Below are 286,508 nucleotides of genomic sequence, written 5' to 3'. Positions count from 1 at the left end.
ATTGAGGGCAAACAAAGTCCTCCCCTTGCCCTCAGTCAGTATGTTGGAGGAAGGAGAGGGATCGCACCCCTGCTGCCCAAGCAACGAGACTGATGCTCTCTATTTTGCCAAACAGCATGGGCAGTTACATTGACACAGCGCAACTTTTACTCTGATCCAACTCTAGCTGTGCATAGTTACACATGACTAGTCGGTGCATGAAGACGGTTGCAGATGCACAGCTGAATGTGTGATGTGCATCCCTATCCACATTCTCTATGCATGACTAGATCAAGCTGAGAGAACATCAGCCTGGTTGCTTCAACAATGAGGACCTATTCCTCTTCTTTTTGACACCTACCCCCTTGTGAATAGTTTTGTATCTTTAAACAAAGATGAGTGAACCATTGCCAGAAAGGGAGGCAGGCTTCTTGGGGTGAAAATGTTCGCAAAATGCATCTCTGCTTTGGCTAGTTTTAAACCATTTGCATATCCACTCTGTTCAATAGCTGTGTGTATAGTATCTCCCAATATGGGATCTGACACTGAACTGGCTCAAGAAACTCTGTTCTCATAAAGATGATGTAGCAGCATATAATGTGGTAAGTGTTCGACACAATTAGCACCACAAATATGGAGCGTTTCTGGATGTATGACTTTTCTGAATGGTGCCCCTCTAAAGGCATAGATGGCATTGTTTAGTAGCATAGGGCAGTCAATGCCCTTCTGGCATTACTGTGGCCTACTTCTGTTAGATATTCCTCCGAACAATGTAACTGTTTAATTGATGCATACCAAGGAGCAAATGTTGAGGTCCCGATAAATGCAAGATCCTTCTGGGCTTCCATTTCAATTATTTTAGTTTTCAACTGCAATTTAGCTGATAGAAACCTAGAAGAGCGCTAAGGTAAACACAAGAATAAATAAGCTGGGTCATTTTAGGCACCAAAAACATCCTTAAAGCACATATTTTGCAAAGGACTGTTGTAGAAAGCTGTCCATCATATATCTACCAGAGATCTAGCCTATACCTAACCCTGTAAACCCTTGTACTGGCCACAACAGGTAGTACACCTGCCTCTACTCAAAGCACTGAGACTGGTGTAAGAAGGGGAACTTACAAACAGGGCTGAAAATTGCCTTCCTGTGCACACTTGTTAGAGAGTAAGGTCCATTGAACTCAATAAGTCTCGCTTCTGAATATACCTGCTTCAAATTGTGCTGCACATGTAAGAATCGGAGGACCTCTGTGAGCAAATATGTATATGAGAGAGACTGCCAGGTCTTCCGCAGGAGCCTACTCTTGGTTGCTGGCTGCTAAAAGAAGGTGGCAGCCTAAATGGACAAAGTTGAGGTCAGAGCAAGCAGATCAAGATCCAAGGGGCAACAGGGCAGGGGCGCAGTCATGAACATGGAGGTTCCTGCATCAGAGCCAAACTGCCAATGAGTATGGAAGCTTCACTTGGCCATACATAAGAAAGGAAGCCTCCATATTCACAGGCAATGTGGCTGTCACATAGAACCTCCATGTACAAGGGAAGTCTACAACACACTAATAGTTTATTGGCACTGGGTGGGAATGGTTTCTGGGATTTCCTTGCTACACTTCTTTGGAGCTTTCTGGGAGCCTGTAGCTGTGCACTGTGAGAAAGAGGGTGCTGGGCTGGAGTACACATGCCTTTTCCAGCAGCATTTTGATAACTGGACCTGTAATTCTATGTGCACACCTAGAAGGAAGTAAACTCCATTAAACACAGTAAGACTTGCTTCCATATAAGGAGGGAACAGTTACACAATCTCTGAAAAATGATCTTGGGGGAGGGGCGAATAATTGAAAGGCCCTTTTAAAACTATGAGGGGAAAGCAATGTAAAAATCCTGTGAGGTGAACCCACCAGCACCCCACCCAGCACATGGGTTGTTCTCAAAGAATCTGACATTAGCCAAAGCATCCCACAGTGCATAAGATCTGTTAACACATTTAAAACAAAAATGCCTACCTTTTTGTTTCACGTTTTTGTTTTATTTAAAACAAAAATGCCTTCTCTCCTACTTTGTCGAGAATATAGCAAGAAATAGATAGGGACTGACATAATGAGAAACATTACTCAAAGTTATCTTAATGAAATTAAAAGGATATGTTAAGGCATGCCTAATGGCCTTTTAATTTCAATGAGACTACTTTGAGTAAGCCATTATCCTATCAGCCATTAACCATTAAGTGGAAGCCTGAGGCTTAAAGGGAAGAAATCTATTCCATCTATACTCAGAGGCTATGTCACTTGTGTACAACTTTTAAAATATACTCCTTTATAGACAGAAGGAAAAGAGACAGACACTAATAAGTATCATTAAAACCTAAGTATCATTAAAACAAGTGTCATTAAAACAAAAGAGGAAGAAGTGCCAAGGCCGGAAGAGCTCATACCAGCTCCTCAGAGCTCTACTTAGCCACAGAAAAGGCCCTAGAAAGGTGGGGGGAGGTCTGCTGCTGCTGCTCAAGGCCTGTGAATCCTGAGTGAAAGAAGGAGGGAAAGGGCCCCTATAGGTCTCCATCCCTTAAAGAAGAAGTAACGTTGGCAGGACAGCGGGCCGTTACAAGGGAAGGGGACATAGAAATTTAATAGCTGTTTCCCCTTCCGACTGTCCTGCCAGATCTTTGACCTTGGGGAGCAGTGCCGACCACCCTTGGAACCTTGCTTTGCTCCTCAGTAATGCCAGGTCGGTCCAGAACAAATCAGAAACCATCCATGATTTGATTCTGGATGAAGGCGCCAACCTGGTATGTATTACAGAGACCTGGCTGGGGGAGGCTGGGGGCCCAGTGTGGTCCCAGCTTCTCCCTCCAGGGTACTCTGTTGAGGGACTGGGGGTGGGGAGGTGGCGTGGCTCTGGTCTATAAGAATAATATCTCCCTTTCCAGGATCCCTGTTACAGTGTCAGACCATATCGAATGTGTGTACTTACGTTTGGGGACCAGGGATAGACTGGGGCTTCTGTTGGTGTACCGATTACCCCGCTGCTCAACAGAGTCCCTAACTGAGCTGACAGACTTGGTCTCGGATTTGGTGTTGGAGTCCCCCAGGCTTGTGGTGCTGAGGGACTTCAATGTTCATTTCAGGACCAATTTGTCCGGGGCAGCTCAGGAGTTCATAGCTGCCATGACGACTATGGGCCTATCTCAGGTGGTCTCGGGACCAACACACATTGCAGGTCACACACTTGATTTGGTCTTTCACTCTGATGAGGGTGGTGTTCCGTGTGTGGGGGCTCCTGTGATTTCCCCATTGTCATGGATGGACCACCATCTGGTTAAGGTTGGACTCACAGTCACACCCAGGGGTGAGGGGCCTATTAGGATGGTCCGCCCGAGGTTATTGGATCCCATAGGATTTCAAGAAGCCTTGGAGGGATTTAGTGTTGGCTCTGCTGGCGATCCTGTTGATGCCCTTGTGGAGAATTGGAACAGCAAACTCACTGGGGCCGTAGACATGATCGCTCCTAAGCGTCCTCACCAACCCGCTTCAAAATTGGCCCCTTGGTATACGGAAGAACTACAGGGGCTGAAGCAGCAAGGTAGATGACTGGAGCGCAGGTGGAGAAAGACTCGGCTCGAATCTGACAGATTGCAACATAGAGCTCATCTGAAGACCTATGCTCAGACAATACAAGCAGCAAAGAAGCGATTCTTTTCTGCCAGTATTGCATCCACAAGTTCACATCTGGCTGAGTTGTTCAGGGTTGTGAGAGGGCTAGTGAGTGCCCCGCCTCCCTGGAATCAGAATCTGGAACCATCGATTACCTGCTGTGATGTGTTTAATGAATTCTTTGTGGGGGGAAATCTCTTGTATTCGGGCCAACTTAGACTCTGTCTCCACAATTACTTCAGTGTCTGATGTGGAGGTGTCCAGCGACTCCTCTTGTGTGGTTAGGTTGGATCAGTTCCAGTTTGTGATTACTGAGGATGCGGACAAGCTGATTGGAATGGTGCAGCCCACCACCTGTCCTCTTGACCCTTGTCCGACATGGCTTATACTATCTGGCAGGGCGGTTGTTGTAGAAGGCCTGGTAGAGATTATAAATGCATCTCTGAGGAAAGGTAGGATGCCTCCTTGTCTTAAGGAGGCAATTATTAGACCGCTTCTGAAGAAGCCTACCCTGGATCCCTCAGAGCTGAGTAACTACAGGCCGGTTTCCAACCTTCCATGGCTGGGCAAGGTAATCGAGAGGGTGGTGGCCTCCAAGCTAACGACAGTCTTGGAGGAAACTGATTATCTAGACCCATTTCAAACTGGCTTCCAGACTGGCTGTGGGGTGAAGACTGCCTTGGTAGGCCTGATGGATTATCTCCACCTGGGATTTGACAGAGGAAGTGTGACTCCATTGGTCCTTTTGGACATCTTGGTGGCTTTCAATGCTATCAACCATAGTATCCTTCTGGAGCGTCTGAGGGGGTTGGGGGTGGGAGGCACTGCTCTGCAGTGATTCCGTTCCTACCTCTCAGGCAGGTTCCAGATGGTGTCCCTTGGAGACTGTTGTTCCTCAAAATCTGAACTTTTGTATGGTGTGCCTCAGGGCTCCGTATTGTCTCCAATTTTGTTTATACATGAAACCACTGGGAGAGATCATCAGGAGATTTGGTGCAGGGTGCTATCAGTATGCTGATGACACCCAAATCTATTTCTCCATGTCAGCATCATCGGGAGAGGGCATAACCTCCCTAAATGCCTGCCTGGAGTCAGTAATGGGCTGGATGAGGGATAAAAAACTGAGACTGAATCCAGATAAGACGGAGGTACTCATTGTGTGGGGTCGAAACACGGGAGACTATTTTGATCTGCCTGTTCTGGATGGGTTCACACTTCCCCGGAAGGAACAGGTACGCAGTCTGGGGGTGCTTCTGGATCCAAGTCTCTCCCTGGTGTCCCAGGTTGAGGCGGTGGCCCGAGGTGCCTTCTATCAGCTTTGGCTGATATGCCAGCTGCGTTTGTTTCATGAGATAGATGACCTCTAAACAGTGGTACATCTGCTGGTAACCTCCAGACTGGATTACTGCAATGAGCTCTATGTGGGGCTGCCCTTGTATGTAGCCCAGAAACTACAGTTGGTTCAGAATGTGGCAGCCAGGCTGGTATCTTGGGCATCTAGGAGAGACCATATTACTTCTGTATTGAAGGAGTTACACTGGCTGCTGATACGTTTCCGGGCAAAATACAAGGTGTTAATTATAACCTATAAAACAATTTTTATATGGCAATTTTTAAAAAGTCTTTAAAGATGCACCTGTTCATCCATGCTTTTAATTGATACTGTTTTGATTTTTTTTAATGTTATTTTAGAACATTCTTTTAAAAATTTTAAATTGTCATATTTTAAATTTATTGATTTTGTTTTTAACAAATGTTCTAATGTTTTTATTTTGTTGTAAACTGCCCAGAGACGTAAGTTTTGGGCAGTATTAAAATATGTTAGATAGATAGATAGATAGATAGATAGATAGATAGATAGATAGATAGATGATGGAAGGATACCAGGGTCTCTTCTCCCACCTGGAGGGTTGTACTCAGGAGGTGGGGCTGGGGGATGCCCGCTCCTTTCCTTGGCCTATGGGGTGCTACAGGGATCTATTCTGTCCCCTATGCTATTTAACATCTGCACGAAACCTCTGGGAGAGGTCATCCGTGGGTGTGCGCTGCAGCGCCATCAGTATGCTGATGACACCCAGCTCTACCTATCTTTTAAATTAGCAGGCACCAGAGAGGCAGTGGATGCTCTGAACTGGGACTTGGAGGCTGTTCTGGACTGGATGGGGGCTGGGGCAAACAAGCTGAAACTTAATCCAGATAAGACAGAAGCGCTCTATGCTGGTAGAACTGATCATCTGAGTAATGAGGTAAATCTGGTCTTGGATGGGGTTACACTCCCTCTGAAAGACACAGCTTGGGGGTGCTTCTGGCTCCAACACTGCCCTGGAAGCACAGGTAGTGGTGGTGTGTAGAGGTGTTTTTTTAACCAACTATGGCTGGTATGCCAGCTGCTACCCTACTTGGAGAAGTTGGACCTGATCTCAGTCATTCATGCGTTGTTCCAGATTGGGCTACTGCAATGCACCCTGCATGAGGTTGCTCTTGAAGACAGTTCGGAAGTTTCAGCTGGTCCAGAATGCTGCTGCAAGGATGCTTGTGGGTACAAGTCACTACATGAGTTTCACCAGTGGTGCACCTAGGTAATTTTGGAGCTTGGACCTGAAGGGCTTCGGAGCCCCCCACCCCCCACTTAAGTTTTTTTTTTTTTTTTTTAAGAAAATAAGAAAAGAAACCTACCAACAGCCTGTCCATCTGGCGTCCAAGTTAAGGTCCTTGTCAGGGCTGCTGGAAGTTCCCCAGTGTCCTCTCCGGTCCGTCTGTCTGACATCTTCATTGAGGTCTCGGGCAGGGTCGCAGGTAGCTCCTTGGACTCCCTGGTCTGCAAAGAAAACACAAGAGAACACTTTACTAGAAGTATCAGGATCAAACTGCCTCCCCCGCAACCTGGGCCGCTCACCAGATTTCCACGGGTACAGAGCCCAACAAGGTGCAAGGCCTTCTCCAAGAAAGGATAGTGACTGGGCACAGCAGTTGCGGTTTCAAGAATTGGGGGGCTTTTGTTCTCTAGGGGGTTCATAGAGTACAGCATGGCCAAATTTGGACAATACATAGAACTGAGGGTTCAATGGACCAACAGTTCCACTCTTCCCCCCCCAACCCCGCCCCATGCACTTACCTGTCCAAATTCGGATGTAAGCTCTGGCCTCCTCTCTGCAGTCTGTGAGACTGCAGGGAGGAGTGGGAATTGGCTGCCAGGCTTCCTCCTTTGATTGATGGACAGCCGTGGCAGTCAATCAGGACAGAGAAAGGGAGGAGCTTCCTTCCCTCAACTCTTATCCTAGGGAAGGCTGCTTCCATTACTGAATTCGGACGTAATGGAGGCAGCTACAAACTGGAGGTCCGAGCAGCAATCCACACCGAGGGTTCAAGTTGGAGTTTTATGAGTAAACCCTCAGGTTGAGTTAGGGTCCGAACCGTGGTTCCTACATTCGAACATCCCGGTTTGGGGACCTCTGGCTGTTCTGCCTCCAGTTCCCCGTTATGTCCGAATCCAGCCTTTGAGTCACTATATATGGTTAAAAGATGCAATCCAGAGGGTTAACACTTACCATTTCAGTCAGGTTGGCTTAAGGCCTACCACTGTTTTGCTGATAACACCATCCTGAGGGAAATTAAATCAAGCAGGAGAACTGTGAGGTTTATGGGAAATTTCTGAGAAGAGAATCTGTAGTTTTGGGCACAGTTGTTAAAGCATTTGTTATTTTTAATTATCGTTGTTTATGTGGGGTGTTTTTTTTAAAGAAAAAGAAAAAAATAAGTACAGATTTAAAGTGAACACAAATTACCTGCTTCTTGCTGTGTCATTCACTGCTGAATAATCATGATTTGGGATCACACTGTCACTATTACTAAATCTACTAATTTTATTTAATTGTGCTTTTTCAGACAGTGGGGGGCAGAGTGTGACTTTATCAGTTGAAGGTTTTACAGAGTTTGGGGTGTTCAGCATCAGGAAGTTCTACCTTGTCGTTTGGGTAAGCTCTTCCCCATAGTGTCTAAACAGAATTTCCATTTTAAAATGTCTGGAAATGCAGTAATCCAAAAACCTTTAGTTTAGTGAGAGTTAAGATGCTTTACATTTTCACTTGTGGTCTAAAAAGAGTGGAAATTGCAAGTCTCTCTCTCTCTCTCTCTCTCTCTCTCTCTCTCTCTCTCTCTCTCTCGTATTTCTATTCTGCCTGATATATCTCTCTCTAACTTCCATCTTAACTTCCACAGCATATAAACTGTAAAGAAATCCTGTGTCTCAGTTGGAAGCCTACTCTGTGAAGAGCAGACACAGCTTGAGGAGGTGAGCAAGCTTTTCTAAACAGAACAACATCTAGCCTTTCCCCCCTTCAAACTAACTAACAGGAGGAGGGGACATTTTGAGGAGCTAGTTTCTCTTTAAGGGATAAGTCCGTGTGTGTGTGTGTGTGTGTGTGTGTGTGTGTGTGTGTGTGTGTGTGTGAGAGAGAGAGAGAGAGAGAGAGAGAGAGAGAGAGAGAGAGAGAGAGAGAGAGAGAGAGAGAGATATTTGCCAGGGCTAGCATTTGCCAGGGCTAGCAAACTCCAGTGTTTTTGTTTGTCCCTGCCTGGAGGGGGTGGAGTCAAATAGGGCTGTGGGAGGCCCCACATTCCTTTGACATTCCTTTGACCTACATCCTGTGTTTCAGTTGGAAGCCTACTCTCTACATAAGAGGTGAAGGCCCGAGAGCATAACCAACAGAGCACAGCTAGCAGGGATAGCAAACAGGATGTTGGAGCTTTGCAGGAGTTTTGCAGGAAGTGTTTGGGGGAGCCTGAAACAAGCCCCTGTGATCACAAGGAGTCTGGTGGAGAAGAGAATGTAAGTACAAACCCCTCCCTCATATTCTTGAAAAAGGCTGTTTGGACTGTTAAATAGCTGACCATTACAGCTGAGACCTATCCTTCTAATAAACTATCTCTAAATACTGCAAACAGCCAACAAAAACAGTATGAAGATAGAAAGTCAGCAGGCAAGGGGCACTTCCCAGTGTATTGCACAGAGTGCCACATGTATGACTATTTGCCCCATGGGCAGAAGTCATGGGTGTGTGCTCGGTGCAAGGAGCTCCTGGCTCTCAGGGAACAAATTCATTCCCTTGAGACCAAGGTGGCGGATCTGGAGAAGTTCAGAGAGACAGAGAGGCATGTGGATGAGACCTTCAGGGACGTGGTAGAGGCATCCCACTCCAGGGCTAATAGCTCCTCTGCTGTCAGGGAGAATGAAGGTCTCAGGCAAGGAGGACATCGGTCTGAGGAAGAGGGAAATGCTCCTTTAGAAGGGACCACTTCAGTGGAAGATAAGCCCATATCCTCTCGCACAGGGGATACTCCTCCAGGGGTGGGGGCCTCCTTGTAGTGGGTGATTTGATCATTAGAGGTATAGAGAGATGGGTTTGTGACCCACGTGTTGACCGCACGGTGACTTGCTTGTCTGGTGTGAAGGTTGCAGACATCACACGGCATCTAGATAGGCTCTTAGGCAGTGCTGGGGAGGAGACAGCTGTCTTGGTGTACGTCAGCACCAACGATGTGGGGAAATGTAGTTGGGAGGTCCTGGAAGCCCAATTTAGGCTGATAGGTCGCATTTTTGAAGTCCAGGTCCCCCAAGGTAGCATTCTCAGAAATGCTACCTGTTCCACATGCAGGTACAGTGAGACAGGCAGAGCTGAGAAGTTTCCATGCATGGATGAGACGTTGGTGCCAGGAGGAGAGGTTTAGATTTTTGAGGCACTGGGATACATTTGGGAGCAAGCAAGGCCTGTACAAAAGGGACGGACAGCACTTGAACCAAGATGGAACCAGACTGCTGGTGCTTAAAATAAAAAAGGTTGTAGAGCAGCTTTTAAAATGATGCCTGGGGAATAGCCAACGGGAGCTGGACAGTATCCCGTTCGGAACATGCCATCCTTTAAAGTGCGAGAGGGCAAATGATTCAGATAAAACAGAAATGGACAGAGCAGAACCACATAAAGAGCAGACAGAAGCCTATGCCAGCTGGTCAAAGAGTCAAAAGAAAATAGCATACACCAGGTAAGAGATTCAGTGTATAGGTGCTTATATGCCAATGCCAGAAGCCTGCAAGCCAAGATGGGTGAGCTGGAGTGCTTGGTTGCTAATGCAGAAATAGATACAGTGGGCATAACAGAAATATGGTGGAACTGTGAGAACCAGTGGGACACTGTTTTCCCTGAATATAAACTCTATAGAAAGGACAGGGAAGGGCGCCTTGGAGGTGGAGTAGCACTGTATGTTAAGAAAGGGATAGAATCTAACAAGCTAGAAAAGCTAGGTGGACTAGAGTCCTCCACAGAAACCCTGTGGGTGACAATTCAAGGCCTGAATGGGAGCATGCTACTGGGGACATGCTATTGCCCTCCGGATCAAAATGCTGGCAGTGTCTGGGAGTTGCAGCAGGAAATCAGGGAGGCGTCAAGGAGAGGCAGGGCTGTAATAATGGGTGACTTCAATTACCCACAAATAGACTGGGTAAATTCACAGTCCTGTTTGGGCTGGCCTTCCAAGGCTTGTAAAGTGTTGTTTTTTAAAAGTATTTTAATTGGTTTTGAATTGTTTTTATATTGTTTTTAGCACTGTGTTTTGAATTGTGTGGTTTTATGTCTTTTTAAAAGTTGTTGTACCCAGAGCCTCTGGATGGGGCAGTTTATTAATAAATAAATAAATAAATAAAATAAAGAAAGTACACATGTGGATTGCTAACTAGTTGAAAGACAGGAAACAGGGTAAGTAAGTATAAATGGAGAGTTTTCACAATGGAGGGAAGTAAGAAGTGGGGTCCTCCAGGGATCTTTATTGGGACTGGTGCTTTTTAATTTATTCATCTATGATCTAAAAGTTGGGATAAGCAGCGTGGTGGGCAAATTTGCAGATGATACCAAACTCTTTTGGGTAGTGAAATCAAAAACGGATTGTGAGGAGCTCCAAAAGGATCTCTCCAAACTGGGGGAGTGGATGACAAAGTGGCAAATGCGCTTCAATGTTGGCAAGTATAAAGTGATGCACATTGGGACAAAAAACCCCAACTTCAAATATACGCTGATGGGATCTGAGCTGTCATTGACTGACCAGGAGAGGAATCTTGGGGTCGTAGTGGACAGCTTGTTGAACGTGTTGACTCAATGTGCGGCAGCTGTGAAAAAGGCCAATTCCATGCGAGGGATCATTAGGAAGGGGATTGAAAATAAAACAGCTAATATTATAATGCCCTTATACAAAACTATGGTGCGGCCACACCTGGAGTGCTGCATACAATTCTGGTCACCACATCTAAAAAAGGACATTGTTGAACTGGAAAAGGTGCAGAAGAGGGCAACCAAGATGATCAGGGGCCTAGAGCACCTTTCTTATGAGGCAAGGCTACAACACCTGGGGCTATTTAGTTTAGAAAGAAGACAACTGCGGGGAGACATGATAGAAGTCTATAAAATCATGCATGGGGTGGAGAAAGTGGATAGAGAGAAATTCTTCTCCCTCTCACATAACTCTAGAACCAGGGGTCATCCCATGAAATTGATTGCCAGGAAATCGAGGACCAACAAATGGAAGTACTTTTTTCACAAAATGCATAATCCGCTTGTGGAATTCTCTGTCACAAGATGTGGTGACAGCCAACAACCTAGATGGCTTTAAGAAGAGTTTGGATAACTTCATGGAGGAGAGATCTATCATCGGCTACTAGTCAGAGGGCTAAAGGCCACCTCCAGCCTCAAAGCAGGATGCCTCTGAGTACTAGTTGCAGGGGAGTAACAGCAGGAGAGAGGGCTTGCCCTCAACTCCTGTCTGTGGCTTCCAGAGGCATCTGGTGGGCCACTGTGTGAAACAAGATGCTGGGCTAGATGGGCTTCCTTGGGCCTGATCCAGCAGGACTGTTCTTATGTTCTTATGACATTGTAAAGGTACAACGTGTCATCGAGTTGGTGTCGACTCCTGGCGACCACAGAGCCCTGTGGTTGTCTTTGGTAGAATACAGGAGGGGTTTACCATTGCCTCTTCCCGTGCAGTATAGATGATTCTTTTCAGCATCTTCCTATATCACTGCTGCCCGATATAGGTGTTTCCCATAGTCTGGGAAACATACCAGCGGGGATTTGAACCGGCAACATCTGGCTTGATAGTCAAGCCATTACCCTGTACAGTTTGGTATATGATGATGGATTTAGAAATGAGGCTCTGTTGAGCAGTCCATGCACCCACACTTTGCCTTCCTCTTTCAGTTGGTCATTGGGCTGGGGAAGGATGCATCCATGCAGACATCTAATAAGTGCAGTTTCCCTAATCACTTCCTGGAGATGCCCCTGGTGAATTTCTGCCTGATGCATCTCTGATCAAGGCAAAGTGTGAGTGTGTGGAGCCTCATTTCTAAAGCAATCATCATATACCAGACTGTTCAAAGTTTTTACAGGTTATACGGCACGGATGTAAGGATGGCCACCTTAACTTGCAATTTCCATTCTTTTTAGAGTACAAGTAAAAATGTAAAGCATCTTAACTCTCACCTTAAACCAAAGGTTTTTGGATTACTGAATTAATTCCATTTCAACATCTATATATTAAGAATCTACCCAGCCAAGAGGTTTTGTGATTCACCAAAGCGTTTCCCATTCCATGGGAATATACTTGAAGATAAAATTTAATGAAGGACTGTTCTTTAGAAGAGAAGCCACACAAATTCACACAACTGTAATGAAAGGATAGTGAAGGTCAATGGAATGGTGGCTAGCTGCTGCAACATCTTTTCCAGGCATGTAATGCAGGGAAGATGAAAGTAATGCAAATCAGGTGTAATTACATTGGATTGGAAATGTAGATGAATCAAAGGTGAAATAGTTACCACTGGAATCGATACGGGAGTAAACTTAGATACAATTATACTTGAGAAAGTGCAGCCAAATAGACTATTTGTAACATCTTTGCTTCCTGTTGTCTCTTTTGCTTCCACTTTGAATCTCCAAGACTTTTAAACATAGATATACGTTTGATTATATTGCAATTGGTTTAAGTGCTGCATATGAGATGCTGAGTGGAACTGAACAGCTAAACGGGGCGCGGGGGTGTGTGTGTGTGTGTGTGTGTGTGTGTAGGAATCCTGCATCAGGGCTGGGCAACTTGGGCACAAAGTGCCAGATGTTAGGTTGTATTTGCAGCTTCATGCATCTAGTAAGTACAAGGCTGATAACACCAAGGTGAAAGGTTAACAACTTAAATGGCCGCATTCAGTGGCTGGACACAGAAAATGCCATCATATTGGCTTCACTCATGCCGTTATTAGAGGACAGGTGGTAAGTTTAACATTCTGGATTCTAGGAGGCGCTCTTACCCCTAGACTTTGGGGCGGACGTCCAGGGCCTCCGCACCCCCTGGGAGTCCCCAAATCCTCATTAGTCTGTCCTGGGTGGTATGGTCACTGCATTGCGCTACTGGCCTGTGCTGCACTGGGCAACTCAGTGCGATTCTGACCTGTGCCAGATGCTTTAGAGGCAGAGAGGGGAGTGGGGAAAGAAATATGTGGGCTAGGAATATGTTTCTGCTAATGCATATTTGCATAAATATACCTGTTTTATATTCTTACATTATTGTAAGTTCTGTTACTGTTTGTACCCTCAAGAACGCACACGTTAATAATACTGCCTGTGTATGTGTAGTGGGGGGGATGATGCTTAACTGGCAGTGGGGCCGGGGGGGGGGCTCCAAAGGCCTTTAGGTCCAAAATTACCTAGGTGCACCTCTTTCTAGGGTTCCTAGGGTTAAGGTTCCCTATGTTATGAGTTAGTTTGCTTGTTTTTGTTTTTAGCCTACTTTTCTTAAGAAAGTAAGCTTATGAGATCACCTGACATTCTGTGTGTGTGTGTGTGCGCGCGCGCGCACGCACGCGCGCCCCTATCAACTTCACAATGCTTGGACCAATATGAACAAAATTGGGTACAGTTATAGGGACACATACGGACACCTCAATGGAGTAGTTTGTAATGATGTCATCCACCCCAGTTCAAGATGGCAGATGCATAAACATTTGAGGTGCAAGTGGGCTAACTTGTGAACCACCTAACCAATATGAACCAAATTTGCTACAGCTGTGGGGGACACATAGGGCATAGTCTGTAATGATGCCATCCACCCTGATTCCAGATGGCGGACGTGTGGACATTTGTGGTACAAGTGGGCAAACTTGTGGACTGCTTAACCAATTTGAACCAATGTAGCAGATGTAGCAGATGTAGGGACACATAGGGACATCCCAACAGCATATTTTGTGATAATGTCATCCACCCCAATCCAAGATGGCAGAGAGGATGGTAATTATCAATTAAGATTATAGTGAAAGGAAAGTAAGCAGATTAGAACAACTTATTTATTTATTATTTATTTATTTATTTAACATATTTCTAAACTGCCCAAAACTTATGTCTCTGGGAGGTTTAAAACAAAATAAAAACAGAAAGTAAAACATTAGTTAAAACAAAAACAAAAAGTTTAAAACATTACAACAATTTAAAAATTTAAAAACAATATTTTAAAACAGCATTAAAACCATTAAAACAATATTAATTAAAAGCCTGGGTGAACAGATGCATCTTTAAAGACTTTTTAAAAGCTGTCAGAGATGGGGAGGCTCTTATTTCACCAGGGAGCACATTCCAAAGCCTTGGGGCAGTAGCAGAGAAGGCCCGTCCCTGAGTGGCCACCAGACGAGCCGGTGGCAAATGCAGACGGACCTCTCCAGATTATCTCAGTGGGCAGTGGGGATCATGACGAAGAAGACAATCTCTTAAATACCCAGGGTCCAAGCTGTTTAGGGCTTTATAGGTTATAACCAACATCTTGTATTCTGCCCGGAAACATATTGGCAGCCAGTGTAGCTCCTTCAATATAGGAGTAATATGGTCTCTCCAAGATGACCCAGTGACCAACCTGGCTGCTGCATTCTGGACTAACTGTAGTTCCCGGACTACATACAAGGGCAGCCCCACATAGAGCGCATTGCAGTAATCCAGTCTGGAGGTTACCAGCAGATATACCACTGTTTTGAGGTCATTCATCTCAAGAAAGGGACGCAGCTGGTGTATCAGCTGTGATACGCCATGACACTTGTTACATTTATATTCCATTCTTCCTCCAAAGAGCCCAGAGCAGTGCACATGTTTACATTTATTCCCACAAAAATCCTGTGAGGTAGGTTAGGTTGAGAGATAAGTGACTGGCCCAGAGTAACCCAGTGAGTATTATGGCTGAATGGGTATTTGAACCTGGGTCTCCACGGTCCTAATCCAATACTCTAGTCACTACACCTTATTAATTATAATTTAAACTATGTATATAGCACTTTTCAGGAAAAATGTTTTCAAAGGGTTTCCATAGTAAAAGGGGTGTGAATATGGTTCCCTGTCCTAAAAGAGCTCACAATGCAAAAACAAATGCAAGGGAGTCACCAGCAACAGCCACTGGAGGAATGTTATGCTGGAACGTATAGGGATAGTTGCTCTCCTCCTGCTATATGCAAGAGAGCCACCACTCTGCCCAGTTAGCTGGGGTATACTATCACATAGAAGGACTGCAGCTGGGATGGGAACAGCCATGTTTGTTTGTTTATGTGTCCCTGATACTCCTGGTATAGAAACTGGGCTGGCCACAACAAAAGAATTGGAGTGGGGGGGGGTTGAGGCAAGGGGGGGGCCCACTGCCCACACCCTCATGCACCTTTCATTCTAATATTAGACCTCTCTCACCCTGCTCTTTCTATATGGATGGGGAAATTGCATAAGCAACAAATATGGCTGCCCAGATTATATATACTTGGCCCCTCCCTCATCATAGACATTTCAAGTGGAAGAAGTTCAGGGCAGCAATCTGAACCGCAGTAAAATTCTAGAATAAGAATCTACAGAGTTCTTCAGCAAAGGCAAATTGAACCTTCTTTCTTTTTTCTTTTTCTCTTCTTCTCAACTCACCTGCCATTAAAAATGTCTGTCATTTTGCAGGATTTTTCAGGTAACCATCTCTCATGCAGCAAGTGGTTATCAGCCTGTCTGTGACAGGATAGATAATGTGTTATTGCTTCTGCTTATGGTGTGGATAGCTAAATGCAAAATGGAGAAGAACCAACAGCAAACAAATGCAACAGAAATGAATAGGATGAAAGCAGGAAATAACAGGGCAGGCAACCCCTAATATTCAAAAAGTCAGAGGCAGCCACCCAAATAATGATATTTAAGTCATTCTAATACAACACAATATTTCCCATTAACATACCCCTCCCACCAAATAATATGAATATGGCAAAAAATAGTTATGTATGTTCCATACTGGAACACTGTCTGGAAGAACCAGGGGTCATCAAACTTATAAATACACAGTTGTGTAGAACATAACACAGGACAAGAGTATGACTGACTGGATGAGGAAAATTACCTCCAAAGTAGTCCTATGGAAATGAAATGGAACATGACTTCATGTGTCCTTTTACTTTTAATGGGATTACTTTCCTCATCCTTACAGCCAGTGTTAGGAAAAAATAGATTTTGGTGTAAAACTGAAGTACTCAGCATGCAAGGAGATCCTAGGGACTGAGCATGGGACCTTCTGCACACAAAGTATGCAGGCTGCCACTGAACTGTGGTCCCTCACCTCTTGGAGGTCTTCCAGGACCAACCTAAGAGCTTTTGGTGCCTGAGGTGCAAAATACATATGTCACTTATGATTTCCCACTAATTAACACAGGCACAACCAACTGGGGCATTCTTGCACAGCTGGTGTTTGTTTCAGTGGGGCTGACTCAGAAGAATTTCCTTGTTGATGGTCATGAACCAGATGTATCCCCCCCCTCCCCGCCGCCTGTACCTTAATGGTGCCCAGCACTTGAGGCAACCACTGCTTTGCCTCATGCTGGACAACCAACTCTGAGCTCTTCTGTGCGCCTTCCAGGTCAGATAACTGCCCTGAGAAGCTCTTTTTCTTGCAGAGAGTTCCTTCTCCACCCACAGAGTGTTTCTCCCATAGGTGGAGGCAGTATGTGTCTAGGGCTTAGGAGTGGAAGAGAAATATTGTTACAGCACAAGAGGCATCTCTCTCTCTCTCTCTCTCTCTCTCTCTCTCTCTCTCTCTCACACACACACACACACACACACACACACACACACACACACACACACAATCCCTCTTAGGTGGCCCCACTGGGACAACCACCAAGAACTCTTGCTTGTGTTGTCAATAAACGTTCAAGGTTTTAATGCAGCCTGCTCTGAAATATCAGCACCTGGGTTTGTCTAAGCTGGAGCCATCTGAAAATGCCAACCATTTCACAATAATAAGCCATGCGAAGAGTTGCCCAAGAGATGAATTGCTAATGACTAACAGATCACGAAGCTCCTTATGCACTTGTGGATCCAGGTGTTTGGAGGTTTCCATGGCATTATGGCTTATGAAAACATCTGCACAGATGCCAAGGAGCTGTGAACGAAAAGAGGATCATGAGGGAGGGAGGGATGCATCTGTCCTGTCTCTATTGGCTTTTGCCTTCCATCTGGCAGCTGGCGTGGGCCCAGGGTCCTGTTTTGCCAGTCATTTTCCTCATGACCCAAAGAGCCCTGACAGAGAGGAGGTGGAATGCTCTTTGCACTTGCTAAGGCTTTTTTTTTCCTCCCCTGAGGAAAAGTTTCCCCTCACTTCCTAGGCTGTCACCTTGGTTGCAAAACCAATGCCAATAGCCCCACAAGCCTTGATCATGCAGTGGAGTCAGAGGCAGCAGCAGAAACATTTAGAAGGGAGCTCCTAGCTCAGTACACAGACCAAGAGATGGGCCTGGAATGGGCAATCTGTCCAGTCGGAGGGTGGCCCAGGAAGTGAAGTTGGCAGGAGGCGGTTCCACTGGGAGCCTCATGCCTAACTCCACACTTGATCCTCTGTCCAACATTCCATACAGTAAGATGCCAACTGGCCTTTCATCCTTTGAAAGTCACCTGGGTTAAACAGCACCTGTTCCTGAAGAGGGAACAGTCCAAACAGAAGGAGCCTCCAATTTCTACACCCCCACTTTGTGTGTCATCAGCAGCCCTTCCAGCCAAGCTTTATTTTGTGCAAAGAATACACAGTTATTACTCATTTGTTGCCTGGGGTCGAAATATCTTTCCTCCAAGTCACACTTCTGTTGCAGGGACAATGCATATTCACAGCATACAAACCTCAGTGTCTGGTCACTGTGACAATATGTTTGTTCTTCACTCCTTCCTAGCATATCCACTGCAATGGTGGCTCCTACGTAGAGCAGTTGTACAAGCATCACGGGCATCTATTGGATAAGGCTTGTGTCATCTCCAGAGATGAGCGACACCACACTTCCCTTCCCTATGCCCACATCATTTTATGAATACGTTTAAGTCGTATTTTTATCTTTGGAGGCTGAACACTCTCCTGCTGCACCAACGGGTGAGAGCACTTATATTGCCTTTTTAAAACGGCAGACACAGATGAGGCTATCTGCTTCCTTCTGGGACAATGCCCTGCCATTTCACAGACTTTTTGCTTTAAAATATGTATTTATTTGGGTATTAATGAGATGTTTATCCTGCTCTGCAATCTGAGGTCCCAAAGCAGTTTATGATACTAATAAAAGCAATAAATGCAGTAACATTTCCATTTACTTCTCTGATGGAGGGTGGATCACTGGTTGCAGATGAGCCCAGCTCTTGGAGGGAAGAGCCAGATTACAATTGATCCCAGTCAGGCTGAGGGAGGGGGCCTGGTGCTCTGACCTCTCCCTCCACAGCAGCTGGGTAGAAATATATTATTTATGACAGTGCTTCAGTTGCCCTGCTTCCTGAGTGGTGAGCAATTCCAGGGGTTTGAAGTGTGCCTTGGATTCTTGTATCCTTTGGAAGGAGAACGGAGAACCACTTCAGACTTATGGTGGCTTTGTGATATATTTACACAAATATATAGGATGAGCATTTTAAAAAATTGCGAAGACAACAGATAATTCTTAGAAGCCAGCAACAGATTGCAACAGATTTCCCATAAAAAGTGATAGCACGGATATGGTGCTACAAGAACATGTGTTTAATTATACAGAAAGGCTCTTAGAAAGAAAGAAATGTCACAATCATAAATTACCTGGGCAACTCCAAATTCCTGTTCAGAATATTTGAACTTCCAGCTACTGTTCAAAGTTCAAAGTTGTGGCAGTCTCTCACCAAACACAGTTTATCATTAAATTAAGACAGGGTTAGGCAACATGTGGCTTTCCAGATGTTGTTGAACTACAACTCCCATCATTCCCGGCTGTAATAAACTGTGGCTGGAGGTGATGGGAGTTGTAGTTCAGAAACATCTGGAGAGCCACACGTCGCCTCCTCCTGGACTAGGAGCTGGCTTTCCTGATCAAAGCAGGGTTGAGTCAATGATAACCAGAGATGCACACACTCCCATGGAGTGTGTTCTGTGCACTCAGGATTTTTGCCAAGCCCAGATTTGTGCCACGAAAACCCAACATTAAGCCAACGTTGACAAGTCGAGTTAAAATCTAGGATTATTCCTTAGGGGCCTTCATTTATTGCGTACAAAAGAAAATCAGATAAAAACAAACAAAAGTTTCGACATCAAAAACATCAGCTTCAGTGTTTTTCCAACTCTTTCTGTGGACCACAGTTTTATATTGTTCTAGCTTCCACTCTAATTACACGCAACCAGGTAGCAATTTCTTAATCAACAAATAAGGCAGAGGGAAAGACTAAGGGAAGGGGAGAGAGAGGAAGGTAAAATGCAAGCCAAGGACATGCTGCTGTGTTATCTTCATTCCATTACACACCCTTTAATAACCTATGTACTTAACCATCTCTCTTAACTCTTCCTTCCCATTTACACTGAGTTTTAATTTATCTATATATATATCACCTCCCTGATTTTTCTTCGCACCAGGCATCGCTCTACCTCCAACACATTCACTTTAATAGGCATTGTTATTGTTGATCAAGAAATTGCTACCTGGTTGTGTGTAATTAAAGTGGAAGCTAGAACAATATAAAATTGTGGTCCACAGAAAGAGTTGGAAAAACACTGAAGGTGACGTTTTTGACGCAAAAGCGTTTGTTTTTATCTGTTTTTCTTTTTTAAGCAATAAATGAAGGTCTTTAAGGAGAAATTGTGAGTCATCTTATCACGCATATTGCGTCACCTGTATACCAACTAATCTGAGATTAATTAACTCAGGTTAAATGTTGAGTTAGGGTGTAAATCTGTGATCAGCAAAAAAATTCCTGAGTTCACATGACACACTCCGTGGGAGCACACACACTGCTGGAATCTCCAAGTTTTCATTTTCCCGACATTGCTTTGATCCTGAGAACTGCCCTGGATATGGTAATAAGGAGGCCGACAAAGCACCTGAAAAATGGATCTTCAACAGAGTCCACATGCAGGCGTGTAATGGAAGGGGGACATGCAGGGCCGGAGCGCCAGTACTTCTCGTCTTCTCTGGCTGTGGGGGTGGGCATGGCCATGGGGGCTCTCATGGAGAGCACTTGCACTTCTGAATTTGCAACTACATCACTGTCCACCATGACAGGGTTTGATACAGAAAAGTGCTTTCTGGTCTAACAAACCTATACATCCAGACAAGGTTCCCTCAAATGAACAGGGATTGTACAAGGTGTCTCATTAAAAAGGCAGTAACAAACTGCTTGGCTCCTGAACACGGAGAAGATGAAAGAAAACATTATAACTCTATAAAGCCACTTCTGCCACCAGATCATGAATTAACAGGCACAAAAGCAATGCAGGAAACTAAGGAGAGCTTCTTTTCTGCTAAAAGAGAGAGAGAGAGAGAGAGTGTCATTTGCCTTCAAATAGGTTCCAGTGCTAGGACTCAGCCTTCTGACACAAAAAGAAATAACAAAGACAAAAGTGACATTGACCATGTGCAGCACATCATATGGGTGTGGGGGGGGGGAGAGAGAGAGAGACCTGAACTCTGGCATGCTAGAAATTAAATACTGGCATTCAGCCAAAATCAGGACCTGATATCATTGTGGTAGACTGCCCCTGCCCCAAGTTAAAAAAAACAAAAACAAACCCAAGACACTCAGCCTTCTGTGGCCTTGCATCAGAATGGTACAAATTTATCTCTTGTCCTGTCCTTTCCCTCCCTTTCCCGCTCTATCTCTGTTTTCCACCTGGTCCAATTTTTCAGAATTCTGGAATCTCCCCAGCCCTGTGCCTTACCCCAGCTAACCCCATTGCCACGGTCTCCCCTCCTGAATCACTCTCCTCCCACCCACCCCTTTGGGAAGTTACCCAGGGTCTAAAAGCTTCACATGAAACCAAGTAAAAATTAATCGATGCCAGACGAGCTGGCTCCTTCCCTGCCGGGCAGCTGTGCAGCCAATTCCCGCACACCCATCTGCAGCCGTGGGGGTGGGAGGGGAGGGGGCATGTGCTTGCTGCCCAGAGAGAGGCTGCTAGCCATGGGTGAGTCTGAAGGAGTTAAACCAGAGGGAGACTGAGCTGAAAGAGTCAACCTTCTGTTAGATGGTCATCCATAGCTGTTCAATACGGTCCCTGGGATCCGTATCTGATGCAAAAGGTGGGGTGGCTTAAGCACAGCATGTCTCTATTCAGAAACAGACCTTGCAAGTCTGTGGGGGTGCTCTTCCTTCCTCCCCCTTGGGCGCATTGTCTTGCCTTTCCAGGTACTACCATTTGCCCAAAGGAGACAGATGTCGCTCAGGCTCAGCCTTCTAGCGGGGTAAAGTGCACAGCACCACCGAACGCGGGCTACAGTTTCTCATGTAACCCTCCTTTGAGAATGTAAACACTGCCAGATGGATCCCTCCAAAGCTTCATGCAGCTCAGTGCCCTGTCTCCATTGTCGGTAACGTAATGAAACAGCAATTTTAAAATGTTCCATTCGTCTCCCTTGTGCTTACACCACTGCCCCCAAACAGGCATCAGAATCCAACACAGGAGATGGGAAGAGGAGGAACACCTCTCGGCAAGGACTGGGTAACTGACTCTCAGGGCCAAGGGTGGGATGTGCAGCATGGCTGGAGGACGCTGCTTGGAAAATATCCACTAAGCCTGAATTCTGGAAGGAAAATATTGGTCCTGGCCCAGACTGGAGTAGCAGCACCACCACATGGTGTTTGGCCCATTTTCAACCATCCAGCCTGTTTCTTCTGTCAACAAAGTATGGAGCAATGACCACGAGCCAAGCACACATCATAACCATTTCCAGTCTGGAAGGTCATTCCAGGCTTCGGGAAGTCTAAGGGTATGCCTGCATCAGCTGCTCTTCCCAAGAGACGATAATAAGAATCAGCATCTAGGCAGTGCTTTCTGAGACTCCAAGTGGTTCGCATACATTAGCTCAGTAATTCTTACAACCTGTAAGGTAGGTAGGTACTATTATCCCCACGTTGCAGAAGGAGGTGTGGTAGATGCAGAGAAAGTATGACCACCCAAGGCGTTCATGGGAGAGGCGGGTTCCCAACAGGGCACTCTTGTGTTTCACAGCATGCAGCCCAGTCCTGGGCAGATGTTCTCACCGTGTCCCATCATGTTCAGTGGGGCACCTTTCCTAGGTAGTGCACTTAGAATTGCATCCTCTGACTCTTAGCCACTATAATATACTAGCTCAGGATGTGTCCTAGGACAGACCAGAAACAGCTGCTGTTTCATCCACATACGGTCCCAGGTGGTGTCCTGGAAGTTCCATTTCCAGGTTTTGTTCTGAGAATCTCAGATTCACTTCTCAGGATTGACTTGGGCCTATGAGCCACTGTTGTGCTCATTTCTAAATGCCAGTGCTACATGTGGAAACAGCTGTGTACATGCTGGTAACACATTGTTCTTTTACAGGCTGTATTGCAGTGGCCTGCTAAAAAGTCAACAGAATGCAGAGTTGTATGTGTGCCACATAACTGCCCCTGTGCAGTGATACCAGCAGTGAACAGCAGTTGTCCTATCAGAACTGGCCCTCAGGATCAAACTACACATGTTAGGCAGTTCTGTAATTTTCCCCCCAGGAGTCCCGCCCCCCACCCCCACCTCATGAAATGCAGAAAACTGAATTTGGGAGTGAAAGCTCTGTGGAAAGGAGCTGTTTAGCCCCACTATTTGCCATCTTAAAATTGCCACCACTAACCCCAAGCTGTCTTTCTTTCCTTAGGGGAAATTCTGGGTGGGTTCACATGACCACAGTCCAGTCTGGAAGTGGGGGATATGTCAGTAAAATGTTGGTAAACAAGAGCGTGAGCTCCTGGTGGATGTGTGACGTCTGAACTTACCCAAGTTCGGTTCCTGCCACACTTCTCCTGAGATTCTACTGACTTCTTCCACCCAGCTTCAAATCTTGGGGACAGAAGTCAGGAGTATCTCTGGAGCAGCGGGGCAGGAACCAGACTTGGGTGGGTTCAGATGTCACACTTGCCAGGAGTTCACACTCTTGTGTACTGACATATTCCCCACTTCCAGTCTGGGCAGCAGTCATGTGAACCCACCCACAGTAGGGGACCCTGTGGGTGGAAAGCAGTTTGCAGGGCTGTAATGGATCGAGGATACACCAGAATGGAGCACAGAACTTCTTGGCTTCTCAGGCTGGCTGTCAGGGTGGGCATGCTCATGGGGGGCTACCATAGAGAGTCCCTGCACTTCTGAATTTAGAACTACAACACTGTTAGGAGAGGAATGAGTTTGAGCTGATAAATAGCTGGCAAAGGGAAGGTTTAATCATGGAACTGTCCATCACATGGAGCTTGGCCCTCTGTTCCTCCTGCAAGCTACTTAATTCCTCTCAACGTTCCTCCTTGTGACATCATGAGAAGCATCAGCCCTGCGAGCTTGCCACTTTAAAGGGCCAGCTGGAGCACTCCACTGACAGTATAATTGCTCGTGAGAGAAGGCCCTCCTCCAGCCCAACATCCAGGCAGGGGATGGAAGCCCTTCTGATCGACCCATGCAGAGCGCCCCACTGCCCCCCACCCCAGGCAGCCCTTTGGCCTCCTGTCCATTATCTAGTCCTGTGCTGGACGGCGAGTGCACAAAAAGCAGCACAGGAACAAAGGAAGGAGAAGGACAAATCCTCATAAAATAGGGGCGGTGGAGGGAAGAGCATAAGGGACCTGCTGGATGTGTGGAATCGAACGGATGAGTGTTTGTCACGAGCTTAGATGTTGGTGTTCAGTGATATATTTTTTAAATATTGTGCAGAGTGCACTCAGTAGGGGCTCAGTTACACGTTAAAGATAAAAATTAAAGGAATGTAGCAAATATTATTAGAATCAGGGAGAGGGGAGCTTGGGTTGTCTTTCAAGCTTTCACGTTTATTATTAGGTAGTAGCCCTGTAGTGTGAAATTAAAAACAAACAAACCTTAGCCCATCTTCCAGTTCCCCACAGAAACTGTGGTAATTTCTCAATAAGAAGGCCACAAAGAGGAGGCTTCTCTACAAAATTTCTCAATAAGAATTTCTCAATAATTTCTCAATAAGAAGGCCACAAAGAGGAGGCTTCTCTACAATTCTCTACAAAAATTGATAGGAAGAAATGCTTTCCACCCATCTCCCACAATTGTGCCTCCTTGTTTCCCAAGGTGTCTTAGCAGCGCCCTCTGGTGATCAACTGTGGGAAAAGGGTTGCACCACTCCTTCAGTTGCCCCAGCAGGGAGTTTTTCACACGGGGCTTTTAAAGCCCTTTAACTAGCACCTCTTCCAGAATGGAGGGGGTGCGCTCACATATCGGCCAGATTTACCCTGAAGTCCCTGCGAGTTATCAGGGAGCAGTTCATACACAATTCGGGTTTTTCACAGCGCATTAGAGTGCAGCCTGATTTATATCCAGGGTAAAACAATTCACTATTTGCGTCGGGGGTTTTGGGACAGCTTCGCAGTTCGCAGTAAAGCCTCCCAGAAAACTCGTGGAAAAGCCTGCTGTGTGTAAAAGTCCCAGCAGCTTTTTTTTTCCCCATAGCAGGAGAAAATGCAACTGAATACAATTCTGTTTGTAACACATGGATGATCATACCTGAGTCTGGAAGAGGGAAACTGAAGCCCTTCTAAGTCATGCCCTGTGGAGACAGGCCCTTCTGTGGTCTCAACACGTCCAGGAGGTGCACTGGTTGGAAACAGAGTCTCTCAAGAAGCTCGGCGGGGACCTTCTCACTTGGTGCCGGCAGGACACAGAGGCAGCCAGAGAACGGTCATCCTGCTCAGCTACCTTGGAAGCCTGTAGCCACAACAACCCAGTGCAGCTGAATCCATTTCTGTTACTTGCAACCGTACAATTTGCCCTTTGCTGAGCTGCACCTAATTATAGGCCTTCTAAGATTTGTTTTCCCAGTCATGCTATTTCTCAGGACTACAGAGAGCTCATGGCTACAAGACCAGGGTGCCTGGAGACTGGAACGGACGGGCACTCAGAAAGCGGAGAGAAGCCACCCTGCTGGGATAACAGAAGGAATGCAATTACAGGCCGAAAGGTATTTTGGGCAGCCCAAAGGTGGAAGAGCACTGAGGTCCCGACTAAGTGGAATTAAAATAGCAACCGAGAGGCTGACACTGGGTTCTGTTTCCTTTTGGACCAACTGTGTCAGGGTTTATCATGTGTATCCTGTAGCTTGTTTGTTTTACTTAGAATATGTGTATATGTGTGCAGTATTTGACAGACAGACAGATTAGATAGATAGATAGATAGATAGATAGATAGATAGATAGATAGATAGATAGATAGATAGATAGAATTTTATTTTATTTTATTTTATTTTTCCAGAGCACAACCCAAGCATTCAGTCCCATTTTCATGCAGCAACTACGTGGCTGCAAAGGGGTTAGGGAAGGCCATTCCTCAGCCATTCAGCAGTTCTGGCAGGGAGTAAAGCCGACAGGCTTTGGGATTAGAAACCATTACATTTGGCAGCTGCTCTCCTCTATGATTTCCAGGGAGCATGTTACCTGAAGCCCAGGAGTGCTTCTCCGTGAGCTTCCCTGAGGTGGCGTGGGATCCCATGCTGGCAGCAGCCCTAGGGTTCTTGGCACCCCACCCCCAGCTGAGAAGTGCAGTGCCAAGCCCCGGCTTTAACTTGAACTGTTGCCCATCCTGGCCCCACTGCTGCTCCCAGCTTGCACAGTGTGGAGGGCCGCGGAGGAAAAATGGCTAAGGAGCTTGCCTCCGAGCCTGCCCCGGACACTTGGCCACCCTTCATTACTGCCGCCTCCCTCCCCTCAGCAACGCAGGCCCTGTGATCCTTAGGGCCTGGCCAACCCAACGCTCTGCCTCCCTGAGAAGCAGCTCAAAGGTGCACCACTGACTTTCTGTTTTGGATCCTGGCACTTGCCAAACTGGGACAGAGGCTTCTGCCTGAGCAGAAACAGAGTGGAGGGAGCAGGAGGCGACAGGATGCGCTGAGGGTGGAGGAGGAGGAGGGAGCAAGCCAACTCCCAGGAGGCAGGCTCCACCCCCTCAATTTCTGCCCAGGGAGCCGCAACACTGGCAGCAGCACTGCAAAGCATCCCCTTTCTCTTAGCCAGGTAGGCAGCATTGCTGGCAGGCGGGCAGGGGCGGTGCCTGCGCCTCCCAAAATTTGGATACTTGGCAGCAGGGACACTGTGGCTGGGGCAGCACAGCACCCATACAGACCAAAACTTGACCCAATGACTAGAGTGGGCCCACACACACCCCACTCTGAATTGGTGCCCTAGGGGAGCGCCTAGGACTGCCCAGTGTCCGTCCTGCATACTGGACCGTGATGAGAAAGCTCTTTCAAGGGACTGGTTCTTGTTGAACGGCCTTCTGCTAGGAGGGAGCACCATGGAGAGAGGCTTTTGAATTCTTCAGAACTTCTCACTGCAGCCAGGTATTGGGGGATTCCTAGGCTGTCATAGGGGTCTGTGCCATTAGTTCCCATCACATAGGAATTCCACAAGTTATCAAGCCCCAGATATAGATGCACCATTCTGCTGCCCTTCCTCTTGGTATATTAGCTCTGTCAGTTAGTAACATTACAGACTCCTGCTTAACATTTCCCCTCCCTCGCTGGTGCTTTCAAAATGGCTCCAAATTGACCTAATTCCAGACTATTCGGGATGCCAACAACAATCTAATTGTATTGCAATTTGAGAGTCCTAGGCTGCAGCTAATTATACCACACATTGGGGCAGCCGCCAGGTGCAGGAAAGTGCGTGCACTTCTGAAGCAGGACAAGCATGGATTGCAGACTGGGGGAAGCTGGACAAAGGGTTTGCTTGTTTGTTTCCTTCCCCACCCTCACAATTTGTGAGTCTGTTTGCTACATTTCAATTCAAGTGTGACACTTCAGCTAGTTATTTCCAAATGGAAAATGACGTGTCTTTCTTGTAATTCCGGAGTGCCTGGAGCCCTGAAACAGTAAGTGCCCACTTTTTCTCAGTAATTCCTTCTTGCTACAAAGGCCTGGCTTCTACGTACCATGCCGTGTCTGGCCCCTGCAGTCGCCTTGCTCATAGTAGTAGCTGGGATGCCATTTGCCGGACATGAGTAAAGTCACTCAGGCCACAATCCGGCCCAGATTCCAGTTGGCTTCAGAACGCGTATTTCGTTCTGTAATGTGCATACAGAACATTACAGTGCTGTAATGTGGTCTCAACCTGACAGCCTCTAAGAAGGATGCTTGAAGAATGCATTCTTAGAGGAGTGTGCTGGAGTCGGGATGTTTTATGTGGCTGGACTGGGCATGTGGGGGAAGCACATGAATGGCTGGGAGCTTCTTCACATGTTCCTCTCTCGCTTGTGGTCAGATATTAATTGGTGTGTGCCATCTGCTATCTAACCACTTACCTGCAGACATTGCAAGCCTGTGGTTTCTCTCACTTGAAGGGCTTTGAGCCACAAGCAGCTTGCAGGGTTGTAAGGGATTTGAACCGTATGTCTCATCACATATTCTCTCTTTTGTAAAAATGATTTTAAAAATAGATTTCTAATGTGGTCTTATTGTATTCTATTGTTGAATGTTTATGTTCAGCTCCCCAGGCACCAATTGGCCTAGGTAGGGGCTATATAAATAACATAACAATTATGAGTTTTACTCCCACAAATGCTAGAGGAATCTCAAGGTTTCTCTGGAGATGAACATGATTATTTCTGCCATTAACAATAATCAGAACACACCATGGGAGGATGCAAATGTCTCTGGGTGAGAAAGCGTACACACATATGAGAGGCCTATTTGTCTGTTAGTGTCTGACTGTTAGCATGGACACGAAGAACATTTTAGATCATGCATCCTTTGGGACAGGGAACCCTCTCATTCTATGTAAGTGTCACACACACGTATCTGGTGGATTATGCAGAGGAAAGGGCATTTTTGTGTGTTGCCCATCTTACATTGTTGTTTATGCATGGAAATAACCACTTGTGTGTATGTGCAAAAGTACATTTGTGTGAATATAAACGTTAGTGCGCTTTCACAAGCCTTGTGTTATATAACTCTTAATCTAAATGAAGTGAGTCCTTCTACTGTCTGTGAGCCCCTCTACTGCTCTGCCCCCTAACAAAGCCCCCACTCAGATTCTGTCTCCACAAATTCTACAGCTCAAATAAGGACTTCTCCTGCTCTCTGCTGGCAGTAACACAATACTGACTTTACCACCATCGTAGCCAAGCAGTGATGGGGGGCGGGGGGGAAGGGCGAGTAGAATTACTAAGCATACTTACCTGGGGCAGTTGCCCCAGACCCCACATATGAAGGGGGCCCATTTAAAGTAAGAAGACGACAAATATTTATACACCGCTTTTCAACAAAAGTTCCCAAACCAGTCTACATAGATGCACAACTTCCGCACTTGCGCAACTGTGCAAATGTTACAGTCTACCTCATGCATATCATCATACAGTATGTTAGCCAAAAGAGGGGTGGGGTCAAATGAACATTCTGACCCCAGGCCTCTCCAAGTCTTTAAAACATTTTTGGTTAGCACTGGATAATTTCCCCCCACTTTGTAACTGATAAAGCTGACCAGGATCAGCCTTGAACTCCTTATATTTCATTTCATTTCATTTCATTTCAGTATTTATTTGATTTATATACACCACCCTTCCAAAAATGGCTTAGGGGTGAGCCATAAATTTAGTTTAAGATGTCCAGGGATGGTGCCTGAGAATGAAGCCACAGCTGGGATTAAGAAGATGGAGGATGCCTGAACACAAGACCATGTACAGCTGTTGATCTAATCTATCTCAGACCTGAGTTTCTGATCTAGGACTACAATCCTGTGCAGACAGGCATGTCTAAAATCACTGGAATTAATGAGCCTAGACCACCCAACTCTACATCAGCCTGAACTGCAAGAAGGCTCCACCCCATCTCTATGTACATGTGTTTTATCGCCATATTCCCCTCAGACCATCAGCTACATACCCATCATATCTCATACAAATGTTTCCAGATGTCCTAGCAAAGCTCTAATACTAAATCATATTGTGCGCTGTTAGGCACAGCAGCAACTGCTGGGCGAGAAGGGATGAGGGATTCATGGCAATTTGACCAAATATTGATCAGGGCAGGGGAGGCTCTTCACTTAGGGCAAAGTGGGCAGCACCCTCCCAAAATTCCAATGCCACCATCATTTTTGATAACTCACTGCCATCCTGTGTGTGGCTGCCCTCTACACTTCCCTGCCTGCAGCTTGCCTGCCCAGCAATGTTTACATAGAGTGGGCGCTAGTAGCAGGCTCCTATGGAAAGACTGAACAGTGTTCCCTGCTTCATTTAAATATTAATGAGGCAGCAGCCAATGAAAAGGCCTGCCTTTGTTTTCATAAAATAGGCAGGAATTGAAACAACCTTGAAATGGCCTGATAGGAGGCATTGTGTGGATTGACTACCCTATCAGCCAATCAGAGTGGCCAGAGGGGAGGGACGTCTATTTTGAGAGAGGCAAGACAAAAAGAGCAGGAATTGCAATTTTGTTTAGCATTGCGGTGCTTGTAGGAACAGCTCCTCTTGCATTGTGTGAGGAATGGACTTGAAAATAAGATGTTCAGTTCAGCAAAGAAACAAACTCTGTTGTTAATATAGGACTGGACAACATTTGAGTGGTGGTGGTGGTGAGTATATTTCTTGTACCCTTGAAATTTGTCTCCCTGTCTGCCCTGAATGAATGTGCTTCAACTTGTTTGTATCTGAGAGGTTTTCTTATGTTCCGAAACCAAGCTACCCCTCTAGGTAGTTGCTGTGTTTGCCATATGTTCCTAAAGTAAATATCAATTGCATGAACCCTTTTCAAAAGCTCCTTCTATCCCTATGGATAAATATGTCAGCTTTGCTTCCCCCACCCCCGCCACTCAAAATGAATCATTTCTATCTACTTAAAATGGTGGATGGCTAGCTTTGCTTTGTAGTTTTTATAACTGCAAATACAGTATTTAACATTTAGCAATTGTTGGTCTTGAGGATTCCTACTGTTCCTAATTAATTTGTAGTAAATCTTTCAAGCTGTTAGCCCAAATTTGATAGTTCCCTTCTGAAGACTAGAGGAATGTTTTCCCCCTTGGAGTTGCATATTGTTCTCTCCTGCCTCCTTCTGTTCATTCAGGCATCATTAAGGCCTTCTGCATTTGCATTAAAAAAGGGATCACTCACCTATTTTGTCTACCTTCCACAGTAGATCCCGAATTGATGGAGGCTTCTTAAAGAGAGATGGAGAGTAATCTGGCTAGTGAATGAGAAGGGTTGTGTGGTGGGTTGTGCTATGGTGATCATATTCCAAAAGTGAGTGGACCACACATTTAAACTAGTTTGAAACAGCTTTCATCATTTTGGGCTTCCCCACCCTCCAAAAAACAACTATGGGAACTGCAATTTTGTGCAAATGCTGAGAAGCCTTTATTAGAACCCTTTCATCAAAGAACTTCAGCTCCCAGTGCCTGGGTGGTGAGGGACCATGATGATTAAGCAGGTTTGAATCTGGCTTAAAATGTGTAGTGTAGACATGTCCTTAAGAGTTAGTGAAACTGCACCTGTGGAACACTGGTTTTTATCAAAGACCTTTAAGGTACTGGCATTCTTCTTCTTTTTGGAACTGCACTCCTCCTCCAATTTGTGCAAATAATGTATTTGTGTGTTTTGTCCTTAGACTTTTATTTTTTTGCAGGAGCTGGTTGTTATTGTGAAAGGCATGTTGCTAATATACAGTATGTTGGAAATAAACATACCTAATAAGGTCAGTTGTGCAATATTCCTGCATTGGTTTTGAGGAGTGTCTATATGCCCAAGCCACCTAATGGCACAGCAAGGAAGTAACTTGCCTACGGAGTAAGAGGTTGCTGGTTCAAATCCCTGCTGGTATGTTTTCCAGACTATGGGAAACTCCTATATCAGGCAGTAGCAATATAGGAAGATGCTGAAAGGCATCATCTCGTACTGTGAGGGAGGAGGCAATGGTAATCTCCTCCTGTATTCTGGCAAACACAGAGCCATGTGGTTTTCTTTGATAGGAGTCGACACCGACTTGATGGCACAACTTTACCTGTACTTTCTATATGCAAATGGGTTAGTTGGCTTGGGGGTTTTTTTGCTCCACCCCTGCGCTGCCCACTTTGGCTCTGCCCACCACCTGCCCTGCCTGGCGCCCACCCAGTCCCAGGGGTCACCAACCGCCACTGGATCAGGGAATTGAAGAAGCAGGCAATAATCTCATATTGCACAAATCTATCTCGCCTTATGCTGAGGTGCAGTTGGTTTAGAGGGGAAACTGTTCTTTTTTCTTTTTGTAAACTTTGTCTTTATCTTTTCTTACTTCTATAAGTAATAGATGCACCTATTTGACAACTCTTTACAAAATAAAACACACAAACCCCACACTCTCCCTCCTGCCCAAAAGCTATCAAAGAACTGTTTCCAAATTTATGTATATGCACTTTACAGAGTATTCATTACAAAATAAACATGGCTTTCAATCTTTCTGGCTTGTCAATATGTGTTTTCTTTATAATTTCTACATAATTCAGATAGGGCAACCATCTTTCTAAGAAATAATTTTTGTATGATTGGTGTTAACACAGATTTAATTTGCGAGGAGATGTTGTCAGGAAACTGTTTATTTTTCTTAGATCTGACTGATTTAAATGTGATGCTGGAGAGTTACCGGTATCCGGCATTACATTTAAATTGGGTGCTGGACTGGATCCTATCTGTGCATCAATATGTCAGCACAGTATACACCCACTCCAGGGACATCAGAAGTGTAACCTGATTAAGATGTGTTTGTAATGCTGCATGAATATATTTCTTGTACACATCTAGTGTCACTTAAAAAAAAAAAATCTTCTACAATTGGAACCAACATAGGAGGCCATGAGACCAAAGTGACTTAATGAGAGTGTGAAGGATTTAGAATTCTGGCTGTGGGCATAACATAACAAAATGTGCAACAACAAACAATGAAACATAGCTGAAATCTATTTTGTTTTCTCTTTTCCCACTGTATTAATTATTGTCTCAATGGATTCTGACTGTTCTTGTTGGTTTATTATTCTAAGGAAGTAACAACAGTAAACTTATTCACCACCTTCACCTTGAGTTCCTGGAAAGAAAGGCATCTTTCAAACAGTGCTCAGATGCAACCAGTTGCTGTTCTTTTGCAAAGTTTTCTGTAGCCCAGACCTCTAGACACCAGGGTTAGCTACAGCTACAGGGACATTACCATGCTTCTACATGTGGGACATGCCTTTGATCCCCTAACTGTTGTTGCAGTCCAAGAAATGGACATATTCAGTGACCTTGAGCACCCATTTCCATCTTCACCTCTGAGAATTTGTCAGCATGTGCAACGCCAAAGTGACAAAAAACAGTTTAAACTAACAACTCAGCAAATGCAAGCTGATTATCAAGTACAGTGTGGTCCTGGGAAGCCGAAATTTCTAAGTTGCTTGGAAACAAAGTTTCCAAGTTAAGCTCCCTGGTGCACACCAGCTCTGATAACTTCTATGAGAATCAGTGTGGTTTGGTATATGGGTTAGAGAGTTGGACTAGGACTGGGGAGAACCAAGTTCAAATCCCTGTTCAGCCATGAAACTTGCTGGGTGACTCTGGGCCCTCGGTATGATCTACCCCATGGGGTATCTCTCAGAGTAACCTCCCTCACAGGGTTGTTGTGAGCCTGAGGATAAACATAACCATGGGCTCCTCAGAAGATGATGTAAAAATAAATAACCAGTGCATAACATATTATCCTATATTTGTGTTAGGAGCTGCTGTGCCTAACCTAGACAGAATGCGATAGTGCCCACAAGTCTTACAATTCACAGGAGACAAGATAAGGATTAAAGAAGTACGGACTGAGGATAGGAGGGGTGGCAGGGGAGGGAACACAGGTAGCAGTGGAGGTGCAACTGGACTAACAGTGCTGCCTTTATATTACCCAATGGTAAAGAACTGGGGCAGAACAAACAAGTATTTACCTCTGTGTTCACAAAGCTTATTGTTCATATTTTGAAAGTGCAAGGTGAGAAACAGTGTGTAGATAGACTGAGCATGACAAAAATGCCTTAGACAGTGCAGTTGTATGACAGACAGAAACTTAACAGGTATAGCATTCTGGGCCTACCATAAGGTGGAAAACTTCATCTGTTTAACAGCTGTGTAATGCTGTTAGAAAAGCCCTGCCAGCAAAAAAGACAGCAGTCAGGGGCATAACAAGGCTGGAGTGGGCCCCGAGACAAAATTTTAAAATGGGCCCCTCGCTGATACAAACACACACACACTTCACAATATATAGTCATGTGACTTGCCTCTGGGGGGCCCCTCGAGGCGTGGGGGCCCCCAGGCAGCCGCCTCCCCTTGCCTAATAGTAGTTACGCCCCTGACAGCAATCCTTATCGGCACTGCATAAGAACATAAGAACAGCACTGCTGGATCACGCCCAAGGCCTTTCCAGTCTATCATCCTATTTCACACAGTGGCCCACAAGATGTGGGAAACCCACAGGCAAGAACATGCTTTCTCTCTTGCTGTTGCTCTCCTGTAACTGGTATTCAGAGGCATCATGTCTCTGAAGCTGGAGGTGACCTGTAGACACCAGACTAGTAGCCATTGATAGACCTGTCCTCCAGGAATTTGTCTAAGCCTCTTCTAAAGCCACCCAGGCTGGCGGCTGTCATCACATCTTGTGGCAGAGAATTCCAAAGATTAACTATGCACGGTGTGAAAAGCTACTTCCTTTTGTTGGTCCTAAATTTCCCAGCCTTCAGTTTCATGGGACTCAGTTTTCATGTTCTAGTGTTGTGAGAGGGAGAAAAATTTCTGTCCACTCTGTCTGCTCCATGCATAATTTTATGCAAAGGAGTCTCCTCACCTGGGCTTTAACTGATGTCATACCCTCAGGCAGCATGAGGGCATAACATCAGTTAAAGCCCAGGTGACTCATGTTCCAACTGTTCCCTCAGCAGCAGCTGATGAGGTAACAGGGCCATGAGTACAGGATTACCCAGAGGTGCCAAGAGAGGCAATAGGGCTAGCGGCACTGCATGCTTTCACATTTCCCTCATAGCCAGGGCTCCTTCATCTCAACCTTCTTTGCCCCAAGTTGGTTTTTCTGTCTTATTCTTATTTATCCTTCAAAGTAGCGTACATGGTGTCTCCTAGCGGTCTATTCAAGCACCGAACCGATCCAACTGCTTAGCTTCAGCAAAGTTGCTGTATCACGTTCCTTCAGTCTATGCCCTAGAACCAAACATTGATACTGTTGCTGTACTTTTGACAGGAGGACGCCGGTTACGTGCTGCAGCCGTTTCTGCAGAGCTGTGTGCGCAAGGCGGGCACCCCTACATGGCCAACGCAGTTGCCCCTCTTGGGGATTTTGGCATTGCTCTCCACGCCACAGTCGCTGCTGTACAGAGCACCCAACTTCAAAACCACGTTCACTTGACCAATACCATGTATAAACCAGCAAGACTTAAACTTCTCTAGATTCCCCCGCCTCTCTCTTTCAGTCTCTTCTAGCACACCGGAAAGCACCCATTGGCCATCTGCGTTTTAGCGCGCTGAACGGAACGGGCAGAGCACGCGCTGATTGGTGGCAAGCGGAAGACGGCGGCAAGGGAATCCGAGGCAAAAGCTGATTGTTTAGATCGAGCTCCCGCCAGGGACAGAAGAGGACGGAAAGATTGGTAGCAGAAAGAGTGGGCGTGGCTCCGCGCGAGCGGTGGGTGGGTGAGCTCAGGCGCGAAGTGCTGGGATTGGTGAAGCCGCGCGGGATGTCTCGCGGTGATTGGAGACGGCGCGGCTCTGTCGTTAAGCCGGCTGCGCGCGCGGTGTAGGCTCGGGGTGGTTGTTGGTTGGGGCTGGGGGGCTGTTGGTCAGTCGGTCGGGCGGCGGGTGGGGAGGGGCTCTGTCATGGCGCGGGTGTCGGTCTTGGGGGTTTCGCTGCTGGAGAACCCGAGCCCATTCGGACACCCGCTGCGCTTCCAGGTGCAGTTCGAGTGCGGAGAGGCGCTGCCTCAGGGTGAGTCGGGTTGGGGGCAGCAGGAACGGTGAGACGGGGCGCTTCCCCCAGTCTCCCGCCGCCGCCGCGTCCTCCCAGCCCCCTGAGGCTCCCTCTGGCCACCGGGGAGGCACCCCGAAGAGTGCCGGCCAGGGTGCAATAGCGGGCGCTGTGGATCTTGCAAGCCTATAACTGGGTGCCCATGAACGGGGGCGGGCGGGGGAGTCACCTCTTAATGGGCTTGTGCTTAACTGAGCCCGAACTTGCTGCCATCTCTAAAGAACGATCTCGACCCCATAGAGAGCATAGCTTGCTTACTAAGGGGGAAACCCCCCCCCCCCCGCTGAGTCTTCCTGTCCAGAAGATGATGCCAGCAGCTGTGAAGGGTGTAGCTGCCTGATGAATTCTGAAGCCCAGCCAGCCTTCTCTGCTGGTCTCTGCCCCCATCGTCTACTGTGCCAAAGTTAAACATAAATACACAGAGAAGGAAAGAGAAATAATTGTTTTGTTTTGTAGCCTCGTGAAGAAGGGTGACTTGCCTAGTCCCATAGTTCATCATAGAGGAGAAGGTTAGCTAGTAGTAAGCCTGGCACATCATGCAACCAGTGAGGTATTTATCTATCGTCCTGGTGGTGGTAGAACAACCACGCCTTTCTGGGGCATTAATTAAAGGCTGCTGATGCTGCAAGTCAAATGAGCATTTCTTGTCTATAAGGTTGTAACTAGTGAGCGGTTGTTCTGCAGAATTGGTATCTTCATTCAAGTCTTTCTTGAATGTGACTTGGGATTATGATAAATTCTTCATTGGTAACTCCACAGATCTGATGCATGATCACACATGCACAGAACACTTAAGAGCATGAAAGTGCTGTTGCTCCACTTCCTGTTTGCTCAGTTTCTTCTAATATTTTTTCTAAGGTTGAGTAATTATCTGTTTGTTTACTCATTGGTTGGTTGGTTTACAGTAGTATAGGAACATAGGAAGCTGCCATATACTGAGTCAGACCACTGGTCTATCTAATTCAGTATTGTCTACTCTACACAGACTGGCAGCAGCTTCTCCAAGGTTGCAGGCAGGAATCTCAGCCCTATCTTGGAGATGCCAGGGAAGGAACTTGAAACAAGGGAGATGCGAATCGATTTGGGTACAAAATTATTTGTACCTGAATCCAGCTGATTTGGGCTGTTTGTAGACATAAATTGCCCCAGTGCTCAATTGGCCAGATTCGGGTTTTTAAAAATCACCCAGATTCGGACCTGAAAAAATTCGGAGATTCAGACCTCCCTTTTGTGGTCACGGTTGGGTGGTAGTGCCCAATGGGTGGAAGCTACCACCCAAATTTCAAAGAAATTTGGCAAAAGGGTGATTTTTAACAAATTTCTGAGGTTTGTGTGTTTTGAAACTTTTTCCCATAGGGAGTGATGGGGATTTCAGCAGACCCATAACTCCACGTGGGGGGCACCAAGGTGGCCCAGAGCACCTTGTGCACCAAAGATGATGAATGAACAAAGATGTTCATCATCTTTGGTACAAAATGATGAATGACCAGAGAATCCACTATCAACAAAATAGTGGATTTTGTAACAAAGCCCAGTACCCCATGGGCTTGTGGTTTGGGGGGTGGTTGGCACCCCTTGTGCACTAACCACAACCCATTCTGGGCTGTCCTGGTGCCCACCACATGGAGTTATGGGGCTGCTGAAATCCCCATCACTCCCTATGGGAAAAAGCTTTAAAACGTGCACACTTCAAACATTTGTTTAAAATCACCCCTTTGCCCAATTTCTTTAAAATGTCAGTGGTAGCTTCCACCCATTGGGCACTATCACCCACCCCACTCGTCTGCCCCTGAAACTCCTTTTTTGCCCAAATCAATTCAGATTTGGATTTATTAGGATCCAAATAGAATCTTGGGTGATTCGGGGTGGGGGCAGATTTGGACCCAAAACAAATCAGGGGTGATATGATCCCCTGAGGGCAGTATCTTACAGTGCTCACATGTGGTCTCCCTGGTCTTCATTCATATACAGTAAGGCCCAAAAGCCTGATGATATAGGTTAGGCTGCCAAAAACATGAACTCGGTTCTGATATACAGTACTGGAATGAAGTTTGACTTGATTGCTTCCTCCCCAAAGGGAAGTCCATTTATTTCAAAACGCTCCCTACTAATTTTCCTTACTCACATTCCCTCTAACTCAGGTGTTTAAAAATGGTTTATAGGTTCAGTGGTACTAGGTTTTATCTCCTTGATTTCAGGGGATACGAATCCACAAGAATGGTCAAGCCCCTCCCTGCATATAGGGCAAGCAGCTGTTGGCTCTTAATGTTCTATAGTGCAAGTGAAAGGCCAGGGTAACAACAGAGGTCCATCTGCATTTGCCACCGGCTGGTCTGGTGGCTACTCAGGGAGGGGCCTTCTCCATTGCTGCCCTGAGGCTTTGGAATGCACTCCCTAGTGAAATAAGAGCCTCCCCATCTCTGACATCCTTTAAAAAGTCCTTAAAGACACATTTCTTCACCCAGGCTTTTAACTGATATTGTTTTGATTGTTTTGAATGTTGTTTTTAGAATATTGTTTTAAATTGTGTTTTAAATTTCTTGCTTTTAAATTTGTTTTGTTTTGTTTTTGTTTTTAATTAATGTTTTACTTTTTAATCTTGTTGTAAACCGCCCAGAGACTCAGGTTTTGGGCGGTGTAAAAATATGATTGATAAATAAATAAACAAGGAGCAAATGTAAGCCAATGACGTGTATTTCTAGGCTTCATTGCTGTGTTGGGATGGCGGGGCGGGGATTAACAGTTCAGTCAAAGCCTTCATAGAAAAGGTGGCATTTAAAGGATGAGAGGTTGCATCACATTGATAGTCCTGCCAAACTGGGAGTTTAAGACATAAGAAACAGCAAAGTCCAATGGTGGAGTTGTTTGAGAGCAGGAGTCTGAGTGGAGGAGTTACTGTTGTGGGCACAACAAACATGGGGAGGAAGATAGGTTAAGGTAAGGACAAGGAATCGTTTGGACATGGAAGGGGAAGCAATGCAGTTGTTGTGTTGGTCTTATGGATGTTGTGACATGATTGTGATCCCTAATATGGTAACAAGCCTGTTGTCAAAATGGTCCTCCAATTGGAAAAAAAAATTAGGCCCTCAGAATGTGAACTCCCTTTGTTCTGTGGCATCATCCCATCTATTCCTCATGTGGAGGTCTGCCCATCATTTCCCTGTCAGTCTCCTTCTAATTCTGGAACCTGGGCTGTGAAATTGAGAACCTATTCCTCTGTGACCTCCACTCCCCAGTGATCCTTATGCTGACTTCGATTCTCACTTTGTGAGGCAAATTAGATTTGTTTAAGGCTATCTTGATGGAAAGCTGCTGTTTCTTTCTCAAGGTAGAGACTGGGCTAAAATTTTACCTTGTTGCACTGCATGTTGTGAATTATTTTTAAAATGCTTGTCATGAAGGCTTGCAAGGTATATTAATTCCCTAACCCTAAATTTATTTTGTCCGTTTTTCTTATGAACAGCAGGTGCAAATCAAGTCTACAAACTTATGGTACTCTTCCACAGAAATAAATTCTGAGTCAGGCTTTTAAAATAGAGCAGTTTCTCATGCAGACTGCTTACCCTCATTAACAATTTGGGGGAACAGAATGGGGAGGAGGAGAAGTCTTGCTATAGGATGCTGGTGAGGATTGTGTTCAATCCCTGCTTCATATTTCACATGTTTTCTTTGATTCCACAGTTTTAATGCACAAGCATGGAATCTGATATTGGTTATATAGTTTAGTATTCCAGAATTCAGAGCTTTCATTAAAATAACTGAATGTCTAATAACTGCAAAGATAGACATGAAAGGGCAATGCCAAGTGAAGGTTCAAACTGGTGTGTGTGCATGCATGCAAATAGCAGAATTTGCAGAGTAGGGACTGCTCCCTAAAATATTTCAGGCTCCTTTCATTCAATTTGCATAAATTACACATTTTGCAGAATTTGGTTTTAGTGCAGAATTTTGGTTTCATGCTCTCTCTTTTTTTAAAGCATAAAATATATACAGCCTTTCCTGACACCAGACTTCTCTTAAAGAGTTAGAGGATCACTACAGCTTCTGTTTCCCTCAGGCAAAAAGTGATCTCCATCTACCCCATGTCAATAATAGAGTGCTCTGGGATTACTTTTAGTATAGCCTTCAAATCTTGGCAACTGCTACAAGTTTTTTAAAGTTAATAACCCCTTTTGGCATCCATCCATGCACCATGCAGAGCACTACCTGCAAAGTAATCAGCCTTCTAGCAGGCTCATGAGTGTAAGCTGTAGCATGGGATCAACTATCTCTATTAGACTCTTAATCTTCTATTAAGAGCAATCTCTTTTTCACACAAAAAAGCCAAGATAGCCAAGAGTGGGGTTCATGGGAGCAGGTGTGAATACTTGAACGTTCCACACCGCTTCCTATATTCTTTTTGCTCCAGCTCCTTGCTTCCTTTCCCAGCATCCCATTTGATTCCATTGTACTTGGCACAAAAATGTAGAGCACCTGACTGTATTTATTCATGACCCCTGATCATTGAATGCAAGTTGTTGAAATTAGCATTGCTGTGCCATGTGAGAGAGCTTTTAACCTTCATCGCTGACCTGGTGGCCTACTGCAGATTGTACACAGTATTTTCTGATTTCTGTTTAGTTAGATGATCTATAAAGGTTGAAGACATGCATAATATTTAAAGAGAAGTTGCAGCAAATTTTTCACCCATGGTGAGAGCTTGGCTTCCTCCAGACTGCAGTTTGCATGATAGATGTGCAATTTTTCAAGTTGAGTGCTGGGTCAATTGTTTTCCTTCTCGCCCTCCAACCCCCACCAGTGCTTCAGCCAAGTGGCCGTGTGTGCGTGTGTGTTTAAAGCACACTTATAGGTTGTTCATATAACATATAATAAAAACAGGTAAAACAGTTGCAGAACTGCTCTGGATAATTGTGGATGGAGTCTAGGTGATGTGGGCACTGCCCATCTGGTGCTGTCCACAGCCATCTTCTGTTGCAGAACAGTGTTCTTTAACACTTGCGCCATGAAATGATAAACATACGTCTGTACTAAATGCAGTGAGCACTTCTAAACTGGCCTCACTCCTCAGCATGTGTAAAATCTGTCTTCATACAAAGTTCTTCCTCTCATTGTTCAGAGGCATTTGACACTTGAATTGAAGAGATGCTTTTCTGAAAATATTTGTGATATACTGGGAAACAGAATGGAGTTGACTGTCTTGGCCTACTTAGTTAATGAGGGCTTTGCTCTTGAACAGGTATAGGAGTTCTCTAAATGTTGATACTAATTCAATGGTTCATCTCATATTAGGTATGTGTGTGAACCAAGGTTGGTACACAGGTGTGGCGCTGTAGGGCGGGGGGCATCTTTAAAAAGGAGGAGAGCAGGTCCTTACCTGCTCTCCATCACCCCATGCAGGTTCCTGCTGTGATGGCACTCCACCCAAGAACCCGCACATGCCAGAGCCACACACAGTTGGGTGTGTGTGTGTGCGCCATTGCAGCAGGAATCTGCATGTGGCTTTGGAGAGCAGGTAAGGACCTGCACTTCTAAAGCTCTCACTCACCACTCTCCCCCCACCCCCCATGCACGCAGCACCGAACCTGTACACCAACTTTGGTTTGTGCACATCCCTATCTTCTAGATTCAGGGGTGTAACAAGGCTGGAGTGGGCCCAGAGACAAAATTTTGAAATGGGCCCCTCGCTGATACACACACACACTTCACAATATATAGTCATGTGACTTGCCTCTGGGGGGGGGCCTCGAGGCATGGGGGCCCCCAGGCAGCTGCCTCCCCTAGCCTAATAGTAGTTATGCCCCTGCCTAGATTGGCTTCTGTTTGGAGGGGGCTAATACATTTACCTGAAAAGTCTGGAATTGTGGTGTCTGCACTTGCTAACTGCACTGTTGTTGCCTCTTTCTTTCAGACTTGGAGTGGAAGATCATCTATGTGGGCTCTGCTGAGAGTGAAGAGTATGACCAGGTTCTTGACTCGGTACTGGTGGGACCTGTTCCAGCTGGAAGGCATATGTTTGTGTTTGAGGTAAGATCTCATCTGTATTTTGAAGGGTGGGAAGAAAGAGGAGCATAAATTTATTTTAGGGAAGTATATAATGTGAATGACTATCACAAAAATGTCTTCTAGATGCTTTTATTCTGTTTAAAGCATAGTTGGAAGGAACTTCTAGGGTTACCTAATTCAAACCGTAGTAGGATTTCTTAGATGTAAACCATCTTTGCCAGCTGTTTAAAACACCATAGGGAAAGAATCTGCAACTTTTCCCAGCAGCCAAAATGATCATACAGCTCTAATAGTGTAGAGCTGTTAATGGAGTAGCAGTATAGTTGTGCTCAAGAGGAATTGCATCCCTCAACTTCACCGATGGCCACTTCTCTTTGTTCATTGCTTTCAGGGCAGCAATTCTTATTAGAATGCTATATTAGAATGTTGAGCTGAGATGGAAGTGGATGGAATTTATGGGCAGGTTAGGATTAGGTCTACCACTCTGATATTGCTTACTTACCTGCTGTTTGTGCTGTTCTAACTTTGGCCTTTGCCTTTCCCCCCATTTGCTTATGAAATTACTCCATACATGCTGTGTTATGCATGCAACCATCTTGTATAGTCATAAAGGACTAATATTAGGATAATTATCTGTGTCTTTTGTTTAATTTTTCTGAGAATATACTTTTTAAAGTTTGTTTTTGCTTATGACATATAGCAGAGATAAGAACATGATGATGAGCTCCAGTCTGCTGGCATCTCAGTATGGCCTATCATACTTAGCTGCTGTGAGAAGCAAATTGAGAACATCTTATGTATGCTGCCCTGAGTACTTTTAAATATTTTTTCTTGATTTTTTCCCCATAACATTATAAATTTTAAAAATAAAAACAAGAACTTCATTACAAACAAAACCTAATGCAGAATACAAAGTATTCTGGTCATAAAGTTATATAATTGTAGTAATGTGTTGGTAGTGGATCTAGCAGATAAATATTGCCAGGTGAATTAACCAATATATCATTTGTCATATGAGTGCTATTGCTGGAAAGTAAGAATATATTCTCAAATTCTCAGAGAATATATTCTCAGCAAAATCATCTCTGACACTTACTATCCCTGCCAAAAAGAACTTTTAACTAGAAGGTGATCTTGGTATTGTTAACACAATACCAATGTGTATTGTTGACACAACTTGATTGATTGATTGAACTTCTATACTGCCCAAACTTTCATCTCTGGGCGAAATGAAGGCAAACCACATATTAAGAAACTTATGCTCCTCTGTTGTTCCTTTAGGTGTTCTTAGTTGTGTGATTCCCGCCCCCTCCCCTGCCGATGCAATTGCCCATATTCTAGCATACCATGCATTCAGTGACCCTATGTCACCCCTCCTCCAATGGAAAGCAATTTCCATTCTAGTTGCATTATGCTGAGGAGCTGCTAAAATGAAGAATCTTAAGTACTGTTTGTTTGTTTTTAAGGTCCAAATGTATACCTTTACATTCCTCCTAGCACTACTGAAGCTATGTTCTCTGCTTTCCTATCCAGTACTACTATTAAATCTTTGTGGAGGATCTCTGAATCTAGATGGCCAGAAATTGGCAGTAGGTTTTGTTGGTAGTCTGGAGAGAGAGTTCTTTGGAAGAAGGGTGGGATATGAATGTCATTAATCTTATTTTGCTGTCTCTTTCCTTTGTAGGCCAATGCTCCCAACTCCAGTCTAATACCTGAGAGTGATGCTGTGGGAGTTACAGTAATACTCATTACTTGCACCTACTTGGGCCAGGAATTCATCCGCATTGGGTACTATGTCAACAATGAATATGTGGATCCTGAACTAAGGGAGAATCCACCCCTCAAGCCAGACTTTTCACAGGTGAGGCAGTGATACAAGAGTAAGCTCAGCCTACCCTCCTTCTGGTCTTGAACAGTCCCTTGGCCTTTGTTTGGTACTGAGAGTTGTGGCTTCAGATGAACTAAGGGACAAGACATGCCTTAGTTTTATACTTGCATTGCCTGCTCCTTGGTAACAAAATGTGGAGCAAATTCCCTAAGGCAGTGTTACTGAAAATGGGGTGGAAGCACATCACAAATAATTTTTCATACCTTAATTGTAATAGGCTCTTAAATAGTTGAGGCTTTGTCCTGTGGCAAAATCATTGGGAGGCGGGGCATGTAGCATTCCCACTGTGGTTGCTGTAATATAGAAATGGAATCATTAACTTGTGACTTCTCCTATTCCTCTCATGAGTTGGAGGCGAGGTTCTGGCAATTGTCATTGTGGTATACTCCAGGGGTCTTCGGGGGGGGGGGAGTGAAGCTTCAAGTAAGTTTACAACAGATTTGTGGCTTCAGAAAGTTTAAGAAACACTTCAATAAAAATGGGTTCTACTCTCTTCTATGGAAGACTGAAGTTCAGTTGATAACATGGTGGAAGACAAGGAAGAAGTGATTCACCTGCTTTTTACTTGTTTTATTTGAGAAGAAATTATCAACCCACAAAACAGATACAAATACAACAAATATTTATATACCGCTTCTCAACAAAAATTCCCAAAGTGGTTTATGTAGAAATAAATAAATAAAATGGCTCCCTGTCCCCAAAGGACTCACAATCTTAAAAAGTAACATAAGATCGACACCAAAAACAGCTACTGGAGTGATGCTGCGCTGGGGATGGATAAGGCCAGTTGATCTCCCCCTGCTGAATAAAGAGAATCACCACTTTTAAAAGGTGCTTCTTTTGTTCAGTTAACAAGATAAGAATTTTGTTCAGTTACCACTTAAATGAATAAAAGGGTAATTACAGCATCACAACAAAGTTTATTTTGCATTTGAAAGTAAATAGTTCCTTTTACAAACTTATAAAGGTAGTCTAATTTATTTGTTCTATCTTTCTCTCTTTTTAATTCATTCAGTTTGTCAAAGTGCCACACTTTCTGGAGCCATTCTTTCATGTTTGGGGTTGAGAGTTGCATCAAATATTTAGCATAAAGGATTCTAACACAGTGACCATATATGAAGCTAATTCTCTCTCGGGGATTAATTCATTGCTATGTGTCAGCAAAAACAATAGTAGATCTAGCTGAATCAAGTCTCCTAGGATTTTTTCCAATAAAATTCTTATTTTACTCAAGTATTTTTTGGCCAAACTGCAATTCCACCAAATAAGAAAGAAATTACCTTGGTTTTTTCCTGGCATTTCTATCAGCTTGAGTTATAAGCTTTATTTATCTTACTTATAATAACTGGAGCTGCATAGTCCACCTATTTTTTATACTTGGCAATATTTTCCCTGTCTGTAGCAATTTTTTCTCTGTATAGAAATACAGGGAGTCCTTTGTCCCAAAGACAGAATACTGTATGGATAGTATAAAGTCCTTGTAAGCTGTTCAGCTAGCAGAGAAGGGAAGATGTTATTGGTGATCGGGATCTCTGTTAGGTGGGATGGGGAGTCATGCAATGATTTCAATTTGGTTGCTATCAATAACAACAACAAATGTTTATATACTGCTTTTCAACAAACACTTCAAAGCGGTTTACATAGAGAAATAACAAATAAATAAGATGGATCCCTATACCCGAAGAGCTCACAATCTAAAAAGAAACATAACACAGACACCAGCAAAAGTCACTGGAAGTACTGTTCTGGGGGTGGATAGAGCCAGTTGCTCTCCCCCTGCTAAATAAAGATAATCTCCACATTAAAAAGGTGCCTCTTTGCCCAGTTAGCTATCAGTTTATTATCTGCACTCTAGACAAGAAAAATTATCCTAATCAGGGGACAGGCACAGTGTGCTGCTTATGTGGTACAAAATGGAGCTTTGATTTTATTTATTTCTCAAATATGCAGATTGCCCCAAATTTCCATTTCTGGGCAATTTACAACAACATAAAATAGATTAAAAATTAAAACTTTAAAATAATTTAAAACCATGGTCAAGTTCAAAAGCTTGGATGAAAAAATGAGTCTTTAGGGACTTTTAAAAAATGTTGTCAGAGATGGGGAGGCACTTATTTCAGCAGGGAGCATATTCCAGAGTCTCAGGGCAACAACAGAGAAGGCCCATCCCAGTGTAGCCACCAGGTGAACCTCTCTAGATGATCTCAATGGGCAGTGGGGTTCATGGCAAAGAAGACGTTCTCTTAAATGCCCAGGGCCTAAGCTGTTTAGGGCCTCATAAGTTATAACCAGCACATTGTATTTTGCCTGAAAACTTGTTAGCCAGTGTAGCTTTTTTAGTATAGCAGTAATATAGTCTCTCAGATCACCCAGAGACCAACCTGGCTGCCACATTCTGTACCAACTGCAGCTTCTGGACTATGTACAAAGGCAACCCCACATAGAGCACATTGCAGTAGTTAAGTCTGGAGGTTACCCACAAATGTACCACTGTTCTGAAGTTGTTTATCTCAAGAAACAGCTGACATATCGGCCGAAGCTGATAGAGAGCACCTCTGGCCACCACTTCAGCCTGGGACACCAGGGAGAGGTTTGGATCCCAAAGCCGTCCCAAACTGCATACCTGTTCCTTCTGGAGAAGTGTGACCCCATCCAGAACCAGCAGATCAAAATTATCTCCCGAGTTCCAACCTTGTACAATAAGTACCTCGATCCTATCTGGATTCAATCTGTTCTTTATCCCCCATCCAGCCCTTTAATGCCTCCAGGCAGGCGTACCTTCTCCTGATGATGTTGACATAAAGAAATAGATTTGGGTATCATCGGCATACTGATAACACCCTGCACCAAATCTCCAGATGTTCTCTCCCAGTGGTTTCACATGGGTGTTAAAAAGCATTGGAGACATTATGGAGCCCTGGGGGATGCCATATAAAAGTTCAGATTTTGAAAAGTAACAGTCTCCAAGGGACACTATCTGGAATCTACCTGAGAGGTAGGTGCGGAACCAGTGTCTCCCACCCCCAAGCTCCTCAGACACTCCAGAAGGATACTATGGTTGATAGTATTGAAAGCTGCCGGGAGGTCCAAAATGACCAACAGGGTCGCACTCCCTCTGTCAGTTCCCACTTGGAGAGCATCCACTAGGCTGACCAAGGCAGTTTTCAGGAGCTAAGGCACAATTTGAATACAGTTTTGTACAATGGAGTTGTGATATCATTGGTTATAACTGCATACAGAGAACAAGGTTTTGTTTGTTGTTGCATCCTGATCTGATTAAATGATCCTTGTCATACTGCTTGATTCAGGTGAGAATGATTGTTACAGAGCAGTTTGAGAGAGCTTTGAATTTCAAAGGGTGGATTAGCATGATTAGTGAGATACCAGCTTAGCTCTGTGAATTGATGACTTTGTTATTTTCCTGGGAGGGGTCATGCTCCAAAGAGGCTGTTTATATGAAGAAAATTGAGGTTGATGGGTCATAAAGCAGTCTTGAGGAGTTGGCTGCTTTATGTGCTAGAACATGTTCAAAATAGCATCTGAGACTTGCACTAGCAGCTCCCCCAACACAGGCCAGCAAGCAGCAAGGACCACCCAGATATAGCAGAATGGGTAGCTGCTGTAGGACTTGTGGCAATTTTACCTAGAAAGCTGGTTCAGATTTAAGCTCGTGTAACTCTGACCCCTATTCTTCTTTCCCAGCTGCAGAGGAATATCCTGGCCTCCAACCCTCGTGTAACCTGTTTCCATATCAATTGGGATGGTCCTAGAGACCAGATGGACAATATTGAAAATGTAGACCCAGAGCGTGATGGCTTCCTGTCTCCTAGCTGTGCCTACATCAAGGGGTTGGCTCCTTCCATGGGTCTGCAACCTGAGAATTCCATGGACTGTATGTGATTCAAGTAAAAGAATCTAAGGACCATGCACAGAGAAGGGCAACTGACAAGTTTTTGTGGGAAATATTGCAGGGAGGAGGTGGTTACTTGTGGCCAGTAAGGAAACTGAAGGCCTAAATTGTGTAGGCAAAAACTTCAGAGCCCTCTCTTATTTTTTTTATTTTTTTAATTGAGGTTTCTGATAAAACTTGCTTTTCTGACTTCTTACAGTTCTGTGCTAACACTTCTTGATTTGGACCTGGACCTTCCTCCCACTGACCTTTTGACAAGCGTTTAGAATAATTCTTTGTATTCTCCCCCTTTCTTTCAGATTTATTGATGCTTAGAAGCAAGAGGTGTTGCCTTGTTGCTCTGAGTACCCCTTAACTGAGATTACAGTGACCACCTCCATTTCAAGACAACTTGTCTTTCTACTCCTACAGAGAACTAAGCTTCAAGGAGTTGCACAGTGTCGAGATATTACAGCCAGGTTTTGATGCCCCTCTCTTTAGGAGCTGATGAAATTCTGTCCCAGTATTACAAGTATTGTTCTACTTTTTGTGCTTTGCACCGAAAGGAATGGAAACCCTTAACATGAGTAAGAAGCGGTGTGGACTGCTTATTATGAGGGTCCTAGTTCTACTTTTTTGAGCTCCCTTTTTAAATTTGTGCTAGCTGCCCTTGTTTCTGCAACAATCCCCAAAAGTGTCCTCTCCAAGCCCAGAGTTAGCAGGAATGGTATTCACTCCTTTAGGATGTGGCAAGTTTACAAATCCCTCCACATATGCCCGTGCCTGTAGGAGTATTGAACATGCCCTTCCCATACTGTGAGGTTTGCACTTGAGGCAGTTTGGGTACTGATTAATGCATAGTCTTTCACATATGGCAAGTGCCTCTAGAAACTCTTTGCTCCTATTGGGGTGGATTTTCTCGTAACACAATATTTACATCTGCATGATGGAAAGCTTTTCTGGCCTGCCTCTAGTCCTGATATCTGGTTTTTTTAAAGTGATTGCATACTTTGGTATACTTAGCCTGTCTGTGTACTCTGATACTATTGAAATGTATGCTGCCTATAAGTCTTTTAAACACTTCATATTGTGGAATTGATGTCCAGCTAATAAAACTTTTGGAAGGAACTGTTCAGAGTCTGTTATCTCTGCGCATCTGAATACATAGAGAATCTTGGATAGGTCGTCTTATGAGTGACTGCTCACTTTGACAAGGTTAAAGGAGTGCTATGGGTAGCTTCTGCTTTCTTAAAGTGAGAGCTAGAAAACATCTTGCATAATGTGCAGTGTTACCATACAAATCTGTGGGCTCCACGTGGTATCAACACTGATTTGATACCATCCAAAGATCCAGAGCCAGTGTGTAGTGGTTAGAGTGCTGGACTAGGACCGGGGAGACCCGGGTTCAAATCCCCATTCAGCCATGAAACTAGCTTGGTGACTCTGGGCCAGTCACTTCTCTCTCAGCCTAACCTACTTCACAGGGTTGTTGTGAAAGAGAAACTCAAGTATGTAGTACACCGCTCTGGGCTCCTTGGAGGAAGAGCGGGATATAAATGTAATAATAATAATAATTTAAGGTGGCTAAAAGAGACAGGTATAGCCTTTGAGGAATGCACCTTTCTGTGAAGGCTTAGATTTCCATATGGTGATCGTGACCAGTAAAGCATCTTCCACCTACTGTTAACATGTCACATTGATATCTAATCAGTATTTTTTATAAAACTCCTTCCTTTTGACTTGGATTAGGCATAATTCAAACTATAGTTTGGTGCTATGGGGATAAATCTTGTGCTTGTGCTCTGCAGTTAGTCACTTCTACTTGTGTGAATCATTATCTGCTTTTACATCTGAACTGGCAACTTGGTTGTGCTTTTCCTGCAATCCTAGTTTGGAGGGACAAGTGTAAACCATACTTCACTGTCTATTTGAAATAGGAAGTAACTAATTTGATATGAGGGAGGCAGAGAGGCAGGAGGGAGCATATGATCACAAGACTCATTCTGTAGCACCAAATCATGGATTGCTATTGTGTGAACCAGCTCTTTCTGCCCCAAGATACTTAAAGCAATGCAAAACCAAAACTAAAACAGTAATATCAAATGTAGAACAAATCTCAAGAAAAATGTGACATTGCAAAGATGAGAGAACCTTAATCCAGAGATAAAACTCAAACAAAATACCTGATTCAGCAAAATGTTTTAATAGCAGGCATACTTTAATATAAAGCTGTTTAGGCCTGCCTCACGGCCATGCAACTCCTAGACCAAACCACAAAAGATAGAAACAGGCTGTTTGTGCAGATAGTTTTCAGACCATACCCAGAGTAAGAAAAAATCTAAAACGCCAGAAAAATTCATTACTTTCCTGGAAAAATGTGGAGAAACACTCCCATTAAAAAGCATGGGGAATGAGACCACATAGAGCTAAGAAATTACTAAAGTCACCTGGTCATGCTGGTTTGGTGGCAGTGAAGGTAAGTGGAAATACTTGTTAAAAGCAGCAAACGTAACCGCTGTTGGTGCCCAGGATCTGCAGATGTGTGGTGGCCATTTGACTAGTCAGTACAGTACTAGACTGCCATATTGACCACTCAAATCTCCATCACACGTGTGGAGGCCAGCTGGGCAATGGGGATGGGGCAGATTCTGCAGGATACTGTTGGTCTCCTGGGCTTCCCACAGGATGGCAGATGCCAGCTGTGGCGATGATTGCCGTTTTTCACAGGTCTTTCGTTTCCACACCCACCCACCTGGAACTGCCATCACCAGTGGAAGACTTGCAAAGTGTGAGCCTGTGTGTGTAAAAAGACTTGCAGTTTGCAAGCATATGAATGATTTCTCTCTGGTCTTTTTCTCTGTCTATCAGGTGTCATTCCCTATGCTTTCCAATGGAATAGTTTTTTCACACTTTTTGGGACTAATTATTTTTTCCAGCATTTGGATTTTTGTGGTAGTGTGGCTGAGGTCTGCAACCTGCCTGTGAAAAGGGTGTGTTTCTATTTTTCGTGGTTTGGTCTGGAAGTTTCATGTCAGTCAGTGAGGGCTTCTAGTTTGCAAGCATGTGAACATCTTATCTTGCTGTGGCTCTGGTCTTTTTCTAACTCTCTGAGGTCTTATTCCCCATGTTTTCCAATGGGAGAGTTTTTCTGCATTTTTTTGAGACATCAATGTTTTGTTTTGTTTTCCCCCTGGGGGTTTGGATTTATTCATTCATTCACTTATTAAATTATTGGTTGTTTGAGTGAGGTCTGGAACTTACCTGTGAAAATAGCATTGAGAGTTTCATGTCAGTCAGTCCCAAGCAGCTTTATATTATAGGTATATAAAAAGCAAGGAGGTAACATCATAGTTAGCCCTTTCCTGGCTACCACTAGCCCTTTCCTGCTCTCAAAAAGAAAACACCAGGATAAGGTGTCTAGATTCTCAAAGATCATTTGAAGCCTGAGTATCAATTAAACTTAGAAAGTTTACTTTTGTATGTCAAAACATGCCCTTGGTGTCTGTAGACTCCAGGTCAAGAAAACTTGAAGTAATAGCACTCATATAAATCAATAAACAAAGAGCCAGCATGGTGTAGTGGCTAGAGTGCTGGACTAGGATCGGGGAGACCCGAGTTCAAATCCCCATTCAGCTATGATACTTGCTGGGTGATTTTGGGCCAGTCACTTCTCTCTCAACCTAACCTACTTCCCAGGGTTGTTGTGAGGAGAAACTTAACTGTGGGCTCCTTGGAGGAAGAGCAGAATATAAATGTAAAAAATTAATAAATAATAATACATTAATTTTCCTGCGAATGGGATTATCAAGTTGACTAAATTCAGAAATCAATGTTGATCTACACATTCATTTTTCACTGCTAGAAGTTCTGTATGATCATTATTGAACACGTTTAGCATGTGTATATCAGTTGTTAAAAGTACTTAGTCAGCTAGTGGCATATAGATACCATGAAGACCAGCAATTTGCAGCAGTATTTTTTTTTTGGTACTATTGCAGCTACAGCAGTTGCTGAAAAGTGTATCACCTTGTTCACAGGGTGCTTTCTCCAGGCAATTGGGTACAGGGGGGTGGGGGGTGAGTCATGTAGAGAAAACTTGGCAGAAGACAAAAGTGAATTGATGTGCTTAGGTGGAATGAAATGGATTCTTGAAGCTTCAAGAATCATTGCTGGCTGGAGGATTTTACTGAGGGCCATAGAGATGCCAGGATTTCTTCACACGCGATCTCCTACTCTGGCTTTTTATTTGCCCCAAACTATTTTGAAGTCAGCATATAATTTTGCTTCCTCAAATGTCTGTTCTCATATGCCATTTCTCTGCCCATCTTTCACGTTATTTCTCTCCCCTCCACCACCTTTGCTTTCTTTATCCTGTAGTTATCCGCTAGAATATCCTTGTTTTGTAGTGAGTGGGTAGTGGCTATATTCCTGAGCCAGACAGAATGTGAAAAGGAACCATTGCAGAGATCCAGGTATTCCTTTCACATTTGCTACAATTTCTCATGATTTTATAAACTCCGAAATGGAGTGATCACTTGTATGCTTCAGCTAGCTAAAAAGGCAAGCTACAAATTTATTCCAAAATAGCTGTAGAGAGCCCATTATAATTGTGCTCTGCAGTGTGTTTTGAGGTGCCATTCAAGGTGTTGAATTTAGTGTACAAAGTTCTGTAGAGTCTCATTACTGTAGAGCAGGTGTTTCTAGGTTTCATAACAGCCAGGTTCCTATGTTAAGGCCCAACTTAATGTTCTCAGATATAACTAAGGTCCCACACAATCTACTGATTGGTAAATCATGATCAATCGGGGGCTGATGAATCTAGAAAAAAGAGCCTAAGGATAACGAGAGCTCACATACTAGGACTATGCAATTGTATCGATTCGATAGGAATGTCAGACAGACCGATATGCCCACTATCCAGCATTATCGGAAAGACTTCTGATATGATATCACAGAGCCTTGATAGTCAAGATTCAGACTAAAATCCCTGCTGTCCAATCAGATATCCTTCTACTTCCATTAGCAATATTGGAACCAAACAAAGCTCACAACTTGGATAGACTTTTTCTCCAAGCTGACTCCAGGCTTGTTTTAAAGAACTGCACCCTTGAAATTGGGGAGTGGGAATAACAGTAACCCCGCCAGGGGCATGCACACACCCAATTTCAGGGGTTTCGTGTTTAAATACCAAGTCTGTAGCCAGCTTGATGAGAGAGTATTACACACTACTCTCCCCCTCAGTCACAACAAGTGGATGGCTGTGTAGCTCTCAGGAACCTTACTTTCTCCCTGGGTGGGTGTGTACTGGGCCTGAGGTATTTCTGTCTTTTGGAACTTGTATACTCTCCTGTTGTTAGGAGAGGAGAGTAGGGATGTGCAAAAAATTTCGGGCACAGATCGATCTGTGCCCGAAATGAGCAATTTCAGGTGCTTCAGGGCCGAACCGAATCACCCCCGATGTCCCCCGATATTTTTTGGGGCCGAGCCAAATCACCCGAATTTCGGGGCTGAAAAATTCGGGTGATTCGGCTCATGGCCGATTTTGGGGGATTTTTTGAAGTTTTAGTGACTTTGGGGCAGTTCGGGGGCATAGAGTGGGATCTGGGCAAAAAGAGTGGGGTGGGGTGGTAGTGCCTAATGGGTGCAGGCTACCACCCCAATTTCAGGGGGATTGGGCAAAGGGGTGATTTTTGGGGAATTTCTGAAGTTTTTGTGTCTTTGGGGCAGTTTGGGGCAGATTGGGGAAGAAAGTGGGGCCTGGGGAAGAAGGGTGGGGTGGGGTGGTAGTGCCTAATGGGTGGAGGCTACCACCACAATTTAAGGGGGATTGGACAAAGGGGTGATTTTTTGGGAATTTTTGAAGTTTTGGTGTCTTTGGGGCAGTTTGGGGGCAGAAAGTGTATCTGCCCCAAAAGGGTGGGGAGGATTGGTAGTGCCTAATGGGTGGCAGCTAACACCCCAATTTCAGGGGGATTGGACAAAGGGGTGATTTTTTGGGAATTTTTGAAGTGTTGGTGTCTTTGGGGCAGATTGGGGGCAGAAAGTGGACCTGCCCCAAAAGAGAGGGGTGGGCTGGTAGATAGTGCCTAATGGGTGGAGGCTACCACCCGTCCCCAATTTCAGAGTGATTGGCCAGAGGGCTGGATTTTGTTGATTTTCTGAGGTTTTTCTTCATAAAGTGCTTTGTGGTAGATTGATCCATTCATCATATTCATAGTAAATGCGAGTGTGGAAAAAGTGAAAGTGGGGTCATGAGAGTTCTTTAATTGAAAAAAATCTCATTTGCTATCATTGAATGAGAATCCACACCTCAGAAAATAAGGAAATAACATCCCTTCAGAAAAACTTCTGAGGTGTGAATTCTCATTCAATGATAGCAAATGAGATTTTTTTTCAATTAAAGAACTCTCATGACCCCACTTTCACTTTTTTCACACTCTCACTTACTATGAATATTGAATGAATCAATCTACCACACTGCACTTTATGAAGAAAAACCTCAGAAAATCAACAAAATCCAGCCCTCTGGCCAATCACTCTGAAATTGGGGACGGGTGGTAGCCTCCACCCATTAGGCACTATCTACCAGCCCACCTCACTCTTTTGGGGCAGATCCACTTTCTGCCCCAAAGACACCAAAACTTCAAAAATTCCCAAAAAATCAGCCCTCTGTCCAATCCCCCTTAAATTGTGGTGATAGCCTCCACCCATTAGGCACTACCACCCCACCCCACCCTTCTGCCCCAGGCCCCACTTTCTGCCCCAAACTGCCCCAAAGACACGAAAACTTCAGAAATTCCCCCAAAATCACCCCTTTGCCCAATCCCCCTGAAATTGGGGTGGTAGCTTACACCCATTGGGCACTACCATCCCACCCCAAAATCTTGCCCCTGTGCCCCTTTTTTCACCCCGAATCGATTCAGATTCAGGTTAAATCCGAATCAGAACCGAATCAAGGGTGATTCGGGTGGCCCATATTCGGGCACAAAACAGAGCAGGGGTGATTCGGTTCGGGTCCCGAACCAAATCACCAAAAATCCAAATTGCACACCCCTAGAGGAGAGCTGGTCTTGCAAGCATGGCTTGTCCCCATAGCTAAGCAGGGCCTGCCCTGGTTGCATCTGAATGGGAGACTTGATGTGTGAGCACTGCAAGATCTTCCCCTCAGGGGATGGAGCTGCTCTGGGAAGAGCAGAAGGTTTCAAGTTCCCTCCCTGGCTTCTCCAAGATAGGGCTGAGAGAGATTCCTGCCTGCAACCTTGGAGAAGCTGCTGTCAGTCTGTGAAGACAATACTGAGCTAGATAGACCAATGGTCTGACTCAGTATATGGCAGTTTCCTATGTTCCCATGAATCTTCAACAAATAACTTCAGAGTTGTAAATTATATTAAGTTAAATGTTGTTATTCAAGACCTTAACATATTTACTAAGCACTTTGTATCATATCAGTCTCTGTCTCTCTCTGTTTGTGCTGCCCCTTCCTGGCAGTTTCCAGATTACACACTGCAACAGTTTTGCAACACGTCTGCTAAGTGTGCTTCCGTACTGCCTGTGTTCCAACATCACTAAGATGCCATCCAGATTTCTGATGCTGTTTTGGGTTTTATTGCTGTGCTGCAGCAGTACAACGTTGCATCCGCGTTGCAGGAAAGTAGCAGTATTTTTCCGTTGTAGGAGGGTTGCAACAATGTTTCTGCGGTGTAAGTGGCATGGTATGGATGGTTCATTCAGCGACGGGGGTTATCTGTCGCGATTGCCTCTTTCCACTCTGATTTTATTTTCATCTTTTATTTCTTTTTCTTTGTTCAAAGGGGGAGCAGCGGGCAGACGGCCACCCCTCCTCGCTGTCCTCTGGAGTACCCCTGCCCCCCCCAGGGCTCAGGGAGAGGGTCAGGGGGCGGCTCTTCTGAGCTCACTGCAAGCAAAGGTGGTGGTGCTCTTCAAGGGGACTCCAAGAGCTGAGGCTCTGCCTGGGCTTGCTTTGCTCACTGCTTTTCAGGGGCAAAGCAAGGAGGACCGCCACCCTCTCTGCCATTGTTTTTTGTTTGTGTGTTTGTTTGCTGGAGCACTTGCCCAAGGGTGCAACACTGCAATTAAATTTTTGTTTTGGAACAGCGCTTTCCCTTCCTGATGGCTTTGCACAAGGCAGACCAGATTTTTTTTTTTAAGGTCATCACGTCATCCCCTCCAAAAATGGATGAGGAGGAGGGGCAGATAATGCAGTTCAAGGAGAACCATCCCCACCTGGAAACCATGTTGCAGTGGACAGCAATATGAACGGCCACCAGCCTACCATGAAGCACTGAACAACCCTTTACACGCTCTTTGAAACCACTGCACCATTCCGGCAAACCTTGCAACACTTTCTCCCAGCTCAAAGTTCATAATCTGGAAAATGCTCCTATCTCTGCAGCATGGATTTCTGGGATCTGTAGTACTGCAAGAAATTCTGTAAGCAGCGACACTACAGTTCCCATCTTTCCCTGTCTTTATCTGGCTTACTTTAGGATAGGTGCAAAGTGATTCCTTTAGGCTACCTTCTGCTGCACAACAGGGATATGTGATTTGCATTACATACAGCTTCAGTATTATGACCCAACGTGACTTAAATGCTGTGCTCTGTTATTAGAGTGGGGGTGGCAGAATAAACATGGCCCTGCTAACAGGCTTGGCAACACACACCCCGAGTGGGCTGTCCCTATATTTGTATTCTGGTGGATAAGAACCTCAGCAAGAAATACTCTTATCAAACCATTTTCCCTTGTCAAAGAAAAAGAGAAAAGTATCTCAAATCCTTTTCAAGGTCACCTTTTCTTTAAGCAGTGGCTAAATGTAACTCTTCTCTTGGCACGAGAGGATATTGGGGGGGAAGTTTACCACGCCAGTTCTGTTTGGGGGTTTATTTTTGCATATTTGTTCAGGGTTTTGTTGATGTCAGTCTTACTGAGCTACAGCTACAATGCCAAGAAAAAGCTAAATCATTTTCAGTGAAATGGCACAGAACGGGAATGTGGTGACTGAGAAGATTAAATTTATCTTCGAGGGGCAGAGAAAAGGACAGATGATCTGCTGAAACCAGGGCTGCTTTGTCCCCACTTTGGACCTACTGATAGTTTTTCTGCGGAACAAACCTGCTCCTAAACTCTAACTGGGGCAAAGAGGCACCCTTTCAAATGGTGGCTCTCGTCTATCTAGTGGTGGGGGAGGGGAACTGCCCTGATTCTTTCCAGCATAGCATCCCTTCCAGTGACTTGCTGCTGGTGTTTCCCTTGTGTGGTTCTTCTATAGATGGTGAGTTTCTTTGGGACAGCATACCATCTTATAATTCTTTGTGTTATGTAAAGTGCTTTGAGAAAAGTTTTTGTTGAAAAGTTAAATATAATTGTTGTTATGGCTCAGATCTACTTGAATTTGAGTAACTGGCAGGATTTTTTCCTTTGCATTAGAAGTAAGAAGTAAAAGTAAGAAGTGTAAAACTGTCAGTTTTTTTAAAAATTGCTTCCATTCTATAATAGATGTTGGCATTCAACCAAGAAGCCTTACACAAACCTCATCTATATTAATGTCAACAGAGGATTTCAAAACAGTGGATTCCAATGTAAATCTAGACTCCATAAACAGCTAGAATTATAATCTACAACATGATAAGTTTAAAATCAAAGTTCCAAGTTAACATGTCAGATATTGGTCTCATCAGTCTTATTTCCAGATGTTACTTGCCGAAGCATTTTAGAGCTTCTCCACTACTTCAAAACAAATTCGTATTTATGCTTTCCCCACTGCTAATTCATTTTAATTCTAATTGTCCCTCTGGTAGGGACAAGGTTCTTTTTTTGGTTGCTGCCAAGTCAGAGTATGTTTACAGGAGGGTAGCAAAATTCTTATTTATAGCAAGTAAGATTCGATTTAGAATGATGGAGGCACAAGATGCTGGGTTGTGCATTTTAGATTGACTGGTTTATTTGAATGGAATTGGCTATATGTGCGGTATCGGAAGCCATTAATGTTTTATCCATTTTATGTTAAATGTATTGTATCTATTTTATGTATTTATTCTTGCTGTTGTTTTTTGTATGCTGGCCTTGGGCCGAAATAAACAACAATAACTAACTAAATTCGTATTTATGCAATAAACCAGGCATCCCCAAACTGCGGCCCTCCAGATGTTGCTGAACTACAACTTCCAGCATACCCAACCACAAAAAATTGTGTCTAGGGATACTGGGAGTTGTAGTTCAACAACATCTGGAGGGCCGCAGTTTGGGGATGCCTGCAATAAACCAAGCTAGTTTGTTTTCTATTGTTCAAATTAATTATTTTTTTTAAGCAGAATACCAGCAAGCATGCCCAATCCTTTAGTATGTCTACAGTAGCTCTTTAGATCCTGGCTGGTCTTTACAATGTCAATTCACTAGTCCAACTGTACAGCATCAGTCCTGTGTCACTACGTCTCTTTCTCTCCATAGTTGTAGCCAAATATCCTTCTGTTACCCTTAATCATATCTTCCTAAAGTTCATCCATTTTTCCAAAATACAAGACCAAGGTTCCAATTTTAGCATTCTACTCACTTCCAATTAAGGGCACCATTCATAGCAAAAGGAAGCGTTCCTTCCACCACTATTACCTGTGTTTCAGACCTGCACTGATTTCCAGTTGATTTCTGGGCCTAATTTATTCAGCCTAATTTATTCAGGACCTTCATTGTATATGTTCCATTCTGGCCTGGAGAGTCTTCCTGCCAATACGGAGTCCTGAGAAATGGAAATGAAGGAGCTGGGGAGAGCTATTGTGACCTTGTTGACATTGTTCTTGAACATTCCTGATTTGTTCAATCAGATTGGGCTCTTTTGCAAAGCAGGGTCTCATAAACTTTTTCTGTTCATGTTTGTCATAGTACAGTACAAATCTTCACTGAAAATTCCTAGTTTCTGCTGGGATTGTTATAATATTGTATTAGGCATCACTCTTTACTTGTTTCAGCATAAGTCACATTGACCAGTGAAAGAAGCAGGTTGTTAATAGCCCATACCTACGTCTCCGAGTGCCCAGGTTGCTTATCCTAAATGGCTCTACTTCAAAGAACACCAGAGGTCAGTCGTGGTGGGGAACATTAACCAGAGCTACTGTTCTGCTCACAATCCTAGTTTGATTCTTGACGTTTCCCTGTGACCTTAAGAATGTCCCAGACTCAAAGGTAGGCATAGCTCACATAACATACTCACTGCTCCAAGACTCAGATGTTTTACAGTAACAAAAATGTTACCATGCTTGCTCAGACTGATGTCTATACACATGGCACCCTTGGTTGCATGCCCATGGCTTGGTACACCAACTTGTTTGGGAAACAATACCTGAAGATGGAAAAATTACTCAGATTGCTAAGGGAAACATTTCCCCTACTACAGCACTCAGCTATCTGCCCAGTACAGTGCACCCAGAATTACTAGCAACAAACCTGCAAGTGTGAATAACTACAGATCAGACCCAGACAGTGAAGCTTAAGCTTAGGGTACTGAGGGTCATCAGAATCCAGTATTTTTTTTTGAAAAAGGGATAATTTAACTTATTTTACAGAGCACAATGCAAAAACGGATATTTTAGTATAAGCTGAAATAGCAAGATAGACAAAGAGAGAGAAGATTCAGAGGGAGGCAGTGGCTTGCAAAACTGCACAATGGTGGTAAAAACAGAAGTGGACCATGTAGCAAGAAGGGGGAGAGATGGAAATAGTGGCTTTAGACCTCTCCTAGATTCTGTTTTGAGAGTGATGCCAAGGGAGTGGCTCTCAAGATCTAGGGTTCCACACCATAGTTGTATCTATTGTAACAGGGACAATGTGGCTTGGAGGATGCCTGGGCCAGATACTTTGGTCTACACATTTGAAGCAACTGGCTACCCTGCAGGCATTGGGTTCCAGTTGGACTCATGCACACTTTGTGCCAACAGCTAAGTTCCAAAAGGCAAGGAGAGAGCACAGGTGTTATGTGCCGTCCCGGCTGCTTCAGGGCAGTCTTGGCAGCATTTCACCACCACAAGCCCAGTTCTGAAGGAACTCCAGTTCGGTGATGCAAGCAACCATGATTTCAGCTTAGTCATTCAGTGATTAATTCAGGGATGGAACTCCACTTATGATCTCATGTGAGAGTCTGAAAGGGGTAGGAACTGAATCCAGGATCAGACGTCTGACTGGGTAGGGTTTCAGGGCAGTTCAAGACAAAAGGGTCCACTACTATCCCATCTCTGGAGTCACACACATTAATCAGAGGGCTGTTACTATCGACAGGGTTTTGTTTTAGAGTTCCAGGGGGTCAGAGTTTTTTGAAAAACTCTGGAGATATATAGGAAAATAGGAAAACCTTGCAATGTGAAGGTTTGTTAGGGGATAGAGAGTCACATGGGCGAGGCTGCACAGATGGAGGTGCCAGGGGGAAAAGGTGTCACTGTGCCATATCTAATGAAGGGGCTAGAAGCTGCATTAGGATGTGTTTGGCTGGTCTGCTGTAACTGTCCTGGACTCCTCTTTGCTCCAAGTAGAGATTTACCCTAATTTAGGATGCAGCATTATTGGGGGGGAGGGCTTTGCTTTTCCCAGGTTCTCTGCACCTGTTTTATGCCTGCATGACCTTCTTCTCTGGCTCAAGATGGAGACGGACACACCTGGTACCAGGCTTTTATTTATTTTATTTAACGCATTTGAATATCACCCAGAACACAAGTCTCTGGTCGGTTTTAGTCTATGCAACAGTCTTGCTTCATATGGAGGTGAAATTCTCAGATGGAGGGGAGGAAGTTTGGCAACAGAAGGGACAAAGGAACCTTGCAGTCTGCATGATAGCACTAATTCAGTCGCCATACTCCGCTATGCACAGGAGGTACAGGTATATCCTTCCCCCTTTAATAAGAGGCTTATTTCCTGCATCAGTGTGTAGCCCCACCAGTGCAATTTGCTTTGTCTATTTCATGGCAGAGCCTACTGCAGGAGCCGTATTTTCTTCTCGATACAGTCTTTCACATCTCTATCAAGCATTGTTCAACAAAAAGAAACCACCATGCTAGCTCACAGCAGAGACCTAGAAAATCTGTCTTGGGGAGACTGGTCCAAGTCAATTTTGGCTCCATTTGCTCAACAGACACCCTCTGCTCTTAAGATGCTCCAAAACATGCATTGTGCTTGAAATTGGTGAGAGCAACAGAAAAGCAACATGTGGTTAAGCAAGGGTCAACACAAGGTATCTCTGCAGCTTTTAGAGTTCTTAGGGGGCAAGGAGAATCTTTGATGTTACATGCCTGTAAGTGACCAGTCCCCCACACAAAGAGTTAACAGGAAGTGAACCCTTGTCTTGACTGACAGGCTGGTGAACTCCAGGGCCACCAATCAGTACACCAGGTGGGTGGGATCTAGAGAGTTGTTGCTCAGAATTCTGGGAACAAGAAAGGACGTCAGGGCGGAGAGTGTGGACTAGCATGAAATTGGATGCCTCAAGGGGAAGCTACAGGACAGTCTCTCAGGGTGAGGGATCTGCAGGAGGCTTGATTCTCATCAGGAGTTTGGTGAGTCAAGGAAAGGGGAAGCCAAGACTTTGTGGCTTAGGGAACAGTTTGTGTAGTCAGACTTTGCATCAGGAAATTTATTTTGATTTGTGTGTGTGTTTTGGATGTTCTAAATATCTGTTGTTTGCAACTAAGTAACTAAACTTTAAAGTGTGCTGCCCCAGCATTGCTGGGGTGTTTTAATTGGTTACAAGTAGTCTTGTAACCAATTAAGTATTATTAAGTGTTCCTAAACAGCTAAAAGCCTTGGACAGAACCAGTCTATAGTAAATGGATAAAAAAATGTCTTTGTTCTTTACATTTTGCAAGCCTCCTAGGGGATTATTCTCCAAGGTTCTTAACCCAGTAGGAGAAAGGCAGGGGTGGGGGGAGGCAGAAAGGGGATTTATCTGGTGCAAAATGCTTAGCCAAATTAAGAACTGACTCCACGTGCAGGCAGACACACAGGAGAGAAGTTTTATTCTTGCCTACTGGCAAGGGGAAGCAAAGTGAAACAGGGATTGCTAGTCACCCCAAACCCCACTGGGAAAGACTTTCTATAGAGGTGGCTTGGTGGCACCCTACCAGAATATTTTCTTTTTAATTTTAATTTTTTTAAAAAAAAGATTTTTAAGCCAGCCAGTGTGCTTCTCAAGCAGAGGAAAGGGATGATTCTGTGCTAGAGTCTTCCCTCGTGCTACAGAACTGGTTTAGACTGGTCAGGGAGATTATCCAGTAACCTAGCCTGAGTCAGGAAAGGAATTTTCCACTACCCACAATCCATCACAATGCCCAACTCAGAAAACAGCCAAAAATAGATGTCTGTCTTTATAAAGTCAAAGTGGTATGGTTGAAGTAAAAGATGCACATCTTGCAAAGATGTAAAGACACCTTGAGTGTATCTACACTACAAATTAAACCCAGTTTAAATCCAGTGTAATGATTGTGATTCCCTGTAGGAATTGAACTTTGATGAAAATGCTGAAGATCCATTGTCAGAAGTACCTTACGGGAATAAAACTCTCAGACTTTCTTGTGAGCATTCAATGACAGTTGAACAGGTTTACGACTTATTTTACAACATTTGTGATGCAGACCTATCCTCAGCAGTTCATATATCTCCAACTAGTACCAAACTCTCTTGACATTTCAAAGAACCTTTACCCTGACCATTTTCTAGCTCTTACTCTACACACATTTTCAGGAAATTTAGTCATATTTAAGGAAGTACTCCCCTTTGGGGAGCTGGCAATGCACAGAAGTTAGTTGCTGGAGGAGAGAGAGTGCCTGTGTAAGGAAGACCAGTCACTACAGTGTCTGCAGCCTGCCTCTGGCTAGCATGTTGCTGCTTGCTGTATTAGGCAGCGGACATCCAGGACCAACAGTGGCAGTCTCTCTGGCTGTGCCACTGGCTGGCGCTCTCTTACACATGCACATTTTTTCAGAGCATGTGCGCTCAAGAGAGAGCTAGCTAGCTGGCACAACCAGAGAGACCTCTGCTGCTGACCCTGGATGTCAGCTGCCTACTACAGCAGCCTGAGGCAGGCAGTGGGCATTGTAGCAACCAGTTTTCTTCTCTCTCTCTCTCTCTCTCTCATTTCCTGTAACTAACTTATGTGCTTTGCTTCCAAAATGGCTGGTCTTCCTAGCAGTGTGAGTGCCACTCAAAATCATTTTTCTCAAACTGAGGAGATGTGTCTGGGAGAGCAGAAAAGTGAGGATGGTGTGGAGGCAGCAATATCACAGGTAGCAGGCAGAGGGAGGTATGGCGGTGGGCGTTTGGCAGACCATTACAGGGGGAAACGGTCCAGGCAATTGAGGCCTGTTCCTTTTTCCAGCTCTTCTTCCAACCCTGTGGCCCCAGGGAGCTCTGAGAACACTCCCTCAAGGATTAACCCCTGCTAACTGGGCAAAGAGGCACCTTTTAGCAATAGCACTTACATTTATATACCGCTCTATAGCCGAAGCTCTCTAAGCGGTTTACAATGATGTAGCATATTAATATGGTGATTCACTTTATTTAGCAGGGTGAGAATAACTAGCCCTATCCACCCCCAGCACAGTACCTCCAGTGACTGTTGCTGGTGTCTATCTTATGTTTCTTTTTAGATTGTGAGCCCTTTGGGGACAGGGTTCCATCTTATTTGTTTGTTATTTCTCTATGTAAACCACCCTGAGCAATTTTTGGAAGGGCGGTATAGAAACTGAATGAATGAGGGTGCTGCTGTTGAATGCCAGGTCGGTTAATGCTAAAACATCTCTCATCCATGATTTGATTGTGGATGAGCATGCTGACCTGGTAAGTGTGACGGAGACCTGGTTGGATGAGCTGGGTGGGGTTGGACTCTCTCAGCTCTGTCTTCCAGGTTTCCTGATCATGCAGCAGCCCCGCCTGGAGCGTCGGGGAGGGGGCGCTGCAGTCATCTATCAAGAGATCTTTCCCATTTCCAGGTGTCTGGTCAGGCAATCTCAGAATTTTGAGTGTTTGTCCTTGAGGGTGGGCCTCCGAGATAGGCTGGGGATTCTGCTGGTGTACCGACCACCCCACTGCACTTCAGTCTCCCTACCTGAGCTGGCGGGGGTGGTCTTGGAGGTGGCCTTGAGTTCCCCCAAACTTATTGTCTTGGGGGATTTCAATGTCCATGCTGAGGCCCCCTTAGTAGGTGCGGCTCAGGATTTCATGGCCTCCATGGCAACCATGGGCCTGTCTCAACTGGTTATGGGCCCTGCCTACATGGCAGGACATACTCTGGATCTGGTTTTTGCCGACTGGGGAATAACTGATCTGGAGGTGGAAGAGTTTGAGATAACTCTCTTGTCATGGACAGATCATCATCTGGTGGGCTTTAGTTTGACTGCTCTGTCTGCAGGGGTGGTGGACCAATTAGGATGGTCCCCCCCTGGAGGTGTATGTATCCGCTTGGTTTCCAGATGACTCTCAGGGAGTTTCCAGTGTCCAGAGCTGGCGACCCTGTTGAGGCCCTGGTGAATCTCTGGAACGGAGAGACAGCCCGAGCTGTTGACATGGTTGACTCCTGCCCTTCATGGCTAAACGCCCTCTCCAGCTTGGTGGAGCCCTTTTGGCTCCTTGGTTTTCCTCTATGCTTAGGGCAATGAAACAACTCAGGCAACAGCTGGAACGATGCTGGAAGAAGAGTCATGATGAATCCGACTGAACACGGGCTAGAGACCATTTTAGGGACTACTCCATGGTGGTGGGGGCAGCAAAGAATGCTTCTTCTCCGCCTCCATTGCATCTACTCAGTGCAGACCAGACCAGCGGAGCTGTTTCATGTAGCAGACATTGCTGCACACTTCCCCCCAGATAATGGGGGAGCAATCATCTACAGCCCATTGTGCTCAGTTTGCATGTCTCTTTGCAGATAAAGTCGCTCACATCTGTGTTGATTTGGACTCCAGAGTTTTGGCAGTTCCAACAGACGTGCCTCTGGTACCATGTATTGTGTTGGATTCTTTTCAGTTGGTGCATCCTGAGTATGTGGACAAGATCCTGGGCAGTGTATGGTCAACAGTGTATGGGCAGTGTATGGGCAACATCCTGAGTATGTGGACAAGATCCTGGGCAGCGTATGCCCTTCATGGCTAATAAAAGCTGCCAGGGAGGGGACAGGCAGATGATTGGAGGTGATTATTAATGCCTCATTAAGGGAGGGCAGGATGCCATTGTGGCTCAAGGAAGTGATTGTATGACCATTAATTAAAAAGCCCTCCCTTGATCCCCTCAACCCAGACAACTATAGGTCTGTCTCTTACCTTCCTTTTTTGGGCAAGGTGATAGAGCGTGTGGTGGTGTCCCAGCTGCAGAGGGTCTTGGATGATACGGATTATCTGGACCCTTCTCAATCCGGCTTCCACCCCGGATATGGGACTGAAACTGCCTTGGTCGTTCTAGTGGATGACCTATGCCGGGAACTAGACAGGGGGAGTGCATCCCTGTTGGTTCTGCTGGACCTGTCAGTGGCTTTTGATACCATCGACCATGGTATCCTTCTGGGCCGCCTCTCAAATATGGGAATTGGAGGTACTGCATTGGAATGGCTCTGGTCCTTTCTTGGGGGGAGGGTTCAGAAGGTGGTGCTGGGGGACTATTGCTCGGCTCCATGGCCATTGGCCTGTGGGGTCCCGCAAGGTTCGGTTTTGTCCCCCATGCTGTTTAACCTCTACATGAAACCGCTGGGAAAGGTCATCTGGGGATTTGGACTGAGCTGTCAGCAATATGCAGATGACACTCAGCTCTATCTCTCCTTGTCACCTGATCCTAGGGAGGCAGTGGATGTCTTGAATCAGGGGCTGGTGGACGTGAAAGGGTTGGATGTGGGCTAATAAACAGACTCAATCCGGACAAGATGGAGGTAATGTTGGTCAGTAGGAGAGCCAATCGGGATGAGGAGATTTTACCAGTTCTGGATGGGGTTGCACTCCCCTTGAAGGAGCAAGTACGCAGCTTGGGGGTACTACAGGACCTGGCTCTGCTTTTGGAAGCTCAGGTGGAGGCGGTGGCCAGGGGTGCCTTTGCATGGCTTCGGCTAGTGCGCCAGCTGCATCCCTTTCTCGAGAAGGCAGATCTGGCCACAGTTACCCATGCCTTAGTCACGTCACGGCTGGATTACTGTAACAAGCTCTACGTGGGGCTGCCCTTGAAGAATATCCGGAAACTGCAGCCAGTGCAAAATGCGGCAGCTAGGGTATTATCTGGAGCTGCCCGGTGGGATCACATCACACCCATTTTGAAAGAGCTGCACTGGCTGCCAGTTTGTTTCCAAGTCCAATTCAAGGTGCTGGTTTTGACCTTTAAAGCCCTTAATGGTTTGGGCCCGGGGTATTTGAGGGACCGCCTGCTCCCAAGGGTTGCTGCCCGCTTGACGAGGACATCTGAGGGGGCCTTGCTCCGGGTGCCGACAATGAGAGAGGCCCGGCTGTCGTGCACTCGGGACAGGGCCTTCTCTGTTGCTGCCTCCAGACTCTGGAATGCTCTCCCGGTCGCTATTCGCTCCTCAGTCTCCATCGCAGTTTTTAGAAAGCGTGTTAAATCTTGGCTTTTTACCCAGGCTTTTATATGATTGTCTCTACTGCTGCTTCTTTGTCTTTTGTACAGTTTTTATGCTTGTATTTTAAATCTTTTGAATCAGATTTGTTTTACATTTTAGCTTAATATTTTAACTGTGTCATTTTTTTAAATAGTCTTTTTAGTTTTTGTGTAAACCGCTTTGGGGTTGTTTTCATGAAAGGCGGTATATAAATGTAACAATAAAATAAATAAATAAATAAAATTCTGCATGCCGTAGGTTGCGGACTCCTGAAACATAGTGACTGTTCACACGACCCCATGCATGCACAGCTGGGCAGGCAGAGGGGCAGGCAGGGTTCAGTCTCCCTTCCCCCAGACAACTGCTCACAGCCTGGGTGATGCGCAAGCCACGTGCCCACACATGACCAGCGCTGCCAAGGGCATCACGGATATGTATCCATGCTGCTCTTGGCAGCTGGTAAACAGAAGCCAGGACTCATTATCCAGGCCTCTGTGAACCCCACAATGGACACACAACAGCACTGGGGGGTTCCCCCAAGAGAGTGGTGCTGGAAGCGCCCGTCTCTGTGTGCGGCCAGGCTGGAAGCAGCCCGTGCTCTCACAGCCAGGCTTAAAAGCCAGGCTAGGTGGCTCTGGCCCGCCAGGATGGGGCCCAAAACCAGCAGTTCTCACACACAGCCTAACCTGGGCTTGGTGTCTCTCGCTCAGGTTAGGCTGCGTGTAAGAGCAGCCTCCGAGTGTTCGTCATAGCCCTGATGCTACACAGCAGAGGGGAGGTTAAAGGAAATCGTAGTGCATCAAGCTGAAACAAGTGTCTAAAACTATTCAGATTTCCCATAGTAAAGCAGTGTTTGATTAATTGTATTAATCAGCTTCAAGTTTGAAATTAGCATCCCATTTTAAAATGTTTATTAATAACTGCTTTAAATGTATTCATTTGTTAAAACATGATTGGTTTTGAGTGCTCACATTTCAGATGTGTTGATTATTGACCTAATTTGAACTCTGTGTTCAAAATCAAACTGATAAAGCCCATACTTGCACAGCCAAAACAGCAACAATTAAATGTCAAGTCTTATCACTTTCAGTGTAACAGAGAAAATGGCAACTTTAGGTATCCTGCAGTGTCCTAGTTGGAATAGCATCACATAACATTGTTATGTAGGTAAGTTGCATAAGATCCTGTGTAGCAAGCATGATTGGGAATCAAGGTTTAATTAAAACCAGGGCTCAAATCTGGAACCTATTTTCAATGCTAGGAACAGGACACTTCTGAAACGTGAAATACAACCCAATATCCACATGTGTACTAGGAGGCATCACACATTATTGAAGCTGGATCAAGATTAGTATAAGTTTAGCAGCCTGGATATTTAAGTATGATCTAGAATGGCCTTTAGGGTTTATTTTTAAGAACATGTTTCTAGCCCTACTGGTTGCAAATAAGGTATAAAGTTCAGGTAGATTCTACAAGGGTTAGGGTCGATCTGCAGAGGTTGAGAGGTAGGATTTCTGTTTTCTTCACTCTGTAAAAAATTGTTATCCTCAATAATTTCTTTGGGAACTACAAAGTGCCTTTTCACCGATTCTAAGTCCCAACAGCTTGCTTGCTTATTTATTTATGTATTACATTTCTATACCACCCCATCCAAAGGCTCTGGCTGGTGCACAATGAGTAAAAGAAAAAGGCAAACACTATTTAAAACAACCTACTTTAAAAAATGTAAAAACAAAGTTAAAACCATTCAGAATCATTTACAACTAATTAAAAATACTTTAAAATAATTTTAAACCTTGGAAGGCCAGGCCAAACAAGTAAGTCTTCAGGGCTCTCTTGAAGGCCAACGACGAGTCCCAACTGTGAATATCTGTTGGGAGTGCATTCCACAGACCAGGAGCAGATACAGAGAAGGCCTGGTTCCAAGTTGCCACAAGACATGCCAGTGGTAGCTGGAGACGGACCACTCCAGAAAACCTCAGCATGCGATGGGGATCATACAGAAGAAGGCACTCTCTAAGGTAACCTGGACCTAAGCCATTCAGGGCTTTAAAGGTAATAACCAGCACTTTGTATTTTATGCAGAAACATATTGGCAGCCAATGCAACTGTTTGAGAACAGGCATAATATGGACTCTCTGAGTTACCCCAGAGACCAGTCTGGCTGCCGCATTTTGGACTAACTGAAGTTTCCGAACTACGTACAAAGGCAGGCCCACATAGAACACATTGCAATAGTCCAACCTGGAGGTTACCAGCTGATGAACCACTGTTTTGAGATCGTTCTCTTCAAGGAATGGACGCACCTGAGCTGTCAAATCAACCAAAGTTGATGGAAAGTGCTCCTGGCCATAGCCTCCACCTGGGATACCAGGGAGAGGGCTGGATCCAACAGCACTCCCAGGCTGCATACCAGATCCTTCTGGGGGAGTGTAACCCTTTCCAGCACAGGAAGATCTAGCTCATCCCTCAAACTCCGATCCCCACAATGAGCACCTCTGTCTTGCTTGTGTTCAGTTTTAATTTGTTGTCCCTCATCCAGTCCATTACTGCCTGTAGGCAAGCATTTAGGCACTTATGACCTCTCAGTGTCTCATTTCCCTTCAGTTTCCAGTTCCTAGAAAGGAGAGAATACCCACATAGGCACACTGTGGGGTCTCATTGCTACAGAGATCACATTGATATCTGGAACACAGTATTAAGCAAAAACAAAAACAAAAAACCAGCTGAGGAAATCTAGTAAGCCATTAGTATCCTTCAACAGGGTAATAATTGTTTGGATACATGGCCCCAATCTCTAGCAGACATGGACCTAAATATTTACCAGTAGCTAGACTGGAACCATTTAAATGCAAACTATGCTCTGGCCTTTGAGGACTGTTGGGGCAGCCCCTCCCCCCTCACCTTCCCAGGAGTACAGAAAGACCAGTGTGTGCCCTGAGAGGAAGGCAAGAAAGGAGGCGCCCAGGCCAGGGAGCTCTTGTCCTCAGCTCCCGAAAAGACCAACTGCCTGAGACAACGTTTTATTAACATGCTGTAATTTGCTTCTTTTAATATTGTAAACTGCTTTGGGTGCCTTTCTCAAGGCAGAAAGGTGGTATAAAATGTAGTAAGTAAGTAAATAAATAAATAAAAATAATAATATGCTGTAAGACAGTAAAAGAAAAGGAGTTCAAAAGTCACCTTTTGAAGGATTTTGTCTTAAAATGCATGGTATAAATATATAGGGATAAATAAATGAGAAAGAGTCAAATAATGAATGGGGGAAGGGCAGGAAATTCTACAACACAAATCCTAACACCCATGGCAGAATTACCTTGCAATTACTATTGTTGAGTGTGAGTTAAGATAGTGAGTGATCTGGGTCAGAAAGTATCATTAAATTGTCAAACAGAAGCAAGGACTTCATACAGAGGTGCCACAAGTAGCACATGCAGCAGGGTCTGGAGCCACTCATAGACAAGAGGAGGAGGGCCACTGAGCCTAGTTATGACACAGTGTGGTGAGTCTAACGATCAGTGAGACTCACTGTAAGGGGGCTTGCGGGGAGAGTGGGCTTACCCCTCTCTCCTCACAGACGATCGCCAGACAGCCCTGGGCAGCTAGATCAGCCGCCCACATGACTGCCCGCTCGATCACGGAGCGAGTGGGGGTTGTGGCTATTGGGGGCCGTGCAGCCCCCGGAAGTTCCAAGCTGTGCCGTGTGTGCGTGCGGGACATCTTGGAGAGACCCCTGAGCCCAGGAGGCTGCTTGCAGCCTCCTGGCCGGGGGTCTCCTCATATGTTGCCATGGCACAGCAATACACGATCAGGAAGCCTGGGTTAGTGGGTCATTCGCTCCGCTAACCTGGGCTAAGGGGAGGGCTACTTTGGCAGGCTAGCCACCAGGGAGCCACCGGGCTCGCTTGCAGGCCTGATGGTTCTCACGATGACTGGGGAGTTGCAGGGGAGTAACCAGTTGCAGGGGAGTAACAGCAGGAGAGAGGGCATGCCCTCAACTCCTGCTGTAGGCTTCCAGCGGCATCTGGTGGGCCACTGTGCAAAACAGGATGCTGGACTAGATGGGCCTTGGGCCTGATCCAGCAGGGCTGTTCTTATGTTCTTGTGACTGGAAAGCGGGCTAAGCTCCCTTAGCCCGCTTTCCAGTGATCGTGAGAATACTCTCCATGTCAGGACTTCATAGCTGCCCAGCTCTCCATGTTAAGCTGATCCTTGGTTCACAAACCAGAAGCAAAATCATCCCAGGGCATGAAGGGCTATGTATGTATAGTAGCATGTAAAAGAATGGCCATACTCTAGTAGTAATTGCCCACCCTCTGACTAACAGCCTAAGCTCACATAGGTAGTCTTGAGGGACTTGGGTTTTACAACCACGCTGAGGTTGTCTTGAAAAGTGCAGTTCAGTATTCCATAAAGGTAAAGTGTGCTGTCAAGTCAATTTCGACTCCTGGCACCCACAGAGCCTTCTGGTTTTCTTTGGTAGAATACAGGAGGGGCTTAACATTGCTTTCTCCCGCGCAGTACGAGATGATGCCTTTCAGCATCTTCCTATATCTCTGCTGCCCGATATAATACCAGCGGGGATTCAAACTGGCAACCTTCTGCTTATTAGTCAAGTATTTCCCCGCTGTGCCACTTAAGGTGGTTCAGTATTCCATGGCCATCATGAAACCATGGGCTGTCTCAGATAACTGCCCCAACCAACCAACATGCACACTCACAGTGTGGTTTTTATGTCTGAGCTGGAAGGTGATCTGTGGGAAATAGTAAATAGCTCCTTTATCATAGGCAGATTACTACTTGGTACTAATTGGACTGGCAGCTGCACCTGACTGCTGCAGGAATGGAGGGCCTATAATGCTAATCTATCCCAGAGGTTTATGAATCCAGATGCATTTCTGATCTGATAACTTTAGTGGATTTTCCTGCCATGTATGGCAGTCCTGGCAAGGCCCTGGTATCCATCCAGAATGGGGAGATTATACATGCACTGAATACATAGGAACATAGGAAGCTGCCATATACTGAGTCAGACCATTGGTCTATCTAGCTCAGTGTTGTCTTCACAGACTGGCAGCAGCTTCTCCAAGGTTGCAGGCAGGAATCTCTCTCAGCCCTATCTTGGAGAAGCTAGGGAGGGAACTTGGAACCTTCTGCTCTTCCCAGAGCAGCTTCATCTCCTGAGGGGAATATCTTGCAGTGCTCACACATCAAGTCTCCCATTCAGATGCAACCAGGGCAGACCCTGCTTAGCTATGGGGACAAGTCATGCTTGCTACCACAAGACCAGCTCTCCTCTCCAGATCAGCTCTCCTCTCAAGAACAAATACAATTGTTCTTAGACATCTTTGCCCAGACTGAAGAGCTTATCCAGCCCCCAAGTATTCAGAGGTGCTAGAATAATGGCTGCAGTGCAAGCATGAATCCAACCAACATAGACTAGAGAATATGCTTGGCCCACACTGAGGGCAATGGTAAACCCCTCCTCAAACCACATGGCTCTTTGGTCACCAGGAGTTTGCATCGACTTGATGGCACAACTTAACTTTACACTGTGGCAGTGATGGTGGTGAAGAAAACAGACTTGTCTTCCATCATCATGCCTGAACAAATTTGGCCTACAGAGCTTTACTGAGTGATAAATGGCCTTTTGTATTCTGGCCCAGTTGATCTGGTGGAGAGACATTTGGTGGTCTGCTGTGACCAATTTGCATTACATTTTGCAGATAAAATTGGCCCCATCTGCTCAGATTTAGACATCACTGTTGATAGAGTGTCAAAGACAAATGTAGCTGTAGCACCATCTGGACTACTTTTAATAGATACTTTCCATTTGTAGTGCCTGAAGATGTGGCAAAATACTTAGAAGTAAGACCTACCACTTGTGCTCTGAATCCTTGCCCTGCTTTTTGGTTCATCAAAGCAGCCAGGAGACATCTGGGCAGAAACATGGGTTTCTGAGCTGGTTTGAGAGAGGGAGTGGTTCTTGTGGCTGTTAAGAAGGCAGTAGTAAGCCCACTCTTGAAACATCTGCTTTGGATTCAAACAATTGCAACAACTATCATCCACTATCTAATTTGCCTCTGGGGCGGGGGCAAGGTAATGGAGCATATAGTGGTTTCTAAGTTTCATGTGCTCCCAAAAGAAATGGATTTAGATCCATTTCAATCTGGTTTCCAGTCTGGCACAGGGAGAGAAACTCCACTCCTGTGGAGCCAGGGGATAGACAAGAGGAATGTGACCCAGTTGATTTTCCTGGACCTCTCAGCAGCTTTCAGTGCCATTGACCTGGTATCTTTCTGGGCCAGCTCACTGGGGTGGGACTGAGAGGCACCACATTACAGTGATGCCAGTCTTTCCTTGGAAGCAGTGCAGTTCTAGAAGCCAACACTGAGAGTACTTCTCTGACCAATGGCCATTACCTTTGGCAGTGGTTCACAAACTTTGATGGGTTGCATACCCATTCTGAAACCTCAGATGATTTCAAGAACCCCCAACTTAAAAAACAAACAAAACAAAAAAACAACCAGTCTTCTTGCATAATGTTTGTTTTGTTTTACTTACATTTTACATGAAACAGATTGAGGCTGGCCAAGGAACTGCAAGGTACCTTCAGGAAAGTGCTCAAGTATCCCCAGAGGTATGCAAATCACAATTTGGGAATCACTGGTCTATTGGGGAGAATGCTGAAGGGATCCACCATGTTCCTCATGCTTTTAAACCTTTACATGAAACTACTGAGAAAGGTCACCCAGACGTTTGAGCTGAAGTGTCATTACTATGCTGATAACATGCAGTTCCTCATATTCTCTACATCTGATTCCAGAGAGGCAGTGGAAACCCTGAACCAGTGTTAGGAGGCAGTTTGGGGTAGATGGAAGTGGGCAAACAAACTGAAGCTTAAGCCAGGCAAAATGGAGGTTCTATGAGTCTGTGGTACTGCGGACCTAGTTGTTGGTATGAAACTTGTCCGGGACAGGGTTGCACTCCCCTTGAAAGACCAAGTATGCAGTCTGGCAGTTCTCCTGGACCTGGAACTAACCCTGGATATCCAGGTGTTGACTGGAGTCAGGCACACTTCTGTCCCAGTTTTGGCTGGTATACCAACTGTAGCTCTGCCTGGAAGGAATGGACCTGGTTTCAGTGATTAATGTTCTAGACCAGGGATTCTCAACGTTGGGTCCCCAGATGATATTGGACTTCAACTCCCATAATCCCCAGCCCCAATGTCTTTGGTTGGGGATTATGGGAGTTGAAGTCCAATAACATCTGGAGACTCAACGGTGAGAATCCCTGTTCTAGACTACTGCTCTCTACATGTGGTTGCATTTGAAAATGGTCCGGAAACTTCATTTGGTATAGAATGCAATCTCCAGGTGTTGGATGGCAAGCTGAACAGGCTACAAAACACCAACTCTGCATCAACTGTACTGGCTGCCAGTTTGCTTCCGGGCTCAATTTGTGTTGGAAATTCTCTGTGGTGAGAGAATCCCTTTCTCATTATAGCAGAGTGCACAGAGGCACAACACAGCAGTAGTTTAGTTAGGCATGCGTGTATGCTGAGAGTAAAGTAACTTGGAGCCAATTCATAGTTTCAAATCAATATATAAGGCATTTATTAAGGAACTCCATTCTAGATAGGAAAGTGAGGAGTTAGGATCTCTAATCTATCTATCTAGCTGGATGAAGATGGAATCTGTATCTTCTCTGCACATATGGTGCAGGGAGAGAGGCTTGCCATGTTGCAAGGTAGAAGGGCAGGTAGGGAAGAGAGAGAGAGAGAAAGGAAGTTGGTCCCTGAGATTAGCAATCTACATATCAAAGGGATAGTATCAGAGCAGTGGAGAAGGGATGACCAATGTCTTGACCCTCTAGCCCTCTGACTCACTAGTCTGTCCTCCACTGTCTGAGACAAGAGACAGCGCAAAGTCCTTTAACTTCCAACAATTTGAAGTGCTAGTTTTATTCTTTATGCACCAAAGAGTCAGGTCCTAGGCTACTTCAGGGCCTGACTGCTCTATATGAACCTGCTATGGTCCTGGGATTGGCATCAGAAGTCACAAGACCTTATACTTGGGGCCTGCTGAGTAGAGACTCTATGGGCAAGTACCAAGGAAGGGACAATTCTGTAGTGGTTCATGTTTGTAGAAGTCCTTGAGGCGATTCTCACCATCGCCCAAAAGCGGGCTAAGGGAGCCTAGCCTAGCCCACTTTTGGGAGGTTGTGTGCTGCAACGGGAGCTGTGCAGGTCCCAGCAGCTAACCGCCCTAAATACTCCTCCCCAAGACGAGGTTAACGGAGCGAGCGCTCCGTTATCCATGTCTTTTTGCTTATGCGTTGCTGCGGTGTGTGGTGACACACGAGTAGACCCCTGACAAGGGTGGCTGTGAACAGTCTCCTGGGCTTGGGGGTCTCTCCAGGATGCCCCACGCACTAGCATGGCCCCCGATCCCTGCAGCCCCCGCCAGCTCCGTGACGGAGCCAACGGTTGTGTGGGTGGCAAATCTGGCTGCCCAGGGCTGCCTTCCGATCATCTGCGGGAGAGCGGGCTAAGCTTGCTCTCCCTGCAAACCCCCTTCTGGTGAATCTCACTGATCATGAGACTCTCTTCCTTCTCTAGAAAGGCTCAACCTACCTGGCTCCCTCTCGTCAAACCTTTTAAAATGGAAACTGAATATTGTTTTATTCTGTCTAGTTTAATATATTTGGTCTTAGCAGCTGTTCTTGAATGGGTTTTTTAATCTGCTGCTTTTAGATTGCATTTTATTATGTGGGATTTTTTTGTAAGCTACCTTTCCTTCAAGTATAAGAACAGCCTTGCTGGATCAGGCGGCCTATTGAATCCAGCACTCTGTTTCACACAGTGGCCCACTAGTTGCCATGTCAGGAAAGGCAGAATATAAATCATAATATAGCATACTTTTGCATTTCATGTGGCACATTCTGCCACAAAAATTATACCTAGCTGAATAACATGATGTAATATCAGTGTATTGCTGAGATTATATACAATAACTGATATTAAATGTAACTGTTGTTTAATAAATATAAAGTTAAAAACTTAAACACATCGGATAAAGCTCTTATAAGCATAAGAGTAATGACCTATAGGGTTAACAATTGCCAAGCAAAAAATACAGGGAAAATGTGGAGTCTTTGAAATGTTTGCATTTGTTACATAAGGCACTCAGCAAACCCAGTCACAGGAAAGAACAAAGACGTTATATGTCACAAAATGCAACAATCCACAATACATCAGACTTCAAGCTTATGTAATAAGAGCGGACTGTTACATAAGCTCTGAGCCTTTCCCCCGCTACTTCTAGCAAGACTTGGAAAACCCTGTCATCTTACGGAAGTTTAGACGACTTCGCTCTGAAATTGATTTCGAACAGAAGAGCGTTTGTTTCACGCGATCTATGTGGCTATAGACTCACTGAAGACCGCTAGAGTATACAGCTTTCTCTCCTTTAAAGAGTTTATGGGTGCGACATCAGAGAACACGCTCGGTTGATTATTACATATGCAAATATAAATACGCTTCCATGCACTGGAAGGGTGGGAAAGCCCATCTTTATATCACGGCAGGGTATGAGCAAAGCCTAATGATGGAAACATTGGAGGGGGGCCTTGTTTGTAGGCCATCTAGTTAAAGTCCTGCATGAACGAATGCGTACAAAATGATTTTGAGAGCGGAATGTCGATTCTTATCCGAACATTGATTGCAAGACTAACGCCAAAAAACGGTATTTATTCCTGGAATACGGACAATCCCGCTAGTCTAAATATAGAGCCCTAAGTCCTCAATCACCGCCCCGCCTAGCCTACAGCGGCTCCACACAAAGGGCGGGGCTAGAAATCTCCTGTCAACCAATCATAAAAGCCGATAGAAACGTACGGCTCCCATCCGAGACTTTTGCGCAAGACGGGGGCGGGCATATAGAATGACTCGTCACGACCTGAGGACCAATAATGGCCCAAGCTGCTCTAGGGAATCCAATGAGTGAGCGATCTCCGCCTCAGCAGCCAATGGTATACGAGGTCGGGGCGGCGCCACTCCAGCTGCCGCCAGGGAAGGGGGGGGCGGAGGCGACACCGGGTCTGGCAGGGGAGGGGGGGATTGGGCCTGGCTGGGCCCAGCCGGAGCCTCCTGCCGCCTGGATCGACCGAGCGGGGAGAGCGCCCCCTCCCCGCGGGCCCAGCCCAAGCCCGGCCACGACTGGCCATGGGCAACGCGGCCACGGCCAAGAAGGGCGGCGAGATCGAGAGCGGTGAGTACGGCGGGGGATAGGGGCAGGCAGCAGCCTGGGCTGCCGAGCGGTGGGAACTGGTGGGGAAGCGCGGGGGGCGCCCTCGCGGTCGGGGAAGAGCAGAGTGGAGGGCGCTGCGAAGCAGGAAGTGGGGCTCGGGGCAGCCGCGGGCCTGGGGGGTGGAGCTGGAGGCGCCCACTCAGGGGTGCGGAGGGACAGCATAGATGGCCTGGTGGTGGGCAGCGTCCCCTGTAAGGTCTGGGCGGCCAGAGGGAGGGGGGCCAGGCAGGCACTACGAACGAATACGACGAATCTTAAATATACCGCTTTTCAACAAAAGTTTCCAAAGCGGTTTACATAGATATAAATAAGTAAAATACCCCCCTGTCCTCAAAGGGCTCACACTCTAAAAATGAAACCTAAGACACCAGCAGCAGCCGCCACTGGAGGGATGCTGTGCTGGGAGTGAATAGGGCCAGTTGCTCTCCGCCTGCTAAATAAAGAGAATCAACACTTTTAAAAGGTGCTTCTGCTCAATTAGCACGGGCACTCTCCACTTGCCAGGAGCCTTCAGGGTTCCTAGCCAGGCCCTTTGCTCAGAGGGGCATGGCAGTTATTTTCACGCCCTGTTTGTGAGCTTTGCAAGGCATCTACCGGGCCGATCTTACAAGGCTAGACTAGATGTATCCTGGGGCTGATAAGTCAGGATGCTTTTGTTGTATATTCCTTATACAGAGAGAGAGAGAGAGAGAGAGAGATAACCTGCTGGTTTGGCACATGGAGAAGCTCTATCAGGCTTCTGGACACAAGCTGTTCTTCCATCAGCATTGCCTTGCTTTATTAAGGGCATTTTCTCTGATGCGTTGTTTAATGATTGGGTCCATGTGTGTATTTATTCATCAGAGGGCTGGGACATGGCATAATATATTTGTGACTTTTGCTGTCTGTGCCTAGTTCTTGCTTGCTTGCTTGCTTTTGCCTTTTTTTTTTTTAATGGCATTACAGAAGATCCACCTCCTTGGGTTAAGCCTGTGCACTTAAACTGTTAATGGCATTTACTTCTATTTGATGTTAGCACTATTGCCCAAATATATATTGAGCAATTCTAATATATAGTTATTGCTTTTTTATGATACCATGCTTTTTATCAAAGGTTGTTCAGTTCACTGTGTCTGGTACAGAATATGCACTGTTGCTAACACTTTCTGCTATTGCTTTTAGGCAGGCATAACAGGTTCCTCTTCATAGACAGCTGACTCTGTTAAGCACAATGAACGCTACTTAATTCAGGAGACAGATGGATGGGTTCCCTCAAAGGAAGCTGCAGAAGGAGCTGCAAACTGAGTTGAGCAGGCAGGCAGGAAGGTGGCCCTCAGACGAAGATACTAGCAACAAAGCCGAAAGTATATATGTAGTTTACCTAGATGGAAGACAGAGTTCTGCTTGGACTGCTTTTCTGGAAGTGGAAGGCAGGATTTCATAGCCATTAGTAGACTCTCTCAACATGGCTAAACTGCTGCAGATACTGTAATAGGACCTCATGAGGATAATCTACAACTCTTCCCCTCTCCCCCGTCTTTCTGGGGAAATTGTGGCATGCATTGGCATACATCCATCAGATAATTTAACTTTCCCATTTCAAACAATGGTAACTTGCTCTTAATCTAGAGGCCCATTGTCTCGTTAGCTTTGGTGTTGTCTGCCGCATCTCATCTGAGCAGTGAGCATACAAACCCTTGGCCTTTTTTCTGTGCTAGATGGTTTTAGACTAAGCTTCTTATGCACCTCATTCCCTTCTATGTATTTCACCCGCTTCATTGCAGTATGGACTTAAGAGAGAGAAAGAAGCAAAAGTATAGACTGATAGTGAGAAATAATTTGTACATGATGAAACAGCGAGTCTGCAGTAGAGCAGAGTATTCAACCAGGTCTTGTAGATGTTAGTTCTGTGCCTTAAACATGGAATCGCCCATCACTCCTCAAGTCTCATCAAAGCAGGAGGAAGATCAGAAAAGCCATATTGTGGGTGTATCTGAAATTTTGCAAAGCAAGAGAAAGGAACATCTTAAACTACTGGATCACGTCTTCTCCTGGAATAAGGGAAGCAACCTGGAAACTCTGGCTATATTCTCTGCTTATGGTACATGCCAGTGTTCCTTCTAAGGCGAGCGCATGTGCGCACGCACATGTTTTTTTATGTCCGCTCAGTTAATTTTAGATCCCGCTCAGTTTGAATCAGGAAAGCCTTATTCTGAATTCTTGTGCACATACACTGCCTTGATACTGCTGCCCAGAATAAAACTCATTCTGCATACTGATGGAAAAAAACACTGGTGCATGCTGGCTCAATATTTGCTTCAGCATGTCATCTCTACATCCTTTCCAAAATGGTGGGCTTCCTGTCCTTGATCAGACAATAAGCCATAGCTTATTTTAGCATCTAGATACCGTAGAAATAAATCTTCCTGAGACTGGTGGTGTTCAAAATGCCCCTTTCCCAAAGAGATTCGTGTCTGCAGAAACCAGGTACAGAGACACTGTGACAAGATGACCTCTGTAGATTGGGTCTACTAATACTCCCTGTAGAAGGGGAGTGAAATAAGCAGGGCATGTAGTATTATTGACAGCTGCTACTCCACCATTGTCTTTTAAGGTACTTGTGATACCTACTGCCATGATGTTTGAATACACAGCATTTTATTAACTTATTGCTCCGCCCAGTACTTTATTCCTTGCCACAGCTGTGAACAGTATCCAGGAATTTAGAGACGCTGTACTAATATTGAAATGAGGCAATATTTTTGGAGTTCCTGAACACCTAACCCCTGATTCATGTTCCCTTCATTAACTACAAAGCTGTATCCAGAGCAAGAATGAGAACACAAATTCTGCATTCAAAATAAATTGCATAAATCAATGCTTTTGGTTGTTTTGTGTAAACACTGTGTGTTTATGCTTGATTTCGAACCTGTTTACATTTTTCTGGAATTCACAACTTTTTGGTGAAAGGAAGCATAGGCAAGTAAGGGGCAATAGGGACGCGTGACTGGAAACTGCAAAGGATGGATAGGTAGTCACATAGGACTTAGTTGCCTTTCCATGTGAACACTGGTTCCTTTGAAAGACGCTGGCCCAGTTTATCCAGCAAACCATGGTTTGCTTAAACCTATTGCCATCATCTTCCTCTTGTACATTTTAGAGATGTACATGGAACCAGTTTGGAGGCCCTTTATGGGCCACGGAACTGTTTTGAAAGACTGGCATTTCGGCTGGTTTGAAGGTGGGAGGGGGGATCTCTTTAAGGATGGCAGAGGGTGCTCTTATCCCTTACGATGTGTACATGTGCAGCGGCAACTTCCAGTCACTTCTGGTCTGCTGAGGAGGCATTGGGGCGACAAGGGGGTATGGTGCTGCTGCACTGGATCGTTTTAAAAGGCAATGCCGGTGGGGAAAATGTGGTAGGAGGGGTGAGAGCATCCTCCCCCATCCTTAAAGAGACCCCCCCCCTTTGAACCAGTAGGTGCCGGTTCTGTGCATTTAACTAAATGCAAATCTTCTTGATTGAAGCCCATGTTTCCTGTAGTATCTGAACTGAGAAACTGTAACTTATTCTGTAGCCAATTCCAATTGCAGTATGGGCTTAAGAGAGAGAAAGAAGCAAAGATATAGACTGATAGTGATAAATAATAAATCATACTTTCCCAATTTGGACAACATGGGAAACTGATTGAACAAATCAGGAAGCTCTAAATTCAGCTTGAAGTATGAGGAAAAGCGATTGTGGCAGGCTTGTCCACAATCTCAGTGAAGTGCATAGGCTCATTCATGGTTAGGATCATCTGAACTAGGTGAATGAGTGCAAATTTTTGAATACTTTAACTGTAAGGGTCTGTTTCTATTAAAACAAAAAAAAGATGCACACACCCCAGAAATCCAAGTGTTGCACTGCATATCAAATTTCATGTAAATATTAGCATGTGTGGAATCATGAAACATCAGTCATCTTGGCTCCAATGTAGGCATATGGTTATTGGATCAAGACATGAAAGTCTACATGATATGCAAAGAGGTAGGCACTTTCCTCTAAAGTTGATTTGGATATTTGTGACTGAATTCTGCACATCTTTAACCTTGATGGTATAATTTCCTAGCCTTTACACTTAGATATATTAGTGGATAGTGGATATAAAACATTACCAATAGTTGCCTCAAGTTATAAGATGCAGAATATTGGTGCTTTTCAGGAAAGTGAACTGGAAGCTTCTGTTCACTGCCTTGTTGGCCTATGGAACCTGCTGCAACAAGAATATCCAAAACTGGGAAATTGGGTTGGCATCCAATGGCAATGGGTTTTCTGCCGTTAATGGGAGCAAAACAGTTTAGGTTAAATGTTGAATTAGAATATCATAAAGCATCCATACAATGGTGAGAGCCAGGCATGAGGTCCCTTAGTATGCATTGCTACCACTTAAAGCCTGGCTTGTTACAGATAAGTTTGTAGACTCGTCAAGAACTTTCTGCCTTCTTTACTGTGCTGTAACAACAGGTCTGTCCAAGATGACTGCCAGTATAGGAGTAGCTGTCAGTGGCTAGGTTGTGGGTCTGCTAGGGTGCTCCTGCATCTGCTTTCTCTGTAATATTCTTTATATGTGCAGCAGTAGGAGGTTGAAGCACCTGTTCTATTTGAATAGATTTGAGCAGCCCGAGAGGGGGACCAGCATTAGACCTGTGTCTCTATTGTTGTTGCACAGAACTTACATGCAGATCAGATGGCATATTTGCAAAGAATCTCTGCTGATTTTTTGCAACTTTTATCCTGTTTCAAATGTTTTGTCAGGATTAAGAGTGACAACAAAGTGCAGTTTCACTTACTGAGCACAGCTTTAATTAAGCAAACTGTAATAATGCATTGAAGTTTTTTAAGCACTTAGGGGAAGCACTATTTCAGTATTATTAATTGGGACATTCTGGTGTCTGTGGTTTGACTGCCAAGTTGTCCTGTGTAAAATGCCAAGCATGAACTCTTCTAGAAAGTAAGATTTCCATAAAGCTTTGAGTCACAAAGATAGCCTGATTCAAACTCAAAAGGTGAATGTTGTAGGGGGGCAGGTGAAGTCTGCATGTTTGTTTGTTTTTAATCCTCCTCTTTGGAGGTCTTAAAGTAGAAACTGATGAACACCTGCTGACATGTGATTTAATATTTGTCTAATGGATCCTGCCATAGAGCAGTGAGATTCTTTACAGCTCTATAACTGGCTGTGTAAAATGAATAATGCAATTTAAATTAATGTTGCAAATGCTAAGTGAATTTTAACAAGCCAACTGATAGATCTTTGTGGGAGAAGGAGGGAATGTAAACAACAAAAAAATAGCCCTCTACTGGCATGTATGTGTGATGGGATTATGTAGGAAACTGTTCTTAGCCTGATATTCACTATTATTTTTTGTCTGGCAAAATGTAAGACTGTAGCTGACACACTAGTAGTATGATTAACAAATAAATACATAAGAATTAAATTAAAAACCATGTGTTGCTTTGTAAACTGATCTCTGTTTCAAAAGCAGATCAGTCTACCTAAGTAAGCTTTGAGTGCAACAATGCAGGTTGTGTAGCTAGAAAATATTGCTAAAACAACTGGTGGGCAATGGTTCATGGCAGGCATGGGTAATCTGAGCTTCTGATTATGTGTGTTACCTAAGAACAGGGTGCTGTATGCTTTTCATACGTATCCCTGGGACCCTTGTGGTTAAGGATAACATATATTTTGTAAATAAATTCCAAAACCAACTGAATTTTGCAACTTTCATAAATATACACTTTATTTTTGCTTATGTTGTATATTTGTTCTGCTTCTGTGAATTGGGTGAAAAAGTAAAATGCTATGCAGGGTACTGAATCCTCACCTTCCTATTTAACCTCTCTTATCCTCCAGGCTTTGGAGAATGCCCCCAAACACTCAAACCTTTCTTTGCAGCCTTGAAGACTAGAAACTTGATTCTTTAAATGAATGTTGAGGCTCTTGGTGTACTAATTCTGTACTTAATAATTGGCTTCTGTGGAGTACATGCAGCTCCTTGTAAGAGCAGCAGTGCTATACGGTCAACCCTCGCCAGCCGCTAGGGTTCTCTTCTGGCAAAACCTCATGGTTGGCAAATTTGCGGCTGGTGAGGCATTAAAGTCTATGGGAAACAGGGCTGGGGAACCATAACTGCAAAAAGACCTAAAAATAAAGGAGGGAATTCCCCACACACACACACACACACACACACACACACCAGCTTTTAAAATCCTGTAATATTGCCAAGAGTCATAAAGAAGAATGAGCAGATCAAACCTCTGGAAATGTCTTGAACCCACTCAAATAACTCAGAGGCATTTTAAATTGGTATATGTCACCAAGAGGAATGAACAGATCAAACCTCTGAATCCCCGCCCCCCCCCCACACACACAATTGTTGGGAGGGGACCCCATCACTAAAAGCCTCACCAACTTCAGATACTCAGGTCACGGTTGGCAAGACTTGTCACAATTTCCTATTTGCATATACTCAGAACCACAGTTGGTAAAACTGGTTGGCAAGGGATGGCTGGATCTACCTGTGCTGTATGTGCAAGAGTAAAGGTAGGTTGCCTCTTCTTTCCTGCTGTTGTCTTTCTGTGTCCCCCCCTCCCTCAGTCTAAATTTAGACTAAGCTCCTTGTTTTCTGTTTGTTACTCTGTAAGTGTCATATACACAGATGAAGGTAAGGCACTCATTATTGCATTATTTACATAGCTTCAAGTTTCAATTTTTCAAAGCAATTTTAAAAGCTTGACTGTTCATTGAGGAAGATTGTTGGCTGACAGCCTGATTAAAAATCTTGCTGGTATTGGAAATTGAGTTGGTTTATCTTGCTGTGTAGAGTTGAATCTAACTCTATGGTACAACTTGCCCATAATCTCAGAACTGTGTATAAAATGGGGGAGTCTAGGTTTCTGTCCTATTGGTTGTCCTGCCAATGTGTGCCTAGACATGTACTGCTAGGGATGTGCATTTGTCCTAAGAACAAGTGGAATTTGAACTGAAGGAGGCCCATTTTGGTTTGGATTCCATGTGTCTTGAAAGAAATGGCCAGAAACAAAAGGCTTTCTGTTTTCAAACCCCCATTCTTACCCACTTTTCTTTGTCTTTGGGATTTTATTTTTTTAAATGTTTAAGCGTTTACTGCTTGTGTTGGCAGTGGAAGGAGCGTCAATATGCAGCTGCTGCCAGGAGGCGGCTGCGCTGGCAAAGATGTAAAAAGGAAATTTGTTGTAAATTTTATTTTTTTGTAAATGAATGGGGTTGGGAAAGCAGCACATTGAGACCCTACATATGGATCCTGGCATGAACAGACAGGCTCAAAATGAAAATAACCGGCCTGAAAAAAATAAATCCCATTGTTTACCGCTATTGTGGTTATGAATAGGATTTTTACTTCTAGGAAGACTACATTTTAGCAGAAGCGTGATAACTTAATGAATCCCTGGAAGAAGACAAACATTGATTTGAGAATATGCCTTGTCTTCATGGCAAGCAGTAAAGAAGAACTCTTGAGTTGGAAAGACTATTGGGATTAAGATGTGATGTTGAATAAGAGGTCAGAAGATGCAGGCTGGCGAGGAAAATGAAGTACAGTAAACCAGTTAGGCTTGGTATAGGTATGAACCAGGGTCCTCTCCTCTTCCCCATCCCTATAATTGGCACCGTTTTCTTCTTCCAAGGTTGCAAAGGACCCGGGAGTCTTGGCTGCCACCCTCCTAATAGTTTCTATCAGTTATGCAGTTTAAGCAGCCTTCAGGAAATGGTTGCGTATGTATAGGTCCCAGATTTTGCATGAATTTTGCAGATCAGAAATGCGATTCCAGGTAGAATAATTAAAAAATGGAATAGAGCCTTACTGAAGTAAAGTAGCAGCCGGGAAGCTTTTGTTCACTGGGAATCTAAAGAAATGGACCAAGTTTGCAGAGCTTGAATAGCGAAATAGAGGTCTGGAAAGTATTGCAGGCCCTGTAGATGAAGCGTTGGGCTAACTAATATGGAGTGAGTAATTGCTTTCTGCCAGGAAGCCCTTAGGTAAGCAACGGGATGGGGATGAACAAGGGTGGCTTTCTTGTAAGTAACAACTAGTTTCTGTGTCGCTCCATACAGCACAAATGAAAAGTGTGCAAGTAGATACAAGTGTTTAGCCTCATCACACTGAAATGGCTAAACTACAGCTTTGCTGCATGTACACATGTTACATATGTTTTGGGAAGTTGGAGCCAGTTGCAGTTCCCTGCCAAGTATGCACACAATAGAGGTGCTTGGCTGTAGTCATCTCAGACATGTTCACTGAGTGCAGCTCATATACAGGTGAAACTCGAAAAATTAGAATATCGTGCAAAAGTTCATTAATTTCAGTAATGCAAATTAAAAGGTGAAACTGATATATGAGACAGATGCATTACATGCAAAGCGAGATAAGTCAAGCCTTAATTTGTTATAATTGTGATGATCATGGCGTACAGCTCATGAGAACCCCAAATCCACAATCCCAGAAAATTAGAATATTGTGAAAAGGTTCAACAGTCTAGGCTCCAGGTGTCCCACTCCAATCAGCTAATCAATCCATAACACCTGCAAAGGGTTCCTGAGCCTTTAAATGGTCTCTCTGGTTCATTAGGAATCACAATCATGGGAAAGACTGCTGACTTGACAGTTGTGCAGAAAACCATCATTGACACCCTCCATAAGGAGGGAAAGCCTCAAAAGGTAATTGCAAAAGAAGTTGGATGTTCCCAAAGTGCTGTATCAAAGCACATCAATAGAAAGTTATGTGGAAGGGGAAAGTGTGGAAGAAAAAGGTGCACAAGCAGCAAGGATGACTGCAGCCTGGAGAGGATTGTCAGGAAAAGGCCATTCAAAAGTGTTGGGGACTTTCACAAGGAGTGGACTGAGGCTGGAGTTAGTACATCAAGAGCCACCACACACAGACGGATCCTGGACATGGGCTTCAAATGTCGTATTCCTCTTGTCAAGCCGCTCCTGAACAACAAACAACGTCAGAAGCGTCTTACCTGGGCTCAAGAAAAAAAAGAACTGGTCTGTTGCTCAGTGGTTCAAAGTCCTCTTTTCTGATGAGAGCAACTTTTGCATCTCATTTGGAAACCAAGGACCCAGAGTCTGGAGGAAGAATGGAGAGGCACACAATGCAAGATGCTTGAAGTCCAGTGTGAAGTTTCCACAGTCTCTGTTGATTTGGGGAGCCATGTCATCTGCTGGTGTTGGTCCACTGTGCTTCATTAAGTCCAGGGTCAACGCAGCCGTCTATCAGGAGATTTGGGAGCACTTCATGCTTCCTTCCGCAGACGAGCTGTATGGGGATGCTGACTTCATTTTCCAGCAGGACTTGGCACCTGCCCACACTGCCAAAAGTACCAAAACCTGGTTCAATGACCATGGGATTACTGTGCTTGATTGGCCAGCAAACTCGCCTGACCTGAACCCCATAGGGAATCTATGGGGCATTGCCAAGAGAAGGATGAGAGACATGAGACCAAACAATGCAGAAGAGCTGAAGGCCGCTATTGAAGCATCCTGGTCTTCCATAACACCTCAGCAGTGCCACAGGCTGATAGCATCCATGCCACGCCGCATTGAGGCAGTAATTGCTGCAAAAGGGGCCCAAACCAAGTACTGAATACATATGCATGCTTATACTTTTCAGAGGTCCGATATTGTTCTATTTACAATCCTTGTTTTATTGGTTTCATGTAATATTCTAATTTTCTGGGATTGTGGATTTGGGATTCTCATGAGCTGTACGCCATGATCATCACAATTATAACAAATTAAGGCTTGACATCTCGCTTTGCATGTAATGCGTCTATCTCATATATCAGTTTCACCTTTTAATTTGCATTACTGAAATTAATGAACTTTTGCACGATATTCTAATTTTTCGAGTTTCACCTGTATGTTCTTTTAATCCACATCTTATGATGTCCTCAATGTTGTGTTACACCATCCTAGGTCAGTACTCAAAACTGAGCACAGGAGATGAAGGCATGCCCCCTCTCCTGCTGTTGCTCCTCTACCACTACGATTCATCAGCATCCTGCCTCTGAACCTGGAGGTGGTATATAGTAGTCAAGACTAGCAGCCACTGATGGACTTTCCCTCCATGAATGTCTAATCCCCCTTTAAAGCCATCTAAGCTAGTGTTCATCATCCCATGTTGTGATAGCACATTCCATGGATTAATTATGTGCTGTGTGAAAAAGTGCTTTCTTCTTAATGTCCTTAATGATCTGTCTGTCACTCTCACTGGGTGACCTCTGGTTCTAATGTTGTGTAGGTGTCGGTGTGAGGGAGAAAAACCTATCTGTATCCACTTTCCACACCATACATAATTTCATAAACCTCTATCTCCCCTTAGTTGATTCTTTTTCTAAACTAAAAAGCCCCAATGTAGCCCTTCATAAAGAAAGTGCTGTAGACCCCTGATCACTCTGGTTGTCCCTCCTCTGCACCTTCTCCAGTTTTATAATACCTTTTTTGAGATGTGGTAGCTAGAACTGTACACAGTATTCCAAATGCGGCTGCACCATAGATTCTGAAAAAAACTCAAATGTGAAATTGCTGAACTTCATGGCTGCATGGAGGCTTAATAGTATTCATTTACTTTTTATTTTGTCATTGGAGGACAGGGCAAAGGGTTCTCAGTTTTCTTTCTGGTACATTTGCAATGCTAATCCTAAATTTTTGCGCACTTTAGGTTAAACATGCAGTGTAGCCTGCAGCATCCTTATATTCTCCACTGATACCTTCTGGATACGATAACATTTTGATGTAGAAGACCTAGATTCATGTCCTCCCCTATAAGCTGTCCCCCTGCCATGGGTCTTTCCTTCTAACACACCGCAACCTGTTTCTGAAGGCTTGAGAAAGATGAGAGGCAGGCTGGCAAGCTTTCCTCCACCTCGTCTCCAGGCGTGCTTTGAGAGCAACTCGGAAGGTTCTTCCTCCTTCACCTCTCATGCCTTCTGCCTCTTACAGGCAGCTCTCCATGCTGTGCCCATTCCTGGTTCACTCAACACCTTCCTACAAGCTTAAGTCCTTGCTCATTGAATAGTCCTTTGCTCCAAATCAGGCTGTAGCTGTTGCTCATGACTGGGAGAGTGTTTGAACTCCTAGTGCTGGTAAGCTAATGCGCTCTTCCTCCTTGGTGAGTCAGCTGCTGGAAAGACATGGCTGCCTGCTTCCTCCTTGGCTGGGCTGCTGTTCCCTGTACAGTTAACTCCTGGGCTGGGTCTCCCACTTTTGCCTTCTTCCACTGGCATGTGTCCCATTCCTCCCCCTTACGGCCTGGGTTTCGGGGAAAGCTCATGAACCTCCACCATGTTGTATTTTGAACAGTAGTATAGAAATAATGACCAAATCTTCTCTGAATCCTTCCTGATTTCTTAGTTGTTTTCAGTATCCTAAATTACTTTTTTAAAAAAATTTCCTGGAAAATAAATGTGAATTTTATTGGAGTTTCTGATCTTCCCTTCTATACCTTCCCCCCTCTCGCTGCTTTTAAAGTTAGGAGCAGAACAAAGAAATCCTAAATGCCAATAAGATGAAGGCCACTGGGCAGCATTTCTGGTTTGTCTGCTTTCTCAGTTGCTGCCATGGCATTGGCAAAGTTCACCTCCAACAAGTACTCGGCCTTGTCTTTGTGACTCTGAGCCTTCCTTTGGCAAAGAGACCTCTGGAGACTTCATAGCTCTTCAGTTCACAAACCCAAGTGAAGCCAGAGTATTGAGCACAAGGACATTTTAGGGTTCTCTGGTGTAGCCCATGGCACCTCTATGACATTCCATCCAAATGATTGGGTCAACAGTGCTGACACACCAATAGCTGTTACTATGATATGGCGCAGAAGCAGCAATTGGGAAGTTTTGATCTCTGCTTTGATAGCTGGCTCTTGTGGCAAGGGAGCATTACTTGTGCCTGGGTTATCTAGGCAACAGCAAGGCAAGTGTGTACACACACACAACACTCAGGGGTGCAGGTTCCCCACTAGGCATTTGAGAAGCATCCTCCATTCTGCTGGTCTCCCTCACAGTGTTACCTTTTCATCTCTCCCACAGAGTGTTTTTCTTCTCTCAAACTGTTAAAACAGTGTGTCTTTCCCCATGTTAAAGTGTTTTACTGTACCCCCATATTTTCTCCCTCACAAATGTCTTTCCTCTCCAAATTTGAGGACTTGCTTCTCAAGCTTTCCCTCTGTCTACACCTCTACATACTTCTTATTTATATTCTATGCATGTTTAAGAACAGGTGACTTGTTAGATCTGCAGTAGAAATTTTTAACTTTTCCTAATTGACTTAAATGTACAATTGATAGATTTCAAAATGTGTTATGAAACCAACATTCCTCCGTGAACCATTTATGGGCGTGGCTCTTGAGCACCTGCTAGGTTGTGAATTTAACCCTCCCAACCATTTGTGTTTGACACCTCTAGTTGGGGGGGGGGTGGAATTCTGTGCTTGACTAACCTAGCCTGCTAAGTTTCTGGATAGGTTGTTCAGAAGATGATTTTATGCTTGGGACTATAGGGGGTACTACTAAAGCATCAATATTAGCTTTGTACTGTAGAAGAGCTGGTCTTGTGGTAGCAGCACAAATTGTCCCCTTGGCTAAGCAGGGTCTGCCCTGGTTGTACTTGAATGGGAGACTACATGTGAGCACTGTAAGATATTCCCCTCAGGGGATGGGGCCGCTCTGGGAATAGCACCTGCCTGCTTGCATGCGGAAGGTTCCAAGTTCCCTCCCTGGCATCCCCAAGATAGGACTGAGAGAGACTCCTGCCTGCAAACTTGGAGAAGCTGCTACCAGTCTGTGTAGACCAGGGCTGCTCAACTTCAGCCCTCCTGCAGATGTTGGCCTACAATTCCCATAACCCCTGGTTATTGGACACTGTGGCTGGGGATTATGAGAGTTGTATTCCACAAACAGCAGGGGGGGCCTGTTGAGCAGGCCTGATGTAGATGATCAGTGATGTTGTTGCAAATTCAGAAGTGCAGGTGTGCTCTATGACAGCCTCCATGGCCATGCCCACCCCAAGAGCCAGAGAAGCCAAGAAGTACCAGTGCTCCATTCCTGCGCATCTCCCCCTCCACTACTCTCCTGTAGACAGTACTGAGCTAGATGGACCAATGGTCTGACTCAGTAGAAGGCAGCTCCCTGTGTTCCTATGTGTTTGGAATAAAAGAGGGTACAAAACTACTCAACCCCAGGATGTTTAAATGTGAAAACATTTGGATAAGCTGCTTTGTGGAACTTCAAACATATGTACTTATAGGTATTTAATGAATGTCTCTTGGCTTTTGAATGAAGAATGGTCTTTGGAAAACTAGGAAGTTTGAATGTACTTTTTCAGATGTTGTCACCAAGTGCCTTTCTCTTTTCCCAAGAAAATAATTGACTTGTGTAGGACAAGGAGGTGTTGCAGCTGGAAAATCTGTAGAGAGGGGACAATTCCCTCCTCTTGCCCCAGAGCTTGTGAATCTTTCTTCTTCCATAAATGCTATTGGATTGCATTCACTCTTGATTTTGATGAAACAATAGAAAAAGCAGTGGGCGGGGGCGGGGGGGAGAGAAGTAGAGAACATCAGTAGGGCATTGCCTCTCCACCTTCCAATCGTAGGAACAGCAGGGTCTAGGATGGAGGTGGAGTGAATGAGTGTATCTATCTAATGATCTACCTTAAGCTATATTAGAGAGTTAAGATTAAAAAATGTGCTAATGCTGCATCTTTGGCCACAGCTTTAAATATCGCTTTGAACATTGCAGAATGCCATGGGATTAGAGATGTCTATTTTGCAAACTGTAAAGATACTGATTCAATGTACATCTTACACACACACACAAAAAATCCCTTTAGAAGTGTCTAAAGGTGTTCCTCTGTTAAGCAGGAACTACAAAAGTCTCTGGGGTGTGAGATAAACTTAGAAAAGAGAAAAAAAGACCAAGTCAGAGGCACTGTAAGGATAATGTGAGACAACCCGTATCAAAGAACTATAAGCACTGAGTAGTATGGTGGAGAGATGTAGCAAAAGCTTTCTTTGGGCTCAGAAAACCTAGGTCTACTTGCAGAAGGCCCAAGCTTGTAGGCAATAGCAAACACAATTGATGTTTTCCAGTAGTTGTATTCTTGCAACTGGAAAACAAAAATGTCAAGTCTACAAAGAGCAAGAGTGGGTTTGCTTGAAAATTATTAAATGCTTCTCAACACCTAAATAGCTTCCAGCTCTTGATGCAAGTTGCAGCTGCATATTGGAGATGGAAGGCATGACGGAGATCTAGCTTTCCATTTTGTTAATTTGTCTGTGGTATTTGAGCCAGGTCCAGAGTAGAATAATTGAAGACATGCACAAGCTTCTATAAGAAAACATCTATATGGAAAACGTCCAGGAGGATGCAGGCTGAGTGTGCAGAAATATTGCAGAAATCCTGACCTAATACTGGAATGGGATTTTCTACATACAGAGTGGTATGCTTAGAATCCTGAAAATCTTAGTTTTCTGTGGCTTCCTCCACAGCTATGAAAGCTAGAAACATGATGTAATTTATTTGTTGGAGGCTCAGACCCTGGTGAGTATGAGCTGAAGTGGGATTCTTTATGTGGCTGCTTCTGCTTAGGCATGGCTTAAATACCCCGTTTCCTTACCTCTATAAGCTTTTTACGGCTTATCTATTTCCCACCATTGTAATGGTGACAACATAGATTTCTGTAATTTTTACCCCTTCTCTATAACTTGTGGCACTTCTTCACCATCATGGGTGCGGGTGGTGGTGGAGGAATAATTGACTTGTAGTAGTGGCAAGGATGAAGGAAAGGTCTGGGCATCTGCAAGCTAGAACAGGTCCTTTCTGCAGCCGTGAGGCACTGAAGGCACTTTATCTGGCAGTTCTAGTTAGCAAAACCATAACTCAGTTTAACCTTTTTACTGGCCTGCTGCTTAAATGTGGATCTGTGCTGTGAGCTGATCTACCTGTTATGTGTTTAGACAGCATAATGACTAATAATCTTATTGATCAGGTTAGATGAAACAAAAGAAAGGAAAGATTATGCCGTCAAGTCAGTGTCACTCCTGGTGACCACAGAGCCACGTGGTTTTATTGGTAGAATTGCTTTCTCCTGCGCAGTAGGAGATAATGCCTTTCAGCACCTTCCTATAAACAAGCTAGGCCCTTATTGTGACAGGTGCTGCTCAAAACACAGTACAGGGATTTAGTGCTTTGCTAATGACTTCTTGTGCATGGAGGATTGGGAAAGAAGGTTGCTGCCATTGACAGCTCCAAAGAAAACCTCCAGCCTTGCTTGTTTTGTCTTTTGACATGTTCTCTTTGCTTGCTTAGTCTAAAAAGTCTCTGGTAGCTTACAGAGCTCAAAACTATTTTTAAAAAATTAAAAAAAATAAAGAGCAAGGAGCCAATTTCTGTGCTTTCTCTATGTCGGTAACCCAAATACCCTCCTAAAAAGGAAGGTTTTGAATATACTGCATTCAGATACCCATGAGCCTCCCTGGGGATGCATTTTTAAAAAGACAGTGCCACCATAGAGGGCAACTGTGTTCTGGCTCCCCAGAAGGAACCTTGAGCATTCAGATTATTTCAGAGTATGTGGGGAATTTATGGAAGGAAGTGTGCCTTCAGATAACTTGGGCCCAAGGTCTTGAAAGTTCAAAGCCAGCACTTTGATTTGGGCCCGGAAACACAGTAGTAACTCATGCAGATGTGTTGAGAATAGGCATTGTATATAATCTGCAGTCTATTAAAGATTTTGCTCCAGTATTTTGAGCACTTTTAAAAGGCAGACCCATACAGAGCCTGTTACAGTTATCGTCATGGAAGTTCTCCAGAAAATGGCACAGCTCACACACCAAGCATAATTAGAAAAATACAGTCTTGGTTACAGATGCCACCTAACCTTCAAGTAGGACATCCAGCCCTTTTCCCTAACCCAAATTCAGTGCCTGCTGAGTGCATGGAATGTGGACATATGTGAAGAGGGTTGGCCACGCCCACTCAGTCTACAGGCTATCACTGGAGACCAGGCCATACAGCCTAGGAACTGATGTGGTCTGCTTTCATTTCCTATTACTTCTAGCTTCCTAGTTTGGACCAAGAAGAGTTTATTGCTTTCTCCTTCCTTACAGTGTCAAAGTTCCTGTATTCCTCTGTTTATTGGAGTCTGGTCTCCTAGAGTGCTGACAATAAGTAATGCAGATTGACCCTTCTGGGGAGCCGTAGGCCAAGTGCAGAGGAGGCCACATTCCAGACTGGCAAGATGGAGGCTGGAGGTGAGGGGGAGTAATAGGCTGGGTTGTCTTGGAAGGGTAAGGGATGGACACAGGCCTGAAGCCTCTGACACTCGCCCTTTGAGAACAGGAGAGGCATACCGTGGCTTTTTCTAGTGATAGGAAGCCCTGATCTAACACTGGGAAGGGGAGGGATATCTGACTGGATCAGTGGAACTAAGAAATGTAGATTATCTCCATTCTAATGTGAGGTGGCTCCAGACTGGGCCCAAGCAAGGAACTTGGGAAGGTGAAGAATGGATTTTAAGTACTAGCTACCATCTGACTTCTACAGACAGAAAATTTAAGAAAAGGTAGGCCTTTAATTATAAAAATGCTGTTCCGTCTAGCTTAGCATATCCCATCAGGGTACTTTCCTCTGAGTTTGCACTGTGGCAGATCAAGAAAGATAGTGATTCAGCTTTGGGTTCCTTTATAGGTGTGGGGTTTTATTGGTGGTAGGACAGTATGTACAAGGCCCTGAAAAACAATAGCAGCTGAGATAGTGACTCATAGAATGAAACATAGCAAAAGGATGACAGAGGGGGAGCTTGCATTTTGAATTCCTATGATGGGATATCAAGAAATACATTATTTCAATACACGTTGTACAGAAGAATTGCTGTTGAAATCTAAAAAATTTTATCTTGAGTTGTCACAAAGTGGAAGTGCTGTATGCTGGAATTAGAATGAAGGAGGGATGTCCTTTCTAGGAACTGGGGTTGAGAACTGAAATAATCCAGTTTTCCTAATTTTCTTTTTTAAAGATGACATGTGATGGTTCTCATCTAACAAAAGCAGAGGAAGGCTTTACTCTGGTGCTACAAAGAAGTGGGTCGTAGAATTTGAGCTGTTGGGAAGTAGTGTGTGATGTCAAATTAAGCTTTGTTAGGAGGATGACCTTGGACATGGGCATCTTCAGGACTTTTTCTGGGGGAAGGAGGTGCAAAATCCTATACTCACCTGGGAGTAAGCCCAATTCAGTTCAATGGGTTTGGCTCAATCGGAGGTGGGGGTGTGCCCCCTTCCTCTCCCCCCCCCCATGCCCATGACCTTGGAATCATTACTGCATTGGAGTAGACATTTTGAGAAAGTCTACTGTATGGAGCCATAGCAGTCAAGATACAACAGGTGAAAATGAAAAGCGACAGTCTCAACAGGAGTTGGTTTACCTTGTTTTAGTAAGTTTTGCTTTTTGTGATCCCTTTTAGTCTTCATTTCTGCAGTTACATTGCTAATTATTTTTCAGCCCAATTCTCTGTAGATTCCAGGATACACATATAAAATGAAACAAAGCAGATCAAAACTACTATGAAGGCAGAAAATATATGGAAAGTGTGTGTCTCTCAAAACCATATGTACTGGTTTTTGTTTTTTCTTGTAATGGACCTTAACTCAGCACTTTTTGGTACACTAATGCAATGTCAATGATAATACCTTGGCATTTATGGCTAGGAGAGAAGCTAAAAGGTCACTTAGGCAAGTTTGTTCAGTGCCAAGGGCCATGCTGAAAACATCTGTCTAACTGGGGTCTCCAGCTATCTTCTGAATTTTGCTTACACAGTCATGACTGATGTGATTTCCCAAAAAAACTGACATGCTAATGTTGTAATACTGCTGCATCACTATAATAGGCAACACAACTGTATGTGTACTTATTTGGTTGTAGTTCTCCATGTTCAGTGGGGCTCATTTCAAGTAAATGTCACTGCCAGTGTAATACTACAATAGAATAAATATATGCTTGTGAGAAATATTACAAAGTATTTTAAAACTGTAAACTTGTCAAAAAGCTGTTTGAATTTGAGGAAAGAGCAAAACAAGTAGTCTGGGTGATTTTACTTGGGTGTTTAACTTGCAAAAAGCTAAAGAGCTACAATGAGCTTTATGATCCTCCTGTGCAACCTTTTCATGTGATCCATTGGCTTATTTCTATAGGCAGACTCTGGGATCCATTTGAAATGAATGGGTACATAGCTGTATAGCTCAACTAAGTGACTATTTAGCTTCCTATAGCCAGTGTATTCATACCATGTAGGCTTTCTGTGGCCTGCAGCCCTCTATCATTCAGTGCCTTCTCTTTTAAAAGAAACTAGGAAGTGACAGGTTGAGAAGCATTATTTAATCCCAGTTGAGCTCTTCCCAGGTCTTGATCTAGCACCTGATAGGTTCTACAGATGAAAAGGTAAGATCTCCTTTCCTCTGTGCTTGGTTGTGAAGGAGAGTTTGTGGAGGGATGTGTGGCTGTTGAGCCAGTCTGAACACCATGCTGTGTGATCCAGCCACAAGAGGGGGATGTTTCACATGCTTTGCAAGCATGTTATGCTGCTGGAGATTGGTTTACCAGTTTCAGAATGTCTGACTCAACCATCTTTTGTAACAGCTAAGTGAGAGAAACCATGAGGCTGTGTAGGCCTTTTCTGTCACTTGTAATTAAGTTGAACAAAGAGCACGAGTGGGACACTTTGCCAGGTTTTACTGAGTGTACGAAAAGTGAAATTAGTGACAATATCTGGTTGGTACCCCCCACTCTGGTAAATAGATGTGTATTGTGGCTACTCTCGGAGTCACTTTTTAAACTTACAAACATGTTGGGAAAGTCTCACTTTACAAACCTCTTAGCACATGGATGGGCCTTGTAGAGCAAACCTGTGCTTTTACAGGTATAAGGTGCTGAGCATAGGGGGGGAAGATTTTGGAAAGTGAAGTACTTGTTAACAATGCATTGTAAGTTACCAGATTGATTTTAAGTTTGGGAAATGGGTTGATGCTAACTTGGAAGTAAGTCCCCTTTATTCTTTATTTTATTCATTTATCATATTTATATACCACCTGATATACAGTATATAATCTTCATTGAAACTTTTGAGTAAACATGTAGGATAGCTGTTTAACTTGTAGGTAAGCTTTATAAAGCCCTTTAAGGATGAGGGGTTGGTCTTCATTCCAACTGATTCTGCTTCATATGCAGTAAGTGCCTTCATCTGCTCCTTTGCAGTCTTGCTCACAGAGCGATTGGTATGACATGACCACTTTGATGGAACAAAGAATGGATTGCAGACTATCACTTAGCAAGAATAATGGGGCTGAAATTGAGAGAATTATTTACATACATCTGTTTAAATTTCCTTGTGGATTCTTTAAGATCTAAATTGTGCTTATTGTATGACATTACAGTATATTGTTGAGCCTTCCTTTAGATTTCCATGTGTTGTGCTCATGGATGAAGGGAAAAAAGAATAGTAATAGGGAGTTTGGCTGGTCTGCATAAGAAAAGAAAAAGAAAGAAAAGGTACTTTTGAATGTAATCTATATCTTACACACCTGCTGGGTCAGATATTGAATCTAGTTTGCCTAGTCTGATTGTGGTGAATGTGTGTGGGGAGATGTGAAAGTATCATTCTGGGGTTTGGATTGTGGGGAATACTGATTGTTGTGAACTAAAAAAAAGAACTAGCTCATACCATAGTATCTTCTTCCTTTGATCTGTTATGTAGATAGATATGGTTCAACTTCCAGTTACTGGAGCTGCTGGGGATAGCTACATCTTCTGTGCCCTCTTTAGATGGGAGGTCCCTCTTTTAAGAACTATAATGTGCTCTTCTGGTTGCCCTTTTCCACTGTTGCTCAGAAAATCTTTGTTGCATTGTCTGAGCAAGTAGTGAAAACTTCCAGATTCTGACAAGCTTAACAATGTTTGGACATTTAGCACAGACAAGGCTGCAGCTTGTCTTTAATGCGTTGCAATCCTGCTTTAACTATGCAGACCTTACTATCATATTACACTTACAGGTATGCAATTCCGTAAGCTAATCGCAAAGTGTCTTAATTTACAGTCATACTGGACTCCAAACGTATATGGGAACAGTCTTAGCATATGCTGTAGTAGTTGGCTCACAGGGAAAGACATGTGCCATTGTAGGTGAAGGGTATCTGTTTCAGCATCTTGGTTTGGCTGGAATGCACTACGCCCCTCTCTACCACACCACCCAGTCCCTCTTCAGATGGATAACTGCAGCACTTGATTCAGCTTTGTAACTTCAAATAAGTGTTTCTAATATAAGTTTTGAAATACTTAGCAAATATTTCTAAAACCCAAACTCCTGGGGTCTTAGGAGTTAGGTTCTGAATTAGCTGTCTGAAAGTGTGTGATGCCTCAGTTCTGAAGTATTGCTCAAATTATTGGTCATATAGCTGACTGGAGTCAGTGTGATGATGTGACTGAGAGTGTCAGACCAGGACTGGGTGGACAAGGTTCAAATTCCATGAGGCTCACTTAATAACCTTGGGCCAGTTGCTATTTCTCAGCCTAATCTACCTCACAAGGTTGTGAATATAAAGTACAGTACGGAAGAACCTTGTATGCTACTCCCAAGTTCCTTGAAGCAACATAAAAAATGATAAAAATGCAATGTAGTAGTCTCATCCAAAGCATGTTATGTACTGAAATAGCAATCCTTAGGAAAAAGGCTAGGTTAACTGTGTTTGTTACAATTTTCCAGATGATATAGGTGCCATTTTGTTTGGTAGTGGTTTGGAATTTTGATTAGGAAGGTACCCATTTCTACACTTTATTGAAATGTTTAAATGTGTTGCCTGTCTTAAAGCTAAGAAACAGGAACTAGTACTCCTTTCTTTAGCACTTGCCCAAATTAAATCAAAGTTCCTACGTGGTAATTTAACACGTTCTGATAATATGCATGACAGGAGCTCTATTAGAAGTTTAACTGGAGGGTCATAACACCTTCGTAGGGTAAAATCTGTAGCTAAGGCAGACTTGTTTCATTCTGAAGCTTTCTCCTGGAATGGGTAACGAGCTAAAGGGATGTAGCTGATTTTCATGTTATACTGAAACATTTTTGCCATTTCAAATATCAATCATGCTTGTGATGTTTTGGGGGCTATCTGCTAATGGAGAGCTCAGCCTGCTATTTTTTTTTTGCAAATAATGACAAATGTACAGAATGCCAAAGAGAAGCTACCGTGTGGTATCAGATTTGCATTTTTCAGTCTATCCAAGGAGTGGTAAATCTCTAGAGGCAAAATTTCAGTTGTCCAACACTTTCTAGCTATTCCCATCAGTTTATGCTATCTAATTACCATTATCCTTAGGTAAACGTAGGAAAGAGATTGACTAGTAATGATTGACCAATGAGCCCCTGGTGGCGCAGTGGTAAAACTGCCGCCCTGTAACCAGAAGGTTACAAGTTCGATCCTGACCAGGGGCTCAAGGTTGACTCAGCCTTCCATCCTTCCGAGGTCGGTAAAATGAGTACTCAGAATGTTGGGGGCAATATGCTAAATCATTGTAAACCGCTTAGAGAGCTTCGGCTATAGAGCGGTATATAAATGTAAGTGCTATTGCTATTGCTATTGCTAGTAGTCAGTACTACAGCCTGGCCTGTTTCACTTGGGAAGCATACCCTTAAGGCTACATGTGTACCTTCTGCATAGTTGCTGCGAAGTCTTAAAATACTTCCATTCTTAGGGAAGTATTCCATATGGCTCAGAACGCAACAAATCATATTCCACCAGATGAATTTTTCATCTAGTTAGGATAACCAGTGAGCCAGCTTAACCAGTATACATTGTCAGTAAAGAAAGGAGATGGATGAAATTGGGTTCATAGCAAAGTAGTGAGGGAATGAGAACTAGATCAGAAGTATCTCTGCTGGTACAGTGTACCATTCAAACGTGTGTTCAGTGTTTCCAACCCCCCACCTGAAAGTAGGGAAAGACACCTAGATCTAATATCAAAGTTTTGAGATCCAAATCCAAAGAGAGACAGTATTTTGAAAGCCCGCTAAGTACAATTAGCAGATGATAAAAGTTTACATTCTAGTATCTATCACATTGTAAGAAAATAGATACTATTATCAAATTGGTACAGTGAGAATATATACAATGATGAGATATTACTCAAATTAAAACATTTTAAAAAGTTTAAAGTGATACAAAGCTGAACGATGTAATTTGGTTTCACCTACAGCCCACTTGGAGTAGAGACAGCCACCTAATGGGGCAGCAGGGAAATGGCTTGACTACCAAGTCAGAGGTTGCCGGTTTGAATCCCCGCTGGTATGTTTCCCAGACTATGGGAAACACCTATATCGGGCAGCAGTGATATAGGAAGATGCTGAAAGGCATCGTCTCATACAGCATGGGAGGAGGCAATGGTAAACCCCTCCTGTATTCTACTAAAGACAACCATAGGACTCTGTGTTTGCCAGGAGTTGACACCGACTCGACGGCACACTTTACCTTACTGCTTGGAATACCATGCCGCAGGGCAGGTAAGTCTTGCATTCAAAGTATTTGTAGTAGTTCTGTGGAGCTCAGTATCCTGGAGTATGTGTGATCAGCTCTTAGCAACTAAAGACTTGTGCATATGTGATTTTGACAGTTGGAAAACTAATTCTTTCTCGCACATCTGCCTTTGGCAGGAATTTTATATTTTCTTTAGGCTATATTATGTGTGTGTGTCTCTTTACCAAAATATTTGTAATTAAGGTAATGTCAATTGTCTGTCTCTTTAATCCTTGGAAATTGTAGGATTTACTGCCTTCTGCAATAATTTTTCCAGTTTGTGGCTAAGGCAGGAGAGGATTTGGGCTGTTTTTCCCCTTGACAAAAGTGTATATGGTGAAGACCATGTTTAGTTAGGATGTGGGAACATCCAACAAGAGCATTATGGGTTTTTCTTGGTTTTCTGCGTGTTGACTTGCACAGGCCACCAGCTCTCAGCCCACATTGACCAGTCATTCAGTATAACAACAGTCCTGCTAGATCAGGCCCAAGACCCATCTAGTCCAGCATCCTATGTTACACAATGGCCCACCAGATACCTCTGGGAAGCCCAGAGGGCATGCCCTCTCTCCTGCTGTTGCTCCCCTGCCACTGGTATTCAGAAGCATCTTGCCACTGAGGCTGGAGGTGGTCTATAGGCCTCAGGCTAGTAGCCGTTGATAGACCTCTCCTCCATGAAGTTATCCAAGCCCTTCTTGAAGCCATCCAGCTGGTGGCAGAGGATTCCACAGGAGTCTTTCCAGTTAAAGTTTTTCTCTCAGGTTGGGCTCTTAAATGTCCCCTGCTGACAAAAGGAAAGTCTAGCTAGGCCAGATGTATAGAAAACAGAGGGAATTGCTGAGCAGGCAGTGCATTTTCATGGACTCTTCCATCTGCCCTATCTGTGTTTACCTCACTGTCTTACACAACCATTGCTTTCTGCTTCTCTGGCTGCTTACATTTATTCCAGCATGCTCATTAGAAAATATTTTAAGCTTTTGTGCTGAACCCTCCAGAGACTTGTCTCCTGAGATGGCACCCCCCCCCCCAAAAAAAAAAATTCGCCTGATCTATTGAAACCTCACCTGCACAACATTTAACCCTTTGCATGTCTTCAGGGTGAGAGAACCTGTTCCTTCTAATCTAATGCCAAGAATTAAAGTTCTGGCAGCTTGTGTAGTGCTAGTCTTAGTATTGGCAATTAGCTTCCTCTCCATTTCCTCCTGCCTGGGAAGGGAATCAGTTGCTCCACTGCTTCTGCCATATATCACCTTGTTTGCATTGACCCAACTTGGTTTACTTGATGTGCGGCAATATGGAGCCGAGCGTCAAAACTCTACATTTTTCCTATGTTTTGCTTCCAGAAATGGCTATGGTGATACTTTGCTGGCAGCAGATCTTATTGTCTCCTGCCCAATGGATTAGTAGTACAAGTGATAATTGGGGAGTTCTGCCTTCTTGTTAGGGCTGGAAAAATGCCCAGTGACTAATCACTTGGCTGTTCTGAAACTGCATACTAATATCAGGGAATTGAAAGTATTTTCCAGCCCTGTGAACAGTTAGTCTTATTGGGTCAGTTCTGGTCCACCTAATTCAATGAGCAGCATCTTGCAGCTACCAGATCTGACTGCTATCAGAGGAAGTGAATATATTCTTGTGTTGTGATCTGAGCAGAGGTCCTATGGTTAGCTTGGGACTGGGGAGGTTTGGATACTGCTGAATGCATTTTTGAAATGCTGAGAAGCATTCTTAGTTGAGAGTTCTCAGAGCTTCAGTTCTAAAACTGGTGCATCTCCTTTCATGCCCCTCGGTCTGTCTTTCTCTCTCCTCTGTGCTGAAATGGCTGAGGAATGTGCTGTTTCCTTGTGGATCACTGCACTGGCTGCTAGCACAGAGCCTGTTCCTTTAAGGACTTTGTGCAAACTTGGCACCACGCCCAGCCTCTTCTCTCCTTCCCACTTCAAGGCTGTTCCTTTGGGGTTTTTCCTGAAACAATACCACAAGCTACCCCAACCCTGCCACTGTGCTTGCTTTTCTTGTCCAGGAGTGCAGCTTGCCTCCTAGACCATCGCATATCTTTTGCCCAGCAGCCCTCCTCCTTCCCTTCAAGCAGAGCTGGTTTTGGATTCAGAGGCAACAGTGGAAGAACTGGCGGTGCTGCCTGCATCTGGATCTACACTGGCAGTCTAGGGAGTAAAGCTGTTGTCTGGAGGTGGTGATATGGATACCGAACTCAGCAATCATCAAAGTACATGGGAAGACAATTCTGATGTCAGCTTTCAGTTTTGGATCCAGCTTTTTCTGTGGATGCACTTGTTTGGCCGGCTGATCAGTTACATCACACGTACCGTCAGGGGGCTGAAGCGCTAACTCCTTCCTGTCCCTTATACCTTGTCTGGTGTTGAGAGAGCCACTGTGACATCTGATTCCTGCTCAGAACCCTTCTTTGGCAAGCAGTCTTCTGAGGAAGACACATCTGCCTTGCACTTGCCACCGTCTCTCCTCCAGTCCTCCTCCTGTGTTGGCTTCTTCTAAGAATGACTTCCTGAGATTAAGGACAAGGCAGAATATGACTTCAGAAGTGTAAGACTGGTTGTTCTTCTCATGGCCATTGGTATAGTCTGGATTACGCAGTGATGCATAAATATTCTCACTTCATTTACAGAGTATGAACTCTTGGGGGCTGCTTAGAAACAAGATTCCACAGTTAACGTTTATGGTGGGTGACGTTGTTGTATATTTTGGAAAACTCCCTTTCTGAATGCTGCACATCTCCAGCTGATTGAGTGCCCAAGTGGATATGGGCTTGAACAGGCATCTACTTTGCACTCATCTTCTGGACTGCACCCTGCTTTACTCCATTTACAACACCAGTGAGTTGCCACAGGATGCTGTATTTTTCATAAAGTTTTCAGAACAGCTCCCTTCCCTGCATTGCTACTCTTTCCTCTTGAAGAATCCTCCTGTACTGGAAAATAGGAAGGCTTCCCTACCTGACAAGAGATTCTTATTTGCCCTACCCTCAACCCTGAGGGGGGAGAGAGATTTGGAGAATCTCTGTGCTATTTTGAGCCTTATTGCATTGCCCTTGCTACTGTTGATCCAGCAAGCCTCCCTCCCTCTACCTTAATCAGATCTGCCTGCTGTTCACCCTCTGACCAGCTGTGTAAGTGCCTGGGCTTCTCTGTATTTGTCTCTGAACCAAGTGAGAGAATATGGAACGGGCTGTCTTGGAGCCTTCCTGGGCATAGTGGGGGCTGGGGAGTTCTGGTATGTGCATGGATGGCTGCCCTGGAGGGCTGCATGCCGCTTGCTGAACTGACATGACCACTTTGGTCCAAGGAGGTGGGTTTACTGGAAATTCTCTCCCGGTTAGAAGTCAAGAGCTGTTGGCGCAAGCCAAATGCCTGTCTCAGTCAGCTGGAGGGGAGTGTAAAGAGCACTGCTGAAGCTGGGACTGGGTCTGCTCTCCACTTGCTATCTCTTTCCCTCTCTTCATGTAACGGGACAGGAACAGTGCTGTGCCTGCCTCTGCCTGCTGGCAAGCAGCAATGACTGAAGAGCGTGTGTTCCTAGATCCTGAGTGAGCTGCTTGACATTTGCTGCGGTAGAAGGAAGAATTGGGGGTAAATTAAAGGGAGGAATGAGCCATGGAGCTGAGGTGAACTGCCACAACTCCAGGGAGAACAAAGGGTGCAAGATGTCTGCACTTCAGAAACTGGAGAGCCTGGCAGGGCGGATCTTATCCTGGGGACCACGAAGTTATACCGGGACACCAGACGGCGGGGAGGCAGCCCGTGATTTGGAGCATACTGCTGCCTGGAATGCTCAGAGTGAGTGGATAAGTGAGCAAGGTTTCCAGGGTGCAGGAACTGAGCTGCAGCACCTTCCCGTTCCGGTGGGGCTCTCTGAAGCTCTGCTCTCCAAGTTAAGGAGCAAAGAGATGCTGCTGCTGCTATTCTATTCGTCGTGCATGCATGTATTTGTGGTTTAAGTGTGGAACAAGACCCTGAAGCGGGCCTCTGGACTTTTCCCAAAAAGTCCACAGGTGGGGATGCCACAGGTCTGACCGACCTCTTCAACACATACCTGTGACTGCTGACTACCCCATTCCCAAAGTTAAGCTGTCTGATTTTGGAGTGCAGGCTGCAGCTTTAGTGATACCACTGCTTCTTGGCTTAGGGATTTGATTTTTGGCTGCAAATTAGGAAGATCAACCCCAATATTTTTCAGTCCAGTAGTTTCTCATTCCTGCTATGCTAGCTGGGCAAAAAGCCAGCTTTAATGTGGAGGTTCTAGTGAGCGTAACTGTCCGTGTTCAGCCCATCATGTTGTCTCTCCCAGTGTGTTTCATTTTAGATTGTGTTAGCCTCTTTGGACAAGAAACCATCTTCTTATTCCTGTTGCTATGTAAACCACTCTTTGAACTTTTTTGTTGACAAATAGCATATGCATATTCTTCATGACAGCAACTAAGCCCACTGAATGAACTCTTCCTCAAAGTAGGCTACCGGCCTATTAAAATCAGTAGTACAGGCTCGTACGTTGCCTTCACGAGCCTTAACTTTGTGTCTATAGCATAGAGGATAAAAATGAAGCACAGAGAGATAAGGATCATTGGCCTGTCTCCCTGTTGTTTGGGGAGACAGGCCCAAACAATGTGTTACATGGAAACACTGGCAGTGGTTACCCAGTAGCCATGTAGAACAGGAAAGGCTTCTGTGGGCAACAGCCATGTGAGTGAGAAGCATCAGCTAGTCGTTCTCTTGTTCCTGCCACCCACCAGCCCAGACTGTGGCTTTGATTGATTGTCCTTGATGTGCATTGCAACCCTATGCATATCTACTCAACATACGTCCCACTGTGTCTGATGCGACTTACTCTTACCCAGGTAAGAGGTCCTAGGATTGCACTGTAAAGTTGTTTAACTTGCTGTGAGGTAATATTCTGTTTCTGTGGGTGACTGTGTGATGAGTCGTGGAATGATCCATCTCCAGCAGTTCAGTGGTAATAGAAAGCAGGCCTTTTGCTGTCTGGCCTGTACCCGGCTACCCCCTTGAAGGCAAGAGGGAGTGAATGCAGCCTGTTTTTGGCTCCTTAGTATGTTTAAACAAAGCTGTCACAATGTTTTGGCTCTGCTGCATGGTCTAAAATAGAAGCTTGTAGAACATCTGATGCCAGGTTCTTCTCTGGCCTCTTTAATCTTTTGGCATTGGCACCTCTTCAGTGTTACGTCTGAGTCGGTTGCACTCGAAGGGGAAGATTCAAAGACAGCAACAGTACCCTGTGTAAAGAGAGTAGGGTCTAGTAGTCATGGGAACGAGAAACAAGATCTCCTGCATCCTCTTCTGAGCTCTTGTCAGTAGGTCTAGTGAGAAGAGCAAAGGAGGCAGTTTCTGTGTGTGTTGCTCAATTTGGTTTCTACAGTTTCTCATTTGTTTATAATACTTGTATCCCACATTTCAGTAGAAAATACTCTGAGTGGCATTCAAATAACAACAACAACAACAAAAACCTGTAAGAAAAATAAAGACAGGAATAAAGTAGCAGCGGCAGAATAAAACACTGAGGCATTGACAAGGGGCAGCTTAAAAACAATTCAGTATTTTTAAAAGCCTTGGGAAAACAAAAAGGTAATTGCCTGGCACAGGAGTGACACTAGAGTAGGAGTCACGTAACCTTGTTCCCTGAGGACATTGTTCCACAGCTGCAATGGCCAGGCCCTTGCCATGGTGGCTACCTGCCGAACTTCGGAAGGTGGATTTTATTGTTATAAAATGGAGAACTTGGTGCCTAGGAAGCTGCATGTGGAAAAAGATGGTTCTTCACATACTCAGGTCCAAAGCTGTAGTTATAAAACAGTGGCATTTCACAATAGAATTGGTGTGGAGGATAATATTTCAGGGTAATACATTGTAGGTGGTGGGTAGCTAGATTCCTGCACTGGCACTAACCAACTGGGCAACTCAGCAATATAACCTTTTCTGAATCTGTCAGTTCATGATGCCTGCATCTTGCATCTATTAAACTCTCAAAGGAAGCATGCTAGTTAAATCAGATTGGAATTGGGCAGCTCCGGTAAGCACTGTGGGAAGTCAAATTGTGTTGGGTTCTGGAAATGTCCTTTCAAGCAAGCAGTCGTGTGTGTGTGTCCATCTGTCCATCCTTCCCTCCTCCAGAGCCATTGGCTGGATTTGGCTGCATACCTAGCTCTATCCAATCACAAGTTTGTGGCTGCCTCGATTGGATTTATATTGGCTTAGCAACCCTAAGGGGGCTATTCAACAATAAACAAGACAGCTACTTGTTGGGTACCTGGTGCCCACCCACTGAGGAAGGAGAATATCATGTATGCATCTGTCAGTGGATATTTATTTGTCCCCTCAGGGCCAGGCTGGCATAGGAAGTTTATCTAAACAATAACTTGGGGTTATTGGCATTCTTGATTCAAACCTAACTGGCTTCTTATAGCTGAGCACTCCTGCAACCTATTGTTAAAAGTGCCAGTTGCTTTTCCAGATCTCCTAAATCCCACCAAAGCTTCCTCTAATCAGCTATGCAGAGCAAATGCCAGAGGCATGATAGTACAGGGACTAGATTGCCAAAGGTAGGGATCACACATTTCTGGGTGGAGTCTTTAACCCTTTCCTCAAAGCAACCTTCAGATGTGTATTTAAAACCTCTACAGAAGTTGCATGTAGCAGCTAGGATAATGGTATTTCTGAGAAATTCTGCTGTGACTTGTGATGAGTTTACACATTAAGCAATGTGAATTGTTACAAGGTGTAAAATGCAGACACTTAAACATTCATTTCTCAGGTCGTGATACTGCTGAGCAACAGGTTGACTTAAGTGCACTGATTTCTCCTCTTGTGCTTCAGTGAATTCCAGGAGGTCTCATGGAAGATCAACTAACCTTTGCCTCTCCTAAAACCTGTTGTATATTGGTGCTTTGATGCTCTCTTCCTATCTGTATTCGTTTAGGTCTCCTGTTTTTGGCCAGCTTAGAAGCCTCCTAGAAACAGAATAGACTGCAAAGAATCGTAGAATCTTACAGTTCTAGAGCTAGAAGGTTTCTTGGGTGTCTTCTAGTCATGCTTCCTACTCCGAGCAGGAAACTGCTCTAGCATCTGTTACAGATCCCTATCCAGCCTCTGTTTTGAAAATCTCTTAACATACCATTGCACAAGACAGACTATTCCACTGTCGGGGAATTCCTTCTGATGTCTAACTTAAATCTGCTTCCTTGTAATATCATGCCATTGGTTCTACTCCTGCCCTCAGGAGCAACAGAGAACAAGTCTGCTCCTTCTTCTGTTTGACCTCTCCTCAGATATTTGCAGATGACTGTCATCTCTCTGCTGAATAGCCTTCTCTTCTCCAGGCTAAACATGCCCAGCTCCTTCAACTGTTCCTCTTTGGACTTGGTTTTCCTCCAGACCTCTCACCATCTTATTTGCCCTCCTCTGAATCCATTCCAGTTTATGTCCTCTTTAAAATGCAGTAACTAGGACTAGACACAAAATCCCAAGTGAGATAGTGGAGATATTACTACAGTACTTGTGATCTGGACACGATACCTCTGTTAATACAGCCTAAGATTGTGTTGGCTTTCTCAGAAGCAGCATCACACTGCTGGTTTATGTTCCACCAAGGCACCTATGTCCTTTTCATATGTACTGCTGGCTGGCCAGGTCTGCCCAATCCTGGATCTATGCATTTGATTTTTTTTTAATCCAAATGCATAGCTTTACATTTGTTTCTGTTGAACATCATCTTGTTGGTTTTGGCCCAGTATTTGAGCGTGTGCAGATAGTTTTGAATCTTGATTCTATATTCTAAAGTGTTAGCTATCTTCCCTCACCCTCTGCTTCATGTCATCTGCAGATTTAATAAGCATCCCCTCCTCCATCCAAATCATTTATGAAAACATCGAACACCACAGGGCCCAGGACAGAGCTCTGTGGTACTCCATTTAATATCTTCCTCCAGTTTGTCATGGTATCAAGTGGAGTATAGGGCATGCAGCTCCCAATGTGATTTTTTTGTACTTCAAGTTATAGTAGTCAGTGAAGACCCAAACAGGTGACCCTTCACACTAGCATTCAAAGCATTGAATCCACCAAGTGTCTGGAGCTGATCAGCCAATACATGCTCAAGCACCTTGCTCAGGAAGGGAATATTGGCCACAGGCCTATAGTTGTTTACATTCTCTGTGTCCAGACTGGGTTTCTTTAGAAGTGGTCGAATAATAGCTTCCTTCAGTGGAGCTGGGACCACTCCCATTCTCAATGAAGCATTTAGAATCTGCTGGACCCAGCTAAAAATTTCCTCCCTACTAGATTTAATAAGCCATGAAGGCCAAACTTGACTAAACTCCTTGCCCACATCCTCAGAGACCAATAACTGAAATTCCTCCAGAAAAACTAGACCAGATTATACTCTGAGCACCTCTCCCAAGGACCCTACATCAGCTGTAGACTCCCTCATGGCAAATGTGAGCGACTTTACCCACAAAGTGTTGTGCACATGTGTCACAGTGTTCTAGGGCTTGAATACGTCTTGCCCAGCACCTGATTTCAGAAGGCCTCACACCACCCCTCTGGATGACATTGAGAGGATGCAATGGTGAACAAAAAAAAAGTTTCTTCTGTTCCATCACTGCCACACAATAGGCTCAATAATGAGCTCTAACCTGTTCACTCACTTTCATTAACATGTTTGTTTAATTTTAATGTGGTCATTAATGTGCTGAAAAGCAGCCTCTCTCCCTACACACTGTCACAGTTGGTTCTGGCCTACAGGGGCATATGAATTGTGCACCCCTGTTATAGAAGGTACCTACCAGTCTGTCCAGTATGTGAATTTTCTTGGCAGCTTCTGCATAGTTTCCAAGCTACAAATTGGAGGCAAATACATTCATGTTCTTTTATTCTGGACCAAGGCTGTCTTAGAATGGCAAGAACCCCCATGGCATTGAATAATAAATGATCAACTCTTATCACAAGGACAGCGCACACACTCTGACAGTTGAAAGGTGATGGCTGGAAATCGGGACCTGCACGTTCTGTCTAAAATGTTAAGGGCCTTTGCAAAGAGTACTTGTGTGTTTGCATCATGGGCGCACTATAAAGGTTCAGTTGCCAACATTTGTTGTAGTAGATCGAGATAGCAGTATTCTAGGCACCAGCTGAATAGTGATGGCCAGACTTGCACATACTGTGTGCTTATTAATAAATTATTAATAAATCTACTTATTAATAAAATGCTATATATTTGGATTTTTCTGAAGTGCAGCCTGGCTCCATTGGGAGGAGAGCTGGTCTTGTGGTAGCAAGCATGACTTGTCCCCTTAGCTAAGCAGGGTCTGCTCTGGTTGCATATGGAAGGGAGACTAGAAGTGTGAACACTGTAAGACATTCCCCTTAGGGGACGGGGCCACTCTAGGAAAAGTATCTGCATGTTTGCATGCAGGAGGTTCCAGGTTCCCTCCCTAGCATCTCCAGGATAGGGCTGAGAGAGACTCCTGCCTGTAACCTTGGAGAAGCCGCTGCCAGTCTGTGTAGACAGTTCTGAGCTAGGTGGACCAATGGTCTGACTCAGTATAATGCAGCTTCCTATGTTCCATTGCTCTTTGAGCTAGCTGTGTTATAGGAGTTTGGCAGCAGTGTGCACTCCCTCACCCACACCTCAACATACAGCCTTGCATTTTCTAAAAGCAAGTCAAACGGTAGCAAAGTTGCCCACCTGCAGCAAACCGCATTCTCTTCCTATGTAGACTAGATGATATGAGGGGTTGCATCTTATGCTATTGGCAATGTGTGTGACTCTTGTGTTGCAAGGAACATGCAACTAGCATTTGCACAATGAGTGATAATCTGGTAAATCTTCGGAGCAAGAAGGCTTTAGAGTTGCGATTCTTAGCTTTTTGTAGGGCGGCTGCCTGCTTTCCCCATCATCCCATACTACACTGAGTTCACAACACTGAATGGTAGATGACAACCTTTTTTGCCTTCATACTTTAAGTAGGAGTGGTCACTGTGCTTCTGCAATAGCAGATGAGTGGGGATTATAATCAATAGCTAAAGAGGATGGGCATGTTTGATTTTTCTGCTTGCCTACTAATTTTGGTCCTTGGCCTGGATCAGTTTTGGATTCCTATTGAGCACAGTGGAGTTAGGGACATGACTGTTACATCTATTCCCAGGGAGATTGATCGGGGTCATTATGTCCTGGGCCTCTGGCAAAGCTGCTTTGCCCTTCAGCTTCCACACCATTGCTGCTGCAGCATCATGATTAAAGGGCTTAAGAACCAGGATGCAACTGCTGAACATACGAACTGGGAACGGAGGGTGGGAAGGACGGACTTATGGAACATGTTTGGATGGTATTGAAGCAGCTGAGATGACGGTTTCAGGTTTCAAGAGAGAAGTGTGCTCAGCCTTTCTCTCTGGCTGGCAGATGTGTTAAACCTTTCCGACTGCACTTGTGGATTCATAATTGCTAGATCTACTACTTTTCTACTACTACTACCACCCGTAGTATTTACAGTGGGTATAGGAAAGAATCACCCCCTTTGATAGACCTTAAATTCTGGTTCCCTTACATCCTGAAATGAAAACACAAAGAAAATTCCCTTCACCAGCTGTACTTATCCAATGCAACCTATAACATCCAACTGAAAAACATCACAATTACAGTCCAGAAAAAGTGTCAGAAACAAAAAACAAGAATTACTGAGATTGAAAAAGGATCACCCCCCCAATGTCAATATTTTGTTGAACCACCTTTTGCTTTAATAACAGCCTTGAGTCTATTGGGATACTTCTCTATCAACCTTGCACATCTAGACGGAGCAATATTTGCCCACTCCTCCATACAGAACTGTTCCAACACCAACACCTACCATCCAATGTGACCGAACTTGAACAGTTCTGTATGGAGGAGTGGGCAAATATTGCTCCATCTAGATGTGCAAGGTTGATAGAGAAGTATCCCAACAGACTCAAGGCTGTTATTAAAGCAAAAGGTGGTTCAACAAAATATTGACATTGGGGGGGGTGATCCTTTTTCAATCTCAGTAATTCTTGTTTTTTGTTTCTGACACTTTTTCTGGACTGTAATTGTGATGTTTTTCAGTTGGATGTTATAGGTTGCATTGGATAAGTACAGCTGGTGAAGGGAATTTTCTTTGTGTTTTCATTTCAGGATGTAAGGGAACCAGAATTTAAGGTCTATCAAAGGGGGTGATTCTTTCCTATACCCACTGTATATACCGCTTTTCAACAGAAGTTTCCACAGTGGATTCCATTTAAAAATAAATAAGATGGTCCCCTGTCCCCAAAGGGCTTACAGTTGAAAAAGAAACATAAGGTAGACACTAGCAACAGCCACTGGAGGGATATTGTGCTAGGGTTGGAGTGGGCCAGTTGCTTTCCCCCTGCTAAATATAAGAGAATTGCCACTTTAAAAGGTGCCTCTCTGCTCAATTAGCAGGGACTTGTATCTTAGTCTGGTCTGAAGATATTGAGATATTCAGTATAACTTTCTCTGACTCCTTCCTACTTGGATATTTCTGGCTTTTTGTTCTTGAGATGCCTTGTGGCATCCTGCTGAGGGTTCTAAAACGGATTCTGCTGTATACACAACAAAGTGACTTGTGTCCTCCTCAACATACTTCGGTTCTCTCTTACTGTCCATGATGGACCTTCTGAATGTAGCCAGAGAGGGGCAGTTCTGTTGTTCTCCATTGTTGCTCTTAATGCAACTGCCTCCAATGTGTCCCTTAGTTGAGTACTGCAGTTCGAAATACTGGGTCTTTTTGCCTGTCCCATCATTTCATAACCCCCCTGAACAATCCTTAAAAATCAGCAAGCCCAGTAGAGAAGACAGGGAAAAAGCAGCAGGTAGAGAGGTCAACACTGTCTACCTCTTCCTTTTTTTCTGCCACTTAATTTCCTGTGAGAAACGTCAGGAGTGAGTGAGAACGAACAAAAATATACAAGAGTGGCATCAACAGACTTCATCGGAGGTGTAATTCTATAGCCATGGAGCTATATGGAAAAGGCCTGGCTCTTTTCAGTCAGAAGTCTAACCTCTCTTGAATATGGCATTTGGAGCAAGACTCTCTTCCTGAAGATCTTTATAAAGATTTTGCAGTATTGTATACTTTTAGTGGGAAATCCAAGATGCACTTATGTCACTGTGTGTTATGTGCACACCTGCAATCGCCTAGAGTCTAATTTGCCTATGGTGCCAATTCTTGTGGTATAAACGCTCTCTCTTGATTGCTTTATGATTCTCCTGTGAATTTCTGGCAACAGTGAAGTCTGCATAGCATGTTAAGAGATGGGTTATGTTACTCTTTTGATCGAGTTCATTACGTCAGGACATCTTTGTGAATGGATTCTTTGGCTCCTCCTCTTGGTGTTCTTTGTTCATGTCATGGTTCCTGCTTGATGTGTGTCTATGCTGGTAGATCACTCTTTCTAGCTTATTTTGGCGCCTCCCTCTCATCTAGTGCCTCTGTCAGTATTGAGGTGGGAGGTGGCTCGCTACTCTGTTCGGTCTCCAATTTTGTCTGAGCCGCCTGCATTTTGTAGGAGATCTACCTAACAAACTTTTATCCTGAAAGTAGGACATCATAATCTCTTCCTGATGTAAAAAGTCCAGCATTGAAGGAATTGGCAATATTGTTTGCCCCTGTAAATTTATTTAACTTTTGTTAAAGTAAATGACACATCCTGCATTTCCACCAGTATAGGCCTACAAGGCAACTTGCAGCAAGTAATTAAAAATAACCAGTTGCAATAAAATCAAAACGGAAAGCAAGAGCAGCAGCCAATAAGCCATCAGTGAATCATACATTAGATGAATAGGAATATAAATAATTTTGGCTGAATAAAACAGTTTTCAGATGGCACCAAAATGTCTGCCGGTGTGGTTATTGCAAGTTCCCCTGCAAAAAAAAAAAGGTCCTGATTCTAGTAGCTTCCTGTTCTACCTCTGATAATGGAGGCACCATCAGTTTGATCCTCAGCAGAGGATCTTAACACATGGGCATGTTCATATGGGAGCAGGTAGTAATTTAGCTTCAAGGTCTGGCCATTTAGGGCTTTAAAAATCAATGATAGTCCTTTGAATTGCTCCCAGAAACAGGCTAGTAGCCAGACTGATGCTTAAGGACTGACAAAATTGAATAGGCTCTACACAGGTCCTACTTAATAATTTGGCTGCCATGTTCCGTAGCCATTGGAAGTTTCTGGACACTCTTTTTAAGAGCCTCATGTCACCAGGCTATGGTTCTGCAAGACAAAAGGGATCATGTGTTTGACCAACAGTAGTAATGGTTGGCGTGGGCTGCCTAGTATTTACCAACTGAGACATGGCATCCAAATCAGAATGGTTACAATATTTGTTTAATCTGCAAAGTTCTTTAGAAAGAGGCCACAGCAGGGCATTGAGGATTCCGGTAAACCATCTTGATGATGTAGATAGAGAAAATCCCTAACTATGTATAATGATTGTGCTAGAGAATTTATTTTTATTTTTTTTGCTTGATTTATATACTGCCCTTTCAAAAATGGCTCAGGGTGATTAGGATGTTGTGCAGAGAGCATTACTGTGATGGAGTAAACTTTAAAATGTGCTCAAGCCCATTTTTGATCACATACAGTACTGTACACTGTAGCTTTCCCCTGCTTCTCTTCTAACCATTGCTCCTAGCTCTCTAGTAACAGTGGAAGTGAATTGGGTCCTAACCAGTAAGAAAGGGTATGTAGGAGCACTTATGTAAATATCCACTTTATCTCTGTGTTCCAGATAGACCAGGATTTTGACAGGCATGTCAGTTGGGGAGTAATTGGGAGCAATCAGCCTCTGGAGTGGACACACTAACTTTCCTCACAGCCTCCTGGTTAGCATGGCTGCCATGATAACCAGCTATCCATAAGCATGCCACATGATATCTGGACACTGAAGTCTGAAGGTCTAAAATCCTGGGGAGGAGGCTCCTAGGACTGGAGGTTTCTGAATCAGAGAACATCTCCATCAGCTCAAACAAGGGATCTTGGGCAGCAGGAGTGGTACACCAGCAGAAACCCTGATCTTCCCCCTTGTGCTTGAGTACAAGTATCAAATCTGGGACTTACTTAGACTGGAAACATGGCAAGAGAGATGGAACTCTGATAGATGACAGCAACTCTGCCTCCCCAAACAGTCTGAGCTGATGATGCACCTATAATGCAGCAGAACAATGACAGATTAACTGGAGGAAAACACATGGGGAAGGATTGAATTCTTTTACAGTATGTCTTTATTGGTGATAGTGCCCCCCGCCGGAAGTATGACGGAAAAGGAAGGGGGTTTCTAATGAAATCCATAACTCCAATCTCTTGACTCCTCCCAATTTTAGCAAAAGCATACCCTTCTGCACCTTCTAAAAATAGTGGTTAAAGACACTGTCCCAAAAGGTAAGGGGGCTGGGACTTCTATAAGTTGAGCATTGCCTCCCTCCTTTAAAAGGCTAATTGAGTGCTTTTGTGCTGGAGTGGTCCAGCAGATCTAATCTTAGAGGCCATTTTTTATTTTATTTTTTGGAAATTGGAGGAAGAATATCCCTTAAACCCTTCAGTTATAAAAGGGCAGAAGTATTTTAGCTGGGAAAAGGGGAAATAATGTCATTCATCACCCTTGCGTATTATAAGCAACATCCAGTCGTAAGTGTTTGTAACACTTGCACAATCACAAACACTTGTAACAATTGCATGCGCTACTCATGACACCAGTGCTTATACTATACAGGGAAAGAATCATTTTTCTGTGTAAACCATCCTGAGCCATTTTTGGAAGGATAGTAGAGAAATAGAATAAATGAATGAATAAATGAATATTGCAGTCTGCTGTCAAAATGCAGTGTCTCTAATGGAAGTACAGTTTAAATGAAAGGTATCTGATCTGCATGTGACAAATGTGTAGCAACTGCACACTTCTGCATTAAAGCCTATTGTTTGCAAAAGCCCAAATAAGAGAGAGAAGAAGTTGGGTACATGCCATTGATCATGGCCTGTGTTGCAGCAGTGCTTGTATTCTGCAGTGAATGTGCTGTTTAGGTCCTACCCTGCACAGAGAGTGGGGTTTGTGTACAGAACATGCCAATTAGTGGCCATTCTGGAAGTGGGCCAAGGGCTGGTGACTTGAATTCCAGGATTGAATAGTGGCATTGTCCTTGCTGATATGGCTGCTCAAGAGTCATTTACTGAAAAGGCGAGCAATTAAATTGGCAAGGAGAGAATGACATGCAGATGAGGGGGAAAGGGAAATCTCCTTATGATATAATGGAGTAATTGGTTCTGTGAGGAGAGATGCAAAGCAGCAAGACCTGCTGCAGCAAAAGCAAAGAGTGGTGAACGGACTTCACTCCTGTGTTGGGTCTGGATAAGACAACGGCCTAGGGCCCTTTATGATGCCTGGAGCTAGAATATATAAAGCCCTGGAGAAATAGTTGCAGCTCTTCATTCTCTTGCACTCTTAATTCTGTGGCATCCAGCTGAATATTGATATTGGAAGATTTTTCAAATGCATCAAAAATTTCTGAGGAAACTGAGAATCTTATGGTGGTGTTCAACATTATCCTGTTCAACATTAAACCCTGGCTAGAAAAGCACTGGCTGCTTTGCCCAAGCTTGAAATGGGTACACCTAACCATAGAAAAGTTGTTCTGTGTGTTCAGCTTTATGTCCTGGCAAGCAGTACTTCAAACAAGATTTGATTAAAGGGAAGAGGAGGAAAATGCAGAATTACCTGAATAGGAAAATGTTGGCAATAATGTGCATCTCCAGAGAAATTGGGGAAGAGTCAGGGTAGCTTTGAGGGCTAAATAAAATAGTCTTGCTTGATGTTGTCCTAACACTTCAGTGTGTATGTACTAAGAGAAATAGTATGGTGTTCATACAGCTTGAAAGAGCTTTAAGTACACGAAAAATGGACAGCATCATAGAAGCTAGATGGAGGCATTTTTGCAACTTAAATATCATTATGGAGAGAGGTCATTCAAGAAAGATAGGTAGGACAAACTATTTTATTAGCTTTGGGCCAATTGGTTATATCCTCATCATGCAGAGGTCACCATGTGAAGGATTTTCCTTGCTAACACCAACATAGAGTGGCCATCATGTGATTCTTCTTTCTGATGTGGAGTGTTTCCGCACCAGCTGCTACGAGGAATGGGAACTGTACTGACACAACACTCCATACCGAGTGGAAGGGTAATGATGACGACTATATGTTTAGTGTCGACATATAGAATCTGTGTTGCAAGGAAGCTCTCTTTACCATCATGCAGTGTAGACTGGTCCAATGATCTACATTCATATGGATGCTCAAGATAACAGGTTGTAGTATTGATAGAAGAAATGAAAGAATAATATTAATGTGTTCATACTTGATGCCAGAACCTAAGGGGTATACTCGTGGGTCAAATGGGCCGTAACCTAGAATTTGGCTTAAAAAAGAGGTGGGGGACACTGGAGACCACTAGTTCAGAAGGAGGAAGTGGAGAAAGTATTAAACTAGACATTAAAAAAACAATAACATGATTTTTAATTGATGCATAAACAGCTCCTACTGGTTCCAATTAACCTTCTGCTTCAGAAAATTAAGGAAACTATAAGAGAGTGTTATCTGTAGATCAAAATCTGGCAAACTGGAAGGAAATGTTTGAGACTGTGAAAAAAGTTGGCCATGGAAGAAAAAGCTACCATGAACTGTTCCTGATACCAACATGAGAGGAGCTAGGGCAGCAGAATAGCAATTACAGGTGGCCCTTGTTGTTCACGGGGGTTCTGTTCCCGCCTATTTTCACGGATAATGAAACGAATAAAGAGACCTTAATACCATGGAGGTTGGGGGCTTAGGTTCTTAAGCACACTGAAATGTGCTGAAAATCACAAGAAAAAGCAGGGGGAAGCAGAAATAAGAACTACCTTGCTCTCCAGCAATGCCCTCAAAACTTACAAATCCTCCTTTTTTTTTCTTCTTTCTTTCTTTCTTTCTTTTTTTTTTTTGGCAGTAAAAAGCCACAAAATGGCTCAGCACTACAAAATGGTGGCAGGAAACAACTCCAGATGTCACTTCTGGCCACTGAAGAATGGTGGATGGGTGAAAATAACCCTTTATTTTTGCCCTATGATTCAATAATCTGGATGCCTATGACCCAGCCACGGATACGTGAAACTGCTGGTGCCAGGATCGTGGGTAGCGAGTGTCACTTGTAATGTTAACAGTTGGAAAACTTCAAAAAGTTAGAAAATCAAATTCTGATAACTCCAAAAGAATTAGTAGAAGAGAATCCATGATAGATGCCTGCTAAATGAGCAAAGAGGCACCTTTTTAAAATGGTGATTCTCTATTTAACAGGGAGAGAGCAACTGGCCCTATCCACCCCCAGCACAGTACCCCTCTAGTTACTGATGCTGGAATCTATATCTTATCTTATTTTTCTTTTTAGATTGTGAGCCCTTTGGGGACAGGGAGCCATCTTATTTATTTATTTCTCTATGTAAACAGGCTTTGGAAACTTTTGTTGAAAAACGGTATATAATAATTTGTAGCTGTAGCAGCAGCAGCAATCAAAGCTTGATATTTTTTCTCAAGCGGTCAAGGCAAGTAATAGGGCTTCAAAATAAATTGCAGACTAGCTTAATAGCCGAACCACCAAATGATAGTGCGTTACTTCTGTAAAACTCTGTGGATCACAACACTGGCAGACCTCTTGAGAAAGGAAGTTCTGTAACTGAAGTTGCAGCTGCCTGGAACACCTGGGTGCTGAACTGTCACAATTCATTCTTGGTATATAGAAAACGCTATGCAGTAGAAATTCCTAGTTGACCATTGGGACCATACAATGTAAAAAAAAGTGACATGTAGGGCTCAAACGGCATTAAGCCTAAATAGGTAACAACTGCAGTCTAAATTGTGCCTGGAATGCTGAAAGAAATTGGTGCTGGCCTTTGGAGTGCTATTTTAATGGGCTTCTAGGGTGGTCTGCTTCCATCAGGAAATGTGCCACTGTTGCACAACTGCAGGCTTTGAGCTGTTTTCACAGCTGAACTTCAGCCTTTGTGGTGCTGATGCTGATATTGGAAGACAAGAATGATGTTTGTCATGTCTGAATTTGGGAAGTAGAGTAGTGACATTAAATGGGGTCCTCCTGGTAGCTCAAGCAGCCTGAAGTTCTAGGTGCTGCCTTAATGCCAATCCTTGGCTGTCTAAATAATCACAGGAAGCATGAACGGCATCAGATGGCATCTGTTTTCCGCTATGCTGAGAGCCTGCCGACCATCACTCCTTCCATTCTGTCTGCCTTCCACTTCATTAGCTCATGATGCCTTCAAAACATTGCCCCTTCAGGCAATGTCTCCCTCTTGCATGGTATCAGATATAAATAGTGGATGCTTTTCTAGCTGGGATTGTCTTAATTCTATTCCAGACTTGCCAGATGATGCTCAAAAATGTAGAAGCTAAAAACATGGCTTTTAATCCGTTCCTGCTTGTTAGACCCACTGACTGAGCAGGGGCAGGGCTTATTTTCTGGCCTTAGTTAAAATAGTGGGCCCCTGGTGGGGAGGGAAACACCCACAATTTCACTGCAATAATCAATGCACAGGAAATTGACCTCTGCTGCCCCACCCCCATCAAATCTTTGTTGTTTTGGGCCCGATGGGGCATTTAAATAGTTGTGTACCTCTGTAATAGAAGGTAAGAAACAGAGGCAGATCTTAAGCTGGTGCTGAGAGAAGCTCGTCCCAAGAGAATGAAAATCTTGAGGAGGCTTTATGGACTAGGTTTTCCATATAGTTTTCGACTGGGGAGAAAATTCTCAGCAACAGCTTGAGGCTTTCCTCTCACCTTTCATTTTTTTTGGTGCTGCCTTTCTCTTTTGCTTCTGAGGAAAAGAAGTGAGATGTGATAGGAAACCTGTGTGTTCAAGCAGTGCCTAACCAGGGCCTTCATGGTAGCCCCTAGAATTTCCATTGGGCTCCAAGTCTCCCTGTCTTCTGGAGCTTGTTGAAGACCTGGTTGTTTGGCTGGCCTTCAGTAAGTCATTTTTGACATGCTTCAGTTGCTAACTCTGTGTGTCCTCTTTTTTTTTTTTTTTTTTTGCTGCTATTAGAATTGTTTTCATTTGGCTGCTTTCTGCTGTATTGTATTGTATTTTGCTTAAGCTGCTTATGTGCATTCTTTTTTAAAATGGAAAGGTGAGATAAGAATCTCCTAAATAAAATAAGGCAGGCTGGCCTTGGCTTGAACAAGCTGCCAGGCAAGGGGAGGGTCCGGGAAAATCTCTGTAATAGGCCTGTGAATGAGTTGCCATGGGTGACTGGCAGTATCTCCCCCCGCCTTTGCATTGCCATCATGTGATTCCCCTCCCCCCACCCCTCCCCCAGCATGCTGGTGGCAGGCATTGTTTCATAAGAAGCTGCCCCATTTACAGAACAGTTGTTTCTGGACTTGAGGGAAGTGTGACAGCCAGGGAGATAATTTTGCGCAGCATCCACAGTGGATCTCTTCTAATCTTTGGAGGGAGACCACATTGCCTTGGCATAGCTCAGCCCTCCTTCAACTTGGGATCTCAGGAACCTGGTGCATGGTGGACCGTCAAGGCAGAGTCTGTTGTGCCTAAGGGAGTGGCTGGTGTTGCTATAGAGGGTTTTTTTCCAGGGCTATGGTGGATCGCTGCAGTTGGGCATAACTTGGAACTCCATACCGATGCAGTCGAGGGAAAGGGAGAGAAGGCGAAACAGGCGTGCCCTGGAGCTACGCTCGGTCCTGTGCTGGCTGGGGACTCTGTTTGGTTTCCAGAAGCTGAGCTCCAGGCAGGGGCCGTGTTTGCTTTTGCCACCAGGAGCAAAGTCCCCCATGAGCCGTCGGGCCAGCCCTTCCCCACCACCCATCATGACCTCTTAACTGCATGCTTGCAGCTACGGAAGCGACAGGGTCTCCAGGTGGGCCCCTGTCTTGTGGGCCAAGGAATGGATGGTAAGGAGCAGTGGGGTCCCAGATGGGCTGATGGGACTGGTGGCTTCTCCCCTGCCATGTGTGGCGCTTAGATCAACTTCTTGCCAGGAGTGTATGCTGTGACTGAGGGGCTCAGCAGGAAGGCACATGTAGTCAGTGATCTTACCTATGATGCTGAATCTGGCCCGGTAAGTGCTTTTCAGCAGACACCCTCACAGGCAACCCCTGCAGCAAACTGTCATGTAGATGAGGGAACCATTTGCATGTTTAGCCTTGGGTGAGTCATCTTTGATGAGTTATGTTTCCACTAAATCTAGAATGTATCCCCTTTTTCTCCCAGTCTAATTACTTTGAGTATTGAACAAAAGAAGCCAAGAGCTTCTGCTTTCTCTGGGCACTTCTATGCTGCTTGTATGTTTGATCGGCACAGTGTAGTGTTAATTGCTGTCTTAATGCAGGTATGAAGGGAGAGCCTTCTGGCTGATACCAGACAGTAGGCCCAAACCCTCACTAATCAGGGATGTCTCGGTATCATGAGAGTAGGGTTGCCAACATTTCATTGCCAGAATGAGGGACACAAGCTTGTGGGGGCTGGCTGGGGTGGTCTGGGTGGTATATGCAGTGGTAATCAAGAGCCTGAGTATCATTGATGTATATGTAATTGAATTATATGCTATTGAATAAATGAGGGACAAGTGCTGTCCCTATAGGGATGAACACTTCATCCCTGAAATGAGAGACATCCTGCGTAATGAGGGACAGTTTGTAGTCCTACATAAGAGAGAGGCTGAACTTTTAGCTAAAAGAAATCTAAGACTCTGGATGACGTCAAGCATATATTTTGCTGGCAAACCACCTAAAGCAAATTCTAAGAGCTTTCACACAATCCAGTGGACCCAATCACATTTAGAAGTAAAGGTCTAGGAACCTTAGTTGTGGAGAAAAATCTTGTTTTGTGCATTTAGTCTGCTAAACACCCAGGAAGGATACGGGCAAGTTGTCTCCAGTGATGAAATTGATTGCGTGACTTTTCTGGACCTTCCCTAATGTTTTGTTGGTACTTTGACCTCAATGATGGAAGTGGCTGAAATGTTTGCTGGAAATGCCTGACCACTTCCACCAATAGTCTTTGGTACAGTCCTGTTTCTGCTGCTAGTAGTTAATTTCTACTTGTGCCTCCTTGGAGACTATACTTTCTGACCTAGTAACTTAATCCCAATTATATGGAGTAGGCTGCGATTGCCTGACAGTAAGGAAAATGCACCATGCGTGTACTTCTCTCTCTTTCTGGGGCACAGTTCACCAATTGAAGAGCTCAGTCTTGACTTGGGTTATTGCAGGCTGACTCTTTCATGCATCTTGGCCTTCCTATTTCAGACTCCGATTAAAAAACAGCGTTAACCCGCTCCTCTCCAATTCTTTCAACTATTGCAATTGAAATAAAGACTGCAAGTTATACAAACATTTAGACCCTTTCATGACTGATTCCAGCTTACAGACACTGGCTCACATCCAGACTGAGTTACTCAAGAGTACTATTCAGGAATTAAAGTAAAAGGTAAAGTTGTGCTGTCAAGTCGGTGTCAACTCCTGGTGACCACAGAGTCATGTGGTTTTCTTTGGTAGAATACAGGAGGGGTTTACCATTGCTTCCTCCCATGCAGTGTGTGAGATGATGCCTTTCAGCATCTTCCTATATCGTTACTGCCCGATATTGTACCAGCGGGGATTCTAACCAGCAACCTTCTGCTTATTCAGTATTTCTCTTCTGCGCCACTTGAGGTGGCTACCATCAGGAGTTAGGACTACTTAATTTAAATAGGACTTCTATCAAGTAATTTAGTCAGGACGTCAGCCACTGGTTTTCTTAGGGGTAGAGAGGCATGTTGTAGACTCCTTGCACTTGGTTTAGAAGTTACATCTGCCTGTTTTGGGGGTTTGCTGAAGATCTTACAATGGTCTCTGTCGATGCTTGCACTGTACAGCTGTCGGAAGAGGCAGGGAAATGCAGGCCAGTGCACTGGCTCTGCCGCTGGAACATCTGGGGGAAGCAAGGCTGGCCTGAGATTGCTTTGGGCCAAGAATGTTGAGATGTTGAAAGGTTCTCCTGAGATTGCAACTTGTTACGCACCAAAGCTGTCGCTTGCCCCTCATGAGACTTGTTAGCCAAAATGATGGTGATTTTTTGTAGTTGTTGTTTTGGAAATCTTGTGAGGAGGGAGACAACAGGTCCCATGTGCTTGATAGTATCTTAGTTTAACTCTTCAGTTGCTGACAGTGTTGAAGTAAGGTTACATTCTGACTTCAAATCCAGAATAATGCGGAGTTAATCAGGATCCAGAGCAGTCTCACTAAATGCTGATACTGTGCTAGGATTGAGTTGAGTTTTCCAGATCAGTTCTTCTGGAGGATGGTACTGCATTTTCTCCTTGCCAAGGCATGGACATGGACCAATCTGCTAGTACAGTGAAATGAAAGAAGATCCAGCTGTTCCATACAGCAGCCAGTTAATGGAGGGTGGTGCTAAGGAGGATAGTTATGATTGTCTTCTATCCTGGATCTGTCAAGTGCAAAAAGCTTCTAGTCTCGACTAAAGCAAAGATGGAATGTGAAAAGGAAACTGGTGGCAAAGATGATAGAGGTAACCGTATAATAGGAATGTGGTTGGTGAGGAGGGGCTATTAACAGTTGACTTGTTCTTAACTAGGGAAAATGGCAAACTCCTGAATGAATTGGAGTTTAATGAATCAGAAATTCTGATGAAGCATTAAAATGAAATCACCAATAAAATCCTAGAACATTGCCATCTAAGAGAGAGGCAGCAGCTCAATGCAAATAATTCCATGCAAGATGGCTTTCAAAGATCTGTGAAGATATGTAAGCTTCAGCACTGCTCCTTCTAGTTGCCCCTCTTCTAACTCCCTGGATGATGGGGTTTTGAGCAGGGCAGGCCCTACTTGAAGAGCTTAAAAGGCAGCAGTAGGGTGTGTATGACTTGTATGGGGAGAGGAAAGAATGAATTTTCTCCAGGCCAGAATGGCTAGTAACTCTGGGATTCCTCCTCTTTTATGTGTAGTCCTGTTCATGTCATTGATCTATCCAGACAGTGTTTATATAGAGGGTACCATCTGCCCTTGTGCACAAATGGTGCCCCACTGGCAATTATTTGGAGCTCTTGTCAATTTCTGCTTCAGTACAAAATGACTTCTGTGAAGAATACAATGGCTTCTTATCATTAGTGCAATCTTTCTTTCATTTTTCTACCAAGTATTTTGTCAGAGGACTATGACCTTTCTTAAGCTACAGAGCAGTAAAAGTGCAGAAGGAAGGAAATGGAATCTGGAGGGGTTCCCCCCACCCCCACAGAGTGATTGCAAAATAAGGATTTTATTTTTTAAAAAGAAAAGAAATGCAGCACATCCATTCAAAGGTGCTTTGTGTTCACCATGCTCATGAAAATAGCATGCAAATTCTATTACTTGTGGCTTAACTGTGACCTTTTCAGCACATGTTGTGGCCCTCTGTGCTGAACAAGTTGCTCTCCTTGGTGAAAAGCTGCTGCTTTTGTTAGTCTGGGTGGAGAGAGAAAAGAGGCCAGGCAGGAATCTGATCAGAGCAGCAGCTTCTGTGTGGTGAACAAGTACATCTGCCTGATGGGGGAACTCTTCAGGTCAAGAGGTGTCATGGAGATCAATGCCTTCCTTATTGCGTGATGGTCTGCAATATGGGCTGGCAGGTGTGTTTTGGATGCAGTGGGAGAGGAAGGAGATACCAGGGGCTTTGAAAGATTACTCTAGCTGCATCTTTATTAGCCTCCCCCCATTCTCTGGTGTTTATCTTGGCATAGGTCAGCGTGTTGGGCTCTTGTGCAATTGGACACGGTCGATTAGTTCCATAAGCTGGATTCACAGAGTCTGACCAAACTGACACGAATAGAAAATGCCTTCATAAGTTTTTCTTTCTTTTTTTTAAGGGCACTTTCCGCTCAAATGGTGTAATGGAGAACTGTTTTGTGGAAAGAGCGCGTTTTAACAGCTGAGATTTCATCAAAATGACAAATAACACGTTTTTGCCTTTTTCCTTGTTGCTCCTTGGCTACTCAGACAACAACTTCATAAGTGTTGGTTGTAGTCTGGATGTGATAGTGGTTAGAAGTGTGTGTGTGGGTGGACTGGCATTTAGAAACTGAGATGGCTGTAGAATCCATCCCATAGAATCCATTTCTGTATACAACCTCTGAGAGTGTAATTCCAGGAAAGGTGCAAGAGCCCTCCAGTGGTCAGATGAAGGATAGCTTCATATGTATCTATTAGTAAACTAATAGAATGCCTATCAAATTGGAAGCAAAACTGGGCCACTTCAAAATAAGGCAGAGATTTCAACATACATGGGGGACTTCCTAGGTACACAGAAGTATAAATGTTTGTATATCAAAAGGAAAAGAAGAAACTTAAATCCCAGAAAATAGTCTAAGCTTCCAGGACCTGCAGAATGTTGAGGGTCTTGAACCAGGGTGTCAAGTTTCAAAAGAAAGTGTGTGTGTGTGTGCATGCGCACGCACGCACGCATGCATTTGCGCACGCCCCCACCAAGGACCCATGCTCAGTGACCTTAAGATTATGGAATGTTGGGGGCAATTGACCATAGAATGTTGAGGATGTTCACTAGTAAAGAAAAGTCTGGAAAATGAAGGAACTGGCCTACTTGAGTGGTAGTATCACTTACAGTATGGGGGCGGCAGGAGGGTTGGGATTTATGCCATGGAATGATAAACCTCTTCTTCATATAATGCTATCTAGGAAAGTTTCAAGAGCAGGGAGGAGAAAAGGGCCACCTTTCTTATGTCACAGTCTTCAGAATCTCCTCCAGCTACTCACAGCAATAATGCACCAGGGTATGGGACTGCTAATAGGCCCCGAAGCTGAATCCTGTAGAGCTGTATAGCACAGTGCAGGAATGTTTTCAGGAGGGTGGTGGTGGCAGCGACGGGGAGTTGTCCCTTTTCCCTTCACCTCCTGAAACCTTCCCTTTTGGCCCCTGCACAGCACTACAAGTCTCCTGTTTCAGGCTGTCTAGAATCCTGAAAGGAACATTCCAGTGATTTAGAGATTGTAGATTTTGTTGTTGGTCCTCACTTGACTTGCTTCATTCTAATTTCCAACAGATATTTGAATGAAACCCTGAAACATTTCTGTAGTCTCTAACAGCATCGTTTGCTTTGTCTTGCAGAGTATTTGTGTGCTAGGACTCCTCCCCCCACCCCACCCCTGGGAATATGCTTAAAACACATTGAGATGGGGATCCTGTACTTTGGACTCCTAAAACAAACGTTTAAGTTAATAGTCTTCAACTTTTTCAGACCAGAACTCACCTTTAACTTCAGCCTTCTGCATGAACCCACTCTTTATATTTGATCATATATATCTTAATGATTTATTATCTTCCCTGCCCCACTAATTCTTCCTTCTCTTTCTCCATGCCCCCTTCATCTTTCTACCTTTATTCACTCTTCCCCCTGCTCTTAAACATTATCTTGCACTGCACTGTACCCTACCACAAAAAGATGGTGGTTGTAGTCCTCAGGTGGTCCACTCCACTTGGCCTGTGCTGAAGCCTGGGGTGTAAGTGGTGCTTCCTATTCATAAAATTACAGAGTTGGAATGTACCCATTTTGATCTTATGCGCTGCAGCCCATTCACGAGCACCTTTCCAAGAATATTAAGTTATTCATCCCTTTGTATTGCAGGAAATTATCTCTAAACCTTCCCATCTCCTGCCTGCCAGTGCAACCCAGGCCACAAGATGGGGATCCTGTACTTTTTCATAGTGCCATGTACCATCGCCATCCATTGCAGCTTGCAGAGTAGCATAAATACAAGAGACAGGTCCCTAGCCCAAGGGGCTTACAATCTTCATTTTAACAGTTGAAGAAGAAGGGTACGGATGAGGGTGACAAGGGATTAATATGGGTGTATCTGTGTAAGTGGCGCAGCGGGGAAATGCTTGACTTACAGACAGAAGGTTGCCGGTTTGAATCCCCGCTGGTACTGGTATGTTCCCCAGACTATGGGAAACACCTGTATCAGGCAGCAACGATGTGGGAAGATTCTGAAAGGCATCATCTCACACTGTGCTGGAGATGGCAATGGTAAACAATGGCAATGGTACATAGGAGATGGCAATGGTACATAGGAGCCCCTGGTGGCGCAGTGGTAAAACTGCTGCCCTGTAACCAGAAGGTTGCAAGTTCGATCCTGACCAGGGGCTCAAGGTTGACTCAGCCTTCCATCCTTCCGAGGTCGGTAAAATGAGTACCCAGAATGTTGGGGGCAATATGCTAAATCATTGTAAACCGCTTAGAGAGCTTCGGCTATAGAGCAGTATATAAATGTAAGTGCTATTGCTATTGCTATTGCTATAAACCCTCCCTGTATTCTACCAAAAGAAAACCACAGGACTCTGTGGACGCCAGGAGTCGAAATTGACTTGACGGCACACTTTCCTTTTATCTGTGCTTAGACTTTGTTAGTGGCCTCCCAGTTGCTGCTTGAGTAGGTAAGGCACAGCATATGACTTATACCTAGCTCATAACTGGAGCTTGGCGAGATAAGTGATGTTCCTAAGATCATGCTGAGGATCTGTAGCAGAGCAATGGAGTTGGATCCTAATTCCAAATGGTACTAGGTACTCTTGAATTCAGAACAAACATTTCTGTGTGCCCAAGCAGTTGCTTTAAATAAAACCAGGGGAGGATAATGGGAGGAGATTGATGTGGCGAAGGGCTAAATTAATTGAAAGGCCAGCCCATTCTCTGATTTCTCGGGACTAGCAAAGAGATCTCTGAGAATGTGTGTCTTGTCAAGCCTGACCTGTGAGAGCACTTTGGAATGGAAATCTGGAGGGCTGAGCCTTGCTCAGAATTCTCAGTGCAGGTTCTGTGTACTGTGGCCACAGAATCCAACACTTTTAAACTGGGCCTGACTACTCAATCTGACAGATGACAGTAGGGTGAGATCCTGGCCGCTTGTAGTAAAGGAGGAGGGAATAGGCTTGCTGCTATTCACTGCTTTGAAAGGAGGGTAGGAGTTAGGGTTATCAATTAGGGCCTTTTATAGAGATGACTATTTGGGGGACCAAATGACTACTTTTGCATGTATTGTGGTGTCTGAAGTTCTGGGGAGCAGCTGGAATATTTTGTTCACTCAGAACACTTTGTTGTCGTGAGCAGCTTCTCTTCCACTGTCTCCTTCCCCTGCTGGCATCCTACTGACCATCCATCCAGTGCGGAAGCCAGAGGGGAGGGTTTGCTTCAGTGGCAGGTTGAAGAGCCATGTGATGCAGGAGCACAGAGAAATGGGCCTGGCAGGTGCAGCTTGCTTCCTTCACAGGAACATAGGAAGCTGCCTTATTCTGAGTCAGACCATTGGTCTATCTAGCTCAGTATTGTCAACACAGACTGGCAGCGGCTTCTCCAAGGTTGCAGGCAGGAATCTCTCTCAGCCCTATCTTGGAGATGCCAGGGAGAGAACTTGGAACCTTCTGCTCTTCCCAGAGTGGCTCCATCCCCTGAGGGGAATGTCTTACAGTGCGCTCACATGTGGTCTCCCACTCAAATGCAACCAGGGCAAACCCTGCTTAGCTAAGGGAACATGTCATGCTTGCTACCACAAGACCAGCTCTCCTCTCGTGGTGGCAGTGGTGAGAAGATAGCAGTTAACTAACTAACTTTACTCAGTGAGCAGTTACCCGCTAACTGAGTAAAAGGGCACCTTTTGAAGTGGTGAATCTCTTCTATTTATCATGGAGAGCAACTGGCCCTATCCAGCCTCAGCACAACATTCCTTCAGTGGCTGATGCTGGTGTTACCTTGTGTTTCTTTGTAGATTGTGAGCCCTTTAGGGACAAGGAAGCATCTTATGTTATCTTATTATTTGTTATTTTCTTTGAAAACCATTGTGGAACTTTTTGTTGAAAAGCTGTATATAAATGTTTGTAGTCTGAGAGAACAGAAGGGGAGTGGGAGACCTTGCACGTGCATGCTTCACCAGCAAGCAGAGGCCGGCTCAGTAGCTAGCTGGCTGCCCTGCCTCGAGCCAAGAGGTGAAGTTGCTGGCCTGGCTGGGGAGACCAGGCTGGTGACCCGTGGGGGAGAAGGACAGGGGACTATGCGGGTGGTAAACCTGAGATGAATTACCGTTGAGCAGCAGGGGCCTTGAGAACTCTGCACCTAGGCAGCAGACTGAGCAGACATATAGCTCACCTGGTCATCAGCTTCACAGTGATGAGCGGTACTCTTATGTTATCCACTTTTTATCAAAACATGCATATGTAATACCAATAAGCACATGCAGATTTTATACAAAGAGGTGAAAAGCATGCTCTGTTTCTACTTTTTGGTGATGGATATTGACTTTTTTCACCATCTGCACCTGGCAGTCCTAGTGGGAGTAAGTTGTATGTTCTAGCACATAACTTGGTAATTGCACAGCACTGAAATAGTTTAAAAGCAAAAAGCACTCTAAACAAAAGTTCATAAATTGGTGGGATTTTGCTTTGGGTGCAGTGGGTGAGATGAGGGAAGTAGGGGGAACTTCTTGTGGGGTTGTTGCCATTTTGAAAAATGAATACTCCTACACTGGAATTGTATGGGTAGTGCACAGATTGCAAATAACATATTTACAAAAAAATCACAAAATAATGAGCATGTCTTCAAAGGGGCTCTTTAGGCTGGAGGATGATTCAGATGATTCCACATTAGGACCAAAAAACGCCAACTCTCCAAATTCCCTACACATACACTGATGGGATCTAAATTAGTTGTTGCTACTGAGCATAAGAACTTGGGGTCATAATAGAAAGCACACAGACATCCGCTTTCTGTGCTGCAGCAGTGGGAAAAGGCAAATCTGATGCCGGGAATTACCGTGAAAGGGGCTGGAAATGAAACTGCGAGTATGCCATTATAAATCAATGGTGTGCCTTCACTTAGAGAGCCATATGCAGTTCTAGTGGCCTGATTTCAAAACGGCTATCACTGAACTAGATAAAGTACAAAAAAGTGACTGAAATGTTCAGGTGGATAGAGCATCTTCCTATAAAGAAAAACTTAATGCTCATTAACTTAGCTTATAATCTTATGAATAGTATGCAGACAGTGGAGAGGCTATTTCTCTCTCCCTCTCAAAACATTAGCACTTGAGGTTATCCAATTATTTGATAGGCAGTAGGTTCAGGACAGATAAAAGTAAGCTCTGTTTCATGCAACACATTACCAGCCTTATGGAATTCATTGCCACAGGAAGTTGGGCTGTGCACTGACACAATGCCTTTAAAACGTCCATTGAAAACCAACCAACCAATGGCTATCTTGGCTTATCAGAGGCTTGGAACAAACTACAGGGGATGGCTGTTGACTGTTGACTGCTCTCTTTGTTAGCTTTTCAGGTATACCTGGCTGGCTGCTCTTTGCAACCAATCTTTGGGCTGATCCAGCAAGGCAATCTTAGCGTAAAGGTAAAGTGTGCTGTCAAGTCGGTTTCGACTCCTGACACCCACAGAGCCCTGTAGTTTTCTTTTGGTAGAATACAGCAGGGGTTTACCATTGTCTCCTGTGCAGTATGAGATGATGCCTTTCAGCATCTTCCTATATCGCTGCTGCCCGATATAGTACCAGTGGGGATTTGAACTGGCAACCTTCTGCTTGTTGGTCAAGCATTTTCCCGCTGCGTCATTAGGTGCTAGTAATCTTAGCCTACCTTGTTCTGAACAATATCCAACAGGCCTCAAGCAATGACATTCCACACAATGGGTGTGCCACCCAGGGAAGGAATCCCAAGTAAATCTTATCAAATTGTTCTTCCAAGGGAACTCATGTTGCCCTATCACAATTTCTCCTTCCCGGCAATTCTCTGAGCTAAATTAGGTTGAGAGAGTGACTTCCTGAAGGCCACCCATTGAGCTTTATGGCCAAGCATGGATTTTAAAGAAACATTTTAAAAGGCTCATCTTTTTATAGATGAGCTTCTAAAAAACATTATTCTTGTCTGTTCTAGTGGGTTTTTAACTTGTAAATCTGGTTTTAATTGGGTCTAATTTTAATAGTGTTTTAGTTATTTTATATTTTATTGGTGGCTGTGAGCTGTCCCAAGCCATATTGCACTGGAAGGGTAGGATAGAAATATTTTAAATAAACGAACACACATTTGAACTCAAGTCTCCCAGTTCAGCATTAATATCTACTACACCACAATGACTCTTGAGATGTAGTTTGAAAGTGAGGGAAATGTGGCCATAGTCACAAAAGCAGCCTTGAAGGAAGATGTGACCATAGTTCATACACTTGTCTGTTGCACAGTGCACAGCTTGCATAGAAAGTCCTTTTGGTGTCCATGCCCACGCTACAAGAGATGTCTCCAGATTGGCACAAGAAAATATCTTCAGCTAACCGCAGGTTGGGTTGGGTAAAATCGAGTAGTAATGTGGAGTATGTATGTTTTGAATTAGTATAGCAGTGGTTTATATGTATAGTTAATGTGAACCGCGCAGACAGGTAAGCGGGAAGTCAATACTTACTTAATCAAATAAATGAATGTAGTTGGATTGTAAAGCTATTGTAAAAGCAAATAAAATTTTAAAATGCAAAAGAAAATATCTTCAACTAGGAAAAAACTCTAGACTCGAGATGGCCAACTGGAAGCCCATGAACCATATTCAGCCCTTGGGGCAACTTTATTTGGTCCCTTGGCAGCTCTTCCAGGTTTTAATTAAAATATGGTAAACATTTTGCCTGCAGTTTCCCTTGTAAGGAAAAAACAAATATTTATTTATTTTATATTTAGCACATTTGTATACGCCCAAAACTGATGTCTCTGGGCAGTTATTTGACATTTCATTATTGCATCTCTCTCTGATGTGGTGTGCAGTGTGTGTATTAGGAAGGGTACACCTAATGGTGCAGCGGGGAAATGACTTGACTAGCAAGCCAAAGGTTGCTGGTTCAAATCCCTGCTGGTATGTTTCCCAGACTATGGGAAACACCTGTATTGGGCAGCAGTGATATAGGAAGATGCTGAAAGGCATCATTTCATACTGTGCGGGAGGAGGCAATGGTAAACCCCTCCTGTATTCTACCAAAGACAACCACAGGGCTCTGTGTGGTCGCCAGGAGTCGACACCGACTCGATGGCACACTTTACCTTTACATATTTCTGTGTAATGCTACGTCTGAATTTTTTACCTGCATAAGTTGGAAGGCCTTATTGGTCGATGACATCAAGTGCATTATGAAGCTGAAGCATTTGTGAACAACTCGGTTTGCACAGCAACATAAGCATCCAGCCCCTAGACCTCTCTGGAGAATAGAGAAGTCACCAAGAATACGGAATACAGGCCTAGACTTTGACAGAGCCAATGCCTAGAGAGCTCAGTTGGAGGTGTGATGCAGGAATGGCTGGCCGGCCGCCTGAAGTGGGAGTCCGATTAGATCATAGTCTGTGATGCTCCCTCTCGGTCCAAGATCCCTCATGGCTTACATAAGAGGTTAGTGTTCTGGGAGTGGTGGGGACGGGTGAAGCCTGAGGGCCAGGTGGAGCCTGGGCATTCCTGATGCCAAGGCAGCCTTGGGAGGGAAAAGGCCATTTCCCCTCTATGTGGTAACAGAAATCTTCACAGGGCGGGGAGGCGGCGGCTGGGATCTGTGCAGGAAGGTGGAAGCTGATGGCGCTTTGTAAGTAATACGGATAAAGCAAGAGACAAAGAGAAAGTAGGTCAGACAGGCTGAGCTGCAGCTCCACGCCTGCTTGTGTGTGCGTGTCTCGGAGAAAACCAGCGGCTCTGTGCTGCAGTGTGAAGGAATGGGAGTGGGAGGATTGCGCTGGGGAGAACATCCCTAACCCCACCTAGCAGTGATCTCTCTGTAGGGCACCAGGTCTGTGGGAAGAAGGGGACTGTGGACTGAAGATCAAGCCCTGCCAAATGACTTATTCTGGAGGCTCCTCCCTTGTCCTGTCCCTTTTGATGTCCTCCTGCTAGAAGGAGCTGTTCAGCCTGCAGCCCCCATGATCTGGGGAAGGAGCCACAGAGGGCAGCCTAAGCTCCGAGTTCTACTCTGTGCTTCGCACCTGCTGAGGAGAACAGAATGACTGTGAAGAAAAGGGTGCCTGGAAGGAGATTTTGTGCTTCTATAGCCAGCAGTGAGGTGCATCTCAAATGGAGCCAGGCTGAGGAGTACATGCTTGGCCCGTTCGGCTTCTGTTTGCTTTAAGTGGACGTGTGTGGTGTTTGGCCACAGTGGATGAAGGATTATTGGAAGGCCCAGGGGCATAGCTAGGAGAGAGGGGCCCCATGTTCCGCCCTCTCTCTAGCGGCCCCTCAGAATGAGGGCGATAAGGATGAAAATAGGGAGGGGTGAAGCTGGGGGGCCCTCAAGTGCTGGGGGCCCGGGTTCTTTGAGCCCTTTTGCTCAATAATAGCTACACCCCTGGGAAGGCCCCTGAGGAATAAGGCTGTTCAGTAAAACTTGCCCTTAGAAGTGGAGATGTGGGGAGTATGTGAAGGTCTTCCCAGTCCATGGATGTATAGACAGCCCTAGAAGCAATGTTGCTTAATCGTGCTTTAGCACTTGCCACCCTTGGAGAAAGAGACATTTCCAAACACTCTAGCAACAGCAACCGCCACCAAACTTGCTGAGATGGAGATGAAGAGAAGGGTGGGGGTGGGTTGTCTAGTCACCATCCTGGACCTGCTGATCTTCAGAGTAAGTGCTCTTGCCTTGGAAATCCCAGCCTTGAGATATTCCCCCAAACTCCCTTGTTGCCAGAGCCCCATAAACTCTGGTTGATTCATGCCGTGGACCTAAAGTGTTGTGACCAAAGAAATTGGGAGCTGCTTGCATAATATGCAAAATTAAAATGGATCAAATAACCTGGTCAGATAAAATGGATCAGATTTTGGCAAGTGGTAACAGTGTGGGGTACTCTTCCTGCATTGTGTTTTGTGCCGTTAGAGCTAGGCGGGGGTGGCATCTGTGGGGACCCTGCTGAATGCTTTGAAAGGAGAGGGAGCTCTGGAAATGGAAAATCTATCTCTAGAAGTCCAGCTCTGATTCTGTTTAGCTCCAGATATTTTGTCAGTTATCTCTACCTTAGATTTATTTTTCCTTTGTGGCCATGATGGCTAAGATAAAAGGTAAAGTGTGCCGTCAAGTCGATTTCGACTCCTGGCGTCCACAGAGCTCTGTGGTTTTCTTTGGTAGAATACAGGAGGGGTTTACCGTTGTCTCCTCCCTCACAGTATGAGCTGATGCCTTTCAGCATCTTCCTATATTGCTGCTGCCCAGTATAGTACCAGCAGGGATTTGAATGGGCAACCTTCTGCTTGTTAGTCAAGCATTTCTCCGCTGTGCCACTTAAGCTGACTCTTGCCATGGAATGACTCTTGCCAGCTGACTCTTGCTAGGAATGTTTTAAGCTAAAGCAGCCATGCCTTATTAGACATTTATGCAGCCAAATGTATGTGGCCTTCTCAAAATAAGGGTTTTTTAGCCTGATACCTGTTAAGGCATTAAGTAGTCTTTGGTTCAATACACTTTCTGTGCACATTTTAGAATCTTCTTTGCAATGGTGTTTGGTCCTAAGACCTTCCTTTTTGTGGCTTCAAAAACTGGATTATGCCATTTGCGGAGTGTCTACAGGGGTGTGGGTGTTGGATGAAAAGCCTGCCTACTAGACTGCTTGCCTGTTTTACGCTGAGCATGCTGGGGCATTGGGGAGTTGCTTTGAGATGTGCACAAAGCTGTCTTCCAGGATTTTCTCCTCCTAAGGGACTTGTGTACATGGCAGTGGGGTAGATGAAGCACACAGTTGTAACTCATGGACTGCTTTTGACTATGTGCAAGTCAGCAGAGGGCTGGCTTACCTTCAGAGTGACCTTGGGCCCCCTTTAAATGTCATCTTGGTCACATAGTAGCTAGGGCAGGGTTTCTTAATCTTGGGCCCCCAGATATTGTTCGACTACAACTCCCATCATCCCCAGACATGGCCTTTGTGGCTGAGGATGATGGAAGTTGTAGTCCAACAACAACTGGGGGCCCAAGGTTAAGAAACCCTGAGTTAGGGTAATAATAAAAGGGTCCCTGAGTCTGCCTTCATTCCACTCCCCCCAACAACTAGTGGTAAATTGTATTGGCTCAGATCTAGAAGAGTTTGTGTATACCCACATGACTTTCAGAATTTCATTATTCATAGGTGCCCCACAACTCCCAAACTGCTCTTTAAACTCTGGAAATTTGGCATGAAAACCTTCTTGGAAATGCAGTTAGAGTACACATACAGTTTCTTGTTTTAAAAGCTCTTGTACCACATTCCTGAATTGCTTTTTGAACTCTGGGGAGCACCTTCTGGAAAGGAAACTCTAGAGGTGGAGGAAGAAGTAACTTGTATGTATAAACAGATGGTCCATGCACTTCTCTCTGGATCTTGGTCCCAGTGTTTTGTTAATAATCATAATTCTAAAACTTCATTTGCCGTCCCATAACAAATTGTTATCTGGGCAGCTCACAAAAACACAATTAAAAGCATCCAATTAAAACACATAACACAAAACAAATTGCAATATAAAATATAATACAATCCATTATAAAACTTGTTTAAAATCCATTTTAAAGAGCCTGAGTGAACAGAAAGGTCTTTACCTGGCATGTAAAAGAGCAAAGTAGCAATGCCAGATGAGCCTCAGTGAGGAGGCTATTCCATAGATGGGGCACCACCATTGAAAAGGCCCTCTAGTAGCCACCCACCTCACCTCATTTGTCGGGGCACTCAGACACTTTGTCCACTTGCTTTCAGATCTTTGTGACTCTTCAAAAGCCTTGTGATGAGAAACCTAGTTGTGAGAAGGAGAGAGTGGGGTCTCCTCCACTCTTCATGGATTTAATACTATCCCATGCTCGGTTACATAGCTGAAACTGAAGCATGTATGTGGGGACTGGGGATCTTGCGAGAACATATTCAGTCCTCAAAGCAAGCAAAGTGCTGACAGGCCTAAAGTTGATCAGCCATGATCTAGAGCAGGGATTCTCAATGTTGGGTCCCCAGATTTTCTCAGACTTCAGCTCCCATAACCCCTAGCCCCAGTGGCCCTTGGTTGGTATTATGGGAGTTGAAGTCCAATAACATCTGGGGACCCAATGTTGAGAATCCCTGATTTAGATTAGGGATGGCCAGTTTGTGTAGTCCTGTGGAGTGAGAAGGAAGGCACTTGATTCTCCAGCATTGCTCTGTGGCCTGTACGTTTGGTCATTTAGACTTTCCAGCTACCTACCTATTATGCACACAGCCACAGGCCAGCAGCTGGCCATGGAATGAGAGCTGGCAAGGATTAAAGAAGTATTTGTTTCCCAACGGGGCCTCTCCAGGTACCCTGAAGAGTCTTCTACAGTCCAGATCTTCAAGCATCACTCTGTTCTTAATGCTGTTTCCCTGTCTCTGCTTGCTTACAGTGAAGGAATTTCTAGCCAAAGCCAAAGAAGAGTTCCTCAAGAAATGGGAAAGCCCAGCCCAGGTACTGTACTTCTCGCACTATTGATATTTTGCCCTCCTTTCATTATCTAGGCATAGTAATTTGGATCTTCTTGGTCTTATTCCAAGCTCTTAGGCCGGATTCAAAAGTTGTGCTGGGTTTGTGTTTCAAAGCAAAAAACCCAATAAATAGTATTACCTGTGAAAGGCTCCATGCAGCTAGCACCTCATTTAAATTGGGTTGCCAGCCCATTTGCTGTGATGAAGCATTGCCACACCAAGGATCCCTGGCCTAAGTTCATGCTGTGCTAGTGCTGCCTTGAGTTAAATGAGAATCTGCATAGGAAGGTGCAGTTATGCACTTTGTGTGTTTACTGACCAGTGATGTAGTTGCAAATTCAGAAGTGCAGGCACTCTTCATGACAGCCACCAGAGCCACACCTACCCTGACAGCTATGCCACATAGCCACACCCATCCCAATAGCCACACCCCTCACTTAGATACAGTAATTTTCATCTATCAAGGACAGATGCAAGGATCATGTAGACTCTAGGGAATGTATTGGAAAGGCCATTCAGAAATTCTATGCATTCCATGGCCATTTGGAAGGAACTCATGCTTTTCAGTGGGCGTTCTCTGCCATTTGTTTTAGGATATCCTGACACTAGTCCACCACAGGAGTTGCATGCTGACGGTCGCAGGTTCAGTCCCTAGCAGCATCTCTAGGAAGGGCTGGGAAAGACTCCTGCCTGAAACCATGGAGAAGCCAATGCCAGTCTGTGTAGACAATACTGAGCTAGATGAACCAATGGTCTGACTCTGTATAAGGCAGCTTCCTATGTTCCTAAGACAGGAAGAATGGTAACAAACAGTTGGAATAGCAAGAGCAGCCCATGATTTCCATGTAGAAAGCCAAAGGCTTTGTGTCTCTGCTGGAACCTGGGAGGAGAAAAAGTACTGGCACTGTGTCCCTACCCGTCCCTCCAGCACTATACCGCTGTTACTGACGTATCCCGTGTTGCTTTTAAAATGGGCCTTGGAAGGCTATGGTCAAAACCCTCTCCTCGGTTACTGCTGCTCACACTACCAGCAAAAGTCTTGTTGCTTCTGCTGAGCAGTCAGAGACCCTGCAACAGATGCTCCAGTCCCTTCTAGAGTTGGCTCCTTTTGAAAAAGTGACTTGAAGACTGTAGCTCGGGTGAGAGAGAGAGGAAGAGAATGAAGTGTCCAAGTTGGAAATGCAATGAGTGATTTGAATTTAAGGGAGCCCAGCTTTGAGCTAGGGTACTTCTTACTTGGACAGTTCTGTGACTGTTTTGTAAGTCAAGATCTGTCTAAGAACAAGAGCCACCAAGGTTTGCCAGTCCCAGGGAGGCCCTTCGGACAGAGCAAATAGTAAAGACCTGTCCAAATTATCTGAGTATGTAGACATGTTGGCGGAAAAGACTAAAATTCACGATGTCTATGTCTGTCAGATTTTTATCCCAACCTGAGATGTCAAAGCAGCTTACAGTATTAATTTAAAGCAATGTGTACATTAAAACTTCTATAATATAACAAAACCAGTCCAGCTCCCTCACAAAACAGTTAGTGTAAGTTGGCCTGTGGAGATGGGGAAGGGGGCAGTCCAGACAGATCAGATGCCTGATGCTTGCCTCCCTTTCTCTTCTTGTCCCTCACCTGTCTTAAGATCATGGCATTGAGCCATCCAACACCAAGTGCGAAGTGATTTTGCTTACTGGGTAAAATACCTTTGAAAGGTATTTCAAAGGTGGCTCTTAAGTATAGGAGGCGGGGAGCAACTGTTCCTATTCATCCCAGCAAAGCATCCCTCTAGAAGCTGTTCCTGGTGTCTCCTTGTGTTTCTTTTTAGATTGTGAGCCCCTTTGGGACTGGGAACCATCTTTCCATTCCTTCTGCTGTGTAAACCACTTGTTGGCAAGTGGTATATCAATATATTCTGTAGCGGTGCTGTTCCATCAGTGGCCTGTACAACTGCAAGAGGACAAGTTCCTGCTTCAGAGAACAATCTCTAAAATTTGATCCTATCCACCAGCAGCACAGTACTTCCAGTGACTATTGTGGGTGTCTATTTTATGTTTCTTTTTAGATTGTGAGCCCTTCGGGGACAGGGATCCATCTTATTTGTTTGTTATTTCTCCGTGTAAACCACCGAGAGCCATTTTTGGAAGGGCGGTATAGAAATCAAATTAAATTTTAAAAAATAAAAAATTCAGAGAAGACAACGGAGGAAGGGAAGAGAGACAGAGGCAGCAGTAGACACGGGAAGAATAGGCATATATAATAGCTATGCATACTAAAGAACTTCGTTTTAGTTAAAGGATGGGAAGTAAGGTTGGGGTTATATAGCCTAACAAAAAGCAAATGGGCGTATCTTTGTGTGCTTCAGAAATGTATATGTCCAGGCTGAGCTGATAGGATTATGTATTTTTTCAGCATATAAAAGACTTACCACATTTACGTCAGTGGCATTTGTTGTTTTGCTTTATTCAGTCTTCTTTATGAGGGCACAGTAAAATACAAAAGACATTGGGAAATGGGCATCTCTCTGTCCTAGGTGTTGGCAGAGTGTATTACAGGCAGGGAAATGCTTTGTATCTCCCCCTCTCCCCCGCATGATCTGACTAATGTAGGCAAGTAGTCTCTTCCCCGCAACATCTGGTAAAGTGCCTGGCTGTTCCACTAACATGCCAGTTATTTTAGCCTAATTTCAATAAATCACTCCCATAAAGTAACAGAATAAAGAATTATTCCAGGGCAATAGAATGGCAGTGTAAACTATCCCTGAAATTTGGATGCTACAACTCTTTGACTTGTCCTAGTTGCTGTCCCTCACTTCGAGTATCTTGCACAAAGGTGCTAGAACATCTAGATGTGTTTTGCAAGAACTGTGGGTATTACTGTTTTGTCAGTCCCTTGGGCTTCATCCATTGTTGCTTGTTACCAGTTTATTACAGACAATATGATAAGTGCTGATGACTGTACATAAACAGATATCCCTTTTTGTGGTTGGAGTTTTGAGTCTTTTGTACCAAGGAGGGTTGTGTGTTTGTCTTTAAAATTCTTGTCTTTTGCACCCTCTGGTGGCGATAGCTTGATTTTGTTCCAGATCCCAAGAATACTGTTGATGACAGCTGCAGGTCTGAGAGATGAAAGTTGGCACTCCATAATAATTGGATTTTCCTCAAACAATTGCTGCCTAAGTATGGCATAGGAGGTCACAATGCTGCTGGAAAGGTGGTCTTTCCAGGGAAACTACTAGTGCAGCATCTTGAACCCTCATGGCCATTCTTTTAGAACAAACGCAAAGCTTCTTTTCTATAAGAAATATTCAAAGTGGGTCCCATCTAAAGTCCCCAAACCTTGGCTCTAGCCTGATGTGCTGGACAGGTTTCTTCCTCTGCTTCCTCCCCCCTCTGCAGAACACAGCCACCCTGGATCATTTCGACCGGCTCAAGACCCTGGGTACAGGCTCTTTCGGGCGAGTGATGCTCGTGAAGCACAAGGAGACTGGGAATTACTTTGCCATGAAAATCCTTGACAAGCAGAAAGTGAGTCTGAGCTTGCCCATGAGTGTGTGTGTTGGGGGGTAGGGGAAGGTGCCCCTGACTCTGGCTGATTGTCTTCCTGTCTTGCAGGTAGTTAAGCTGAAGCAGATTGAGCACACCCTCAATGAAAAGCGCATCCTCCAGGCTGTGAACTTCCCATTTCTTGTCAGGCTAGAGTATTCTTTCAAGGTAGGTGGCAACTCTGTGAGTCTCTCAGCTGCTGGGTTTGGGGTCAGCAAGCGTTGTAGACATTGTCTACAAGCGTTTCTACCTTGTGCTGCCTTCCCTCTTTTGCACTGACTTGCCCATATGCACTCATGATAGAAAAGGTACCATGGACCCCCACCCCATTTATATAATGTATGTTCATAAGACTCTAATAAAAATGTGTGAGAGAGGAAAGTACTCAGGATAGTTATTTCCAGAACTCTTCTGGCTCACCAGGAAGCAAATTAAATTCAGAGCAGCAAAGATTTTCTGTAGACCACCTGGATCTACCCCATGGACCCCAAGGGGCCTGCACTAGGTCCTACCTTTGCCTCAAGGGGCAAAGGTTGCGGTGGTGGTGGTAGTGGTTGTTAAAAAAATTCTGGTTTGGGGGAAATGTGTATTTTTATAGACTTTGTGGAACCTAACACCATGAAGACCAGCTGCAATCCTAAATATCACTTCTGGGGAGTAAGTCCAATTGAATTCAATTGGACTTCTGAGTAAGCATGCTTAAGATTGCACTGACCATGTATCCATTCATTCATTTATTATATTTGTATACTGTCCCAAACATCCATGGCTTGGCGGTTTACAGCAACATAAAACAAATTAAAATCTTAAAGCAACTGAAAACCAATAGTCTAGTTTAAAAGCTTGGTTAATATTTGAGAGCTCAGCTGGCAGTGATCTGTATCATTGTTGAGAATACCTGTACACTGCTTTTCGACAACAACAAAAAGTTTGCAAAGCAGTTTAAGCAAAAGGAATTAGAAGATGGCTCTCTGTCTCAAAGGAGCTCGCAGTCTAAAACGAAACACAAGAGAGACACCAGCCACCGCCACTATACTAGGCTAAACAGGGACATTTGCTTCCCCCTACGAAAGACATGGAGTCACCACTTTAAAAAGTGCTTCTTCATCCACTTATCAAGGGTATTGTCTGCTTGTAGCCCATGGACTTCTTTCTGTTCTTCGCTCCATTGCAACAGTGCTTGCCAATAAAATGTCAAAAGATGAACAACTATCAGAATAAAATGTGAACAAATATACATTGATGCTATTTTGCATCACGATTTCATTTACAGACTTTGGCAATAGGAATTGCACTTCTGATTGTAAATATGCTTACTCAGAAGTAAGTCCCATTATTGTTAGTGGGATTTCCTTCAAGTATGAACGGTTAGGATTAATAAATGCTTAACGCTAACTCAACAACATGTATAATTCATCTTGTTGGTAGCAAGAGTTAATATATGGAGCTGGTACTAGAGGTTGCAGCCTGTGCTACTTGAGAAGTGGCCACCAGGTATCTTTTTTTTAAAGGCTAAAATAACCTTGTAATGGCAGGAAAAAACATTGCATATAGAGGTTAAAAACAAGACTGTACCTGCTATTTCTAAGTGTGTATTAAAGCAAACAACTGTAACATTATATGACTGTTTAAAAACATCCAGTTTTTAAAAGCAAGTGTCATTATGGTGTGTGGTTCAAGTGTTGGAGACCTTCCAGGCAATGGTTTATTCCGTCATGAACACTGATTAATACAGAGGGATTTTGCGTAACATCCAGATTAAGTTCTCCACATCCGTGTGGTATTTATCCTGCTCCTATGAAGCCCTCGTTTCCTTTCATTGCTCAGTTATTCTGATGTGATGACGCTATGGGGATACTTACCCTGTGTGATGAGAAATGGGGTAAATGGCCCCTCTTGTAACTCTTCCATATTGAAGGAGGAGTGGTTTTCTGTGTATGTGGTGACATATTGGAGGGTTGGCTCCCAAACATATGTTGTTGTCTCCTTCCACACTTGAGTGCACCTTTTGCCACATCCATGGGTGGAATTACGGTTAGGCAAGGGGAGATAGTTGTCTGAGGGCCCCACTGCCTGGAGGGCCCCCCCAGAGATACCTCAAATGACTCCCCATTGCCCCCTGCCCAGCCCCAAGGCCTCTCAGCCACTGTTCACCCTCTCTCCTGCTTGTCATCCTGGCCGGCAATCTAAGCAGCCGGCAAGCTGCTAGAGCTCCTCTACCTCTGAGCTGCTCGGCAGGTGAGCGGGGCTTTCAGAGAGGCCTCTGTGTAGGCCTCGCTGAAGCCTGAATTCGAGTAGGCCGGCAGGCCCCAAGCAAGCAAGGAAGGAGGCAGGCAGAGTGGCCATCACAGTTCTCTGCAGCAGACCCTCTGCCCAGGCCAGCCAGCCCAGCCTTTGTCAGGTAGAATGCGAATTCCTTTTTGTGGCTAACCCACCCACCCCCCGAATATATAGGGATCTGCTTGCCATAGGGCTTTGTTGGGCAGGGGAAGACTGAGAAGTCTCTGAATATTTAATTTAAAACAGATTGGAAAATTTGCTGGCTTTAAAAAAAAAAAAAAAAACCTATCTAAAAAGTCCAATAAGTGGCTAGTTTCATGGCAGAAAATTACAAAAACTTCTGGAACAAACAATACATTTATTTATTTATTCATTCACTCATTCATTTATAAATGCACTTATGTTCAAGTTGTTTTGCAACCCAGAAGGTCTGAGTGAGAACTGTGAAGCATGTGTTGTGCTTTTATTTTATTTTTCTTGTGTGTGAACTGCTCCCCAGTAACTCGCAGGGACTTCAGAGTAAATCTGGCCAACATGTGAATGCAGCACTTCCATTCCAGAGGAGATGTGTGTTAAAGGGCTTTAAAAGCCCTGTGTGAAAAACCTCCTGGAATCAAACTTTACTGAATTTGTTCAGAATTCTGAGAAACATACACAGGCTCACATTGCATGGTTGAAAGTCTCCTTTGCTAATCTGCAGCGCGGGGGCCATTTTAATAATTAGTGTGTCTAGTGTGTTCTAGGCATTAAAAGTAGTACAAATATATAGTATTCAATGTATATCACTATATATTGTGAAGTGTGAGTGTGTGTATTCAGTGAAATGTATTTCCAGGCAGCATGCTTATTTTGAAATATCAGACTTAAATCCTTGGGGGCCTGGGGTGTGTGGAGGCCCTGGACTTTGGGCGGGGGGATTTTAAAATCTCGTCTTTGGGCTCACTCCAACCTTGCTATGCCCCTGGCCATATCACTTCCAATCATTACCCTTTACAGATCACTTTGTTTTACTGAGGCCAGTACTATTTTGATCTTCTCCCTGCCCCCATTTTTATTTTGAAACATTAAATTCTGCTCCTATTAATGTTTACTCAAATGCAAACCTCACTGCTATTAATGGGACTTCCTCCAAAGGAGGAGGGGTTAGGGGAGAGGAGAATCATGTGTTTTGGGATAGGGTGCATCTATTTAGATCAGGGGTTCCCACCAGCCTTCAGATGTTACTGAACTACAACTCCCAGCATCCTCAGCTATAATTTATTGTGGCTGGGGATGATGGGAATTGTAGTTCAGCAACATCTGAAGGCCTCCAGATTGGGAACCACTGATTTAGATGCTATTTGCAACATATGTGTGTGTGTGTGCGCGCGCGTGTGCGTGCGTGCACATCTAACATCGTTCTCTCCACGACTGATCCATTCATGGCAATTTTATATGGCAAAAAGTCAAATCTCAAAACATTAAAGTGTGTATGAACAGAAGCTAACTACCTGAATTGTGGGTGGTATAATGACTTCCCAGGGGTCTGCCATGCCCTGTTCCCTCCCTGATGTTGTTGACTGCAGCTTCCAGAATCCCCAAGCAAAAGCTATTGCAGCTGGGGATTCTGGGAGTTGTTGTTAACATCTGGGAATCCCTGTTAGAGGGAACACTGCTTCCATGCATACAGTTTTCATCCCATTCTAACAAACATTATAAGCATGTTAGTGCCAGCGTGGTGTAGTGGTTAGAGTGCTGGACTAGGACCGGGGAGACCCGCGTTCAAATCCCCATTCAGCCATAAAACTAGCTGGGTGACTCTGGGCCAGTCACTTCTCTCTCAGCCTAACCTACTTCACAGGGTTGTTGTGAAAGAGAAACTCAAGTATGTAGTGCACTGCTCTGGGCTCCTTGGAGGAAGAGCGGGATATAAATGTAATAATAATAATAATGCAACTGCGGGCAGGGGAAGAAGAGGGGTGGCGGGGGAGGGGGACTGGGGTGCAGATGGTCTAGTTGGATCAGCTAGTCCACAGTTTCTCAACCGCCGGTCCCCGGACCGCTGCCGGTCCCCAGGGGGTTGAGTGCCAGTCTGTGCAAGTCCTTTAACACCCCCTCCTTTTCAAGCATGCCAGTCCTTTAACACCCTGGAGATTAGCTCCCTGGAGCTGATCTTTAACCAGGCAGCCTTCGCTGCAGGGCTCTGTCTTCCTCCGGAGTCCCAGGCAGCCTTTTCTCACTCCCAGCTAATCTCTCCAGTCTCTTTGATGAGAGGAGATAGGGAGAGTGAGTGACGTCACTGGTATGCAGCCGGTGAAACACAGGCAGGTAGCAGGGCGAGTGAGAGGGAGTGCTTGGCTTGGCTGGAGTGCTGCATGCATAAACTCTGTTCTGAACTTCTGCATGCATAAACTCTGTTCTGAACTACTACAGAGGAGGAACAGAGGAAGGCAGGCCGTCAGGCAGGCAAAAGATAAGAAAACAAACAAAAGTAAGCAACAGTGCTGATCAAATGAAAAAAGAAGGGAAAGATAAGAATGAAAGGGGTGGGGGTGAGGGGCAGTCTGATCATGTACTGACTCAACAAAAGGGGATAAAGATCAAATAAAATGGAATTTTTAAAAGCAAGCATACAGGAGAGAACAAGTACAATCTGTGTGAACTGAGAAATAAAATGGGGGGTGGGATGAGGGAGATGAAGAAAGGGGTGGCTAGGGTGAGCTACTGACTTACCAAAAAGGGGATGAAGCTAACATAAACTCGGATTTTTAAAAGCAAACATGCAGGCAGGAGAGAGAACTAGTGCAATGTGTGTGAACTGAGAAAAACAGTGGAAAAAAGAGATCACGAGAAAGGGGATGGAGTGGGGGCTGGGTGTAGCAAAGTATGAAATGGTGAATAGAGGAGAGAGAAGGAGGGAAAGAAGGATGAAGAAGAGACCCACTAAAAGTCTTCCCACTCATGTGTGAGTACATAGTACTCCCCCCCCCTAAACCTCTGCCTAAAAATCATTACAGTTGTAAAAACCTGGATATATATGAATGTGTGGTATGAAGGGTTAAATCTCCCACCCCATTCCCTGTGGTTTACTTTCCTAATGTGGATGCCATATTGATGTGTAAAGTTCATTACCATGACATTACCTTTTCAAGGTAATGAGTGTTTTAGTTCTGAGTGTACTGCTTGGAGGTTTTTTGGATGATGTTTGTTTACAGACTTCCAGTATGATATGAGATGTCATGTTTTAAGCTTCCTATCAATTAAGTTGATAAGCTGGTTTTATGGTAGCAAACATGCATTGTCCCATTTGCTAAGGAGAGCAAGGGCAGTGATTACCAAATGAAGAGAGGAGGAAAGCTGGAGGGGGAGTACTGTGTGTGTAAGAGAGAGTACTATTTTAAAAGCAATATTAAATTACTATTTTTATGCATTTAAGAAGCAAGCTATTATGTATACAGGAACTTGACACAAGTTCCTGCCTGCATGTTTATATGCAAAATAGATAGATGAGGAGTAAGAAAAGACAGAATTGGAAGAATGGAGTGTAAGGTTGCAACCTATTTTTAAAATATGGTAATGTTAAATCTGGACTGGACAAATCTCAGGTGCCAGGGAGCCATGATGTCTCATCCTTTCCTCCCTCCCCCTTTTGAGCCAGAACTTCAAAAGTTAAATATTGATTAAATTCATTTTCATTAATTTTACGTTGATTTAATTGATTTAAGTGTTGTTTTAATAATCAGCACCCTAAAAATTGACCTCGGCCTCCATGAGCCAAGTCATGGTCAGTTTTGGCCCATCAGGACATTTGAGTGGTGAACACCTGTGAACGCCTGTACTAATAGATAAACTTGGAACCCCTTTGCTAACTGCTGGTCTGGGACTAGAAACTGCACACAAAAAATGTAGCGGTCCTTGAAACTCTGCATGACGAATTTAGCGGTCCTTGACTCCAAAAAGGTTGAGAAACACTGACTAGTCTATCTATCTATATTATTAATTCCTGTAGACTATATTATTAATTCTTGTAGATGGACCGGGGGATGCATGGGAATGTGGCAAGCCCTGCCCCCACTGCAGCCGCGACCAATGGCGAGCCTAGAGGGGGAGACACGCGCAAGGGTGGGAGGGAGGAGTGCACGCCAGGAGGTGGTTGGCAAGACTCCACAGGGCTGGCGGTTGAGGGAGGTCGTGGCTGAGGGAGGAGAACCAATGAGCGACTGGGGGAGGAAGGTGACGGTTGACCGGCTGAAGCAGAGAGGACAAGCCAGCTGGGGACTTTCAAATCAAAAACTTTATTATCAAGTTGCCCATCTAAGTCATGACTGCATTTATAACAGATGATGTATCAAAGCAGTGGATACAAACAGAAGAGATACAGGAATCAGAAGGAATCTTAAGACATAATTTTCTATCCAAGTAAATTTAAAGAGGTCAAGACAATTAAAAATGTATTCATTAGAAATATGCTTCAGATATGGAAAGAAAAATTTATGATATTAATAGGAGATATTTCTCCACTAACACCTTTATTAACATATTTGGATACTGGGGAAGATTATTATATTGTTGTTGTTGTTGTTGTTGATTTTTATTATTATTATTACATTTTATATCCCGCTCTTCCTCCAAGGAGCCCAGAGCGGTGTACTACATACTTCTCCTCACAACAACCCTGTGAAGTAGGCTACATATTACATACTTCTCACAACAACCCTGTGAAGTAGGCTAGGCTAAGAGAGAAGTGACTGGCCCAGAGTCACCCAGCTAGTATCATGGCTGAATAGGAATTTGAACTCGGGTCTCTCTGGTCCTAGTCCAGCACTCTAACCACTACACCATGCTGGCTTATGGATTGGCTTATTTGAGGATGTTGAAGGAAAGGGATTTTTACAGAATAAGAGACTTCTGTAGAAACAAGAGGGTATACAAGAAGGTTGAGATTGAACAACAAACAGGATGTCAAATACCTTGGTTAGTTTGGTTTCGAATTAGATCCATATTGATGGATAGTAGCGTTGAGTTCAGCTACCTGCTCACTTACAAATTTTGAGAAATTAATAGTTATCTAGATCAACCTAAAGGGATAAGCCTAAAGGGGTAATATACAAAATATTAATACAAATAGAGATTGGAGATTCCCCCAACAGGTTTGAGGAATACATGGGAAACAGATTTAGGTAAAAATATAGAGGAGACGCAATGCCAATCACTATGGCGGGCAAGGGTTTTCCTCTCGGCCTCTATTCAAGAACTTCACTGGAAAATACTACAGCGCTGGTATTTAACACCTTTGGTATTAGCCCCATTTTTCTCAACAAAATCCCGGTTGTAAAGATATTATCATATGTGGCGAACTTGTGAGAAAATTAAACCTTTTTGGGAGAATTTTTTTGTTGAAATTAGCAATATAATGAATCAGAGTAGATTATTTTCCAGATTTGGATTTATTACATATTTTTACAGGAAATGATACTTAAAGACAAAGAATTAGTTATCTTTTTAATCCTGACTGCTGAAGCAATTATGGAACAGCAATGGAAACTGTTGGATAATTTAAATGTGTAGAGATGGTATAACAAGGTATGGTTATTGGCAATTTTAGGGGGGAAATTCAGGTATAGTAAAGATAATGAAAAATCAGAGAAAAGAATCACAATTTTGTTGCATTTGGAAAAAATATATTTCTTATATGGATCATAATGGAGATAGCTCTGGTCCTATTCATGAAGTTTGGAAATCATTATTATTTTGATATGTTTGGAACAGTGGATGTCGTCCACTCCTAGTAGTGGTCAAATACTATGTAGATTGTTTGTATCATAAATATGCTATACTGATTTGTATTGAATTAAATTGAATAAATGTAAGAATGTTCCAATTTAAAAATATTGTTTTTAAGTCAGACTGGTAGCGATAGTGGGAAAGGCAGGTATAGACAACCAACTGGCACTGTTCCACTCCCTAATGCAGATGGAAAATAGTAACATAGAGTACAAGAAAGAAACCGTCAAGAACTACTGCATGTGTTCACTCAGCTCCTCTTCTACATGTGGTTCAATGTGTTAAGCACGGAAAATCCCTCCATTTGGAAGGGGCCCCTGGACCAGGACCCAGGTTCAAGTATCTGCTCAGTTATCAAGTTCACTGGGTAACCTAGAGCCAGTCCCCCCCCCCCTCCCGCCAGCTTTGCCCTACTTCACCGGGTGACTTTGAAGATAACCTGGGATGGGGGAAGGGGAGACTAGGTATAGCACCAGGGGTTCATTGGAGGAAGGATGGCATAAAAATATTGAGTTTTTAAAAGCTCAGATATGGAGCAGGGTAAGGTATCGTGGTAGAGCGCAATGGGCAAGGGGAGAATCACAGAGATTGAGAAATAGGCAGGAGGAAGTGATTACAACGGTGGCCATGGAAGCAAAGCGAAATACTGAAGCACAAAAGATGGTGAAGCTCCAGGTCTTTAGCTGCTTAATGATACTCTGTGTAAATAGGTTTTGGGGTTTTCTGCAAGTATGAGGGCAAACTGCTTCCTTTTGAATTTTTTTTAAAAAGGAAATTCTCATAATATTAAATCTTGTGTCATATTAGAGGATTCCCTCCCACTCTTCCTGCCCCCCCCCCGCCGAATGTACCTGTGGATATGTAAATACAGGTGGATCTCATTATCCATGGGGATTCTGTTCCCACAGACTACCGCGGGCAGCATAACTGTGGATAATGAGGCATTGAGCCTATGGGATCATGGGGGGTAGGTTCCTAGACTCTTAAGAAATGTGCTAAGAACGTTTTTAAAAAGGGGAAATGGGCCAAATAAAGTGCCCTACCATGCTCTGCGGGTCTCCTGGCATCCAGCAATGCCTCCCCCCCCAAGTCAAAATGGTTCCCAAAAGTCACAGATTTTTTCCAGTTTTTAAAATGTGTTTGTTGAAATGAAGCACAAAATGGCAGCCAGAAATGACCTACGCAGTCATTTCCAGCCTTCTAGGAACTACAGATGCATGGGTTTTAACCCTTTCGTATCCACGGATAAGGAGGTAGAGTGTCTATTTGACACCTGTGGATACACAAAACCGCAAATAGCGATTCTGCGTATAATGAGTTTTGCCTGTATGTACAGCCTGGAGCACTGCTGTAGGAGGGCAGTAGAATAATGCTTAATGAAGAAAGGAGTCATGGCCTGGAACCTGCAGATATGAAAGTGAAATTAAAACAATATGTTGTGGCGCTTAGAATCTGCCTTTGATTGCAGGATAACTCGAATCTATACATGGTGATGGAATACATCCCAGGTGGTGAGATGTTCTCCCACTTACGACGGATTGGCAGGTTCAGGTGAGTGCTCTCCATTGTGTGGCAATGATGCTCATTGTACAATCAGAGGAAGGACTTCCTGTGTTCACTCCCTCCTGCCCTGTCCCAGCTGAGAAGGGATAAAAGAGTGAGTAATTTATGGCTTCTACTGTCTTGTAAAGATCCAGTGAGGGAAACCATCCAATTCCAGCCTGTCCTAACTTCTGATATAAAGATGCCATTTGGAGAAACTTCTGATAGGATGGAAACTGCATTTGCTGTGACATGAATCCTCCTGCTCCTGTGTACATAGGTGGTGACTGGCACATGAGCTCCCGATGCTTCTCATTAACACTCATTTAATGACTTTGCAGAATCTCTAGGAGCTGAGTGCTTTGCCTCAAGGGCTTGTCAGTTCTTTTGTCTTGGGCACAGGTGGAGTGTGGGCAGACAGAGCTTCTGCGTGTATTTAGTCCTGAGTCACCATATGTAAGAAGTTTTGATGGGGAATAGAGAGTATGATGCATGTGTGTGCTCAATTCTAGATGAAGACTCTGTTGAACATGGGGAGAGGGGTGTCTGGCTCTGTGGTCATGGGGAGGAGTGAACCATGCGTAGGTGAAGCCAGCTGACCCTAGAAGTGGTTTAGGAAAATGCATTCTTCCCCCTTTCCTCCCTTCTTCCGCAGTGAACCTCATGCCCGGTTCTACGCCGCTCAGATTGTGCTGACCTTTGAGTACCTGCACTCACTAGATCTAATCTACCGAGACTTGAAGCCTGAGAACCTCCTCATCGACCAGCAGGGCTACATTGAGGTAATGCTGCTTCCATCCGTTCCACGGGATCCTGCTGCTCAACACTGTAGGAGTTGCAGTCTTTGTCACTGTGCCTGGGCATACAGTTTCCTTCCCCAAACAGATGGAACTATTAACATTCTTAGAAATGACTACACTTTGCCAGGCGTAAGTAGCTTCCTATGAAAATGGTTGAACTGCCAAAAAAATGGAGGGCCATAGTTTTCTATAATTTGGGTTTAATTAAAGGAAACTCCAGAAAAAGAAAAGAGAATCTGGTGCATGCTTAACTGAATGTGCTCCAAACAACCAGATGTTACACTTTTCCTATCCCAGAAAATAGCCATGTTAGAAAATATTATAGCAAGAGACATTTTGCTGCTGGAAAGAGCAAAATCTTCTTTGGGAGGAAAAAAAAATTACAGTTTCCCTTAAACTCCTCACCCTAAATATCACCTGCTAAGGTTGTGGTTACTCTGTGTTGCCACTCCTTGCTTTGCACTGCTGACACCGCTGGTGGGGAGAATTCAACCGCTCCCTCCCTTTTATCCAGGTGACAGATTTTGGCTTTGCCAAACGAGTGAAAGGCCGAACATGGACCCTTTGTGGAACTCCAGAATACTTGGCTCCTGAAATCATTCTGAGCAAGGTGAGAAGATCTGACTGACTCCTCTCTATGCGGGGCAATGTTCTGTGCCTTGATCAGCCATGGAAATGGACTCTGCCCATCTAAGCATCTTGCAGAAACCTCCACTGTTTTTTCTCATACACTGCAGTGTAAATGCCATTCATCCTTTGTGGTATGTGATCCAGACCTGCTTTTCTATTGCAGGGTTATAATAAAGCTGTGGACTGGTGGGCCTTGGGTGTCCTCATCTATGAGATGGCAGCTGGCTACCCCCCATTCTTTGCAGACCAGCCCATTCAGATATATGAGAAGATTGTTTCTGGGAAGGTAATATTTTCAAGGGGAGGCTTGCATGCTGGGTCCAGGATTATTACAGCTCGATCTTGCAAGATGGCAGCCATCGTGTGCATGGAGAAAAATGAAGTCTTTGCTTGAGGGCACGGTAAAAGCTGCTAATAGAGCTCTTAGACTTTTTTTTAAGTGCATACATTTCTATGCTAAGCATAGGCGTATCCTCTAACTGCTAGGTGAGTGCTAGAGTAGGTGCCACTCAGCGAGCTGTGAATGGGAACCCTCTAAGTATTCTCTTGGCAAATGTTCCAGTTACCTTTTGGTGCTACTCACAGCTGTCACCATAGTAACAAACAGTCTGGAAATCTGCATGACTGCTACTATAGCCAGAGTATAAAATCTGACTTGATTTGGGAAAGAGGCAAATCCATTGACTTCATCAGAATATCTATCTCAAGTTGCATATAAATTTAAGACTCTAATCTCCATTGTAGAGAATACATTAACAACTCATACAAGCTAAGTGAAATGTGGATTTTCAGAATTCCAGATTCCAAGTTTAGTACTGATTGTTGGGCAAGTATATGTGGTACTTTTGTGCTTTAAGAGGTTCTTGTCCATTGAGACTCCTAGGAAATGTGAAATAATGTTATGTCAAACAGTACAATTGGGCCTAAAAATGATTGGACAAATGTAAGATTCAGATGACCCACTGAGGATTAGAAGTTAAATGGAATAAAGCCAGGGAAAGATGTGAGCATGCAACTCTTGCTCACTTTAACTGTAAGGCTGTATGTTCTCAAAATACGATTCCTTGTGTTTTGTAAAGTGAACTTACATGGGGAGTGGAAGAAGACAAGGAAGCCACTCACTAGGTTCCTCAGAGGACACTTGCTCTCTGCCCAGCCATCTCTCCATCCCTCTGTTTCCCTTGTTTATCTTAGCAGGGCTCTTCTTATAAACTTTTTCTCATGTGGCTACCTTTTGAAACGCTGAATACTAACTACGGTTAGAGTCAGGGTAGGACAGGACAAGCACTAATCCATCCGTCCTTAATGTTCTTAAATACTTCTATTCAGATCCTTGTTGAGGAATAAGCATTCATTGTGGATCATCTTCTGTTAAGAACTGAGAATTACTGCTGCTTACTTTGAGTTGAAACCTGTGTAGGTGTATTATGATGAGTACTTGAAATGCCTTCAACAAAGGGCTTTCCTAATTATGGCTGCCAGCCTTCCAGCACTGACCTGGAGTCTCCAGGAATTGGCATTCATTTCTAGGAGGCTAATGAAAGCAATCCCCAAAATTGTTATGGCTTAATATTGTGAAAAATATTTGTGTGTGTGGTGGCTTGGTAGGGGGAAATCTTCAGGAATAGCTTCAGTAGAGCTGGCAAGTATAGTCCCAGTCTGTTAGGATAGTTGTGGTTTTTCCTTTGAGGTAACTAGTATTGTAGTCCAGCTTGTGGTATTGCCCTTAACTAGTTTTGTTGACATACCAGAGCATACAGACCAGCCTGTATGCTAGGCTGTTGCCTCATAACCCTTCAACTTAGCTGACAAATAAGCATCATAGTGCAACCTTTAGGACCACCATCAGTTTTGCTCTTTGGAGAAGGAAACTAATTCATTTAAGTCTCTATGAGGAAGGCTTTGCTCCCCAGTTTAGGGAACCAGACTATGAAATAATGGCCGAGAATTAAAAATTGGACAGTCATGATGGCAATACAGCACCGATCTCTAGCAGGATGAGTGATGATTAGCCATTGGGAAAGGACTGAATTTTCCTGTAAGTCAGCATTTACATGCTGTCTCTAAAAGAGAAATGGGATCTGGAGACAAGTAGCTCTTGTTGCAGAATTAATTGAACAGGCCAGGCTTTGAGATACTAAAGATCCTACTTGATCCCAATGGATTAATCTGACTGTGTAAAATTTCTAGTTTAACTTAAACTGATATATTTAGTGAACTTAAATTCAGGGCATGTCTAGACTATAAATCTAAAACCAGTTTTAAAATTGGTTTTTAATGCTTCCCTCCATTCCCCACCCCAAGGAAACCTAGGAATTATATTTGGGGATTCTCATCACCTCACAGAACTGCAGTGCCTAACACTAGTCTCTTTAAACCGGGCAGAGATGCCCACTTCATACTTCTAACCTAGTTTGCAATTTGCTATAATCCCCATCCATGGGAATTTACAGCCTGTTGCATTTCTAACTCTTGTTTACAAAAACCCAAAGCTGCATACAGATGTACATAGTAAGCACAACTATTAGTTTTGCCAGTGTTCCTTAGAAAATCAGTGTGGGGTCCTTGGTCCCAGGGATTCTTGCCTAACTTATTTAAACCCACCAGCCATTTTGAGTTTATCATAGATGAGAAGTGATATCCAGAGGCAAGTGCACAGAGCTCCAGAGTCGTGTGTGTGTGTGTGTGTGTGTGTGTGTGTGTGTGTGTGTGTGTACGCGCCTCTAGCACTTCTCAGGCTGCTTTTTAAGCTCTCTTGAATTTAAAAAGGGACTTGGGGGGTGGGGTGGGAGAAAACGGCCTCTAGAGCACATGTTATTTTTTCATGTGAATTCCTCCCTTTCATCAGCTCCTGTGCCAAACTGCTCAGACCACTTTATAAATATTATTGTTCAAAAACCAGCTTGGAGGTTCTTAAAAGAAACTCCTTTACAACAAAACAGTCGTGCTGCATTCCTTTTGTTTTTTGTACCTTCGATCACTGCAACCTCCCCATCATCACCATTCACCAGATGCATTCACCAGTCACACACATTAAGCAAAATTTTAATGATTTGATCTGATAAATCAGATCAATTTGATCTGAGCAAGAGTGTTCAGCAAGTATTGGCATGTTACCACTTGTTAACAAAACCCACTCATGCTATGTTAGGGGCATTTGCTGTTATTACAAATAGAGCAAGTTAGTGAATGATAAGGGTGGGAGGGCAGGGCCTAGAACATGTTATGTTGGTTGATTGTAAGGAGAGACAGGAAAATGTTGAAAAGATAGAGCGATCCTTCATTCTCCTATCTTTCTTTTTCTGAGTCTATGAGAGTGACAAGCTCATGTAAGAATAAAATATAGAATTCTTGGGGAATTTGTAAGATGCACTTGATGATCAGTCTGGAATCCCAATTCTGTGGTAAACATCACAATTCCAGACGTGCAGTTAATTATGTCTGTCGGTCACATTTTATCCTGCCTTTGCTCCAAGGAGTTCAGGGCAATGTACAAGATTTTTCCTTCTTCCATAAGGTTTGGGCTAGAGAATATAATTTACAATTTTTTAAATGCTGCCTGATATAGGAGAGAGGAGAACTGGTCTTGTGGTAGCAAGCGTGACTTGTCCCCTTAGCTAAGCAGGGTCTGCCCTGGTTGCATATGAAAGGGAGAATAGAAGTATGAGCACTGTAAGATACTTCCCTCAGGGGATGGAGCTGCTCTGGGAAGAGCAGAAGGTTTCAAGTTCCCTCCCTGGCAGCCCCAAGATAGGGCTAAGAGAGACTCCTGCCTGCTGCCAGTCCGTGAGGATAATACAGAGCTAGATGGACCAAGGGTCTGACTCAGTACATGGCAGCTTCCTATGTTCCTATGTTCTCTAGGCAGTGTAATGAACCTTAATTCCTGCCTTTCTTCTGTGACTGTCGGATTTTCTGCTGGAGGAGCAGAGACATAACCTGCTGTTGGCTTCTGCCTCTTCCTATCCAGGTTCGCTTTCCGTCTCACTTCAGCTCAGACCTGAAGGATCTGTTGCGTAACTTGCTCCAGGTAGACCTCACCAAACGCTTTGGCAACCTGAAAAATGGAGTCAATGACATCAAGAACCACAAGTGGTTTGCTACTACCGATTGGATTGCCATCTACCAACGGAAGGTAAGGGGCAGCAGCAGGGAGCAGCTGAAGTACAGTGGTGCCACCTTGTTAGAGCAGTCCACAGGCTGTTCTGGAGACTTACCTTTTTTAATTCCTCCAGAGAACTCTGCCTGCTGGTCTTAGGACTGCTGCATGTACATACACAAGCATCAGCTTCTTGATGTACCCACAAGATTATAAATACTTACATTACATTTTACCAATGATGGTATACACATTTTTGTTTCCTGTGCAAAGATGATGTGTTGGAAATCCTGCTTCTGAAGGAACCCCTTTTTGGCGCAGCAGTTACAGCAGTGTATTAATGATGTGTGATATTGGAGCAAATCTTTGTCCTCAGTTATTTGTGGGAAGACCCAGGATCCAGTTAAACCTGCCGCTGTGTCTGTGCTGGCATTGCAATGGCCTGTTCTTTAAAGATGCTTAAGAATATACGAACTGCTTGCTGGAGCAGAGCAGGGCATCCGGTTTCAGTAGTGGGCCAGCCAGAGACCCTTGGAAGCTCAAAAAACAGAGCATGAAGGCAATAGCCCCCCACTTTTGCTCCTGAGAAACTGGTACTCAGAGGCCTCTGAACATGGAGATTTCATTTCACTGCCATGGCTCATGGCTGTTGTAAGGCCACTTCTCCATGCAGTTGTCTGAAAATTTCTGTCATACCAGCTGTATTAGTTAATATCATTAGGCCGCTAAAGCTACCTTAAGCAAGCCCAATCGTTCAAGCTCCGCTGAGCAGTCCATGTGAAGGCAGTTTTTTTTTAAAAAAAGTGGTTTTAACAGAGCACAAGAAGGAAGTGAGTCAGGAACAGTATTCCCAGTAATACTGGGATTCCCAGATCTTCAGCGCAATGGCCTTTGGCTGGCGATTATGGGAGTTGTAGTAAACAATATCTGGGCATCTCTGTTACAAGGGTATACTAGTCGGGAATCTCTTTGTAAGATACAGGAGGAGCCTGAAGGAAGGTAAGGTGAGACTTGATTTATCGTTCTAGTTTGGCCCTCCCCCCCCAAAAAAGCCTGGTTTGACTGATTTGCTCACATGGGGGGGGGAGGGCAAGAAGGTTGTGGCTTGGCCACCTCCTAATCTGGAGGAAGCAAATAGGCCAAACTGAATACTTCTCTGTCCTGCAAAGAGATAGCTGAGCTTCAGGAAGGGGTCAAAAGTTGAGGACTGCTCTCTGATCTGCCTCTGGGATGAGGTGCATTCAGTGGGCTCACTTGAGACTGAGAGTTATTTAACACAGCTTATTGAGGAGCTGATATTGTTCCAGATGCTGATGAGGGTGAACTTGATGATTAAGGAGGAAACTCGATTTCACAGTTAATGGTTTGGCTTCTCTTCACTCCGACCGGCAGGGATGTACTCTGTAATGACTCCCTCCTGTGTCCCCTCCCCTCTACAGGTGGAAGCTCCCTTTATACCAAAGTGCAAAGGCCCCGGCGACACAAGTAACTTTGATGACTATGAGGAAGAAGAGATCCGGGTGTCCATCACTGAGAAGTGCGCCAAGGAGTTTGCAGAGTTTTAGGGCCAGCGTCCCCCCCTTGCTTTTGTGTGCCCAGGAAAAAGGAAGGGCTGGATTTGATCAGCCCCACGGGCCAGAGTTCCTTGCCTATATGTTAATTTTGAGAGGTGGGAGAGTGTTGGGGTTCGTCTGGATCTGTTTGGGCAGAAGAGAGAAAAGGGAGTTCATTTTGAAGCTGTGGAAAGGCAGTAGTCTGAGTGCCACCCACCCACCTCCAACCGCAACCTGCAAGGTGGCTCTCAGCCACTCTCGGGCCGGTTTTAAACCATTTCCCTTCCTCCTCACACTTCCAACCCATGCACAAACCCTAATCGGACAGTCCCTGGTTTATTGGTGGCTTTTTTTTTTAAGGGGAAAAGGGATGTTTTGCCATTCATTGCCACCTCTGAAGGTTTGGTTCATGGGGCATTGCAAGGATTTTGGGGAGGGGGAGGGCGGGAAGTGAACACTTCCACACAGCACTTTGGTGTTCAGACCAGCACTGAATGGGTTTCTAGCCCAACCTTCTCACTTCCCCCTGTGGGATAACCCTGTCCTTTTTATCAATATTTTTTTCCTAGGCTCCTTTTATTAACTTTAAAGAAAAAGTTTAAAGATATAGTTGACTGGCTTAAAAAAGTGGTTTTAACAGTCTAGGCAGGGGCAGTGCTTTTGTATGCTCTGTTCCCAACACAGTTAAACAAAATTCAGCCGGAATTTTAACTCTGTAAAAACAGCTGGGTTTTAGCATGAAGAATTGGTTCTTTTGGATAGAAACACTTCATTTCCAATCCTGGCCCCCTGTTATGGGGAAGAGCGGCATCATATTCACACCTGCAGGAGGGGGGCAGTGACCAGTTGCTGGCTGGAATAGGAGTACTGAGAGATGGAACCTTTGTCTGAATTTGTCCTTCTAAATGTGCACCCCCTTCTCTCTTCCCACTCTGTCCCCCCTCAATCCAAAATGCCTCTTAAGATCAGCTCTACTGCTTCAGGCAACTCTTGCAGCATCTGCCGGAATAGAAGAGAAACAAGCAGAATTTAAGTCTCCCCTAATGGAATGTCGGATATGATCTAATTAGTTGCCACTGTTAGTCTTCAGTGGAGATGGGGAGGGCTGTTTCTCTTTGTAGCAGTCGGGATGGGGCAAAGTACATGTAGAGCTCAAGAGTTACAGGTAAGGTGCATTGGCTGCATAAGATCCTATCCTTCCCAGCCCAAACATCAACCTCTGTCCTTGTAATACAATGATTTTCTAATCTAGTCGGTGGAAATTCTGCTCCTCCAGTCCTTAGGGGCTTCATCCACCAACTCTGTTTTTATGCTAAAGGGGGTGGGTGGAAGTCCTAGCCCTGGTGTAAAAGGCTGAGGTTAAGGAACAAAGTGTCGGGCGGTCTGTCTACTCTGGGCTAGCCAACGCAGTGCTGATAAGGGAGATGTCCCATTCTGATTGGGAATTGGAGGTGTCATCTGTTTAGAGTCTTCCCTCTGAGAGACATGGATGCGCATGGAGCAGTGACTCAAAATGTGGGGGGAGGAGGCAGCTCGTTTTTCTCCATGAATTTGTTCTTTGTGCCCCCTCCCTTTTCCAATGCAATGCCTCTTTGTGTTCTGTCTTCACCTATCCCATCCCAAACACACACTCTTTCTATACTCACCAGTTTAGTTTCTTCTGTTCTCTTCCCATGGCTGGGGAGCAGAGCAGACTTCTTTAGATTGGTAGATGAATTATATAACACATACTGAAGCGCTGTTGGGAGCAGACAAGCTTTGCTTGCCCCTCCTACTCCTCCTCATCCTCTTCCCACCAAGAAGCTCATCAGCCCCCTCTGTGTTGGGTTGGGGAGAAGGGGAGTTAAATACCCACCCGCTCCCGGCCTTGGGTGGGGGGGCGAGGGGGACACTTCTATGTAATCCAACAAAACTTGTTTCACTGAGAAAAACAAACAAACCCTACTTCCTCTTTAACAGTGTGCTTTGTTGTAAACATATTTGAAACTATTACCAATAAAGTTTTGTTTAAAAAAAATAAATCTGTTCCTTTCCTAAAACCAGATTGTGGAGAGCAGGGGAGGTGCTGTGATTAGACTGCAGCTTTAACAATTTTATACAGGGGGCAGTAGTTGAGTTTCCAAATACAATTTTAATGACAGATGCTTAAAGATTACATTAAATGACAAGTTCCTAGAATAAAATCTGAACTTGCATGATATAGTTGCATTCAGCATTGACACAACCTGCCCAGAGATGGATTCTTCACCTAAAGTTTGTAAATTGATGGGCATGCCTGGGAGGTGTGTGAATCTGTATGTTGTCTGCCTAGATCAGCTTTAGTCATGCCAGCCAACTGAATGTATTAAACTACTAACCAGTCAGTATTATACCACCATTATAAGTGACATTTTGAGGCTGTTTCATAACTTTATTTTGATGGGGAAGAAGAAAATTAAAGGTTGAAAGTCGAATTTTAAAGGAAGGACACTGACAGTGGGATCTTCTGTCAGTTACCTAAGGTTTGTATTAGAACCCCAGAATTGCCAGATTCTCTAGGTCTGTGTGTTAGTGTTTTGCATGTTGGTATCTGTGGAAATTTACCCTGATTATTGCATCAGGACACACTGTTTAGGTTTTTAGGAAATAAATGCCTTGGCTTGTGTCTAGTTCTTTTAACATTGTACAAAGGAGTTATGCATTCTTCTAATGTGAAATATTACATGCACTCAGCATCTTTGTCTGCTGGATAGACAAGGCAGGAACCACTTAAAATGTTTTGGGATCCCTTTTCAGCCATTTGCAACTCACTGTCTATGATAGGACCTCCTGGTCCTCATCAGAGGTATAATGTGTCACAGGGTGTCTACAACAAGCATCTGCAGTTGGCTTTTGGGGTCTTAGTTTCTGGTCCAACCTGAACATCTCCACAAATTATAGTTCTCTTCCCTTTTCCCAAGAAAGTTAAAAATGCTTTTAAGGGGAACTCCCCTTTCTTCTCTGAACAAGTGGGGCAAGTATTTGTATTCTTTCCAAAACCTACAAAACACTCTGCCAGAGGTAGCAGTGGGGCAGAAGAGAGGTAACAAACCCTGAGAAGCAAGCCACTTTAAATCTTTTTATTGGTCCCTATTTTAAAAACACCTCATTCTCTTCATGATGCTACGCTAAGGCAAGGAGGCCTGACCTTACACTGGGAAGACAAGGTAGGAAGACTAAAAAGAGTGGCTTCTGCAGATTCCTATGTTGCTCTAAAATTGCTCAGAAGGAAACAGGGACTCACTAGGGCTGGGATAGTATAAAGGCTAAGAGAGCAAACAGACCAGATCAAGATTTCCAAGGTTCAAATCTTGCCTCTGCCATATTCAGTAGGAGAACTCTGGGCAATCCATTCTATCTTGCTTCAACTCCCCAGCTGCTGTATGGTATAGCCACCAACATTTTACAGATGAAAGCAGGAAAATGCTTGTAACAACCAATTCCCACCAAAAATTACTGCCCAAGCCCCCCCACCCCACCCACTATTACACTTTGCTGAAGGCTGGATTCCGCCTGCTATAAACTGCACTACATAAGGGCCTTAGTGTTGTGAATGTAGGAAGCTGCCTTCTACTGAGTCAGACCATTGATTCATCTAGCTCAGTATTGTCTACACAGACTGGTAGCGGCTTCTCTAAGGTTGCAGGCAGGAGTCTCTCTCAGACCTGTCTGGGAGATGCTAGGGAGGGAACTTCGAAACTTCTGCATGTGAGCAAGCAAATGCTCTACCAAGAGTGGTCCCATCCCCTAGGGTAGGGTTTCTTAACCTTGGGCCCCCAGATGTTGTTGGAATACAACTCCCAGAATCCCCAGCCACAAAGGCCATGTCTGGGGATTCTGTGAGTTGTAGTCCCACAATATCTGGGGGCCCTAGGCTAAGAAACCCTACCCTAGGGGAATATCTTACAGTGTTCCCACATGTAGTCTCCCATTCAAATGCAAACCAGGGTGGACCCTGCTCAGCAAAGGGGACAATTCGTGCTTCCTATTTCATGATCAGCTCTCCTCCCACTTACATGCAGGTGCTCTAGGGACAGAGTGCATTCATCTACCCACTTGGAGATTTAATTTCTAGATACTCTGGGAGAGGTGCTACAATTCTAGCGATTCAAGTGGGAAAACAGCAAAGCATCCTCGAGAGTCAAAAATAGAGAAAGTGATTTACCAGAGACAGATGCCAGAAAATGTGGTGTGTTCCTGGTAAACACATGGAGCCCATGATATGGGGATAAGACAACCTTACAGGGTTGTTGTAAAGATCATATCAAGATCATGTGAGTGAAGAATTTTGCACAGTCAAACCACTATGAAAGCCAAGGAGCCTTGCCACAGTTTTGGAAGCTTTTCGTGACTGTGACAGTACACTGTGTCTCATATTTCTTTTACTGCCAGTGGTTATTACACAATTATTATTATTATTATTACATTTATATCCCGCTCTTCCTCCAAGGAGCCCAGAGCGGTGTACTACATACTTGAGTTTCTTTCACAACAACCCTGTGAAGTAGGTTAGGCTGAGAGAGAAGTGACTGGCCCAGAGTCACCCAGCTAGTTTCATGGCTGAATGGGGATTTGAACTCGGGTCTCCCTGGTCCTAGGCCAGCACTCTAACCACTACACCATGCTAACAATTGAGTAATACACACAAACTGTAACACTAATTAATACTATCTTTAGTCAAGCACAAGTGCACAAACTCGAATCTTGCTTACATTGACATTGGCTGTTACATTAAAAGGAGTGAGGACTCCTTTTAACCAAGAAGTGCAATGCAATTGTGACAATAGTTCAGATATTCCTGTGTCTGATTGGCTATCCAAGGTTTAAAAGCTGGATCTGTAAACTAGCAGGATCCTGAAGGATCTTCAGACAATTTGAGTTGCGCAAGATATTTTTTTTACATAAAGCCTAGGTGACAACAAAAGCTTATACTGATGTGTGTCAGGTTTGAGGTTTGCACACAAAATGAATAGTACACTTGGGCTACCTCTCTCTATACTCAGCATATGTGGACACGTTTTATTTGCTTGCTGACAAATCTAATGTTCTAATGAAAAAGCTTATAGGAAAAATTTAGAGATCAAATAGCAAAAAAGTTCTTCTGGTCTTCCAAAGCAGAAGTTGGAGGTATGTATTAGTTTGCTGTAGTGGGAGTCTTTCAAGGTTTTTATTTATTTATTTAATGAACATTGGCTTTAAAAAAAAAACCACCCACCCCCTCACAATGCTAATACCCTAGCATGTACTGTATTCCCACCTCTGAAAAGGGGGGAGGGCTCAAAAGAGATGACTGGGAGGCAGTTCCCTCCTGACCACTTCCTGCACTGACTCAGCTTGTGAACATGGACATATATATTACTTCCCTTTCCTGTGCCTCTGTTGCCCATCAGCAATGGAGGTAGACAGAAGTTACTGCTCCCCACAGCCCCCTGGCTACTAAATAGCAGGCTCGAAATTTGTCTTTTGTGGGGTTATATGGTATAGGTGTGAATAACTGGGCAATATAGCTCATGAAACTACTTGTTTCATTTTTAAAAATACTAATTTCACATAGCAATACATACATACATACATTTTATTAATATATATTGTGCCCCGCTGCCCAAAGGTGTGTAGTATGTTTAAAAAGACAAATAGGACATTTACCCATCAGGAACAATACTTTGCCCTGCTATTTTGCTCCTAGATGAGAAAGGAGTTCCATAGGTTTTCATGTAGGTTGTCACTGAATTCAAAGGATTGCTTTTACTTCCTGTCTCTGCCCCAAGCACAAAATAGGATTGTAATGATCTATAATGTCTGTAATTATAATGGTATGAGGGCCCCTGCTATCTTTTAGCAAATTTCTGAGCACTCTAGGTAGACGCATTGCATCTCTGAGAACTGAGCAGTTCCTATTTACATAATCCCACCCCTTCATCTGCATAGGCCAATTCTCTGTTCTGACTCTTCGTTGTTTGACACAGTATGTTGGAATCTGGATTTTATATATGACAAGTAGGACCTGCAACAAAATGTTGCCTTTCCATCCCTAATGCCCAATTATTTCTAACAGGTCAATTCTGTAGCCTCATCACTTCTGGGTGTTCTGCTGTCTCCCCCGCACCCTGCAATAGATGCTTTCTACAGTACTTTCCATAGCTACCAGGGGTCATTGACCATACATGGCCCATGGCTGGCTCATTTGTTTTGTTTTAATTGCAATGGCCTATGGCTGAGCATAATAAAATACTGAACTTTGTTTTAATATTTGTTTACAAATCTGTGTATTGCTGCTTAGATAGGGAATCCTGCTACAAACTGAACCAATTACAAATGGAACCGGTTGTAAAGGGTGGCCTTTCCTACACTGGAGGGCTCTGAGTAGAAGCTTGGGCTGCCACCTGTTGGCAATACTCTAGCTCTGGATCTCCTGAAACTGGGCAAGGCCTTGGGCTAGAGGAGGGGTTCTCAACGTTGGGTCCCCAAATGATGTTGGACTTCAACTCCCATAATCCCCAACCAAAGGCCACTGGGCTAGGGATTATGGGAGCTGAAGTCCAATAACATCTGGGGACCCAGCACTGAGAATCCCTGGTCTAGAGGGCCTCCAGCTCAATTATTTTAGAAACCGCTGTTTTATTTTGGAATGCCTGTTTTTGCTTCCAATCTGACATGCCTATTTCTGTGCACGATTCATATAAAGTATAATAGTGATTTATTTTGTACCAGCAGTGTACACTGTATATTAGGGCAAGGAAATGCTAGAAGAATCCCCCGAGTACCAAAGGTACTGATAGTTTAGGCACTGAGAATGGATAGTTTGAGAAGCAGTTGACAATGGAAAGGAATGGCCAATGAGCGCATGAAGATGGAGAAGAGTAATGGTTGGAATCCAACCAGGCATGGCTGAGAGCTGAAACTCACCTTTGCTGCTGGCCTCTTCATGAATGGTGCTGGTAGCTGCCCCACTCACTCATGGAAAGAGATGGATGTGAACCTGTTAACCACTCAAAACCACAGCAGTGCTAATCCACCCCCATACCATATCCAACTCATTGCTGAAGGTGTGCTCTCTCTGGCTGCCTTGCAGGCCTATGTCTGTTGTTGTTTACATCAGCCAGCTGAGCTGTGAGTATTGAAATGCGCAATAGTTTCAGAGGCTCTAGAGAAGGAACATAGGTTGGTAGGTGGTGGCTGTCTGGGGTGGGGGCAGGGTGGGGGCATTCTGGCAAAGGGGGTGGGGGCATTCTGGCAGGTAAAGGTCCCCAAGACCTCTCAGAGTTCTACATCCTCAAAATAATTCAGGCTGAGTATAGAGTGAATGTAGAAAAAATAAGGCCTCAGACATGCACTCCTAGAAGTTTGTTTTCCACTTATGGCAACTGTGACAGAATATGCTGTTAGTACTGCCTAGACTCAGCCGTTCGTTCAATATTTGCAGGCTCCTTGCTCCAGGTTTCAGGGGGTTCTTGGCAAACTCCCCTTCATGGCCCCCTGGCCCCTCCTACCTGGATGAGCCCCGAGAGTGGGAGAGTCACTTTGCCATCACGCCATGAAGGCAGTGGGCACAGAAGTGGTCTGGGGTGATCAGCCCAGTTTGGGAAACCGCCTGGCTTGCCTGCCACCAATAATGTTGGCCCTGGCCTAGGGCTGCAGTGCAGAGGAGACTGGCATATGAAGTGAAACTGGCAGACACATTTATGGCCTTGTAGTCACCCATGTTCCTTCTGTAGAGGCTCTGAAACCACTGCTCATTTCAACTCTCGCATCTGGCCGCTGTAAACAGCAACAGACATCAGCCTACAAGGCAGCCAGAGAGGGTAAATCTTCAACAATGAGTTAAGGGGCGGGTGCGGGTGCTCTGGTTTTGAGTGGGTAACCGGGTTGCTGAATCGGCTCGTGTGGTGGGGGTTAGAAAAGGAGAATGTTGGTAATCTGGGAGAAGCAGAGGGAAGCAGAAGAGAAAGGCTAGGCGTTGTTGTAGGAGAATGGCGGGGAGGAAAACTTCTATTCCACTTTCGACTTAAATCCATGCTGCAACTCCTGCTGCTATCAATGCGGGCAGGGGAGCTGGACTTGTGTACGTTGCAGAATTGCTGCTGACTTCTCCGCCCAGAAAGCGCTCTTCCTAGCGGCACGGCCGCTAAAGGGACAGAAAGAATTCTCCTGCTCCACCTTAAGCCGCCAAGTGTAGGGAGGCTACGGGAGGCAACAGCGCCTCCTTAAGCGGCTGCGGGTCCCGCTCGGGCGGTGGTGGAGGCGGCGGCGCGTGCGGCTGGGGGAAGGGGAGGGAGGAGCTCGCGCTGCCCGGACCAGCCCGCGCGCCACCGCTTCCAGCAGCAGCGTCTGCCGCCGGGCTCCGGAGGGTCTAGTTCGCGCCGTGCGGGCAAGGGCTGAGGCCAAGGCGGAGCGGCGCACAGGGGCAGCGAAGCCCCGGGGGAGGCGGCAACACCATGGCCGGGCCCCCGCCGCCGCCCCCGGGCCAGGAGGCGCCGCGCTACCAAGAGTGGATCCTGGACACCATCGACTCGCTGCGCTCGCGCAAGGCGCGCCCGGACCTGGAGCGCATCTGCCGCATGGTGCGCCGGCGACATGGCCCGGAGCCGGAGCGCACCCGCGCCGAGCTGGAAAAGCTTATCCAGCAGCGCGCCGTGCTCCGCGTCAGCTACAAGGGGAGCATCTCGTACCGCAACGCTGCGCGGGTCCAGCCGCCCCGGCGAGGCGGAGCGCCTGCCGCCAGCCCGGCGGCTCCGCAGCGGCCGGCCCGCACTTCCCCGCCCAGCGCTCCCGCCGCCGCCGCCGCCACCGCGACGCCCCGGTCCTCCCAGCGTGCAGCGCCTCGCGCAGAACCAGCCGCGCCGCCGCCGCCGCCTCGTCGGACCGGACGGGAGCGACCGCCGCCTCCCCCAGCCCAGGAGGAGTCCTCCCCCGTTAGCCTGCGTGAGATTGTGCGCTACTTGGGCGGCGACGGCCCCGCGCCGGGGGGCGGCCGGGTAACTCGAGGCCGAGCGCAGGGGCTGCTCCAAGAAGAGAGGCTGGAGAGGACCCGCTTGGGTGGCGGCGGCGCTGGCGGCAGCAGCGGCAGCAACAACGTCGCCTTGCCCAGGGCGGAGAAAGGCGCGCAGGCCCGGGCCCCCAACGCCAGGGCGTACAGGAACAAGGTGAGGGGCCGGCGGGGCGCGCTCTGGGGGATGGGTTGGCGGGCGGCGGCGGCGGCAGTGGCTGTGTCTGGTGTGGGGGCGAGGGGGACACCCCGGCAGAGGAGAACAGGTGAGGCTCTCCAAGACGGAAACGGACCGGCTGGAGTGCGCGCGCAGGGGGTGCCTGAGCACTTGGGGGAGGGGCGGGTGGCCAGCCAGCGAGGAGCCGCTTTTGGGGAGGGTAGACAGCGCCCAGCCCCCCAAATGTTGTCAGCGGACGCTCATGCAGGTGTGCGTGTGTCGGAGAGGAAGAGTTATGGGCAGCACCCAATCAAATCGCTTTGGCACAGGAGGGGGCGCTAGGATTGGTGCCTGTGTTTAAACGGGGCAATATTCTCCCGTGCAGTTCTGAAGTATTCTGGGAAGGTTAGGAAGAGACTGCCGTTGGATGACAAACTCGCCCTAATGACTGGGGGAAACTTGAGAGCCCAATATGGGGAGTGGACAAGAGGAGCTGCTCCCGCGGAGGAGAGGGGGCTTTTCCAGCACTCTGCACACCTGCAGGAGACTCTCCAGTAACATTGGCTCGTCGTTCTCGATGCACTTTGGGTCCAGGACTGGTGCCCCCCACCCACTGCCACCGTACCAGGCTCCATGTAAACACAGAACAAAGACACAGTCTGTGCTTGACCTAAAGGGTTCTGTAACTTCCAATAAGGTCGAGAGGTGTTGCAAGCAGTAAGAGAGTGAGTGCAACTGTGATAGACTGGGGGAGCACAAGGGAAAGAATCATGTGGTGCTGGTCAGGAGGGTGACCAGCTCTGGACTGGAACCCAATCCAGCAAGGAGCCCAGCATTTATCAAGGTTAGAGTACAATTATAGTCTAGTACAGGATAGGCACTCCAGCTGTGGTTGAACTGCAACTCCCATCATCCCCAGCCACAGTGGCCAGTAATGAGGGGTGATGGGAGTTGTAGTTCAGTAACAGCTGGAGTGCCAAAGATTGCCAACAGGAACCCTCTTTGGTTCTCCCTTTTGGCAAGCTTTTATGGCAAGGGTGGTGAAACAAAGATTTATAGAAATATAGGGTGATTTGCCCTACCAAGCCAGGTGGGGAGAGAGTGCAGGTGAGATTTTATTGCTGTTCATTTGTTCTAATGGGGCTGCATAACTGGGGTCCTCCATCTGTTGTTGGAGTACAAATGCCATTATTCTCAACCACAATGGCAAATAGATAGGGGTGACGATGGGAGTTTTAATCCACAACAGCTGGAGGACCCAAGTTGTACAGCCCTATTCTAACACAATATCTCTGGAGTAGGAGGGTCTTGTTCTGTTTCAAAAAGTTACTGAGCTAGAGGCCAGTGATCCTGGCACCTCTCAAGCATGCTGGATTGCCTGCCTCAATAATTTGGTTTGAGCAGATGAGGGAAACTGAGGCATGATTACAAAGAGAGGTAAAGGTAAAGTTGTGCCCTCGAGTCAATTTCGACTCCTGGCGCCCACAGAGCCCTGTGGTTTTCTTTGGCAGAACACAGCAGTGGTTTACCATTGCCTCCTCCCACACAGTGTGAGATGATGCCTTTCAGCATCTTCCTATATCGCTGCTGCCCGATATAGGATAGGAGTTTCCCATATTTTGGGAAACACACCAGTGGGGATTCGAACCAACAGTCTCCTGCTCTATAGGCAGGTTGCTTCTCTGCTGCACCATTAGGTGGCTCTACAAAGAGAGGCTGTGCATCATATTACTGTATGTTGTAACTTGGAAACTGATCGTGTTTAGAAAATGAGATTTGTCATCAAAAGTGACTAACCCAGCAGGAATGAGAGAGGGGCTTTGGGCAGCCACCTGGAGGTAGGTGGGAGGGAAGCCTAAAGCTGAAGAGTTGAGGATGGGAGTGATGAATTTGAGGTGCTGTTGGAAGCAGGGCCTGGATTTTTCTCACTTGATCTTTTTTGTGTTTATAGAAAGCAGGCGAAGAGGTCAAAGGTGAAGAGGAGGAGGAGGAGGAAGAGGAAGAAGAGGATGAAGTCTCCACTATGTCTGAAGGTTCTGAGGTGGCACAAGATTATGAGGCCAGCAACTACAGTAGACCTGGGATGGGCCAGGTGAACGGGGACTGTAAGGACAGCAAGCATGGTGGGAAAGAGATCCTGCCCAGCAGTGCCCTCACCAGAGACCTTGAGGAGCAGTCCTTGAACAAAGGATCAGAGCAGCCCCACCATGAAGGAAATGAGCGATGTCACACCAAGCCCTCTTGGCCTGGAGAAAGTGCCTGTCAGCATCTGGGGGGCAACAAGAAAGATGGCAGCACCTATCAGCAGCCAGACAGAGCAGGTATGGGGCAGGCAGGAGGGAGTGGCAGAAGGCTGGGAGGAGGATCCTTGGCCAGGCTCAGCTCCTCCCTGGAGGTCCTAGGGGAGCAGGGCCAGAGATCCTGATGTTGGGACCATTTGAGGCAGTGATAAGATGAGACCATTCCTGGAATAAACAGGTTTTTCTTGTATGCTAGACCCTGGGGTCATCATATAATCCAGTGCTATGGTTGTGAGCCATAGGATAGTAGGAGTGGGTTGGGGGTAGATGGGATTGGGAGAGCTGGATTCCAAGTGTGTATGGACTGGGAATAAAAGCTGACTTGGCTGGCCTGATGATATTTCAGTTTTGTCTCAGAATGGCCCCAGGAGCCCCACTCCTGTGCACATCACCGTGCTTGATCATACAGAGCGAGAACCAGAACAGTTTCCATTCCTCTCTCTCTCTCCCAGTGTCACCAGCTGTTGCAGGTGCTGAGCCCTCTGTGCCCTCCTCCCCTGGGAGACCTGGCATCCAGGCAGATGGGAGACCATTCAGCTGCACGTAAGTTTTGACCTGGCACCAAGGACCTTAAAAAAAAAAATGAAGAAGAAGACAGCCAATTCACACATGACCCTCTTAATGAGAGAGTGCAGAGAGTTTTCCTCTGCCTCTTTCTGGAATCTAGAAAAGCAGCAGACATTCTTTCTTCCGCAGTGAGTAGAGACAGTGGGGCCATACCAGGTGGGTGGGAGGAAGGCGTGCCAAAATTGCCTCTCCCCCCCCCCCCGGATGATTGGTTGTTGCTTGATGGGAGTGCGAAGTGCGCTCCCACACGATCAGCCCTGCTCCGTGCAGTGTGGAGCAAGGCAGCTTGCTCTGAGGCTGGGACTCCTCCCAGCCTCCATGAATCCCACAATGCACCATGCGGCACGCCCAGTGTATTGGGGGATTCCCCCAAGAGACAGGCACTTTAGATGTCTGTCTCTGTGTGCAGCCAGGCGGGAAGCATCCTGTGCTCGCACATGAGCAGATAGCCAGCCAGGAGAAAGGGTGCTTTTGCCCACTCAACCTTGGCTATCAGCCAGGCTTGAAAGCCAGGCTGTGTGGTGCTGCCCTGCTGGGATTGGGCCCGTTCCTGGCGGTTCTCACGCACAGCCTAACCCTGGCTGGGCGTCCCTAGCCTGGGTTAGGTTTCATGTGAGAACAGCCTCAGTATCTAAGACTAGCTCACTCCTTACCTTGCCCTGTACTTCTGGAAATGAGTAGGGCGGGGGGACCTCTTGCTGAAACCAACCACGTGGTGGTGGTGGTGGTGGCGGCGGCAGCAGCAGCACCTGTTTAAAGGCAGCAGGACCTGTTTACTCTGCAACCTGCTTCTCTTCCCTGTTGCATGCCCAGGGAAGGAAAGCTGCTGCCAGAGCAAGTGAGGGGCTACCACTGCCAATGAGAGGTCCTTGTGTAATGGCAGTAGTATGGGGTGAGATGAGGAGGATCAGCTAATCCTGCAAACCTCTTTATCTGCCTGTACTGGCTGCTGGAAGAAGCAAGATTGGGGCTAAATTGGGGCTAAAATACTTGCATTTCCTCATTAAGAGAGTAGTGTGTGAATTGGTCCTAATGCGGCACTATGTTGGTGCCTCCCACTTGGGGGCATTCCTCTTCCAGTTGTTGGGCTGAACACATGGCCTTGTTCTGAAAACCCTATATGACCTTTACTCACCTGCGTTGCCCCAAATCTTTCGTTCTAATTCAGCGGCTGGTAAGGAGTCCCAGGTCCTCATGGTGTAGAAGGCAGTGACATATTTGAGGATCTGAATTCTCTTTCTCCTCCTCCTCTCTCCTAGCTCAATGAAGGAGAAGCCTTCTGACCCAGTGGAATGGACTGTGAATGATGTTGTGGATTATTTCACAGAAGCCGGGTTTGCTGAGCAAGCATCTGCCTTTCAAGAACAGGTGAGGAAAAGCTGGGATGAAAAGTTAGCATTTTCCAACTAGGAGGAAAAACACTGGGAGGAAAAGCTAGCATTTATAGTGAAGCTGAACTCTCAACAAAAGAATGCCCTGGGTGACTGGGACCCTGTCTACCATGAATTGAGCTGCTGTTTTCAAAGTGAAACACAGGGTGTGAAAACGTATATTAAAACAGCAGTTGCCAGGGTGAGCCTGCTTTCACTTTGTAAAAGACAGAAGTGCTCACCAGTGATTCCAACTCTGATTCAGTCATCCCCCTTTCTTCAGGAAGGCTGTCCCTTCTTTTTCTTTTTTAAAGCACCATATATACCTTTATTCAATTCAACATTCGTGCAGCACTTTTTTTTAAAAGACCTTTAAAAAAAAAAGGTGTACATTGCTCCAAGGATGAGGTCAGAAGAGAGGCTGAGTGGTTTAATTGGCTGGGGGCTGTGAGATCACGATCAGGACTGTCCACAAGAAACCCTCAGAGCAGCCTCCTCCGAAGCTCAGCCCTGGAGAGACTTGCATCCAGCTAGAACATGGCAGCAGGTGTGCTTCCAGAGCATGATGACTGCGCTTTTTAAGTACATCTGTATGCACACTCTTGAGTTCATTACTTCTTACTTTGTCTCCCCTTTCTTCTAAGCAAAGTGGCTCGCTGACCTTTCTTTGCTTGAAATGTGGCTTATGAGCCCTGTGACACTAACTACTACTACTACTATGATATTTCTATACCACTTGTCAACCAAAGTTCTCAAAGCAGTTTACACAGAAAAAAATAAATAATACATCAAGAAGATGGCTCCCTGTCCCCAAAGGGCTCACAACCTAAAAAGAAACCTAAGGTAGACCCCAGCAACAGCCACTGGAGGGATGCTGTGCTGGGGCTGGATAGGGCCAGTTGCTCTCTCCCTGCTAAATATAAGAGAATCACCACTTTGAAAGATGCCTCTTTGCTTAGATCGCATGGGTGCTCAGCATTGGCAGAGAGCTGGTCTCGTAGTAGCAAGCATGAATTGTCCTCTTTGCTAACTAAGGCTTTATTCTTGGGAGCCCCTTGCATCTGCTAATGACCTCACCCCAAGCCATCCATGACAGAGGCCAAGCTGGGGTTTCATACGCTCTTCCATGCATCTGCAACCTTTTATACATCATCTGGGGCAGATGCTATCTCTTGTAATCAGCTGACCATCCTTTTCTCTGTTCTCCTATTGTAACTCGGGTGCTCAGTAGAGTATAACTTGGGTGCTCAGCATAGACAGAGAGCTGGTCTTGTAGTCGCAAGCATGAATTGTCCCCTTAGCTAAGCAGGGTCCACCGTGGTTTGCATTTGAATGGGAGACTGCATGTGTGAGCACTGTAAGATATTCCCCTTAGGGAATGGGGCTGCTCTGGGAAGAGTACCTGCATGCTTACATGCTGAAGGTCCCAAGTTCCCTCCCTGGCATCACCAAGACAGGGCTGAGAGAGACTCCAGCCTGCCACCTTGGAGAAGCTGCTGCCAGTCTGTGTAGACCAGGGTTTCTTAACCTTGGGCCCCCAGATGTTGTTGGACTACAACTCCCAGAATCCCCAGACATGGCCTTTGTGGCTGGGGATTCTGGGAGTTGTAGTCCAACAACATCTGGGGGCCCAAGGTTAAGAAACCCTGATGTAGACAATACTGAGCTAGATAGACCAAGGGTCTGATTCGGTATATGGCAGATGCCTATGTTCCTATGTGCATGTAGGTGAGGCCTATCTTAATACTTTCTGCACTCAGAGATAAAAGGCACAAATGTCTTTTGGTGGCTATTTCATTGATAGAAAACCTCTTCTGCCTCTAGGTAGAGATAGAATATAGGTAGAATAAAGCCAACGGAGTTTTCTTAATTCTTTAAATGTTTACTTGAATTTATAGATGTATAGCTATCTACTGAGACTATACGTGTGCATAAACTTAAAAAGCAATTGCAGCCCTCTAGATTTCTGGAGCACCTTCACCCCTACCCCTCCAGCTCACAATGGGAGAAGCTGTTGCTTAATGCCCCTCAAGTCAGCTTGTCTCAGGTCTCCACTCTGCCATCCAGAAGCGGAAAGATCTGTATGCTGTGCCCAATAGCCCCTAACATTTTGTGCACACCCCCCCCCTTTTGCAGGAGATCGATGGGAAGTCTCTGCTGCTGATGCAACGCACCGATGTGCTGACAGGCCTGTCTATCCGCTTGGGACCTGCCCTCAAGATCTACGAGTATCACATCAAGGTGCTGCAGCAGTGCCACTTCGAGGAGGACGAGGGCGACTCCTTCATGGGCTGAGGAGAAAAGGGCACAGCTTGTGAAGGGATAGGGGGGTGGGACAGGGACTCTGCCAACCACTGTTGTCTCCGCCATTTCAGCCTTCCTCTGCCTCCATGAAAACAAGACACCAGCTACGTGGGAATGGCAAGAGCTTTGACCAGGTTTTGTGAGAGGAGGGGGGCGGAAATGATGATCCCAGCTTAGCGGCTTCTCTACCCTGATTGCCCAGAAATAGGAAGGACCAGGGTGGGAGGGCTGCAAAATCTCTTCCGCCTCCCACCCTGTATGTGCGTGTTGCCTACCCCAGCTTTTCACTCGCCATCGTGCAATGTCTGTCTTGGGAAAGGGTGGAGATGTGGGCTTTTGCTCCTCTTCCCTGCCTCCATTTAATTGAGATGATGTTGTGCTTCAGCACCTTCCTCCCCCCCCCCCACAGTAGCACTTGACAGCCCTAACTGCTCCCTTCCCTCTTGCTGTGATTGGCGAGACAAAGATTGAGCCTGCTGGAGGTATCAGGAGGTTTTAATCAAATATCTTTTTATTCTCTTTTCTGTTTGGGTAGGCTTTTCTTCCAATTTTCATGGTCGTTGCCCAGAGTCAACTGCTTTTTATTATTATTTTTCTTCTTCTCATTTTTTAAAAATATAAATATTTAAACTGAAAAACAAAAACCCAGTTGGTTTAGTATTCCCAGACTGGTTAGCCCACTGGAAGGGGTAATGCAACAGTTAAAACAAATGTGTGTCTAAGAGTGGTGAAAGTCCTGAATTCTGATTCAGCTCTAGGGAGGGGTGTCTTCTAGTGGTATCAGTTTTTGGAAAGGAGAGGCCTTGGAAAAGATAGGAATGAAAGGCAATCTGACTGGCCCAGAGTTGGGAGTAGAACTGCCAAGTTCTGCCTCAATTTTCAGTATTGTATTCAACTGGGATAAATGTGTAGTAACCATTGCACAGTCACCAAAAAAAAGTCTAGAATGAGACACAGGATTTGGAGGAGGGTTATTTATGGCAGCTTTGGGGATTGAAAAGTGTGAAAGAGAACTGCTCAGGATCCCTGTCCGTGCGTGCGTGTGTGTGTGTGTGTGTGAGTGGGAGAGAATAAGTAAAAGTGGTGGGTTTATTACCCTAGGAGTGGGTTTCCTCCTGTTAAAGCAGGCTAAGTGCATGTAGGTAGAACATAACAGCAAGAGGAGGTTGTACACTATCCATTGCAAAATTGGCTTCTTGTACACTGGCAGGATCTGATGAGACGAGAGAGTTAGCTAGAGTGCACTATACACAATTTGAGCATTCTTGATTGTTTTCAAGGCACTGTCCACAAAATCTGAGTTCTCCTGATTGGGTAGGAAGCATCTGTTCCACAAATATGTTTGAAAATTTCATCATCATGGCTTCCCTTTAAAAAACAAAACACTATAGGAACTCTAACTTTGTTGAGGTTACACAGAACATCTTGCTGTGGGAGCTTAAACTCTTCATAGAACTGAAATTCCGAGGGTTCCTTCCATAAGCCATGATGGATCAGGTTTGAAACCGGTTTAAATCTGGTGTGTAAACATGCCCCTACTGTAGTGTTGGAGCAACACCCACTGACCCCCTCTTCATCTGCTCCCCAGAAACAGAATTGTAGGTAGGTAGCTAGACATACTCATATGCACGCCTGGAGGAATGCACAGCTAGACAGGAGCACACAGAATTTATGTTCTCAGCATTTAATTTGAAACCATGAGGGCTAGAAACTTATTGTTTGAACTTGAAAGTGGAGGTTCTCAATGTTGTGGCACAAAAGTGCCTCGGGGCTTACATCCTGGCTGCATGTTGCCCCCTATTGCACTAGACCTACTATTTTGTCCAGAGCTGGGAATAAAAAAACAAGGTTCTTGGGTTCTGATGTGTCTTATCCATGTCTTCTTTTTGTTGGCAACCAGCTGCCCAAGAGCATGATCCAGGAAGTGTTATGCGGTAGGAGCCAGAGTGGGTGACTCAACAGTGCGAGTTGCTCTTCTGTTGGGAACAGAGTAGTGCTGTGGGATTGGGCTGCTCTTTTGGTTCAGTGTCATTGACTCCAGGCAGTCTAGGAAGGGAGGGGGCACTATCCTGAAAAGGAAAGATGCAGATTATAATGGAGAAACTGAAGAAGGCGATTCAGAGCAGTGCTTTGAAAATTCGCCTCTAAGCCCTGGATGAGAGGGCTGCTGCCTTGCATGTCTTAAAACATTTCAGCATAGGGAGGCGCTCAAGCCCTTTGTAATGACGTTTGGAACTGGAACTGAAAGAGCCTGTTAAGATTTGCTTCTGAGAAGGCTGATAATTGCTTCATGATCATGTGTATTTTTCACACATGGAAAAAGTGTGGTCTAAAGGCAAATATACATGATCATCCATGTGTATGATGACAGTCCAAGTATGGTAGGTGAAGCATGTTGAACTTATCTTGTGAATGGTTTAGCATGTGCCAAGGTCATGACAGAACACATCTTGGAAACTTGGAAAAACCGTGCATGTGGCCAAGAATGTGCTGAATTGTGATCTGAGCAAGTGTGGAAGCACTCACTACACTGCCTCAACGTGTGCTAATCCTTTGAAGAAGCCAGCTTTTGGAGGTCATGTGTGGATCTTGTATAACTCTCTAGTCCATCCAATGAAGGCAGAATAAATCTCAGGGAGTAGGAATTCACCTGCACCATCCTCATGAGACAGAGCAATGCTTTAATTCAGCTTCGGATCAAAAAGCATGCATAGGCTGTGCCATTGCTTTGGATGGGCCTCTTACACACAGTTGACACTTGCTTTGAATGTAGTAGTGGAGGCAGGGCTTTGAGGCAGGGCTACAGGCACCCTCCCTCCACTCCTCCCTCTTGTATGTGAATTTATCCTGTCTCCTTCTCCTCCTTGAATTACTCACTCTGGCTAAAATGAACCCAAGCACCCCATAAGCTCATTTTGACAACCTGGGTTTAATCAGAAACAAAGTCTAATAGTGTGACACATAGAGAAAGATAGTGAGTGTGTTGGAGCAGGAGTGAAAAGCAAGACGGGGTCCTAGGGTCAGCCCATCAATTGGGCCTAGGAGGAGAAATGCTGTTCAATCAAATCTGGATGTGTGGCAAAATATGCCATCCTATGACTTCTACTTCGAGCGGCTGCTTATGTGCCCACCTGGTAGAGAAGTGGATGGTGGATATATGGAAGATGAATTCTTCTGGTAGATTGTGTGCAGCTTCTCAATTCCTGCTTTGAATAAGATTAATCTGCCTACTTCCTGGTGACCATCAAAAGGAGGTGGACCTTGTGGATTATTAGCCCTATCTTGTGTATATACTGAAGTCATTCCATTGTCAAAGGGGTCTACTCCATGCAAATGTGCACAGGATCACAGTCTGAAAGTGGCTTGTCTATAGCTCTGTGTGCCTCTAGATAATTTCCATTCTGTTGCCAGATGTGCTGCCATGACTATATAACCTGTCCTATTTTCAGTATTTCTGGCATTTTAAAAAGAGATTAGCAGCCAAAGAATTGGAATTAAACTATGGGTTTTACTACAAAAGCAGGGAAAGTCATTCAACTACTGACATACCACAAGTACTATACTACTGCTTGTAGCCAGAAATTCTTCTAGCAAAGAACAGAACGATATTCCTATTTGGAAGGAGTATTTAGTCGCACATGGCTTATGGTTGATGTTGGGGACCAATGTATTGCCTACTGTGTGCTATGCCTTGTGTTGAAAAGGTCAACAAAAATGATCAAAAGGTTGGAGCACACTCCCTCTATGGAAAGGCTAAAGCACTTGGAGCTTTAGATGACTAAGTAGAGGGCTATAATATATGACATTAAGCATGGTGTGGAGCAGATGGATAAAGAGAATTCCTCCCATCCTGGAATTCAGGGTCACCTAATTGAATTGATTGGCAGTAGATTCAGAATAGGCGAGATAAAATGCTTCTTCACACCATAGAATTTGCCGCCATGAAATGTACTGATGGCTACTGGCTCGGATGGCTGGAAAAATAAATAAGAGAAATTCATGGAGGTCTTCTTAGTGGTTTTTAGCCAGGCTAGCTGAATGGAACCTACAGGTGCAGAAGCACTAGAACTCCCCATTCTAGCTCCTTGGGGGTAAGCTGCCAGAAATGGCTGGTGCCTTTGCGCTCTCTGCTTCCTGGACGTTTGGGGTGGGAAGCAAGGATAACACATGATGGGCCCTTGCTCTGAGCCAGCAAGACTCGTGTGTTCCTTTTCCTGCATCTCAGTGTACTTTTGGGAGTCATCAGTGATAAATAGAACTGATCCTCTCTCTCTCTCACACTCACACACACACAGTTTGCAGTAAAAGCAAGCTGTGTTGTGTCTCTCCTAAGGCAGGGGTGTCCAACTGCAGCCCTCTAGGTGTTGGCCCTCAGTTCCCATCATCGCCGGCTACTGGCCACTGTGACTTGGTTCGGTGGGAGTTATAGGCCCAAAAGACCTGGAGGACTACAGCTGGACACCCCAGTTGTAAGGGTTTAGAACAGGGCCCATTGTGTGAAGAGGTTATGCTTCATCTTGAGGAATGGTAGAGAACTCTTTTTTGAGCATTCAACCTGTGTGATAAGCCCTTGAAGTTCCAGATGAGGTCAGCTTTAAACTTGTTCTTCCATTCCTCCCAAGGGTAATTACCTCCTGCTCTCTCTGCTTGGCGCTGCACGGTTGTAGGTTGCTGTGCTGGCCAAACATTGGCTACAGGTTTGGTTAGAAGATTATTAGTAAACTACCCACTACTGCAGCAGAATTCATTTGCTCTCTCAGTTACAGTGTAGCAGCTGTTTCTCTTGGTGGGGCCTGAACTGGGCCTTATGCTGTACAGTTCATACACCAACAGAATCCTTCTGGATCAAAGTACATGTTTCTTGCCACAAGGAGAGATACAGGATACTTTCGATTGTGTCCTCAATTAAAACAAGGATGAGGACAGTCCTGCCAGTCTTTCTCTTCATGATTGGCTGTGGAGAGCCTTCCACAAGACTGAGCTATAGTAAAAAAAGAAACCTGTTTAAGACAGAATTTATAAAGTGTATACTTCTTGGCATACAACTTTATGGTTGGCAAAACTTAGAATGTCTTACGGGGGCGGGAGGGGGAAGAGAAACTGCAGAGGAACTGGAGGGCAAAAACAGGGATATTGCCTCCTACCAAAAAGATACTTTGCAGTTGCTCTCTCAGTATTTGCAAGTCATGGGGACTTTAAAGTGATCATTCTTGCTGTGCAAGATTTTGCCAGAACAAATTATTCTATGAAGAACATGTGCAAGTAATATAGCTGTCTGCAGAATATCTGATACATGAATGGTTTGCTGCTTTTAACACAGCAGGCAACTTGTTGAAAGGATGAGCAGTTTTCCCCTTTCCAGCCATGGAAGACTACAGGCTGCTCTGGTCCACATACACAGGACTTCTTCAGTTTGGTCTACCACCTAGGCTAGAAAGGTACAGTTGTCCTTCATACAAGCAGGTGAGCAGCAGAACCTTTGACCGCGTCTTTGGGACAGCCTGCTTTCCATCCATGAACCACAGCTCTGCTTGTGTCAAGCAGGACAGGCCATGCAAACTTCAACCCCTACGACATCCCCACAATATCTTCTTGGTTGCATGCTACCCCATGGAACAATTAGGCAGTCAATGTCAACTGTTGTGTCCTGCCCTTTATAACCTGGTAGAGGTGTGAGGATCATCTCCAACCATTGGTTGCTTTAGTACCTTAAGTGGGCAGAAAAATGGGAGGCTGGCAGGCCGTGCAGAACACCGCTCCCAGAAAGAAGAGCGCTGCAAGGTTATTATGCTCTGTAAGGATAGGTCATGAATATATAACTGAAGGGGCAGGTTGTTCAGGCCTAGAGGATGAGTAAAGATTAACGGGTAGCTATGATTGTTGAACCATCCAACAGCATTCATAGGTGTTGATGAACAGTTTTCTGCGGTGCTCAAGATAATCCATGTTTTAAAAATGCCAACTTGATGTAGCAGCTGCAGCTCTGTTTATTCATCTGTGGCAGCATCCTGATCACACGTCATGACTATGATACTGCATTGTGCCATCTAAGCACTGCTCTTGCAATGAAACTGCTAGGGAACAATTTCTACCCATCCAAGCTTTAGGCTCTCTTGATCTCACCTAATCTGTAGCAGCTATAAAGTAGTTTTAGGGCTGAAGCCAACTTCCAGGTGGAAGAGCAACCAGCGGCTCCATCCTGAACATGTCTAATATCTTTGCAGCCCCCCCCCCCCACTTTCCCTTGTTAAGCAGCATGGACAACAGCATACACTCAAGTTCACCTTTATTTTAAAAAAACTAAAAAAATACCATAATTTATTACTAATTGCTACATTACAAAAGCAGTCACACACGCACACTTTAGAAAAAGTCATCTTGATCAACACACTGTCACAGTTAATAAGTTTCTGTTTCCAAAGAGATTCTACACAAGCCATAACTCTCAAGAATAGGTTTCTTTTTTTGTGGGGTGTGCTCCCTGACCCCGCCCCCCCTCCCCCATGCCAGGGAGGTCCAGTACAAGGCCAGAGTTACTGCAATGAAAGCTTTTTTTGAATTGAGCCACATGGACTTTTGGTGGCTGAACTACAACTCCCATCATCCCCAGCTATGACTTATGGCTGCAGATGATGGGAGTTGTAGATCAGTCACATCTGGAGGACCCCAGCTTGGGCGCCACTGCACTAGAGATGGCCCTAGTGGTTAGTTTACGAAGGCCATTTGGAGGGGGACCCCCAGTTCTGCATCTCCACTGTAGCAGCAGGAACAGAAGAGGGGCACAGCTCAGTGGCTGGCATGATGGGCAGCAGTAGGGAATTGCTGTGCACCATGTCTGGACTAGAAGCACTGCCATAGTTTCTCCCATTCATGACAATGGGAGAAACCTGTGGCACCGCTGCTTGGTTCGTGTCAGCCAGTACTTGTTTTTTTTAGCCATTTATATCCCAGCTCTTCCTCCAAGGCCCCCAGAGTGATGTACATGGTTATGTTTATCCTCACAACAACCCTGTGAGGTAGGTTAGGCTGACTGGCCCAGGGTCAGCCAGTGAGGCTCGTGGCTGAATGGGGATTTGAAATGATTGCTGTGGCAAGAGTTTAACATTGTCTCCTGGATGTGGGACACAGGCTGTAGTTTTGTTCCAATTCATTTTAGCAGCCTTTACCAAAAAAAAAAGTGTGGGTGGGAGATAAATGAATTGTAGCATCACAAGGCTCCATTGCATTTGCTCTGAGTCCAGGCAGGAGAGTTCCTGGGATGAAACAGTCACAGGTGGGGGTGGCAGGCTATGCTGTGCCTGTCTTGGGGCTGGATCTAGTACTGGTAGATGGAGGGCCAGCTGTATCCCTGCCCCAGGATCAAGACCATGCCACCCACTTCTCTCAGCTGCTTTACTGGGGGCAGTACTTCTGGCACCCAAGAAGTTGCACCGTGATATGACTTATTGATTACTGAACCACCCATTCTTTCCTTCCATCCATTTTAAAGGGTGCACATTTCAACCCACCGGCTGTTTAAGGGTAAGGTAAAGTGCCATACCGTCACCTTGAGTGGCACAGCGGGGAAATGCTTGATTCAACAAGCAGAAGGTTGCCCGTTCAAATCCCCACTGGTACTATATCGGGCAGCAGCGATATGGGAAGATGCTGAACGGCATCATCTCATACTGCATGGGCAATGGAAATGGTAAACCCCTCCTGTATTCTGCCAAGGACAACCACAGGGCTCTGTGGGTGCCAGGAGTCGAAATCGACTTGAGAGCACACTTTCTAAAAGTGTGCCATAGAGTCAGTGTCATTAAAAAATAGTTGTACACCACCACAGCCTGCCCACACCCCACCTGCCCAAGGCAAGCCAAGAACCCTCCTAGAAGTTGCCCAGAAACTTAGAATGGCCAATTTGTGAAGAGCAGAGATAAAAGATAGTTATCCTAAAGTATTGTTGCTGCATGTTATGGGAGTTTCACTTGCAGAGGAAACTGCCCTATCACTGCAACAGTCCTCCCTCTCTCCCTCCTGGCAGCTTCAATATAGGCCACTTCCCTTAACCCCAGGAGAGAAAGGTGCAATGCCCTTTGTCCAAATGACAGGTTTCTTGCAGCTATTGGAAGAGGCACATTTGAATATCTGCAGTCTAGAAGAGCTCTGACTTTCCTGTTATCGGCAATAAGTCTCCCTCCACATTCCAGGGCTAGCAGTAGCTGTACCATTCTCAGATCATCTGGTTCTGGTTCATCTGCCAAGAGCTGCTTCTAGTGACAGAGAGGTGGTGTTGCTTTAGAGCAGGGTTTTTGTTTGTTTGTTTGTTTGGCAATCTACTGGGAAATGTGTAGGATTAGCCCAGACAAGTGGTGGATGACCGATTACTGGTGACTGTGTTGTAGAAAGCAGCTGTTCCACCGTTGAAGACCCAAATAAATGTAAAGGGGCTGAAAGCTCCACTGAGCCAGAAGTTGGCCCAAAGGGGCCTCATGCTTTGCTGCAAGCAAGAAAGTGGTCACAGCTCACAGGTGCTGAACTACAGTAAAAACCAACTTGGGTTCTGATGTTAGCTGCCCAAGAGGGACAGGGAGGGAGCAAATGAGCCCTAGTCACCTAACACTCCGCAATACCAAGGCACCAACAAGGGTGACTGGATCAAGCTCAAGGGAAGGAATGCTTGGGAAAAGAAGATGCCCACAAGGGAGGAAAAGGTCAGTTGCAAGGAAAATTCAGTGAAATGTCTCTACCTCCACGACAGTCCAGTCCCCATGTGGGGATGACATGTCCTCTGGGGAGAAGCTGGTCACAGAAGTGATGCTGGCCCGCGATTCATCCAGAGGGGAGATCAGCTCGGTCCACTTGCCAATCTCTGCTTCGCTGTCTACCGCCCCCTTCCCACCGACAGCCCCAGAAGGTGCCTCTGCCGAGAAGAGCAGTGTCCGGCTGATCAGCTGCTGCACAACCGTGGCCGGGATGTTTCCTAGGTGAAGGGCCTGTTCTCGGGAGGCGGCGCTCAAGCAGCAACTCCCATCCTCTTCATCGGGGCCAGGCGTCTCAGCACCACTTTCCACTTCATAGATAGTGGAGAGGATCTCTGATGGACAGGGTCCCCAGGGGAAGGGCAGGCCAGCCCCATTGTCACCTATAAACAGGGCAAGGAGCTTGGGTTGGAAAAAGTGGCCCTCAGGGTGGGTGGGGAGGGTGACAAACAAAGAGAGGAAATGACAGACAAGAACAAAACAGAAGAGTGGGAAAGAGGCCAGGTTGATTAACATTTCTGGAGGTGTTTTACTCTAGCTTAAAGTACTGCATTCCAAGCTTGGGGAGCTTGCTGATCTCCTGAAGCTTCTACCCAACATCATGACCAATGGAGCAAGTGCACTTTGGAAGGACTGCAAGAGGTGCAACAGGAGTCCCCCCACCCCACCCCTGCATGCATGCAGTTGTGCAAGAGCTATCGGGAGTTCCAAGTGCTCCTCCTCCTGAAGGGCTCTGCAAGATCAGAAACACCTCACTAAGGGTCGGCCATGCATTTCTGATCATGCAGGAGCCCTGGGAAGGCTAATGACTCTTGCACAAGAGCATGTGCACAGGGGTAAGAGAGGGGGAATAGGCAAGGGCTCCCAGGCCTCAGTGTGCATCCTTTGTTGGGGATGTCAGCTACTGTGAAGACTGATGCAGTGTAGGACTTGCAACCAGTGTTCTCTCAGATTTTTTTTCAATCTGTGTGTGGAATTGGATTTGCTCCAGGCAGCAGTATCAAGGCAATGCATGCGCACATGCATTCAGAGTGGGGCCTTCCAGATTCAACCTGAGTGGGATCTAAAATGAACTGAGCGGACAACAAAATACATGTGAGCAGGCGCACGCCTTGGAGGGAACACTGCTTGCAGCCCACTATTTTAGGAGTTATCTATATTGCAAGCTCAGGCTCCCTCAGCTAATGTGGGGCAGCCCTGGCACAGCAAGCTGGCCCACTGACCAGGGTATGTTTTTCTGTGAGGTACTGGAACAGCATAGCACCTGAGTTTCATGTCAGCCAGTTTCTTGAAGGAAGAGTGGGACGAGCGAGCAAGACTGTTAGAACTTTGGCTTTAAAAAAGAGAAAAAAGGAAAAAAAGACAACTCTGGCTCTGTTATTCATCCCACCTAGAGTGCTTGCTTGGCAGTTTTACTTTACACCAACTAGCAGGAAAAGAGCAAAGCAGTCTCGAACAGGGCAGCTGTAGGAAGGGAGAGTTTCACTGGCCAATGGACTTTGCCAGTATATTGACAAACTAGAATTAGGGGTTTGTCAAGTTATGGATTTTTATCAAGGCTCAGCAGAACTGAAAGGTTAATATGAAGCAGTGTTCAGAGACCTGGGCTCCCAATATGTGAGCTTGCTAGCCCAGAAGAACCAGTCTTATACTGAATAACAACAACATCAACCTCTATGCTCCCTGCTACCGCCAGAATCTCTCAGATTTAAGGCAGTTGCATCCGAGATTGGAACTTTACTACAGCAAGGCTGCCTAGCTGAGTGTTATGGCCAACATCACCCAAAGCCATCCTTACTCCTGGCCCATTAGCTACATCAGAGGTCAGTTTACCCACAATTGATGGGATCATGAGAGCAAGAACCAGTTCAGTGAAGCTGCCTGCAAGGCCAGTCTGAACCTTCCAGCTAACTGAAGTAACTTTTTAGTAAGAGGTTCTTCACATCACCCCATGTGCTGCAGAGGCTCTTTGGAAAGGCAAGATCCAGTGCATGAGGGATGGGAGAGCCTAATTATGAGATAAAGTTTTCCTTTCTAGTAGGATCCCCTTTAGATAACTTGGCCAAAGCTTAGGAGGCAAGACGTAACCCCCGAAGGAAGCAGGAAGCTCTGGAGCAGCTAGAAGCAGCCCCCACTAGGCTAAAGACTGCTGAATAGGACCAGGAAGTTCTGGACCAAGGCTGGCATCTGCTCTTTCTAAAGCTACTGCTCCTCCAGTCACATTTTGGCAGAGGAGGGATACAGCACAGAAGCCCTGGCCACCTCTTACTGGAAGTTATGCTCAGTTCCTGACACTTGAGCATCTGTGGGCAGTTTTCAGTGAGATCACTAAAGCCATATGAGCCAGAAAGCTTTAGGCCCCTTTCTATTCAAGCCCCATCCCCCCAAAAGAGAAGCAGTGACAGGTTCTCCTGGAAAAACAAGACAGGCTAGGTCATCAGATAGACAAAGTGATGCTTTATTCAACATGTCAAAAACTAAGAAGTTCGCCCTTTTCTGGAACACACTAAAACACACACACGCAGCTTCCCTTGAGGAAATCTGTAGGGGGTCAAGGGAAAGATCTCAAAACACAGACAGAAGTATGCCTATTTGGCTAGAGACACAGATGGGACAAATACACATGGAGGGAGGGGACCATCTCCCTTCCCTACAGGGTACTATTGCACATTGATACACCACAGATTGGCACTTTGACATAGACAAGGCAGGCTCCTCTATACATTACCTGCAGTCAGGCTATGAGTGGCAGTGAAAGGCTGGGGTGGCTCTTCATCCTGCCCTCTGATCTTCTGGGGAGCTGGGCTGGCCTGCAAGGGGTGCTCCCAGTCCACAGGAGTCTTGCTGTGGGTCTCTTTGGGGAGCTGGTCCTTGCTGCCCTCAGTGGAGTGCTCTTCACTCTCTAGGGAAGAGAGGCCGGGGCTCTTGCCACAGCTGTCAGTGGAGTGGAGGTGAAAGGCACCAAAGACATCACAAGAAGCGGCCGAATTGGTGGAGGCTGGAGTCTCTGTGCCAGCATCACCAGAGCCCAGCTCGTCAGACTCCTCCACTGAGTGGGGTAAGCAGGGCTTGCCAGGAGGAGATGCCGACAAGCACACCGTCTCTGTGAATCCCGGGTCCTTCAGGAGATCTGCATCCAGCTCGGCTTCCTCCTCTGAGGACACGGTGGGCTCAGTGGGTGGGTCTCCAAGGACTTCATCAGCGGGAAGGGTCTCTGCCTCATCATCTCCCTTCTCCATGTGGATGCCCAGGTCCAGCTCGCCAGGCAGGTCCTCCAGGGGACTCAGGAGCTGGTGACAAGTTTGCTCCAGCTTCTCATCTGACTTGGACTCTACTCCGGAGCTACTGTCATAGTCTCGCAGCTCCTCAGGGGTGCTGGTTTCACTGCTGCTCTTGCCCGCCAGGTCAGGCCCACTTAAGGTGCTGGATTTGGAAGAAGAGCCCCCTCTCTCAGGGGAGAGGCCCTTCAGCATGGTGGTACTTAGCAGCAACTCTGGCCCTTCAGGGAGCTGAGCAGAGGGCTCCTGCAACAATTCCAGGCTTTTCAAAGGCAAAGTCTGTGGTTTGTGCACCGACACCTGGGCAATGCTACTAGTTGGAGAAGTCTCCTCTGAGAGATGGGGCAGAAAAAGATCTGACGCTTCAAACTCGGGGGCGTCCTCTTGCTTCAGACTACTCTCATCCACGTCTTGGACCACTGCATATTCCTCAAGGCTTCCTGCGCTGGAATGTCCACCAGAAGGGCTAGAGTGGTTGTCATAGCCCATGCAAGAGCCTCTAGTAAACTCTGTGTGGAGCAGGGCCGCATCAGGAGACAGAGGAGTCTGCTCTTGAACAAGGTTATCCAGGACTGGAAGTTCTGCCATGCACAGAACTTCCAACACATCTTCAGCAAGGATGTCCGCTATATGCTGCTGCTCTGCCTGCTGAGAAGTAGTGGCCTCCTGTGAAGCTTCAGTGCCAAGATCTACATGGCGCCCCCACAGTACTTCATCCTCCATCTCCAGAGGCAGAACATCCTCCTGCAGTTCCTCCACGTCTAAGCTCCGAGACAGGCTTGCTACCTCATTCACCTCATGCTCTTCATCATGCTCAGTTGCCCGAGTCCCTGCTACGATCTTCAGGGGAAGAGCTGTTTGGCAGGCAGAGGGAGAGTGCTCCACTTGGAGGGGAGGCACCTCCTGGGCCTTTGCTGCCAGTACGAGCAGCATCTCATCTTGAGCCGCTTCAGGGAACCCAGCCTTCGGAATCAACGAACCAGAAGCCCCCTCCTCCTCCTCCTCCTCCTCTGTACAGCTTGGAGCAAAAGTATCTTCCTTCACTGGCGTCTGGGAGTCCTGGGCTAAAGGGGGTGTTGCAAGGGGGTGCGTATCTTCACAAGACTCTTCAGGTTCAAGCAAATAGCGCGACTGCTCTACAGGCACGGAATCAAGGTGTGGAGATCCTTGTTCTTCCAAGAACTGGAAGGCTGTGCCTTCCCTGCTAGGCTGGAGAGTTTCTAACTGCAGAATCTCAGGAGAGAGTTCCAAGTAAATGGGAGTGAAGGGTTCACATGGGACAGCTGCTATCTGCGGATCCGGTGCGTCTCTAGGAAGCTCCAAGACCTCAGGGGCAGGTAAGTGAAGCACCTCATTGGGAGAGACAACCTTCATCGTTTGCAGACTGGGGAAGACTGGAGACGCTTCTTCAAGCCCTGCGGGAAGGAGTGGCCCTTGTGGAGCCAGCATGCTGGGTGGCCCAGGCTTGTTCTCCCCTGCCTCCTGCAAGTCCCTTGGCTCCACTGGCTCCATCTCCAGCGTCGTCACTTCAGAAAGCACTTGGGCAACCACAGTCTCTACCTTAGCCATGTATTCTACTTTTTCTAGAGGTCTTGTGTCTTCTGTGGGGATACTCTCCGCTTCCCCAACAGCAGCTGGAATGTTGCCTTCCTGGGCAGCTGACTTCTGAAGCTTCTTTTTTTGCGTTGGGACCTGCTCCTGGTTGGGAAGAGCATCTCTCCTTGGGATCTTCTTGCCTGGACTGTTCCCGGCAGAGGGGGCCTTTGGCGCAGAGGCCGCTGCTCTCCGTGGCGTGGCTGGTTGGGCACCCCCACCGGCTGCCCTGGAAGGAGTTCTGGGCTTAGCCATCTCAGAGAATTTCTTCTCTGAAAGCTTGGTGTTCTTAGGGGGGGCAGCCACGTTCTTGTGTGCAAGGCTTGGATCAGATTGAGATTTGGAGCCTGGCAGCTTGGGATGCTTTGGGGCAGATGGCATCTTCACAATTGGACTGGAGCCTGAAGGCTTGGCCTTTGGAATGGTGGCAGCTCTGGTTGTATCTAGAACAACAGATGGCATCTTAAGTCTTTGGCATCGACTGGAGAAGCTTGGCCTACGCAACATTTGAACAAGAGGCATTTGGACACTTAAGATCTGTTTCCCCACTGCGGCTGGGACTCTGCTCATTTGATCCTAACTATTGTTCATGCTCACTAGTGCCTCACTACTACTCAGCATAAGCTCATACTAATCTGCTTGCAAGTTCTATCTGCTAGCTGGTATAGTACAGAAAGCTAAAGCTCTCGGGGTGGGGCGGGGGAGAACCTGTTTCTCACACAATTGGTTTTATTTTCTTGTGACCATATGTAACCGATATGGACTATTTTGCATCTACTTCTTCAGTCCTCTAGTGGAGAGCCTCATCTCAAAGCATGTTGGGCCTGCTAGCTACTTTCTCTGAAGTTGTCTTCTGCATCCGGAGTGTGTGTTTCTCTGGTCTGTGGTGCTGCCTGTCCCCTGCCGCTTTACCCTGGTATTATGATGGCAAGCAGCACAGCAGCAAATAGTGCTTCTGTATACGTCATCTTTACTGTCCTAGCACCGGGGCTGCCAATGAGGTCCATCCTCACTCTTTTAAAAGGTACCAGGCACTTGACTCCTCCCTCAAAACAATTGCTAAGATAGTAGACATGCAGATGCAAGTGAGCGACGTTTAGCTCCTCTCCAGAAATGCAAGCAAGAAATGCAAGAGACTAGAATAAAGACAGAACTATGAATACGTCCTGGGTTAAAGCTTCACCTCTGCCAAGAACTCACTAGGTGGACTTAGGCAATTCACTCTTTGACTTAGCCTCCTCTTCCCTACAAAATGGGAACATGGTTCTGGTCTTACCATGTCCCCATACACTATTGTCCCAACTGTTACACCAAAAATAAGGTTTGTGAAGTGCCTTGCATCTTTAGAACTGTTATTGAAGTGCCAAATATTTGTTGGGCCATTCATCTTCAAGTCAGCCTGTATCCCAGTTATTTCCGATTACATGGATCCAAGATTCCTTGGGAAACTGAACTTCACCATTTACACATCCTACCAGTAAGTTTCAGCCTTTTAATGCTAAAAATAAAAAGGATTTCTAAAGAGCTGCATACCTCTTTGTGCAGCCAAAGTGGTTTTCTGCTGCTGCACTGCTGCACTCTGACCAGCAGGTGGTGCCATCTGCTTAGGTTTGCCCACAACTTTGTCATTGACTGGTGCTCTGTTTAGTGCAGATGAAGAGCTTGCATTCCTAGTCCCTGGCAACCAAGTCCTGAAAGAGAGAGCAAGGAATTATGTGAAGGAAAGAGACTTTGCTCAAGCCTTTAGAATACATAGAGGCCATATCTATGCCAGCATTCTGCCACATCAACAAATGCTTGTACTTAGAGTCTTTGCCAGTTAGTTGCAAACAGAGTGCCAAGGCTACTAGCAGCATTTGGCATTTGCCAGTCCAGTAACTAGAAAAGGAGCACACAGATCACAACACTTTAGAGTTAGAAGGGATCTTTGACCTCTAATCCAAACCCCTGCTTAACACAGAAATCTGCAATAACATTTCTGACAAATGGCCATCTAGCCTCTCTTTGAAAAGCCTCTAGCAAGAGGAGAGTCCATCACTGAGCAAGGCACACTGTTCCCCTCTTGAACAGCTTTGACAGTTGGGAGATCCCTCCCCCTGTCTAGCCTCACATCTTCCTTGTAATTTCAACCCACTGGTTCTAGCCCTGCCTTCAGGAACAAAGCAAGTCTACTCCTCTTATGGACGACCCCCCCCACACTTGAGTTATTTGAAAACCAACACCATATCCCACCCACCTACCCCCTGCTGCTGCTTCATCTCCTCCAAGCTAAATATACCCAGCTCCTTCAACTGTCCCATCTAGGACTTGGTTTCCAGACTCCTCACCATCTTGGCTGCCCTCCTTAGAACCAATTCCTAAAGTGGTGGGTGTGCCCAGAACAGGACACTCTCCCAAGTGACATCTGGCCAGCACATCATGAAGTAGGATTATGGTTTCTAGTGATCTGGACACACTGTCTATTAATGCAGCCCGTTTGCTTTAGCAGTTGCACTACACGGCTCCTGCCTATTCAACTTATAGCCCAATAAGACACCTCGGTCTGATTTCACGTGCACTGCTGCTAAGCCTAATACCAAATATTTAGGCAAGAAATAGCTTCCCCCTCGCCTCTGCTGAACTTTCAACTTCTTGGTTTTAGCCCAGTGTTAGAGCCTGTCAAGTCAGTTTGAAACTTTGTTCTCCGAGGTGCTGCTATCTGCTGCCCCCAATTCCATGTCATCTGGAAGTGTGACAAGTTCCCCTTGACTCCCCCCTCCAAGTCACTGGCTCCTTTGGACAAGTCCTTCCCTCCCAGCTGCCCCACCACTTCCTGGAGCTCCTTCGTCACTGCAGCGATTGTAAAGCCTCAGGAGCTGTGCTGTCCACAACCACTACTGCTCAGTTATTCCCAGGCTCCGTGCCTCTTCACCTCCACTCATCTTCAAGATGGTCTGAAAGATCCACACGTTCAGTTAGGTTCACTGATCTGTGATTTGCACCCTTCAAAATCTGGATTTTCTTTGGACACCCCAAACATAACCCTGGCCACTCGGCAGGTAGTCCAAAAGCCAAGACGGTGCCTGTAGATGTGCCTCATCAAGGCAAAGAGCCAAGTTCAGCAGATTTGGTCCTCCATTTTAAAGCAGTCACTCTTGCCTAGACAGATTCACCAGACTTGCTGCCATCTGTCAGACATGCCAGTCTGATTTACATGAACAGCAACACACAAGATGCAGTTAAAAAAAAAAAGTCTCCTAGTCTAACACTGCTTGCTCCAATATGCTGTTAGAATGTGGAGGTTGCAGGCTACATTAGAGATAATGAAGGGCTGCTCTGCCATGGGTCTCTGGAGGTTTCCCCTCACCCTGCCTGCCTCCCCCTGGTCTTCTATGAGTCAGTTTGGCCCATTTTCAGGCTGTTTGGGCATTTTCCAAGGTGGTGGTGACCATTTTGGAGGCCACTATGCATGCACCCGGGCCATGCAAATGGCCAGGGCACATGCATGGCAGCCTCCAATATGGCCACCACAAACTGAGCCAAAACAAACTCACCACAAACTGAGCCAAAACAGCCCCAAAATAGGTCGAACTGGCCCACAGAAGACCATGGGAGGCAGGTGGGGGAGGGGAAACTTTTGGGGATCTGCCTGAAGCTGTAGCAGCACCCCCTGGAGTTTTTGGGGTTTTTAAAAAAATAAAACCTTAGAACCCCAAAACAGCCCTGGGTGAGCCGTCGTGCCAGCCTGGTTTGATGGCAGACCGGCTAGACCTCAAGTCAGTTCGCAAATCCCTAGGCTGAAGGTGGCCTATAGCCACCAGACTTGTAGACATTGATAGGCCTTCCTCCATGAATTTGTCTGAGCCCCTTTTAAAGCCATCCAAGCTAGTGGCCCTCACCACATTCCATGGTAAGAATTTCCATAGATTAATTATGCACTGTGTGAAAAATTAAGTCTTCTTGTGGATCCTACATTTCCCAGCCTTCAGTTTCATGGGATGACCCCTGGTTCTAGTGTTGTGAGAGAGGGAGAAAAAATTATGTCCACTCTTTCTACTCCATGCATAATTTCATACACCTCTAGCATGTCTCTCCATAGAGATCTCTTTTACAAACTAAAAAGCCCCAGATGTTGTAGCCTCCATAAGGAAGGTGCCTGACAATCTTGGTTGCCCTCTTCTGCACCTTTTCCAGGTGGTATCCTCCTGAACTTGGTAGCACCTTTCCTCCTTCTTGGTATACATTCCAATTTAGCTTCTATTATTGTAGTTTTAAATAAGTTCCATTCTTTCTGGAATGATTTAACCCTCTTGACCTTCCCTTTCAACTTTTTATACCAATTGCCTCATTTGAGATGTTTCCTCTTCTAAAGTGCAATGTATCTGTGTTGGACTTCCTTGGCAGTTCTCCACTCACAATTAAGCTGAATTGGATCACACTATGGTCACTGTTCTCTAATGGTTCTAGAACTCTAACATCTTGCATTAAGTCCTGGGCACCACTCAGGATTAAGTCCAAGGTCAACTTCTTAAGTCCAAGGTCACATCCCACTTCCTGATCATCTAACATGTTTTAATGGTTCAGGATACTTCCTTAATGGGAGATTTCCCTAGGGAATGGAGATGCCAAAACTGACACATCCTTCTGTATGAGTGTGAGACAAGCAGTTGAGTGTGAAAGCTAAAAGCCATCAATGGCACCTTAGAATGTAGTGGGATCCCTCTGGAGGTCTGGTGTGATCTCTTGCTGACTTATAGGAATGTAGATGTTGCTTACTTCCATCTGATGCTCAACCTGTATATTTGCAAATAAGCCAAGTATTACCGAGACTACTGTATTTTTGTTTACCAAGGTACTGCTTTGTACCTCAAATCCCCAACTTAAACATTTATAAGATAGTGAAGAAAAACATGCAATTTATAGGCCACTCTTTACAAGCAATGCTGACAACAGCACCAAAAGAGATATACCTGGAAGGCTTAGTCTGTTCCACCCTCTTGGGTTTTGCAGCAGCTGACTTTGATGCTGGGGGAAAAACAAAGATATTGACTTAGTCAACCGCACACAAAAGCACTGAGCAAGCCATCAAGAGTCACTGGAGGCAGCAAAACACAAAAGAGAGCACTATTAAGTGGCAGGACAGAGCCAAGGTAGCCAGAATCCTGTCTCAGGATCCAAGTGCAGAATGGTGGTTAGAGGCAGGACTTTTTGTATTTTGCATGTCCATTGTGGTACCACGCAAGTGTGAAGTTTATCTTAAGAACTTTGGCTTTTCATGGGTTTTCTTTTCAGTAGAGTTTCTGGTCCTTATGGCTGCTGGGATTAAGCATGGGGCAGTGTCTGGTGAATTCTGAAGCCTGGAAAGGGGCCAAGGATGAGGTTTGCGGAAATCAATCTTCATGGCTCAGCGTCTGTCCCAATAGCTGGTAACAGTTTGACCCTCAGTGTCAAGTCCACGGGGATGGGGGTGGTCTTTTATTTATTTATTACATTTCTATACTGCCCTATACTGCCCTATCCAAAGGCTCTGGGCTGTGCACAACAAGAACAAACGAGAAGAAACAGCATGTAAAACAAAAGGTTAAAACAATATAAAAACAAATTTAACACAGTTCAGGGCAATCTAAAACCAATTAAAAATACTTAAACAATTTAAAAACTTTGGAAGGCCAGGCCAAACAAGTAAGTCTTTAGGGCTCTCTTAAAGGCCACTAATGAGCCCAAACTGCAGATATCTGCCAGGAGTGCGTTCCATAGGCAGGGAGCAGCTGTGGAGAAGGCTTGGTTTCAAGTCGCTGCCAGATGTACTGGTAGTAACTGGAGACGGACCTCTCCAGATGACCTCAACGTGCAATGGGAACCATACAGAAGAAGGTGCTCTCTAAGGTAGTCTATACCCAAGCCATTCAGGGGTTTAAAGGTAATAACCAGCACTTTGTATTTTGCCCAGAAACATAATGGCAGCCAGTGCAACTGTTTTAAAACAGGCATAATATAGTCTCTCTGGGCTACCCCCCCCCCCGCCCGAGACCAGTCTGGCTGCTGCATTTTGAACTAGCTGAAGTTTCCAAACTATGTGCAAAGCAAAGACAGCCCCACACAGAGCACATTGCAGTAGTCAGGGCTGGAGGTTGACTACTGATGCACTATTGTTTTGAGATTGCTCTCTTCAAGGAATGGGCACAGCTGTCGGATCAGTCAAAGTTGACAGAAAGCGCTCCTAGCTATAGGCTTCAATTGGGATGCCAGGGTGAGGCCTGGATCCAAGAGCACTCCCATGCTATGAACCTGTTCCTTCTGGGGGAGTATAACCCCACCCAGCACGGGAAGATCTAACTCATCCCTCAAATTCTGATCCCCCACAATGAGCACCTCTGTCTTGCTTGGATCCAGCTTCAATTAGTTCTCTCTCATCTAGCCCATTACTTCCCGTAGGCTGGCATTTAAGGAAGTTAGGCCATTGTCTGATGAAGCTGACATGGAGAAGTAGGTTTGGGTGTCATCAGCATACTGATAACACCCTGCACCAAATCTCCTGATGACCTCGCCCAACGGTTTCATGTAGATGTTAAAAGGCATTGGTGACAAAATGGAGCCCTAAGGGACTCCATATAATAGCACCGGTTTCAAAGAGCAACCATCACTGAGCTCCACCATCTAGAACTGCCCGAGAGATAAGAGTGAAACCACAGTACCTCCTACCCCAACTCCCTCAGGTGATCCAGAAGGATACCATGGTCAATGCTATCTAATGCCACCGAGAGATCCAAAAGAACCTACAGAGTCACACTCCCTCTGTCAATTCCCTGGTAAAGGTCATCCATCAGTCCAACCAAGGCAGACTCAACCTCATAGCCTGCTTTAAAGCCAGTTTGAAATGGGTTTCCTCCAAAACTGCCTGGAGCTGGTTAGCCAACACTCTCTCCATCACTTTGCCCAACCATGGGAGATTGGAGACTGGCCTACAACTATCCATCACTGAGGGATCTAGGGATGGCTTCTTTGGCATTGCACAGGACACTGCTGTCTAGCTAAGTTGCATTTGAGAGAGTTCAGCCTTGATCACTGGCTTCCCTCAGCAAATACAACTAGGGACCAACAGGGACAGGCCCCAAGGAAACTTGCAGCACCTTGAGGAGCTTAGCATAGCATTACTGCAAGCCGCCAGTGTGTTGGAGAGAGAGGACAGAAATATTTTTAAATACATTAATCCTATGTTGAAGAGTTTGTTAGCAAGGCATACCAGAAGCTGTAGAAGACTGCAAGGCCACCTTTGCAGATTTCTGCTGCACCTCCTTTTCAGACGTCTTTGTTGCACTGGGTCTGTCGCCAGTCGCCTTTTTCATTGTCACTCTGGCAGGGGCATTGGCAGCACTGCTCGTCTTGGGCACCGGCTGTTTGGGCTGTGACACACTGGGCTTCTTTGCTGTTCCATTACTGAGCATCTTGGGAGCCTTACAAGGAACTGTAGGGGGGCGAGGTAAGGCAGCTGTTGGCAGCTTCCCCCCGGGAAGGTGGGCTGCTGGTGGAGGCGGCTTCCGGCTCAGTTTTTGTTTCGCTGCAGGCAGGCAGGCAGCTGGTGCTGTTCTAATGGTACCCGCCACACCATTTGCCTGTGGTCTAGGGTTCCCACTCGTTGCTGCTCCATCATCCATCTTTGCACCCACAGGCACTGGGCAGGCAGTCTCTATACGTTTGTGCTACCGGGCAAGTTAGTCTTCTGCCTTGTTTTTGGCCTGAAGAGAAGAGAAATGCCTCCATGATACCAGGATTTAATACAAGTTCATGGTCATGTTGCAAGTACAATAAATACACAAGTCAGGAATCCTGTATTCAAACCCAGATCCTGGATGCACAGTTAATGAAAGCTGCATACACACCATTTATATCGATCTATTGTTTACATGCCGCCTAATGTGCATCCCAGATGGTATACATAAGTTAATGCACAAATACAGAACAGGATAAAATGATTAGAACCAACCAATTAAAATTAAAAGCCTGAGAGACCAGGTGTGTCTTAAGGGACTTTTCTAAAACAGCCAGAGAGGGAACATAGGAAGCTACCATATACCGAGTCAGACCATTGGTCTATCTAGCTCAGTGCTGTCTTCCCAGACTGGCAGCAGCTTCTCCAAGGTTGCAGGCAGGAATCTCTCTCAGCCCTATCTTGGAGAAGCCAGGGAGGGAACTTGAAACCTTCTGCTCTTCCCAGAGTGGCTCCATACCCTGAGAGGAATATCTTGCAGCGCTCATACATCAAGTCTCCCATTCATATGCAACCAGGAGGGACCCTGCTTAGCTAAGGGGACAAGTAATGCTTGCTACCACAAGACCAGCTCTCCCCAAGCTCTAATTTTGACAGAGAGTGCTTTCCAGAGCCCTGGGGCAGCCACAGAGAACGCCTGGTCCCAACGAGCCAGTGGTAACCCTAACTGGACCTCCATCCCAAGATGATCTTAACAGACGGGCCATTTATCAAAATCCAGTGAGAACCTAGTGTGTTTCAAGAGCTCAAACAACTGCTGGAGGGCCAGGTTCTTAGCAGCCAAGGGTGGCTCTCCCATGAGGCCATGTGGGGCAAGGAGTACAGACTCCCACGCATCTGCCTGCTGCTGGCCTCTGCTCCTCCTCCTCCTGGCTCTTTGGCTTTGTCCTGTGTTTCAAGGTGTCTCCCCCACCCAGCACCACACCTTCCCCTTCCTCAAGCAGAGCATGGCCTGGGAAGGGGACACCAGTGAGGGAGTAAGTGGCACAGCCAGCACCATGCCCTCCTCCCAAAGGCAGAGGCTAGGGAAAGAGGAGTGGTGCCAGCAGGCTCCAGCCCAGGGGCCAGGGCCAGCGAGCACTTTGCACCATGCCTCAAGCAGCAAGAGGCATTAAACCATCACTGTGACAGCAACTGGAGTCTTACTGTCAGGATCCACCTTGGTTCAACAGGGAGCAAAGATCATGTTCCCTGGAATGGGAGTGGGCCCTATTCTGTTCAGTCCCACTTGTCGACTTCATTCCAGCAAGCCAGGACTGCATGCAGTCCAGAGCACTAACCTTGGTGGGCAGCCCATTTTAGCAGGCTATTTTGAAGGCAGCAGGAAGTTGGGAGGGCCAAACCCCCAGCCTGGGCAGCATGCCAGCGAGACCAAGTGCTACTCTACCCTCCCCACTTGCAACCTGAAAAAGGTGAGCCAGAGGAAGGAACTAAGGGTGCTAGTAGAGGAAAGGTTTCTCTTCTCGTTCATATGCTCTCTTCCAACCTGGCTTCATTGGGGACAAACAGACCAAGACGCCTGGGCTAACCGAGCAAAGTGGTAACTCTTCTCTTTAGCAAGGGGAGAGAATCTGTCCCTATCCAATCCCAGCACAGCATCCCTCCAGAAGTTGTTGCCAGTGTCTATACTGTTTTTTGTTTAGACAGAGTGTCCTTTTGGGACAGGTAACCATATTGTTTTCCTATGGAAACTGCTTTGAGAACTTTTGTTGAAAAGCAGCATATACATATTTGTTATAGTCGTTAACTAGTCAAACTGGACTATGCAAAATGACTCCTCCCAGACAGCACCTGCAGGCCACTGGCAGAGAAGAACCAGGAGTCATTGAAGCAGTCAATGTAAAGAGGCGATTACCATGGCAAATTTGAGATTGGTGTCACACCTAAGAAGCTGGAATCTGTGTCTGGAGCCTTATGGCCACAACACTGCTACTGAATAGATTTAGATCTTCCACCCAAGACCAGAGAGTAGAAGGCATTTCACACAGTGATATTTGTTTATGCTGAAGGTTGTTCAACACCTGCATCCAAGTAGACAAGACGGAGTCCCAAAATTGGTACAGTAAAGTAGGATAGGAACGTTCAGTTAAGTGCTCCACAAGAACCCTGCTGCGTCTAGTCCAGCATCCCATTTCCTAGACTGCCCAAGCAGGTGCCTCTAGGAAGCCTACAAGCTGGAAATGAAGGTGTACCTCTGCCATGGTTCCCTTGCAACTTCTAGCACACAGCCATGACGACTACAAGCCAGTGACACATTTACCTGGAACCTAAGCTAATCAGAAGGAATTGCATCCACACAGATGCATTTAGAGGGTATACGGAGCAGGATGAGGAGCTGGCAAGTCTTTGGTGACCACCACGTTATGAAGTCTTTCAGCCGTTTGTCTAGGGAGTTGCCATTTCCCCATGTCTCTATCAGACTTTTAGGGGATCAGATGCTGTTCATGGCGATGCAAGTTCTTTGAGAGCACAGTGTAAAACCCAAGTAGGAGCATGACCATATTTTTTTTAGCCTCTGCAGTTATAGTGCTCCTTGCTGGAGGAGACAACTGAATACAAGAGGACTGAGCAAGGACTGCCAAGGCCACTTGCCCAAAGTTGAAACAGCACCCTTGATCTGTTCTTGTGTGGCCACTGAGGAAAGAACCAATGTCTAGCAGTCCTTGGAAGCCTCTGGGCTCATGTTGGCAGCACTGGCCCCAGTGACTCCCCTTCAACCAGTCAAGGAACTGCCCCATCATGCTCTGCCCGTTCAGCTGGAAGGACAAGATTAATGCAAGGATTAGGATCTTTACCCACCTTTGCTTATTCAGGGGGTTTTCAAATGGAATCCTCCTTAAACCAGATCATTCAGAAAGTCCTCTATGGCCCATTTGGCTAACTTCCTGTGGTGGCAAGAATGTCTAACCCATTGATGTGGGCACAGCCGATGCAGAAATAGAACTTGCATTTGCAGAGGAAAGAAAGGGCTATTTGTTCAGGGCAATTAGAAGGGGCTTTATAGGGACCAGCCCCGAGACACAACTATTCGCTATTAAAGACTTCCGTGTAATGAGTTCTGTTAGTCTTATTTATGGCTTTAGCCGCAGCAATCAAAAGCCTACAGATTTCAGCTTAATGTCTTGCTCAACATGCCTATGCCTCCTGTCCTTTCTTCATGGGTTCTTACAGCCTTCATTGCTTGCTTCTGAATCTCCTCAAGGATGTGTGTATCCAGTTTTGAGTGCTAGCTGCTTTAATTTGATGCTCAAAACCAGCATCAAGAACAGTGCAGCCTTCACTATTTGTTAACTATTACAAGAGTGAGTGAGTGAGTGTGTGTGAGTGTGTGTGTGGCAGCCCAAGGAATCTGGTGCTGAGGAGAGGCAGCTCAGTGCCTCAGCTACTGGGGAAAAGCTCAGTGCCTCAGCCACTGGGGAAAAGACCTGACTCTGGGGTCAGAAGCCACTGTCACTATCCTTTCTCCTGCTGTAGCAGTAGCAAGCTTCTCTGTTCTCTCCTTCAAGGAGACAATGGAAAAGACTGTTGCTCCTGTAAGAGCAGCAGCAGATAAGCAGAGTGTGCCCCAAGACAATCAGGAGAGGGAGGGGTGGCAGCAATGGGCTGGCAACAGGCAGGTGGGGTGGTCCTGCAGCAGGTGGACCACCCTCACTACCACACTTGACCATTTGAGGCAGCTACCCCACCTGGTCTCATGAAATGACAATCTGTCATGTACAGTATCCGAGTTTAGCAAGGCTCTCAAGTCCTGCTCAGTGAGATAGTTACACATTTTCCAACCAACCCTCCCATTGTATCTTCTCCCCTCGGCAAATAACCTTCCTTGTCTCAGACATGGCATTTAGTTCCTTGTAGCCCAGCACTCCAACATAGCATTCTGGCACCTGCAGATTACAGGCTTCAGCTGATAAAGGTGGAAAGAAGTGTGCCAAGACCAGGGCAAGCCCAAGTGGAAACTTGCTACTCAATATCAATCTGCAAGAAGTGTACTACAACTCTCTGACTTTCCAGCCATATTTTGCAACCACTTTTGACTCAAGCTCTCCATTTCTCCCATTTGCTTGAAGTCTTCAAGTGAAGCCATATTGAAGACATTTTAGTCTGTGCTCCTTCTGCTTCCACCCCACCCATCCAAAGAGTGGGAAATCAGCTTAAATTAGCCAACTAGATCATTCCAATAGTCATATGCTAGTCTTTATGTTAGGGTCCTTTCTAGCATCAGACAGTTCAAAAAGGACTATAGTTTATTGATCTCTTTACTCATGATGGGCACTCTGCCCCTCTACTGAAACCCCTCTAACTGGGCAAAGAGGCACCTTTTACCGTGGTGATTCTCTTTATTTAGCAGGCGGAGAGTAACTGGCCCTATCCACCCCCAGCACAGTACCTCCAGTGACTGTAGCAGGGGTCTATCCTATGTTTCTTTTTAGAATGTGAGCCCTCTGGGGGCAGGGATCCATCTTATTTATTTGTTATTTCTCTGTGTAAACTGCCCTGAGCCATTTTTGGAGGGGCGGTATAGAAATCAAATTATTATTATTATCTATTCTCCCCAGTTCTTTAGAAATCATTTCTAGTAGTAGAGATCCAGAAAGCACAGGGCATAAAAGTGTAATCCAGGCCCCAAAACTAGGTTAGCATGAATCAACTTATCATCTTCCTGCCTGTTATGGTTAGATTTTAGCTTAGTTTAGACAGGCACTTTGTTATCTCACACTGAAGAAGCTCAGCTCCTTCAGTCAGTAGTTTCAGAGCTCCTTCAGTCCGATTTGGAGGGAACAGAAGAAACAGGTTCTTGCTAGTTTGAACTCTAGCATGTTCTTGATGAAAGTCCTCACCACCGGAGGCTCTCAGTACATCTCTGAATTCCGCTCACCCATCACAGAAGCGTCCTCTTTGGAAGAGCTCAAAACTGGGCCTCAACATCTGAAGCACGTACCAGCTCACTTCACACCTTCCCTCTTTAAAACCAGCTCCATGGGATTCTCCTGCCAGAGTTACCTCTATTGTTCAGCAACGGGCAATTCTGAGGAGGGAAGCCTTTGCTGAATACACGTGTAGAATGTGCATCTCTCTATTCAAAACCAGAGGGGCTTCCGGATCCCTCCGCTGTACGTACACTGTGAGGGAAAGCAGGTTTCTCTGCCCATTAGGTCCCTCTGATATGAACTGTCGTACACGAGTTGGGAGTTTCCTCTGGAATAACCCACCATGTGGTCTCTAACAACTAGGTAAGAGGAGTGCGTTCAGTTGCCCTTTACTGCACAAATACACCCTCAAAAAACTGACTCATTCACCAGTATGAGATAAAGAGACTCTTCCCATTTACAAAGCAGCACAGGGTGGGGCTACACATTCATGGGAGATGGTTGCCCCTCGCTACCGCGGCGCAGACCCCACCCTTAACAAAGAAAGGCTCATGGCTCCGTGCCTCAAGGACTGATCCGCCCTGTCCTAGTCCGAGACACACACCCCGCCCCCGCCAGCATGATCAGCGAGACCGTTTTTAAGGCCCCATCATCACCCTCTCCCCAGCAGCCCTGGGCTTCGCCTGCCTCATTCAGCCGGCCGGCCAGCCTGAGCTCCGCTTAATCCCTTTTTAGAAATCGCCCCGATCACTCCACCTAGCGAGTGCGCAAACAAAATCGCCACCATGCAAATCCAGAGGCACCCTCTGCACCGGGGTGGGGAGAGAAAGGAGGCGACCCCACAGGAAAGACCCTGCTCCAGAGCGGGGGCGAAGAGAGGAGGATTCCTTCATGCCCAGGGAGCAGTCGCAGGCAGCCCGGGTCCTCCTCGCCTTCCCGTGGGCCGGGAGGAGCCATTCAAGGACTGCCCAGCCTAACAAAGCCCACACCCCGCCAGCCCCACCCTCCTCCTCCTCCTCCCCCCCACCAGCCAAGCACAGCGCGAGAGCCGGCGGGGAGCGCTCTGCACCTGCTGCTGCCGGGCGGGCCGGCTCCATCTGCAAAGGAGCCGCGCGCATCTCTCCGCTCCCGCTGTGCAGACGCCGAAGTCCAGGCTGCCTCCCAGCCGAAGCCGAGACCCCACCACGGAGGGAGCCGGAATGGGTGGGAAGGGGGCAGCTCGCCAGCCGCCTAACCCAGCCCTTCTCTCTCCCCGCTCTGCGCGCAGCTCCCAAAGCGCCGGCCAGGGGTCGCCAGCCACAGGAACTGGGAGCGCCCCCTAGACTGGCGCCTGCTCGCGGCTGTTACCTGGCTCGAGCCGCCCCGGGAAGCGAAGCCAACCGTTCCTCCGGACGAACGAGCCCCGGCTTTGTCTCTGTAGGAGGGCCAGCGGCCTGCGCGCAGAAAGTGGTGGCGGTCGGTGCTGCTGCCGCGGTTGCTGCTGCTGCTTGCACTGGGCGTGTATGGAGGGAGGGAGGGGAGGGAGCGCCGCGCCACAGACACAAAGTAGGCATTGGGGAAAGACGGGGCGGGGGAGCAGAAATGCCCATCTCAATTACCTGGCCAACCAATGGCAGCGCCGGTTGGGATTTGGAAGGGATGATGTCACTCTGGCGAAGAGGCAGGAGCTGGGCTGATCAATTGTCTTGGGCTGCCGGCGGCCGCTATTGTGCCCCCTGCCCCACCCCCCAGCTCATGTGGCAGCTGGTTAAGAGATCAGTTCGGCGGGGGGAGAGGGGAGGGGAGGGGAGGGGAAGGGAAGGGAAGGGGGACAGGGTAACCCCTCCCCTGCCGCCGCCGCCGCGTGTAAAGAGCCAGCCCAGCCGACTAAACCTCGCATACAAAAGACGACGTAGGGCTGGCTCACACGCAGGCAGCATCACTGGATGACTTGGTGGTGGTGAGGCTGAATGTTTGAACTATCTCCACTAAAGGTGACATGGTACGTATGGAAGTTCTGTCTTGATTGTTCCGTGATGGCTCATTCACATATATGATAGCTACCATTTCATGCTACAGGCAATAAGTGATGAACATCTGCTAACACCCCTGCTAACTTGGCCAAAGAGGCACCTTTTAATGTGGTGATTCTCTTTATTTAGCAGGGGGAGAGTAACTGGCCCTATCCACCCCCAACACAGTATCTCGAGTGACTGTTGCTGGTGTCTATCTTATTTTTCTTTTAGATTGTGAGCCCTTTGGGGACAGGGATCCATCTTATTCATGTATTATTTCTCTGTGTAAACCACCCTGAGCCATATTTGGAAGGGCGGTATAGAAATCGAATAAATAACAACAACAACAACATGTGCCCATATTTGGCTGTTTAGAAGCAAGTTCCAGTGAGGCCAATCAACAGGCAAATCCAAGGGGTACCCCATTTGAGCTGTTTTAAGAGAAAAAGGGTCCAAAGTCTAGTGGCACCTTAACAATTTATAATGGATGGCATATGTTTTCATGGAGCAGAGCCCACTTTCATCAGAAGCATGAAATAAATTGGCAGATTGTCTGTCTTTCTAGACAGTTGATGTTGGGGTGGTAGTTTTTGAACACCTGGAAGAATCTCTCAAGGTCCTTCTTCCTGGATATCCAGATTATTAGCATGTTATCAATACATCTAAAGGGGACAGGTGCTGAAAAAAGCTGAGACCTTGAGTAAAACAAGCTGAGGAAGAATTATGACTGAGCAACCATGCAAATGGACATGTAAGCCCTATTCAGACATTATGTTCAATACTTGTACAATGAGTGTACAGTGTACACACTTTATGTTGAACACAGGTACAGCAGTACATTTCCTGTCTGTGCCATGTGCACTTGAGGGGCCTGTACCCAGCTTCACTTTTTTAATGAATGCAGTACAGTCATCCACACAGCATTGTGTACAGGAGTTCAGACATCTGTATACCTGTACAACTTAATGTCTGAGTAGGACTAGAATCACTGGTTTATACCAGAAAGCCACAGCCTGTAAAGGTGGAGTTGTGCCGTCAAGTCGGTGTCGACTCCTGGTGACCACAGAGCCCTGTGGTTTTATTTGGAAGAATACAGGAGGGGTTTAACATTGCCATCTCCCACGCAGTATTTTTTTTTTAAATTTTATTTTCAGTATGAGATAGGGCTACAGAAATGGGACACCATGGTAGAGTACCTGGTTTGTGTGCAGAAGGTCCCACATTCATTTCCTGCCATCTTTGGTTAGGGCTAGGAAAGACTCCTGTCTGAAACCTTGAAGAGCCAGTGCCAGTTATTATAGAGAGTCTGATTCATAAAGCAACATCATATGTTTGTACACTACATATACTTCATATTTTCAGCTACTACCCAGAGCACACCTCAAGGTCCATTGACTGTAACCAAGCTCTATGACATAAACCACATTGTTCCACCTAATTGGACAGGGACTCAAAGGATGTATATCTACCAGCATTCATAAAATTATAATACCCATGCAATTATTTGAAGAAACAGACTGGCAAGGCAAGAGAAATAGCTTCTACGGGGTACATCATTGTCCTTGTACCCAGTGTTCTTGTTCATTGTAAGGCCAGGGAAGCAGTAGTGGCTCCCATCAGTCCTAAGTGTGTCTCCCTGACTAGTTGTTTATTGGGCCTTTGCTGAAGCTGAATGCTCTGCACGGTCCCCCTGGCATCTGCAGAGGTGACTGTTACTACTGTGCAGTGCCATGCCCAGCAGTGATGGGGCTTTCTTAAGGGAAACTTAGCCCCCTGGAGCTTCTTTAAGGGAAATGTAGCCCTCTTGGAAGGTGTGCACAGAGTGCTGGTTCCCTGCACTTTCCCCACAGAACTCTAGAGCAGGGGTTCCCAACCTGTGGCAATCCTGATGTTGCTGAACCACAACTCCCATCATTCCCTGCCACAATAAATTGTAGCTGGGGCTAGTGGGAGCTGTAGTTGAGCAACATCTGGAGTGCCACAGGTTTGGAACAGTGTTCCCTCTAACAGGGATTCCCAGATGTTGTTGACTACAATTCCCATAATCCCCAAGCAAAAGCAATTGTAGCTGGGGATTCTGGGAGTTGTAGTCAACAACATTTGGGAATCCCTGTTAAAGGGAACACTGGTTGGGAACCCCTGCTCTAGAGCAGGGATTCTCAGCGTAGGATCTCTAGATGTTATTGGACTTCCTCCCCCATAATCCCCAGCCCCAGTGGCCTTTGGTTGGGGATTATGGGAGTTGAAGTCCAATAACATCTGGAGACCCAGTGTTGAGAATCCCTGCTCTAGAGGGCTCTGTCTTAAAGGTCCCTTCCAGACATGCATGTATATAGGGAGGATATGCATCTGATGAAGTAGCAATTCTCCCCAACCTTATTATACCTTTAGGGGCTGTCTCTCCAGAGCCCCATTATTTCAGAGAAGGTCCATCCATTGCTCCCAATACTGTATGCCACTATAAAACTGAATCTTCAAAGTACCACAAGACACCTTATTATTTTTAGTTTCAACATGCAGGCCACTTATGTACTTGCAAAGACCAAGGCACCAACTGTGGCAGCAAACAAACACTCTATGCTTTATTTAATGTCCTCTGAACTGAGATGCTTCCTGCAAGTAAACCGCCACGAGACATTTGTATATGAGGCGGTATATAAATGTAATAAGTAAGTACCAAAAATTGTTTCTTATCAAATCAACCCTTGTCTTTCTTTGCTCTAGAAGTCTTTAGTGTCATGAGGAAGAAAGGGAAAGGCAGGGTTCTAAAACAAGAAGGGGAGGTGGTGGAAACAATTCAACAACTATTGTTTTTCTTCTGTGGGCAGGGTGGGTGGAATTTGTCATGGATTACAAGCTGCCCTGTTCCATATCTGCATAATAACTGCTTCACCACTCTGTAAACCCACAGATAATTCTGATTCCTTCTTCCTAGTTGTGGCAGCCACCTAAAAGCACTTAGCCACATAGAGGCTCCATACAAAACCTAGCCTAGATCAGAACTGTCTGTGTAATAGTAGTTTAGTTTTATTTTTAAAAAAACCACATACAGACAAAAAGGTTTCCATAGACATATATCTCCAAAATATAAAACAAACTGAACTTTCATTTTAATACATAGATCTCTTAAAAAATAAAGCCCACAAAAGCTTTGATACATTGGGAGAAGAATGGAGAACGAGAGCATTGTAAAGTATTGTGTACAGTGAAAACTGCTGTAACGTGCTTATATTACAATAATGTCAACAATAATAGAATACTCGAGAGTTATCACAAATAAGTGTTGTGCCTGGTTAGTTCTTCACAAGCCACATGGAGGTCTTGTCCTCTTATATTTAACTGGGCACTCAGGCCTGTCTCTGAGATGTCCAGGAGTTTCTAAAAGTTGCACATGTGCTGCTATACTTAAAGATACACACACACACTTATACCCCAGACGCGGTCAGTGCTGCTTCAGTCCCACAGCACAGATTGTTTGCAGAGAAAGAGAGCACTGGACTCACTCCATGCATCTGCTTCTCCCCAACAGGAGTTCCCCATAGTTAGAGCTGATCATATTTCAGAAGGGCACATTTCTAGGGACTCAGTGTGGATCACTGAGGAAGGAAGGAAGGAAGATTTCTTCCTTTGTATAAAAATTACATTCAGAAATCCAAGTACCATATTCAGCACTTGGCATAATTTGCAACTGCCCCAAACAAAAACAAAACAAAAAGTTCCATGTGTTTTCAAGCTGGGAAAGGCCACCAGGATGATATAGTGCAATCTAGTAAAGTGATCAATTGTTGCAGACTTAAGTGCACTCACTTGTATTTGCTAAAATGCATATGACAGAAAGATTTCTAGGTTTGATCTGGAAGCTGTGAATGAACTCTGTCATCAGAAACTGGAGAGGTTATCTACCCTTCTAGTGTTTTGTCTGTGTTTGCTTTGGGCTCCGTTTTCAAATGGCTATTGTACCCAAGTAGGCTCCAGCTGTTGCTTCTTGCCCTATCTTAGACCCTCTTTTTATACCGAATAGAGCAAAAGAAAAACAAAACAGTTAAGATGACAAAATGCATAAAACAGAATGGTGACAGTTCTGATGAACTTTGTAGGGAGGAAAGAGACAAATAAAATAATTCCAGAAGACTAGAATTGGGGGATTATCATAGAGAATGTGCTTGAGACGTGGTCATCGTGATGAGATTACTCCACCCCTTCTGTGGGTAGAAGCAGCAGACCTAAAAGCAGCAGCCTTGATCCCTAACTCTAGACATGGAGGCTGTTCTCACACCCAGCCTGACCCAGGCTAAGCCCAACCTGGGTTGGGCTGCGTGTGAGAACCACCGGGACTGGGCCTGATCCCTGCAGGGCGGTGCTGCCTAGCCTGGCTTTGTAACCCGGCTTCTAGTCAGGGTTAAAGGCGCCAGCGCACCATTAACCCCAGCTCCCTGATCCTGGGTGAGCTCGGACTACCTAGAGCACCCATCTCCTGAGGGAATCCCCCACTGCACTGTGCTTGGTGCATAGTGAGATACCTGGGGGCTGAGACGTGTCGTCCCGGCTTCCTCAGCTGTGCACTGCTCGGCAAAGTGCTGCTCGCCTAGAAGCATGGTCCGGATCGTTGGGGTGGGGAGGTAGGATTTGCGCAGCCTTCCCCCTGCCTGGTCATGTGACTAGCCCTCTCTATGATGTTTCTTCCATGCTTGATTCTTCAGGTAGCTAACCTCAGCCTTTGCACATAGGCCAACCTCTAGATGGCAGTAAAGTCACACAGCTAAGATTCTCTCTCTTGGTTGTGACCCAAGAAAAGTGTTGTTTCTAGGTCTTGAAGCTGACAATAGGAATAGTTCTTCTTTCAAAGAAAAATTAAATAGCATGCCCATATGAGCATGTCCATAGGAAGATGAACAAGATCTTTGTATTTCTAGCTTCTGCCTATATGGAGCCTCAAGGATTCTCTACTTTCTGCATGAGCAAGATTCTTTAGTCCTCTTCCAGGAGTAAGAGCTGCTGATCTCCTCTCCTCTTTAAAATATCTGGAGACAAGCATTTCTCATCTCCCCTAATATCCTTTTTCAGTTAGGGAACTTGTCCTGACAGCCCATCTAAATTATCAAACTGCACTTTGGACCTTTTATTAGTAGCAGACAGTTGATGTGCTCCGTTTAGTTATTTGTAAACAACTATCATGTGCCACATTCACGTCGTCTCCCCCCCCTCCCACACTAAAATCTAAGCTCACCAAGCCCCTTTTCTTGGGCAGTTCTAAAGCCATAACTCACTTTATTGCTCTCATCTAAGTGCTCTTTTGTTTGCATTTGTCAAGAACTGAGATTTAATCAGTGTAGAATAATGTAATTATGTTCTGTATCTTACCATCTTTGTGTTAATACAACCCTTAATGGTTCCCTGCCCAGTGCAACAGTGACTTAATGCTAACATATTCCATTTGAGGTTAATTACTAGAACCTTCAGATCCTCAGGGATACTATATCCTGGCAATTTTCACTGGCTTACATGAGGAGGAAAATTATTCAAAGTGCTCCCTTTGAAATTAAAAGGACAAGTTAGGTATTGACTTTTAATTTAAATGTGAGTAATTCTCCTCATCATGTGGGCCATGTTTTATGTATTTCTATATAATATCATATATATCTATAAAATTCTGAGTAGATAACATTTGTTTTTGGTGCATTTTGTTTTATTATTTTCAGATCACTGCTCTTATTTATAGTTATAGCAAATGATCTTGAGCCACAGTACTTGTAATCTCTTGCATGTCATCACTTAATTTTTTTCCAGATTTGGTACATATACACTCCACTGCTTCAGCAGACCTTGATGAACATGTTGAAAAGCAACAGTGCGTGTTAACACCCACTATTTGACAGAGATCCACTAAGCACTACATCTTCTTTAACTACCCATGACAGTGCAATACATTCTATCCCTCTTATGAGAATATTGAAAGCACTGCAGAAGGAGATATATTATAGTCAATGCATTCCCCTAATCCACCAAACTGACTAACATGTAAAGTAGGGGCTTGCTCTGAAGTGTGCATAGGATTGTAGCTCTACCGCACAAGTAAAGCCCTAGTAAGTGTATTTAGGATTGCAGCCTTAAAATTTTAATGTAGAGAGGGCCAGTGATGTAGGGTGGGCATAGACAGTCTGTGTTCGAGCCACCCGTCCCTCAACCTGCTGGTGGAGCCCACCTGTGGCGCCCCTTCTCTCCCCACTGGGTACAGGGCACCCCTTTTCTCCCCGCTGCATGAGTGGTGGCGGCGGCCCTGATGGAGCAGCCTGAGGTAGTAGTCTGCCCTCCCTCCGCATGCATGATGGCGTGAAAAGGGGTGTTGCCTGCTCATGTCGGGAATGAACATTGGGGCAGGGCAGCCTACTACCCCAGGCTGCTAGGTCAGGGCTGCCACCACTGCTGCATGTGCAGTGGGGAGAAAAGGGGAGCCCCACATGGGTGGCAGGGAGAGAAGGAGTGGGGGGGGCACTGCCAGGTGCCCATGGTGGTGAGCGCAGTGGCCCCAGCGGCAGCTGCACATGGGTTCTTGGAACCTGTGCACACAATTACAGCTCTGCCCCTGGAGAGGGCAACTTTGGTCTAAGAATAAGGAGAGGGACATATTGGAAGTAACAAGAGCTTCCCACCTAAGGTCAGATCCTGCTGGTTTTGCAAAGCCTATTCCCTTATAGATTTGGAGAAATGAGTCTTGGATTCAGTTCCAAAACAGCAGAACCAGCAGTAACTCTCTATTCCACATTTGAAATACGTAAAATGCTGCTAATACTGTGGTCAGATTTAACATTATATCCATGAGGATTCAGGTTCATAGAACTGTAACAGAGGTCTGTAAGATCTTATCATTTACCCACCCCACCATCCACCTCAGCTAGTATTATATCAAGCCCACTCCTTTGTGTAAGTCAGCTCTTTTGGAAGGGCAGGGACTTGGATCTTACCACACCAAAGCTTCCAGTCAAGCACGATGAGACACAGATACCGAAAGAAATGACCAACATTTCACTATTCACTCTAGCAACACAGATCTAAGAAGGAGAGGGTGGAATCAAAGCTCTGCTTAAATGATGCAAAGCAAGGAGGGCTTCATTATGAAGCTAAAAAGCCATCACTCCAAACTAGCGTTGAAGCTTTCCTTTATGGGGGCGGGCACAATAAAATAAAATCTCCTTCTTTGCAACAAGTGCTACTTTGCTGCACTCATAAATATAATTTCCCCAACTGGACAAGAATTACAAACTGCTCCAAATCCTTTCCAACATCACACCCTGTTCCTCTGAGCATCCCTTTTGCTTCTCTCCAGGAACATATCGGGAACAGGATGAAAGAAAAAGTGCATTAACCATGGTTGTGAGGGGTGCTCTTTGGCTCAGTCGTGGTGGGATAGGTTTTCTGGGGAGTAGGATTTCTCCTCCAGACACAGACTGCCTGTTGCAAATCTCTGTTGCTGCAATTAGCAACGTATGATGGATACACTTATTTCTTCAGTCCCACTGTCATCTCTGAACAAACAGGTTTTTGAAATACTGTATACAGAAAACTTTTCAAACCTGTTTTCCAGAGGCAAAAGCAGTGCAATGAGTGTACACACTGAGCAAAAATCCCTCTTTCATGCTCACTTCAGCTTTCCGAAAAAACTAGTGTCTGCAACTTGCAATATGCATGTACTCATGTTCTCCATCCACCCCCCCCCATTTCCGCCACTCCCCTCATTTTTTTTATTTATTTGACAATTCTGAGCAGGGTGGGAGGTGGAACTGCTGAGGCAGGAGTTGGTGGGGCGGGGGGAACAAGTGCCACTGGGTGAGGTCTTTAATGTATGCTTCCCTCTATTGGAATTGTGTGAATAATCCAGGAATCATCTCACCACTAGGATGTGCTGTGAGCTGGAGGAGTGGGTGACAAGGCAGCTCTCTAATTTAAAGGGAGACAGACTGGGAAGGCAAGGTCTCTCTCTGAGGAAGAGACAAGAGCAATAGAGGCACAGCTGCAAAGAGTAGGTGCTTCAGGCAAAGCAGGTCCCATCAACCTTCTGGGGTCATTTTAATCTCTTCCTCCAAAAATGAAATACTTATTTGTCTCAGCTCACGACCAGATCTCATTCTACCTAAGTATTCATGGGGCTGTCCAGATACCAATCTAGACAGAGCTATATTTCTTTTTGAGATAACGATGACAGACCTAATCCCTGCTTCCAGTTTAGCTATGGTTCACCTGCCTTGCGTTTCTGCTTTGCTCTTCCTAACTGTAGGGCCTTTAGGACATCAGAGCTCTTAGGGTTTGGCAGCCCCAATATCCAGCAGTCCTACCGTTCTCCCGCTTCCTGCTGCTTTCACCAGCACCATGGCCAGAAGTGTGGAAGAAAAAAGCCAAGACTTCTGGGGCTGCCTTTCCTACTAGTTGCCTCAGGCCCAGTGCCAGCCTGAGCCAAGTTGGGTTGAATGGAGAGACTGAACCCAATGCCATGAGATCCAGTCCCCCAGACGGCTGGAGATCCCAGCAAGCACAATGCATTCCCCCAAATATTGAGGAGTTTATCTACCTCCAAAATCCATGTTGCCTTCAAAAATTTTAGCCACATTTGCACTCACGGTAGCAGGGCAAGTCCAGGGTGCCCTGACTTTCTAGGTCAAACGCTGGGACACAAGTCCATAAGGGTGCTCAAAGTCGTTAGAGAGGCCAGCTCAGCTCACAAGCTACCAGAAAAGGGGGCAGCAGGCTCCATCACTCCAGGAACTTGTGAATATCCCCATTGAGCTGGTACCGGGGACCCATGGCAGCTTCACTGAGCACTGCGCAATGAGTTGGGCCACACTGGCAGGTGTGGATCATCATGATGTTCTTGGAGAAGGAGTTTCCATCAGGGCAATGGAAGGGGACGCTCAGTGTGCGGGTGCGCAAGGGCACACAGCAGCGCCCGTCCTGGCAAGCCCCACAGAAGCTGGGCTGGTAACGGCGTGGGCTCTTGCAGCCAGCATAGCTAAACCTGACTGGCTCCCGCATCTTGTGTGTCCTCAGGCACTTCTTGCCCTTCTTTAAAGAGAAAGAGAGAAGAAGAAGACGGCAATATTTAGGACAGCACACATCATCATCCACATGTAAGGAACTTAACTCAAGAAGGTTGTGAATTACAGGAAACTAGTGTGATGCTGAAGAGCACGTTTTGGCTCCTAAAGGAGAATCAGTTCCTTTCTATCCAACACACACACACACCCCTCTTTCTTAGTCTCCTAGGCCCCACTCTTTATCCCCAAACCTGGGGCCAGTTTTTCACTGCAGAAAACTCAGTTTGGGATACTGATGAATGCATTGCATGCGTGCACAGATCCATTCCCAGAAGCTGGGCTTGGCTTGTGTCAGCAGTGTCCTGTCTTGCTCCCCACCGCTCCCTGCCACTCTTCCCAACTTTACCTTGAGCTTGGTAAAATCAGGCTGCCCACAGGGCCGGATTTGACACAGCCGGGTCTCTTTGATCAGTTTGCACTGAGGGTTGTCGCTGGTGACTCGTGTGGAGATGCCAAAGCCGCAGCTCTTGGAGCACGGTGACCAGTCTGTGGTCTGAGCCAAGCATTTGTGCTGCTGTTTTGTCACATGACTCTGGAAGAACGGCCTCCATGCTGGGTAGAATAGAAAAGTCCTATTCACTTCACTGTCACACGCTGATTCCCAAAAGGAGCAATCAGCAAATCTAGGTACTCTTAGTAGCTTTGGTAAGACGACAACAGGATTAGGAAGGGAGCAAAAAGAGAGATCAGATACATTAATTAAAGATAACCACTGATGGACCTATTAGCCATGATAGCCAAATCAAACCTCCATGTCCATAGGCAGTATAGCACTGCTTACAGAGGACAAGTAACAAACAGTGAAGAAATGTTGTCTTTGGGCCAGGGACAGAGCTACTGTTGGGTGACCATGTGCAGTGAACACAGGCGGCCCAATGGGGCCAGGGGAGCCATGCATCAGCTGCCTCCATAGCTGCCTCCCTCCCTCCCCCCTTGTCTCCCTCCACCCTCTGCCAGTGTCAAAGAGTCTGCATTCGAGCTAATGATGTCCCCACCCAGTGACACAAACTGGGTGGTAACATCTTCAGCCTACACACCGGCTCTTTGCCTATGGTGATGGAGGTGGGTGGAGGTTAGCAGCAGTGGTGGGAGCCGCCCAAAAATCTAGCCATGGGCTACCACCCACGTTGCTTCGCTAGTGTTTTGGCCCTGCTTGTGAGGTTTACAGAGGCATCTGGCTAGCCACTCTCAGAAAGAGGATGCTGAACAAGAGCAGAGTTTTGGCCTGATCTAGGAGGGCTTCTCTTATCCACAAACCTACCTTCCTGCCTCCATGGCGTCCACACCATTCAAAATCATAATAGCAGGTAGAGGCAAATCCACATGTTGGCAGTAGCAAATGGGTGGTCTGGGGAAATGGGAGCAAGGAGGAAGAAAACAGAAAGGCAACATGGAATGCTAGGGGTTTGGTCCATGGCATGGCTATGGCACAGGCTCTGATCTTCAAAAAATCTATTCAGTTCACTTGGACCAAACAAAACAGATCCTCCCTCCCCTCAGTTCAAGAAAAGGCAAATCCTACCTTCTAGGGAGGAAACTCCTGCTTCCTTCCTTCCTTTTTTTTTTTTTTTTTTGGCCATGTGACCACCAGACAAGATGTGAAGTAGGACATCTATTTCCCTGCAAATTGTCAGGGTTCACCTGGACACTGACCCAGAGGTAAGCAAGTCCAGGGAAGAAGGGAATCTGGCCTGGCCCAGATCTCTGCCCCTAATGACAATCCTCTGGAAGCAGAAGTGCCAGGGCAGCCAGAGCCTCCTGCAGAGCTTTGGGAGCCTGGCACGCCGCCCCCTCACCAGTGGGGCCGTGTACTCTTTCCTCAAGCCCTCTCCATTGCCTCCGGGTCCCCAGGAGCAGAGGTGACTCTGGGCCCAAGCCAAGCTCCAACGCTGAAGATGAGAGTGCTTGCTTGGCTGCCCGGGGTCTCCCTCCTGATGGGTCTCCTGAGGAGCAGGAGGAAGCCAGTCAGAGCCATTTTGGGGAGGGTGGTACAGAAATAAAATCAATAAAATAAAATCTCCTTGGGAGGAGGACTGCCCTCGGAGTCTAGGAAGGGGTGGGGCTCCAGCTAGCTATAGAACCCCCAGTCCTTCTCTGCACTTTTACTGGCTCAAGAGCTCCCCTCTGAGTTCATCTCCAGCTGCCTTGAGACACAATCACTTGACAACTCAAGCAACTCAAATGCTGCCAGGAAGAGTCTGGTGAAATCTCCCTCTTACAAGGATGTGATACTTTTAGAAGCGACTTATCTAAATATTTATATAGTGCCTTCCCAACAACAAAGGTCCCCTAGAGCAGTCAGTGACAATAACTATAACTCTACAGTGAAGAACTATTAACAGTGACCAGAAGCTTAAGAGCAAAGAGACAAAAACCACCAAAAAGAGGAACAAAAATGCAGCCACAACAACATGACTTCTGCCAAACTCAAAGGCCTAGCAGTGACCTGCCAGCCACACTGCAGGGCCAAAGATACCCCCAACTTCCCTGGAAGGAGCTGGCACATGGCCGGAAGTGGCCAGTCCACATGGTGTGAAGGAGCGAGTCTCTTTGGACTATCTTAGCCCTTGGTGCCAACAACTCACTTCCCCCCAGCAACTGTGGGCCTCTGGGGAGCTTAGAGGGCACAGCCACCCCAGAAGCAGATGTTGCTGCTGCCATGGCTGTTGTCCTCTGTTTCAGGAACCACAGCAGGCCCCAAAGATATCCCTGACCTCCCTTCCAGCGACAAACATGCTTAGCAGAAATAGCAGCTGGAAACCAAAGCAAAAGTAAGTGAGGGATCAGATTCCATGCCCCTCAGGAGCATCAGATTTAGATCCTGAAAGGGCAAAGGGCTACTCCCACTCTTACCCCTATTTTTGTTCAGCGTCTCCATCTCCAGCTCTTCATTTCCTGCCCTTGGAGAAAAAGCTGCTTTAAAGCTCAACTGGCTGGACCTTATATACCTCTTCCCGAAGCACAAGTGTGTTTTCCAGAATGTCAAGTGCATAAACAGCACAAGGAGACCAGAAGAGGGAAATTCCAGGCATCTAACTACAACCAGGAAAGTAGCCAGATGGCAGGTCTACTAGGTCACTGTCAGCTGAAAAAGGTAGCCCTCAGATTTCTCCAACAAAGCAGCTTAGCCAAAAGACCTGTTACCTGGTTCTGTCTAGGCCAAATGCTGGCAGGCAAATCCTCACCCTAACTCCATCCACCTCAAGATGTACCAGGGCAACCTTTGGGACAACACTGCTGCTGCCCTTAACCCTGCCATTGCAGACACTGAATGCGACCCAGGCCTAGAAATGCATACTTCGCCGAGGTCCTGTGGATGAGATGTTGCTTCAAAGCAGTTGAAGAGATAGCTAGTCATCCAGCAGCTATGCCACACCGTAAACAGATGACTTTTCAACCTTGCAATGTGGCTGGCTAATAAACATCCTGGTACGATATCCTACACAGCACATTCTTCTTCACAAGAACGTCCTTGACAGATTCAGGCTCGTTGCCTGAAAGCTGCCTCTTGCTTGGTCGCTCTTCAGTTTCCTGCAGAGCAGATGTCACCCCCTATAACTGCAGAGCTCATTCAGGAGCCCTGGGAGTCAAAGGGGCCTGTTTCCCTAAACAGCAAAGAATCCCATCCCCCATCCTTGCATCTTTCCCCCACCCCACCCCACTCACCTGGTAGGTTTTTCCAGTGTCCACCTTTGCCTACATAGATGAGCTCATTGCCATTGTCCTCGCCGTTTGAGTTGTACTCAAAGGTGACCCCTCCATACTTCTTGGGTCCTTTGCTGCACATAAACTTCTTGCAACACTGACCAGGTACCTTAAGGAGCCGGGGGCTGGAGCAGCCCAATGAGGCCAGGGGCAGCTCTAGGGGGCAGAGAGGCTGGCAACCCACAGCCCCATCGATGCAGGTACATTGGTGTTTGCAGCTAGGCTGAAAATTCTCCCCATTCTGATAGATACGGCCATTGTATTCACAAGTCCGACCTTCTTGCTTTGCTAGGAAGGAGGAGGCAAAAAAAGAAGTATGTTCTTCTGTTAGGAGACAAACAAACAAGATGTTTCCAATACATCCGTTCACTCAAATACCTACAAGAGAGGACACAACTGGAAGACAGCTGGATCGTTTCCAAGCATGGGCAGTGCATTGTGGAATAGTGTTGGGACAAAAGTGCTACTGAAGAGTGCCCACACAAAGATCCTTGAAACAACAGCAATGGGAAGACCTAACTGTTCTGACCTTCTGCAACACCAAGTCCTCCATACATCTAGCTTGTGTGTAGCTAGGGTTTGACTTTCATGGTCACCAGAGAACAACAGCAAAAGGTATCACAGAAAGTGCTGGAGAGAGACTGCAACCACTTCTGGCTTGTTCTCCTCTGTTATTGAACAGGCTAACCTGGGAGGGATGGGTACCCACAAGGCAGACCTGAAACCCTCACCATTACAGTCTGCCGATGTGGCAAACAGAGGAGGCCTTAGGCATCAGCATCAGAAGTAAGAGAAAGGCACCTCTCTGTAGAATTGGGTTTTGAGGGCCACATCAAGTAGGGAGAGTGTTTTGAGCTTTAAATAGACCTGTGAAGACAGGATGTGAGGAGCTCAAATGAGCTGGGATCAGGTTACAGCAGCCTGGCATAGGGGGCCAAGGAGATTTCTGCTGGATGTAGAGCCCACTGGGAAGCATTCTAGCCTACAGGACAGCTCTTGAGCCTCTTCCACTTGCTCCCTCATTAGCACACATGCTCCTGAGCCGTGGTCTTGCTTCATACACATTCTAGCAGGACGCTGGCTCAGACGTTGGAGGGGGGAATCCTAGTGACAGGGGCCCCTGGTGTGCATATAGAACTGACGTAGACCACAAAAACATAGGGTGTTATGGGAGCAGAGTGATATTCCTGACTTTGCCCAATGGTACAAGCAGATTTTAACTCACACTACTACTACCTACTACTACTAATATACTGCATTTCAAAGTGTGCAAAGTGGTTTACATAGGGAAATAAATAAATAATAAATAAGATAACTCCCTGCCCCCAAAGGGCTCGCAATCTAAAAAGAAACATAAGGTGGACACCCACAACAGCCACTGGAGAGATGCTGTGCTGGGGTTGTTAAGGGCCAGTTGCTCTCCCCCTACTAAATATAAGAGAATCACCACTGTGAAAAGTGCCCCTTTGCTCAGTTAGCAGGCGTGACACTGTGGTAGTGAGCTGCCACATCTATTCTTTACAATGCAGTATGCAAAGCACCCTACACACACCAAAATGCCCCACACGATGTGAACTCACCCTGCACCTGACCCACACTCCCTTCCCCGCCCTCCTTCATTCCTGCATAACCTTCCCAGGCCTCCTCCCCATATGCCTACATGACCTTCTCAGACCTTCCTCATGGTCCCACATGGCTCTGCAAGGCCTCCCTATCTCCATGCAGCCCTTTCCAGCCACAGTGGCCAATGGTCAGGGATGATGGGAGTTGTAAGTCAATATCTGCAGGAGAGCTAACATTGTGAAGACTGGCCTGCTTCCACCTGTGCTAACAATCAGGGGCGTAGCTAGGGGAGAGGGGGCCTGTGTTCACCCCTCTCCCAGGTGGCCTCTCAGAATGAGGGAAATAATGAAGAAGATAGGGAGGGGTGGAGCTGGAACCCACCTGCTCAGATTATAGCTATGCCCCTGCTGACCATTGTATATGCAAAGCCCAGGAGGGCAGCTTCTCCAGATCAGCTGGGGAGTACCTGTACAAAACAGAGCCACAACTTGGAGCCCACTGTCTGCAGAGACCGAATGCATTCTGCTTGCCCTCTGCTCCCCAACCCCTGGGTTGGTGGCATTTCACCTCTCTCCACTGGCCATAACAAAAGAACTCATTAGCTCCACAATTGCTGCCACCCTGGAATTTGCCACACCCACCAGCTGCCTGTCCCCTCATCAAGAGGTCACACACTTTCCTGTTCTGAGAAACCACACTGGGGCACGGGGGACATTCACTCCTGGTCCAATTGCCATGATCAGATCGCTACATCAACAGAAAACCTTTGCAAGATGCAAAAGAGAATGTGCGCTCCTGAGGGGGTGAGGGCTAACTTCTGCACAAAACTAGGCTTTGGTTTATGGTCGCCACCCGGTCAGGATGAAGAGTGCTGCTGCCGCCGCCATCTACTGCAGTAGACAGTCAGCCCTCTGAGTGGCTTCGGGGTCAGCATCTGTGCAGCTGCACCTCCGAATGCTCTTGGGGCTAAATGAAGGTTCCCGTCTAATGTCCCTTTCGTGTCTCGGCACTTCCTTGCAGAGCTCACACAGTACAGAAGGCGAAGGGACAAGGTGAAATCACACACCCCACCACCAGAGTATCAAGCCGCAACAGCGACTATGGGCATTCTTGAGCATTCTTATTTCAGAAGTACTCGGGCGAGGAAGGGTTGACTCATGCAGTCGGCCACATACCGAACAAGCAAAAGACGGCCCGAGTCTGCCACGTGAAATGTCACCTCTCAAGAAGTGACGATGTGTTTGGACTCTCGGGAAAGGCCCCCCAGGATGCTGCCGCCTAAGGCTTCTAGAGACATCGCAGCCCGTTCCTCCCCTTCCTCGAGCCTCGCTTACCCCAACAGATGCCCCGGCTAGCCAAGGGGTCGGCCCCGAAATTGCACTCCAGGCCCTTGTGGGGATCGCAGGGCGAGAGCTTGTCACAGTCCTCGTTGAGCTGCCGAGCGCACACTTGGCAGCAGCTGCAGTCGTCCAGGACCAGACTGACGCCGGGCGGGCAGCGAGGCGGGCCGGGAGGGCACCGGCATGTGGAAGGACAGCGGCAAGCCACCTGCGGAGAGCGAGAAGAAGCCGCCGGCGGCTGGGCAAGCAAGCTCTCTGGGCAGGCCCCAGAGAAAGCCATTGCTGCAAGCAGCTGCTTGGAAGGACCAAGCAAGGCGCGCCCCACACGCCCCCCGGGTTCTGGATGCCGGGACGAGGCCGAGAACGCTCCGCGGCGCGTGTGGGCTATTCGGGGACGATGATGGACTCTCGACTCGCTGCCTGCCTGTTTTTGTTTGTTTTAAATAAGCGGCACCAAAATAGTTTCCTAGATGGCGCTGCATGCCACGGAGTCCCGGCATTCTCGCCCCGCTCCTCCACCACCCGCCCGCCGGTCCCCTCCATCCCAAATAAATCTCAGCTAAAAAATATCCCTGCCATGATCAAAGCGCCCGTCAGTGAGGCATCGGATCCGAAGTGTCGACGGAGCGGCAGCTCCAGGAGCCGACAGCAACGGAAAATCAGCCTCACCTTGCACACGGTGGGGCTGTTCTATTCCTGATCTCGCCCAGCAAGGAGCAACACCGCCGGATTTAGACGGACATTAAAATCTGGCCCGTTTAGGCATAGCTAGGGAGCATCCAGAAAGTGTCCAGGCTAAAGGTAGGACTCAGCGTCCAGCACCCACTCTGGATACAGCCGGGCGGCATAGGTATGGAGTAGGCGCGCAGTCACTTTGAAGAGATCACGGTCAGCCAGATCCCCTGGCGAGGAGAGCCAGCAGAGGGAGTTATGCCAGCTAGAAGCCGAAATCCGGAGTTTAGTGGGAGCCCTTCAGGTTTTGATCAAACCCCGTAACGATTTTTGCTGGCTGGTGGCTGCTCACTGCCTGCTCTCCTTGCCAGCCGCACAATTCACTTACCGAAGCGGACGAGAAAGAACCGGCGGCTACTGAGTACTCACCAGAGAGAAACACAACAGGAAAGCAACGCTGGGCAGGGCAGCCAGCCGCATTGCTGTTTGATGAGGAAAGGCGGCCAGAACAAGGGACAAAAATGACCAACGTAGATCAAAAGATGACCAGCTGAACAAACTCTCGGGGGGATTTGGATGAGAAGGCCGGATCTCAAGAGTTGCTGCTTCACTATCCCCACGAGTCCTCGCCGCTACCAACTCCACAGTATACGAGCACACGCCTTTTCGCACAACTTTCAGTACCTACAAAGCAACTACGTTGTTTCTGTATTTATATTTCCCCGGGGCCCCTCCCACCTACCGGGCTGGGAGCCAATAGGAACCTCCTCGTCGGCCAATAGCAACGGTGGCGCACTTCCAAACATTCCAGGGGAGGGGCTTTGGAAAGGTGGGAGGGGCTGAATGAATGGAGTCATTCATAAAATTAGAAGGCGAATGCATTCCGAGGCGATGCGCGCGTAGTCTCGCGCGGGCTAGGGTGTTCCGCCAGCAGAGTAGCGCTTTTATGGAGACTGCTGAATAAGGTGCCTGCTCCCATAGGGCACATCAGTGCACAGGCATACCAGTGTGAGGAGCAGCCCAGGCCACGATCATTCCTGACATGCCAAAAATAAATAAATTAGATAGAAGAAACAAATCACGGAAGAGGGAAAATAAGCAGAGGGAGGCCCGGATTTCTCTGCCAGCGCGAGCCTCTGATCTGACACGAGGACAGATCAAAGGCTCGGAAGCGACAAATGTATCGGGTTATTATGGGGAACCAGAACCTGTCTATGCTTGCGATCGTGTACACGTTTACTTCTGGGAATAGGTACCTTTGAAATCAATAGCCCCCAAATACACATATGCCTGGGCTGAAAAATCATGGAACACATTTTTCATAACTCTCTCCCTTGACAGAATATTCAATGCAGGATTGTCTTAAAACTCGCTATGCCCGTCAATGGATTTGGACGGTTTCCTCAATTCTTTGCATTTTTTAACTTGAGGATCTGCAAAAACATCTGCAATGCGTTGAGACATGTTAAATGTTCGGTTTAATGCATTATGAAATCCACTAAAGAGGACTGTCAGTCACCTAAGCTTACAATTCTGTGTGCACACAAGGTGGTGGGAGTAACTCCCATTCAGATCAGGAGGCACATACTTCCAAGTAAACATGCACGTTTTTCATTAGTTGACAGCCCCAACCCAGATCATAAAACCACCCACAATGTGGTTCCCAATCTCTCCCTGCAACTCCACAGCAAGACATTCCAGATACCAACCCTAGCCCCTTCCTCAGCCTCAGGCAGTGAGTGTGATGTTGTGGCAAGAAGACCTGGAATGTCTGACTGAGACCAGGAAGACTCAGGGTGCAGCTCTGCCGCCCAGCCACAGAGTTAGTCTGCTAGCCAGACACACTTGGCCACTCACACTGCCTGTCTTAAGCCCAACCTGCCCCAGGGTTGTTATGAAGATCAGGCAGGAAGAGGGGGGACCATATACTGAAAATGTGAGTATTCGTGTTACTTACTTAACTTTTATCATGGTTTTGTAGCTGGATCACTAATGGGGAGATCCTGAATGATCAAAAAGAGACTAAAAATGTGTGCACTAAGTCCACATTAAGGATTGGCCTTGGAATAGGAGAATGGATTGTATATGGTGATTCAGGCACCATGGGCGAAATCCTTATTACATTAGTTTAGCTCGATGCATGTCTCAGAACTGACATAATTTAGACTCACTGTCTTGGAGTTGATAACACTTGATTTTTCTACTACTCAGCAATGCCCCTTAGAAATTAATGGGGCCAGATTCAAAGCATGGGCAAATCAGCCATGGATGGAAGTAACTGGATAGGATCCCTGCTATCTCCTATTCTCTGAGGATGTGGGTTAGTAGGAATCCTATCCCATTAATGTTTCATAGTGACCCCCTTGCTACAGTTGCTTGGTTCATTTATATTGGCAGATTAGGTTCAAAGTCGACTTTCTCCACAAGCACTGAAAGTAAAATGAAGGTCTGAAGGTCATCCAAGAAGGAAACAAGCAAAATCAGGGAATTCACCCACATGCAACCTTTTTGTTTATTGGTCACATTCAACAGCTACCTGGTTAATAAAAAACACAGAGTCCTCACTGCTATTCCCTAACTCCAGTTATCTCAAAAGACAGGTTTCCCCTACGATCCCTGTTGACCTATCTTTTTCCTGTTCATAGGAACTGGTGATGTCCATTAATATCTCTGCAAAGGGCAGGCTAGAATGAGAATACATAAACTAGCTGCCTTGAGGACCCTACCCAAGCCACGGAGGGGCCTGGGTTGGGTGGGTCTGAACTTTGCACCTTCCTCCACTAGTTTCGGTCCTCGCTTTTCACATGACCAGGGAGCAGGAATAGCTGCAGCACAGAGTGCTCCAGACATGGTATGCTAACTGAAGTTGAAATCTGTACATTGCATCTGCGCTAAGAATTTCTCTTATACTGAAACTTTTGAGGGCAAGTTCACATGTGTGAGATCACTTCATTTCTTATCTCTTGATAATTCAACAGTTCGTGACTCAGAGCAGAATATGTTGAATTCTGTTGGGAAGCTTTATCTGTTGCTGTTGTTGTCTTGTTGCAACAGATGCTTGGTGTTCTAGGAGTATTGTTTTCTTCCCCCATCTATTATAATTGTGGGTGATCCCTGTAAAAGCTGGGCTCAGTATGGCAGCTGGCTGGTTTTCTACTGGGACAAATCAAACTGACTTTTCAGACCCCTCACAAATGAGCAAGGAAGATTTAGGGGCATGTGACAATATGTCAGGGTCCTATAGATTGGCTTCAGTGATTCGCATGATGTATTTTAAAGTAAAACTCCATTCAGATAGGGAATAAACTAGAGAAGGGACTGAAGGAAAGAATCAATGATCCAGCACCGCTTGGCTTGGACAGCTCCCCCCAGCTGCCATGTCTGATTCTTTGGACAAATGGCAAATACGGAGGTGTAATGGGATGGACACTGTCACAAATTAATTTTATAATTGGTATGCTTTCTAAGGGCTGGCTAGTTTCCATTTCCCAAAACTCTGTTCTGGAGTCTGCGAGCCAGCAACAAAGCCTATTTCAGCTATAATATATGTTATGTTCCATTCCTTTGCCTGAAATCATGTTTTGACATCATCTCCCTGACCAGGCCTTCTCAGGAAAGGTCGGAGGTGAGACTCTGGCCTTAATTTTCAGATCAGCATGCAACTGGAGCTTTCTGCTATGGGATAACTTCTTCTTACTTGCTTGTTCTGGACATGTGTTCTGGAATCATGAATCTGCTCAGGTCTTTTGGGTTTTGAAATGCAGTTTTAAAAACTGACTTTTAATTCCTAGAACTGTGCAACTACATGAGTATGCATATGCATAGCCTTTCCTACCTTCCTAGGGCGGAAAGTCTTCTTTGGATTCATTGTGTGGTCTGGTATATAAGATAACCCCAGTTCCCCTCAGAGGCCTCAGCTAGGGGGAGGACATCTGCCCAGAGCAGGGATTTTCTTCACTTTCCCAATCCTGTCTCCTATTCCCGCATTTGGTTTTCCTGTAGCCTTCTCAAGCTCTGAGTAATTTCTCCAGCATATGGACTCTGTCATGCCCTGCCTGCTTAGCAGCCCTGCATGTTGCTGCCCCTTGTGGCAGCTTGCTATATTGCAAGCAGAGTCGTAGGCTTCTGATGCCCTGAGCAATCCCATCCTAGAGAACCACGCAGTAGCCTTCTTGCTGTAGCAGGAAGAGACTTCCTGGCTGAGACAGGCCTTGCCTCAGTATCAGGGTTCTTTTGGTCTGGCGTGGATGGTCTCTTTTCAGATTGGTTTGACCCTTGGCTTGTCTTTGACTCCTGATTATCTGCTTGACCCTCTGACTCCTGGCTTCAGATTTGGCTTGGTCTTTGGCTTGTTCCTGCCTCTTGGCTTCTGTCTGACCCTCTAGTTCCTGATGACTACTTGGCTTTGACCCTGGTATGCTACTGACCCTTGACCATCCTGGCCCCTGGCCGCCTACCTGGTGTGATTTCTGGTGTGTTCTTGGCTGGGGATTTGTGGCCCCTAGTGATTGCTGCCCATGGCTCAGGTACCTGACAGACTCCCACACCTCCAAATCCTCCCCTTGACTAATCACTGGCATCTTTAAATACTTTCTGGCACTCAGCACAGACCTCACAAGGTATTGGCCCATCTCTTGCATTAGAGCAGTGTTGTATTCTATCTAGTAGTCTTTTATGTTTTGTGATTTTAGAAGTTTGTCCCAGTGGGGATCTTGTATTGAGTGTGGGGGTGGAGTCAGAAAGAAAAAGGAGGAAAATGGAGTTATTTCTAAATGAAGGCTTAGTTAAATCGAATTAAGACTACAGTACTTTGTGTTTATGAGGGAAGCAGCTATAAAACATTTGGCGACGAGATTTTGAACCCGCTATGTGTGTGAGCCTGCAAGGCTTGTAAAAGATCCTGCATCTTCCTCTCATGGCATTGCTGGGCCTACATTCCTGAACGGCTGCCTTCTCCTATTGCTGCTGCTGGTGGTTTCTCCAGCTTCCTGACCTGCACAATCCTTAAAGGTACTCTTTTCCTTATGAGTCCTGAACTCTGTTGCTCACTGGATGCCCAGAGTGGCATGGCTCAAATCCCACCACCACCTTTTTTCTTGTCCTCCCCAGGAGAACCTACTCTTCCCTGGGAAACAAACAATGGAGGTCTTATTTCTGTAATTACCTCCTCACTATGTAGACCTCTGAATTTACCTCAGCAAAGCAGAAGGTTATATTGCTTCACTGCCTGGGCCCTGGAGGCCAAATAATATATAACCATTTGCCCTTTTCTGCCAACTTGGAAGGGGTAGATCGAAGTTGCCACCATATGCCAACCTTTATGAAGCTGCTCTTCAAGCCTTAGATCAGGGGTTCTTAAACTTGGGTCCCCAGATGTTGTTGGACTTCAACTCCCTTCATCCTCAGCCACAAAGGCCATAGTTTGGGATGATGGGAGGTGAAGTCCAACAACATCTGGGGACCCAAGGTTAGGAAACCCTGCCTTAGATGATCATTTTGACACTGCTTTGAATGTGACTGGTGAATCTATTGGTCAATATGTCACAGCACTGCATGCCTTAAATGAAACCTGTGAGTTTTCCCACTTTACTGATGAAATGTTCAGGGACCAGATTGTTATGAAAACAAATTACTCCAAACTGTGTGAAAAACTGCTACTGGAAGGGAAAGGTACCTTGGAAAAAGTTCTAGAGATGGCTAGAAGGGTGGAAAAGGTTCTTCACTGTGCCAAATTGCTCTCTTTGGTACCCCAAACCCAATCTCCTGAAATCCAGGCTGTTCAGTCTAAATTCTTCCAAACCCGATCTTCTCATATGGCACTGCCCCCAGAAAGTGGCCACACAAGAAAGGAAGAACTACCAATGTAGAGACTCTGCCTACGAAGCCAATTTTGCTTACAGTCTTGCACAGAAGGTCACTTGCAACAGGTGCAAGAAAAGAGGACACTTTGTTAAGGTTTCCAAGTCTGCTGTCCACTCCATTACTGATTCATTACTGATAAGCATGAGGCAAATGAACCACTTCCTGACAGTATTTTAAGTGTGACGAACTCAGAGCCTGCTGTTCCACATTGTCAAGTTAAACTTAATGGCTATGAAGTGTGGATGCTGGCTGGTTCTGGTTCCCCATACACTATCATTGCCCATCTACTTTACAAGAAACTCCTTCTACATCTGATCTGCACCTGCAGCCTTCAGACATCCACCCATGGGGATATGGATGTTCCCCTGTTGCCATAAATGGATACTTCACTGCTGTCCTGGAATATAAAGGATATACTGCAGAAGGGAAAGTGTACATATCACAAAAAGGAGTCTCAATATTGGGCTGGAAACATCAGAAAGATCTATGGATTGTGTTAGACCCAAATAGCATAGAACCCATATTACAGATGATGGAGAATCCATAAGCGGATATGACTGCTGATTTCTTGAACATTTTTGCTGATACTCCAGGCGCTGCCATATGTTTTAAACATAAAATTCACATGAAGGCAAATGCAGTACCTGTACAACATAAAGTGAGGAATGTACCCATAGCATTGTGCCAATCACTTAGAGAGGAACTTTCAGGACTACAGCATGCTGACATGATAGAACCTGTTGATTAATCAGAATGGATCTCTACCCTTGTTCTTGTGTGGAATTCAAACAGTAAGAATGTGCATAGATTTAAGAAATATGAACTCCAATACAGTAGTGGATTATCATCCATTACCCAATATCAATGAAATGCTGCTTACTCTGAAAGAGGCTTTCATGTTCACAACTTTGGACTTGTCTTCGGCCTATCATCAAATTCCTCTGCTCAATAGTTCTCACAAATATACACCTTGCCTTCATTATCCCAGAGGCCTTTTCCATTTCAAAAGATTCCCCTTTGGATTAGCCTTTGCAGCTTCTGCATTTCAAAGAACTATGCATGCAATTTTTGGGACCACAGATGGCATCACTTACTTTCAGGATGACATTTTAGTGTATGGCAAAACCATTGAGGAGCATGATGCTAAACTGACAGAAGTTTTAAGAAATCTCTGATGAAATGGACTTACTATGTCTGGAGAAAAATGTCAATTTTGCACACACTCAATGATGTACTTGGGACACACGATATCTGAGTGGTGTACATCCCAAAACAGACTTGATGAAAGCTATGTGGGGAAGCACCAGAGCCACACAACAAGGATGCACTTTGCTCATTTTTAGGACTCTGTGAATATTACTCTAAATTTGTTAGACAATTTGCCTTAAAGGTTTTTCCATTGCATCTTCTTTTTTAAAAGAATGTAGCATTTAATTGGGATGCATCCTGCAAGCTTAGTTTTCAGACTTTCAAATCGGCCATCACTGAAAGCCCTGCTCTCACTTCTTTTGACACCAGTAGGTACACTGTTGTATCCACGGATGCTTCTGAATATGGTTTGGGTGCTATCTTGATCCAGCAAAAAGGGGGCAGGGACGTTACAGTTGCTTTTGCTTCCAGAGTGCTTTTGCTTCCAGACTGCATCAGAGAAGATGTATTCTGTAACTGAAAAAGAAGCTCTAGCATGTTTCTGGGTAGTGAGGCACTTCAGGACTTACTTGTGGGGCAGAAAATTCACTCTATGGTCAGATCATAAACCCCTGTCTGCCTTATTTACTACTCAGGGATCAAATCTCACAACCCCAAGAATAGCCAAATGGATCACCAGACTTATGGACTTTGATTTCCAGGTAGAATATCTTCCAGGTATTCGGTATACAGAATGTTTATCTTGACTTCCACTTCCAGGTCAAGAGGAGATCCCAGAAGAAGAGGATGAAGAAGTAGTAACTGCTCAGATAGCTTCATCTACACATGGAGTGATCACATCTTCTGAATGGAAAATGGCCCTCAGTGCTGATCAAGTCCTTTCTGAACTTAAGCCTTATATAACTAATGGATGGCCATGCAAAAACAAGATACCAGAACATCTTCAACCATACATGCATGTATGTGAGCTGTCCCTTATCAATGAGCTGATGCTTATTTGTTTTATTTATTAATTTTATTTCTGTACTACCCTTCCAAAAATGGCTCAGGGTGGTTTACACAGAGAAATAATAAACAAATAAGATGGATCCCTGTCCCCAAAGGGCTTACAATCTAAAAAGAAACATAAAATAGACACCAGCAACAGTCACTGGAGGTAATGTGCTGAGGTGGATAGGGCCAGTTACTCTCCCTCTGCTAAATAAAAAAGAATCACCACATTAAAAGGTGCCTCTTTGCCAAGTTAGCAGGGGTTAGGACTGACCGTTTGGTGGTGCCAACCTCCTTAAAAGCAAAATTGACCACAAAGGTCATCTGGGCATGAGCTCGACTAAAAGGTGAATCAGAGAAAGGTTTTGATGGTCAGATATGGACAAACACATAGAAAATGTAATCAGGCACTGTATGGCTTGTGCCAGAAGTTTCATTTGCTGACATAACTACAAATAAAGTGATCAAGTTCAGGGCTGCAATTTTTCCGAGAGAAGGTCTTCCCAAAGAACTAGTGACTGACAATGGGACACAGTTTACCTCATTTGAAATGGAGCAATATTTGCACAACCATGGGATAAAACACAAGACTCTTTTCTTGTACCATCTTCGAGGGAATGTGTGAAGAATGAACTGGTTAGAGAAGGAAAGTTTGCAACTGGCTACCATGCAGCAACAACCCTGGAAAGAGGCAATCCATGAAACTCTATTTGCCTATCGAACTACTCCTCATTCTACTACAGGAAAATCACCATTTGAATAGCTGAGAGGATGCAAAGCTACCACCAAACTGATAGGGCTTTCCATGCCATCTGGTCCTGAGGATGCAGAGAGTCATGATCAGGTAAGTGAGAAGCAACAAAAATATAAATTGTTACTCTAACTTTGTTAGAGTACAGTTGCCTTATAAAGTCAGAAAGGGACATTCCTGATATTCTGGACCAAAATAAATAATTGATATCTGAGGAGATTCTGTCATATTGGATGATGGAAAGAAATGGAACAGTTTGAGACTTTCCAATATGCATAGTATGAGACAAGAGGGAAGGAAGTCTGATTTCAAGAGAGGAACTGGAGAGGACTTTGATCTTACCTCCTTTTTTTACTTCATGGATGAGGCTGATTAAAGTGATGAACAATCCTTGGCACCAGAAGAAAAATCATAAACCACTCCTGTGCCAGAGATCCCCAAAATCAGGAAAAGTGTGCATGATAGGAGACCACCTCAAACACTTCAAGACTTTGTCACCAAATCTTAAATCAGTTCAATTCTGGTTGTTATAAAGAGGAGGGATTTGTTGTATTCTATCTAGTAGTCTTTTGTGTTTTGTAATTTTAGAAGTTTGTCCCAGTGGGGATCTGTAGAGAGACTATGGTGGGGTTGAATCTGAAAGAAAAGGGAGAGGAAGGAGAAGGATTAAAATTGAGTGGTTGTTCTGAATAAAGTCCTAGTTAAACCAAATTAAGGCTACTTCATGTTTTATGAAGGAAAGCAGCCATAAAACAATCAGCTACTGCCAGATGTCTTGTGCCCTAGTCTCTCTCCCCTGTTTCTGCCCCTACCTTTCCTGTTTCAACATCAATACCTGTTTCCTCCTCATCTGATCTCACTTTGGCCGTGCTTCCTGACTGGCATAATGGTGGTGAAGCCTGACTACTCATCAGCACTTCAGGACTGGATCCTTCACAGTTCTTTTCAGCCAGATTTCTATTTATTTATCATATTTCTATCTATCTATCTATCTATCTATCTATCTATCTATCTATCTATCTATCTATCTATCTATCTAAACTTTTGTTGTATGTTTGATTGCCAAGTGACTTCTGATTTCCTATTAAAAATCTATTTGTCTGTTTTACTACCTATTGATTGGACCCATATGTCTAGTATTCGAAAATCAAACAGTGATGTAGTAATGACTAGAGGAATAGTTTCCAACTAGCTGAACCTGCACAGAGCATCTGTGCAGTAGTTTACTTACTTTTAGGGGTTATTTGGGAGAATTAGTTTGGCTAGTCCTCCCTTTGTAGCCATGCGTTGCACTGTGTTCCCCTCCCCCCGACAACTGTCTTATTCACTCCCCCCCACAACTCTCTCGCTCGCTCTGTCTGCCCCCCACAACTCTCTCGCTCACTCTGTCTCCCTCCACAATTCTCTCACTCGCTCTGTCTCCCCCCACAACTCTCTCGCTCTCTCTCTCTCCCCTCACCTCTCACTCGCTCTGTCTCCCTCCACAACTCTCTCGCTTGCTCTCTCCCTCCACAACTCTCTCGCTCTCTCTCTCCCCCCACAACTCTCTCTCTCCCCCCACAACTCTCTCTCTTGCTCTGTCTCCCTTCACAAGTCTCTCACTCACTCTGTCCCCCCCCCACAACTCTCTCACTCACTGTCTCCCTCCCACCTCTCTCGCTCGCTCTGTCTCCCCCCACCTCTCTCACTCACTCTGTCTCCCTCCACAACTCTCTCGCTTGCTCTCTCCCTCCACAACTCTCTCGCTCTCTCCCCCACAACTCTCTCACTCTCTCTCTCCCCCACAACTCTCTTGCTCACTCTGTCTCCCCCCACAACTCGCTCTCGCTCTCTTCCCCCCACAACTCTTTCACTTGCCGCTCCCCCCCCCAAGTTTAGTTTAGTCCCCAGGTGTAGGTTTTTCCCCCCTTAAGGGCAGCTGTTTGTGCTCACAGTTTCCAGCACGGTAGGCAATGCTTGTTGGAAGTGAAGGACTATGCGCTGTCTCTTGTCTCAATGAAAGTGGAGGACAGACTAATGGGTCTGAGGGCTAGAGGGTCAAGACATTGGTCATCCCTTCTCTATTGCTCTGACACTATCCCTTTGGAATGTAGATTGCTACTCTCAGGGACACTTCCTTCTTTCCAGCCACTTCCTTTCTCTCTCCCTTCTCTTCCTGTTCCTTCTACCTTGCAACATGCAAGCCCCTCCCTGCACCATGTGTGCAGAGATGCAGAATCCATCTGCATCCAGCTAGATAGATAGTTTAGAGATCCTAACTCCTCACTTTCCTATCTAGAATGGAGTTCTCTAATGGATGCCATATATATTGATTTGAAACTATGAACTGGCTCCAAGTTACTTTACTCTCAGCATACATGCATGCCAAACTCAATTCCGCTGTGTTGTGCCTCTGTGCACTCTGCTATAATGAAAAAGGTTTTCTCCTACCAGAAAGAATTCCCAACAATGCTGGCCCACACAGTCCCTTTTTTTTGCGGGGGGATGACTGGGAGCTTTGGTTCCCTTTTTTTTGTGTGTGTGTGTGTATGGGAGGTCAGGAAGACTGTCTGGGTTTTTTTAGGAGGGCGACTGGCCCACGCTGTCCCTTGGTGGTTTGTTTGTTTGTTTGTTTGTTTGTTTGTTTGTTTGTTTGTTTTTGAAGGGGTGACTGGGAGCTGAGGGTTGTGGGTTTTTTTGGGTGGTGTGGGGTGTGGAAGACTGGCTGGTGTTTGGGGGGGGCAGAACAATGGCATTTTTTCCCTTTGGGGGGCAAGAAGGTCAGCAGCGCGCCCTCAGAGTCCCAACGGTTTTTAACGGCCCCTTACCTCCCGGCAATTTTGGGCTTCATTTGGTTCTTTGGTTCTTCATTCAGTCGTTTACCCACCAGCCGCCCCCTCTCTGTGGTCAGTTTCCTCTGCCTTTCCTTTTGTTCCTTTCCTTTCCTTTTCATTCCCTCGCTGCCACACCCTCCTCAGGCAATGGTTCCTCCTTTCCCCTCTGCCTTTCCTCCTTTCTTCCTCTGTCTCCTGAGTTTGCTGATTCTGCCTGCCTCCCTGGCTCACTGCCACTCCCTTCCCAAGGCAATCATGGCTTCAGGTATCCACACGGCTTATCTTTTGATGGCTTTGAATGATATCTCTCTTTTACACTGATTCACTTCTGCTCCTGGCCTTTCATCGGTTTAGGAATGAAGAGAGAACGTCACAAAATGGCAAGGCACTGCTTTGAGAGAAAGGGATGTTCTTGTTCATGTCCTACACTTTCACAAAATGGCTACCTGAGTGCACCAGTGACATAAGAACAGCCCTGCTGGATCAGGCCCAAGGCCCATCTAGTCCAGCACCCTGTTTCACACAGTGGCCCTCCAGATGCCGCTGTAAGCCTACAGGCAGGAGTTGAGGGCATGCCTTCTCTCTTGCTGTTGTTCCCCTGCAACTGGTATTCAGAGGCATCCTGCCTCTGAGGCGGAGGTGGCCTATAGCCCTATGACTAGTAGCCGTTGATAGACCTCTCCTCCATGAAGTTATCCAAAACCCTCTTAAAGCCATCCAGGATGTTGGCTGTCACCACATCCTGTGGCAGAGAATTCCACAAGATGATTATGTGTTGTGTGAAAAAGTACTTCTGTTTGTTGGTCCTAGATTTCCTGCTAATCAATTTCATGGGATGACCCCTGGTTCTAGAGTTATGTGAGAGGGAGAAGAATTTCTCTCTATCCACTTTCTCCACACCATGCATGATTTTATAGACATCATGTGTCCTTTTAAATTACAATTACAATTACAAATGATTGCCCCTGAAAAGGGCCTCTGAGGCTGAAACACATTGGGCTTCTATAAATGCTTCACAGCACCTGAGACTTTGTCTCCTTTTTTGTTTGCTTGTTTTATTGTTGGGAAAACACATCACAGAAGAAGTGCTACTGGGAGAAAATATGTCTCTGGCTCCCCTGTTATAAATGCAATTTTTATCCATTTGTTTGAGGGGGAAATAGGGCTTCTGGTTTTCCTGCTGGCAGTTATTATCCTGATGAACAAATGTCACAAAAAGGAGAAGCTTTGAGCCAGGTGGTAATTCTAAGGCCACCATTGTTTGAACTTTGCATTATGTCTGAGATGAGATGACTGGATTAAGCTAGTGATTGTTCTTTTGTCTTTATCACAGCTTCTGTTATGGTCAAAGGAATCCCCTGGAGCATCCCCAGGAAGAGGATATTGAGAAAGGATAGTATACAACGGAGAGGAGACCCATGCAGAACTTTAAAAAAAAGAAAGAAAGAATTTCTTGGTAAAAAGGATCTCAATATAGGGTTTGATAAACTGAGGTAAGAGAATTCTTCAGGAGCATGTACTGTAACTATCATGAATCCAGAGGTTGATTTTGATATGCTAAAATATTTATCAGGGGGTAAATCGCGTAACTTCCGTATCACGTCCACAAATTCCCGATGGAGTTGTTCAGGGTCGTGAAAGGGTTAATGTGCGCCAACTTCCCCCCTGAATCAGTACTTGGAACCAACAATCACTCTCTGTGACCTTTTTAATGAGTTTTTGTGGACAAAATCTCTCGTATTCAGGCCCACTTAGATTCAAACTCCACAATTGTGATGGAATCTGATGCCGAGGTGTCCAGCAGCAACTCTTATGTGATGACCCTGGATCAGTTTCAGTTCGTGACCCTTGAGAATGTGGACAAGTTGCTTGGAATGGTGCAGCCTACTACCTGTCCTCTTGATCCTAGCCTGACATGGCCTATAATATCTGGCAGGGAAGCTGTTATAGAGGGCCTGGTAGAGATCATAAATGCTTCTCTGAGGGAGGGCAGGATGCCTCCTTGTCTTAAGGAGGTAATCATTAGACCCCTTCTGAAGAAGCCTACCTAGGATCCCTCAGAGTTAAACAATTACAGGCCTGTCTCCAACCTTCCGTGGCTGGGTAAGGTGATTGAGAAGGTGGTGGCCTCCCAGCTCCAAGCAGTCTTTGAGGAAATTGATCATCTAGACTCACTTCAAACTGGCTTTCGGGTGGGCTATGGGGCGGAGACTGCCTTGGTCAGCCTGATGGATGATCTTCAATTGGGAATTGACAGAGGGAGTGTGACTCTGTTGGTCCTTTTGGACCTCTCAGCGGCTTTCGATACGATCGACCATAGTATCCTTCTGGAACATCTGAGGGTGGGAGGCACTGCTTTGCAGTGGTTCCACTCCTAACTTATGGGCAGATTCCAGATGGTGTCTCTTGGAGACTGTTGTTCTTCCAAACCTGAAGTTTCCTATGGTGTCCCTCAGGGCTCCATATTGTCTCCGATGTTGTTTAACATCTTCATGAAACTGCTGGGAGAGATCATCAGGAGATTTGGTGCAGGGTGTTATCAGTATGCTGATGACACCCAAATCTATTTTTCCATGTCAACATCATTGAGAGAAGGCATAACCTCCCTAAATGCCTGCCTGGAGGCAGTAATGAGCTGGATGAGGGATAACAAACTGAGGCTGAATCCAGATTAGACGGAGGTACGTATTGTGCGGGGTCAAAACTCAGGAGATGATTTTAATTTGCGGGTTCTGGATGGGGGTCACACTCCCCTGGAAGGAACAGGTACACGGTTTGGGGGTGCTTCTGGATCTGAACCTCTCCCTGGTGTCCCAGGTTGAGGCGGTGGCCAGAGGTGCTTTTTATCGGCTTCAGCCGATACACCAGCTGCATCCATTTCTTGAGATGAACGTCCTCAAAATGGTAGTACATATGCTGGTAACCTCTAGGCTGGATTACTGCAATGCACTCTATGTGGAGCTGGCCTTGTATGTAGTCTGGAAACTGCAGTTGGTCCATAATGCGGCAGCCAGATTGGTCTCTGGGTCATCTTGGGGAGTCCATATTACTCCTGTGTTGAAAGAACTACACTGGCTGCCAATACATTTCTGGGCAAAATACAAGGTGCTGGTTATTACCTATAAAGCCCTAAACAGCTTAGGCCCCCTGGGTATTTAAGAGAACGTCTTCTTTGCCATGAGCCCCACAGCCTGTTAAGATCATCTGGAGAGGTTCATCTGCAGTTGCCGCCAACTTGTCTGGCGGCTACCGGGAATGGGCCTTCTCCATTGCTGCCCCTGAACTAGTTTGGAATGCGCTCCCTCTTGAAATAAGAGCCTCCATAGTTCTGGCAAGTTTTTAAAAGGCACTGAAGACACATTTATTCTCCCAGGCTTTTAATTAGATTTATAGTTTTAAGAATTTTAATACTGGGTTTTTAATGTTTTTAATTTTTTTTAATGTTTTAAATGATTTTAATTGTTAATTGATTTGATGTTTTAAATGCTTTTCATTGCAAACCGCCCAGAGATGCAAATTTTGGGCAGTATAGAAATATTTTAAATAAATAAATAAAATAACAGAATAACCATATCAGGCTTATGGTCATTTTTAGCACAAAAGACCTAGAGTAGGGCAGGCTAAACCATTTTCACACTGCCACTTTTTTCAGGCTAGCTACTACCACCTTGTTACATATTTGTGCTCAGGAAGGTAAAGATATTTGCTTAATCACAAACCAAGTAACACAGAACTGGCATAAGACCTATACATCCTATTCTTATTTAACACACACATGCTTTCCAGGCTTACTATCCATTCTCCTAATGAAATTATACAGATGTATGTTTGTACGCATGTGTGCGTGTGCGCACACACAAGAGTGAATGAGAGAGAGAGAGAGTTACAGATGTATGTGGGCTCAAGCCCAGAAGGTTTTGTGTAAACCAAGGCAAACATTTTCTGAAGCAAAGAAATAAATTTATTCAGAAAGATAGCATATAGCCAGGCACATAAGAAAATAAAGATAAACATTAAATGCATCTTCACTAATGTGTTCTTCTCAGTTATGGAAAGGTAAAGAACAAGACAAAATACTTGCATTACCATACATCCAAAGGAAGGCATCACAACATCTGGAATATAGGGATCAGATATGCTGAAAGAGTACATTTGACCCCACAAACAACTTGAAACAAGAGTCTCCTGGATGTATCCAATGTTTTATGATATGAACTGGATCTGTATTTTAGTTGTGTGCAGTTCTTTTTTACTTCTCTAAGATCTTACTCTAGCCTTGATGATCCTCCTACTGCTCAACCAGTGTGTGCACTGAGTTTATTCCATTTCCAATAGCATTTGTTGCTATGATGTGTTGTACTGAGGAGAACAAGCAAATGCTGGCTCTGCAGAGTCAGCATGTCCCAGAATATTTCAGGGAGAGTCTGGGAATCTGTAGAGATTGATGCAGGGCTCCAGAAAAATCTGCTTGCTGTTGGGAGCAGTTAAGGTCGAAGTCTCAATACTAACATACACAAGTGAGTGACCTCCACTGAGCACAGTCCTCTGAAAAAGAATGTGAGGTATGGTGACCGTTCACTCTGTATACCTAGGATCTGGAGAGCACTAAATTTCACGAAGTGCACTCCTGCATTGGAGTTTCACTCTGGGAGGGGAACTAGCCTGATCCTGCTGTCCTACCAAAAAACCCCGGCAGGTATCCAAAAAGAAAGCAACCTAAATTCTTTCTCTCCCTCACAAATGCATACACACAGTGACTCTCACACACAAGGAGCATCCATCAGCCTGTGTGTGCTGTGGGATTCCTGGGATGCTTGGAGAACCCTCAGGCAGCTTCCTCTGTGGCAAGAGCCCCTGTTGGACAAAGGAGCCTGTGTGCAAGCAAGCAACTCCCTCTCCACCACCCCTGCTGGTCACTGGCACCTCCTTCCTCCATGGAGCGTTTGTGCAAACAACATTACTCCTGGGGCATGGAAGGGGCTGCATGCATGTCAGCCTTAGGAGTGCAGGCCAAGGCAGAGTGCTGAGAGCAGGGATAGCAGAGGGCTCAAAGTCAGGGGGGCTCTTGGGTGTTTGCAAAGATGGGAAGAAGCTCAAGGCTGAAATGTCTGGGAGCAGCGCATGCCTGAGGCTGGGGGACTGAGAGAGCTGGCCTGGGGTTGCAGTCAAGGGCTATTGCAGGTTGGAAGAGAAACAGCGGAAGCCGAGCTCAGGAAGGACCAGAAGCAATGGCAAGCACGTTTTCTTCTGTCCTGACTCCCGGCTTTGCACAATCTCATGTGAGAGTTTAAGATTTCATTTCAGGTGTCGAAATGCCCAAGGACCAGAGATGGGGATGAACTAGGGGTCACTAACAAGAGGCAGCCCACCGAATGAAAAACTGGGCCCTCTGCACCACAAGATTTCTGGGCACCCTTGCAATGTGGGTGAGCACAGTTCTTTGCCTCATTCTCATTTGCTCAGCAAGGGTTGGGTTCCAATAAAAGTCTACCCAGTGTTTGTGTTTGGGGGTTTCCAGTGAACAGGATAAATGGGGCATGTTCGGAGCTTGGCCCAAGGATCTAATTACTAGCTCCTTGGCATCAGGCAGCAAGTCAGCTCAGCCTGGTCACCCGATCTCTACCTGCAAAAGCATCCCTGATAAACACCCTGCCTATTAATAACAGCGCAGCACTCAGGACAACACTAAAAGCTGACATTTGGCCCCCAGCACCCTTTCCTACTTTCAGCTTAACTGCTAACCTCTTGCTATCTCTCCCCTTTTTCCCCGAGGGATCTGGTTCTTGGGCTGCAACCCTCTCCTGTAAAAGCTGGGGATCAAAGCCATGAATCTTGTCCTAACCAGCTTGCGGGGAGGGTAATACAGAGATGTCTTTCTGTGTATGAATATTAGGGCCAGCTCAGGCCAGGCTGGACCTTCCCAATATGGAGCACGCTCACATCTGGGGACACCATTTATTCCCCATGCATGTGTTATATCCTCATCCATGTGTCATCTATGTGTTATATCCTCATCCACAGCTCAGCTTGATTGTGTCTTATGGACCCCACCTTGTGGCTGATCCTATTTAGCAATAAAAATGCAGTTGATGGAGGGACAGAAACCCAAATAACAAGGGGCCTGCTGGTACCTATATCGGGCAGCAGCGATATAGGAAGATGCTGAGAGGCATCATCTCATACTGTGCGGGAGGAGGCAATGGTAAACCCCTCCTGTATTCTTCCAAAGACAACCACAGGGCTCTGTGTGGTCTCCAGGAGTCGACACTGACTCGACGGCACACTTTACCTTAAAAAGGGTAAAGTTGTGCCTTTGAGTCAGTGCCGACTCCGGGCGACCACAGAACCCTGTGGTTGTCTTTGGTAGAATACAGGAGGGGTTTACCATTGCCGTACTTTATTGTGAAGTGGAAATGGAAATAATTCTGTAAATAGGAGGTGTTTTTAAGGGCCCTCAGAGAGGTCTGAGACATTGCCCAGGAGTCTGAGGGAAGGTTTAATTAATACTGGAAATGTTTGGGTACTGGAGGCAGGCTTTAGTGAGTTGTGTCTTCCCCCAGGGCATAGCTAGGGGAGAGGGGCCCCATGTTTGCCCCTCTCCCCAACGGCCCCTTAGAATGAGGAAGATAACGAAGAAAAGAGGGAGAGGAGCAGCTGGGGGGCCCTCAGGAGCGGATACATATGAACCACTTCTCCAAAGCTGCTATGCAGACCATTTCAAGCAGAAGTGCATTTAGGGGGGCCCCCACCACCACGCTGGAGGCCTCCCTTCTGCTGCTAGTTAAGCATCATCCCCCTACACACAATTTTTTTTAAACACTTGGGATATATTTATGCAAATATGCACTAGCCGAAACATTTCAACACACAACAGGACATAACTACACTCGGCCAACTGGCGCAGTGCAAGCCAGCAGTGACCACACCACCCAGGACAGTCCAAAGAGGATTTGGGGACCCCCAGGGGGTGTGGAGGCCCTGGACTTCAGCCCCGAAGTCCAGGGGTAAGAGCAGAGCACCACTGGTTTCAAGCAGTTCCCACATGAGAATCTCATGAGAGGCTACCATCAGCCATTTCCTTGATGTGTAAAGGCCAAACAAAATGTGACCAGAGAGCAGCTCCATCTCTGGAACTCCTCATCATGTCTGCATTTTCTTTTACAAAAAGCAGCTGGCGGGGCAGGGGGGGGGAGGTGGGGAGCGGAGAGCATGATTTGAGCTGGGGCTTGTCTAAGCTCCACCCACAAGGAAGTGGCACTCACAGCAAGCAGAAGCTGGCACAGGCAGTCAGCCGGACAGCATACAGGCAGTTGGGAATGATGGCGATGGGGAGAGACAGCAACTGGGCACATACAGTAGGGAAGGACTGTTGCACCCAGCAAGAGCTACCTGTTCATGAGGCGCTTAAATAGGGCTGAGGAAGACCTCCGCCGGTGGGCTGCCAGCTGACCATTCTGGTGCCAACGCTGCATCTGGATCAGGGCTCGGGTAGCAGGGCTGCTCCTGGGGATGGGGCAGAAACTACGGCAGTTCCTCCATGGGGGCTGTGCCCAGGATCCCCGGCACATACAAATACGGCGAATATTTATATCTGCTTTTCAACAAAAAGTTCCCAAAGCAGTTTACATAGTTATAAACAAACAAACAAACAAACAAACAAAATGGCTCCCTGTCCCCAAAGGGCTCACAATTGTAAAAAGAAACTTAAGACAGACACCACCAGCAGCCACTAGAGGGATGCTGTGTTGGGGGTGGATAGGGCCAGTTGCTCTCCCCCTGCTCAATAAAGAGAATCACTGCTTGGAAAAGGTGCCTCTTTGCTCAGTTAGCTGGGTCTTCACTCACCCAGTGCAGGGTCCTCCAGTGTTCTCTAGAGCTGTGAGGGCAAGAGGGAGGAGAGAAGGGGCCTCAGTCTACTCTGGCCTGGGGGCTCCGCTTGCCACAGACTCCTCCTCTGCGGGTTCTCCCAAGAGGGTCCCTGAGGGCTGCTGGAGGGGAGGAAGGGAGACGCTGAACCCTTTCCTCCATGCCATCTGACCCCAATCCAAATTGCACGCCCTTCCTGAAGCTGCTATTAAGTGTGGAGGGGCACAGGGGCATAGTTGGAGTGGGCCCAGAGACAAGATTTCAAAATGCCCCCCCCCCCCAGTGAAGCTAAGCTCAGCTCATAAAGTAAAGAAATCTTAAATGAGGCTGAATAGTGGTAACAAAAAGCAGAGTAAAATCACACACACACACACACACACACACACACACACACACACACACACACACACACCCCTATGTGCCACAATAGAACATCATCCTAAATTATGTTTTAAAAGGTTTTGTAAATTGTGGATGATGCAAGTCATTTGATGGTACTAGAGAAAGACATGCTGTTCTGGTAGCTCCAGGTCTTAACACTCACATCAATTTCGGAGGATGAATACAACTGGAGGAAGTCCGAGCAGGTGCGCAGCTGGGGGAGTCAGTCATGTGACTTGCCTTGGGTTGGGGGGGGGGCCTCCCAAGGCAGTGGGCCTCCAGACAACTGTCTCCCCTTGCCCTATTATAGTTACACCCCTGGAGGGGCAAACTGTACAGGCCCAACAACTGTCTGTGAGTTTCCCCATCTGTGGCAGTTTGGGGGGAGGGATGTAAGTTGGAGTGTGTCTGTCAGTGTAGGGGTAACGGGTGAAATTTGCCTCCCCTCCTGCTGCACCCCCAATCCAAGCTGCCCCCCTCCTCCTCAGCTGCTTTTTGCAAAAGAAGTATTTGGGGGAGGAGGAGATTTTGGATTTTAGGAGGAGTGTTTTCAAAGAGCTGTCCTTCCCTCGCTTGCATTCTTGAGAAAACTGTACCACACATCTGACTGCGTATTGGAACCAGCTCTTAAATTACCCACCTGGTTAGTTTTCAGTAATCCACTTTTTCTGCCACATGACTGCTTTCATTTTTGCACCGTTTGAGCGCCGTGTTAGGCAATGGGAACGTTCTAACTTGCACTCATTCAAATGAAGTGACGTGTAAAAGAATGAATTGCTGGGTTTGTCCTGGAACATATTTTCAGTGCTCAGCCCTGAAACGTAACAAATGAATGCCTGGAGTAGGGACAGAGTGTCTTTCCCTCATTATTAAGTAAACACAATCAGCACTCATCTGAGTCAGAGGTTATGACTTCCAGGTAGGCGTCAACCTGACACCTTTTATTATCCGAGAACTTCCAACGACTATTGTCCGATATTCACATTACTACCAGCAGGGGGAGTAGATACCTTATTATGCTGCTGAATAGCTAGCCCTCGAAGACTTGGCTTTCTGAGGAGTCACCCTCCTAGGCGGCTGCTGCTGCAGAAATAAGAGTTTGCGGGCATCTTAAACACGAAACATAGTACTGTTGCATACACTTTTGTGGACTACAGTCAGTTTCATCAGACGCATCTGATGCACCTGTCTTCAAGATGCCACAAGACTCTTGTTTTTGTTTTCCGATTTATGAATTACAGCATATCAGATTTTTAAAAAAGTATTAGTGTTCTTAGAACAAATAACATAAAACCCCTAATTATAGTATCAAGAACAGCAAGTGTTATGTTATCAACAGCAGTAGTTGGAATAGCAGTAGTGGTGGTATTACCACTACACTGTCAGGATACGTGGTGCCTTACAGAGTTACATAAACAATATAGATGGGCCTCTGCTCCCCAGGCGCTTACAGTCCAAAAAAGAAATTGAGCAACAACAGAGGGAGTGAGAGAGAAACAAGGGTAGGCGGGGGGGGAATAGAAGCAAATGTCATTACATGTACTTAAAACTTGGTCACAGCTGGGAGTGAAGATTATGGGGATAAGTCAAATACACTAAATATAAAAATGCTAGAAAAAGGAAAGAACACACTAGTGTTCCCACAACTCTTCATGCATTCAAAAAAAGAGCCAGGGAGGAGCGGAATCCTACTCGCTGGCCACACTCCCCCCCAGCCATGCATTCAACAAATGTGAGAAGGAGGATCCATGTGCACACTGCTGTGGGTATGGAAGGGCTCCTCCACACCAGCAGGAACCCCCTTGCTGATCATGGCTGCAGCTAGTGCTGCAGAGGCACTTTCTGCATGCCCGGCAGTACACATGTACAGCCCCTTTCTCATGTACGTATGCACAGCCTGTGTGTGTGTGAGAGAGAGAGAGAAAGAGAGATTAGATTAATGTGTGTGTTGGCATTAAGGGTGCAGCTGGCAGACACTGGGCATGTATAGTACTTACCCCTAAAGTGTCACTATACCCTGGTAAATCATCAAACGAGATGTGCCATAATAAAGTGATAATGTATCACGGTAGGGACTGGCTTGTCACTACCTGGAGCACTAGTCAGCATAACCTGAAGCACTAACTAATAAAGCAGTTTCTTTGAAATGCCTCCATTTAGCATGCATTTGCTCTGGTATGCTAATAAGCTGCCAGTTTAGCCATGACTGCCACATCCCACCGTTTCTTTGAACAATGATATCAGTGCATTAATCAAGATGGAAGCTTTGTTCTTTGTATTTTCATGTTGTTATCAGAGCCTAAGCTCCTGGCAGGCAACCGGATATATTGTCGTTTGGCTGAGTGTGGAGCGCAGACCTGAGTGGCAGCTAGCAAATCTCCATAAATTAAGGGTCAAGATGACTTTAGGAAATCTGGCCCTCCTCAAAATGGCAGCAAGTTCTAGCCAGAAGGAGTATTCAGAAGAACCACTAATGTCCACTTGGAATCGGAAACCTTTTCAGGCACAGATTTCCTTTGCCTGGACAAATATACTGACTGCATTACTGAATCAGTCAATCAATGTCTATCCTACTACATGGCATAGGAAGCCTTTAGAGTGACTAACAATTAACTGGGCAATTGTACTGATTGCTTGACCGAATCAATCAATCAATCAATCAATCAATCAATCAATCAGTTTCTATCCTACCACATGCTTTAGAAAGTCTTAGTCAAAAACAATGTAAAAGAACAATACAATATTATCAGTACAATAGAGCTAATTAAAAATAAAGAACATAAATAGCAAGTCAATAGCTGACTAATAAAAGGAGCCTGGGATAACATTTGTATTTTCCCAAATGCTTTCTGGAACAGGAAGATCTTAACCGATCTCCTAAAAACCAAAACCAGCAGCCTGCTGAATCTCTCTGGAAAGAGACCTCAGCACTGAGGAGGCTCCCACTGAGCATGCTCCGCCCTATGTGCTGGTCTACTCAACATCCGACTTGCTGCTTCTTGGAGCAGAGCCTGGTCTGATGACCAAAGTGCATGAGGACGTTCAGGCAGGACGGAGGAGGGAGCATTCTCCGAGTCTGAGATACACCCTGGACCAAGATACTCTGTTAGGGCTTTAAAGATCAAATGCAGCATGTTCCATTGTACCGAGAAATGAACCAGGAGCAAATGTAGCTCTTTCAGCAGATGGGTGTTCTGTCCTCTCCCTAGTTAACTCCTACCCAAGGATGGATTCTGAAAGTGTGAACCGACTGACGTTTCCAGACAGGCTTCTAAGGCAGTCCCTAATAAAGTAGTCTGACTTGGAAGTCACAGGCATGTGCAATACTGGCCAGACTAAACCTAGTCTCCCGGAACAGGGTGAGATGGGCCAATAGCAAATGCAGGGTCCGTCCCCCCCAATCACGGACTCTTCTGAACAAGAAACTGGGAGAGAAAGGTCAACTAATTCCCACCCATCTCCTTGCACATTTGACTCTCCTGTCCTAAGGAGGTATAGGCTAAGGCCTATACCTCCACGCCCTTCCTCCCCACTCTGCTGACCTTGCACACGATGTACCTTTCATTCTGCTCATACGGGTGGGAAGGTCCTCCCTCCCTCCTCATGCAGGGAGGGAGGGAGGAAATGCTAGACACAGTGGTTCCAATGAGTCTTGGGACAGTGGGCAGCAACCAGAGTCACAACTAAGTCCCATTGCAATTAAGGTTACAAGTTCGATCCTGACCAGGGGCTCAAGGTTGACTCAGCCTTCCAGCCTTCCGAGGTCGGTAAAATGAGTACCCAGAATGTTGGGGGCAATATGCTAAATCATTGTAAACCGCTTAGAGAGCTCCGGCTATAGAGCCGTATATAAATGTAAGTGCTATTGCTATTGCTATTGCTAATTAACTTGCCTTGTTAACATCCATGGTGTTTAGTCATAACTAACTAGTCTGCTCAGTCCATGTCAGATTAGGGAGCAAACTGGAAATATGGGCCAGTCGGAAGCATAACATGAGCTCAGCATGGTATTCCAGCCTAATCCATGTCCACTGTCCTAGATCCATTGGAGGGGCTGGAAAGCTGAACCTGCTTCATGCCAGGCTTTTAGAATTCTTCATTCCTTGGTGGAATCAGGGCCACTGTTAAATTTGGCAGAGGAAGTCTAGCTAGGATGGGGACACTTGCCCTGGGGACAAGCTGGAGAGGTATATAAAACCAGCAAAGATCAAGTAACATGTTGGCAATTATTAAAATAAAGTTAAGTCATTAAGTTTTCAAGATGATGGCCCAGATACCGGCTCATTCAGAGGCTTAATCAGACAGTAGGTCAGACAGAGTGGCACCATTGCAGCTTCCTGTTGATTCTGTCCCTGCAGCCTAACACAGCAAAGCACACTCAATATTCAACACCAAATACTGTTGGTGGGGAAGGAGATGTGTGACAATGGACAGCGACAGCCTTCTGCTTTTATAGCAAGCAGCTTCTGAGTAGAGCCAGTCTCTCTGAGCATTCACAATTTGGAATTTCAGCAGAAGCATTCTTAGAGATAGCCACCTAATGGCGCCACGGGGAAGTAACTTGCCTAGGGAGCAAAAGGTTGCTGGTTCGAATCCCCGCTGGTATGTTTTCCAGACTATGGGAAACACATGTATTGGGCAGCAGCAATATAAGAAGATGCTGAAAGGCATCATCTCATACTGCTGGGGAGGAGGCAATGGTAAACCCCTCCTGTATTCTACCAAAGACAACCACTGGGCTCTGTGGGCACCAGGAGTCGACACACCGACTCAACGGCACAATTTTACTTTATTCTTGGAGGTCCACAACTATTCTTGGTGCTAGTTCTTGGTGTGCAGAACTGAGAGCCTGCATCAGGCATAGAAATTACTAGTTACAACATGGTTTGTCAAGCCACCATCAACAGGCATAAATACAGGCAGACAATGCGGAGGCTTGGTAAGATCTCTCCCTTAGGTAACCATAGCCAAGGGGAGAAGATGAATTGACAAGATAAGCTGAAAGTCAAACCAAGGGCCCAAATCGATGAAATGGGAGATCCATGATCAGAGCTCCCAACTTTTTGATTTTGACCTAAAAGCAAATGTACAGAAAGACTCCAGATTAAACTTAAGTAACATTGCTGAGGGAACTTAAAACTCCACGACAACACCCCTGCCATTTGCCCAATCTAGGAGGGCAACCTATACATTATATTGAATGCATAGTTTCACTCTGCATCCCCCCCACCAGCCGTTAAATACCAACTTTAGGAGGGGAAGTGCTGTCAGGAAGCTGATTCACCAGTGGTTCCCAACCAAAGTTCCTCCAGATGTTGCTGAACTTAACTAGCACCCCCAACCACAATACATTATAGCTGGGGATGCTGGGAGTTGTAGTTCAGCAACATCTGGTTGTAGTTGCAAGTTGTAGTTCAGCAATATCTGGATGAACTGTGATAAACATTGAACTCATCCCTGCCATGCCATGGTCCTAAAGAAAACCAGACCTCTGAAACTGCTGTTAACCCCCCAAGGGAAGCCTCTATTGGCATCAGTAGAAGCTTCCTTACTAGGATTAATCTGACTGTGTCGGGTGTCAGAGGAGGTATTATTGCCAGGACTGCAGCGTAAGGGGGAAAGATGAAATATTATCACTCCACATGCCACAGACCCAATCCTGACTGCCACCCCATGGCTTCTGTTTAACTTTTAAAAATAGGGGTGTGCAGGGACTGTGGTCGAGCACTGCTTCGATGCGGGGAGGGGAACAGGCCGGGGAGTGAGGGTTTTAAGAAAAAGGGGAGCAGGCCCTTACCTGCTCTCTGCCGCCCCATGCAGCTTCCTGGGCAATGAATGCTCAGCCCAAATACCTTTGCTTGGTGCCAGCACACACATGGTGTCCATGCATGCGCATGAGGGTACTTGGGCCAAGCGCCACCCCAGCAGGAAGCTGCATGGGCCAGCGGAGAGAAAGTAAGGTCTTGCTCCCCGCTTTCGTAAAGCTCCCGCTCCCCTCCCCATGCTGAACCGGTGTTCGAACCATGGTTTGTGCACACTCCTATTTTAAAAAAACCAGCACAGCAGGTTTGAACTCCAAGTCTATTGTAAAGTGTTGTTCGGCCTGAAACTGGCGTTGGTTCTGCAGCACAGGGGGCGGGGCAGACACAACAGAAGTACCTGGGTGGTTTCAATTGTGGGGTTAATAGCTGCTTGGGTGGCAAGTTAGATCAAGGAAACAGTACAAGGGGAAAGGTTATGCCTCCCTCTCTTCCCCAGCACCACTGCTGTGACCAAATCTGGTGGGCCACTGTGTGAAACAGGATGCTGGACTAGATGGGCCTTGGGCCTGATCCTGATCCAGCAGGGCTGTTCTTATGTTCTAACCACCAGTAAAATCCATGTTTAAAAGCTGGCAGGTAATAGGGAGCAAGAGCCAGAGCACACACAGACTTGTACTTTCGTATATGGTAGTGAGGAAGCTTCTGAAGTCGTTACTATTTTCAGATACTTTCTGGATAGGCTTTGTTGTTTCTAGCATCAGGTGATGGGCTGATATGATGGCTGAGGCACTGAAATCACCAAAGAGCAACTTTAATATAAAAGTCACAAAGACGATTGAGCATGAGTTGACACAGAATGCTGCTATACAGCCAGGCCCCTTTAGCTGTGAAAGATTACATGTCCTTGTATACTCTTTGTTCATTTTTAGATTTGTCTACTAAGATCAATTACTTTCTTATTTCTTCTGTATTCAACTATTGTTTCCTTTCTCTTTGCCTTTTGTCCCAAATGATCCTTCATCAGATCTTTTGTTTACTTGCTTGCATTTCTTCTTCTTTTGGTTTGGCTGTGCTATTTCCTGCTTCCTAATGTATCCTCTCTCTCTGTGGTTATGCTTGTTTCTTAGCACCCTGTCATTTGCTGGAAGGTGTGTCACAGAAGTTATGGTCAGAAGCTAAAATCTTTGCTTATCCCCTCTCTTGGCTCAGCAGATTACTTTGCATTCCTTTCTTAGATAGATAGATAGATAGATAGATAGATAGATAGATAGATAGATACTTGTTAGCCAGATCCTGACAGATGCTATCATAAAGTACATTCAGAAATGTACTTTATGATAGCATGAAGGGCTGATAGCAGAAATGTACTTTATGATAGCATAAATCTAGCAAGGGCCCAATCTTGGGCCAATTTGTGCCTGCCCGATGTGATCCATCCATTTTCATCAGCACTGTTCTTGGCACTATGGCATCTGGCTTGACTGCCATTAACGGTCACTAATTATGTTTATGGGGATGTTCATAAACTGCAGACTGCACTCCAGTCATGTTGTACTCTGTGCTGTACAAAGATGTCCTTGTGGCTTCTAAAGACAACACACTTGGACTTCATCATCCTGCAGTAGGTTGGAAAGTGCCGATGCAGTGTGTTTTTGTTGAATCTTCTGCTAAGAAAAAGCTTCTTCCATGCTAAAATGCAGCTCCAGTCCTCTGCCTCTTACTTGGGGGGTGATTCCTATTGAACATAGTGGGACTTCCTGCCAAGAACGTTGAGCCGCCCCGAGCAGTAATGTACTGGAGGGACGGGGTATAAATGTTTTAAATAAATAAAATAAGAAAACATGCAGAGAGTTACACACAACATGCACATCCCAAATCCAGGATGGTGAGTTTTTATGCCAGGGCTGTAGGCAGGGGTCCAGATCCCCTCATAAGCATTTGATGAGCAACTCTCAACATTTTACTGAAGCCCGCAAACATATTTTTCTTCCCCCTCAAAAAAAATATCTTTTCTCCCGCCCACCCACCCCAAAATTAAGTGAGGGCTCCTGAAACTTTCCTTTCTATCTACATCTCTGACTGCAGGAATTATCAGAAGCAGGACACAGACAATAGAGGAGTGCCCTGTTGCTTAACTTCTTTCTAGGGAAATTTTTCAGCAGAAAACAAAGAAGATATCGAAGTCAAACAAAGGGAGCAAAGAGACACAACAAGTCAGTAATCAAGTGCCACATTTCTGCATGTTTTGGAGTGAGGGTGCCTGGAAGACGGCTTGCTTTCATTCACCAGTTGCTTCTAGAGTCTGGGATCCAGGCTTTCATACAGCTGCTCTGTTTAGACTCCTGCGTGGGTAGAACTGGCACTATCACAGAGCCCAGCTCCCCAGCCCACACACATATTTTGTGGGTCTCTTCCAACTGGAGCTGCAAAACACACAGACAACCTGAGTGTGTCTGTTTAGAGAGGTAGGTCAGAGCCGGTTGAATTTCCTTCAGACAATGAAAGGCTTTGAGCCCATTCAGTGTTCTAATGATCAGCTTTCTTGAGAACATAATAAGTGCCTTTTATAGGTTACTTTCCTCCAGTCACCAAAGCTCAGAATTTAGCACACAGGGTTTACCTCCAAGTAGGCCACAAACATTTTACGTAATGGCTGGAGATGGGATTATTTTCATCTGCTTTTGCCCTATACTTGGAAGTTGGATCTCATGGAGCCCAACCCCAGGGGCGGCTGCATTTCAACAGAGTATTCCACCCCAAGCTGTGCTAGATGGCTGGTGCCAGTGTACATGAGCGCAGAGGGACTGCAGCCCACTCCAGAGAAGTGGAATGCTGCCGGCACAGAATGAAAAGCCTTTTGTCTGTGCACAAAAGAGCTGCAGAGAGATGAGTTTGAGACCCATATCTCCACAGGTGTGTAAAACCATCTGGAATACTGAGAGATTTCAAGGGTTGGAGTTAAATGCTGACAGTCCTGCAAATTTCAGTGTAAGGATTAGCAGTGGAGCTTTCGATATGCTCCTGTAGGGCAATGGCATCAGGGGTTTCAAACCACAGATTCTAGCAGCAGCACTCCAGAACCTTAATCCCCGTGCCACAGAGGCAAATCTCTATCAGGGACATTGTTGGAGATGGCCTAGTTAATATCATTAACTCATTGCTGAGGGAGGGTAGGATGCCTCCTTGTTTGAAGGAGGCAATGATTAAACCACTTCTTAAGAAGCCTTCCCCAGATCCCTCAGTGATGGATAGTTATAGGCCGGTCTCCATTCGCCCATGGATGGGCAAGGTGATTGAGAGGGTGGTGGCCAACCAGCTCCAGGCAGTTTTGGAGGAAACTGTTTATCTAGACCCATTTCAAACTGGCTTTAGAGCGGGCTATGGGGTTGAGTCTGCCTTGGTTGGCTGATGGATGACCTTTACCAAGGAATCGATAGAGGAGGTATTACTCTGTTGGTTCTTTTTGATATCTTGGTAGCATTCGATACCATCGACCATGGTATCCTTCTGGATCGCCTGGGGGAGTTGAGGACAGGAGGCACTGCTTTGCAGTGGTTCTGCTCTTATCTCTCAGGCAGATTCCAGATGGTGGAGCTTTGTGAGTGTTGTTCTTTGAAACAGGAGCGATTATATGGAGTCCCTGAGGGCTCCATTCTGCCACCAATGCTTTTTAACATCTACATGAAACCGCTGGGTGAGGTCAAGACTGAACTTTCTCAAATGCAACTTAGCTAGACAGCAGTGTCCTGTGCAATGCCAAATAAGCCATCCCTAGATCCCTCAGTGATGGATAGTTGTAGGCCAGTCTCCAATCTCCCATGGTTGGGCAAGGTGATGGAGAGAGTGGTGACTAACCAGCTCCAGGCAGTTTTGGAGGAAACCCATTTCAAACTGGCTTTAAAGCAGGCTATGAGGTTGAGTCTGCCTTGGTTGGCCTGATGGATGACCTTTACCAGGGAATTGACAGAGGGAGTGTGACTCTGTAGGTTCTTTTGGATCTCTTGGTGGCATTGGATAGCATTGACCATGGTATCCTTCTGGATCGCCTGAGGGAGTTGGGGATAGGAGGTACTGTGATTTCGCTCTTATCTCTTGGGCAGGTTCAAGATGGTGGAGCTTGGTGATGGTTGCTCTTTGAAACGGGAGCTATTATATGGAGTCCCTTAGGGCTCCATTTTTTCACCAATGCCTTTTAACATCTACATGAAACCGCTGGGTGAGGTCATCAGGAGATTTGGTGCAGGGTGTTATCAGTATGCTAATGACACCCATCATCATCATCATCACCATCAGGCAATGGCATTCACTCTCTAAATGCCTGCCTATGGGCAGTAATGGGCTGGATGAGGAATAACAAATTGAAGCTGAATCCAAGTAAGACGGAGGTGCTCATTGTGGGGGATCGGAATTTGAGGGATGAGTTAGAGCTTCCTGTGCTGGATGGGGTTACACTCCCCCAGAAGGAACAGGTACGCAACTTGGGAGTGCTCTTGGATCCAGGCCTCATCCTGGAATCTCAGATGGAGGCTATGGCCAGGAGCGCTTTCCATCAACTTTGACTGATTCAACAGTTGTGTCCATTCCTTGAAGAGAACGATCTCAAAACAGTGGTGCATCCACTGGTAACCTCCAGGCTTGACTACTGCAATGCTCTCTAAGTGGGGCTGCCTTTGTACATAGTTCGGAAACTTCAGTTAGTTCAAAATGCCAGATTGGTCTCCGGGGTAATCCATAGAGATTATATTATGCCTGTCTTAAAACAGCTGCACTGGCAGCCAATATTTTTCTGGGCAAAATACAAAGTGCTGGTTATTACCTTTAAGGCCCTGAATGGCTTGGGTACGGGCTACCTTAGAGAACACCTTCTTCTGTATGATCCCCATCGCACGTTGAGGTCATCTGGAGAGGTCGGTCTCCAGTTACCACCGGTACATCTGGCGGCGACTCAGAACCAGGCCTTCTGCATAGCTGCTCCTGGCCTATGGAATGCACTCCTGGCAGATATCTGCAGTTTGGGCTCATTAGTGGCCTTTAAGAGAGCCCTAAAGACTTACTTGTTTGACCTGGTCTCTCAAGGTTTTTAAATTGTTTTTAGGTATTTTAATTGGTTTTAAATGGTTTTGAATTGTTTTTAAATTGTTTTTATATTGTTTTAAGCAGTCTGTTTTAAATGGTGTTTGTTTTTATATCTTTTTCAACTTCTTGTACACTGTCCAGAGCCTTTGGATGGGGCGGTCTATAAATGAAACACACACACACACACACACACACACACACACACACACACACACTACCAGGCAGCCTGATCTTTGCTGCATTGCCACACCACCAGATAGCCAGAAAGAGTACTGTGGCTTTTCAGCCCAGGTGACCTTAGGGACCAGCTGGGACTTGGCTAGCTCTGGTTGCTCCAGGCTTGGTTTCCAAGTCCGAGCAAAGTGTTGCTTGGGACACAGACCCCTTTCCCTACCTCCTGGAACCAATCTTTGCCCACCTGCTCCAGAAGCTGACCAACAGCCTGCCTTGGAGCTCGTCACTTGCCTCTGACCCTGCTGGGCTAGGATAGCTCTAGACAGACATTTGCCGCACCAGAAAGTGACTTTGATGCCCAAAGTCTTGGACCCATTTGTGAGCCAACACTGGTCTGGTTAGACTTGATTGCCAGCCAGGACACTCCCACCTTGTGCCGGTATAAGATCAGGATGCACAGCTAGTCTTTCCCAACACCACTATCCACACGGATCTCGATGGTCAGCAGGACTTCTCCTGAACATCACCTCAAGATGGAAAAACTTAAGGGAGCACGTGAAACCATCATGGAGCCTCGTGAGGAAACCTACAATAGAACGAATGTGGGAGCAACACGAGGATGTACCCCCAGCCACCACTCTATGATTCATATTTCTCCTTCAGTCGGCCCGAGTTAAATCTGCATGAGCTTTATCACAGGTAGGGTATCCACATGTGCAGCTGAACCCACGCTAGGGAAGCCCAGCCCGGCTTAGGCTGCACGTGTGAAGCACTGAGAGCCAGGTAGCTTCCAGCACTGTCCCCACACAAGGCCACACTTTCCCCCCTGGTGTTTAGCTGAGGTTAAGAGGACCTATGGTTCACTTAACTGCAGCTGGCAATCATCTGGGCAACCACTGCTGGGTTAAACACGCCCCCCCCCAGCCCGCCGCCATTTCCAGCAGCGAGCCAGGGGGAAGGAGCAGCTGTGCTGAGTCTGGCGGCTGTTCTAATGACAGCAGCTGCTGCGCTCATGCCCCATGGCACCCTGGGATGTAAAGTCAAGTCAAGTGTGCCGTCAAGTTGATTTCGACTCCTGGCGCCCACAGAGCCCTGTGGTTTTCTTTTGGTAGAATATCGGAGGAATTTAACCATTCCCTCCTCCCGTGCAGTATGAGATGATGCCTTTCAGCATCTTCCTATATCACTGCTGCCCGATATAAATGTTTCCCATAGTCTGGGAAACATACCAGTGGGGATCCGAACCGGCAACCTTCTGCTTGTTAGTCAAGCATTTCCCCACTGAGCCACTTAAGGTGGCTTGCACCCTGAGATGTAGGAGGAGGGAAATCCTCTTGTTTCCAGTGTGTCCTTCTGCTGCACAGCTACTTGTGTGGGTGCATGGTGCAGCGAAGGGGCTGACGGCAGCTGCTCATCTGCTGGGGAAAGCAGGTGTGCTCCTGCCTTCTCTGCAGCCTGCCCTCCCTCCCCAACGAGGTCATGTGAAATACCTCAGCAGATTGTCGGAATGTGCACTAAAGCTGTGGTGCAAGATGGTCTACACTGGAGGTGCACAACTCAAAGGTCCTGGTGAGCCAGAACCAACCATGACTTGGTTTGTAGGGGCTGAGGTCAATTTTCAATGCATTAATTTTTACATTAAATTTAAGGAACAATATTAATGAAAGCAATTATTAGCTTATGGAAAGCGTTGACTCAGTACGTGGCAGCTGTGAAAAAAGCTAATTTCATGCTAGGGATCTTTAGGATGGGGATTGAAAATAAAAATGCTAATATAACACCCTTATACAAATCTATGGTGAGGCCACATTTGGAGTACTGCGTTCAGTTCTGGTCACTGTACCTTAAGAAAGATATTGAAGAACAGGAAAAGGTGCAGAAGAGGGCAACCAAGTTGGTCAGGGGCCTGGAGCACCTTCCTTATGAGGCAAGGCCAGAGGCGTAACTATAGGGGGGGCAGGGGGGGCACGTGCCCCGGGCGCCATCTTTTCTGGTCACATGGGGGGCGCCGACATGACAATTTTTAAAAATTATTTTTTAATTTTTTGTTAATACAAATGTTTCCTGCTCAGTGCAGCAGCGCTGCAGCAGTCAAGGGAGCAAGTAGGCAGCCCATCCCCCACGAGTGGTCCCTTCCGCGCCGCCCGTGCCCCCCCCATTGCTTTGCTGGCGCCTGGCGGCCAGTCAGTGGCCTGGCTTGGCGGCGGCGGCAGGCGCTTGTGAGGAAAAACCTAAGTATAATGTAGCATGTTGTGGCGCGGGGGGGCGCCATTTCAGTGCTTGCCCCGGGCGCCATTTCCCCTAGTTACGCCTCTGGGCAAGGCACAGCATCTGGGGCTCTTTAGTTTGGAAAAGAGACAACTATGAGGAAACATGATAAAGGTGTATAAAATTATGCATGGAGTAGAGAGAGAGAGTGGACAGAGAGAAATTGTTCTTCCTCTCTCACAGCACTAGAACCAGGGGTCATCCCATGAAACTGAAGGCCAGGAAATTTAGGACCGGCAAAAGGAAATACCTTTTTACACAGTGCATAATTAATCCATGGAGTTCTTTGCCACTGGATGTGGTGATAGCCACCAGCTTGGATGGCTTTAAGAAGGGTTTAGATACATTCATGGAGGAGAGGTCTATCAATGGCTACTAGTCTGGTGGCTATAGGCCACCTCCAGCCTCAGAGGCAAGATGCCTCTCAATACCAGTTGCAGGGGAGCAACAGACGCAAGTTTTGGGCAGTAAATAAATAAATAAATAAATGAGAGAAGGCATGCCCTCACCCCTTGTCTGTGGGCTTCTCAGAGGCATCTGGTGTACCACTGTGTGAAACAGGATGCTGGACTGGATGGGCCTTGGGCCTGATCCAGCAGGGCTGTTCTTATGTCCTTATGTATTTGTGGATCTTTCCCCCTCATCAAGGAAGCCACAGTTTCAATCAAGGATAGTGGCCAGAAAATAGGCCTTGTCCCTGTTCAGTCAGTGGGGCTCCTGGTGTGTATGCCAGCCCCCCCTGCCATTTTTTCTCCTCCCTCTGAATCCCAGGCATGCTCACTTGCAACCTTACTGGGCACACGGTGGGATGCATTTCCAAGTAAACATGCACTGGAAGGCGTTCTAAGGCAGTTTCCAGAGCAAACCAAGGATGGCCTCCCTCAGAGAAGAGAGAACTGACCCCAAGAGTGAGCCTCTGCCCTGCCCTCCTGGGGGTGGGGGTGGGCGCTCAGCCTGTGCCCACCTGATGCTGCTGTGGCTGTTCTAGTCCACTCCATCCATTGCCACCGCTGCTGTGCAAGTTGCTGCAACTGATTCACTTGCCCGTTTAGTCCACTGCTGCCACATGCGTCCCGTCTGGTCTCAAGCGCCAACTGCATTGAGCGGCTGCTGTTTGTCAGTGGGACAAGCCAAGCGCTCTTAATAGCTCCTGCTGTTCCTGCTGGATATTCCTACTTGGGGGACAGCAGAAAAAGTCCCCCATGGGCCAGGTTCAGCCCCCCCCCCACCCTGGGCCGTCTGTTGTGCAGGCTTGGTCTACAGTAACTAGCCTGGGGAACTCCAGAGGAACTCTCCAGAGGCCTCCCTGCCACCGCTATTCCAACTGGCTAAATATTCTCCTGCTGCCTCAGTTGACCCACTTCCCTGAGCGGTGAGATATTCCAGGAGTTTGCAGGGCGCCTTGGATTCTGCTTTCCCCTGGAGGAGAGATGACAGCAGGCTGATGCCGTTTTGTCATATTTGCGAACACAAAATATTTATTTATAAAATATTTATATGCCACTTTTCAACAAAAAGTTCCCAAAGTGGGATAGATAGATAGATAGATAGATAGATAGATAGATAGATAGATAGATAGGACACCAGCCTCAGCAGAGGGAAGAAGAGAGAGGAAGGGAGAGTTCTACCTGCCCTGTGCCATCTTGCCCTGGAAGGCGGTGAGTAGAGCTTGTGCTAAGTGCCAGCAGCTGACCCCCCTGCTTTCCTGAGGCTCGTTCTCTTTGAGAGCGACCTGGCAGCTGCCCTCTGTTGGTGACAGAGCGGCAGCCCTCAGGAGGAGGGCCCACCCAGAGTGCTGACTCAGCCATTTCTGCTGAGTCCTGCATCATTTCCTGGGCTGGCAGTATAAAACAGCACGCTGCCCTGGTTGGCCAGCTCCCTGCCGGCGGGGTTGCCACCGAAAGGGCTGCCACAAACGCCCCTTTGGGACCCCCTTCAGGAACTACAAGGGCTCTACTCTGCTGACCGGGAGTAAATTTTGTTTAGATGTTTAGATTACTACTACTACTACTACTACTACTACTACTACTACTACTACTAACTACGCATATTTATATACTGCCCTTCAACCAAAGTCGTACATAGAAAAATAAATACATAAAAAAGATTATGTGTCTGAGTGAGGATGTTGAATCTGGGGAGAGTTGGGGGGTGTTCCAATCAGAGTGGTTTACGGGTAGGGGGAGGTATGGCGTGAGGTCTCACATCAGAGGAGGGGAAGAGTGGCTCAACATCTTATTCCTATCCCTTCCTCTGATTGTTCTCATAATGGGGGTGGGGGAGAGTTCCTGGTTGCTTTACCAGCCTGTCCTTTGGCTTGCTGGTGCTGCTGTTTAATGCCAGGCGAGTCCAGAATAAGATCTCTACTATCCATGATTTAATTGTGGGAGAAGGGGCTGACCTGGTTTGTATTACAGAGCCTTGTTTGGGGCTGCTGGGAGGGATTAGTCTTTCCCAGCTGTGTCCACCTGGATATTTAGTGCAGCATCAGTGTAGGCCAGGCCTGCTCAACTTAGGCCCCCCAGCTGTTTTTGGACTACAACTCCCATAATTCTCAGCCACAGCAGCCAATAGCCAGGAATTATGGGAATTGTAGGCCAACATCTGCAGGAGGGCCAAAGTTGAGCAGGCCTGGCGTAGGCTGAAGGGCCGGGGAGTGGGGGGTCGTGCTGTAATGTATAAAAGCTCTATTTTCCTCTCTTGAACCCCTGTCCAAGTGAGTGCTGGTTCAGAGTGTTTGTACCTGGTGTTGGGCTCTTGGGACAGAGTGGGGATTCTGTTGGTGTACTGCCCACCTCACTGCCTAGCTGTCTCCCTGCCTGAGCTCATGGAGGTAGTCTTAGATTTGGTGTTGAGGACTCTCAGAATGATTGTTCTGGGTGACTTGGACATCCATGCTGAGGCTGCCTTGTCTGGGGCAGCTCAGGACTTCATGGCCACCGTGAGAACCAGGGGGCTGTCCCAACAGGTTGTTGGCCCAACACATGAACACACTTTAGATCAGTTTTCCCCCGACTGGACAGGAGGATGGTGATTTGAAAGTGGGGTGTGTGTCATCTATGCCCTTGTCGTAGTCAGATCACTTCCTTCTGAAGTTTAGAGTCTTAGCGGCTACACCTCTCTGCAAGGGTGGGGGACCTATAAAAATGGTCCACCCCCAGAGACTGAGGCACTCAGGTCGATTCCTGAGGGCTCTGGGAGATTTTCCAGCTGGCATGGCAGATGCTGCTGTCAAAGCCCTAGTTGCTCTCTGGAATGGAGAGGTGGCTCGGGCAGTTGACAGGATCGCTCCCAAAGCGAGAGGTGACATCACAGGCTTGCGATGAAATTTCAACTGGCACGCTGGAGCGCCTCACAGTTATCAGGAGCCGCTGGGCCGAATGGACAGACCCATCGGTCACTCCGTCCGCTGCTGCTGCTGCAGGGGAGGGAGAGAGGCAAGGCCTGCTCATCTCACCCCCTGGCCCACCCCCCAGAGCCGTGCACATGGCGGCTTAAATTATGCGGGGGGGGCAGGTGGTGGGGCAGTGGCAGGGCGGGTGCGGGGTGGCTGCATGAGACCCCCCCCCGGCCATTTGAAAGCCCCCTGGACCTTGGAGGCCACGGACTGGGGTCCTAAGGTCTGGGGGCAAGAGTGTCTCTGTTCATCACTTTGTGCTTTTAGATGCCAGGTAAAGACCTTTTTGTTCACCTAGGCCTTTTAAATTCTGGTTTTAGATTGGATCTGATTTTTAATTAATTTAAAAATGAGTTTTTAAGCTGCTCTGTATTGTATTGTATTTTATTTTCTTGGTCTGTTATGATTTAATGTGTTATGCGTTTTTATTGTCTGTTTTAATCCTCTGTTGTGAACTGCCCAGAAAACAATTTGTATGGGGTGGCTAACAAATAGAGTTTATTATGATGATTTCATTATAAATGAATGAATGAATGGCTCCCTGTCCCCAAAGGGCTCACAATCTAAAAAAGAAACATAAAAGAAACACCAGCAACAGCCACTGGAGGGATGCTGTGCTGGGGATGGATAGGGCCAGTTGCTCTCCCGCCTGCTAAATAAAGAGAATCACCCCTTTAAAAAGGTGCCCCTTTGCTCAGTTAGTTTGGTTTAATATTTGGCTTATTTACACAGATATGCGGATTGAGGATTGGATGAAGTTGGAAAGGTGAGCAGCAGCTAGTATCGGGTTCCTAGAGAGTGGCCCATGCAGGCCAGGGCACTGCAGCTCCTGCCTAGCTGCTTCCATTCCAGGAACCCCGCCCCAAGCAGCAAGCCCCTCTCTCTCACAGCAGCTGCTTCTAAATGGTTATTTCTTTCGCTTTGGAAAGTGGGGGTGGTCTGGGCGGGAGAGGAGGGGAAGGGGGACCAGTGAAGTCACCCCATCACTCCTTCTGTGCACTTCTCACCAGACTCATCACGGTTTAGCTCATCCAGGCTAAGAGTCATTAGGTCACCATTTAAGAAACTTCAAGTGACTGGCCAGAACTGCTAACTGGAAACTGCCTCACACAAAAGAAGATGGCCAAGGAGCCATCAGCAGCACTGACACACCCATTCATTACAAGGTTAATGCCGTTCCAGTTGCCTGCAGTTCTGGTTTTATGGGGCTGAGCCTCCAATCTTTTCAGTGCAAGGGGCTTGCCATGTATCACTTGAGGTAGCCACAGATTGATAATCTCTCTGAGCTTGTATGAAATGCATTTGAGTCACCGTTGAGGCACTTCCGCCCACCCATCCATGCCTGGGATTCAGGGAGGGCAGAGCTTTCTGGCCAGTGGACATGACTACCCCAGCACCGTTTAGACAGAAACGGAACCGGGTCCTGGGCAATATGGATTCTGCAACTACCTTATCACAGTTCTGCAAACTTGGTTAGAGGATATTGAGTAAGTGGTGGTTGTCATGAGATAATCTAAGGGGTGTCTCTGGCCTTTCACATGGTCCATTTCCATGTCAAATCCACACAGAGTGACGAGATAAGTTGATTCACTCTGGAGAGACTGGAACTTAATCACTTAGGAACATAGGAAGCTGCCTTATACCGAGTCAGACCCCTGGTCCATCTAGCTCAATATTGCTTACACAGACTGGCAGCGGCTTCTCCAAGGCTGCAGGCATAAGTCTCTCTCAGCCCTATCTTGGAGATGGGGTTGGAACCTTCTGTTCTTCCTAGAATGGCCCCATAAGGGGAATATCTTAGTGCTCACATGTCTCCCATTCAAATGCAAACCAAGGCAGACACTGCTTAGCAAAGGGAACAATTCATGCTTGCTACCACAAGACCAGCATCACATGTGCATGAATCAGCACAGAATATCAAACTTCCCAAGATGTTGCTACATAATCTGAAATAAGTACAAATGCATTATTTTAAAGCAGAAATGTTATGTAATATTTTCCAGTGAAAATAGTTCACTGACACATGTTGAGTCACTGGCCGAAGAGCTACAACAGGAAACATCCTTGTGTGAATCTACTCTTAAGATGATTTCAGAAGCACCGCAATCATCGGGTTCGGGGTGGAGTTAAGCCATCACGACAAGTTGAGTACCGTTGTTCAGTGAATACACTGCCAGATCACAAAGAAGTGTTGAGATCTCAGCTCACTGCACTGCCTGCTGCTGGGATTCCTTTGAACTGTGGAACCAACGACGAAGGAGAGGTCGGTGAACTGTTGCCCCTTGCCCTTTGTTCCTCAAAGGTGATTCAAATGCATTTCGTACATGCTCAGAGAGATTATCTCTCTGTGGCTACGTCAAGTGATACAACGGCTGGGACGTTTCAGCATATTCCCAAGAAGAGGCACCACATGATGTAGTTCTTCGTCAGAATCCCCCAGCTCTCCCAGACACACGGACAGCCTCAGACGTGCCCACCACCCAGTGATCGTGAGGACGTATCCAGCCTGGGCTGGGCCGGAGGTGGAAGTTCTCCAGTGGGTGGTTTCCTGCCTGGGGCTGTTCCTCCTTGCGTGGGCCGTCGGGGCGGATTTATCTCAGGGCGGCTCCTGAGTCCGTCGGCGGCGCCCTGCTGTGTTTGGTTCTCCTCCCTTCCCAAACTCAGCTCAAGGCGATGGGGAGGAAGGCGGGAGTACCGGTCGCCTATGGGGAGAGAGGCACTCCATTGGAGGCGGGCACGGCGACCTGCACGCGGCGCCGCCGCCGGGGAAGCCAGCCAGGGGGGCCATCTCCCGGCACAGGTGGTGGCCGAAGGTGGAGAACCGGATCTGCTGCTTCAGTCGGGCCAGGGCCATCCGCAGGAGCCCGGCAACTCCAGGCAAGCGGCTGGGCTGCAGCAGGGAATGGAGAGAGAGTTGCGGCTGGGGGGTCGATTCGAGAGAGGCGCTGGGCTGGGCAGGGAGGACTCGTCTTGTTTCTCCAAGGGGAAGGAAGGAGGGAAGGAAGGAAGGGGTGGCAGCAGAGGGACGTCGGGGGAATCGAAGCATCCGGATTCACTTCCTAAAAAGTTTGTAACTGGGTTGGGGGCGGGGGGGGGGGAGGATAGATCCAGAGTGACGGCCTGCCCGTCCCGGCGTGTTGCCTCCCACCAAACTCACACGGGAGCTCCTTCCTCTTCCTCGGGTGTATGCTCAGAGCTGCCGCCTCGGGAGAGAACTGGGGGGAGAGCGGGGCAGCGGGCGGGGAGGGAAAGGGTGCCCCCCTGCTGCCTTCCCCGGCTCCAAGGTCTGGATGGGTTCTCGTCCTGGCGAGTGTCTGTGGATCCGCGCTCAACCCCAGCGGGCATGGTGCCCAAAGGAGATGTCTCTCTGGTGACTGTGGTGGGGGGTTTGTCCCGCCCCGCCGCCCTGCAAGCGGAAGGGACGGCGCTTACTTGCTCCAGAGACAGACGGCCCTTCCAGCAGGAAAGGAAAGCGGGAAATGCTTGGGCTCTACTTTTCTGGCTCTTCGGGCTGATAGAGCGGCCGGGCTCTGCAAGTTCCTTGGCCAGAAAAAAACCACTCTGGCCCCGACTGTGTGTGTTCCCCCAGGTGAGGAAAAGGCACTCTGCGCATGCTCAAAGGGCCCTCTTTAGTATTACTTCACATGCCCCAGCGAATGATCCGTGGCACTGAAAACAGACTTGGTGTGCCTTGAGAAATGGCGGCACTCGCCCCTGAGGGCAGGGAATTGAACCTGTTGTATTGGTTTAAAGGCAGCTCCCTGTGGGAAAGATCCTGGCAGTTGGCAAGGTGTAGCGAGCCAGAGGGAGCAACCTCTGTCCAATTCATTCACAGCAGTTGCAGACTGGGTTGAGTTGAGGCCATATAGCTGCAGAAGCCTCCTCCTCCAATGCCTGGCATCTCTTGGCAGGGCTGAGATAGGCCCCCTGCCCCAGACGCTGAAGAGCGATTCCCATGAGGAGCAGACCATCTTCAGCTGGATCATGGGTTAATCCCAAGGCAGCTTCCTGTGCTCGGGCGAATGTGTGGATTTCAGTCTAGGCCACTTCCCAGGTGGGCTGCCACCACGTAGCAAAGCACACTCATCCTCTGGAGGTCTTGTACTGATCTATTCTCCAATGGCTTTCCTTGAAATCTCATGGGCCCCAATTGGGCTGCTCAAGAAGTTTTTCTTCCACTGCTTGGAATGGGAACAACAAAGTACGTGCAGAGTTCTTCAGCCTGTTGCTTTGTAAATAGTAAAGTGGGGCAGGGGTTCAGATACCATCAATATCCAAACAAGCCTGACTAAATGCACTCACAGCGTGTAAAGTAGCCCCTGCTATCAGTTCTGGCGGTTGAGAACCCGAAAAGCTGGAGTTGGGAATTCCCCCTAGGAGTTGGGAAGAGGAGGCGCCGGAGAAATTAACCAGTATTTGGCGCAGCGGGGAAATGCTTGCCTAGCAAGCATGAGGTTGCTGGTTCGAATCCCCGATGGTACCTATATCGGGCAGCAGTGATATAGGACACTGCTGAAAGGCATCAGCTCATACTGTGCGGGAGGAGGCAATGGTAAACCCCTCCTGTATTCTACCAAAGAAAACCACAGGGCTCTGTGGGGGCCAGGAGTCGAAATTGACTTGATGGCACACTTTACTTTAGAGAGATAAGTAGAACTACAAATAGAGGCAGGCAGGCAGCATCTCTTGTCTTGTTTATAGGAGAGTCTCCAACCTATCTCTGAAGGCTTCAAGAATTCTCAACAGGCAGGGCGTGGACATTTTTCACGTGGAGAGTGTAATGAATAGCTAGGCTAGGGAGCTTGTAAATTTACAGATCTTTGCCCTTGCTTTTGTTTCCTTTTTAATGAAGATCAACCCTAGATACAGTTTCCAGAGTGAATGTAATGTAGAGAGTAGTACTCCAGAGTAAACACATTCCATGTCTCAGGGTTTGGTGGGAGGAGACCTGCAAAGCTAGTCTGGCACACAATCCTCCTAATTATAATGTACCATGATTCACTCTATGCTCATGAAGGTACTTGCGAATGTACCAGAGGACTGACCTTGCTGTGTGAAGTGAACACGGACCCAAGGCAAGACTCAAGGCGTAGGTGGGGTTATGTGCGTGTTGCTGCCCTCTAGAGGATGTAGTCGGAAATGTTCCTCAGCGTGTTAACTAAGGGATCCCTCCCCCCGCATCGTAAATGAGCCTCCGTTTGTGTTTGTGCTGCTCCGAGGACCAGGACCAAAGATCAGGACCGAGTGCAGACAGAGGGAAAGCTAGAGGAGCAATTCCTCATATAAATTTCCTCTCCAAGACACTGGAGTGGGACGGAGGGGGGAGTAAAGTGCCTTTGAGTCGGTGTCAACTCCTGGTGAACACAGAGCCCTGTGGTGGTTTTCTTTGGTAGAATACAGGAGCGGTTTACCATTGCCATCTCCCGCACAGTATGAGATGATGCCTTTCAGCACCTTCCAATATCGCTGCTGCCCGATATAGGTGTTTCCCATATCAGTGGGGAATCAAACCAGCAACCTCTTGCTCCCTAGGCAAGTTATTTCCCTACTGTGCCATTAGTGGAGATAGAAGTTAATGGGTTTGTCAGGGGTGAAAAATGCTCTGGGGAGAGTGGGGCAGTTTTCACTCCTGTCAGGGATGCGCAAGCCTTCAGAATGCTTCTTGCCAGGGAAGCAGAATGCAGCTGAGCTGTGTGGAAAGAGTTTTTGTTTTCCCTTTTGCGCAACTTCCACTTCTAAACAAGTGTTGTATTGTTAGTGGATTGGGAGGCATGCTTATAGCACATCAAAGTCTCTGTAGTCCAGTGGAGGATTCACACCTGATCTGTGGGAGGAGCTTCAGTGTACAAACATGTGCACACACGCCCTTATATAAACACCCTGTATTTCCATTAGCTGGCAGGAGCCAGGTGAACCTTTGCAGTAGCTAATTTGGTCTGATGTTGCTCAACATCTTCCTTTCCCCAGGGCTTTCAGTGTTCTTTTGTGGTGACTATGATGAAAAAGGGATCGCATCAAACTCTTCCATTGATGTATGCTTAGCTCTGTCTTCCCCACTGCCTTCCCAAATTCGCTTTTACACTTCCATAACAATGTGAAAAGAATTGAGTCTGTAGATTTTAGCGGCTGGCGTGTAGGGAAAGCTTCCCTCATGTCTCAGGAGAGAGGAGTGCTGTTGGGGTTGGGTGCTACCCCATTTCAGAAGGGAAGCACTCTCTGGCCAGGCAGCAAGTTGTTGCGTTTCTTTCCTCCCTTGAGCTGGGAACAGTGGGGAGAGGAGGACTGGTTGGGATACTCCAGGGATCGGCTCCTGTCCTGAGAGCTCTTCCCCTGGAAAACTGCAACATCGATTTTAAAAAAACCCTCTTACTTTTACAGGTCCCTTTGTAGCTGGATTATCCAAATAGCTGAAACTGCCCTGTAGGTATCTCCCCCGCCGCCCCGCCCATTGCTTTCCTGGCTGCTCCCTCTGAATGGTAATCCATGGAAATAGTTACGTGGCTGGTTTGGTGCTCTTGCAAACCACAACCTTATGGAGACAGCAACTGTTCCAGCTGTTCAGACAAGTTCTTATGCCAGAGCCTCGGGAAGGGCACCCGCTGCCTCTTAGCAAAGTGGAAGGGATTTCTGTTGGGGAACCAGGCGAGTGAGGATGTTTCTGAGCTGAACCCTGAGTCGCCCCGCATTGTGTTTATCGCGCTCCCTCCCATCGTTAACGGCACTAAGGCTCTTCCTAGCAGTCAAGTCATTCCAGGACTCTGGAAAGGCAGGGAGCGTTATGAAAAAACTTGGATAATGGAAGAGAAGCCGTGGCTGGATTATGGGAGGGAAGATAGGAGGGCCCTTTTTGTAGGCCACAAGATGTGCCTCCCAACAGTAGCAAATGGTAGCCCTCTGTAGTCTTCTAAAAGTTGTAGCCTTTTCTCTTGCTTGGGGGCCAGCACAAAAGATAAGGGGCCTGGCCCCCTCTGGCCCTCCTGTAATCTGAGCACTAGAAATGCTTGGGGTGATTAGCAACAATGGGATGCATGTCTCAGTCCCCGGCAGTCAACTAGCCTGACTCTTGCATGGTCTTTCTAGCCCCCCATGGCCTCAAGTGGGCCTCTTTGTTCTCTGGGCAGAAGGTCCCAGCTAGCACAAAGCTTTGGTCCTGTCTGGTCGCTGTGTTGCCCACTCCAGTCTTATTTGTCTAGGACTTAGCACTTGTGTGAATTGTGACTGTGGAGAACTTGGATTTAGCTTTCATGTCACTTGAAAAGGTGTCTTTCTAGAAGGGCTCTAGTACAAGTGCAGAGGGGGAACTCAATCTGGGTGCCTGCCAGCTTCCTACACAGCTAGCAGACTCCTGTGCTACCACCTATCCTGCCTTCAGTCTGACAGTGAACACTGAACCTCTTGGCATTTGTTGATGTAGGCATACTGGAAAGCTGGTCTGCTACACCTTAAGTGGCACAGCGGGGAAATTCTTGACTAACAAGCAGAAGGTTGCCGGTTCGAATCACCGCTGCTACTATATCAGGCAGCAGCAATATCGGAAGATGTTGAAAGGCATCATCTCACACACTGCGTGGGAGGAGGCAATGGTAAACCCCTCCTGTATTCTACCAAAGACAACCACGGGGCTCTGTGGGTGCCAGGAGTTCAATCTGATGGCACACTTTACAGTTAAGTGCTCTTTAGGAATGTAAGAAGCTGCCTTATACAGAGTCAGACCCTTGGTCCATCTAGCTCAGTATTGTCTACACAGACTGGCAGCAGCTTCTCCAAGGGTGCAGGCAGGCAGGAGTCTCTCTCAGCCCTATCTTGGAGATGCCAGGGAGGAAACCTGGAACTTTCTGCATGCAAACATGCAGGTGCTCTTTCAAATGCAAACCAGGGCAGACCCTGCTTAGCAAAGGGGATAATTCATGCTTGCTACCACAAGACCAACTCTCCTCCTCTTTCAGCCACATAACATTCAGGATCCCGTTTAGAGCAAACCAAGATATTTATTAAGGAAATCTTGGGATGGAGTGAGTTTAGAGAAAGCATTCCGTGTGTGTGTGTGTGTGTGTGTGTGCGCGCGCGCACACACACACACACACACACAGAGCAAACTTAGCCTGTATTTCATACATTATTTCTAAAAGCTCTTAACCAAGCATACTAAGCACAGTTTCATATGTTACGTTATCTATGTATGTTTTGTTCAGGAAACAACATATAATCTCCACAACGATCTCTCCCATATTTACATATTGTTACATATTTCATTAGATTTGTAGTTTTAATAGTTTTTAATGTCGGGTTTTAAATTATTTTAATGTTTTAATCATTTCAAATTTCATTTAATTTCTATTATTTTTGTTGTATACCACCCAGAGATGCAGGTCTTAGTCAGTATATAAATATGTTAAATAAATTTTTTAAAAAATATTTATGGCACATTTCTTTCTCCAAGTAAATCAGACCAACCTATAAGGTTCTATCCTTCTCCTATATTTTGTCTTCACAAAAGAACCTTAACAAAAGAACCCTGTGAGGTAGGTTAGGCTGATAGACGGAGATTGGCCCAAAGTCTCACAATGTGCTTCAATACTCATTGGGAAATTTAATGCTGGCCTCCCTAGTCCTAGTCTAACATTCTAAGCACTACACAGTGGCATTCTGTTTAGCTGTTTATACATTTGCTGGGAAGTTGCAACTAGCTGTGGCTGCCTACAAATTTGTGTGCAGAATATGTGCAAATAAATGGACAAGGTGGCCCTAAATCCAGAATTTAGGGACCAGATTCCATGGATGCAATGCTGCCCTCTGCTGTTATAACATCAGATATTGCAGTCCCTTTTACATTTCTTTCATGGTTAGGTGGAATGATTTGAAAAATACTGGAAACAAAAACAGTCAAACGCCGGAGGTAGAACTTGCCTGTGTTTCATGAGGATCCCATTTGGGGGAACATTAGCCAAGCAGAAAAGGAGATGAAAAGGGATCTTAATGCCATGAGAACACTACTGAGGAAGACCTTCCTTCTGGGTTGCAGGGCTAAGTTATGTGGGACTTTAGAGGCGGACTCAGTTCTCACCTCCGTGGTTACCCTTGGCACATTCCTTCTTGTTCCTTTGGCATCTGTGGCCAGGCCAGTGTAGTGGGAGCACAGCTGCTATGGCAACCGGAATATCAAAGACTGCTCTGTTCCATGGTAGCAGGGCCTCCAGGCCCTGGGCAGCAATGTAACCGTGAGGTTACAGGTTTGACTCTGTTCCGATCCCTACAGAAGGCTTCATCCAAGCACAGATAACTCCTGCCCCAGGCTTTCTGCCATCGGAGCCTAAGTTCAGCGTGAGGAATGAGGGGACTCGGCATAAGCTATAGCAAGCAAGATCCGTATACTTACTTCCATCCATCAAAAGATTAAACTTGCTGTTGGTAGTACTGGAAGCCTGAGCCATCTTCACAATGAGTACTTTGTTTGGGTGAGTGAATGTGTATCCTGCGAGAATCTGTTGTAGGAGCAAGTGCCCTAGGGAGCTCTGGGGGTTCATCTTCACAGGCAATGTGGAACCCACCACTCCAGTGGGACGTTCTTCGACATTATGCTGCTAACGAAACAACGTCCTGGGCAAATGTAGATTGTGGGTCCTCCTGAGCCTGGCCCTGGAAACACTTTGTCCTTGGGACCAGGGCAGCATCAATTGGTTGTTGGGCACCAACAATTATGGCCGCCAACCAATACGGAAAAGTACCAATCACTTTTGTTTCTTTTGAACTATTTTTTACCACCCTCCAAGTTAGAAAGTGGGATTTTTCTTCTTCTTTTATATTAAATTACATTAGCAAATAGGAGCTTCTTCTCTTCTGTGAGAAGTGGCAACCTTGAGGATTCTTGTGTCGCACTGCTGCTGACCAGAGCCTGGTAGTATATCTTACCTTATCTCAGAATCATTTGAATTTCAATGCTGGGTGAAAGAGCTCTGCATAAACAAATTCCTTCTTGGCCTTGAGTTATGTTGCTAGATGTGTGAGAGCCCTAGGGTGAAGAGCTGGGCCCTCAAAGAAGCAAGTCTATTAAAGGACCAGTTGCCATGGCCTGAAGGTGAATGTATCAGATGGGTGAACCTCCGTTTAACTTGGCTTTTCCCCCGCCCTGTTGGGTATAGATGATACATATGAATAATTTGGCGGCAGGCACCAATCTAGAAGTCAGCTCCTTATTTTTATGTTGTCTACTAGTAACTTTATTAGAGGCAGAGCAAACCTAGAGCTCTTGACTTTCACTTGTGTATAGCAAAGTTACAGAAAAGCAAAGCGTGGTCTCAGTATTTGAGGGGAGGACATCTAGCATACAGAACAAGAAACACAGGAAGCTGCCATATACTGAGTCAGACCCTTGGTCTATCTAGCTCAGTATTGTCTACCCAGACTGGCAGCGGCTTCTCCAAGGTTGCAGGCAGGAATCTCTCTCTCAGTCCTATCTTGGAGAAGCTACCAGGGAGGAAACATGGAACCTTCTGCTCTTCCCAGAGGGGAGATCACAGGCTCTGCAGCCAGCCACGGAGCAAACTGAGTCTGGAATTGGCAGCCTTGAGGAGAGAGACCACCCTGACCCTTTATTCTAATCCCTTTCCATTCTCTGGCAGGCAGTATGATCCCGGTGACGGAATTCAAGCACTTCACAGACCAACAACCTGCTTTCAAGGTGCTCAAGCCATGGTGGGACGTGTTGGCTGAGTACATCACTATAGCCATGCTGATGATAGGCGTTTTTGGCTGCACGCTGCAAGTGAGTATGGAGGGAGCCAACACAGGGCCTAAACAGGATCCCAGTGTCTTTGGGGTCAGATTGCTCTGATGGAGGAGATTCTGGACACTGGGACATCCTGGGCAAGTGCAGGAAAGACCACATGACCTGACGTTGGGGTAAAGGACTGCAGGCCCTCGTGCAAGGATGGCTCGCTTCTTCAGCCTAGGAGGCGGGATTCTCCGCCACTAAACTGTGGCCCCTGGCGATAGCAGTGCCCAGTTCCAGTGACTGAGCCAGGGAGAATCTGGCCACACCCTGAAGAATCTGACAGGCTGCATCTCTCTTGGCTGGGAGACACTCCTCCTACCTGGAAATGAGAGACTGGGTAAGGAGTGGCATTCTGGATAAAAGCAGCCCTGCAGGAAAGCAGACGTGGGAGCGAAACACTCCCCAAGATTTCACCTTCAGTTATGGGGTACCAGAGATGGGACAGACGGGGAAGAACTTCTTGTATCTCAACCTCATTTCCTCCATGATTCAGTTTTCAGCATAGACATAAGAAAATACCAAATGCACAAGAAGTCCTATTTAAATTCATGATGCATACGATGTAGCATAATTGAAGCTTCTCCACTAGGGGGCTTTCAGGGCAAAAGAGGCTGTACTTCACATTAATTTTGGAACAGGGGGCCTCTGAAAGATCCCAAAGAGGGTGTGCTCTGCATCAGTTTCAATGAGAAATCTGTCGAGAGAGGATCTTTCACAGTTCCCCTCCCTCGCCCAAACAACCGAAGTGCCGTGAGAGCCCCAAATCCACCCCATATCTGTGCTAGGGCACTTTGCTGCAACTGGGCTAGGATTTCAGTGTGGTAAGTTTTGACTGTGAGGCTGTTGCTCTCCAAAAACAACCCTCCCATTTCCAATAGGTATACATGGAAACCACTGAGAAATAGTCTCTGTTCATCACCTTCGGACAGTATTATCTGAAAGGGGTTTAAAGGCATGGTGCCTCTGTGCACATGCAGAGGGCATTTCAGAGGAAAAGAACAAAACTGATTTTTTAAAAATCATAAGAACTTAAGCACACTGTGTCTCTGGGCAAACTGCTAAGATCCAAGTGGAGGATGGGGAGAGCAATTGATGCCACACAGAAACACTCGTGAGGCAGAGTAGATAGGAATACTAGACTGGAACCAGGGAGACCTGGATCAAATTCCTTGTTCATCTAGTCCAGGCCTGTACAGCATACAGCCCGCGGACACGTTTTTTTCTGGCCTGCTAAGATGTTTCTACCATGTCTGCCCCTACCTCTGGCTGCCCCCCGCCTCTCACCGCCCCCTGCCACACCGTTCTGCATCCAGTGGGCTCCCAAGTGGCAGGAAGGACGAAGCTCCCATTTGGGGCTTTGATCCTCCCCTCTCCTCCCCTCCCCCCGCCCAACCAAAGAGCCACTCGGATACAGAGTGGCGTGGAGAGAGAGAGGAAAGCCTGAATAGGAGCTTCCGCCCAGACCCTTCTGGATGTGCCAGTTCTGGTCTGGGCGGAAGCTCCCGTTTGGGCTTCCCTCTTTCCCTCCATGCTGCTCTGTATCCAAGTGGCTCTTTGGGGGTGGGGGTGGGGTGGGGGAGCAAAGCCCCGAATGGGAGCTTCCTCCTTCCTGCCATTTGGGAGCCCACTGGATGCAAAACAGTGTGGCAGGGGGTGGTGAGTGGTGGCAAGAAGTGGGGGGTGTGGCGGGGCAGAGAGAGCCCCTGGGTTAGCCCAGTTTCCCATATCTCAGGAGCATAGGCAGTCCAAAGTACCATGCAATGCATTGCCTTCTCCGTGTTTGACTTTGGAATGAAGCGATTTTTCTCAAGTTTGCCAGATCTCCTTTCAGGATACCAGCTGACAATTTGACCCCTTCTCCAGCCACCCACTAGTGCAAGGCATGAACTCAGCCAAACAGGCAAGAGATGGGGAGGTGAAGGCTGAGACTCTGCTGAGTGTTAGAAACTGCCCGTTAAAACTTTGAGCAACACATCACAAGGCTTAGATTAGGGTTCTTGAAGATCCGCTATTTCTGATCTGCAGTCGGACTCGCCAGAGGAGACCTATACCTGCCATTGCATCCGTTTGTGTCAGGATTGGGGCCTTGATGCTTTAAGGATGCTTAAGCTGTAGGTTTTAACTGGCTCATGCAGACTGCTGTGTGAGGTTTCTCCTCCTGCAGTATACCAGGAGCAAATATCTAGCCATGGACTAGGACAGGTTAATTCAGATCCAGACACTCCTAGCTCAGTTCCAGGCAAGCTCTAATTGGGGTCTCCCCCAACTTTAGGTGGGGCCTCTTCTTCCTGCTCAGAACAGCTAAGTGTCAGCTCAGAACAGAATACACCAGCCTAGCTCTAGTGATGTGCACGGAACCGCCGAGGCACGGTTTGACGCCCGTGGGGTGTGTGTCTCCCTTTAAGGGTGGGAGGGGGCTTCACTTACTCCTCCTGCCGCTTTTAAGTGCAGCCCCCCCCACCCTTAAAGGGAGGGGTTGTAAGTGTCACCCCCTGCCCTTAAAGGGAGACCCCACCCCCGCCGGGGTGGAACTTCGAACTGGCCCAGCACGAACCGGTTCGAAGGCCTCTTGCATGGCCTTTGGGCCGGTTCGTGCACATCCCTACCAAGCTCCTGATGAGCCACTGTCAAAAGGGGATGCACCTCAACAGTGAGCAGTATTTGGCAAAGTAATCGTTATTCAGCTCTTAACTGCAGAAAAGCAGTGGCTTGACGCTGGTGGGAGCGTGGGAATGGGATGGGGGGTGCCAGGGAGGCCTGAATGCTTTTAATGATTGAGTTTTTGATATTATTTTTAATTAATAAAATATTTTAATTATTGAAATGGATTCTATCAATTATTATTTTAGAATTATTATTATAATAGAAAAGCTATATTTAATAATTATTTGTAATGTAATAATGCACTGAGAATGGACTTCGGCCCCCAAGCACCATGTTGTGCCTGGTGCCGGCCCACCGGGACCTCTGAGTTGTGCCCCCCTGACCTAGTCACCACGCCTCAGATAAACCTGTCTCACAGGGTAGCTGCCATGATAAAATGGTGGGGGTGGGGGTGGGGAGAACAACTCCCTGAGCTCCATGGAGGAAGGGCAGGATAAAAAGGTGGTGAGTGAACCATCTGAGCACTCCTGTTTCTCAGTCTGTCACAGAGGCACTGTCCCATTTAGATGCCTTTCAACAGTATCTGCGGGTTGTTTCTCAGCTTTTTCAGAGCATTCCTATTGGGGGTGGGGGCGAGCGGGGGTTGTGTCTGGAAGGTAGCAGCCCCACAATTAAAACTTGCCAAAAAATGAAATCCTGCCCCAGTCACAGGAAACCGCCCAGACATCGATTAGTCAGTCTCTCTCTCTCTCTCTCTCTCTTTCTCTCTCTCTCTCTCTCTCACACACACACACACACACACACACACACACACACACACACACACACACAATTAGAGTGGATTTCCCATTGACACTAATGAGAGTCAGAGTCTATCTTGCCCTGAAAGCTCCCTGCTGGAGAAGCTTCAGTGAGGGCACATTCAAAAGGCTTATATGCAGGGGCTTGACTCTCAAATGCAAACCCACAACAGGCATGTCCTAGGAAGTGCAGGCAGGAGAGAGATGAATTTTGATAAGTTATACAGGGATGATCCCAGGCTTCTATACATTCCTGCTGTTCTAGCAGCATAAATAATACTAGATTCCTGTCTAGTATAATTAGGCCTGCTTTATGCATGCAACAGAATGAGGTGATAGAATGGGCTGTACTAGTTCCGATTACAATTGAAAGGATTCAATTTTTGAATGTTCCCCATGTTGGTTAGTTTTTAAATCGAAGCAGATGCGGAAAAACAAAACTCTACCACATCAGGGATTGCGGTTATATTCCCTGATATGGTTGTTTTCTACCTGCAGGGAGCTTTTCTTACATAAGCAAGCATACAAAATATGACTGTCCCCACCTGGGGCCTGAAGTGGTAAGAGTCCATTTGAGTGCATGTATAGATCAGGCCAATGCCAAAATAGTCCAGATCCCAAGCTGATGGAAACTGTTTTGCTCTTCTGTCCTTCATGCTAGATCATGTTCCTCTCTTTTCTTCTTCAACATGACATGGCAGGTGACCCAAGATAAGATTATCTGCCTTCCCAGCCGTGTCCCTAGTGGCACGTCCTTCTCTGAGGCAACTTGTGAAGATTTCACCAGGAAGAAGATCAATACCTCTGAGCCCACTCAGCCCTCCACTTACCAAGAAATGAGTGGATTACGGAACAACCTAGACCTCCAACAGTACAGCTACATCAATCAGATGTGCTATGAGACAGCCCTTCATTGGTATGCCAAGTACTTCCCCTACCTTGTCGTCATCCACACCCTCATCTTCATGGTGTGTGCCTCTTTTTGGTTCAAATTTCCTGGTACTAGTTCCAAGATTGAACATTTTATCTCCATCCTGAGCAAGTGCTTTGACTCGCCCTGGACTACACGAGCCATCTCGGAGGTCTCTGGGGAGAACCAGGAAAACGGAAGCCCAGAGAAGATAAATCGGAGAAGGAAAAGTAGTGCTCCTAGTGAGTCTACTGAGCTTTCCCCTGCAGGGGGATCAGTTATGGAGAAAAAAGTTGCAGAGTCCTCCTCCGTTAGCCTGTTGGACAAGAAGGAAGGGGAACAGGCCAAAGCTCTCTTTGAGAAAGTGAAGAAATTCCGGCTCCATGTAGAAAAAGGAGACATCCTTTACACCATGTACATTCGCCAAACTGTTCTCAAAGTCTTCAAGTTTCTAGTCATCACTATCTACAACACAGCCCTGGTCCACAATATCAGCTTCATAGTGCCGTGCAGCGTGAAGATGGAGGACATGACAGGCTATGACCATTTCTGTTGCAATCACACCAAAGCGCACCTGTTCTCTAAGCTGGCTATTTGCTACATCTGCTTCCTTGGCATATACGGCATGACCTGTCTCTACACACTCTATTGGCTCTTTCATCGGCCACTCAAAGAGTACTCTTTCCACTACGCACGTGAAGAAACAGGCATCAGCGACATCCCCGATGTCAAGAATGACTTTGCTTTCATGCTCCATCTCATTGACCAGTATGATTCCCTCTACTCCAAACGCTTTGCTGTGTTCCTCTCTGAGGTCAGCGAGTTCAAACTCAAGCAGCTCAATCTCAATCATGAGTGGACGGTAGATAAATTGCGGCAGAAGCTGCAAAAGAACTCTCATGACCGGCTGGAACTCAGTCTCTTCATGCTTTCTGGTTTGCCTGACACTGTCTTTGAGTTGACTGAGGTGGAGTCCCTGAAATTGGAGCTTCTCAAAGATGTTACGTTCCCCACCTCTGTGACTCAGCTGGTCAATCTTCAGGAGCTATCCTTGATCAATTGCCCTGTTAAGCTATCTTTTACTTCCCTTATGTTTTTCCGTGAACAGCTGAAGGTGATGCTTGTAAAATTTGAGGAGATCAAAGACATACCAGTGTGGACCTACAACTTGAGAGGATTGGAAGAGTTGTACATCTCAGGGACTTTCAACCAGGAGATGGGCCGGTCAGGAACTCTGGAAAGCCTGCGTGAGCTCAAGAATCTGAAGACACTGACACTGCATAGCAACATCTCAAAATTGCCACCCAGTGTGGCTGACGTTGCCACTCATCTGCTGAAGCTCAGGATCCTCAATGATGGGACCAAGCTGGTGACCCTTAACAACCTCAAGAAGCTCTCCTGTGTGCAAGAAGTGGAGCTAATCAACTGCAACCTGGAACGTATCCCTCATGCTGTCTTTAGCCTGGTGAATCTGCAGGAGTTGAACCTTAAAGATAACCAGCTGCATTCCATCGAGGAGATTATTAGCTTCCAGCACTGCCGCAAGCTAACGCGCCTCAAACTGTGGCACAACCACATCTCCAGCATCCCTGAACATATCCGCAAGCTCAAGACCTTAGAGCAGCTTGACCTCAGCCATAACCACATTGAGGTCCTCCCTGCCCAGCTATTCCTGTGCACTAGGTTGCGTGAGTTAGATCTCTCGCATAACAACATCCGGGTCATCCCTCCTGGGATGGGAGTTCTACAGGCCCTTCAGTGTTTTGCCATTTCTCACAATGCCTTAGAGGTGCTGCCCAATGAACTCTACTTCTGCAAGAAACTCAAAACTCTCAAAGTGGGGCACAACAAACTGCACCGCCTCTCTGACCGTGTGAGTTGGCTGCCTTTGCTCTCCAAACTAGAGCTGAAAGGGAACCAGCTGGAGGCCCTGCCTCTGGAAATTGGCAAGTGCCCAGCCCTTAGGCGCAGTGGCCTGGTGGTGGAGAGCATGCTCTATGATGCACTGCCTTTAGAAGTTAGGGAGAAATTGGAGGAGGAGTGATGAGGAGAATGACAGCAGGAGTGGCATTCCCTCTCAGGGACTGGCTACACAGGTATGGAGTGATTAAGAATCAGGGATGGGCCTGGTGGAATCAGATAAGCAGACTTCTGTTTTAGGCTGGAACCAAGGAGGGAATGGAACCTTTTCATCCTAGTGGTGGGGGGGGGCAGAAAGTAGCAGCGCACAAGTGGAACAAAGAACACAACAAAGAACAAAGGCATTAAGTGACTTTTAAAAAATAGTTTGCAGAACAGATAAGTAGCAGGAATTATTCATGGGAAAGAAATGGTTGCGCCAAACCAAATCATTATAGTTATTTTTATACGTACGTGTGTGTGTACTTGTATATTTGTAAATGCTCTGGGGCTTTGCAAACAGATTTCTATGTCCCCTTCTCCCCCCCACCCCACACCTCCACCTGACAGTGCCTTGGCTTCCAGATGCCATTTGTAAAATTTCATTAGCAGTCATGTGTTGCAGGCTCATTGCCTGTATACTGGGGGAGGTGGGCAGGGCATCAGGATAGCCTTGCAGCAGAACGTTTGGCTGCAACTTCTATTGTTGCTAAAAGAAGCGTTGTGTCATCCTGTGCTGGAGAGCTGATGCACAAAGCCTTCGTGGGCTACTGGCATTCTTGGCATGGTGTCCTTGGTCCTTTCTGATATGTGTTTGTGTCGCATCACATTCTGATCAGGGTGACTTGGGCTAGTGCAGAGACTGATCACGACGGACTTTCAAGCACTATTCCACTTCCAACGGGGAAGCACTTAAAATCCAGTCTCTCTTGCCATGTGCCAGCTCAGAAGTGATTTCACCAGTTTCTTCCTTCTCATATAACCCCCATGGGTATCCATTGTCAAGGAGAAGAGGAAGATTAGATGTTTAAACCCATCTTCACCTCCATCCATGATACAGGGACCTCTTTCCTCCTAGCTTTAGTTTTTACCAATTCTTTATATGCTTCCAGCACAGACTGAACTAGGTAATTAAAAAATTGCCCCAGGTGTTCTCCAGCAACACTACATTTCCCCAGTCCTATAGCCTTTATTTCTACCCATTTCCTGTAAACTCTGTAGCCAGGTATAGGAAAGCTTTAGGTGTAAGGAGATGTGCTACATGACCATCTGGTACTTCAAGTCCTGGCTATCCTGTTCCAGGGCCTCTGCCAAGTCAGGGAGCACATCAGACCTCGGACAGCTCCAGGGGTCACAGTCAGGACCTTGGCTAGTGCTGAGCAGGGAAACTAAGAGCTGGATAGACAGAAGAGAATGTTGCTCCAGCAACCTCTTGCAGCAGACTGCTGGGTTTTATAGCTGCTGCGCAGGCAGGGTGAATTGCCCCTCCTCTTCTATAGGAAAGGCTGTTTCTTAAAGGGTCCATGCTCGATTTCTCAAGTACTGGCTCTGGCAAGTGCTAGGCAGCCTCTGTTGAAACTGCTAGGTCTTCAGGGGACCCCCTCCAAGTTTTATTTATTTATTGTTTATTGTGAAATTGATATATCACCTTTCATTAAAAACAACCCCAAGGCGGTTTATAAAAGTTTTAAAAATGCAATAAAAACAATTAAAAGTATTAAGCTAAAAATACGAAATAAATCAGATTTAAAATATACAAAATACAAAGTTGAATGACAAAGGCTGAGTCTTCAGGTAGTGTTGGGGTGCTGGCCGATTTATCCTGATGTGAAGGGTCCTAGTCACATGAGGTGACTTGGGGTCTGGATTTTAGGTTGTCCCCACCTTGTCTCATCTCCTGAATGTACTGCCTTGCCTCCCCCCCCCATTGGGGTGTGTGTCCTGATTTGGGGTTGTGACATTGGTTGGTTCAGCTGATTCTCTGAACAGCACAAGCATTGTCCTATTTTGTGCCTTGAGGGTGTGAAGCCCTCTTCCCTTAGTCTCTGCAAAATATGAGTAAGCTCCTCTCAGAGAGAGTGAGAGATCACTTCAAAGTGAATGAGACTGAGATTTATTGTGAAAGGCAATACTGTATGCCCAGCACATTTCACCATATTCATCTTCTTCAGATGCAACAAGGTTTGGTTCTGCTTTGTTTTGAATGAACTGCTACAATCAGTATAACAAAGTCTTGCCTGAAGAAGGCCACCTGCTGAAATGCGTGGGATGTGTTGACTTTCCTAATGAACCTCTCAATGTCAAGCATTGTTTTGAGACTTTTTGGGGGCTTGGTGTTGCCCTCCCTTTCTTTGCTCTGGGAGCTCTGTCTTCTCTTCCCCAGGAACCCCACTAGTGCCTTTCCTGAGCCTACAGCACTTTGGGTGTGTATGGTTGTGAAAGGGACACTGCTTCCTCAGGGACCTCCAAGTGCCTCCAAGCAGTCTAGTTCACCTGAGTATGCCACCTGTTGGCCCATCTCACAGTATAGCTTAAAACAAGTCTGGGAAGGAGAGAGGAAAAACTGGACCATGGCACAGTAATATGAGACAGTAATGCAGCTCTTTAGCCAACACTTGGTTCCTAGATTACAGATACCTTCCTAGATAATCCCAGATTACAGTGCTTACCTTCTGTTGTATCAGACTGTGGAGAGGCTAGGTAATCTCATAGTCCTGGTGTCATCCCAGCATCCATGCAAGATGAAATATGCTGCACATGAGCGCAAAGCCTTTGTTTTTAAGTTCAAACTTCATAGTCCCTCCCTGTTGTGCCTGCTCATGTGGTCTCCTTGTCTGCCCTCAGAAAACCCACCACCTGCTCCTCACCCAGCCAGTCTAGTTCAGCCGTGTCTCTTGCTAGGGCACACACACAAAGGGACAGTTAGGACATTCTTACCCTTCTGCTACTCTGAGCACAAGGGGGAGCTTATCCAACTGGAGAGGGGTGGATTTAAAGATGCCACTGATGTTTGGTTAGAATGGCCCCTTAAACAGGGAGCTCAGTGTGCAGTTCAGGCTGCAATCCTGTGCACGCTTACTTGGAGTAAGTGCCATTTCATTTAGTAAGACTCGCTTTTGAGAAAACATGCCTGGGACGGAGAAGAAAGGTGGTGAGTGGAACAGTGCCTGAGTAGGTGCCGTAATACATTCATGGGCCTTTTGCTGCCAGCACTACCCTTGGCTCTGGCAGGAGCCAGCGGCACCTTCCACTGGGGCAGCCAGCCAGTGCTTCATTACTGGGAATTGCTCAGTAGACCTTGTTCCCTCAGGCCCTGGTGTTTGGAGGAGCTAAGTGGGAAGGAGAAGTTATGGGTGGGGAAGAGAACTTGCCATATGAGTCACTGGGAAAACCAAACCGAACCAGCTCCATCTTGGATGGCTTCCAAGGCCAGAACAGCAGGAGAGGCTGCTCTGCAAGGAGGCAATATAACTAAGGCCTAATATGCACAGATGCTTTGGACAGTATGTATAATGTTGGTAGCACACCACCCATGCAATGTCCCTGGTGGGAGTGCCGGTGTTTACATACTCAAGCACCAATGTACTTATGAGGAGTTCATAAGTTTTTGTTCATGATGAGGTGCACTCTGCAAACATCAACACAGGAATATGACTGTGTACAAAACCAACCTCCACAGTTGTCATATCCCCATTGGAATTCATTCCATTAAGGGGGATCCAGGAGTAGTGCTTGTGGTTATCCGTGATATGTCAACATTGGAAGAGTTAAACACCTTTGGAAATGTACACATGGACAATGAAAACCGGAGGAAACACTCACCAGAACAACTACTACTGGTGACCAAAGATCATGTACATGAGACTGAAGAGAGACTGTTGCCGCATCGTAATATTTATGAAGCACAATGTTTCTTGCATCTTTCTCAGAGAGCGTGTAATGGTCTCCGTTAAGTAAACAAGATAAGGGTGCTTGGAGAAGCCATGGGTTAGAAATGGAAATTTCAAAAGCAAAGGAGTGCCTGTGGCTGGTACATTTCCTCAAGCTGTCAGAGGTGAGAAGCTGGGGGTGGAGACTGCATTGCACTGCAAAGTAATCTTGAGTTGGAAGCTCACCGGATCTACATCCACTTGCCCTTGCCACTCACAAAGTTTCGAAAAGGTCAGATGACATTGAATTAACTGGATGGGAAGTATGCCAAGCAAACTAGATCTTTTGTCCTAGTGTGACAAAAGCATTGTGTGTTACCACTGGGTCCACCATTCAGTATTGGGTGGCTGGTGGATCAGTGTGGTATAGTGGTTAGACTGCTGGACTAGGACAGGGGAGACCCAAGTTCAAATCCCCATTCAGCCACGAGACTTGCTGGGTGACTCTTGGCCAGTCACTTCTCTCTCAGCCTAACCTACTTCACAGGGTTGTGAAAAAGAAACAAGTATGTAGTACACCGCTCTGGGCTCCTTGGAGGAAGAGCGGGATAGAAAATGTAAATAATAATAATCTACATTTCTGGCTGGGCAAAGTGAGCCTCTGAAATGGTTTCTGCTTGTCCTTGTATTCCCTGCAAACACATCTGCTATTTCAGCACTAGGTCCATATTATATGGGTTTCTTATAATTAAATTATTTATTCAGTCAATCAAACAAGCTCTAAGCACGCAGAAAATAGTACATGCATTATATTTGCATTCATTAATAGAGGTTAACATTATTCTTCACTAGTCTCAAATAATGACTGCCTGTTCTAGGGCTCTCTGGCCTAGAAGTTGGTGGAACTCGCTCTCTGCAGTCTCTTCAATAGCCTCGGGTGGAGTGGCTGGCCTAAAGAGTCAGAGAGCCACTTAGTCCTTTGGAGAGATGGTAGAACTCAGGGTCATCTGCACTCTCATCACCAGCCTCAGACAGGAGGATATGCTGCATCCTATCGCCACCTAGTGGTTAACATTATTTGAGCAGGTCCAAGAGAAATCCAGTCCTACAATTAATTGGGAAAAGACTTGGAGGTTGGATGGGATGTTTTGTTACATCCACCATATCTATGTTCTCACTTGCAACCAGTTCCCCCATCTTTGTTCAGAGGTGACTAGCATTTGCATTAAAACACCTGCAATGCTGTCACTTTATAAGTGTTGTTGGGCATGCCTTTCCCCTTGCAGCCTTTTGGACTCTGATGGCCGTCATGCCCTACTGCTGTAGGACATAATCCCAAATTCAAAGAAAAGGCAGGATATATATCTTAAGTTAAATAAGCAGAGGTGCCACTGCTTATTCTGAATTTGGAATCAAGCCTCTCTCTAGTTCTTCATAGCATCTGGATCTCAACAAGCCCATTTTGTAGATGGCCATTACCAAATTCTTGGGGGTAGGTGACTTGTGTGATTGAACTCTTCCTGCATGATACAAGCATTTTTAAAAAATTATGCATTTTATGGACATTTTGTTTAACTGAAGCGATTATTGAAAAGTCCACCAAGGATGTGACATGTGCAAACTCTGGCCATGCATCAAAAAGGACAAGACATGCAACCTGGCTGACACAAACATGGGGGAAATAACCTGTACATTAGACACACGAACAGGGTAGGAGCTGCACAGAGACAGCCAGCCAGAAAGATGCCTGTCAGGCTGCAGGAAGTTGAGTGTCTGGCCCCAGAGGAGCTGGCAGTCAGCCCAAGTGGGCCAGAAGTAGGTGCAGGGAGCAAAAGCAGGCAGGTGGTCAAGATTCAAGGAAGCAGGCGCACCTCACACCAGAGATGAGTTGCTCAGCCTGAGAAGCAAGCTCTGAGAGCTTTATAGGACCTGGTAGTCCGGGGCTGGCTCTTCGGAGTCAGCTTACTGAATGCTCAGGCAGTCTAGGTGTTGCCCTCAAATCACAAAGCTCAGTCTTCCAGGCTTGCAGCAGAAACTGAGAACTGGTAGTGCAGGAGATAAGGCACCAAAGTAGGATTGCTAGGAGCTCCTGTTTGAGACCTTCCTGATCCCTTATTCAAGGTTTCTGCTCTCAGGAAGCGTGCAGTCTATGAGATCCAATATGGTATAGTGGCTAGAACATTGGACTTACACCAAGGAGACCTGATCAACCATGAAAATCACTGGGTGACCTTGGGGTCATCACTACCATCCTAATCTACCTCACAGGGTGGTTGTGAGGCAAAAATTAGGGGGAGAGCACATATGCTGCCCTAAACTCCTTGGAGAAAGAGTGGGATACAAATGTAATAAATACAATAAATGTCTTGTTTATTAGTCAGTTCCCCTTTTTTCTTTCTTTATATCCCCCTTTTTGTATCACAAAAGAGAGAAGTGGAGTGAGTTTTGAGGGAATTGGTCACAAATGGGTGCGATCACTGCAAGCAAATTAATCCTGGGCAACAAGCGCTCTCTCTCTCTCTCTCTCTGTTTTCTTCAGTCCTTTCCTCCAGCATGCAGCTGCCATGGAAACAGGATAAAGCTTCTTGCACTGAGAGCCGTACAATAGTAAGAGTTGCATGGAGGCTAAAAGTAGAGCCAAGGGAGGGTCTGGGAGAAGAGGATCCTCGTGGAGTTGAGAGAGAAGAGAGTTGAGAGTTGAGTAGAGAGTTTCTGTATGAAGAGCACCAGACTGCCTGCAGGTGAGAAACTGATGTCGATTGGAGGAGGAAGGGGGGAGGGAGGGAGGATGGTCAGTACACAATCCATGGCCAGTGCTAGAACTAAAGCTGAACATGGTTGGCAAATGGCTATGCTGATCCTTCTAAACAATATTATTAAAGAGAAGCTTGATGCAGGGGGTGGGGGTGCGAGTAGGACGAAAATCCAATGAAGTGGTTCAATTCTAACCGGCAGGAGAGGAAGGCTGGCCTGGAACTACATGCGTTTTGTTGCCAAAGTAGCTACTCTCTGCCACCAGTTTAACCTTCATCTTGAGTCATGATTTTTAAATATCTGAGTAGGACTTCCTACTCTCAAGTCGTCTCCTTGGTTACATTGGATCCCACCCGACATTCCTAGACCACATAAGCTATATAATAATGGTAATTTTTTGCTTTAGGGGTGCCTGGCGCCCTGTGAGACCACACAACTCACTAAATATGAGTTGCTACCTAAGAAAAATGAACATTTCAAACCAAATGCTAATGAGGATCCCAACCTCAACAGCTCAGTTCTCAACATTTCAGCTGAAACAATAGACTGTGACTGACCTAAAGGCAACCACCACAGGTCAGGTCTCCCACAGTCTTCACATCTTTTGCTGGTTCCTTGTGAGCTGTTCTTGGGCACATACTTCTTGGGTGCACACAATACCAACATCTTCTGTCATCCATGCCAAACACAGACAACCATGGTTCCCTCTGTTAATATGGTTGCATCTCTGGGGTTATGTCTGGCTTGTTGTGTCTTATAGTGCCTACATAGGTCAGTTCCATGTGCAGGAGGGCTTCTGCCACCTGTACACAACTGGGGGAGGGAATTATCCCCCACCACAATCCTCTGAGGGCAGGTTCAGATTAACACAGCCCTACAAACATGATAACATAAGGGCAGTGATGAGAACACACCTGCCCTGATGTCACTGGTGGATGTGCCAACGTGCTGTTAGCACACCCATTAATTGCATGAGAGGGGTGCTCATCTGAATTGCCCCTCTATACACACTCCAAGAGGGTTTTGTCATGTAGAGAGGAGATATGCCTGAAGTGACCCCAAGTGTTGTTCCATGGTTGTACATGTTGCTGCACTGCACAACATGCAGGCTTACGCCTACTTGTCTTGGTTGCAGCCCACCAGCTTGCTTCCTAAGGTAAACCTCTCCTTCTAGTAGGTAGAATGTTTAGCTCAGTGTTACTTCCCCCTTTCTGGGCAAGTCAGACAGAGGGTGCAGAGTGGCAGTATCTCTGATTGTTTCACACACTGCCCCTGACGTATGATATCTGCATTGGGTCAGTGATAGAACTGGTTGTGGTGTTGTATCCCACCAGGAGAAGTGAGAAAAGGCCAGAGACGTACTAGTTGATCCACTGATGCCAGGCTTGCTGAAAGCTGACATGTAGTTGTTGCTGTTGTGATCCGTTTGGCTTTGCCCTCCTGGTTAAAATCCCTGCTTCTCCGAGGTCATGCTTTTGAATGATTTTCTCATTCCAAACACCAGGTCCAGTATTGTGGGAAGGACTGGTTTTATCTGCCCTGACTCAGGAGCACAGAACTATGCAGTGCCTCTGATTATTTTTCATACACTATCATCTTTCAAGGAGAAACAAAACTGAAGTTTCCAAAAAGAAACTGGGTGAAGTTTCCAAAAAGAAACTTAACATGGGAATGAGATAGAATCTACCCCAGCATAAGGAGTCCTATCGTTTCTAGAGTTCTTTTTCTCTCAATTGTCTTACAATGGGAGTGGGATAGATACTACCCCACCATACAAAATCCATACATTTCTGGAGTGATTTTTCCTCCCAATTAACCCAACATGGGAATGCGTTAGAAACCACCCCACCACAGAAAGTCCATTAATTTTAGGTTTGTTTTCTACCTTGTGTCGTACTTTTATTAATAATGTAAATATCATAACTGGCGAAGGACCATCCTTGTGGCTGTTTTGTATACCAAAGTGCAGGTAACAGTATAACAAGAAGATCATAGCTGGGAGTGAGGTGGTTGGCTTGTTTATTCACATTTATACAGCCAGGGTAGAAATCTACTCCAAAATCCAGATGAGGGTTAAGGAGACTCATCCACAAACATGGGCAAGGAACAACAGCATGTGATGGTGGTGAAAATTCTTCTTCTTCTTGCTGGAGCGAAAGCAATACGTAACGTCTCTCCATTTCTCTGGCTGAAGTTTAAAAAACATGCTCTGCATTACAGCAAGACTGTTTTCCACCCAGATATATAAGGAGTTGGACCTCCGAAAGAGACAGGTAGGGCTGTGCAAGTCTAGGTAGTAACAGCCCCTATGAGAAGCTAAGGGGCTGTTGCTACTCGCATAGGTTGAATTTGGACACCCTCTCTGCAAACCACTGTCGTATAGCTCATAATTAATATTCTTAGACATATACTTTTATATTTTTTCAAGTATGTTCTGCTTCTCCATCTCTCACTATATCAATATGCTTCGAGTGTTGCTTTCTTCACAAAACCAGATTGAGCCAAATTACCTTTAGATCAGTTTTGAACAATATGCATAATTCTTGGTGTTCATCAGGTACTCACACATTCCAGGTGACCATGTGGATTTATATTTGCGGTACTGTATTCTATATTTGCTGTACAGAATGTTGATTTTGAATTTACTTCTGGTCTCTGCCTCTGAACAAAACTCATAACAAAAGGTGAAACGTATACACCAGAGTTTTTATTGGGTCAGTCTTAGATGTGCAACAGTTAACACATTTACTGAATTCATACTTACTATTTTTTCTAGTTATGTTTACCCTGACAGAAGTGACCTTCCTCAATGACATCCACACCCGGTTCCAGACTCTAAAGCCTTGGTGGGATGTCCTGATGGACTATTTAGTACTACTGATGCTGATGGTTTCTCTTCTCTCAGGTACTCTGTTAATTTCTGTTGACCATGTGATCTGCTTGCCTTTGAATGACAAGTTCAATGAAACCACAGCAGGTATGTCCAACTCTAGAGCTAAAGGGCACGCCATCAGTGATGAGTTTCTTGCTGCAAAGAGTGATCACTCATTCAGTCTTGACCACCAGCAGTATCTGTACATCAGCCATGTCTGCTATCAGAAGGCTTTGCCTTGGCTTTCGAAATATTTCCCTTATTTGGCACTTGTCAACTCGTTGCTCTTAATGGCAAGCAGCAATTTCTGGTTCAGGTACCCTAAGACATCATCAAAAATTGAACACTTCCTATCCATCCTCAGGAAATGCTTTGAGTCACCTTGGACCACCAAAGCTCTCTCTGAAATGGCCTGCCAGCACTCCCTTGGCCTGCCCAAAACCATGGATCCTGGAAGTTGTCAAGAACAACTTATTTCTCCTTCATCCTCTCCCATCCTAGACTGGAAGGATAGGGAGCAAGGCTGGGCACTCTTTGAAAAGATCCACAGATTCAGGGCACACACTGAAGGTGCCAGCTTGATTTACATGGTCTACATGGGACAGACAATCTTCAAAATTGCAAAGGTTCTCACTGTGCTAATCTACACCTCCAAGTGTGTAGGGACCATTTCCTTCAAGCATGTTTGCTGCCTAGATACCAAAGACCTCATTGGCTACTCCAATTTTCTTTGTACCCACAGCTTGGCTTTCATCCTGCAGAAGCTAACCGTTACCTATCTGTTCTTGGTATTCCTCTATGGGATAGTGGGGGCTTACCCACTCTTGTGGCTGATACAACAACCATTGCGGAAGTATTCTTTTAAACATGAAGGTAGTCACTTTCTTGATATTCCAGATGTGTACAATGACTTTGCTTTCCTGCTGCACATGGCTGACCAGTGTGACCAACTGTACTCAAGGCGGTTTGCCATCTTTCTCTCTGCCATGAGTGAGAGCTGCCTGCTGGACATCAGCTGTGACCGTGAGTTGGTACAGAAGAGCTGCAGCAGCATGCATAATGACACTTGCAGTCAGGTAGAGATGAGGCTTTGCAAGCTGCAAGGTTTTGCCCGGGGTCACCTTCTGTAACTTGCTGGCACTGAAGCTTGCAATGGTCCCAGAACCACAGCTCCCAGAAATGTGAGAACCAGCTGAGCTACACCTTTAGCAATGCTCACTGGTCAAGGTGGAGCCCACTGACCTGTTATGTCTTCAGGGAATGTGGGTTCCACATCACATTTGCTGACATTACTGAGATTCCCCTGCTGTTACCTCTCTCAAGGGTCTCTGCCAGCTGCATCTCTGGCAATTTCAGCAAGAAAGTAACAAAGACTCTGCACAAACTTAATAGCCCTCAAGTCTTTTAGTTCCAAGGCCATTAGACAAAATTTCTACTTCTTTAAGGAAGCTTTCCACCCATTTCTTCAGTCTCAATATCCAAAGTGATGGTATCAAATTGCTAGCACTGAGTTCTAAGGAGGAGGTGGCATAACCAGCAGGCCCCTTTGGCACAGGCCCATCATGGTGGCTCAGAGTATGCAGGACCTTGTTCTTTCTCATAACAACATAAGTTGCAATCATTTCCCAATGCCTAAGAAAATTATTATACCAATTTCTCAGCTAAAATCTCTTGCATTTTATCCTTCTGGAAACTGGGCTGCTGGTGTGTCTGCACTCCAGGGCAATAGGAAAACTGGAAAATGATGCTGGGGAAAATAATTAATCCCCACTGCCCCCAAGCTCTCTTAAAAATGGGAACCCCTGTAGCTGCTTCAAAAGTAGAAAAGGAGAGAGAGAGAGTTAAGGAATCAAATTATATACCACCCACTTCACAACTGTTTCAGCCCTGAAATATTAGCAGAAAAATAGATCAGGGTAATTTTCTTACCCTGTTCTCAGAATAAATACAAGAGTAGTTGCAAATAAATGTATAAACATTATGACATTTTATACAAACAATATTTTAAATTGTAATTTTAACAAAATTTTTAACAAAAATAGTTTTATTTTAAGGATGCAAGTTGCTGTACCAGACTTCCCCATTCTAAAAACACATATTTCTAGGCCATTCATAGGCTCCCCTGCAAAAGCAAACAGACAGTATGGCCAGATCTATGCAGAGGTTCAGAAGAAAACTGTTCCTCCTATTACTCCCTTTCTTCCCTCAATCTCAGATATGAAGTTTATAAGGTTTATGACATATCTAGTGGTGGGTTAACGCATAGGCAAAGTAGGCACTTGCCTACGGTGGCAAATTTTGAGGAGCGGCAAATTTGCCTATGTGTTAATCTGCCACTTGCACTTCAGGGGCAGGGGAAAGTTAAATCTACTTGGAAAACTTTTAAAACCACTGCTGTGCAAAGGCGGTGAGAGCTCCTAGTGGGCTTGCTTGCCTCCCAAATCATGACAGGTCGTTGGGCCATTTTCGTATGTGCGTGTGGCAGGATGGTGGGGGAGACCGCGGCGAGAGCTCCTCCCACAGGCCCACCTGCTTCCCAAATGACGTTAGGCCATTTCTGGCCCATTTGGGCATCTGCGCACATGCACGCAAGGCCCGAAATGAGCTGAAAACATTTTAAAAGTAGATTTAACCCACCCACCCCAAGCCCTTTACTTGCTGGGGTGGCAAATCTCTGGTCACCTATGGGCGGCAAAAAGCTTAATCCGCTCCGGACATATCTCATCTCTCTGCTGTGTCCCTAGTTCCAAGAGCAAACCAGGAAGATGTCCCTAATTTGCTTGCATGTAAGGAAGGATGTCATAAATTGAAGAGTACCAAAACTAAACCAAGCAGGTAAGAAGCGCTGTGCCTTCAGAAGAACTAAATGACATATTGTGGCTTTTGTTCTGGCTGAGGCCAGAATGTACTTTAACAGTAGCTAAGGCGACACAGATTCTGTTACTAAAACAAGTGTTGACAAGCCACAGTAGAAGGGTTAAAGCCTAGATGAGGTAGCCAATAACATAAAACCAAATTTAAGTCTTTCAGTAGGATGATGTTAGGATTTCTGCAAGGATTTTTCTGTGCTGAGTTTGTATTGTGTGGTACATAGATACAAATTAATGTAGAGGTTATTAATAATAATAATGATAATGAAAATAATAATAAGAAGACTTGAAGAAAGAAACAGAGGGTTTAATACTGGCTGTGCAAGAACAGGCACCAAGAACAAATGCAATAAGAGCAAAAGTCGAAAAATCCACCACAAACAGCAAGTGCCGCCTTTGTAAAGAAGCAGATGAAACTGTGGACCACCTAATCAGCTGTTGTAAAAAGATCACACAGACTGACTACAAACAAAGGCATGACAAGGTAGCAGGGATGATATACTGGAACATCTGCAAAAAATACAAGCTACCTGTAGCCAAACATTGGTGGGACCATAAAATTGAAAAAGTGGTAGAAAATGAAGATGTAAAACTATTATGGGAATTCCAACTACAAACAGACAAACATCTGCCACACAATACACCAGATATAACTGTAGTTGAGAAGAAAGAAAAACAAGTCAAAATAATCGACACAGCAATACCAGGGGATAGCAGAATAGAAGAAAAAGAAATAGAAAAAATCACAAAATACAAAGATCTACAAATTGAAATTGAAAGGCTGTGGCAGAAAAAGACCAAAATAATCCCAGTGGTAATTAGCGCCCTGGTTGCAGTTCCAAAAGACCTTGAAGAGCACCTCAACACTATAGGGGCCACAGAAATCACCATCAGCCAATTACAAAAAGCAGCTTTACTGGGAACAGCCTATATTCTGCGACGATATCTATAACCATTGACAATAAAATTCTGGCATCCCAGGTCCTTGGGAAGGACTCGATGTCTGGATAAAACAAACCAGTCAATAACACCTGTCTGACTGTGTAAACACGATAATAATGACAACAACAATAATAATATAAAAAATAATTGCCTGTTAGGATGAGCGTGTGTGTGTGCACATGTTCTTGATCCCTGGCTTGATCACCTGTTAAGGAACTGTAATAAAGGCATGAAAGTGAGTCTCTGCTTCAGTGATTGTGTGTTTTTCTATTCACATGCATTTGCACCTGACTCAAAAACATCCAAACAACACTTTAAGATGGGAAGACTGAAATCCAGAGACAGTCTTAGGAATCAGAGTTCAGGATTGTTTGGCTCTCAAACCACTACTCCATCACACAGAGTGGTTGCTAGGACATCCAGTCCACCATGAGTACTTCTGTAATACCAACCAAAAAATCAACCTTTTAAAGAAAATCCTGTGATTGTCCATGATATTTCACAAGACTGAAGCTGGTTTCAAGTTGTAGTTCCTTTTTTGATCTTGCAGCTCTTATTCGATTCTATGGTAAGATGTAGCCTTAATAAATACTAGGAATCGGAAGACCTCTGCTTCCAATAATAAACACTCAACTACCCAGTCATACATCCAGTTTTAGTTTCTCTCTTGTCTGGAGAGAGACAGTGGGAGGAGCCAGCTAGGGCTGAGGTGAGTCACCACTGGTGGGAGGGGCCACATTCCTGTTGAGCCTGTTTGCCTCAGTTAGAAGCCTATTCTGGGAAGAGGAGAAAAATACCTGAGAAGGTAGCAAGCTTTTCTAAAAAAGACCAACACTTTTTTTCTTCAAACAAAGGGGAAGAGGGGAAGATTTTGAGGGGCTGGTATCTCTTTAGGGGGAAAGTCCCTGTGTGTGCGCGTGTGTGTACGCATGTGTGTGGTTTTTGCCAGGGCTTGTTTTTGTAGTTGTTGTGTGGCTTTCAGTTTTAGTTTCTCTCTTCCCTGGAAAGAGACAATGAAGCCTACTCTCTACATAAGAGGAGGTGGCCAGGGAAATTAGCGAACAGAGATAAGTGAGCAGGAATTAGCAAACAGGTATACAGGAGTTTTGTGTGGAGTTTAGTGAGGAAGTGTGTGTGGAAGCTTGAAAGAGCCCCCTTGATCACAAGGAGCCCAGTGGGAAGAGAAAGTAAGTATTACTCCCTCTTTCATATTCTTGGGAAATAAAGTTTGAACTGTTGCATAGCTGACAACTTCAGTTAAAACCTGACTTGCAAATTAAAAAATCTCCAAATACTTTAAGCAGCCAACACAACCAGTCATGAAGATAGAAAGCCAGCAGGGGAGGGGATGCTTTCCAGTGTATTGTATAGAGTATTGCATGTATGACTATTTACTCAATGGGAAGAAGTTGTGGGTATGAGCTCGGTGCAAGGAGCTCCTGGCTCTCAGGGAACAGGTTTGTCCCCTTGAAGCCAAGATGGCCGATCTGGAGAAGCCCAGAGAGGTACATGGATGAAACCTTCAGGGACATGATAGAGGCATCCCACTCCCAGGCTGATGGCTCCTCTGCTGTCAGGGAAAATGAAGGTCTCAGGGAAGGAGGACATTATTTTGAGGAAGAGGGATACACTCCCTTAGAAGGGACCCCTTCCGTGAATGATGAGCCCATATCCTCTCATGCAGGGGATACACCTCTGGGTGTGTGTGTGTGTGTACGTGTGTTAGGGCCTCCTAGTAGTGGGCGATTCAGTCATTAGGGGTATAGAGAGATGGGTCTGTGACCCGCATGTAGACAGCATGGTAACTTGTCTGCCTGGTATGAAGGTTGTGGACATAACACAGTGTGTAGATAGGCTGCTAGGCAATGCTGGGGTGGAGTCAGCTGTCATGGTGCATGTTGGCACCAGCGATGTTGGGAAATGCAGTCAGGAGCTCCTAGAAGCCAAATATAGGCTGCTAGGTAGCATATTGAAGTCCAGGACCCCCAAGGTAGAATTCTAAGAAATGCTACCTGTTCAATGCACAGGGCCAACTAGACAGGCAGAGCAGAGGGGTCTCAATGAGTGGGTGAAACTGTGATGCCAGAAGGAGGAATTTGGATTTGTTAGGTACATTTTGGGACAAGCAAAGCCAGTACAAAAGGGACAGGCTCCACTTGATCCAAAATGGAACCAGACTGCTGGTGCTTAACATAAAAAACGTCATAGAGCAGTGTTACTGGGGACATGTTATTGCCCTCCTGACCAAAACACTGACAGTGACTGTGATGCAGAAGGAAATCAGGGAGGCATCAGAGAGAGACAGAACTGTAATAATGGCTGACTTCAATTACCCACATATAGACTGGGTAAATTCACATTCACATAATGACAAAGAGGCAAATTGATGGAAAGCATTCTCAAGGATAAAATTGTTAAGCATATAGAAGAATAGGCCCTGCTGAAGAATAACCAGCATGGCTTCTGTAAAGGCAAATCTTGCTTCACCAACCTTTTGGAGTTGAGAAAGTCAAGAGGTGTGTGGATAAAGTTCTTCATCAAAGACTCTTGAAAACACTTAGCAGTCATGGGATAAGGGGACAGGTTCATGTGTGCAGGGGCGTAACAAGGCTGGAGTGGGCCCAGAGACAAAATTTTAAAATGGGCCCCTTGCTGACACACACACACACACACACACTTACTTCACAATATATAGTCATGTGACTTGCCTCTGGGGGGCCCCTCGAGGCAGGGGGGGCCCCAGGCAGCCGTCTCCTCTAAATGGAGGGAAGTAAGAAGAAGGGTCCCCCAGGGATCTGTACTGGGACCAGAGCTTTTTAATTCATTCATAAATGATCTAGAAGTTGGGGTAAGCAGAGAAATGTCCAGATTTGTAGATGACACCAAACTATTTAGCGTAGTGAAATCCATAACAGATTATGAGGACCTCCAAAAAGGATCTCCGCAAACTGGGGGAATGGGCAACAAAATGGCAAATGTGGTTCAATGTAAACAAGTGTAAAGTGATGCACATTGGGGCAAAGAACACCAGCTTCACATATTTGCTGATGGGATCTGAGCTATCGGTGACGGACCAGGAGAGAGATCTTGGCGTCGTGGTGGACAACTCATTGAAAGTGACGTCTCAGTGCCCGGCAGCTGTGAAAAAAGCTAATTCCATGCTGGGAATCATTAGGAAGGGGATTGAAAATAAAGCTGCTAATATTATAATACCCTTATACAAAACTATGGTGCATCCACATTTGGAGTACTCTGTACAGTTTGATCACCATACCTCAGAAAGGACATTATAGAACGGGAGAAGGTGCAGAAGAGGGCAACCAAGATGAGCACCTACCTTATGAAACAAGGCTACAACAACCCGGGGCTTTTTAGTTTAGAAAGAAGATGACTGAGGGGAGGTATAACAGAGGTCTATAAAATCAAGCCTCAGATGTTCACATGGCCATCATTTTGAATTGGAGTGGATGACATCACACATCACGGTATTAGGGCAATCCCTATGTGTCCCTACAGCTGTAGCAAATTTGGTTCAAATAGATTAAGCGGTTCACAAGTTAGCCCACTTGTGCCTCAAAAGTTTACAGTATGTGTACGCCATCTTGGATCAGGGTGCATGACATCATCATAAACTATGCTGTCGAGGTGTCCCTATAACTGTACCAAATTTGGTTCATATTGGTCCAGGCATTGTGAAGTTGATAGTGGAGGGACACATGGACACACACACAATGCCAGGTGATCTCAAGTAGGCTAAAAAAAGGGAAAATACAAAAGAGCTAAAAGGCACCAGCAGTTAAATCAGGCCAAATGTTTGCTTAAAGAGCCGACTTTTAGCAGCCAAAAGGCAAGTAGTGAGAGAACGTCTTCAATTGCTGGACATCAGCCAGTGGGGATTGTCAACAGGTTCAATTGCTGGGCAGGCTTATACAGAAAGACAGTCCTTGATAGATCCTGGTTCCATACTTTGAATATCTTACAAGTTAAAACTGGCACTTTGAATTAAGACTGGTACCCAATGTAGCTAAAAACAAAACTACTGTTGTGATATGACTGAGCACCTCATTCCATACAGAGCACATTCAATTGAGTCAGTTACTTATCATATGTGTGTGTGTGTATATATATTCTCTTAGGCATACCCATCACCAATCCCATGCATGGCAGCTCTCACACAGGAGCGGAGCCTGACCACCAACCGCCCGTGTCCAGCCACAGTGGCAGCCCTGCTCACCCCGTCCCCACCTCTGACATCAGACGCGGGGGGAGTGGTCTGGCTCCCGAACGGAGCCGTGCAGCTCCATTCGGGAGTTGGAGTCCGGCTGGTGCTGCGTTCGCAGCACCGGCCATTTAACTCCCAAAGGGGCCACACAGCCAACCCTGGTGCTGGTGCTGTGTTTGCAGCGCAGCCAGAAGTGGCTCTTCCCTGCCTTAAAGGCCGCACTGCGAACGCAGTGGCCATTTAACTCCCGAACAGGGGCCGCATGGCCCCCGCTCCGGAGCTAAACCAGCACCCACTGATGTCAGATGTGTGGGGGGTGATGGGGGTGCGAGGCGCAGCCCCTGATTGGGCGCGGTTCTTTGAACCCGTTTGCCCAATGGTGGCTCCGCTCCTGCTCTCACAGGAGTTTGCGACCAGCTGCCAGATAGTGACAAGGACAGGTGGGTGAGGAAAAAGAAACTGCTGGCCAGAAGAACGGCCAAGCGGCAGCCATTGGGCAGGGAGGGCGAGAGGAAAGCCAAAAAGAGAATTAGGGGCGCAGATGCTCTGTGCCTGGTTCAGCTAGGTTTTATTAATCATATTTTTATACCGCCTGATATGTACGTCTCTAAATGGATTGATTGATTGATTAAGTGCCATCAAGTCAGTGTCGACTCTTGGCGACCACATAGATTCTCTCCAGGATGATCTGTCTTCAACTTGGCCTTTAAGGTCTTTCAGTGGTGCATTCATTGCTGTCGTGATCGAGTCCATCCACCTTGCTGCTTATATCCTCTTCTTCTTTCTAACTTTTCTCAGCATTATAGACTTCTCAAGGGAGCTGGGTTTTTGCATAATGTGTCCAAAGTATGATAGTTTGAGCCTGGTCATTTGTGCCTCGAGTGAAAATTCTGGATTGATTTGTTCTATGAGCCATTTGTTTGTTTCTTGGCTGTCCATGGTATCCTCAAAAGTCTTCTCCAGCACCAAAGTTCAAGAGCATAAATACTTTTCTATCTTGCTTCTTCAAAGTCCAGCTTTTGCATCCATAGA

The 286,508-nt window shown here is 45.9% G+C and overlaps 7 protein-coding genes and 1 long non-coding RNA gene across 18 annotated transcripts; 6 read left to right on the top strand and 2 right to left on the bottom strand.

Annotated features, from left to right (window-relative positions):
* The first annotated feature begins 34,944 nt into the window (after positions 1-34,944).
* Positions 34,945-48,055, top strand: ASF1B (anti-silencing function 1B histone chaperone). Of its 2 annotated transcripts, none has more exons than XM_053303009.1 (4): positions 34,945-35,108; positions 41,056-41,171; positions 42,835-43,011; positions 46,741-48,055. In XM_053303009.1, the coding sequence occupies exons 1-4, from the start codon at positions 35,000-35,002 to the stop codon at positions 46,936-46,938; spliced, it is 600 nt and encodes a 199-aa protein (XP_053158984.1). In that variant the 5' UTR covers positions 34,945-34,999; the 3' UTR covers positions 46,939-48,055. The 2 variants fall into 2 exon arrangements, with proteins under 2 accessions (XP_053158984.1, XP_053158985.1); XM_053303010.1 differs by lacking the exon at positions 34,945-35,108 and adding an exon at positions 39,865-39,895.
* A 27,468-nt stretch (positions 48,056-75,523) lies between these two features.
* On the top strand, positions 75,524-78,673 carry LOC128344133 (uncharacterized). Its single transcript, XR_008315689.1, has 2 exons — positions 75,524-75,777; positions 76,978-78,673. It is a non-coding gene; the product is annotated as an uncharacterized LOC128344133 (long non-coding RNA).
* A 13,447-nt stretch (positions 78,674-92,120) lies between these two features.
* Positions 92,121-154,349, top strand: PRKACA (protein kinase cAMP-activated catalytic subunit alpha). Of its 2 annotated transcripts, none has more exons than XM_053293682.1 (10): positions 92,121-92,425; positions 133,909-133,970; positions 137,372-137,500; positions 137,588-137,686; positions 147,030-147,112; positions 147,759-147,885; positions 148,418-148,513; positions 148,697-148,819; positions 152,504-152,668; positions 154,072-154,349. In XM_053293682.1, the coding sequence occupies exons 3-10, from the start codon at positions 137,438-137,440 to the stop codon at positions 154,195-154,197; spliced, it is 882 nt and encodes a 293-aa protein (XP_053149657.1). In that variant the 5' UTR covers positions 92,121-92,425; positions 133,909-133,970; positions 137,372-137,437; the 3' UTR covers positions 154,198-154,349. The 2 variants fall into 2 exon arrangements, with proteins under 2 accessions (XP_053149657.1, XP_053149656.1); XM_053293681.1 differs by lacking the exon at positions 92,121-92,425 and adding an exon at positions 118,412-118,433.
* A 7,896-nt stretch (positions 154,350-162,245) lies between these two features.
* Positions 162,246-171,750, top strand: SAMD1 (sterile alpha motif domain containing 1). The gene is made up of 5 exons (XM_053301399.1): positions 162,246-163,346; positions 165,298-165,667; positions 166,099-166,189; positions 167,473-167,581; positions 169,720-171,750. Exons 1-5 carry the CDS (start codon positions 162,639-162,641, stop codon positions 169,876-169,878), a joined length of 1,437 nt encoding a protein of 478 aa, XP_053157374.1. The 5' UTR covers positions 162,246-162,638; the 3' UTR covers positions 169,879-171,750.
* A 4,412-nt stretch (positions 171,751-176,162) lies between these two features.
* PRR36 (proline rich 36) lies at positions 176,163-197,850 on the bottom strand. 4 transcript variants are annotated; one of them, XM_053292900.1, is made up of 6 exons: positions 197,462-197,652; positions 190,722-191,214; positions 188,449-188,503; positions 185,033-185,190; positions 181,357-183,942; positions 176,163-179,011 (listed from the first exon to the last, which is right to left on the bottom strand). In XM_053292900.1, exons 2-6 carry the CDS (start codon positions 191,131-191,133, stop codon positions 178,599-178,601), a joined length of 3,624 nt encoding a protein of 1,207 aa, XP_053148875.1. In that variant the 5' UTR covers positions 191,134-191,214; positions 197,462-197,652; the 3' UTR covers positions 176,163-178,598. The 4 variants fall into 4 exon arrangements, with proteins under 4 accessions (XP_053148875.1, XP_053148873.1, XP_053148872.1 ...); XM_053292898.1 differs by lacking the exons at positions 176,163-179,011; positions 197,462-197,652 and adding an exon at positions 197,713-197,850 and having other exon boundaries at positions 181,066-183,942; XM_053292897.1 differs by lacking the exons at positions 176,163-179,011; positions 197,462-197,652 and adding an exon at positions 197,184-197,381 and having other exon boundaries at positions 181,066-183,942.
* On the top strand, positions 197,631-268,420 carry LOC128343590 (volume-regulated anion channel subunit LRRC8E-like). Of its 6 annotated transcripts, none has more exons than XM_053292905.1 (4): positions 197,631-197,659; positions 227,373-227,532; positions 261,583-261,725; positions 265,840-268,420. In XM_053292905.1, exons 3-4 carry the CDS (start codon positions 261,588-261,590, stop codon positions 268,090-268,092), a joined length of 2,391 nt encoding a protein of 796 aa, XP_053148880.1. In that variant the 5' UTR covers positions 197,631-197,659; positions 227,373-227,532; positions 261,583-261,587; the 3' UTR covers positions 268,093-268,420. The 6 variants fall into 6 exon arrangements, with proteins under 6 accessions (XP_053148880.1, XP_053148881.1, XP_053148882.1 ...); XM_053292906.1 differs by lacking the exon at positions 197,631-197,659 and adding an exon at positions 197,926-198,095; XM_053292907.1 differs by lacking the exons at positions 197,631-197,659; positions 227,373-227,532 and adding an exon at positions 253,207-253,226.
* Positions 201,197-215,137, bottom strand: LOC128343591 (CCN family member 1-like). Its single transcript, XM_053292908.1, has 5 exons — positions 214,904-215,137; positions 213,797-214,010; positions 210,861-211,187; positions 207,541-207,746; positions 201,197-207,162 (listed from the first exon to the last, which is right to left on the bottom strand). Exons 1-5 carry the CDS (start codon positions 214,952-214,954, stop codon positions 206,854-206,856), a joined length of 1,107 nt encoding a protein of 368 aa, XP_053148883.1. The 5' UTR covers positions 214,955-215,137; the 3' UTR covers positions 201,197-206,853.
* Positions 268,421-274,420: 6,000 nt separating the features above from the next.
* LOC128341905 (volume-regulated anion channel subunit LRRC8D-like) lies at positions 274,421-281,493 on the top strand. The gene is made up of 2 exons (XM_053288554.1): positions 274,421-274,557; positions 277,347-281,493. The coding sequence occupies exons 1-2, from the start codon at positions 274,533-274,535 to the stop codon at positions 278,570-278,572; spliced, it is 1,251 nt and encodes a 416-aa protein (XP_053144529.1). The 5' UTR covers positions 274,421-274,532; the 3' UTR covers positions 278,573-281,493.
* Positions 281,494-286,508: the final 5,015 nt, after the last annotated feature.

The sequence above is a fragment of the Hemicordylus capensis genome, chromosome 2 (genome assembly GCF_027244095.1).
Source record: "Hemicordylus capensis ecotype Gifberg chromosome 2, rHemCap1.1.pri, whole genome shotgun sequence".
Taxonomy (NCBI): Eukaryota; Metazoa; Chordata; class Lepidosauria; order Squamata; family Cordylidae; genus Hemicordylus; species Hemicordylus capensis.
Note: the sequence above shows the minus strand (reverse complement) of the source record. Positions and strands in the feature narration are given on the sequence as shown.

What these genes read in the sequence shown, in the direction of transcription:
- PRKACA (XM_053293681.1), top strand. An exon ending in AAATCCTTGACAAGCAGAAA is followed by an intron (nt 137,501 to 137,587) that starts GTGAGTCTGAGC and finishes CCTGTCTTGCAG; the next exon opens with GTAGTTAAGCTGAAGCAGAT. An exon ending in ACCAGCAGGGCTACATTGAG is followed by an intron (nt 147,886 to 148,417) that starts GTAATGCTGCTT and finishes CCTTTTATCCAG; the next exon opens with GTGACAGATTTTGGCTTTGC.
- ASF1B (XM_053303009.1), top strand. Translation starts at nt 35,000, where the DNA reads ATGGCGCGGGTGTCGGTCTTGGGGGTTTCGCTGCTGGAGAACCCGAGC. An exon ending in CGGAGAGGCGCTGCCTCAGG is followed by an intron (nt 35,109 to 41,055) that starts GTGAGTCGGGTT and finishes TCTTTCTTTCAG; the next exon opens with ACTTGGAGTGGAAGATCATC. An exon ending in TCAAGCCAGACTTTTCACAG is followed by an intron (nt 43,012 to 46,740) that starts GTGAGGCAGTGA and finishes CTTCTTTCCCAG; the next exon opens with CTGCAGAGGAATATCCTGGC.
- SAMD1 (XM_053301399.1), top strand. Translation starts at nt 162,639, where the DNA reads ATGGCCGGGCCCCCGCCGCCGCCCCCGGGCCAGGAGGCGCCGCGCTAC. An exon ending in CCAGGGCGTACAGGAACAAG is followed by an intron (nt 163,347 to 165,297) that starts GTGAGGGGCCGG and finishes TTGTGTTTATAG; the next exon opens with AAAGCAGGCGAAGAGGTCAA. An exon ending in TCAGCAGCCAGACAGAGCAG is followed by an intron (nt 165,668 to 166,098) that starts GTATGGGGCAGG and finishes TCTCTCTCCCAG; the next exon opens with TGTCACCAGCTGTTGCAGGT.
- LOC128341905 (XM_053288554.1), top strand. Translation starts at nt 274,533, where the DNA reads ATGAAGAGCACCAGACTGCCTGCAG. An exon ending in GAGCACCAGACTGCCTGCAG is followed by an intron (nt 274,558 to 277,346) that starts GTGAGAAACTGA and finishes TATTTTTTCTAG; the next exon opens with TTATGTTTACCCTGACAGAA.
- LOC128343590 (XM_053292901.1), top strand. An exon ending in TTTTTGGCTGCACGCTGCAA is followed by an intron (nt 261,726 to 265,839) that starts GTGAGTATGGAG and finishes ATGACATGGCAG; the next exon opens with GTGACCCAAGATAAGATTAT.
- LOC128343591 (XM_053292908.1), bottom strand. Translation starts at nt 214,954, where the DNA reads ATGCGGCTGGCTGCCCTGCCCAGCGTTGCTTTCCTGTTGTGTTTCTCT. An exon ending in ACACTGGAAAAACCTACCAG is followed by an intron (nt 207,747 to 210,860) that starts GTGAGTGGGGTG and finishes TATTCTACCCAG; the next exon opens with CATGGAGGCCGTTCTTCCAG. An exon ending in CTGATTTTACCAAGCTCAAG is followed by an intron (nt 207,163 to 207,540) that starts GTAAAGTTGGGA and finishes TTCTCTTTAAAG; the next exon opens with AAGGGCAAGAAGTGCCTGAG.
- PRR36 (XM_053292900.1), bottom strand. Translation starts at nt 191,133, where the DNA reads ATGGATGATGGAGCAGCAACGAGTGGGAACCCTAGACCACAGGCAAAT. An exon ending in GAACAGACTAAGCCTTCCAG is followed by an intron (nt 185,191 to 188,448) that starts GTATATCTCTTT and finishes TCTCTCTTTCAG; the next exon opens with GACTTGGTTGCCAGGGACTA. An exon ending in CACTTTGGCTGCACAAAGAG is followed by an intron (nt 183,943 to 185,032) that starts GTATGCAGCTCT and finishes CTGTTGTTCTAG; the next exon opens with ATACAACCAGAGCTGCCACC.